Consider the following 288,358-nt stretch of genomic DNA (forward strand, 5'->3'; position numbering starts at 1 on the left):
TTACCTCTTTAGCGTCTACCTCAGGTCTATCTGAAATCTCTTCACCTATGAATGGTGCAGGCTTTATATGAGAGCAATGAATCCATGAGTCTTTTTCACCAATTTTAATGGCGGTAGGAGTTGTCAATAATACCTGAAAAGGTCCTTCCCAGGCAGGTTGAGTTCCACTGGTTCTCTGAAAATTCTTTACATATATTTTATCTCCTGGGTTGAAGTTATGCAATGAAAAGTCTAATGGTCCTGCCTGGACCACAGCTCCTGCCTCATGGAGTTCACGTAGCCTGGTCTGTAATTCCTGTATATAGGAAGCAACAGAAGTATCACCTCCCACCAGTGATGTATAAACTGGGGAAAAAGTTTTAGCTTGGATAGGAGGGTGACCAAAAAGCATTTCATAAGGAGATATATGAAGTTCTCCTCTTGGTCTACTTCGTAGATAGAATAATGCCAATGGTAGAACATCAGGCCATTTCAAATGGGTTTCAGTACATAATTTGCCAATCATACTCTTAAGCTCTTTATTCATACGTTCGACTTGGCCTGAACTTTGTGGATGGTAGGGCGTGTGGAATTTTGGAGTCACTCCCAAGAAAGAGTAGATTTGGGATAAAATCGAATCAGTGAAATGTGTGCCTTTGTCAGAATCGATGCGGGCTGGTGGGCCAAAACGAGGTACTATCTCTTTAAGAAGAATTTTGGCAACAAAGGCAGCTGTGGCTCGGGGGCTGGGAAAGGCCTCCACCCACCGAGTGAGCTGATCAACTATAACAAGGCAAAATTTATAATGTCCTGCTTTTGGCATAGTAATATAATCAATTTGTAAGTGCTCAAAAGGTGTATATGCTAGAGGACGCCCTCCATAAGCTTTGACCTTAAAAGCATACTGATTATAAGACTGACATGTGGAGCAGCCCGAGCAGATTCGAGATGCTGTATTAGTCACACCTGGTGCTATCCAGGTTCTCTTAATAGAGTCTACAATGCCTTGTGTACCAAAATGGCCTTTTCTGTGAACAGAGAGGCATACCTGGTGGTAGAATTTCCGGGGAAGAAATGGCTTACCTTCCGGAGACACCCAGATGCCATTGATCTGTTTCGCCTTAAATTTCTTTTTCCACTTTTCTACTTCAGAATCGTCATAGGTTAGGTTGGAAGGAATATCCTCAGAAGGTGAAAGGTTAAATACATGTTCAGGAGCTTCTAATGCAGCAAGCTTGGCTGCAGAATCGGCTCGTGCATTTCCCTTTGAAACAGGATCACTATTCCCTGTGTGGGCAGGGCAATGTACAACGGCTAGGGAAGAAGGCAGTTTTAGGGCATCTAAGAGGTCCTTGATAAGGTCCCCATTGGCAATAGCCTTGCCCGAGGATGTTAGAAAGCCTCGTTGACGCCAAATCATACCAATAAAGTGGCATATGCCAAAGCCATATTTCGAGTCAGTAAAAATGGTGGCACTCTTATCTTTAGCTATATTACAGGCCTGTGTAAGAGCCACAAGTTCAGCAGCCTGTGCACTAAAATGGGAAGGCAGAGAAGCTGCCCAGAGGGTGTCATAATCAGAAACTACAGCAGCTCCAGTAAAACGGGTTCCCTCTCTCATAAATGAGGAACCATCTGTATAGAGGACAAGATCAGGATTTTCTAAAGGTGTATCAAAAAGATCATCACGGGGTTTTTCAGCCATATCAACTAAAGAAGCACAGTCATGCAACGGTTCCCCCGAGAATGGTAAGTTAGGGAGTAGTGTTGCTGGATTAAGAACTGTGCAGCGTTTTAAAGTGATATTCTCATTACCTAACAGGGTTATTTCATACTTAGCCAGCCTTTGATCTGAAAAGGCTTGTGTCCTGTGACGTAGTAAGAGAGCCTCCACTTCGTGAGGGCATTGCACAGTTAGAGGGTTACCTAGGACCAAATCAGAGGCTTTTTCTACCAAAAGCGCTGTGGCCGCCACTGCTCTAAGGCAAGGTGGCGCTCCAGCCGCTACAGGGTCCAGCTGAATTGAATAGTAGGCTATAGGACGTTGGTTAGGCCCCAGTGACTGAGTCAGGACTCCAGAAGCCACCCCCCTTTGTTCATGCACAAAGAGAGTGAAAGGCTTACTATAATCTGGCAGTCCTAGGGCAGGTGCTGATAACAAGGCCCGTTTTAATTCTTTTATGGCTGAGAGATGCTGGGGATCCAACTGTAAACTGTCTGGAACAGAACTTTTTGTAAGAGCTATGAGGGGTTTAGTAATTTCACCAAAAGAGGGTATCCATTGTCTACAGTACCCAGCTGCTCCCAGAATGGCTCTCAACTGCCTCTTAGTAGTGGGGGCAGAGAGTTGTTGAATGGCCTGGACTCTCTTAGAAGAGACAGAGCGAGTTCCAGCAGCCAAAATAAATCCTAAATATTCTACCTGGGGCAAACACCATTGTACCTTTGTCTTGGAAACCTTGTGTCCTCTCTTGTGCAGCTCCAGCAGTAAGTGACGGCTATCTTCCTGACAAATTTCAGCATTAGGAGAGGCCAAAAGTAAGTCATCTACATATTGTACTAGTGTGGAGCCCTTAAAGGTAATAGAGGCCAGATCCTGCTGTAAAATTTGGGAAAATAATGTGGGACTGTCTACAAATCCCTGTGGGAGTCTAGTCCAGGTCCACTGTCTATTTTTCCAGGTAAAAGCAAATAAATATTGGAAGTCCTCATGTACTGGTATGGAGAAAAAGGCAGAGCAAAGGTCTACCACTGTGAAACATGTAGATTCATAGGGAATTGAGGAAATTATCATAGCCGGATTTGCGACTATAGAATGTCTAGGAATAACATAATTATTAATCGCTCTAAGATCTTGCACAAAGCGATAAACAGGTTTACCATCTGGCCCAGGCTTGGGTTTTTTAACTGGCAAAATGGGAGTATTGCATGGAGAGTGATGACATGGAATAATAATACCCTGGCTTTTCAAAGCCTCAATTATAGGGGTGATCCCTTCTATTGCTTCCCTAGACAATGGATACTGTGGAATGGAGGGGGGTGGTCCCCCCTTAACTTTAAAGGTAACAGGCATGGCAGACTTAAGGAGCCCCACCTCATTAGGGGATGAGGCCCATAAAGACTCAGGAATGTCAGAGGGGATTTTGGATACCTCCCCTGCTGTTCCTTGAGCTTCTGTAAGTAAAATTGGTAATAAATGAACAGTATCCTCTGGCAATTGTAAGGAGACAGCCCCATCTGGAGCACAAGATATGGTTGCTCTAAGCTTGCAAAGGAGATCACGACCTAATAAATTTACAGGGGCATCAGGCATGAGTAAAAATGAATGTTCCACTGTTAAGGGCCCCATAGATACCATGCGAGGATTCAATTTTGCCACTCTCTGGCTCTTTCCTGAGACTCCCACTACATTCAAAAATCCTACAGGTCTACACCCAGCATCTGGTTTGCTTACTAATACTGATTTAGAGGCTCCTGTGTCTAGCAGACAATCATAATAAGTCTCCCCCACTTTTAAGGTGACATGTGGTTCATTACTCTGGGGAGGTGAATGGACTGGCACAAGTGCATTCAAAAAATCTGGATCTGGGAATATATGGCTTTCATTATCTATGTTCCATTCCTCCCCAAGACACCATCATTCCTGTGTCCTCTTCTGAGGGGGTTCTTGGTTACCATTATTCTGGTACTGCCTTTCTGTATTCCTCCAAAAAGATCTATTTCTATTTTGATTTCGCCTGTAATTAGAATTAGAATTTCTTCTCCAAGTCCTACATTCTCTCAATTCATGCCCCTCCTTACGACAGTAACAACACACCTTAGTGTCCTTGTTCCGGTGTCCACATGGCTGACTAGGAATCGCTGGTGCCAGAATGCTCTGTTTAGGGTGATCTGGATCTTCCTCACGTGAGTCAAAGACATAATTTGCAAGTTCCTTAATTCTATCTACTGAGAGATTTCTCCAGTCTGGACATTGTTTCAGAAAGTATCTGCGTATTTCTGGCAGTGAATTATAAACAAATGTGTTGAGAATGATACAGGAATCTCTTAAATCTACTGGATCCAATCTGGTGTACTGTCTAGCGGCCTCACAAAGTCTATCATAAAATCTGTTTGGTCTTTCATTAGCCTCCTGAGGTAGGCTTAAAAATTTCTGCCAGTTTTCCGGTTTTCTAGAGCAAGATTCCATTCCCTTCAGAAGTGTTTCTCTAGCATCTTTTAATCTTTGGAAATCCCTATCATCATTATAATTCCACTCTGGATCCTTTAGAGGCCATTCCACATCGGCCTTACCTTTCGCAACAAGGGCATTTCCTGCTGAGATAATATCTGTAATCTCAGTTGGGGACAGTAAAGTTTCCAAAAGGCAAGTAACATCAGCCCAACTGGGTTGATATGCATTAAATATAGTCCTTAACTGTGAAATTACAGTGTTTGGATTTTTCTCAAAACTAGGGATGATTGATTTCCATGCGCTCAAGTCACTTGGTCTAAAGGGGCTATATTTTCTGACTTGAATTGGCACTCCCTTCTTACTATGTTCTATAGCTTCCTGCAGAGGGAGTAGTTTCTGCTGATCTGATTCTGAACTTGGATCATCTCTAGTAGAAACAGCCATTTTGAGGTCTCTCTCCATATGTGAGAGTTTCCCCCACATCATAACAATGATAATAACAAAAACAATGATAATAACAAAAACAAAAAAAAAAACAACAAAAAAAAATAAAATCCTTAGTCGTATGAACTATGGATGTGGTATTAAAAGGTATTTCAATTGCAGGCATAAAATTTCTACTTATATTAAACGTATTTTCCCAAAGATTCTCACGTATACTATTATACAAAAAACTTTTTGCTGCCTGAATGAGGAAAAAACCAATAATGTTATGAAGGACCATTGAATAAACTATTCCTCTAAGTCGGGATGTTATGCTGTCCCAATACATTCCGATGAGAAAAATCAAAGGGATGGTAGAATATTCGAGCATCTTGCCCTTTAAACTGGGCTGGCTTTTCTGTTTAAAGCAAGACTTTTAGAGGCTTAAAGTCTTTAAGGGAGATTAGACAAAGGGAAAGTCCGCGGGGGGGGGGGGGGGGGGGGTATTTGGAAAATCCACCGAATTAGCCGGCTTATGGCCAAACTAGGGAGGGTGGGAGGGTCCTTAAGGTCCCTTCGGGGTCGCCAAACTGTGAGATTTAAAATTGGATATTAGATCATAAATCTCCCCTACTTAACCCTTCCCTTAATTCATCTCCCAGACTAGTAAATGGAAGAAGCTTCTGGTTTTCTAGATAGAGCCTTTATTGTATATAAGGTGTTGTTGATTAGAAGGATAGGAAAACAGAAATACAGTACAAATCGTCTTAAATCTAGGCTGTCTATATTCCTTATAAAAACTCACCAAACCGATTTAGGCCACCTTTGGAGTGAGTCAGACCGTCTGTGCCGCGCCGCCCGGAGTCCCGCCAAGCCGGCAAAAAAAGGCTACTCCCGTTCTCTCCACCCCGGAAGTCAAAAAAACCCGGCAGGCAGTCTGACATGCGCAGCAGGCGCACTGTACCTGGCAGGCAGTCTGACATGCGCAGCAGGCGGACTGTACCCGGCAGGCAGTCTGACATGCGCAGCAGGCAGACTGTTCATCTCCTCCCCAAAAGGGTGGTCCTTGAAAAACTGGCGTCTTTCACTTATCCTAACCGACTGTTAAAAACTTTCATATTTTACCACAATAACTGACCCCGAGGCCGACTTACAGCGTCTGGTTAATCTCTCAGTGGTCGCATTCCAATTATTGCAGTCAGAATCAGAACCGAAGGACCCATACTGCTGGCTCTGCATCCCTCTGCAACGAAAGGCTCTAGTTGCTCTACCAGTTCCACCTCAAGAAGTTAATCTCACAAAGGTAATGAGTGTGGTGGCGAACCAAACCCTGCTGCTAGGACCAGTGGCCAGAGGAGTCTCGGTATGGTTAAAAACAGGGGGCAATATGGCCTGTATCTTTTCAAACACTACCGGGACACTATCATTGGGGTCAGTATCCTCTGACACTTGTAAGTCCTCCTCTAATTTGGAAGGCAAGCCAGCCTGTGCCCAAAAGGGGGTATTCTTTCTTTGTGGCAGTTCAATCTATCACTGCTTGGAGGAGAATTGGACAGGGCAATGTTCCTTCGTCTTCCTTCTCCCTGATCTAACCATGTACCGAGATTCAAGCCTAATGGAACTTTACTTCCGTCAGGAAGAATCATCCCATCAACAAAAGAGGGCAGTTTGGGCCCCGGTCCTGGCAGGTTTGGGGGTGGTAACTGCACTAGGTACAGGGGTCGGGGGTTTATCAAGTTCAGTATACTTCTTTCATAAGATGTCCCAAGAGCTCAATGAGAAGAGCCTTGGACTTACTGACTTCAGAGAAGGGAGGGACCTGCCTTTTTTGGGGGGAAGAGTGTTGTTATTATGTAAACCAAACTGGAATCGTGGAGAGCAAGATCAGGGAGTTACGGGACCGGGTAAAACAGAGAAGAGAAGCATATGCCCGTCAGGGAATCCCATGGAATTTAGGGAACCTGACCCCTTGGCTTCTTCCTTTAGCTGGACCACTTCTAGCTATCATACTCCCGGTTCTCCTGGGCCCCTGTCTTATTAGACTATTAACTTCCCTCATACAACGAACAGTATCTGAGATGCAATTGGTCATGACTACAGATTGGAACCACAAAGGGGAGAAAATTATGTTTCTTAGAAAAACCCCAGTCAGTTGAGATCAGATTCAAGATGGACCAGAAAATTGGTCTTTAGAAAAGGGAGGACTAAGAGGGACATAGGGATATGACCCTCCACTGAGATGGAAAGTGCCCCCCCTTCAGCCTAGTGATCTGATCTCAAAGTCTTAAAGCCCCTTAGAGCCCCCTATTTCTCTCTCTCTCTCTGTTTTTTTTTTTCTCTAGAGAGAGGCAATAACAGGAAGCTACTATACCCCTTTCTAAATATGGGCATATCAACTTAAAAATTTTGTGGTAAAAAGTTTTTAACAGTCGGTTAGTGAATACGGAAAGATGCCAGTTTTTGAAGGACCACCCTTTCGGAGAGGAGACTGATGGCCATGCATGGGCTACGCACGCCAGTCCGGCTGCTAGGCACTCCACTTCCGGGGTGCGAGCTTAAAAGGCAAGGAGAGAATGGAAGTGGGATCTCTTTTCGGCTCTCCTTGTTCGCTGGCTGCGCAGCACAGACAGACGCTGATGGAGGTTGGACTTGGCCCGGTTCGCCATAGCAGCACTGTGCTTGACGCGGCTCTCCCCCCCAAAGGTGGCCTTGGACTTTTGGTGAGTTTTATACAGAATATAGACTAAGCTTAGACTTAAGACTATTTGGTTTGTATTTCTACTTTCCTATCCCTCTAATCAACATCACCTTGTAATTTTCAAACAATAAAAGCTCTAACTAGAGACCAGAGGCTTCTTCCATTTACTAGTCTGGGAGATAAATAAGGGAAACAGTTAAAAGGGGAAGTTAATGCTCTAGTATCCAATTTTAAATCTCACAATTGCTTCATAGGGTCTGCACCAAGATATTATGTAGATATGATAGATTGTTGCTGAAACAGGAAATTTTGCAAAATAAGCTATGGCTGAACCCCTAAGGATGGGGCACTCTGACCCAGGAGAGAGACTTATCGCTGAACAACCCAGGAGAGAGAGTCTTATCGCTGAACATCCCAGGAGAAATATTTATTGCTGAACATATAGTATTAACCCAATTACCACATTTTGTTCAAATTAGATGTCTGTAAAGAGTATAAAAACTGCTTGGTTTCCTAATCTCGGTGTGTCACACCTCCTGGTTGTCCCAGTGAGTGTGGTACACCTTTCTTTTGAAAGAAATAAAATCAGTGCTTTGGCCTCCTTTCTCCTCGAGTCTCTATTACAGGGGTCAGTGGGTGTACTTCCCATCCCACTCATGGGTGCCCTGGGTTTATGGAAGGGATGTTTTTGTAACTACTGCTTTGGCTATGCCATTCGAGTAAATGTCTTTGTTAAGAGTTAATTGAGGTGTAACAATTGGAATGACGCCACCTGCTGGAGACTTACTGTAGAAAAGCTCCGCCATGAAAGGAGGTCTTTGAGGGCAAGGCCATGCATCTTTTCTTTGGCGTCAGGAAGTGACGTTTGCTGGTGGGAGGAGGAAGGGGGAGCCGGGTGCTCTGTCTCTAGCTCTTTTCCTGAGGACTCCAGTGGAGAGTGGAGCTAGAAATGTGCTCTCCCTTTAATAGATAGATAAATGTAGGCCTTTCTCTCTCTCTTTACCAAATTCTTATTCTCCTTAATAAATGCTTAAAAGCCTAACTCTTGCTAAAGCTTATAATTTATTGGCGACCACTCATTAGATATTTTAGACAGAATAGCTAGAATTTTAGCTTTAACAGAGGGTAGAGCCAAGATGGTGGAGGAAAGACATTAAACCCACTGGGCTCCTGATACAGTCACCCCAAAAATAGCAATAAAAGAAACCTTGGGGCAGAAAAACACACAAAAATACGGGCTGAGAGTTTTCTACGGCTATAGATAGATTTCAGGGGGCCGTGCTGGGCCACGAATAAAGTCTAACCCTGCAATCAGGCTGACACACTAGACACCCGCCAGAGGAATTTGCCCCAGTGCCTCTGAATCCGCTGCAGCACCAGGGTCTTCTGGAACCAAGCTCACATTCGGACCAAACGGCTGGCCCGGGGGGGGGGGGGGCGGGGTATAAGTGCAGAGGTACCAGTGGACTGGGGGAAGGATTCCACTGTCCCACCCCAGCGGGCAACCAGCAAGAAATCCTGAGTGGCAGGAGACCCAGGTGGGGGAGGGGAGCAGGGGAGCAGTCTCATTGGAAGCTGGGAAGCACACCAGGAGTGGAGCAGAGAAGCAGCCTCACCCCCAGTGGAGAGTTTAAAATCAAATGAAAGCAAGGCCAGGCAGGCTGAGAAGAAGCTTGAACAGTGTGTTCTGGAAGCAGCGCCACACTTTAAGAAGGAGTTAAAAGCCAAGAAATAGTAAGCCAGGATGAGTAGACAGAGAAAGCAGAAGACCATCGAAAACTTCTTTGGGGGAAAGGTAGACCACAATACAACCTCAGAAGAAGAAGATAATAACAGTGTCAAAGCTCCAACATCCAAAGCTTCCAAGAAAAATATGAACTGGTCTTAGGCCATGGAAGCTCTCAAAAGGGACTGTGAAGAGAAAGTAGGAGAAATAGAAAGAAGATGTAGAGAAAAGGAGGAAAGAATGGAAAGGGAAATGAGAGCGATGCAGGAGAGTCATGAGAAAAAAGTCAACAGTTTGAAAAGCCAAATGGAAAAGGAGATTAAAAAACTGTCTGATGAAAATAATTGCCTAGGAATTAGGATTGAACAAATGGAACCTTATGAGAAACCAAGACACAGTAAAGCAAATCCAATTGAATGAAAAAATAGAGGGCAATGTGAAATATCTCCTTGGAAAAACAGCTGACCTAGAAAATAAATCTAGGAGAGATCATTTGAAAATCATTGGACTACCTGAAAACCGTGACCAAAACAAAAGCTTAGACACCATCCTCCAAGAGATTGTGAGGGAAAATTGCCCTGATATTCTAGAAGCAGAAGCTAAAATAGAAATTGAAAGAATCCACCAATCACCTCCTGAAAGAGATCCCAAAAGGAACAACCTCCAGAAATATTATAGGCAAATTCCAGAACGCCCTGGTCAAGGAGAAAATACTGCAAGCAGCTAGAAAAAAGGAATTCAAATACTGTGGAGCTCCAATAAGGATAAAGCAAGATCTAGCAGCTTCTACATTAAAGGACCGAAGGGCATGGAATATGATATTCCACAGGGCAAAGGAACACACAGTCAGCCAGCATCTGAGGGTCTAACCCTTACTTCAGGCCCAGTGCTCTATCCATTGTACCACCTAGTAGTCTCTAAAGAGAGATCAACAAAGGAATGGGAAAGGGTCACAATGATGCTGGAGATGATTTGGATATTTGTATCCAGAACTCAATTAAACTTTGGAAAGGGATGATAGCAGAAAGAAGCCATACCTCATCTTTTTTTTTTTTGCAGGGCAATGAGGGTTAAGTGACTTGCCCGGGGTCACACAGCTAGTAAGTGTCAAGTGTCTGAGGCCAGATTTGAACTCAGGAACCTAGCTGCCCCCAGAAGGTAGAGATCTTAAAGGAAACATGAAAGTCTTTTGATTTGTTTGGTTTTGTTTTTCCAGTAAAATAAATTGGAAAGATTCAATGTGGAGAGAGACTGAAATGCAGGGAGCTTAGGCTGAGTAAATTTAGAGTAATCATTTGCACGCATATCTATTCTTGCTTTCTGGTTGCTATATTATGCCATATAAAGGCACGGGTGTAAATCAAACGAGGGCTTCTAATTGCTTTACTCTCCACCATAGAGGAGATTGTGTTGTAGCTATTTTTGTTCATAATCCTCATTAAGTCAGGGGATTCTTAAGCTTCTCTGGGTCCCTAAAAGTGGCAGCCACAGCAATGATTAAATGAGCCCTGGGGTGGGGGGGGGCTCCCTTTCTCTGCCTCTCTCTTTTCTTCCTCTACTCTCCTCCCCTCCCCTCTCTCCTCCCCTCTCCTTTCCTCTCCTCTCCTCTGCTCTCCTTCCCCTCTCTCTCCTTCTCCCTCTCCCCTCCCCCCTCTCTTTCTCTCCCTTTCTATATTCCCATCCCCTACCCTCTCTCTTTTTCTCTCCCCCCCTCTTTTCTCTAGTTCTATCTTGTCCTCTCTCTTTTCCCTTCTTTTCCTTCTCTTTCTCCCTCTTCTTTCCTCTCCTTGGCTGTCCTCTTTTCTCTATCTCTCCCTCCTTCCTTCCCTCTCTCACTCTCTAGATCATTCCTTCTCCCTCTCTCCTTCTGTTCTCTTTTCCTCCCTTCCTTCAATTTATTTTATTTTATTTTTTGGTTTTGTTTTTTAGTGAGGCAATTGGGGTTAAGTGACTTGCCCAGGGTCACACAGCTAGTAAGTGTTAAGTGTCTGAGGCCGGATTTGAACTCAGGTACTCCTGACTCCAGGGCCGGTGCTCTATCCACTGCGCCACCTAGCTGCCCCCCTTCCTTCAATTTAGAACTCCCTTCTATTCAGTTTATGTCCTAACCTCTAGAAAGTAACAAGTAGATAGAAAGTACTTTTGGAAAAGGTGATCTACTTGTACAGTAGATCAATACAAAGAGAAATGCACTAATTTGCAACAAAACCCATAGGAGTTACTAGAAATTTGCAAACAACTGGGGATACAGGAAATTCACTGGGGAAGTGAAAAGGCAAAATTGAAATAGAATTAGAAGTGGTTATTTGAGAATTAGAATTATGTTGTTGTTTGTCCTTCATTCTGGGAGACAACCATGACATGGGGGAGGTGACGTTGTGACTCGCACTGAGTTGGATTTGAGTGAAGTAGGGCTGTACAAAGTCACCAGTCTCACTCTTTCCTCCAGAGCCATCTCGATCCAGTGGCAAAATATACATGAAGACAGGATGGCCCCAGATGTTTGAGGTAATTGGGTTACGTGACTTGCCCAAGGCCACACAGCTGGTAGTATCAAATGTCTGAGACCAGATTTGAACTCGGGTCCTCCTGACTCCAGGGCCAGCACTCTATCCACTGTGCCACTTACCTGTCCAGGAAGCTAGAATAGCACAGCCTGAACATGAAGGTCAATAGGCAAGATCTTGGGGAGGTACTAGAGGCTAGAAGCATAATGAATGTAAGGCATTTCAATTCATCTCAATGAACATATATTAAATACTTCTTCCTTACAGGATACTAAATCCTGGGGACAGAGAGATGCTACATTTTCCAGAGACCTGAAGAGATATCTCACCTTTTTAATTAATGCCACTTCTCCCCTTCCCTGCTGTGGGGTGGAGAGGATCATAAGATCTTGAATTTAGAGTTGGAAGGGATCTTAGAGGTTAACCCTTTCATTTTACAGATGGGGAAACTGAGGCACAGAGGGGTTCAATGACTTGCTGAAGGTCACACATGAAGTAAGTGGAGGAGTTTGAATTGACTGTAGGATTCCTTCTGCCCCACCAGAATGCCCCATTCAACTATAGGACCATCTAGAGTTTGCTGTTTTATACCAAAGCATCAAATTCTTTAGCATTGAGTCATGTGTTTCCCTGAAAGTGGCCAGGACACAGGCTCAGGGTTTGCTGGCTAGGCAGGACTGACCAGAGGGGTCTGCTGTGTTCCTCCCCTAATGAATGAACAAATGAACAAATGAATGAAAATAGAATCATCACATCTTAGCAATGATTGGAAATGGGGGTGTGGGAAAGATGGGAGTCAAGGATGACTCCTGTAACAATTGGAATGACACCACCTGCTGGAGACTCACTGTAGAAAAGCTCCGCCATGAGGTGAAGGTCTCTGAGGGCAAGGCCATGTGTCTTTTCTTCGGCGTCAGGAAGTGACGTTTGCTTGTGGGAAGAAGAAGGGGGAGCCTGGTGCTCCGTCTTGCTCTTTTTCCTGTGGACTCTGGCGGAGAGCAGAGCTAGGAATGCTCTCTCCTTTCTCTTCACCAAATTCTTATTCTCCTTAATAATTGCTTAAAAGTCTAACTCTTGCTAAAGCTTATAATTTATTGGCCACCACTCATTAGATATTTTAGACAGAATAGCTAGAATTTTAGCTTTATCACTCCAAACTTTTAAGCCTGGATAACCTGGACAGTGGTACCCATAACTGAATCCAAAAAGGGTAGTGGAAGAATGGGGTTAAGAGGAAACTAATGAGCTCTGTTTTGGACATAGAACTAGGGACTGGACCTGTGATTTTATTTTTATAGGGAACTCTCAAGTGAAGAAAGTCCCTCTACAAGTGCAGGTTGGCACCCAGCCCCAGACTACTCAAGTAAGATGTGTCAGAAGCTGGAGTTTGAAGGCAGAAATGGAACATTTAAAACATTTGCCAAGTCTTCATTGATCCAGATTATAGCCCTGTGGCCCTAACTTTGGGGCCTTTGGCTACAGTAACAACTTGAGAGAGAAGGTCTTTATTTATACTAGTGACTGATATGATGGTATCAGCTCTAGTAGGGACTGGACCTCACTGGGAACAGGGAAGAATGGGCAGAAACAGCAAGTCGGGGGACAGAAATAGAAGCTCATGTTCAGGTAAGTTTTTATATCTTGTTGAGGTCAGAGAATAGAAAAGACAAACCAAGGAACTGGGATTCTTATCAGAGATGGAAATGCTGTGCTTGGAGTCATAAAGATATGAGTTTAGTTCCTGCCTTAAACACTTATAAGCTGTATGACCTTGGGCAAGTCAGAACCTCTCTTGGTGTCAGTTTGTTTATCGGTAAAATGGAGACAATTATAAGAACATCTGCCTCCCAGAGTTGTTGTGACAATCAAATGAAATGATATTGTAAAGTGCTTTGCAAACCTCAAAATGCAACATTAATGTTATGTTGTTATTACAGAGTCATGAACTTTACCTGGAGAAATGGCTGCTATAAATGGAGGGGGCCTCAGTCCCAAGAGGATGAATAATTCCCATCAATGAAAAGCACCCCCAAAAGTGTTTTGGAAGTATCATAGGCCTGAGTCAGGGGCCATGGTAGCTTTCCTAGGACTTCTCAGTGTCACCTTGACCCCAACAATATACCCAATAGTTGTCCCCAAGGAGAAGGAAAACTCCCAGCTGGTTTAGCCCCATCTGGGGTAGGTTAAACTCTATACAAGTTCCCTTCACATGTGATCCTTTGTCTCAAAGCCCCATTGGCCCTCCATCCCCAAGAGTCGTGGGCTCCTGTGCTCTCACAGAAGTCCACACCTGTGTGGGGCAAAATCCCAGCACCCATCATCATATCCCGGGTATGCATAAGGGTCTCGAGGTAGAGCAGCCTCACAGAATGACTGTGACTTCTTTAGAGGTTGCTTTCATACAGCTTATGAAAGCAAATCAACTATGAGTATGCTCCTTGGGTCTGGCCACAGGAATCCTCTGAACCCAGATGCCCAGGCCCAGAGAATTGGGTCAGCATTAGGATCCTTTGCCTGCATGCCAAGAGAGAAGGCGCGCACCGTGAGGACACTTGAGAAAATCTGGAAGAAAGAGGCCATTAGATTCCTAAAAATGGGCCATTGGTAGGAGGCTTCTATTGGATTGCCCTTTCCTGGATGTCTTTAAGAAAACACCAGGGGCAGCTAGGTGGCGCAGTGGATAGAGCACCAGCCCTGGAGTCAGGAGTACCTGAGTTCAAATTCAGCCTCAGACACTTAATACTTACTAGCTGTGTGAACCTGGGCAAGTCACTTAACCCCAATTGCCTCACTAAAAAAAAGAAAAAGAAAAAGAAAAAAACAGGTTACTTTCTTTCAGGTATATGGAAGAGGTGCTGTTTGTTTAAGGTGAGTGCTGAGATAATTGGCTAGTGATGTCCCTGGCCAACCCTGAGATTCACCAGTTCTGTCTTTTAAGGAGTAATTCCTCTCTAGGGAATTGTAGGGTGGTAGAGGGAGAGTAAGTGTCTCCTAATGATTTTCAAGCTTAATGTATTTATTTATTTTCAACATTCTTTTTTAAAATCCTAAGTTCTAAATTCTCTATTTTGAGGCTCTCCTCCACCCACTGAGAAAGCAAACAATATTATCAGTTATTCAATGTGAAATCATGCAAAACATATTTCTATAGTAGCCATGTCACAAAAAAGCAAGAAAAAATAAAGTAAGAAAATTATACTTCAATTTACACTCCGTTCATGGGTTCTCTTCCTAGAGGTGGACACCACTTTTCATCACGAGTCCTTCAGAATTGTCTTGGATCAGTGTATTGATCACAGTAACTTAGTCTTTCACACTTGATCATGATTACAACATTGCTGTACTGTGTACAATGATTTTCTAGTTCTGCTCACTTCACTTTTCATCAGTTCATATGTTTTGCCAGGTTTTTCTGAAATCATCCTTCTTATTCTTATAGCACAATAGTTTTTCATCACAATCATAAAGCACAACCTGTTCAGTCATTCCCCAATTGATGAGCATCCCCATAATTTCTAGTTCTTTGCCACCACAAAGAGTTGCCATAAATTTTTTTTGTCCAAATAGGTCCTTTTTCTTTGATCTCTTTGGAATATAGACCTAATAGTGGTATTACTGGGTAACATATATAATTATTTTATTATCATATAATAATATATAGAAATAATCTATAATAGTATATACCATTAGGATTATGCATAGTTTTATAGCCCTTTGGGCATACTTCCAAATTGTTTTCTAGAATGGTTGGACCAATTCACAATTCCTCTGACCATCAATCAATGTACCTATTTTCCCAGATCCTTTCCATCACTTATCATTTCTTATAGGTGAGGTGGTACCTCAGAGTTATTTTAAATTGCATTTCTCTAATAACTAGTGATTTAGAGCATTTTAAAAATGTGATTATAGATAGCTTTGATTTCTCTTCTGAAGATTGCCTGTTCACACCATTTGATCAATTGAGGAATGACTCTTCTTTTTTATAAATTTGACTAAGTTCCCTATATATTTGATACATGAGCTCTTTATGAGAGAATCTTGCTACAAAAATTGTTGATATTACTTCATTGTCTATGGTACCTATTAGCAAAATTTAATTTCCCTGATTCTCTCTTTTAATTAGGTCTGTTTTTGCTTTTGCTTTGTCTGAGATCATGATTGCTATTCCTGCTTTTTTAACTTTAGCTGAAGCATATCAGAGTCTGCTCCAAACCCTTATTTTAACTTTGTGTGTGTTTGTTTATTTCAGGTGTGTCTCTTGTAAACAACATATTGTCAGATTCTGGTTTCTAATTCATTCTGCTATTTGCTTCCATTTTTATGGGTGAATTCATCCCATTCATTCTCACAGTTATGATTACTGTATATTTCACTCTATCCTATTTTCTTCTCTTTATCCTTTTCTCTTTTTACCCTGTCCCTCAAAAGTCTGTTTTGCTTCTGACCACTGCCTCCATTAATCTGCCTTCCCTTTTATTACCATACCTTTTTTTGGTATCCCTTTCCCCTCCTATTCCTGGTTGGGTAAGATAGATTTCAATACCCAACTGAGTGTGAGTGTGTGTGTATGTGTGTTTTCTTCCCTCTTTGAACCAAATCTAATGAGTGAGCTTCATGGGTTACTCACTATCACCGCCCCCCCCACAGCCCCCCACCACCCAATCTCATTCTTCCCTCCACTAAAAAAAAGCTCTTCCTTGTACATTTCTTTTCTTTTTCTTTTTCTTTTTTGTGTGTGTGTGTGTGAGGCAATTGGGGTTAAGTGACTTGCCCAGGGTCACACAGGTAGTAAGTGTTAAGTGCCTGAGGCTAGATTTGAACTCAGGTCCTCCTGAATCCAGGGCCGGTGCTCTATCCACTGTGCCACCTAGCTGCCCTGCACATTTCTTTTAAGTGAAGTAATTTACCCCATTTTTCCTCTTCTTCCATAATCTGCTGCTGCTGTTGCCACTGCATGTTGTCCAGGCCAACCCCCAACCCATTGTCCTCTCCCACCTTCCTCCTAAGTTGTTTTGGGCTGGAAAAACATCTCACCCATACCTTTTCTTGACTCTGCCACTTCAGAATTTGACTTCAAGTGTTATTTCAAAGTTGTTTAAAGGGGAATACTGGGAGAGTTTGGCTAGATTGCTGCCTCTACTCTACCATGTTCCCTCTCAAGCAACTCAAACAGTAAATTGAAAAACAGTTGCCAACCTGAAACAAGTCAAGAAAGATTTATCAAGTGCCTATTTTGTGTCAGGCTGGGCTAAGCACTGGTTAAATTTAAAAGAAAGGCAAAAAAATTTTTTTGAAAGTTGAGGATGAAAAGCATGATGAATTTGGAGGCAGAGCACCTGGATTCAGATCCTATCTTTGCTGCCACTTACTACCTGTGTGACCTTGGGAAAGTCACTGAATTTCTTTGGACCTCCATTTCCTCATTTGCAAAATGAGGGGGTTGGTCTAAATGATCTACAAGGTCCCTTCCCAGGGCTAAATTTATTATCCTTTCATTTTATGAGGTTCATTAGGAGCTCCATTGGTGAAGTCACAGGTTCAGTCTCTGCCATAATAACCTTTCAGATACTTAAAGACAACCCTCATATCTTCTCTGAGTCTTCTACGCTGCGGCCTAGCCATCCTCCATTCCATGAACCCTTCCCCTGATGGCACAAATCTCTTTTTTTTCTTTTTCTTTTGATTTTTTTTTTGGGGGGGGGTTGAGCAATGAGGGTTAAGTGACTTGCCCAAGGTCACACAGCTAATAAGTGTCAAGTGTCTGAAGCCAGATTTAAAGTCAGGTCCTCCTGACTCCAGGGCCAGTGCTCTATCCACTGTGCCACCTAGCTGCCCCAGCACAAATCTCAATGTCCTTCACTGCCTTGGCTGGCTTCCTCAGGACACCCACCTTCTAAACTGTCAATATCCCTTACAAAATGGAGATATGAAACACAAGTGAGATCATTTTTATCCTCAAGAAGTTTCCATTCTAATGGGGAAGACAACATGCACATATTTAGGGGCAAGGATAGGGCTAGGGCTTGGATCTAGAATTATAATTATAACTAATAATATATTATTATATATCTATAATTATAACTAATGTAGGAGTATACAAAATCAACACGAGGCGATATTAGTTGTTGGGTTTTTTTGGGGTTTTTTTGTTTTTTGCAGGGCAATGCCAGCTAATAAGTGTCAAGTGTCTGAGGCTGGATTTGAACTCAGGTCCTCCTGAATCCACGGCCAGTGCTTTATCCACTGCGCCACCTAGCTGCCCCCTACAAGACAATATTAGTAATTGTGGGTGGTGTCAGAAAAAGCTTTGTGTTTGAAGGGGGCCTCTTAAGCTTGGTCAGGAAGGAAACTCAGGATTCCAAGATGCAGGGATGAGGAGTGAGAACATTTCAGGCATGGCGAGCAGCTTTTGTAAAGTCTATAGGCATGGGAAAAGGAGTGTCAGGTATAACAGAAGAAAGGCTCAGTGACTGGATCACTGAGTGGGTAAAGGAGAGGAAGAGAAACAAAGCTTTAAAGATAGATTGAGGCCAAGGTGTGAAGGGCTTTAACTGCATGTTTCCTACACTGGCCTAGAGAGAAATGATTATTTCTCTCATATTAATAATCAATTATTAAATTAGGACCAGGATTTTTTTTTTTCAGAAACCCCCCCCACCCCCCAAGGCTGTTCAGTCTCTGAAGGACATTGCTGATAATGAGATGAGATTAACTTTCTCCTCAGTCTTGTTCAGATCCCACCCAGGTAGCCCAAAGTGCTCTACTGAGATTTGGGTGGGGATAAATTCTTTGATTAGATTGCCCAAGGCTGGGCAATTTAGAAGTAAATGACATAATCAGTCACATCCCCCACCCCAGTCCCTCCTTAGAATAGGTCTACCTCTCATTGTAATATTTATTCTTCTCATTAATTGTTAACCAATCAGAGTTGATTGCCACCCTCAGGAATACCCACTCTTCCCAGGACATATTAACTGTGAGTCCACCATTGTGCAACTGGTCTTTGGCATTCAAGAATGTCACTGACTCATTTTATTGGTAATAAGCTAGTGTTATTAATAACCTGATTAATTACCCAGGAATTATGTCTCTTGAACTTTTTAAATGTCACAGCATCCATGTAGAAGATATATTGGAGGGGGATATCTGTTCTCAAGAAACTTACAATCAAATAAGGAGGACAAGACAGGTACACAATTAACTGGGACATAAGGTAGAATGTGTTAAGTGTAAAACAGAGATGCAGGCAACATTCCCCAAGGAAATTTTGGGAAAAAGACAGAGCGCGGTTAGCTGGCATATCAGGGAAAGCTTCATGGAGGAGATGACACCTGAGCTGGGCCTTTACAGAAGAGGAAGATCTCAATAGGTGGAGGTGAGGAAGGTGTGTGTCTCAGGGATAGAAGACAGTATGTGTGGTCATCTAGAAGCTATAAAAAAGCAGGACAGGATCAGAGGTCATAATCCAAGGTGGGGGGGTGGCTAGGTGGCACAGTGGATAGAGCACCAGCCCTGGAGTCAGGAGGACCTGACTTTAAATCTGGCCTCAGACACTTGACACTTACTAGCTGTGTGACCCTGGGCAAATCACTTAACCCCCATTGCCCTGCCCCCCCCCAAATAATAATAATAATCCAAGGTGGATGAAATATAGGTTGATATATCTTACTGAGTATTTTATCTCAGAGGTAAGAGGGAGCTAATGGTGGTTTCCAAGTTTGGTTGAGGTAGCAAGCAGCTGAGAAGCATCATGCAGCTCCGGGGCTGACATGGAAGTATGAGACAAGACAAATATGTAGGCCCGTAGGCTAATGTTGCATTCCTTCCTTTTCCCCCACCCTCACCCTTTTCCCCAAACAGACAATCTATAGAAATTTAAGGAGACAGAAGATCAAGCCAGGCCTTTATTTCTCAGAGCTCTCTCCCTGCTCTTGGACAAGTTGGGTCCTATGCATCTGGTTGGGATATTTTCTTCATGTCATCCTCCTGTAGAGTCAGCGGGACCAGGAGGGGACAGTGAGTCATTATTTGCTGCTCCAGTATGCAAGGGCACTTCCGAGGACTGAACCTGCAGAACCCAGAGCGGTGCTTGCCATTGTCGACAGGCCACCAGCCCCTGAGGAGAGAGGATTCAGAAAGACAATGGGTCAGGGTGACATGAGGGCATGGGAGACTGTCAGGGGCAACCAGGACAAGGGGAGAGGACTGGGAATCACGCCACAGGGGAGGAAGTGAGAGACCTGATGGCTGCCATCTGTGTAGCTGAAGGGCTGTCATGGAAGTAGAAGAGGAAAACCTGTTGATTTTGGCAGAAGCAGAGGCAGATTTGGGCTCCATTTAAGGAACAACTTCCTCACAATTGGAGGCATCCAGAATTAGGATAGGCCACCTGAGGGGGTCCATAGTGTCATGGATCTGGATGGGGATCAGAACCTGGTTTTCTGAGTCTGGATCTAGGGCTCTTTGTGCTGTGCAATGTGGCTTCTCCCGCATGGCAAGCCCTTGGGCATGGGCAGGTGGAACATGTCATGGTGGGACCCTCACTCACCCACAGACTGCAGCACAGCTACCAGGCTGCCCGAAGCAATCCCTCCGCCATTGGCTATGGCTGCTCCTGACATCATCTTTGCTGCCATGGAGCCAGCAGCAATGCCAGCCTTGGTGAAGCCCACAGCTCCCAGGACCATAGGGAATGCAACTAGAGCCACGGCTGTGGGACGAGAGGCCTGGTTGGGAAGCAGGTAGTGCCTGCCACCGCCCCTCCCCCCATCCCAGCCCCTGGACTGGCCCCCACCCCCCCCCACTCAGTCTGCTCAGGGCTCGGGCTGAGCATCCAACAGTTGAGTTGAAGAGGAAGATGAGAAAAGGAGAGGTGAGGAAGGAGGCAGGAGGCTTTTCACACCAATTCTCTCTTTTTTTTTTAAACCTTTTTTTTGGGGTGAGGCAATTGAGGTTAAGTGACTTGCCCAGGGTCACACAGCTAGCAAGTGTCAAGTGTCTTGAGGCCGGATTTGAACTCACTTCCTCCTGACTCGAGGGCCGGTGCTCTATCCACTGCACCACCTAGCTGCCCCACCCCAATTCTCTCTCTCTCTCTTTTTTTTTTAATTTAGAATGTGTTTCCATCTATTTTCAGATACTATCACTTCTTTCTCTGTAGATGGGTTGCCATTTTCATAGTCCTTCAGGGTTATATTGGACCATTGCCTTGCTGAAAATAACCACATGCTTCCCAGCAGATCATCTTACACTATTGCTGTTATTTTGTATACAGTGCATTTCACTCTGCTTCAGTTCATGTAGGTCTTTCCAGGTTTTTCTGATAGTATCCTGTTCATCATAACCTAAATAAAGTGTCAAGTTTAAGGTACTTTATTTAGGTTATAATGAATAGGATACCAATTCTCTCTTAACCTCATGCCCTCTCACCTCCCCAGCTTCCAAGAATTCCCTGGACAGCATCCACATTCGATTCATGTCTAAATCCCCTTATGAAAAAAGGAAAGGGCCCTTAGGTTCCTCTCAAAGAACTGAGGCCAGAAAATCATTGAATACAGAGTAGGTTTTACCCTATTGACAATGAGGTTATTTTGCCCTCTTGAGTGCACCAGCACACCTTTTCTTTTTTTTTTAGCTCACCCTTTCTCTTGGCCAGGTATACAGTGGTTGCTCAATAAATGCTTGCTTCCTTGGTTAATGCATGGATTGTAGGTCTGGCCCTTCTTGATAAACCTAAACTGTATTCCAGATTTATAGTGGACTAAATTAAGCCTACTCCCAAAAGTTGAAAGAACTCAAGAGTTGTTAAATAGAGAAGGCTCCACCTTCTTCTGGGTGTTTAGCTTCCTAGGGACCTATACAGCCCACTAAATTTAGAGGTGTCACCCAGGGACTAGCAGGATTTCTCACACATTTCCCTTGGTGCTGATACAATGATCTCATCGGGTGAGGAATACACCTGCCACCAACGTCCAGGTTAAGTGACCTGCCCATAATTATAAATGTGTCAGAGGTAGGACCTTGACCCAAGTCAAACTGCTTCCCAGGTTGGCCCTCTATCCCTTCTAGGTCTGACGCAGCACAACAGAGACCTCAAAAGTAAATACTGAAATCACCCTGCTTGTCATTTTTATAGCACAATGATATTCCATAACAATCATATAACACAGCATCCAGAGAAAGAACTGATATCGTCTGAAAACAGACTGAAGTATGTTTGCTTTCTTTCTTTCTTTCTCTTTCTTTTTCTTGCTTGCTTTCTGTCTCTCTCCTTCCCTCCCTCCGTTCCTTCCTTTGTCTTCTTGTACAAAATGGCTACTATATAAATATTTTACAAGATTATACAAGTATAACCTATATCAGATTGTTTATGTCTCAGGGAGGAGAGAGGGATAGAATTTGAAACTCACAGCTTTAAAAAAAAGTTAAGACAAAAAAGAAACCAATGCCATTTTTTTTTAAAGGAGAAGAAGGGAGGTGAAGGCCCAAGTCGTACTCACTCGCTCCACCCACGGCACCCGCACCTAGCAGGATTTTTGTGTTGGACAGCATGGTGGCTTTGCAGAGGCTTCCCAGGGTAGGATTTCTGGTTTTGTCCCCACTCCCTCCGTCAGGCAGAGCTGGGGCAGGTCTCGTCTCTCTTCCGGAGCAGAGAATTATGACTCTATAGTTCCTGGAAGTTGGCAGAACAGCTGAGCTGGGGGAAGGGAAGCTGGCTGCAGGCATAGGGATGCTGTGATTCGACAAAGGCCTTCTTCCCGCCTCCCTTAACTCCTCCTGTTGACTTTCCTGGGAAGTGCCAACTAAAATTTCATCTTTTATGGGAAACCTTTTCCAACCTCTCTTAATTCCAGCGCTTTCCTTCTGTTATTTTCACTTTATCTTATATATCTTCCTTTGTATATACTGGTTTGCGTGTTGTCTCCCCCATTGGACTGTAAGTTCTTTTGGAAGCCGTAACTTCCTCTTGTGTCTTTTTGTATTCCCAGAGCTTGGCACAGGGCCTGACAAATAGCAGACACAGAATAGCAGCTGGGAGAAGGATCCAGTTCCCAAAGGCAGGGTCAATAAACATTTGTTAAGTCCTGCCCTGGGTCTCTCTCTCGGCTCAGATCAGAGGCTTCCTGGCATGAGAAAGGTGAATGAGGAGGGTGGCTGCTTCTGAGATTTCTGAGAATGGGGCAATGGTCCTAGTAGACCAGTTCCTGGTAGAGAGGTCTTATTGGCCTGAGGACAAATGCTTCTAAACTACCTACATCATAGGGGGCTGCTAGGTGGCGCAGTGGATAAAGCACTGGCCCTGGATTCAGGAGGACCCGAGTTCAAATATGACCTCAGACATTGACACTTTCTAGTTGTGTGACGCTGGGCAAGTCATTTAACCCTCAATGCCCTGAAAACAAAACAAAACAACAATGTACATCACAGTGTGATGTACACACTTTACTTTCGTAAAGTGTGAGAAGCAAAGACCTCAGTTCAAATACCACCTTAGACATTAAATGAGCTGTGTGACCCCAGGGTGAGATACTGAACCTCTCTAGACTCAAACACCTCTAAGTACTTACTTCTCAGAGTTGTAAGGTTCATGTGAGATATCGAAAGGCATTTTTCAAATGTTTAAGTTCCTTCAGGTATTAAAGAGGGAGGGACATGTGTATATAGGGAAGGAGGTAGCCTCCTGTCTAGGATCTGAGTTGCTGAGTCTCTGCTGATGCCAGTGTCTGTTGTCTAGGAGTGTTAGTGTGTGTACGTGTGTTCCTCTCCAGGTAGAAGGGTGGAGGGCTTCAGCTCTGGCTCCACAGGTCAGTGGGGCTGGTTTGATAGGCCCTTTCTTTGTCTGGAGGAGAACTGAAAACCAGAGCCATTTCTGGAGTTCTTGGACCCCTTGAGGTTACCTGGCATGAGCTGGGACAGGAGTCACAGGGCTCTTTGACCTAGAGGAGTGGGTGCTGAATGGAATTCCTCTCCTGTCCTGTCCTGTCCTCTCCTTTCCTGTCCTCTCCTGTCCTCTCCTGTCCTGTCCTGTCCTGTCCTGTCCTCTCCTCTCCTCTCCTCTCCTCTTCTGTCCTCCCCTCCCCTCCCTCTCTCTCTCTCTCTGCCATTTCTGACCTTTAGGAAGTCCCTACGTCTTTGGGCCTGCCTCAGTTTAGAGAGGTTGGACTAAAGGAGCCATATGATCACAAAAATCCTGAGATTTCCAGCTGGAAGGGCTTGTGGAGACCCTTTGGTTTAATTCATCTTACAGTTGAAGGAGCTGAGGCTCAGGGAAAGGTAGAGGCAGTCTCAGGTCACTCAGGTAGTAGAGTTGGTCACCTGACTCCAGCTACAGGGCTCTTGTGGTAACTGGCCCCTCATCTTGTTGTGGGAAATTCTGACGGAGAAACTCAAACGGCACTCAGGAATAAGGAAGAGCAGTTTATTGATGCGCCAGCCCAAAGCAGAGTCACCTCTGATACTCTGGGCAGCCACCAAGTGTCCAAGCTGCAGTTTTTATATCTCTTAAGTGCAAAAATGCATGTAGGTTTTCACAGGTACATTGTGGTAAGCTTACTTGGCAGACAGGAAGGTATATTTCAGTAAACAGAGGCATATGTCAGGAAGAGGGTACTAAACCACAGACTTCAGGGGAACAAACAGTATGCCCTACTTTCATTTTGGGGGTCTCAGCTCGAGCCTCAGTTTCATCCCCTGTATTTTCCCATATCAATCTCAATTCTCTCCATCCCAGTCTGGGGAGGCGTGGACTCTAGGCCTGCTTGGCCCTTTTAGTCTTTCTTCTCTGTATTTTAGACATCTAGGTCCCACTCCTCCCAAGCAGGGACTCTTCCTGCATCCTAAAAGGGTCATTTCTCAAGCCCCAGAGCATGGCTTCTGGGGATGTCTCCTCCCCTTCTTGCCTTTGACTCCAGTAGCAGCTGAGAGGTTGGGGGTGGGTGGGTAACTGGTTTGGAGGGACTTAAACTAGAGTTCTGGACCTTCTGGTGTCAGGGATCCTATGAGCCAGAAAAGGGGGAGAAGACAGAGCCAAAACGAGAAGAGAGGCAACTGTTCCAGTCTTCTCACACGTCATGCTTCCCACCCCCCCCCCCCCCCCGCCCCAGTTCCATTCAGTTTCACTGTTTCTTGGCTCCTGGAATTTTCACTGGTTGTCCCCCATGCCTGGATTTCTCTCCCTCCTCATCTCTGCCTTTCTTCAAGTCCTAGACTGGATTAAGAGAATCAGAAATAATGGAACTTAACCCAGTGTTTGACAAAGTAGAATACATAAGTTACTTAGGAAAGAACTCATTTGATTTAAATGCTGAGAAAATTGGAAAGCAGAATGGCAGAAGTTAGGCTTAGACCAACACCTTACACCACATTCCACAACATGTTCTAAACAGACACATGACCTTAGTACTAAAGATTTTATATATATATATATATATATATATATATATATATATATATATATATATATTTGTTTTTTGGGGGTTTTTTTGCAGGGCAACAGGGGTTAAGTGACTTGCCCAGGGTCACACAGCTAGTGTCAAGTGTCTGAGGCCGGACCTGAACCCTGGTACTCCTGAATCTAGGGCTGGCGCTCCATCCACTGTGCCACCTAGCTGCCCCAAGATTATATTATTTTAAAAATTAGAAGAGAAGCAGATCATCTACCTCTCACAGCTATGAGTAGATCTGTTCTTATTTTTTTTAATTTTTTTTTTTTTGCAGGGCAATGAGGGTTAAGTGACTTGCCCAGGGTCACACAGCTAGTAAGTGTCAAGTGTCTGAGGCCGGATTTGAACTCAGGTCCTCCTGAATCCAGGGCTGGTGCTTTATCCACTGCGCCACCTAGCTGCCCCTTTTGGTTTTTTGTTTGTTTGTTTTTTGGTTTTTTTCTTTCTTTTTTTTTGTTTTTTGGGTTTTTTTGAGTAGATCTGTTCTTAACCAAACAAGAGATAAAGGCAATTACAAAAGATAAAATAACTTGGATTACATGAAACTGAAAAGCTTTTGCAGAGACATAATGAGGGCCTGCACTAAACGTCAGAGGAGAGAAGGGGGAACATTTGAGAGCATGGCAAAGATAAAGTCAGCAGGTTTTGGCAATACTTTGGATATGAGGGGTGAGAGAATGAGGAGTCCAGGATGACTGAGGGACTGGGAGGATGGTGTTGACCCCTACAGTGATAGGGGGGATGGGAGAGGTGGGAGGTTTAGGGGAAAAGGTAACGAGCTCTGTTTTGGACATAGTGAGTTTAAGATGTCTACTGGACATTCAGTTGGAGATGTCTGGAAGGCAGCTGGAGATGTGATGTTGGAAGTTAGCAGAGAGAATGGGACAGGATAGGTAGACTTGAGAATCAGTATGGGGGAGGCATGGGCATGTTTGTAGGCAGTAGAAAATGAGCCTGTAGAGGGGCAGCTGGATGGTGCAGTGGATAAAGCACTGGCCTTGGATTCAGGAGGACCTGAGTTCAAATCCAGCCTCAGACGCTTGACACTTAACTAGCTGTGTGACCCTGGGCAAGTCACTTAACCCTCATTGCCCTGCCCCCCCCCAAAAAAAAGAAAGAAAGAAAATGAGCCTGTAGAGAAGAAGAGACTGAAAATAAGTGAGAGTGGGGTTGATAGAGGGGTTGATCTGTTGGAGCAGATGGGATAGAATAGGATCACTTGAACAAGCAGAGAGGTGAGCCTTGGTAAGGAGTAAGGCCACTTCCTCATGTAAGGCAGAGATGAAGGAGGGGAATGTGACCACAGGCATCTGAGTGATAGGAGGTGAGGAAGAGGGAAGAGGAGGGAGTTCACAGTAACTGGCCTCAATTTTTTTTCTGTCAAATATGAGGCAAAGTTCTCAGTTGAGAGAGATGGGGGTGGGGGAGCCATGAGAGGTTTGAGAAGAGATGACAAAGTTTGGGAGAGCTGCTGAGGGGAGTGGGATATAGTAGTAGTAGTAGTAGTAGTAGTAATAATAGTAGTAGTAGTAGTAATAGTAGTAGTAGTAATAGTAGTGGTAGTAGTAATAGTAGTGGTGGTAGTAGTAGTAGTAGTAGTAGTAGTAGTAGTAGTAGTAGTAGTAGGCTTCCACCAGTTGAGGACGACCATGGATCTGTGCCTTGAAGAGTCACAGGCCACAGTGTGGCTGTGCAGTCTGATATGGGAGCCACAGCTCCTGCTGCAACCAGGACATTGGGAGTGGGATACTGAATTTATAAAGGAGGTAGAGTATGACTGACTAGCAGCAATGAGGTTCCAGTTGAGGTTATATAACATAAATTTCTAATGGACCCAGACGGAATGGTTGCAAGATTTTCTCCAAATTTCAGCAGCATATATGTAAGGAGTGAAAGTGATGAGTGGTGGGGGTGTTCCAAGGGGAAATAGGGATTTGAGAGAGGGCAGTGTAGAGCTGAATTGGTTCCCCAAAGAGTCAAAATAGGGAAGAGAGAATGGCTAAGGTAGGGGAAATAGCCTGGGAGAGAATTGAGGGACCAAGGGATTGCAGGTCACATTTTAGATGAAAAGGGTTATGAAAGGAAAGGCAGAGAGAGAGGGGAAAAGCCAGTAGATTATGGCTGGATGAGGGGATTTCAGAATTCTTGAACATAGAGGTGGTACATTTGTAGGTGATGACAAGATAAAGGATATGACCATCTTTGTGTGTGTGGCTGATGTGGTAAAATATGAAAGTTTTTAACAGTCGGTTAGGATAACTGAAAGACGCCAGTTTTTCAAGGACCACCCTTTTGGGGAGGAGATGAACAGTCCGCCTGCTGCGCATGTCAGACTGCCTGCCGGGTACAGTCCGCCTGCTGCGCATGTCAGACTGCCTGCCAGGTACAGTGCGCCTGCTGCGCATGTCAGACTGCCTGCCGGGTTTTTTTTGACTTCCGGGGTGGAGAAAAGGAGAGAGGCCTTTTTGCCTGCTTGGCGGGACTCCTGACGGCGCGGCACGGACTCTCTCTCTCCAAAGGTGGCCTTGTCGGTTGGTGGCCTTGTCGGTTGGTGGCCTTGTCGGTTTGGTGAGTTGTTATAAGGAATATAGACTAAGCTTAGACTTAAGACGATTTGTATTGTGTTTCTACTTTCCTATCCTTCTAACCAACATCACCTTGTGACTATCATAACTATAAATAAAAAGGTCTATCTAGAAAACCAAAACCTGCTTCCATTTACTAGTTTGGGAGATAAATTAAGGGAAAGGTTAAGTAGGGGAGATTTATGATCTAATATCCAATTTTAAATCTCACAGTTTTGGCGACCACGAAGGGACCTTAAGGACCCTCCCACCCTCCCTAGTTTGGCCATAAGCCGGCCAATTCGGTGGATTTTCCAAATTACCCCCCCCCCACGGACTTTCCCTTTGTCTAATCTCCCTTAAAGACTTTAAGCCTCTAAGAGTCTTGCTTTAAACAGAAAAGCCAGCCCAGTTTAAAGGGCAAGATGCTCGAATATTCTACTATCCCTTTGATTTTTCTCATCGGAATGTATTGGGACAGCATAACATCCCGACTTAGAGGAATAGTTTACTCAATGGTCCTTCATAACATTATTGGTTTTTTCCTCATTCAGGCAGCAAAAAGTTTTTTGTATAATAGTATACGTGAGAATCTTTGGGAAAATACGTTTAATATAAGTAGAAATTTTATGCCTGCAATTGAAATACCTTTTAATACCACATCCATAGTTCATACGACTAAGGATTTTATTTTTTTTTGGTTTTTTTTTGTTTTTGTTATTATCATTGTTTTTGTTATTATCATTGTTATGATATGGGGGAAATTCTCACATATGGAGAGAGACCTCGAAATGAAATTCTCACATATGGAGAGAGACCTCAAAATGGCTGTTTCTACTAGAGATGATCCAAGTTCAGAATCAGATCAGCAGAAACTACTCCCTCTGCAGGAAGCTATAGAACATAGTAAGAAGGGAGTGCCAATTCAAGTCAGAAAATATAGCCCCTTTAGACCAAGTGACTTGAGCGCATGGAAATCAATCATCCCTAGTTTTGAGAAAAATCCTAACACTGTAATTTCACAGTTAAGGACTATATTTAATGCATATCAACCCAGTTGGGCTGATGTTACTTGCCTTTTGGAAACTTTACTGTCCCCAACTGAGATTACAGATGTTATCTCAGCAGGAAATGCCCTTGTTGCGAAAGGTAAGGCCGATGTGGAATGGCCTCTAAAGGATCCAGAGTGGAATTATAATGATGATAGGGATTTCCAAAGATTAAAAGATGCTAGAGAAACACTTCTGAAGGGAATGGAATCTTGCTCTAGAAAACCAGAAAACTGGCAGAAATTTTTAAGCCTACCTCAGGAGGCTAATGAAAGACCAAACAGATTTTATGATAGACTTTGTGAGGCCGCTAGACAGTACACCAGATTGGATCCAGTAGATTTAAGAGATTCCTGTATCATTCTCAACACATTTGTTTATAATTCACTGCCAGAAATACGCAGATACTTTCTGAAACAATGTCCAGACTGGAGAAATCTCTCAGTAGATAGAATTAAGGAACTTGCAAATTATGTCTTTGACTCACGTGAGGAAGATCCAGATCACCCTAAACAGAGCATTCTGGCACCAGCGATTACTAGTCAGCCATGTGGATACCGGAGCAAGGACACTAAGGTGTGTTGTTACTGTCGTAAGGAGGGGCATGAATTGAGAGAATGTAGGACTTGGAGAAGAAATTCTAATTCTAATTACAGGCGAAATCAAAATAGAAATAGATCTTTTTGGAGGAATACAGAAAGGCAGTACCAGAATAATGGTAACCAAGACCCCCCTCAGAAGAGGACACAGGAATGATGGTGTCTTGGGGAGGAATGGAACATAGATAATGAAAGCCATATATTCCCAGATCCGGATTTTTTGAATGCACTTGTGCCAGTCCATTCACCTCCCCAGAGTAATGAACCACATGTCACCTTAAAAGTGGGGGAGACTTATTATGATTGTCTGCTAGACACAGGAGCCTCTAAATCAGTATTAGTAAGCAAACCAGATGCTGGGTGTAGACCTGTAGGATTTTTGAACGTAGTAGGAGTCTCAGGAAAGAGCCAGAGAGTGGCAAAATTGAATCCTCGCATGGTATCTATGGGGCCCTTAACAGTAGAACATTCATTTTTACTCATGCCTGATGCCCCTGTAAATTTATTAGGTCGTGATCTCCTTTGCAAGCTTAGAGCAACCATATCTTGTGCTCCAGATGGGGCTGTCTCCTTACAATTGCCAGAGGATACTGTTCATTTATTACCAATTTTACTTACAGAAGCTCAAGGAACAGCAGGGGAGGTATCCAAAATCCCCTCTGACATTCCTGAGTCTTTATGGGCCTCATCCCCTAATGAGGTGGGGCTCCTTAAGTCTGCCATGCCTGTTACCTTTAAAGTTAAGGGGGGACCACCCCCCTCCATTCCACAGTATCCATTGTCTAGGGAAGCAATAGAAGGGATCACCCCTATAATTGAGGCTTTGAAAAGCCAGGGTATTATTATTCCATGTCATCACTCTCCATGCAATACTCCCATTTTGCCAGTTAAAAAACCCAAGCCTGGGCCAGATGGTAAACCTGTTTATCGCTTTGTGCAAGATCTTAGAGCGATTAATAATTATGTTATTCCTAGACATTCTATAGTCGCAAATCCAGCTATGATAATTTCCTCAATTCCCTATGAATCTACATGTTTCACAGTGGTAGACCTTTGCTCTGCCTTTTTCTCCATACCAGTACATGAGGACTTTCAATATTTATTTGCTTTTACCTGGAAAAATAGACAGTGGACCTGGACTAGACTCCCACAGGGATTTGTAGACAGTCCCACATTATTTTCCCAAATTTTACAGCAGGATCTGGCCTCTATTACCTTTAAAGCCTCCACACTAGTACAATATGTTGATGACTTACTTTTGGCCTCTCCTAATGCTGAAATTTGTCAGGAAGATAGCCGTCACTTACTGCTGGAGCTGCACAAGAGAGGACACAAGGTTTCTAAGACAAAGGTACAATGGTGTTTGCCCCAGGTAGAATATTTAGGATTTATTTTGGCTGCTGGAACTCGCTCTGTCTCTTCTAAGAGAGTCCAGGCCATTCAACAACTCTCTGCCCCCACTACTAAGAGGCAGTTGAGAGCCATTCTGGGAGCAGCTGGGTACTGTAGACAATGGATACCCTCTTTTGGTGAAATTACTAAACCCCTCATAGCTCTTACAAAAAGTTCTGTTCCAGACATTTTACAGTTGGATCCCCAGCATCTCTCAGCCATAAAAGAATTAAAACGGGCCTTGTTATCAGCACCTGCCCTAGGACTGCCAGATTATAGTAAGCCTTTCACTCTCTTTGTGCATGAACAAAGGGGGGTGGCTTCTGGAGTCCTGACTCAGTCACTGGGGCCTAACCAGCGTCCTATAGCCTACTATTCAATTCAGCTGGACCCTGTAGCGGCTGGAGTGCCACCTTGCCTTAGAGCAGTGGCGGCCACAGCGCTTTTGGTAGAAAAAGCCTCTGATTTGGTCCTAGGTAACCCTCTAACTGTGCAATGCCCTCACGAAGTGGAGGCTCTCTTACTACGTCACAGGACACAAGCCTTTTCAGATCAAAGGCTGGCTAAGTATGAAATAACCCTGTTAGGTAATGAGAATATCACTTTAAAACGCTGCACAGTTCTTAATCCAGCAACACTACTCCCTAATTTACCATTCTCGGGGGAACCGTTGCATGACTGTGCTTCTTTAGTTGATATGGCTGAAAAACCCCGTGATGATCTTTTTGATACACCTTTAGAAAATCCTGATCTTGTCCTCTATACAGATGGTTCCTCATTTATGAGAGAGGGAACCCGTTTTACTGGAGCTGCTGTAGTTTCTGATTATGACACCCTCTGGGCAGCTTCTCTGCCTTCCCATTTTAGTGCACAGGCTGCTGAACTTGTGGCTCTTACACAGGCCTGTAATATAGCTAAAGATAAGAGTGCCACCATTTTTACTGACTCGAAATATGGCTTTGGCATATGCCACTTTATTGGTATGATTTGGCGTCAACGAGGCTTTCTAACATCCTCGGGCAAGGCTATTGCCAATGGGGACCTTATCAAGGACCTCTTAGATGCCCTAAAACTGCCTTCTTCCCTAGCCGTTGTACATTGCCCTGCCCACACAGGGAATAGTGACCCTGTTTCAAAGGGAAATGCACGAGCCGATTCTGCAGCCAAGCTTGCTGCATTAGAAGCTCCTGAACATGTATTTAACCTTTCACCTTCTGAGGATATTCCTTCCAACCTAACCTATGACGATTCTGAAGTAGAAAAGTGGAAAAAGAAATTTAAGGCGAAACAGATCAATGGCATCTGGGTGTCTCCGGAAGGTAAGCCATTTCTTCCCCGGAAATTCTACCACCAGGTATGCCTCTCTGTTCACAGAAAAGGCCATTTTGGTACACAAGGCATTGTAGACTCTATTAAGAGAACCTGGATAGCACCAGGTGTGACTAATACAGCATCTCGAATCTGCTCGGGCTGCTCCACATGTCAGTCTTATAATCAGTATGCTTTTAAGGCCAAAGCTTATGGAGGGCGTCCTCTAGCATATACACCTTTTGAGCACTTACAAATTGATTATATTACTATGCCAAAAGCAGGACATTATAAATTTTGCCTTGTTATAGTTGATCAGCTCACTCGGTGGGTGGAGGCCTTTCCCAGCCCCCGAGCCACAGCTGCCTTTGTTGCCAAAATTCTTCTTAAAGAGATAGTACCTCGTTTTGGCCCACCAGCCCGCATCGATTCTGACAAAGGCACACATTTCACTGATTCGATTTTATCCCAAATCTACTCTTTCTTGGGAGTGACTCCAAAATTCCACACGCCCTACCATCCACAAAGTTCAGGCCAAGTCGAACGTATGAATAAAGAGCTTAAGAGTATGATTGGCAAATTATGTACTGAAACCCATTTGAAATGGCCTGATGTTCTACCATTGGCATTATTCTATCTACGAAGTAGACCAAGAGGAGAACTTCATATATCTCCTTATGAAATGCTTTTTGGTCACCCTCCTATCCAAGCTAAAACTTTTTCCCCAGTTTATACATCACTGGTGGGAGGTGATACTTCTGTTGCTTCCTATATACAGGAATTACAGACCAGGCTACGTGAACTCCATGAGGCAGGAGCTGTGGTCCAGGCAGGACCATTAGACTTTTCATTGCATAACTTCAACCCAGGAGATAAAATATATGTAAAGAATTTTCAGAGAACCAGTGGAACTCAACCTGCCTGGGAAGGACCTTTTCAGGTATTATTGACAACTCCTACCGCCATTAAAATTGGTGAAAAAGACTCATGGATTCATTGCTCTCATATAAAGCCTGCACCATTCATAGGTGAAGAGATTTCAGATAGACCTGAGGTAGACGCTAAAGAGGTAAAAACCCTAACGATAGCAACTGTTAAAGAGCAAAGAAAGTTCAGAGGAAACAGGAAGTTCCCATTTAAGAATCCCACTGATCAGTTAAATGCTTTGGGACTCAGTCTTCGTAAAGTATCAGGAGACGGAAATTGCCTTTTTAGGGCTTTAGCAGACCAGCTAGAAGGTCACTGTAGAAATCATCTCAGACACAGACAAGAAGCTGCTTCTTATATGATTAACCATAGACAAGAGTTTGAGTCTTTTATAGTAAATGACTCCCCTTTTGAAGAATATGTTGATGAATTAAAGAAATTTGGAAAGTGGGGAGGAAATGATACAATTGTAGCATTTGCTAAGCAGCATCAGCTGAATGTTGTGGTTCATCAATTAAATCAGCCTTTATTGAAAATCAGTGGCACAGACAAAACTGATGCTACAGAACTCCACATTTTCTACCATAAAGAACATTATGACAGCATTAGAAAGATCAATGACAATTCAGAAACCCCTGCCACTTTGGCATGCAGAGAATTGGGGAACCAGTTAAAACAATGTGGCATACCCCAAACTCTAGCAGCTTAAATACCTTATAATTTAACAAGCATTTCCTTCTACAGGCAAAAGCACTGAAGTACATGGCCTAGTTTTCTGGCCTACCTCAACTATTTTTTTTTTTTTTTATTAATTTTTGGGTTTTTTTTGTTTTTGTTTTGACTTTTGAAAGGCACTGAAAAGACCTGGAATTGACTGCACCTTTAAGTTCTTTAAGAGCACAAAAGGGTGCTTAGCGAATCTTTTGCTTTTTATTTTTTATTTTTGGTTTTGCTTTGGTTTTTTTTTACTTTTGTTTCTTTTGCTTTTCTTTAAAACTAAATTTTGTAAACTAAGTGATTATTCAAAGACATTTTAAGTATATGCTGTGGGTGAGGCTATCGGGCCTCAGAAGCTACCAGAATTCTTCTTTTTTTTTATTTACTCTTTCTTTTTGAGAGAACCATGAGTTCTAATGAGTTTTGTTTTATTTATTTATTTTTCTCCTTTCTCTTGTATGTTGTTCTGTTTAACTAAAAAGTACCAGAAATTGCTTGATACCTCACTGAAAACATTGAATATTGAATCTTGCTAATTGAAGTCTTATTTCTTTTTGATGAATTAATCACCACTTTAAGTATCTGCTACTGTTATACCAGAGAATTCATGTATAAGATGATGTGGTCTACTTGCTAAAAGAAGATTATGTAATAATGTCTAAAAGAAGATTATGTAACAATGTCTAATATAATCAGCTATTTACATTCGTTTATTATTTATATGTCATTATACTCTGGGTATGGTTTGGAATTATTGTATATATCACTAATATACTCTCAGTTATGCAGCATAGCACACATTTTTACCATCATATTGTCTTTGGTGAAATTAATGAGATTTCAGAAATATGGAAACTTATCATTTCAGAGACTAACTTGCTGTGAACTCTGACGCAGGCCCTGGAGAGAATATATGTGCAACAAAAGGAGAGACAGGTATACGTAAGTCCATGGTTTGCTTATGATGGTGACTATGTAGAGCACAATTACTAGGCACAGTCCAGTATTCATCCTCTCTCCCTCCTAATTTAACCTAATTTAACTGAACTTATTTATCTTTTTATCTCACTCAGTTGAATTCACCTGTGGCCTAGCACAATCACTGGCTGTCTCAGAACCATGAGATATGGTATGATAACCTTTCCATAACATTTTCAGGTGTCATGAACACATACTAAATTTGGCTTTGATCCAGACACATGGTGGTAAAAAGTGTTACACATTGCATAACTACCTCAACCCTCTATTACAAGTCTAACCATATAAAGGAGGGAATGTAATGGAATTTATTAATTTGATCATTGACAATGCTATGCTCAGGTTTTAAAAATACAGCAATTCAAACAGTTAAAGAAGATAATCCAGCTTTCCAGACCAGAGTCCAGAATCCAGTTTTCCAGACCAGAATCCAGTTTCCTCCTGATGACATCTTACCACTTCAAGAAGACAAGAGAACTCAGAGACTTTATATGAACTGTTTTGCTTTATTAGCTTTTACTATCTCCTTTCTGTTATATACTATCTGTAACATGTACTCTCTGCAGAGGCTCTCCCTTTGCAAGACTAATGTCAAAGCGTCGGTTCATGAGAAAAAAAAAAAAAAATCGCCCCTCTGGACAAAACTTTCCTCTCTTCCTTTTCTGTATTGTTGTTCGCATATTATTAGTCAGCAAAAGTTATTATATTCTTTTTACTGTTCCATCAAGGAAACATTCCGTTTCTTGAGGAAGCAAAGGGGGGAAATGTGGTAAAATATGAAAGTTTTTAACAGTCGGTTAGGATAACTGAAAGACGCCAGTTTTTCAAGGACCACCCTTTTGGGGAGGAGATGAACAGTCTGCCTGCTGCGCATGTCAGACTGCCTGCCGGGTACAGTCCGCCTGCTGCGCATGTCAGACTGCCTGCCAGGTACAGTGCGCCTGCTGCGCATGTCAGACTGCCTGCCGGGTTTTTTTTGACTTCCGGGGTGGAGAAAAGGAGAGAGGCCTTTTTGCCTGCTTGGCGGGACTCCTGACGGCGCGGCACGGACTCTCTCTCTCCAAAGGTGGCCTTGTCGGTTGGTGGCCTTGTCGGTTGGTGGCCTTGTCGGTTTGGTGAGTTGTTATAAGGAATATAGACTAAGCTTAGACTTAAGACGATTTGTATTGTGTTTCTACTTTCCTATCCTTCTAACCAACATCACCTTGTGACTATCATAACTATAAATAAAAAGGTCTATCTAGAAAACCAAAACCTGCTTCCATTTACTAGTTTGGGAGATAAATTAAGGGAAAGGTTAAGTAGGGGAGATTTATGATCTAATATCCAATTTTAAATCTCACACTGAGATGGGGTAGAGAAGTAGCTCATGGAAGATAAGTAGGTTGAGGAACTAAATGGTTTGGGTATTTGAGGGAGAATCATATATGTTGAAGTCCCCTTGCAATGACGACAGGAATTGAGGAGAGAAAAATTATAAATTTTTTTTTTTGTGGGGCAATGAGGGTTAAGTGACTTGCCCAGGGTCACACAGTTAGTGTCAAGTGTCTGAGGCCAAATTTGAACTCAGGTGCTCCTGAATCCAGGGCTGGTGCTTTATCCACTGTGCCACCTACCTGCCCTGAGAAAAATTATAAGGAAGGGGAGTGATCTGAGGGTCTGTATATCTGCTATCAGGATTTTGATTGGGCAGTAATCTGAATAGCATGAACCTCAAAGGAAGAGAGTGATGGAGGAAGGGGAAAAACATGGAAATGGCAATGGGGAGCAAGGAGTAGTATAATTCCCTGCCTCAACCTTTGAGCTGAGGATGAAAGAAAGTGCATCAGTATGGGAAAAGGTGGCCAGCAATGGCAGGGCCAGAGCACTCAAAGAAGACTCACACAGCCCAGCTCCTTTTCCTGATTTTCCTCTTGGTCAATTGTTTCACCAGTCTTTTTTTTTTTGGGGGGGGGGTGTCTGGGGAATGAGGGTTAAGTGACTTGCCCAGGGTCACACAGCTAGTGTCAAGCGTTTGAGGCTGGATTTGAACTCAGGTTCTCCTAAATCCAGGGCCGGTGCTTTATCCACTTCGCCACCTAGCTGCCCTTCACCAGTCATTTAAAATTTCTCCTTTAGGACCAGAGCCCCTCAACCACAATTCTTCAGATACAAATTAGTTGCTAAGGTCTGCAAATTATTGCTGTACCTTAATTCCATCTCGCCTGGGTAGTGACCTCTCTGACCTGGCTGACTGTGATATCCTCTGTTTAAAAACTGATGCCCTTGCTTTCATTTTTGAGGTTTTTCCTTTTTTCTCTGATTCTTCTAACATGACTAATGCATAAATATGTTTAATGTTATTGTACATATATAACCTATATCAGGTTATTTGCTTTCTTGGGGAGGGGGGCAGGGAGGGAAAAAAATTTGAAACTAGAAATCTTATAAAAACAAATGTTGAAAACTATCTCTACATGTAACCGGAAAATAATAAAATGCTTTCACAATTAAAAAAAAAAAACTTAATGAAAAAAACAACCCCAAACTGATGCCTTAAGAATTTTGAAAAAGCATTGTCATTTTCTGGCATCCCTGACCCATCCAAAAGACCCTTGTAACAAAATGAAGAACAAGCTGTCACGTGTTGAAGCCTAGGCACCATTCTGTGTCCACAACCCCTCACTTTCCAAAATAAATAGCCCGATCTCCTTTCCAAGCTCCCCTTCTTTGGATGTATCCCACCCCATTGTTAGAACTCAGTTCATTGATCTGAAACACTTCCAAACACCTCTTCATCATTCAGGACTCTTCAACGATTCTTGCTGTCTATAAGATGACGTCCATCCGAGGGGTTTGGCCAAAGGATCAGCCAGTGTTTCCAGGCTTCTCTCTCTTCCCTTCTTTCCAACACAAGGTTTTACTCTACTTGAATTCTCCCCTCCCCCACTCCTCCTGCCCAATGCACCTTGCCACCTGCCCATGTTTAAAACCTTTCTGTTCAGACTCAGCTAAAGTCCCAGCCCTCCATGAAACTCCCCAGCACCCATCGGGCTGAAAGTGATGTCTCTGTTCTGTGATCGTACCACCTCACTCCTCTTCATATTGTAGCTGTTCAGGCAAGCTTCGTCTCCCCAAGTCTGATGCCCAGGGAGACCTGGGTTTGCAGTTAGGAGGACACGAGTCTGTGGCCTGGCTCTGGAAACGGCTGAGTGACCACATGCAAGGCAGTGTAAAATGAGGGTAATGTCGACAGTATCTAGCTCAGGGGTATTCTGTGATCAGAGATAACGCAAGCTGGGAAAGAGCTTTTGTGTACACAGGTGGCATTCAGTTTACCCCGGGCGAGGCGAGGAGAGGAGAGGACAGCTTGATCTGCTTTGATCCTCCTCCCTCAACTAACAGAGAATGAAAAGAGCTGGGAGGGAGCTTCCTGATCCTCTAGTTCAATACTTAGCTGAAAAAGCCCTCCCCTGAGATGCACGGCAACCCAGTGGCCACATGGTGTCTCCTTAAAGACCACCAATGAAAATGATTATCTGTGGCCTCTGGAGGTGGCTGGTTCTGCATGGGAGTGGCTCCCACGAAGATTTTCCTGATATCAAACCAAAACTTCCCTCTGACATGTCTACTCATCGCCTCTAGTTTTGTCTTCTGGGGCCAATCAGAAAAATAGGATCTTTTCCATGTGACATTCCTTTCAATAGTTGACAGCTGCCATGTCCTCCCTAGTTCTGCCTTTATTCAGGCTAAAAGTCCCAGCCCCTTCTAAGAGAAATAAAGAAGGCAGGGAGCTGTGCAAATAACATCTGAAGACCTTCCTCTCATCTTTATTCCCAGAGTTCAAAGCAGTCCTGGACTCCCACAGCCTGTGCATACCCATGTATCCATGCATCACCTTTATCGAGGTACAATGGCATGGTAAAGGTGGAAGAAAACTTCCCTATCTAAAATGACAGGAGGGGGCAGCCAGATGGTGCAGTGGATAGAGCACCAGCCCTGGATTCAGGAGGACCTGAGTTCAAATTCAGCCTCAGACATTTGACACACTTATTAGCTGCATGACCCTGGGCAAGTCACTTAACCCTAATTGTCTCACCAAAATTAAACAAACAAACAAACAAATAAATAAATAAAATGACAGGAGGAGGAGGTGGGCCCAGGAACTCTCAGAAAACTCTATACTATAGGCATCCATCTGACAGCTGTTGTTCAGTTGTGGCCAACCCTTTGTCACCCATTTGGGGTTTTCTTGGCAAAGACACTAGTAGGGTTTGCTATTTCCTTCTCCAGCTCATTTTTTTTTTAACAAATGAGGAAACTGAGGCAAACAAGGTTAAATGACCTGCCAAGGGGTCTGGTCTAAGACCAGATATGAACACAGGTCTTCCTGACTCCAGGTCTAATACTCTATTCACTGTGCCATCCAGCTGCCCATACTTGACAGTTAACTGAACCTCATCTTGACTTCTTAGCTGGTGCCTGTCATAGGTGAGGAGAATGAATGGGAAATAGCAGGCTTTACTGAAAACTCAATAAGGCTGGCAAAGAGGCATGACTACATTCAGTGAGCTACAAGAAAAATCAAATAGCACGTTTAATCATCTCACAGCGTGTCTGCAGTGCAGTAGTATCAATTTTTTTCTTTTAAAAAAAAGTTTCCCCCCAAACCTCCAGTACCCAGAAATGGAGGGCAAAGCTGTCATCAGCAAGGCAGAGATGCACAGCAGGCCTCCTTGCCCAAGGAGAATTTTCCAGGCAAAGAATCGGGCCCTGAAGTGTGCAAACAGGTCCAATAGACAAGGAGTGACATTCTGATGGAGAATAAACAGTGAGAAAATGGTAATGAGGAAAGTCCTCATTCTCATCTGTTCTGAGCATGCATGTGTACACATGTGCACACACAGACACATACTGCTGCTACATTTCTGCCAATTCCAGTGACTATCTTCATTTTGATGCCAACCTTGCAGGACAGGGAGGGAGCCCTGGCTTCAGAGGCTTGAGGAACTTGGCCATGAGCCCGAATAGGAGGAGAATGTGAAGCGCAAATCATTGAGGTCCAGGTGAAGCCACCACAATGTGGGCACTTGCCCTATGCTTGCTCTGAAAGCCTGTTGGGCATGGGAACTAAAAGCAGCAGGGATGCAGTTATCCCTGAAGTGAATGGGCCCAACCCTGTCCTCTCTCCTTCCTTGGGGCCTAAGTGGAGAAAAAGTCTGACTCAAGTGGATGGAATGGGGCTCAGATGACGAGGGGATACAGAGGTTGTTCCCGTCGCTGGTGGACAGCGAGGACTCCACATCTGACAGAATGGGCAGAGGGCAGCGGGAGTGGGGAAGACCCTGGGAATAAGCCTGGGTTCCCAAGAAGAATCCCTGGCCCATAAAACTACCAGTGCTACCTCTTGCTCACAGCCTTGCTCTCTCGGGGCCTGAGAAGGAGGCTTAGTTCTCTTCATCTCAGTGAAAGGACAAATAATTTAAACACACCAAAAGATTCATATTCCAAGCTGTCCCAGGGACATCAGGAACCTGGAGTTCCATCTGGAACTGGAAAGGGGGAAGGGGAAGAGGTTCTGCTGTGCTGCTTTTCCTTGTGCCCTGGCAGCCCAGGCTCTAGGAAGGACTTGGGATGGGAGAAGAAAGCAACCATACCCAAAGGATGGCGTACGGGCAGGTGAGGAGAAGAGGAGGGAATGAAGCAAGCCAGGGCAGGCTGGAACAGCAGCTCCAGAACTGCTTACATGGCATCCTGCCCCACCCCCAGCCCTGCCTTCCCGCCCCAATGGCCTCCCCACAGAAAAAGGGGTCCTGAGCTCTTACAGCTGAGTCCTGGGGAAGAGGGAGCCTCTTCATTCACAGTTTCCTCTGGAGTTCCTTAGAGATGTCTGCATTCAAGTACAACCAGTTCTGTTCGGAGTTGGGGGAGGGAGGGAGAGGAGAGAATGCAGGAGAAACACACGCTCGCTCGCGCGCGCGCGCGCGCGCGCACACACACACACACACACACACACACACACACACACACACACGTTCTCTCTCTCTCCCTCTGTCTGTCTGTCTTGGAAATGACTTAGCAGCCCGGACCTCTCAAGCTTTCATTGTCCCCTCTTCCCTAATGCAGAGATATTCCCTGCCTTCCTCCTGCTCCCCATTCCTCTCAGGGGCACAGAGTGGCTACAAGATCTCCTCTCTGGGGGTCTTGGGCTTGAGTGGAGCCTGTCCATTGCGCAGAGAACCATTCTGGCCTCGAAGTAATCGGCCCTTCTCTCGGTCTGGCCAGGTGAAGATGGCTTCATCACTGTCCAGTTCAGACTCGGAGTGCATCAGGCTAGTGTTCAGGATGGGGACTTTCTGCTTGTTGCCTGTAGGGAAGATGAGTGTAAGAAACAAGGGGGAAAGGGGAAAAGGAGGGAAATTTGGGGCAACCCTTGTGCCAACACTGTGCCTGCCCCTGAGAGAAGCCCTAGCACTCAGATAACTAGGAATTCCTTTCAAAAGCACTCAAGGGAAACACTGGGGAGAGCCACGAGTGTGGTACAGCACCTCCAAGGAACACAGCAGTGAAAGGAGCTCTGGGGCCCATGGCCCAATCTGTGCAGGAGGAACGTTCACAAACCAGCAGGGCATGAGGTGCTTCTGGCTTCAGAGCACATCACCTGGGCTCATTCCCTAGACCCAGGATTCCCAGGATTCACCTTGCCCACTTTCTCCACTGGCTCCCAGGTCAAGGAGCACGCCCTTGTGGAAGATGGCAAGGAAAAGTTTTGCCTTTGTACACAGCTGGTGAATACTTTGTAGCTATAGACAAGTTCTGCCTTCCCCTGACCCCTCCAGCCCCATTTGGTCAGGAATCCTTTTACTTGTCTCTCTTTCGGGGTAATGAGGGTTAAGTGACTTGCCCAGGGTCACACAGCTAGTAAGTGTCAAGTGTCTGAGGCTGGATTTGAACTCAGGTCCTCCTGAATCCAGGACTGGTGCTTTCTCCACTGCACCCCCTAGCTGCCCCTACTTATCTCTTGTTAAACGTCCAACCAAATTCACACCAACGACTGCTCCAAACCCAACATTCAAAACCTTTGTGCTTCCTGCTTTACTCAGGATTGATAGCACCCAAAGTGAGTTTGTTCACCTTCCTTCCTTCACATCTCAGCATTTTTTTCATTTTATTCTCCCATCTTATCTCAAAGGAAGAGGTGAGCCTTTCTCTCTCACTAAGGAATTATCATTCAACTTATGCTTAACCCCATGTTCTTCTTTCCTTCTCTAGGACCTTGGTCCCTCAATCATGCTGCATCTCATGCATTTTCTGTTTCCTTCCCTGCTGGCTCTCCCCACCTCTGCCAGCAAAATGTTCAGGTGCCTCCTCTATCTTTTTTTTTTCCCCAAAGGTAAGAAATACATTTAATGAGGAAATTATAGGAGTTGTATACTGAAGAGAAAAGCGATGAGGCTCCCCACCCCCAACTTTTCACACCAGTTGGATGTCAGCAGGGAGGAAGAGTTTCTGTGCTCACAATCCTACAAAAACCGCATGGGGAAGACACCAAGAACTATTCAATTCCTTCTTGTTTGTCTTTGAGAGCAACCCAGAATCCTTCCTCCAACAAGGAGAGCCTGCTGATCAGATCCATGATGGTGCTGGGGAGAGCTTCCTGAGGGGTATAATCTGGAGTGGTCTGCACGCGAATGATGATTTTGTGTTACGGTGGGTGGGTGGGGGACTTTATAGCCTGCAAACAGCACCTGAGGGTCTTTTAGTAACTGTGATTTGATGATATTTCCCAGTGTGTGGTCCTCCTTGTTGATCATGAACAAACAGGCATTGGGGACCTTAGTGTCCTTATTAATAGCAATCTTCTTCTCTCCCTCAAAGAGGAAGAAGGATTCAAAGGCCAGAGGCGTGTTCATCCTCTGCCATCACTGCTACCGAGGGTGTTTCCCCGGCCCAACTGTCCCTTCTATCTTTTTTTTTTTTAATTTAAATTTTTTTATTTTTATAGAGGCAAGTAGGGTTAAGTGACTTGCCCAGGGTCACACAGCTAGTAAGACACACTTGAGTGTCTGAGGCCAGATTTGAACTCAGGTCCTCCTGAATCCAGGGCTGGTGCTTTATCCATTGCACCACTTAGCTGCCCTCGCCCCCTCTATCTTTAAAAAAAAAAAAAAGAAAAAAAAAACAACCTTGACCCAGCACTTCTTCCCTCAGCTAGTAATCTCTTTTTTGCCTTTCACAAGCAAACTGAGAAATCTACATTGTGCTTCCATTTCTCATCTCCCACTCTTGAATAACCTGTCCTCTGGTTTCTATTTCCACTATTTTCTGGAAACCTCCTCCAAACTCCAACAGGACAACAACTTCCTCAGTTCTTAGCAAGGAAGGAGCAATGGCACTAAGGACCCCCTCTTTCCTATTTAGGATTCTCTCCTTTCCCCAGGTTCTAAGCTGTGAGGACTTCTGGCTTTCTCTTTACTTCTCTAACAAGTCTTTGTTTGTCTCCTTCATTCATTTCCACCTGCTGGAGAAAACATGTGGATTACCTAAAGTTCAGTCTTGAGTCCTTAGAAATCTCAGCCACTCCTGCTCCAACTCTGTAACCTTGAACTGTGAAAATGCCTTCTCTAATCACGATCACTTTTCCTTCTGCCTCTTTATCCTTACTAAGACCTCTAGCCCCTCCATTCCTCCCAGCCTTATCTCATCCTTGTCATTGTCCTCTTTGACCCAAGGGTCAACTCTCTACTATCACCCACCTTTCACTATCTTGCTGCCTTTTCCTTCCATCCCCCCACCCCCACCCCCACCCCCACCCCCACCCCAGCCAACATCAACCCTAGTCATCTTCACTCTCTATCTACTCTGCTCCAACTTCTTTGCAGCTTAATGCCAATGCAGAAAGCTGCACAGCTATGCCAAATAGGTCTACTACACACTGATGTTACACAATCTCAACTGGGTGCTCAATATCGTAATGGCAATCTTTTTTTCTCTTCCCTAATTGATTACCCTGATGCCATTCCCGTCTTCTCAGAAGACGGAAGACCTTACCCACTACTTAAATGAGAAAAGACTTGGGAGCTTCCTCATCTTTTCTACTCACTTTTTCTCATCTTCTTCTTTATTCTTGTTTGTGAGGAAGCGATGGCTCTTCTCGTCAAGTCCAAACCACCATCCCCCAAGGTGATCGCATCCCTTTCCATGTCCTCCAGCAGCCTAACCCATTGGTCATTCCATCTCTGGCTCTTCAATCTCTCCTTAACCATTAGCTCTTTCTTTACCGCATACAAACCTTCCCAGGACTCTTGCATCCTTAAATAAACCTTTAGTCAACCCTGCCATGCCCTCAAGCTATTTAGTAGCCTCTAGCTTTCCTTCCTTTCACTGCCAAACTCCTAGAAAGAATCCCCATATTCTCTGCCTCCTCATAATAATTCCTTAGCCCCTTGAAACCCCTCTGGATTCTACCCCATCACTTGGCTGAAAGTGCTCTCTCAGTGATCACTGATGACCTCTTCTTCTCTGTCCTCAACTTCCTTCACCTCTTCATAACTTTTTTTTGACAGTATCAACTGCTCTTTCCTTCTACATGCTCTCTTCTCCCTTGGTTCCCATGGTGCCTCTCTCCTGTTTCTCTTCCTATCCCACTGATTCTGCTCCTCAGTCTCTTTTACTGGATCAATGCCAATGCCCACTCTTCGGGTCTCCTGAAAAGAGCATCAGATGAGAACCAGGGGTCCGATCATTCAACCAGTTCTAAATCCAACCAACATCTCTCCACCTTGTTCACAAGGGCTGTAATGAGACACCATCAGTTGCTTTGCTGAAATCCAGGCACACTCCCCATATTTATAGTACTTCTCATGACCCCTACACCAGCCTAATCTCCCTGAGAGTAGATTGGCAAAGTAACTTTTGATAATGTCATGCTGGTTTTGAGTGTTCACTGCTCCCCATGCAAATGTTCACAAAACATCCTTTCACATTCTAGGATTTTGTCAGAATCAAATTCAAGCTCAGCAGTCTAAAATTTAAAGAATTCACCACTCCATCTTCTATTTAAAAAATAAGAAAACTGGGAAAGCATTTGCTCATTTCCTACCCTGTAGCAAACCTCTCTGGCTCTCTATGATCTTTCCAAGCTTATCAGTCAGCACCCTCAGATGTGATTCCTCCAGCCTTGGTGCTGTCTAGGTACTTCTCCACCCTATGGGTGGGTTTGCTTCAGCTCTACGTAACAGAGGGAGCTAAGTAGGGGTCCTCACAGGAAACCCATCCTCTCTAAAGAATGTCACATGCACTACTAAGGATCAAGGTCAGGTGAATAGTATTCTGCTGACTTGACCCAGATTCCAGACACTTTTCTTTGGATCAGGTAGGCTAAAAACCTTCCTGCCCCCAGCTTCAAATGACCATGCCCTGGAGAAGGATTACCTGCTCTGGGGTTTGGTTTTAGCTCCAGACTTTCCTGATCTGTGGCATCCAAGATCTTGTACTTGCTTTTCCTCTTGGGTTTCCCTTTTCGCCTAGAAGACAGTCAACAAGCATTGATTGTTTACCATATGCTAGTCACTCTAAGTGGGCTGCTGGGGATACAGAGACCAAGCAGAAACAGTCCCTGGCCTTTGGGTGTTCATGTTGTTTCAGGGGAGACAACAAGCCCATGAGTAAGCATATGCAAAATCAATGTAAGATGAACTGAGGGAAGCATTAGGAGCAGGGAGAGATCGGGAAGGGTGTCACTGGCACAAAAGGAAGAAGGAAAGAGGGACACTGAGAGGAAGAGATAAGGTGGGCGTGCGTTCTGGGCACAGGGGACAGCCAGGGCAGTGCCAAAGTACAGAGACAGGAAATGGAATATGGCGAGAAGGAGAGGTGGAATGTTAGCTTGGCTTTATCACAGAGCGTAAGAAGGGAAGGGAGGCATACTAACAACTCGAATCAAGGCCGATGAAAGAGGTTCCAGGCTCAGATGGGTAGCACAGTGTTTAAAAAGCTGTGGACCAGGCCTCACAGGCTGACAGGTAATGAAAGAGTCTGAAAGTCATCTTTTCTCTTCAAATATCAGCCAATCATGGCAAATTTTACTGCCCTAAACCTCTCATATTGTGGAAAAGAGAATAGTGACCTTGATGATGGTGTAATGGCACAACTAGTCTTTAATGATCTCTTCAACTGCCACAATGTGGCTGTGACAATTATCATGTAAAAAGGGAGGATGACAGCTAGTTATACCTAGTCTTCAGTTATTGAGGGGGAGTTAGCAGCATCCTGGGTCCTTTCCTGTCTTACCTCTTACAGCAGCAGACCATAGTCCAGGACAGGATCCCCAATGCAACAATAATGACAAACGAGGCAATGATGACATAGAGGACGCTCCATTCTGTAGAGGAAAACTAAAAAGTCAGGGTTGGGAAGGCAGAGATGGGGCCAGGGCCTCTGCTTCCTTGCTGCTGAGAGCCAATGTACAGGTGGACATATGTAGATGCAGGTGACCACCAGAAGGGAATAGGCGTCTGGAATGAAAGATCACGACCCAATAGAAAGTAATGGACCCATTTCCTGGTCAGTCTCAGGACTCTCCAGAGAAGGTCAGAGGTCAGCCCTTTGAGCACGAGGAGGAGGGACCCTTTGGCATTCTTGGGGGAAGTCCTAATAGTTCACTGGCTACCATTACTGTTGCCTCCAAAGCACACAAGGATACTGGAGAGATAGGGTTGGCTGATACAGAAAAACATGGCTGAATGGAAAGCTATTTCTGTGATGGGGAAAAACAGAGAAGATAAATCACATCCATGAACCTCAGAAAGTCCCTATCAGGAGGCCTTATCTTACTTAGATGCTCTGCTCATCTTACATACAATTCAGCTAATTTTTATGCTCAGAGCTTGCCCAGACTGTACATAAGGGGAATAGAAGTCATTTCTGAAGAGGAAATGAATGCCCAAAGCTAATCTCCATTGTCAGCCCCATATGCTTGCTCACCTCAGCGACAGGATCAGTGTTAAATTAAGCTAACTGAGCTCCAAGGGGTACATACCACAGTTGCTCTCTCCATCTTTCAGTTGTACTTTAATGAAGTTTTCCATCCAAAAAGGGTCACAGATACAGCGCTTGGTGAAAGAATCACAGCGGCCATGATCAGAGCAGTTCAACTGACATGCTGACGGGAGAAGGGAAGGGAAGGGAAGTCACTAAAAAAAGCCAAGCTTCTAGCCAAGCTGGCCGGAAGGGAAGACTTCTGATTCCCTGGGTAAAGTGCAGAATGCTCAAAGTGTTCAATGCTCCTTGGTCTGTAGCAGTTTCCTGATAACAGGGTTTCCTATATTCACCAGAGGGGCCTGGCTGCCAGCTCTAATATGCAGGATTAGCTCCGCCACAACAAGCAGGACAATGGCTCATCTTTAAAAAGCCTTTAAGGTTTTCAAAGCCCTTTACAGGAGGCTTTTCATCTGTAGAAGTCCACACCAAGACAATTCCGATGTATCAGGTGAGGACTTAGTTCTTGCTGTCATACAGCTGAGCCCTGTCAGCCCAATGGTGTTTGAGCAAAGACTCAATGCTTACGTTTTAGGCTATGTGAGGGCAGTTGAGACATCACCACTGACAGGGGGAACACAATTTGACCCACACAGTAACCAAGTTCAGGGGCTGGTTAGCAACTTCATTATGGGCTTTATTATTATTTGTTCTGACTTGGACCTATGATTTTATTGGTATTAGGAATTTCCAGTGACAAGACTCCCTCTACCAAAGCAGACTGGTACCTGTTCTACAACTAAAGGGTTTAAGAGAGTCGCCTGGAGCACAGTCAAGGCATGAACATTTATTAAGCACCTACTATGTGCCAGCTATGCTAAGAACTGGGGATACAAAGGAAGGTAAAAGACTGTCCTTGTTCTCCAAGAGTTCCCAGTCTAATTGGGGAGACAACATGTAAACAACTAGGCACAAACGAGACATAGACAAGATGACCGGGAGATCATCACAGAAGGAAGGTGCTAGGAAGGGGGATTGGGAAAGGCTTCGTTTAATGTTAAGAGACTTGCCCTGGGCTGCGCAGCAGTAAGACTCAGAGATGGCCCTAAGGACGGTTCCCTCTATCCATCATGTCATGATACCTCTATGGGCACCAATATGAATACCAGCCAAAATGTGATTAACACCCGGAATCCAAGCTGATGAGAACGTCCCTTCTACGGGAAGGCAAGAATGGCCAAGCTTTTTCTCACAGGTCCTGGGTTCCCATGGCCTAGAACTACTCACTGACTGTATTGATTTCCAGAGCTCGGAAGATCAGGAAGTCTGTTTGTTGCTTCCTCAGCTCACTCTTGAGCATCGCTGCAACATCACGGCCTTTAAAGATCTGGTGTGGAGGCTCATTCTGTACAAAAAACACCATCTTTGTGCTGTGAGGAAAAGCAATCCAGGAAAAAGTCAATGGACTCTGATGCTGACACAAGAGGCCTTTTCTAAATGGGTCAAAAAAAGGTTAGGGAAGAAATCTTCACCTTAAGACTATAGCCTTAGAGTTGAAAGGGATTGTAGAGGTCATGGAGTACAACCCTTTCATTTTACCAGTGAAGAAATCGAGATCCAGAGAAGTTCAGTGACTTGCCTATGGTCACATAGCTAGGAAGTGTCTGAGGCAAGATTGGAACACAGGTTTTCCAGCACTCTAACCACTGTCCCACCTAGCTGCCCTGTTAGGGTAGGTTAGATTCAGTGAATTCTTTTTGTCTGGTGAGACCCAAGAGACAGATTATTACCACAGAAGATTTGGGGGACTCTCTCCCTTTGCTGTGACAGGATCAAAATGAGGAAACCTAGGCCCCTCCACCCCCATTCTTGCTCAGTGGAAGCCTGGCCCCATGACTGTCTCCTTTGCCTGATCCCCACCTCTGTTCTGTGTAGGGCTGGATCTTCTGCACAGTGATGTCAGAATCTAGCACCCCCAAGAGGACGCCAATCTGCCGAATGAACATCCCCTTCTGCCTCTCTGTCAGCTGGCTGACGTTGACATCCAGGATCATCTCCACCAAGTTATTCTTCCTGGGGTCTGTAAAGGACAGAGAGCAGGCAGAGTAAAATAGTCAGCACACTCCCCAAGAAACACAATGACTTTATTTTTTTGTCTTGGGTTTTTTTTTTTGGGGGGGGGGGCAACCAGAGTTAAGCAACTTGCCCGGGGTCACACAGCTAGTAAGTGTCTGAGGCCACATTTGAACTCAGTTCCTCCTGACTTCAGGGCTGATGTAACTATTTAGCTGCCCCCACAATGCCTTTAGACATTTACTCTGACACACAAGAAAGGAAGGTGGCAGAAAGGTTCCTTAGAATTGGATCTAGTTTCCTCCCAGTGGCAAGAAGTTACAGATGATTCTCTCTACATAATACTTCATGATTATGCCTGAAGTCTGTCCTAGGGCCTACCTGAAGGGGTTTATCAGGTAAAGTTTGGATACAAAGCAGCAGAAGGTTGGCTGGGTAAGCAAGCTTGGTGAACTATAAATTATGGTTTTCTTTGTGGTCTGATGTCTAAAAGGTCTTGTCTATTGTAGGCAGTAGGTAGCTTAGGCCTCACTCCTCCACATAGTGGGGTAATGGTCTTCATCAATTTGAAGGGCTGTCATGGGAAAGAGAAAGTAAACTTCTTCAACTTGGCCCTAATGGGAAAAACTAGGATCAACAGACAAAAGTTAAAGAGAAGCAGATTTTAGGTCCATATAAGAAAGAATTTCAATTACAGTTGTTTATTGATGGAATGGGCTGTCTTGGGAGTTAATAAGCTCCCTTCTTAATGATCTGCTTACTAAATAATGGATAATTTTGGCTAAATTTTTGTTCCAGTCTTTATCTAAACTTGCTGGGCACAAATGGAAAGTAAAAGGGCAGCCAGACTAATGGATGGTATTTGTTTATTGCACTATCACATCTAACATTAAATTAAAAGAGCTACAGGAAGGCTTCCAGTGTATTAGGTGGGCCTTCTGAGGAGAATTTAAGGCAACACATGAACAAATGTCACTTTAGATCAAATCTGTTTGATCTTGGAGCACTTTGGACCTCACCCTGGTGTAGTGAGGGAAAAACTCCCGATGAATCTAGAATTAGGGGATCTGACTCTGCTCCTTGCTATTTATGTGACCTGGCATCAGTTTCCTCATCTGTAAAATGACCTAGATGACCTCGTAGGTCCTTTCCACCTCCAGTGCACATGATTCTATGAGAAGCAAGGTGCTTTGAGCTGCACTGATAGAAAGAGGAGGCCTGCCCGTAAGAACCTGGTTCCAAAGAAACCCTGGCATGTCAAAATGACAGAAGCATCTTTAACTAGGACAGAGTTATATCGCTGCTATACTCTCATTGGGTTACTTTTAAAGAAGTGATTAAAGACTGTTGGTTTCTACATTTAGAAGTAAAAACTTTCATTGTCAAGAGCAGCTAGTTCGTTTATATATTTGGATGCACAATTTGCATAATTAGTAGATTAGCTGTGGTTTTCATCTAAACACCGAGCTTCTCCCGTGTCTGGAAGAGGCTGACCACCCTGCAGGAGGAAGAGAATGAGAGGACTTCTTGAGCTCCATTTCAGCCTGAGGAGTCTTTCCACACCTGAGCTCTCTATTGTTAGCCTGCACACTCAGGAGTGGGCTGTCACCATTCCTTCCTCACCAGATGCTTTGGAATGCAAAAGCCCTGATAAATTCTTCCCCTCTCCCCAGAGCTACAGCACAAATTAGCCTTGAAGCAAAACAAAAGACACAAGGCTCTATTTAAGAAGGACATCTCATTTCTGCAAATCTGCTCACTTACAGGATGCCAGTTATTTTACCTTCAGTGAGCTGTCACCTAAAGCCTCGGGCTCAACTTATAAAAATAAATTGTTTTCTGCATCTGGCCTCTGATGAAGCATCATGACTCAAGCTACCCATGTCCTTGTGCTCAAAATCACCAAAACCAACCCACGCTCTTACCACTCCCCATTGGACAATAAGACCCAAGACTTCTAATCTAGCCCTGACCGTGCTCAGGCCAAAAGAGCCATCCTCAAGGCGGAGACTAGCTGCTCCCTCAGGTGCTGGCCCAGAAGGACTCACCAGGCTTCACATCCACAGTCGTCCGGTCTGTGTCACTCTCACCCTTTGCATCAGTCACTCTCAAGTGGAATGTGTAAGTTCCTTCCACCAGGTTGGAGAGGAATAGAATGGGGTGATGGTCAGAGTGATTTACTACTTCCTGTGGGTTGAATAATATGGATGACATTTTTTGGGGAAAAACCAAACCAACCACCATTTCCTTCTTAGGATTCCTACAGTATCTGACTATTATGTATTGCATTATGCCTTCCTACTTCAATTCAGATCAATTCCAGTGGATCATCTGAAAATATAAGGAAATTATGAAAAGCCACAGTCATGCGACTATACTTTAAGTTTTGCAAGAGGGAACATTTGGCAAAGTGTATGGCATGTAACTGGCACTTAACAAATACATGTTGACTGAGCTTATATTTTGGGCTTGCTCCTTTACCACTGCATATCAACAAGCACAGTTACCAGAATACTTACTCCTGCTGCTGGGCTTCCTTCATCCCTTGTCCAGAGATAACTGACTATGCCCTTGTCATCGGAGGACCTGGAGCCATCCAGCTCAGCTGTATTGGTGGGCAGAGTTATTACTACATTCCCAACTATTTTGGCCACTGGTGGCTTGTTCATTTCTATATAAAGAGAAAAGCATTTATGGAATTCTAAAATGCCAGAAAGGAAGGATTGGTTTTTTCATGATTTCATGATATTTATGGGGATACCAAAACATCAAAAATTTGGGCAATTTTTATGAAGACCCGACTGTCAGCAATCAGCTCTATGTAGTAGAAATTTAAGGTTAGCACTTCATCAGGATATGAAGTTCCTATGTGATACAGAAATTAGTTCTGGGGCCATCTTAAATCAAGAGTAGAAATCATTATCGCTCATGCTTCTTGAGTTCTTTCTTACCCATGCATCCTCTTAAGAAGGACTCCATTTTTCTACTTTGATGGTGTAAGATGAAAACAAATGGAAATCATTCTGGAAAGCAATCTGGATCTGTCACAAAAGAAGTCACTAAACTGTGTGTACCCTTTGACTCAGCATTACAAAACTCAGCAATATAACTAGGCTTATAGCCCAGAGGTCAGAAACAAAGGGAAATGCCTCACACTCATTCACCAGACATATATAATGAGTTGCTAAGTCTTATAGTTTGTATATTTCTCTTGAACACCTCTCTCCACTCACAGAGCCATCACCCTAGTTCAGGCCCTTGTCCCGGCACCTAGACTATTTTAGTGACCTCCTTATTGGTTTATTTGCTTTAAGTTTCTTACCTACTCTAACTCATTTTCCATACAGTTGCCACAGTGACCTTCCTAAAGTACAAGTCTGAGTATCATTCCTCTACTTAAAAAACAAATACAGTGGCTCCCTATTATCTCTATAATCGAGGCTAAAATTAAATGGGATAAAAATTAGATACCAAATGTTTGGTATTTAAAACCTTTCCGAGTCCCTTCCTAACTTTCTGGTCTTCTTACTATAGAGATCCTCCAGGATCTCTATAGTCTGTGAGGGTTCCTCAGACACAACACTCCATCTCCCATTTAGGTGCATGCCTGGAATGTTCTCCCTCCTCTGCTGTGCCTCTTGGAATTCAAAATGCCCTTTAAGACTCACCTGAAGTACCACCTTCTGCAGCAGGCCTTTCCTATCTCCACCCTTCCCTCCTGACTCCAGCTGCTAGCACCTGACCCTCTAAAATGACCTTTTTGTACATGACTAGATGTGTTTTTCTCCTGTTAGGATATAAGTTCCTGGAGGGCAGTGTCTGTTTCACTTTTGTCTTTTGAAGTAAGTGGAATCAGGAGGACAATTTACACAGGAACACAAGAACATAAAGGAGGAAAAAGAACTCTGGCCAAGTGAGAAACCAATCATGATTTGAGATAACTAATGATGAACCCTCTCCCCAGCTCTTGGTAGAGAGATGATGGATCAGAGGTACTAAATAAGACATGTTTTTAGGCATGGCTAATGTACTGGTTTGTTTTGCTATATTTGTTTAACTATAATGATATATTATAAGGGAAGGCTTGGGAAGGAGGAAGATAGGTTTGAGAGGTTATGATAAGGTTGCAGAAAGAGAAAAGAAACTCAAATGAAACATTAAAAGTTTAGACAAAAGAGAACAGAAGGGGGCTAGCTTGGTGGCGCAGTGGTTAAAGCACCAGCCTTGGATTTAGGAGGACCTGAGTTCAAATCCAGCCTCAGACACTTGACACTAGCTGTGTGACCCTGGGCAAGTCATTCAACCCTCATTGCCCCCCCCCCAAAAAAAGAGAGATCAGAAGGAAGTTCAGAAGGGGACAAGCAGGAAACCTTTGTTAATGTTTAAGAAAAAACTACACAATATAAAGTTCCTATATAATTTTACATATTAATCATAAATAACAATATATGATAATAAATGATTCTGGCTTTGTATATGGAAATGTTAATGTTTAAATTCAAAATAACAAAGAAAATTTTAAGAAAGAAAGCAAACAGAAGCCCAAGACTCAGAAAATAAGAGGATCTGGGTTTCACTTTGCTGATATCTATAATACACTGGGCTTCAGTGTAGTTTCTCCATGGGAAAACCAGTCATGCAAAGACTTGTTTGGCAAAGCTCAGAGTAGTTAAGGAGAAACTACTATTTAATATGATATATGGTTAAAAAAAAGGGATTCAAAATATCAGAGTTAGAGACGGAAGGACATCAGAAGTCCACTAGTTCAATCTCCTTATTTTACAGATGAAGAAACTGAGGCCCAGAGAGGGACTTGCCTAAAGTTACACAAACAGCAAAAGGCAGAGCTGGGATTAAAACACAGGTCCTCTGACTCCAAATCCAGCAGGTCTTCCATTGTCTTATGCTTTAAGAGAAAAAAAAAAAGCAGCGGAGGAGGGGCAGTCAGTAGAAAAATGGAGGGAGGAAACAAGAAGAGAGAGGAGGAAGGACTTTCTTTGAAAACATGGAGAACAACTACAGGTCTGAAAGAACACATATGAAGGTAGACTTGGATTCTACGTCAGCTAGTTTTACTAACATTTCCCTCTCTTTTTTATTGATGATGAATGATATCTTTCTGGGAGTGAGAGGGGAAAGGGGCAAACAAGAAATTATAAGTGATATAAAAAACCAAAAGATACGGATAAAAAAAAAATTTAAACAAGGGGAGAGTGGGTAAAGACATGGAGTGAGAGGGAGAGGGGAAGAGTGAGCCAGAGAGGAATGGGAACCCAAGAAGGTAAGTACCAACTGGCTTGGGAAGTGAGGAGATACCAACGTGGGGAGCACTTGGCAGGAGAGACAGGAGGGAGAAATGAGAAAAGAGGGAGGGAAATGTGAAGAAGAGGGAATGAAAAGGGAAAGATAGGAAACAGAAGAGAAAAAAGAGAGAGAGAAAAAAAGGAGGGAGGGGAGAGTGAAAAGGAGGGAAAGAAAGGAAAAAAGGAAAGGAGAGGGAAAAAAGGGAGAAAAAGAATTAAGGGGGTAAATGAGGAGAAAAAGGAGAAGAAAAAGAAGGAGAGGAAAGGGAGATACTTTTATCCTTTGTCCCACTGACAGCTTCAGTTTTTCTGAGTGTTCGAGCTGACCACATCTGACTATCATTACATACAACTTTGATGTCTTTTTCTGATTAGGAGATTAGAGATGGATGAAAAAATAGTTAATACCATGTTCTTCTCTTAACACGACTTTTGCCTGCCACTAAAAAAAAAGCCTTAACAGCTGTAGGAGCATGGCTTGAAGCAGCCACTATAAAGTCTGACAGCAGATGTCACTGTAGTCAGTAGGAGAGTCAGATGGCCCCTCGTTTGTGAGGAACCAAAGGAAAGTAAGACTGGACTGCAGTGAACCCAACCCCCAACTCCATATATGTGCTCAGAAAAAAGGAAAGGTCTTTACCTCTAGTTTCTTTCTCTCCCTCTCTCTCCCCACCCCTCCTTCCTCCCTCCCTTTCTCTCTCTCTTTCTCCCTTTTCCCTCTCACTCATGTTTTTCCCTCCCTCCCTCCCTCCCATACACATACACACACACACACACACACACACACACACACACACACACACACACACACACACACACACACACGGCAATTTAGATAACAAGTAACAGTTCCTCTGCTGCTGCTGATCACTGTGAAATGCAAACGAAATCCAGAGATTGTCCCCCAAATGAATGTAATGCAATTACGAAGTGGGTCAGTGACATTTCACTCAGTCCTATCCAAGACAGGAAGATACCTTCTTTGACAATGACGCTGACGGAGCTTTGGCTCTGCAGGTTCCTTTCATCTTTGACAGTCAGGGTGAATATATAGGTTCCCACCTGGAGGCCAGTCACAGTTGCTATGGAATTGTTGGCATTTTCAAGTCGCACACCATCAGGGCCCCTAGTGAAAGGAATAATAGCAAAGGATTGGTCTCTAACCTGTCTGCTGTTGCTCAGGGAAATGTTTTAGAAGGCCTTTCAGTCCCATGACCATTACAGCCAAGGGCTGCCTCCTACATATTTGTTCCTCAGTTAAAAAGGGAACTTACTGTTTTCAAACCCCCAGAGGAAACATTTAAAAATATTCCATTTCAATAAAATTACATTTGGCTTTCAAGTACAAGCTACCTGCTGATCAGAAAATCCTAGCCACCAAATTTCAAACACGTCTAAACTTCTTCTTAGTAATCAAGAACTTAAAAAAATTTAAAGCTATGATTTTTCCAACTCACAAAAATCACTAAGAGCTTTGAGGCAGTATCTGGTCAATAGACAGTGTGAAGTAAGGATGTATGTTTCTGAAAAGCATTTCTGGCCCAGTATATATTGCTGGCATAGTTCCTGTCAGCAAAGATGAAAAATATATTTTTTTTACCTTAAGCCAAAATCACTCCTATTGAAAACTGAAGAAAAAGCCCAGGGCCAAGGCTGCAAATGAGTTCCCAGCAATCGAATTCAGCTGCCATTCTCTGCAATTCGGTAAGTATAACCTCTCTCTTGCCCTGGGTACAAGGCCACATCCCATGATGAATTTCTTATTCAGTTCCTGTTTTGTTGCTGGTGGTGGTTTTTTGCCCCCCAAAAGCAGTTATTTCTCTTTTCCTGTGCCCCAGAAACCAATTCATGGTTAGGGAGGAAGGTATACACCATAGGCAGGAGAGCAGTATGACATCTCAACACAAAGCTTCCTTGTGCCAATATGGTTGTGGCTATCTTGTGGTGCTGATGAGCTCATAACGAAGGAATTAAGGTATAAGCAAATAAAGATGACTAGAGCATCACCTACACTTAATAAAATTCCTTTGAAATTTTCTGTTGCACTTTTAATTTATTTTTATTTTATTTTATTTTTTGCGGGGCCATGAGGGTTAAGTGACTTGCCCAGGGTCACACAGCTAGAAAAGTGTCAAACGTCTGAGGCCAGATTTGAACTCAGGTCCTCCTGACTCCAGGCCCATGCTTTATCCACTGCGCCCCCTAGCTGCCTTTCTGTTACACTTTTTAAAGCGGGTAATTCTGACCAAGGCGGCCACCCTCCAAGCCAGATTCTCCTCTGTTTTATAGTACTGCCTTGGAGAATACCGACTGAGGCCCAAAACAGTGATTTCTAAAATACCGTCCTCAACAAAGTTAAAATAGAGTGTATGAAGGAACAGTACATCAAACAGAGGCAGAACACAAGAGGAAGGGAAGGGAAGAAAGGAAGAGGAGAATGAAAGGAAGAGGAAGGAAGGGGAGGGAAAGAAAGAAAAGGTAAAAAGAGGGGGGAAGGAAGAAAGAGGAGAGAGAGGAGATGAGAGGGGAGAAAGGGGGAAAAGGTAGAAGGGAGGGGAAAGAAGAAAAGGGATAGGGAAGAAGAGACGGGAAATGGTAGGAGGAGAAAGGAGGAGAAGGGGGAGAAAAGGGAGATGGGTTTGGGAGAAAAGGGGAGAGAAGATACACACACACATATATACACATACACGTACATATATATGGACAGAGAGAGAAGGGAAAGAGAAGGAAGGAGTGGAAAAGAGGGAAAGAATGAACAAAGAAGGAAGGGGGGTCAGCTAGGTGGCGCAGTGGATAGAGCACCAACCCTGGAGTCAGGAGTACCTGAGTTCAAATCCGACCTCAGACACTTAACACTCACTAGCTGTGTGACCCTGGGCAAGTCACTTAACCCCAATTGCCTCACTAAAAAAAACAAAAAACAAAACAACCAAAAAAAAAAAAAAGAAGGAAGGGAATAAACTTTCACTTAACTTCTAAAATCCAACTTTGAACCCAAAAAGAGAAGAAAGTTCTGAGTTTAAAATTTAAGCTGTAACCTCACCCCCCCCCCCAAAAAAAAAACTCCATACCTCCTGTGCTACTGCCCTTGAAAAACTAACAAGTGTTAAAAAGGTACAGCTGTCTGTTTCCTGTAATGTCTTTGCTTTTGGTGGGGTTTCTCTCTCTCTCTCTCTCTCTCTCTCTCTCTCTCTCACACATATACACACACACACACTTGCACATAATCTGAGTTCTGTTTCTTGTGGTTTGATAGTTAAAAGGCATGGTGAAGGCCAGGAATGGTTCTGATTAAACAATTCCAGTTTAATTAGGCTTTTTTTGATCAGTGCCCTTTGCCTCTGGCTAACACAAGTGGTAAATGGTGTCTTTAAGACAATGATAACTGAGAACAAGGCTTTCATTTTGCAGATGTTGCATCAATTCTCCTTAATAGCAGGTGTCAAACTGCTCTCCCCCCTCCCCTCAGCCTCAGCCGGCTGACTCTGGGAAACAGGACTTTTCAGCTCCATTACTCCTTTCCAATTGCCTCTCAAGTGTAATTTAGCTCTACTCTACAGCAGATGAGGCTGTATCTGCAATGATGCCAGGATCAGTCAGTACCACCTAGGGAGCAGAGGCTGGCAAGAGGTGTTTTCTCCCCCTGCAGAAGTCAGAGCACCAATTTCTTAAAACCAGAGTCTGGATTACATCATCTTTTAATGTCACTCATCAGCAAGTGAAACTCTGAAGAGACCCAAGGTTCTCTGCTAAAGGAAGTTGGGGCCAATACCCACTGCGTTTTTTCCCAGAGGTATGAGATGATTTTCTGGTCGTCCAGGCTTTTGCTACCATCCAGAGTTGTGCTGTCAACAGGAAGGGTCAGTTCTTTATCTGGGCCAGCATCTGCCTGGGGTGGCTTGTTGTTCTCTGGAAGAGAGGCTACAATGTCAACAGCAGGCCAGCTTAGACTGTAGGAGACATAACTGGGACTTAGGCTCTGTTGGGTCTGATCAGAGAGCCCAGGGCCTTCCCCTCCCCTTGTCTCTGATTCTCTAACTAACCATGCAACTTAATAGTGCCTAGCAAGTGTTTAGCACCATTAAGTGTTGCAGGGATAGAGAAAACACAGTTCCTACCTTCGAGGATGTTATGATCTAGATCAGGACACACGATAAGAAGGAACAGGATGTTATATAGTTAAGTGCTTGTTGGTGCTACAGGAATTTAGAAAGGGAGATCACTGAGAGCTCAGGGTGGGCTTTATAGAGTAGACAGGATTCACATTAGACCTTGAAGTATGTTTAGGATTTGGTCTTGAAGGAAATTTCAGGTTAGAGCTTAGACACTTCACCTGGGTGAAGACAAAGAGGAAGAAATTAACTTGACATGTTTATGGGACAATGGGGAGATCAAACTTAGCAAAGCTAAGCATGTGAAATGAGGAGAAATGGAAAATAAGATATGGTATGGTAGGAGTGATAGCTTAACTGCTCCCTCCATGCAAGTTAGGGTAGTATTTCCTCAAAAGGTATGGAGACCCTCCTCAGGACATAGTAGCCTAAGAAGGAAGGAAAGAAAGAAGGAAGGTGGCTCTCAGATGTTTGGCTAGTGGACTGTTCACCAACTCAAGATGTCCTCAATGCTTATCCTTTGTTATAGCTATCTTATTTTGTTCCAATATTGAACCTAAACTACCAAGGGATTGGCCCAAGTCAGGCCCAGCCCAGAACAGACAGGGCTACATCAGATACTGGAATGCCTTAAAAAGCTGAGCGTGAATTAGTTTTGAAATAAGAAATAAGGAAGTATTGAAATATTTTGAGCTAAGAAGTGACAGAGCATGGGAGTTAGGAGACCTGGATTCTAGTGTCAACTGACCCACTAACTATGCTGCATAAACCTGAGCAAATTATTTAATCTTTCTGGGGCCTCATTCTCCTCATTTGTAAATGAAGGAGCTATAGTGGAGGATCTCTAAGTAAACTTTTCGCATTAAGATCCTGACCTGTAGTAAAAGAAAGTATTCAAAAAAGATTAATCTACTAATATCATGCAGGAAAACCTCAAGAAAGGGAAGTCACCTAGGGGGCTCCAGTAATTTTTTAGGAGTGAAGTGATGATGGCCTAGGAGCTAGGAGGCTGCTATGGTATAGTGGAGAAAAACAGTGGGTTTCATAAAATCATAAATCTAGAGCTGGAGGGGTGGCTCAAGTTATCTACAGAGGCATGTGAATTACCTAGCAATAATTTTGATATAGTTTCCTCTTGTGACAGCAAAGGTCATTCCTGTATGCTAACTTGACTCAGAACACCTGGTTTTGACCAGATGGATGAAATGGCCTTGGGATGATTTCTCCAGCTTTAGTTCTCTGTCAATTGAATGCTAGTTATGTTACCATACATGTTTCACTCTCTTTTGTTGTGTTTTAATAATGGGTATCATTCCAAGGAAACATGCAAAATTAATAACTCTTTAAAGAGCACACTTAAATGACTATTAGTGATATTGTATTATTGGCTACTGATCCAGGAAAGTCAAATACCTCAAGGATCACTCAAGCTCACACCAAAACAGCATTAATTGCATACCAGTGTAAAAAAAAAAAAGTGTAGTCAAAAATGAAAAACAATGCCAAGAACTGAAAATATTGCCACAAAAGTCTTATTAGTTCTCAGAAGACAAAGACTTCCAGAGGAAGCTGGTAACTTGAGGAGTTATGAATGATTTTTCTACAGTATGATATATGCTAGAAGACCATAATAAAGAGCTGCTAACCGTTTCTATGAAGAGAAAAATTCACATCACGGGCAAAACAATAAAATAATCAGAATACTCAGGACTGGAAAAAAGGTAATTTTTACTGACAAAGCTTACTTTTTTAAATTCAAGGGGGCAGCTAGGTGGTACAGTGGATAGAGCACTGGCCCTAGAGTCAGGAGGACCTGAGTTCAAATCTGGCCTCAGATACTTAACACTTACTAGCTGTGTGACCCTAGGCAAGTCACTTAACCCCAATTGCCTCACCAAAAAATAAAATATAAAATATAAAAAATAAATAAATAAAAATTAAAAAAAAAATAAATTCAAGGATAAAACAAAACTGTTGTCAGAAGTCTTCATGAGTTTTAGACTGGCAAAGTTGACAAAAAAAGGAAAATAAAGATTGTTGGAGGGGCTGTAGGAAAATATGCCCACTAAGGCACTGTTGGTGTAGCTCTGAATCAGTATAGCTAATCTGGAAGGCAATTTGGAACTATGTCCCCAAAGTCATTAAGTTGTGCGTATTTTTATTTTTTTATTTTTTGGTGAGGCAATTGGGGTTAAATGACTTGCCCAAGGTCACACACCTAGTAAGTGTCAAGTGTCTGAGGCTTGATTTGAACTCCTGACTCCAGGGCCAGTGCTCTATCCACTGCGCCACCTAGCTGCTCTTGCATCCTTTAAAACTAATGAATGAAGCATTTGTGTACTATGGACAGCTAGGTTGCACAGAGGATAGGACACCAGGCCTGAAGTCAGGAAGACTCATCTTCCTGAGTTCAAATCTGCCCTTTGACACATACTAGCTGTGTGAACCTGGGCAAGTGTTAACCCTGTTTGTCTCAGTTTCCTCATCTGCAAAATGAGCTGGAGAAAGAACTGGCAAACCTCTCCAGTATCTCTTCCAAGAAAACCCCAAATGGGGTCATGAAGAGTTGGACACGACTGAAAAATGACTGAAATGTACAAAGCATTATGCTTTGACTCAGCTATATTTACTAGGTATAAACCCCAAGGAGATTAAAGAAAAAGGAAAAGGAACTATATGTACAAAATTATTTATAGCAGCTCTTTTTGTAGAAGCAAAGAACTAGAAACCAAGGGAGTGCCTATCTACTGGGTAATGGCTAAACCAGTTATGGTATGTGAATGCAATAGAATATTATTGTGCTAGAAGAAATGATGAAATGAACAGTTTCAGGAAACTTGGGAAGACCTATATGAGCTGATGTAGAGTGAAATGAGTACAATAAGAACAATTTATATAATAACTATTGTAAAAATAAATAAACAAACAAAAACACTTTGAAGACTCAGGAACTCTGGATCAATGCCTAACCATGATTCTAGAGGGAGGAAGGAAATAAACATTTATTGAGTACCTACTATGTGCCAGGCTAAGTGCTTTACAAATATTATCTCACTTGATCCTCACAACAGCCATGGGAGGTGGGTGCTATTATTATCCCCATCTTATAGTTGAGGAAAATGAGAAAGATAGAGGTTAAATGACTTATCTAGGATGATAAAGCTAGTAAGTGTCTAAGTCTAAATTTGAACTCAGATCTTCCTAACTCCAGGACCAATGTTCTACTCACTGCACCATGCAGCTGCCTCTAAGTCCTCCTCATCAGAGGAATGATGAAGCAACTGTTCTCCTCTTTAGAGAGATGCAGAATTAAGATAAACATATGTGGTTGGACATGAGCAATGTGAAAATTTGTTTTGCTGCACTAAACACATACACACACATTTTTTTTTTTACAAAGGCTCTGTATTTCCTTTCTTTCCCAGTGGGTCTAATGGAAGACTATGAGGGGAAGAGCACCTTTAAAAGGTACTTTAAAAATACCTTTTAAAAATGCAAAGAAGAGAAGAGAAAGAAGACCAGAAAAGAACAGAAAGTGAGAAAGAAGTACAGAAAAGTAGACAGCTTTGAAAGCTAGAGGCTTATTTGTAATACAGATCTCCAATTATTTTTATGTTCTATGTATTGGTATTTCAGTTCAGAATAAAAAGAAAAGAAAAATAAAAGAAGTCAAGGTGAACCTGTAAGATCTTGGCATCTTCATCAAAATGTAAGACATCCACCCAGAAAGGATATTTGGGAGACTTTTTACTTGCAGCAACTAAACCAACATGTATTTATTAAGAAATTGCTTGGCACTGGGCTAAGCGCTGATGATACCAATACAAAGAAAGGGAAAAACAGACCTTATCCTCATGAGGTTCACAGTCTAATGGAGGAGACCACATCTAAATCATGTACAAACAAGAGACAGGATAAACTGGAGATATTCACGGAAGGAAGGTACTAGAATTAACATAGTTCTAGAAGGGTTCCTGTAGAAGGTAAGATTTTATTAAATTTTTTTTTTGTGGGGCAGTGGGGGTTAAGTGACTTGCCCAGGGTCACACAGCTAGTAAGTGGCAAGTGTCTGAGGCCAGATTTGAACTCAGGAACTCCTGAATCCAGGGCCGGTGCTTTATCCACTGCGCCACCTAGCCACCCCCAGAAGGTAAGATTTTAGTTGGTATTTAAAGGAAGCCAGGGAGGCCAGAGAAAATGCCCAGAGCCAAGAGATGGAGTGGTCTTGTTTGTGAAACAGCTAGGAGGCCAATATCATTGGATCACAGAGTATGTGGGTGGGAACAAGGTATAAGAAGATTAGAAAGGTAGGAAGGGGCCAGGTTATGAAGGACTTTGAACACCAAACAGAGACTTTTCTATTTGATTCTGGAGCTAATAAGAAGCCACTGGAGTTTACTGAATGGAGGGTGCAGGAGAACATGGTTAGACCCGGAGATAATCTGACAATTGAGAGGAAGGTGAACTAGAGTAGAGAGAGACTTGAGGCAGGGAGACAAATCAGTCACCTATTTGCAGTAGTCTAGGTTTAAGGTAATGAGGGCATGCACCAGGGTAGTAGTAATGTCAGAGGAGAAAAGTGGGCATATACAAAGGATGTTGCAAAGGTAGAATCAATGGGCCTTGACAACAGACTGGATATGGGGGAAGGAGGGGAGAATGAGGAATAGAAGATGACACCTAGGTTGTGAGCCTTGGTGACCAGGAGGATGACAGTGCCCTAGACAGTAAGAGGAAAGTTAGGAAGGAGGGAATGACCTGGGGCAAAAAGGAATTGAGGATTGGGCATGATGAGTTTAAGATAAATGTGGGACATAGTCTGAGATGTCTCAAAGGCAACTGGAGTTCAAAAGTGAACGTCAGGATGACATGTAGGTTTCAAGGCAGGATAACTAGGGGGATGGTAGTATCCTAAAAGTAAAAGTTAGGCATATGGGAAGGATTTGGAGAAAAAATTAAGAATTCAGTTTCAAGGCAGGTTGAATTTAAAATGTCTACAAGACATCCAATTTGAAATATCCAACAGGCAGTTGGAGATGTCAGGTTAGAAGAGAGGTTCAGGGGCGGCTAGGTGGCGCAGTGGATAAAGCACTGGCCCTGGATTCAGGAGTTCCTGAGTTCAAATCCGGCCTCAAACATTTGACACTTACTAGCTGTGTGACCTTGGGCAAGTCACTTAACCCCCACTGCCCCACAAAAACAAAAACAAAAACAAAAACAAAAACAAAAAAAAAAAAGAAGAGAGGTTCAGTCAGGACAAACCGATTTTATAATCATCAGCAGAGAGATGATAATTCAGTCTATGGGAGCTGACGAGATTCACCAAATGAAATAGTAAAGAGGGAGAAAAGAAGACAGAGCCTTGGGGGACACACACAGTTAACAGGCATGACCTGGATGAAGATCCAATAAAGGAGACTGAGAAGGAGTAGTCAGATAGGTAGGTGGAAAACTTGGAGAGAATAGTGTAGCAAAAACCTAGAGTAATGAGAATATCAAGGAGAAAATGACTGACGGTATCAAAAGCTGCAGAGGGGTCAAGAAAAATGAGGAATGAGAAAAAGCTATTAGATTTGGCAATTAAGAAATCATTGGTAACTCTTTAGAGAGTGTAGTTTTGATTGAATAGTGAGGCTGGAAGTCAATCTTTAGAGAGTTAAGAAGAGAGCATGAGGAAGAAAGTGAAAGCAATGATTGGAGACAGCCCTCTCAAGGAGTTTAGCCACAAAAGGGGAGAGAGATAGGGGATAATAATTACCAGGGATGGAAGGATCAAATAAGGGGTTTTTGAGGATGGAGGAGACATGGGAATGTTTGTGGGAAATAGGGAAATAGCCAGTAGACAGGGAGAGACTGAAGATTAGTGAGAGCAGGGATGATAGAGAGGGCAATCTACTGGAGAAGATGGGATGTCTGTGCAGACAAGTTTACCTTGGCAAGAAGTCTTGTACCCACTGAGGGATTGATGAACTGATAAAAATAATGATATACTGAGAAGCAGATTGTTACAGAATTACAGAAATTCCTGAATGGAGATGGAATACTGCAAGAAAACCTTGTACTATGGCACATATCAAGAAAGACCAAGAAATTTATCCAAGAGATAAATGTGCTTCAAAGGCTTAGAACTCACCTGATATAAACCCCAATGAAAACCCATGTACTATAAACAAGGCTAGATTTGGAAAAATACACTGTTTGTTAAGGGCACAAAATAATAATGAGAATGAGAAATCATGATGGAGAAGGGGATCACCTTCCTCATCACCACCTACAACAAAACTGCTAGCTGTCTGTCATAAATAGGCAGACAAGCACAGGAGCATCTTTAGACCTCTGGTCTTGCTTTTGGACCAGCTCTCAGGCTGTTACCAGAGGAGTAAATCCTGGGGAGAAAAGGCCAGTCTAGGTGTAGGCAAGCTGGGGGAGAGACAGGAGGCAGCACGTACCAGGGAGGTCAGGGCTTCTGGCCCAGTTCCCTCAGCCATCATTCTGGGAAGCTACCCTTGATCATATGCAGCCTGGCAATGGCTCCAGTAGGGGCTGCAACCAAAGCTGCTTAAGACCCAGAAAGGAGAGTTCTTGTCACCAAAGACCTTGGTGCTGTCCGACAACAAGAACCAGTATGGTTGTAAGTGGAAATGACATAAAAGAAGAGCTGTGACCATCTGCTTTGGCGCTGCACCCTAAGGACCATGGGACCTTTCTACCTGACTTACAGCTGAAACCTTTCCCATGACTTCTCTCCCCCATCAAAATGTGAGCTCCTGGAGAACAAGGACTATCTGACTTTACTCTTTGTATCCCCAGGCTTTAGCACACAGTAGGCACTTCATAAATGCTTGATTCATTGATTAATATCTAGTATAATAAATGTGGACTCAAGAAGAATTAAAGAACATGCTGAAACCTTGTGAACTCAGTGCCAAATTGTGTAAAACTGATTATAGCAAGAAGATATGCTGCACATTAAAAAGTATTTTTTAAAGATGTGGAAAGGTCTAAAGTTTATTATATAAGTTAATAGATTTAATTAATTATTTTTTTTCACTTTTTTACAGTTACTTTGGACCCCATTGTAGTCCAAATCCCTTGTTTTACAGATGAGGGAACTGGAGCCCAGAGAGGGGAAATGATTTTCTCCAAGTCCCAGAGATTTGGTCATATGCATAAGAAGTAGGATCTGAACTCAGGTTCTTGCCTAAAGGGTCAGTGCTCTTTCCCCTGGACCACACTGCCTCCCTCTGAGTCAGAAGACCTGGTTTTGCCAGTGACTAGCTGAATAATCTTAGGATAAGTCACTTCACTTCTCTGTAATGGGATGATGCTCACACCCATGTGCCTCACAGGGTTGTTGGGAGGATCCAACAACCAGTCATTTGGTAAAGTGTTGTTGTGTCTTTAAAGCCCTTTGTGGTGAAGTCCTGTATAATTATCAGCTGCAATGACTATGATAGTGGCAGTGACAAGGAAAAAGCTGTAAATGCTGGAGATGTCGGGAAGGACAAAACCAATAAGCCTTGGTGACAAAATGGATTGGGAGGTGGGAAGGGAGGAGAAGGAGGAGTCAAAAAGAACCCAAGGTTTCTATGGACCTCCCTGTACTCATTCCTCATGGGTCTGAGGGAGAAAGACTTTCTCCTGTAATGAAAGAGCTATGTCCAGAACTGCTGCTGTCTTTATAAATACACGTGCCTCTCCTTTGTTCATGAAAAGGAAACTAATGCCTCCACTATCAATGACAGCTTTTTTTTTTTTTAAAGCAGGAATAGCCTGCATAGAACTGTTCTTTCTTTGTCTATGTCCTTCTGTAGCTAACTAATAATTTGCATACCTTAGGGAGATAATCAGCCAAGGGACAGAGTTTTTCTCAACAAAGTTAGTGCCTCTAGAAAAGATGCAAACATAAAGAGGTTACTGAATAGGAGCAACCTGGGATTAACAGAATCAGCTGTTTTACCTATAAATAGGGTAAATTATAAATGACCCTTGCTCCTCTTCTTATTCCAAAGGCAACAGGTAAGAGGAAGAGACCAGACATGAAATTGCTACTCACCTGGCTGGACGATAACAATGACCTCGGTGGTGTCTTGGTGTCCTGCTGTATCAGTCACAGTGAGCTGATAGGTGTAGTCTCCTTCTTGCATTGCAGAAAGTTGCAGAGCTGGGGTTCTCACACCCTTTGTATAAATACAGACACATGGAAAAGTGGAACCTCCAACTATAACATAAGACAGCAATTCCTTCTCTGGTGGAAATCATTTATCCAATTTCCTAGACTTTATCTATATCAAGGCTGTGCCTGCTAATTAAATTATAAACAGTAAATGTGAAGTCAAACATTTGGGGAACATCTGGCCAAAAACTTCCTATCTACAAGTAGAGTTACTGACTTTTCCAATATCAACAAGGCTTTGAATAAAGTCTCAGCTTTCCTGAGGCAGAGGAAGAGCTCAGCTACAATAAGAGGTTTGGGGAAATGTGCAAAGAGGGCAAATATTCAAATCAGAAAGTCCACTACAACCATGAAGATAAATGTAAACACATGTTCTTTATAAAAGCCCTCCTCTTCCTCTGAGGGCAGATTCATCATGCTCCCAAGCAAGCTTTTAGAACAAAACACCAACAGCACTTCCCAGTTCTGTGTGTGTACTTTATCATCACCTTGTGCATTTGTGTTCAGGAATGGCAACACCAGAAAAATAGTGCTAAACAGCCAGAGCCCTCTGGTGAGGTGCATGTCCCTTCATTCTCTTCACCATCCTCCCTCTGGCTTCAAGACTTGGAAGGGACTTGGTGTGCTACTTAGCCTGACTTTCCACTCCCTAGATGTATATCTTCTACACCAGGCATGATGGGGAACTTCCAGTGACAAGTAGATCACTACTGTATCTGTAAGAAGCCTGCTCCCTTGTTGGCCTTCTCTATGTTGGAATGTTTTTTCTCATGCTGAGCCAAAACATGCCTCCTGGCAACTTTTACCTATTCCCTTCCTTTGGCTCAAGCCTCTGGAAACAGAAAGAATAAGTCTTCTCTCCCCATTCTAGGTGCTCACCTTTCAAACACTCTTTAAAAATCCACCATTTGGGGGCAGCTAGGCGGCACAGTGGATAAAGCACTGGCCCTGGATTCAGGAGGACCTGAGTTCAAATTCGGCCTCAGACACTTGACACTTACCCTGGACAAGTCACTTAACCCTCATTGCATACCCCTCCCCCCCAAAAAAGTTAAAAAGCCATCATTCACTTAGAAGAGTGAGCAGACTTATTCTCCATGGGCTAGGTACTTTGCTTGGTACTATGAAAACAAAGATGAAAATAACTCAGGTTCTGCCCTCCAGGAACTTATAGCTGGGGCAGGGTGGGGGAAGAGATAAGACATGACACATTTACATAAGTAAAATACATGAGATGTGAAAAGAGCAAAGAACACTCAAGTGGTCATGGAAAATTCGGTGAGGTAGGAGATATTTTCAGCTTGGTGAGGATTCTTTCTTACTTTTCTCTTCCAAACCTAAGTATCTTCTTATTATAAATTTATGTTCACATGCAATTAAAAGACACCACAAACTCTCAGGGGGTTGTTAAAAAGGCAGGGGTTGGGGGGGAGGTGTAACAGTTCTGTACACAAACATGACTTTTAAATGAATACTAGCAAATATAATTGAACAGTTCTTGTGGCCACTCCTACCTGCATGTCTACAACCTTCCCTTTGCTGCTTGGGCTGAGAGACCACTCATAGCTGGCAATGCCATGATCATCGGTACTCTGATTCCCATACAGGGTGATGGAATTCTGAGGAAGGGTAATCACTTGGTTGGGGCCTGCATTGGCCACAGGAGGGTAATCCACTGCCTTGTTCACAGTCAGGCTGGCCGTAGTTGAACTGCTGGCTCCAAATGAATCCACCACTGTCAGACTGCCAACCAAGAAGGAGAAAAGGCCACAGGAATCATAAGTAGGCTTTGGGTGAAAGGGGAACCACTGAAGGGTTTAAAATTCAAGGCACAGGAAGCTCATGACAGTATCAGAAAAGACTCTGGTGGCCTTAGTCACATAGAAGAACAAAGAGATGAAGCTCAGGTATAGAGGGAAAGGCCCATTCTTATCTCTGTATTCTCGTCAGAAAAACTAGAAGAAACAAAGCTTTAAGGAAAGGCCATGACACAGCAGGACTCTACACTGTCTCCTTAAAACCATGAATACATTTTGTAAAAGTCCTCAGATAGAAACAGAAGCCAGAAGGCAAGAGACCAGCACCTTGCCCAGTGTTCTGTATACTGTAAATGCTTAATAAAGACTTGCTGATGAACTGGAACAGAAAAGGAGAGGCCTGCTCAGCACAAAAGGGAATTCCCTCACACAGCAACTCAGCAATGACTAGTTTTCTTCTTTTAAATATAATTCACAGGAATGAAGCTTTGAACAAAAGTATATTTATTGACTTTTGGTTTTGCATCATGGTCATTTTGGGGTAAATGATGCTCCTGAACTTCTGAATTTAACCTTCTCTTAAAACAAAGAAAAACAGTTAAGCAAAAGACATTTGACAAAAAGAGAACAGTATACAGGATGACCATAATTACATAAAGGAAAGGTCTCTCTGAAAGACTTTAGGAAGGTGACCATGCAGTGGCCAAGGGTGGCTTCAGAAAACTGAAGAGGAAGAGGTTGTAGCCTAGAGGGCAGGACAACAAGATGCCCACTTGAATGCCCAGGTAGTGTGCTCATTGGTTTTGCCTGACTCTGTTACAAGGAGGGTTTCTATGTGCTTAGTTAGTAGGAAGTGATGGAGAAGCAAGACAGAAAAGACATCAGTTAAAATAGGTTCTTAGGGGGGCAGCTAGGTGGTGTAGTGGATAGAGCACTGGCCCTGGAGTTAGGAGGACCTGAGTTCAAATCCGGCCTCAGACACTTAACACTTACTAGATGTGTGACCCTGGGCAAGTCACTTAACCCCAACTGCCTCACACACACAAAAAAAAGGTTCTTAGCCTTTTTGCATTTTGGACCCCTTTGACAGTTTAATGACACCTATGGATCACTTCTCAGAATGTTTTTAAATGCATAAAATAAAATACATAGAATTACAAAGGAAAAGAATCATATTGCAATGTAATTATTTAAAAAGTTCACACACACACACACACACACACACACACACACACCCGTTAAGAACTCCTGAGTTTAAACAAAAAGGAAAAGAAGGGAATATAAATGGGGCAGTTTTGTTACTATGTTGTTAAATTTAATATATACATAAAAATAAAACCCAAACTGTACATAACAGAAGTTTATTATTTCAATAGTCAAATCTTTTTCATTGTTATTTGTTCTTTTAAATTTTCTTTATTTTATTCTTAACTTAAGACATCTCAAGGAATAAAACAAGCATTTCCATAACATAGTAGAATAGAAAAATAAGATGACTGTACTTTAAACTGCAAATTTATTATGTACAACTTGTTGTTCATTTTAAATATATAATAAAGTTATCATGTAACTTCTCCCCCTTTTTTCCTTCATCTCCATCTCCACCGCCCCCCATGGCTACCATTAGACACAAATATGTATGAGTATGTATGTAAAACCATTCTACGCATATTTCTCATTATCAATTCTTTCTCTGGATGCAAATAGCATCTTCTTTCCTGTCTCCTTTGTAGTTAATCTGGTATTTGTAATAGTCAAAATGATTCATTCAAAGTTGTGCTTAAAACAGCATTTTTGCTACTGTATACGGCATTCTCTTGGTTCTGGTCATTCTGTTCTTCATTATTTCATGCAAGTCTATCCATGTTTTTCTAAGATCACTGAGCTCATCATTTCTTACAGCACAGTAGTTGTCTATCACAATCATATACCACAACTCGTTCAGCCATTCCCCAATTGACAGGCATCCCTACAATTTCCAGTTTTTTGGCACCACAAAGAGAGCTGCTATAAATAGTTTAAAACATTTCCTTTTTCCCCAATCTTATTGGGAAACAGACCTAGTCACGGTAGTGCTGGGCAGAAACAGTTTTATAACTCTTTGGACATAATTCCAGATGCTTTCCAAAATGGTTAGATCAGTTCACAATTCCACCAACAGTAGATTAGAGTCCTAATTTTTCAAATACCCTCCAACATTTGTTGCCAGTCTGATAGGTGTAAAATGGTATCACAAGGTTGCTTTGCATTTCTCTAGTCAACAATGATTTAGAACATTTTTCTCACATGACTATAAATTGCTTTGATTTCTCCATTGGAAAACTGTCTGTTCATATCTTTTGACAATCTATCAATTGGAGAATGACTTTTATTCTTATAGATTTGACATTGTTATTTGTATGTTGGAATGTGTGGTGATTATTCAGTTCACAATTAAAAACAAAAACAAAAGACAACTAACAGAGATCAAAACAGACAATGTAGGCAATGAGGAATAAGGTCTCTTATTTAGGCTGCACCTTTCAGCTGAACAATCCATGAAAAAAGTTAGGGAAACAGTCCCTGCTTCTGAGAAGCTTAAAGCTTAGTAAGGGGAGACTCTGTGTGTGTGTGTGTGTGTGTGTGTGTGTGTGTGTGTGTGTGTGTGTGTGTATACTCACACACATCATATACATGGTCTCCCCATATACATACTCTCTCTCTCTCTCTCTCTCCACACACACACACATACGTACACACACACATGGTTTCCCCATACACACAGATATATACATAAAGTCTCCCTTTCTGTATATACACATACCTACACACTTACATACACGCATGCATAAACATGTATATGTTTGTATATATACATACATAAAGCAAACAGAAAATATTTTTGAGGGAAAGGCACAAACGGTGGGGGGCAACAGGAAAGACTTTATGCAAAAGATGGTGCTCAAGATGGACCTTGATTTTTAGGGGTCATAAGAAGCAGAGAAAAGGGACTACATTCCAGGCACGGCAGGGCGACAGCCAGTGTAAGGCAAGAAGACAGGAGATGAGATGCGGTGTATGAGCAACAGGAAGAAGGCCAGTTTGGCTGGACTGCAGTGTTGAGTGAAGAGGTTTATTAAGGTCAGAAAGGAAGGTCAGGGCCAGGTTGTGAATGGCTTTAAATGCCAAATAAAAGAGCTTATTTGATTCCAGGAGCAATAGGAAGCCACTAGAATTTACTGAGCAGTGGCATGACAGTTAGACTTGCACTTGAAGATGGGCTGGTGTGGAGAAGAGACTTGCAGCAGGGAGACCAATAGTCTGAGAAGTGAAGAGGGTCTCACCTAGGGTGGCAGCTGTATGAGCAGAGAGAAGGGCACAGATATGAGAGGAGATATGGAGGCTGATAAGCCAAGACTTGACAAATAATTGGTTATATGGAGGGAATGATGGTTGTGAGGAGGGAGATGAGGAGTTGGGATGACACCAAAGTTGTGAACTGAAGTGACTACAAAGAGGCTAATGCCCTTGTCAGAGAGAGTGAATTTTATAATCTTGCCATCTGAGAAAGGTAGAAACTTGACCAAAAAGCTTGGCTCCTTGATGGTACAGACTGAAGAATGGATAGACTGCCACGACAAACAAATGGATCAAGTCTCACAAAGAGCTGACGACAGATCCAGGAAAAGAAGACAGATCTTCTAACATATACATGCAAATCAGCTAATACTGTGCCCCCTCTTAGAAGAAAAATCCACAGTAGTCTCAGCCAATTTTCTCATTCCCTGTTGTTTTCACAGGTTTTCCTCCAGATCCCACTAGTCTGTTGCACTAGAGAAAAAGCAAGTTACAGATGGCAAAATAGCAGCTAACCACCCTCTCTGCCATTATAACCAAACAGCTTCTGGCTTGCCTACAGAGTTACTATGACCAAAAAGCAGCTGATTACAGAGTTTAGGAATGATCCTACCCTTACGCAAATTAAGGTGGAGGAAGGGAAGAGGTGAATGAATCCAAGAATTTTAAAGCTAAAAGGAATCCTAGAGAATATCTAATTTAATCCCAATCTGCTTCTAGGGAAACTGAGGCACAAAAAGGGACCTACCCCTGTCTAAAATTAATTATCGTGTTTCAGTTTGTAAAGGACCAAATTTGGTCTCACTGACATTTAAGGGGAAAAGTAATAAAACTAGCCAATGCAAACTTTAAAAATCCATCAGTCTTAAATGGGAGGTGAAAACTCTCTTAAGCTGACCTTCCTGGTGAGAAGGGGATTAATCGTGTTTCATTTCTCCAAAGCCACAAGAGCGAGGAGGGGAGAGAGGGGGGAAAGAAATATGCTGTTAATGAAGTCCTTGGGCTGGGAGAGACATGAAGTCACAGAACGAAGCAGGAGACGAGAAGGCCACTACTGGCTGTACTCTGTTCCTTTCCCTGATAGGAATCCTGGCAAAATGAGGCTGAGAATGAGGGTGGGAGGGGCAAGGCAGAGGTAAACAGTCTTATCAAGGCTTGAGAAAAATCTACTGGTAAACACTAATCTAGTGGTTGGAGATCTTTGCTTTCCATGATCATCCAGGTAGGTTTTGTTACTTATCAGGGATCAGAGAAAACTGCTGGAATCTAAGATGGTATTTTCAAAGTCTACAGTATATTTCATCTCAGTTTAAAGTCTGTTGAGCTTTTTCTGGGGTAGCTGACTGGATTGTGACTTACCTGAAGGTATAGTTTCCCGGGACCAGGTTGGTCAGTTTTAATATGGTTGTGTCTTCAGATACCTTTTCTTCTCTCAGGGGCCCCTTCAGTTCTTCCCAGTGGTACCGAACAATTTTATCATCATCAGTGCTTTCTGATCACAAAGAAACCTCACATGTACACGTGGTGCTCTCTTTGCACATTATTCTTATACATACTAGGTCTGTGGACTGACTGTCTCTGGAAGGTATTTTTCTCTTAGTAAAGCTAGATTATTCAGATGGTCTAAGTATCTGCCCCTGCAGCACAGGTGTAAGCAACCTGTGGTCTAATGCTGCTTCTTCCAAAGGCAATGACTAGCAGCCTTCTACCCACTTCCCTCTCCACATGGCAGCCGTCTTCTCTATCCTCCTCCCCTTCCTCCTATTCTCTTTCCCCAATCATCAACCTTTGCCTCAGGGCTGCCAGCAGAAATCCTGGATGAAGTACAGCCTGGTTGGTGGCATTAGAGACCAAAGAGACCCTGTGACAAAACAATCCACATGTACTAGGACAGGAAGGCTAGCAAAATCTTCACAAAACTCCATCAAGCTTATATTATGAAAGGCCTAAAGATCAATAACACTCTCTGAGTAGTGGTGAAGGGCCACTTCACTTTCATCCTTCAATAGAACCTACTTCCAGGGGCAAGAAAACACTGTGTCACCCAAAGAGAACATGAACAGGAAGCTTAGTGAGTGGTAGGGGAAGCTCTCTCAGTGAGGTTTCTGCATCTTTGTCTATTATGCTCTCTGCTCCCATGGGAAAAGTTCTTGTGATATTAGTACATTCTCCATTTAAGGAGGTAGGAACACAAACTAGGTGAATTTGTAAAGTCATGAAACTCCAATGAAAAGAATTTTAAGTAGCCATGCAGCCTTCCCATCCCATGGTATATAAAAGCAGCTTTAAATCCATTCCATTTGTATGGCTGAGAGCTTTAAGCCCCTTGTACTGCAAAGGAGCAGTCAAGGGAGATTCATAACAACCAAAGTGATATCCCTGGGCTGTACACCATGCTGCAATAGGGCACTCATTCTGGCAGAGCAGGGGGAATCGCTGCTTGCAGAATCATACACTGGGGAAAGTACTTACTGCTGCCATCAATGACTGTGGAAGTGGTTGGCAGAGAGATCTCCTGGAATTGTGGTGACACAACAGCAACAGGGGGCTGATTCACATGGGGTTCTGCAAAAACAATGACCCAATAATATAAGGAGAGCATACAGGCTTTGTGGTGAAGAAGTCACTGGACTTCAATGATATTGCTTGATAAGCCTCTCTAGGCTGGTCACTGGGGAGGAGGGAAGAGCATAAGGCTCCTGGCCATTTCCAGGTAATCAAAGGTTAAGAGACCCCATTCTTTTACTTTTAGGGAAGGTCAGGACACTGTGAACACTAGCTTATAAAAACCCTGCTCACACCCGAATCTAACTTAGCCACTCTTCAGGCTGAGGCTCAGGCCTCTCACACTGCTGCTGTGGACTTATACAGAGTGTGAATGATGTTCCAGCAGCAGAAGACAGACCCATGTAAGAGTGGGCCTGCGGTGGGTCTCCTATAACAATGCTCTTTGGACTACCTTAGGGAGGCCATCAATAATTTCCCAATGATTCACATATAAGCTTATGACATGGTATGACCTTATCTCTGCAGATATAATTATTTGCCTTGTATAGCAACCACCCTAAAATGGCTGTAAACTCCAGGAATCTCTCTTTTCTTTTGTAAATGATAAATCAGGATCTATTTTTGGTCAGACAAAAGAGACTGCCCAGTACCTAGATTGAAGAGCTTAAAACTTCTGAACCGAGGTATGGAAAAGTACAAAGCTCAAGGGAAAAAGCTGACAATCTCTGGCCTAAAGTCTCAGTAGGCCACAGAGGTGACTCTAGGTTCTCTGAGGCTCTATTAGCAGAGCACAAGTTCTGACAGACCCTACAAAGCTAGAAAGTCTTTGGTTATAGTCCACAAGACACTGTGTCTGATGTCTGAGGACCAACTTAACTAAGCACACAGAGGCTCAATACCAAGACAAAAAATAAATGGTCTTCTGGTCTATACAGCCCTGTTCTGCTTCCTCAGTGATGGCTCCTTCATCAATATTTCTCTTCTGAACAGGTGCTGTAGGTTAACAATGTTATGGACCCAGAATTTAAGAGGAGGAAGAGATGAGGCTGGGCCACATTTGAGAACCTATGTGGTGCTTTCCATGAACCCAGATGGCTGGTCCCTTCAGCGCCAACAGAGCTCACTGCTGATATCAGAGAAAGGTCTTTCATGGAAAAGTTCAGCTGAAGAAGTTCACCAGATAAGGATTAAGCAGCTATATGATGCCTACTGTGCGCCAGGCACTGTGCTGACAGCTCCACAAATATTTCACCTGAGCCTCACAACAACTCTGGGAGATGGGTGCTATTATACAGCTGAAGAAACTGAGGCAAAGATTCAGTGACTTGCCCAGGGTCACACAGCTAGTAAGGGTCTGAGACTGGATTGGAACTCAGGTCTCCTTATTCCAAGCCCAGTGTGGCATGGAAACAATTGCAACTGTCATTGGTGAAAAGAGTATCAAAGCCAAGAGGCCTGTCACTACAAAGCTCAAGAAAGGAGAATTGATCCCCAGAATAAAATAAAATACCCACAAACAGGCTCTAGCCTATTCAGCTTTAACAGTGAATGAATGGAAAGGGTTACAAGAACTCAAAGATCTGGACATGAAAGGTGGCACTGAGAGAAGCACTGAAACCTAGGTGTTGGCCGTAGGACCGCTCCTCCATGGGTCTGTCTTCTGCACTGGAACATCATTCACACTCTGTATAAGTCCACAGCAGCAGTGTGAGAGGCCTGAGCCTCAGCCTGAGGAGTGGCTAAGTTATCTTTGGCTTATTTGAGCTATCTTCCCCTCTCTACTCTGCCCCCATTCTTCTAGAAATGCCAAGCAAGAGTCAAGAACATCAAGAGTTTTCCTCTGACCCACTAACAAGCCAGCTGCAGGAAGAATCTGTTTGAAAGGAGGAAAAGTTGGCTCATACAGTGAATGAGGAACAGTGGTGGATGCATGAGGAACTCTCTGTACAGTCCTGCATCTCTGGGAGGAAAATAAATGATCATCCCCCAAGTGCCAGATGATAGGTTCTCTTTTCTTTAGACTCTGGCTCTTGGCTCTCCCAGGCCATTTTCCTGAAGCATATGGTGCTTTCTCAGAACAGCATGCTTAGAGAAGTCCTCCCAAACAGTTCTTGGGTAAAATTGCTGGGCTAGGTTCTTTCTGCACAACGGTCATATTACCAATGCCACCCTCTCTTGCAGATTGTTTCAGCTAAAGCCAAAGCAGAGACTTTTCCAGAAACATAAAATCATAATTAAAATTGTAAAACACTCCAAAACCCACATTTCCTTCCTCCTTAAAATCTTACAACCCAAGAGTGGGATCTACATACCTGGATTTACTGTCACATTCACATATCCCTCCCCATAAGAATTCTGGCCATGTACAACCACTTTGAATTCATACAGACCAGGAGTGAGCTGTAAGGAAAGAAGAGTGGGCTTATTAGACAAGCATGAGGCATAAACAACCTGATTTACAACAATCTCCAAACACAAAGCCTTAAGCTCCGGATTTTAGCAGGTAATTTCTTTATTTGTATAAATTTTATTTTTTCAGATTAACAAAAACCCACTTTCCTCTCCCTCCAACTTCCCTTTGACCACTGGGGCGGGGGGAGGAGAGAACCCAAAACCCTTGTAACAAATACACACAGTCAAGCAAAACACATCCCTGCACTGGCCATGTCTAAAAACTCTATTAGCAAACCTTTGTGGCATTAGTCACAGAATGAGAAAAGGAGAGTGGAGAAGGGCAGGCCAAGCAACAGACTGGAAAGTCAATTCAGTAAACAATGATTAAAAGCTCATATATAAGACACTGTTCTAGGAGCTGGAGAGAGATAAAATAGGACTGACCCTGCCTTCTGTGAATTTATCTTTAGCAGGAGGGCGAAGACAAAGACAAATAATAACATAAGTACATAGGAGATGGTCTTTGAGGTTATCTTTTGAAAAAAGAAAAAGACATACTTACATAAGAGATAAGAAAAGAGAGAAATTACTTATTTATAGCTGAAAAAAAGGAAAAAGAACAGAAAGTGGGACCTGAGCTGGGTCTTGAAGAAAAGAATTTCAAGAGATTGAAGTTTAAAGGGATACCATGAAATGCAAATGGAGGACACAAAGGCTGAGAGGCAGAAAAAGGCAGGATGAGATCTCAAAACAGGAAAGAGTCTGCTAAAGGAAGGGGAGGCAAGTTTTTTGAAAAGGCTGGTGAGTTTGGAACCAGACTAGGAAGGTATTAATCTACAGGCAATGAGGAGACCACTCAAACATTTTGAGCAGAGAAGTGGTACAGAAGGGGAGCGAATGGAAGCAGGAAAACCAGTTAGGAAACTATTGCATTAGTCCAGGCAAGAGATAACAATGGTTTAAACTGGAGTGGTTACACCAGGGGTAAAAATGAGGGGGATTAAATGAGCTACTGAAGGGATGTAATCAAAAGGACTGAAGGATGGACTGGATGAAGAGAGAAGGGGAGGGAAGAGTTAAAAACGACTCTGAAATGTTATGTATGGATGCTAATTCTAATAGTGATTTTCCTGGGAAAATATGACAGGTTTCAATTTCCTGGATTTGTTCCTAACATGGTAATAAGTAAGGTCCTTTACACTCTTCTAGCTAACATGACTGGTCTGTGAGGTTTAAATGATGATTTTTTTTCAATAAAACATTAGAAAAGGCATCTGCAGGCATAGTAGAGTGCTGGGTTTAGAGTCAGAAAGATGTGAGTTTAACTCTAGCCTCAGACATTTGCTAATTATGTGACCTTGGGCAAGTCACTTAACTTCCATCTGCCACAGTTTCCTTATCTGTAAAATGGGGGTGATAATAATAGCACCTACCTCTCAGGGTTGCTGTGAGGATCAAATGACATAATATTTGTAAAAGCAGTTAGCACAGTGCCTGACACATCGTAGGCACTATATAAATGCATATTCCATTTCTTTCCCTTCCCTTGAGAAGTGTGGAACAACCACTAAATTCCATTACAACAAGGAAATGCTCATAGCTATGTGGATCCTAAGGTCAACTGTCTTGTGAGGTCTAAAATCCTTATACTACTGCTACAAGCTGTTTAGCAACTATATTTATAGCCAATACCATTCTGCCAGAAGTCTTTCTCACCAAAAATGGCATAAACTAACAAAGACTGGAAAGCTGCCAGTCAGGTCCTTGAAGGATTCGTTTCTGAAGGAATGCTCAGGATCTGAGTGATAGAAGTCTCTCTTGACCCTTTTCCATATAGGAAAAAAAAAAAAATCCAACCTGGTATTATACACTTTAGGAAATGGATGGGCAACCCTTACCCACACCATATGTAGGAAGGAAATTCACCTTGGAGAGCTTGAGGAACGGTGAATGCTGGCCTTCCATTTCCCCACTGTAGTTTGTAAGATGAGTAATCAGCTTCCATTCGTAGGAGTAGCTTTCGCCTAAAGAAGGGCCAGTTACAGAAATCATGAAAACATACACCTACACCCCCTAGAGTGAGGGCATTCACAACGCTTACCAATAATTCTCATTTTTATACAAAATGGATCTGAATTTCAGACATGGCCTTTTATAGGTCTTATCTCCAAATTGCTCAGGAGCTAGCCTGCATGGGATTCAAGTAATCTGTTCTTGAGGATAAGAGAGGCTCCAACTGACTCAGCTCTTATTACTGCCTCCTGTTCTCTAGGCTCCCGAGAGCTCAAATCTACTGCGCCCTCCTCCCAAATAAAAATTATAAGAGAGAGAGAGAGAGAGAGAGAGTGTGTGTGTATGTGTGTGTGTGTGTGTGTGTGTGTGTGTGTGTGTGTGTAAATGGTGGCATCCTAAGTGATGCTGTGTTAGTGGTGACTGCTGATTCTCACTGACAATATCTGCTCTGGAATCTCCTCCTCCCAAGTAGCAGAGATGAACTCATTGGAAACAAAGACCGTTTTCTTGCAAACTTCTTTTGCAACAAAGAACAGCCATGATTTCTAAATAACACGGTTCGGAAATAGCTTTGCACAGAATGCTAACAATGCCCGTCTGAGGTCATCATACCCTGGTGAGTTAAAAGAGTTGCTCAAATCCTGCTGAGCCAAATAACATCCTGCAGCAAGCAAGAACTGCAGGAGACGGCCCACTTAAAACAGGCCCATTTAAGTTCATTAAAGTCAGAGAAAGCACATATCACAAAAGTCCTGCCTCTCTGATGTCATGGTTTCTAGTTCAGAACAAATCAGGGAGAGTGGTTTGTTGTCCCAGTGGGGAAAATGCATGGGAGCACACATGTAGACAGGCAAGCAGAGCACTGTGCAAAGAGCTCTGGCTCTGGAGTCAGATGATCTGGGGTCAAATCCCAGCTCTGCCACTTTTTAACTGCACGACCTTAGGCAAGTCACTTCTCTTTGGGTCTTGGTTCCTTCATCTGTAAAATGTTCTAGAAGGCTGGACTCAATAACCTCTGAAATCCCCTCTAGCTCACATTTTATGATCCTACAACTCAAGCTGGGTGAGGGTCTTATGGAAGGACTCAGTTTAAGTGACCATTCTAGGTTTATGTTTGGAGAAGAGAAAATACCACCCATGGCAAAAGTATATTAGAAAGGAGAAAAACCCGAGGGAGGAGTTGGCTCCCTCCTCTCTCATGAGGCCAACTGGCTTTGAAGGTTAGCAGTCCCTTGTTTAAATGAGTAAAAATCCAAGATGTCCTCATCTCATCTTACAAACACAAGGCCTCTGGCCACACAATCCTTTCTGCTTTCTTTGACAAATGCAGCCTACAGCATGGCACAGGTTTGTACACTGTGATAGGATCATAGAACCTTAGAGCTAGGAGGGACCATAAAAGTCAGCTGATCTAACCCTTTCATGTTAAAAATGAGAAAAGTGAAGCCCTAAGAAATGGGGCAAGGCAGCCAGCTACCTTGGACAAGTCATGCCCCCTCCCTGGGCTCTTAATTTTCCTAAGAGTCATGGGCTAGGGGCGAGGAGATAGGAAATGTACAGAAAAAGATAACTAGAGTTAAATGGGGTACCAAGATGACATCTTTCCCAGTTGTAGTTGAGACAGTTCCCTCACCCCCTCTTCCTGGCCCCTGTGGAAAACAGGTACTCATGGATTTGAAAAGTCCACATTTTATAAAGCTGAGAACAAAGGGAAAAGGGCAATACCCTTAGAGCAAAGAAATACAGGGGGAAAAAACAAACCTTACAGATAGTGCAGAGTCCAGGAGCAGTAACAATTAATTAGGAGACAGTCGGGCAGAATACTGATTCGATGAGTTTACTGAATGTAGTAAAGAACTGGGGGGAAAGGGCAGAAAGAAACCCTTTATATTGACTCTAGTGCAGTTTGAGCACTAGTCAATTTTGGGTTCAAGTCTATATTTTTCTTTCTTTTTTTTTTTTAGTGAGGCAATTGGGGTTAAGTGACTTGCCCAGGGTCACACAGCTAGTAAGTGTTAAGTGTCTAAGGCCAGATTTGAACTCGGGTACTCCTGACTCCAGGACCAGTGCTCTATCCACTGCACCACCTAGCTGCCCTCAAGTCTATATTAATTCACACAAATTTAAACGCAAGTTAGAAAGCATACCAAGGCCAAGGGATTCTCACATAGAGCTGAGGTGAAGCAGCTAAAACCCTACTCTTATCATTGCGTCAGATCCTCAAAGGCCAATGAATGTGCTTCCACCCATAATTCAAAACCACCACCAGGGGGAAGAAAAAACCCTCAACTTTTTGAGGAATGAATTGATAAGAAATCTCAAGCTGTGAGACAAAAAATACAGATCACAACTTAGGTTTTTAAAAACTATTTTCTGGGGGGCAGCTAGATGGTGCAGTGGATAAAGCACCGGCCCTGGATTCAGGAGTACCTGAGTTCAAATCCAGCCTCAGACACTTGACACATACTAGCTGTGTGACTATGGGCAAGTCACTTAACCCCCACTGCCCCACAAAAACAACAACAACAACAACAACAACAACAACAAAAACTATTTTCTGTATAAACATGATATTTGAAGTAGGGCACAGGAATGAGTAGTATTATGGGAAACTGAAATGTATGTATCTAAAATGGAAACTTCAATGCAGAAAGGGAACTACATCTATCAGAGATGTTAAGAAAATCATAGGACTTCAGCTGAAAGGGTCCTTTAAAAATGTGGTCATTCAAATCTCCCATTTTAGGAGAAAATGGAGAATCCGAGAGGGGAAGTCACTTGCCCAGTGGCATGCAGGTAGAAAGCAAGAGTCAGAATTTGCATTCAGGTCCTCTAAGCCCAAAGCCAAGGATACTTCCTGCAACAGTTTTGTTCTTGAAAAGTTATGTGCGTTATAAATAAAACATTTGAAAATTAAGGAATTGAGGCAGCTAGATGGCACAGTAGATAAAGCACTGGCCCTGGATTCAGGAGGACCTGAGTTCAAATCCAGCCTCAGACACTTGACACTTACTAGTTATGTGACTCTGGCAAGTCACTTCGCCCTCATTGCCCCACCCAAAAAGAGAGAGAGAGAGAGAGAGAGAGAGAGAGAGAGAGAGAGAGAGAGAAAGAAAGAAAAAATTGAATTAAGGAATCTTATCATCTAAAAGGGTCATCCAGTCTAACATTTTCACTCTGCTGGAAAATTCTCTACAGTATCCCTGAGAGGGGGCCATTCAGACTCTAGGTTCTTGTAGGTCCTCCTAAAGCAGCTCATTACACATCACCAGATAGGCCATTCTGTTAGAAAGTTTTATGCAGAGATGAGCCTAATTTGCCTCTCTGTAATTTCCAGCCACATGCCCTTATTCTATCCTGTGGAGCTGTACAGTAAAAGCCTCATCCCTCTTCCATTTGATAGCCCTTTTTGGTGGTAACCATTATGTTCCTCTCATACAAGCTAGAATACAACATACCGGGTTCCTTAATTATTATTGTCATTGTTTGTCCTTCGTTCTGGAAGAGAACCATGACATCAGGTGGTGTCATGACTTGCATTAAATTGGATTTAAGTGAGGAAGGGCTGTGCAAGGTCACCGACCTCACTCTCTCCACAGCCATCTGGGTCTAGTGACAAGATATATATTAGGACTACTAAATAAGGCCCTGGATATTTAAGGCAATTGGGGTTAAGTTGACTTGCCATGGGTCACACAGCTCGTAAGTGTCTGAGTTGAGATTTGAACTCAGGTCCTTTCAACTTCAGGGCCAGTGCTCTATCCACTGCACTACCTAGCTGCTCCTCCTTAACTAATACTTACATGACCAAGAGAACGACTTAAAGAAATCTTTTCTGATACTAAAAACCCATCCCCTGAACTATGTTTTGTAAACAAAATTTTAGTTCACTGATTTCTTAAAAAGTGGCACAGCCATATTAACAGTGGAAATTCTGAGCACTTTAGGAAATTAACATCTTCCTTGAAAATACTGGACCTCCCCCTCAGAGTTCTTACCTTCTTTTTTTTTTTTTTCAGGGCCATGGGGGTTAAGTGACTTGCCCAGGGTCACACAGCTAGTAAGTGTCAAGTGTCTGAGGTCGGATTTGAACTCAGATCCTCCTGAATCCAGGGCCGGTGCTTTATCCACTGCGCCACCTAGCTGCCCCGAGAGTTCTTACCTTCTGCTGGTGCTGGGATGACAAATGCATTTAACTGAACTTCGTTTTTGGGCAACGTCATCTCTACATTGTCTCCTGCAGATACTACCAATTCATCTATACCTGGTAAGAAAGTGAATATCCTAGAATCAGCAATAGAGCTAATGGAGATAGTAGCATTTCTCTTCATTCTGCTGCCAAAGTCCAAAGGCTATAAAAAGGCAGGCTATGTAAGATGTTCTTCACCACTGTCTAGTCTCTCCCTAACCCAGCCTCATCCATGTTTCTGTCTTCATTAGGCCAGCATACCTGCTGTTTAAGTTTTTGCTACCTAAATCCAACAGCTTTTTCATAGTCCTGGGCCAACCCCTCTATGTCTCTGACACTTGTCAACTTCCTCCTTGAAACCCTCTTGCCTTTGCCTCTACGGTATCATCTAAATCCTAGTTTTAGTGGATTACAAAATCAGTCTGAGTAACAGTGTAAGATGGCAGCCAAACAGTCAATCAAGTTCTATGGAGCATGGCCTCCAGGAAGAAGGGAATGATACGAGAGCCTGTATGTGACACTCTACCAGAGACCACACACAGACATCCTATTCTGAGTGTCACATTTTAGGAAGGGCACTGGCAGCGACCAGGATGAGGAAGGCCCAGAGTCTGTGTCATCAAAGGATTAGCCAAAAGTACTCGGGATGTTTGGCTGGTGAAGAGAGGGCCCAGAAGGGCCATGGTAGCCAGCTTTCAGTACTTGGATGGATGTCTTACAGAAGAAGGATGTGACTTTTCTTTTTAGCCCTGGAAGCCACAACTAACAGCAAAGGATGGAAGTTGCAAAGAGATGTCAGGAAAAAACCTCCTCGGAATTAGCACTATCTATAGAACGGAATGGTCAGCCAGGGGAGGTGGCGGGTCCTCAGTAGAGGTGTCAGATAGGCTGGATGATGACTTGTTAGTTGAATTGTAGAAGAGATTCTTCTGGAGGTACGGGTTGGACTCACTGACCTTTGAGGTTTCTTCCAACTGAACTTGAGTGATTCCAATTCCACTTCTTTTCCTATTTTTCTGTTCTCCCCCTCCTCATAGACCCCACTCCATGATCTAATTGTGAGCCTCCTCAAGGCTGAGCCACTGGCCTCTGTTCTTTCTAGAATCACTTTCTCAATTCATTGATCACTCCTATGCCTGTTACTCTAAAATCTATAACTCTAGCCCTTACCTCTCACTGAAACTCCAGTCCGACTTCTATAAGTAGCAACGGTTCTGTGTTCCTACCTGACATTTCCACTGAGCCAATTCTGCCACCAAAATGACTTTCCTTCCTAATTTTTTCCCATTTCTCTCTATGGCATGATGCTTTCAGTACTCTGGGCCTGCAACCTCAGTCATCTTTGGATATAAAGAATAAAGAAGCAGTCACCAAAGCTTGTCAATTTTTATTTTGTGATATGTGACTCCTGACTTCCTTTCCATTCCTATCAATTTCACCCTCTTCCAGGACCCCACCACCTCATGTGTGCATCATTGCAACAGCCCAACTGTTGTCCTGACTTCTTACCTTTCTCTGCTCTGATGAACCCTAAAAACCAAGGCCAGATTAACCTTGCTAAAGAACTGACATCATCCCCTGGCCCAGGCATTATAGCCTCCTACTGACTGAATTCTCAGTCCAGGTTCAAACTTTTCATCCTGGCATTTCTTCAGGTCTTTATGACCTGACCCCTCTCAACTGAACCTCTTCCTTTATCTTAACAAGAACCTTCTACTCCATTCAGATCGGTTTCCTAGTGTCCCTTTTATACGCCAAGCGCATCTACTTGTAATGTCCCCTCCTCTTCCTCTCTGCCAATCAAACCATCACCTATCCTCCATGGCCCATCTACAAAAATGAAGCCTTTATCACTACTCCAGTCTATAATGATTTCTTCCTTTCCTCTGAGCTCCTACAGGAATAGGCCATAAGTCTATATGGCCTTATATTCCTCGAGTTTTCTTATCTCCCCAATATCATAAGCACCTCGAAGTCTTCCTCCCATCTGTCCCCCAAATAGTGCAAGGGCACATGGGGGCACCTTAACACTTCTTTATTTAGCTGAGACCAAACAAACTCTGAGGAATGATCACATTTTGTTTCATGGCAATACAAAGCATCCATGTTGTACTCACCTCCTATTTGGACCTTTGTGCTTTGGGGAAAATGCAAGAGTCTACTATGTGGTCCAGAGGTTTTAAGTCTCCTGAGTCCCAGGAGAGGGAAGAAAAAGTCACCAAAGTGGTTTCTGAGAGAACCCACCTGTCTTCACTTGGCACTCACAGGACAAAAAAACCTTAATTAGCATCTTGCGACCTTAGTCCCTCATGATTACACCAAGAACTTCAGGTATCCTGCCTGAACACAAACATCATTGCAGTGCTAACAGATTCTGGAAAAACCCTGACAACAACTTCAGGTTACATCACCAGATGGGGGGAAGGGAGAAAAAAAGAGAGAGGAAGAGGGAAGAGGAAAGAGAGCATGAGGAAAATAGAGAGAGAGGAAGAGGGAAAGGGAAGGAGAGAGGAAGAGAGGAGAGAAAGGGAAAGGGAAGGAGGGGGGTAGAGAGGAGGAGGGAGTAAGGGAGGAGGGGGGAGGGAGAAAGAAGGAAGAAGCACACAGACATGCACACTCTCTTTCATTTCATTGGCTCTGCTCTTCTCCCCTTTACGCTTATCCAGGGAAAAGATCAGCTCAGTTTTCTCTATTAACCATTTCCTCTTAACATGTAAGACCAGCATCGCTGCAGAACAGACCCAATGTTGTTAAGGCAACGATCTATGTATAAATCTCTCTCCCTGACGGTTGCTTTAAAAATAAAGATGCTGTCAAAGCCATAGAGACAAACATCTGACCTACTACCAGCCTTTTAGATGGCAAGTGGGTGCATGTATCCAACACTCTCTTCCCACCAGGCTCCGTCTGCTTGGTTCCTCTGAACATTATTGAATTTTACAAGAACCTGGTGCTCTTAAGAAGCAGGATAATATGCACAGTGGAATCTGGCTCACAGAGAGTGAATCTCATAAATTTCCATGTGCTGTAAGCTTGCTGAGCAAAAGGAGCAAGAGGAGCAGGTTATATTTGCTGGAGAGATGCTGACAGGGCTGATGTTTCTCCAGTATGCAGAAATCAAGCCTTATTCTCTTCCCCCCTTTTTAAGCCTCTAAAAGGGACAATGCTCAGATTTCTCAGCTTTCTCATCCGATCTTTGAGGATGGGGGCAAAGAAGCCTGTCTCACCTGGGGTTGATGCCACAGTGCTTGGGAAAGAAGTAGGGGTGGTCTGGTGAGTAGGGATGTTATCACGATGGGACAGAATCATAGGCAAAAGGGTAGTGATGCCATTAGTCTCAGAGCTTCTTCCTGACAAAGAACTAGGAGTAGGAATCAACTCCTCTGAGATTTCAGGCTGGACAGATGTAATGGTCAGCAAAGTGAGATTCTCTGTTTTCCCTGTAGCTGTCAGGCCCAGGGTTAAGGGACTGGAAGAGGTATCCAGATCAGGAGATTCCAGCAGCTTGGAAAATTCCTTGTGGGCCTAGAGAAACACAAAGATTTACCACATAAATAAGTAAAAGCTATGCAGTTTTTGATTCTTAAAGCAACAGTTCATATTTTGCTACCATAGTACTATCAAAGCTCATTTGTAAGAACCATGCTCTACATTAGGGACACATATTTTGAATTTCAAAGCCAAGAAATTTCAAAGCTAAAAAGGAGGCTCTTCTGTTTTGTTATTTGGGGGGAGGGGGGGTTAATGAGGGAAGGACTATAAGGTAGGATAGGGTGGGGCCTGGAGAATTGAGGGGAAGGTGTTTCCTTAAGTAGAATTTTCCTGGAACTACAGAGAAAATCCATAAAACCAAACCAACACAGAACAAAAAGTTCAGATGTTATCATGGGTAAGCAAGTAAATCTTCTTGACATTAATTCTATTCAGAACAATCTGAGGGAAAGTCAGGGTTTAGGCTGCAATCTCAATACCCCTCCCCCCTCCCCAGAGCAAAGCCAGCTCTAGCAATATACTGCCATAATCCAAGATGACAAAAATAATTTCCTTCTTTTCATTGCAAAAATTCCTCCACTACTACCTATTACCATTTCTAGTGGGAGCCTGCAGGATACACACAGGATGCTGCAACTAGTTTTATCTATGCTATCCATGTGGGGGACATACTTGGTAAAACACATGCTACTCTGGAAACATCTGTTTTATATTAAAAATGATTCACGAAAAAATTTGACATCCAATTCACTTGGATTTAAGATCCAATTGTATCAAAATAAAACAAAAACCTACCACTTTCTGATCAAAATCAAAACAGTCGAAAAGACAACAATGTCTTCCCACACCCTGCCTCCTGCCTAAGGCATATTACTGACACAGAGCCCACACGAGGGCAAAGACAGCAGGGTCTGGACAAAAACCCAAGATGACCCAGTTTTCCATGAGAATCAGTAACTGAGAAACACAGCAGGGCACAGCTTAACGTTGGTAGATGATGTGCCCTCTCTGCTCAATGTCTCTCTAGAGAGATGTACTGGAGGGAAGGGTAGGCAAGTCATAACATAGCTTTCATGTTTGCTCTTATTAATCAATGGGTGGTCAGTGTCAAGGTCTTTTTTGCAGATCCCATTCCATCTTCCTCTACCATCAGATCCAAAGATGCGAAGTTTTAATGAGGTCTAAGTTAATACAAATCAGCATAGGCCCATACTGCTGTTCCAATGCCTATCTTACACAGAATCCAACAGATAAATATTCTGACTCGTTTCACTAATTATGCCAACCAGGTAAATGGACTAGAGAACAAACTTCTTAGGAGATTAGCAGAGAATGAGAGTAGCTGTAGGGAAAGTAGAGAAGAGGTGCTAGGTTTCAGAAAGGATAATACTTTTTTTTTTTTTTTTAGCAAAGCAGTTGGGGTTAAGTGACTTGCCCAGGGTCACACAGCTAGTAAGTGTTAAGTGTCTGAGGCTGAATTTGAACTCAGGTCCTCCTGACTCCAGGGCCACTGTGCCACCTAGCTGCCCCAAGGATAATACTTTTTAAAGAGAAATATTGCTTTGTAGAGTTTTCTTGTTTTAAAAAAGGGGGGCTGAGAACAGCTGGATTGTCAAGGTTTTCTGGTGATAAAATGAGCCTTCTGTATGACTGAGGTATAAGTATGGGGAAGGAGTCTTCCATAGCCTACTAGCACAGATGAAGGACTGAGCAAAACTGACCTAAAAAGATTAAAAGTTTATATGAAAGAAGTAGGAAAAAAAATGAACAAGGCAACTATTTTTTGCCTGAGATCTTCAGGAGCTTGGAATTCTTCCCATTCAACATGCTACAAGTCTCAAGGATTAAGAGGAAGACTTTTCAAATATAAAATGATAGAATATTTTTAATGGCTGGGTGCCTGAGCACAGCCTATGCTTGGTAATTAACATGAGTGGTGGAGGGTCATACAAATTATAACTTTCTCAGCTCCCAATTCAAGTTAAAGCTCAGATATTTTGTGTGTGTGTGCATCTGTGCACGTGCGTGTCCTAATTTTTGTGGGGAGTCAGAGGCTGAAAATTCATTCTTTTTTTTTTTTAATTTTAGTGAGGCAACTGGGGTTAAGTGACTTGCCCAAGGTCACACAGCTAGTAAGTGTTAAGTGTTAAGTGTCTGAGGCCGGATTTGAACTCAGGTACTCCTGATTCCAGGGCCGGTGCTCTATCCACTGCGCCACCTAGCTGCCCCCAAAAATTCATTCTTTAACAGAAAAGATAGCCGAGAGACATTTGATTCCCCTAGTTCAATTATCTTTTTATTTATTTATCTCACAAACAACCAGTGGCTTCATAGAGAATGGAAATGATATGCCTATAAAATTGAAGAGGTAGCAATGATCATGGTAGATGAGAGAAAAGTACCAGATTTTTTGAAAGCCAAACTCTACATGAGGAAGATTTTTGCTTTGGATCTTCATTTCCTGAGCTCAAGGAGAGCAATTCCTCCTCCCCTTGCAAAAAGGTCATCTGATTATTTTTGTAGCAATTGCCAAGAGCTAAGTTACTTGTAACCCTACAAGATACCAATTCCTAATCTGTACTACTTTCTTGTCCACCTGCCAAAATTCTGGAAGAGGAAGCAAGGGAAGAGTCATTGCTTAGGGAGGATAGATGGCTTTAAAAGAACAGCCAAAGCTTCCCCCTCTGCAAATGGAAAAGAGAGAAATATAATGGATCTATAGCTATTCCTCCCCACTTCTAGAATTACAGAATGCCCACGATATCTGTTTTTTGGTATAGGAGAGAGAACAAAATCAACTATTTTGGGGGTTATATTTTCTTTTGTTAAAACAAAAGTTAAAATTTTTTAAAGAGATAATGTGCATTTCCAAAGGAATGAAAAACAAATCCTGCCCATGTAGCACCTTTGTTATTCGGTAGATACTGTACGGATAAATAATGGTGATTTGTGTTAACTTTTTTCTGCACTAGATACAGAAAGAACAGTAGAAGCTGGCCCCACCAGATAGGTGGCTATCACTAATTAGCACTGCATAAATTTCTTTTCCTTTCCTTTTCATATTAAGTGTGGGTTTGACCTCAAACACCCTCTCCCAAAAGAAGATTCATTTTTCTTGAGATGACATTCTCAAGAGTTAACCATTCTGCGAGCAACCTGTGACCTGATATATTAAACCTAATGCTTCATCTGCAAACTTGCAATAATAGCGCTAAGCATTTTCTTAATATTTGCTCTGGGGCTAAGAGATTTGCTCTTTTCCTAGGCTCTACAAAATGCAAAATGAAAACTGACTAGAGGAAGAAGAGGAATACACCAAGACAAACCACAGCAAAAACAAGACAAAGTAACCGAAGGGGAATGAGTCACTCTTTTAAAGCATATAACTGGGAAGAGCAAATATTGAGAAGCAGATTAATCTCCACTGGTAGCATTTTCCTTTGCATACAGCCCTTAGTGGGTATTCATGGCAGAGACTGTTTGGCTATGGTCCACATCCTGTTCCCCAGCCCTGCAGATCATGTCTCAATCTGCAGTATCAGGCGTGGCTTATTCAGATTGGAATAGAAGTTACCTCATCGGGAATGTAAATACATAAGAGATGGAGAGGAGGGGGTTGCTTAGGGAGAGAAAGAAATCGAATGTAGCAACAGTAAGTGTTTTCAATCTGGCAGAAAACATTGCAGAAGCATAGATGGAGACTACCACCCACATCCTAGCACCTACCTGTGGCCAAAAAACAACTAAGGCTGAATAATTAGCAAGGATTCTTTTTGTTTTGTTTTGTTTTTTTACTTTTCCATACACAAAATAGGGTTGGGATGATATGAACTCTGTCTTTCCTCTTAAAAATCTTAGAAATGGGTCTCAGAAGTCAAAATAATATGAGATTAATCTCTTGGAAGGGGAAAGGGGGAGGAATACAGTGGGGAATACAGATAGGAAAAAAAATAAATCAACCAAAATTTCTTTTATAAAAAGTTAACTTCTCCTAGGTTAAATAACCCTTCTGGGAAGCAACAGTCAGGAAAAACTGTCTAGTCGTACACACCATGCAACTCCTTGGCATAAGAATACAGTGCTCTACTACAAGCACACACAACAATATGCATGTCAAGTATCAGACCAGATTTCACGGATATACCTGGCTCACCTTTGCAGAGTTGCTGGTGTTTGCACTGCCTAGATCCCTGGAGTTATTCATTTCCGAATGCAGCTTTGACTTTCTGAAGTCGGCCGAGGAGACGTTTTCTTGGTTTGGGAGGGTATTACCTCCAGGTTCAATGGCTCCTGGAATTTTCTGATCCTTCTCAGTGGCTTTACTTGACCCCCTCTCACTAGTGAATTCCATTACTGTTTCTGTAGGAAGCCCAGGGCCAAAATCACTGGAAAGGTTTCTTTGCTGAGGTTTCTTTTTGGAACTCCTGTGACCACCAGGAGATGATGACTTCCCCAAGAGCAGCTCATAATTGGATGATCTCTGGGTCCTCTGTAGTGCCCTGCTCCATCCTAGCCCTAGAAGGTGCATGGTATCTCCTTCAGGTGGGAAATTGAAATCTTCTGCAGTTTGTACTTTACGTAAAGACACCAACATGGAGTAAGAAGTGTCTGTCCTAGAGATCTGGCAGCGTTGGGGATCATTGCAGTTCACCTTCATGCACAGATTTTCCAACCACCAAAAGACATGACAGTTGTGGTCCTGGCAGCAGGCCGCCCAACATGATTGTAGAGAATGAGCTCCCTCTAGAAGCTGGAGGTGATTTTCTCCCCAAGACCGCAGGCTGACCCCAAGTTGAGTGTTCCCCAGATGGCACCTACTCCCACTGGCATCTGAGAACAAAGAACAAACACATTTTGATATGATATAAAAACAGAAACTACTGCTCAGTAGAGAGCTGTGAACATCAACAACCTTTAAGTCTATTTTGAAGACTAGTTTTTTAAGAGGGTGAACGAGCTGTCTAGTGAATAGAGTAGAAGAATGGGAAAGGGAGTATTTTAGTTTTGAAGAAATTGTTTGAAGAAGTCTTTCTACCCATTCACTGAGGGCTCCCCTCTTCCCCACTAGGCCCCCCTACATATTTTTGGTGAAACATGAAAATCTTAACCAACATGAGACATGATAAGGACCTACATTTTACCAGTAGCCATATAAGCTAACAGATCAGTGAGCTAAGCAAACCTAAATACGTCCTTTTGGTAATGGCAGAGTAAAACATTGTTTTAAGCAGCAGCTCTGGCTCTTTGTGCCCTTAACTTCTGAACAGTTTTTCTAACCTGTCATTTGAAAATATTTTATTGCTCATATTGCTTACCTTCTCAATGGGTGTGGGAGGGACTGGAGGGAAGGAGAGAATTTGGAACTCAAAATTTTTAAAGCAAAAATGCCAAAAATAAATAAATAATAACTTTTAGTAAAAGAAAATATTGTTTTATTTTGTAAAATCATCGCAGTGATAAGCATCTATGAAGGACTTAGTTCTCAGAAATGCAATGATCCAAAATAATTCCAAAAAACTCATGATGGAGAAAGTTCTCTATATCCAGGAAAAGAAGAACTGTGAAGTCAGAATGCAGATTAAAGCAAAGGATTTTCACTTTTTTGTTTGTTTGTTTTTTCTTTCTCATGGTTTTCCCCTTTCTTGATTCTTCTTTCACAACATGGCTAATGTGGAAATATGTTTAACATGATTGTACTGTATAACCTTTATCAGATTGCTGCTATCTTAGGGAGGGGAGAGGGAGGAAAATTTAGAAATCCAAATCTTACAAAATGAATGTTGAAAACTATATTTACATGTAATTGCAAAACAACAACTCTTAAGATGGGGGAAAATCATTGCAGTGGTTAAACTCTTCACAGAATCCAACCATGTCTCTGACCCATGTCAGGAGAGGGATTCTGCTTGAATGACTTGCCTGATCAGAGATTAGGGCAGGGAAGTAAGTCAATGTAGCATATTGGATAGAAAGCTGCCTTTCCATACCAGTAATGCGATCCTAGTGAGGCAAGTCACTACAGCTGTTTTGTTCCATGGTAGCTCGCTTAAAACAATAAGGTGTCCCACAGGAAGAGGAAGTTCCTCCCTAGCTTCTTACAATGATGAAGTCACAGAGCTCATTCCAAACCAAACCAAACCAAACCAACCAAACCACCTAACCTTTTACCAAACTACACCAAACCATCCTAACCTCTTCCCTAGGCTCTATCTAGTCTAGTTAGTACCACATTCTCTGAAGAATGAATATTCAATTCACATTCCTTTGTGAAGACAAATTACCTACTGGGACCAGCTTTACTTAGGAAAGTGAAGACTCCACAAACCACCAACCCTAATTTCTATTGATGTTATTTAAAAAAAAATTTTCTTATTCTGAACTTAAGCACCAAAAAAGAACATTTCCATACACACCCAAAACCACAGAGAATTCTCTATGAAACTGTGAATCTCCATTTCATGCCACTTGCTTTTTTGGTTTTTTTGGTGGGGCAATGAGGTTTAAGTGATTTGCCCAGGGTCACACAACTAGTAAGTGTCAAGTATCTGGAGCTGGATTTGAACTCAGGTCCTCCTGAATCCAGGGCTGGTGCTCCATGCCACTTGCTTTTAAAAGAATATAAAGGGGGCAGCTAGGTGGCGCAGTGGATAGAGTACGGGCCCCGGAATCAGGAGCACCTGAGTTCAAATCCAGCTTCAGACACTTGACACTTACTAGTTCTGTGACCCAGGGCAAGTCACTTAACCCCAACTGCCTCACCAAAAAACAAACCAAAAAAAAGTATATGGGGGAGGGGGCAGCTAGGTGGCGCAGTGGATAAAGCACCAGCCCTGGATTCAGGAAGACCTGAGTTCAAATCCAGCTTCAGACACTTGACATTTACTAGCTGTGTGACCCTGGGCAAGTCACTTAACCCTCATTGCCCCACCAAAACAAAGTATATAACAAATATTAATTTTAATACTACATAATAAATTTCACATTACTTTCAAAACTGTCCTGCTTCTCTGTGCTTCCTTCTGAACCTATTTTCTTTTGTGCATTTTTGAATGTTACAATGGCCTTCTTTTTCCCATTATCACTACCAAATCTTACTATACCTCTTGCAATTAAAAACTGAAAGGAAAAAAACAAAAAAAATTCTTAGAAACAAGCAGTCAAACAAAACTAATTCACATAGTGCTCATACTCAAATATGTATGTCTTTACATCTTGTATCCATCACCTCTCTTCCGGAGATATTGCACTGCAGAATTCTCAAGCCTTTCAATGTTATTTTCTTTATAATTTTTCTCCCTCCCTACCCCCTCCCCAAGACAGCAAGCAATCTGATATAGATTACATATGTACAATCACATTAAACATATTTCTGCATTAGTTATGCTATGAAAGAAGAATCAGAGGAAAAATGAAAAACCACAAAAAAGAAAAGCAAAAAAAATAGAAATAGTATGGTTCAATCTGCATCTAGATTCCATAGTTCTTTTTTTCTGGATTTGGAGAGCATTTTCCATCATGAGTCCTTTGAAACTATCTTGGACCATTGCATTGCTGAGAAGAATAAAATCAAGTCTATCACAGTTGATCAACACACAATGTTGCTGTTACTGTGTATGATGTTCTCCTGGTTCTGCTCCTCTCACTCAGCATCAGTTCATTTTAAATCCTTCCAGGTTTCTCTGAAATCTGCCTGCTCATTGTTTCTTACAGCGCAATAGTATTCCATTACATTCATATACCACAACTTGTTCAGCCATTCCCCAATTGATGGGCATCCCCTCAATTTCTAATTCCTTGCCACCACAAAAAGAGCAGCTAGAAATATTTTTGTACATGTGGGTCCTTTCCCCTTTTTTAAAATTATTTCTTTGGGAAAAAGACCTAATAGTGGTATTGCTGGCTCAAAGGGTATGCACAGCTTTATAGCCCTTTGGGCATAGTTCCAAATTGCTCTCCATAATGGTTGGATCAGTTCATAACTGCACCAACAATGCATTAGTGTTTCAATTTTTCCATAGCTTCTCCAACATTTATAATTTTCCTTTTTTGTCATGTTAGCCAATCTGATAGGTGTCAGGTGGTACCTCAGAGTTGTGTGTTTTTTTTTAAGTGAGGCAATTGGGGTTAAGTGACTTGCCCAGGGTCACACAGCTAGTAAGTGTTAAGTGTCTGAGGCCAGATTTGAACTCAGGTACTCCTGACTCCAGGGCCGGTGCTCTATCCACTGCAACATCTAGCTGCCCCCTCTCAGAGTTGTTTTAATTTGTATTTCTTTAATCAATAGTGATTTAGAGCATTTTTTCATATGTCAATAGAGAGCTTTGATTTCTTCATCACAAAACTGCCTATTCATATCCTTTGACCATTTCTCAATTGGGGAATAACTTGGATTCTTATAAATTTGATTTAGTTCCAATCTCTATCAATTTCTTAGGGCACCATAATATTCTATTATATCTATATACCATAATTTGTTCAGCCACTCTTCAGTTGCCTGAGGCAATCTAAAAGCACTTTCTTAAATTCTATTTCTTTTCTTTTTCTCCTCCCCACCCCGCTTTGGTTTCTCCCTTCAGGATCACAAAGTTTGTTTTGCTTGTAACCAACCATTCCCTTCCTGGCATTGTCCTTCCTGGTATCCTCGCCCTGCTGAGTTGGTATAATTCTACACCAAATTGTTTACATGTGTGTTTATGTCAATGTATTTTCAACCTTCTTTTGTCTTTTTCAGATAGGAGTGAGGTTCATTTTTTCATTTTTACCCCTCTACCTTTTCTTGTTTGTATACTCTTCTTCCCATATATCCCAATAATGAGAAATAGCCCTCTTTCTCTTTTCTAAGCTATTATACTCCTTTCTCCTCCCTTTTCTCCAATTAAAAACCTCAGAGCAGAACCAACCTACCTCCAGGACTTCTGTTTTTCTTTTTTAACTTCCTTAATACCCTTTGACAATAGGAAGGTCCTGAAGGTACACTGGTTTCTCTTCTCTCTATTATAGGAGTTGTTGACCTTTATTTTTTAAGTATTTTTACTTATTTAGATTTACCTCTTGGACAGTATGGTGAAACCTATGGACCCCTACTCAGAATAATGTCTTTAAATGCAAAAATAAAGCTTGAGATTAAAAAGGAAACCAACTATATTGAAATGCAGTTATCAATTTTTAAAAAAATCAATTAAAAAAAAGTTCAGAAAAGCCAGGCTAAGAACCCTTGTTCTTATTAAAATGTTAGCATGATGGGGCAGTTAGGTGGTGCAATGGATAAAGCACAGGCCCTGGATTCAGGAGGACCTGAGTTCAAATCTGGCCTCAGACACTTGAAACTTACTAGCTGTATGACCCTGGGCAAGTCACTTAACCCTCATTGCCCTGCCCACCCACCCACTCCCCGGAAAAAAAAAGAAAAAAAAAAAAGGAAAATAAAGAAAAATGTTAGCACGACATGATTATACAACTCCCTCCAATTTTTCAGATAAATTTACCTTTCTAGGTTTTCTGGTTTCTTATGCTTATATTTCAAAATTCCTATTCAGCTTTGGTTTTTATTCATCAGAAATGTCTGAAAGTCCTCTATTCCAATAAAGGCATATTTTTCTCCTATAGATTTTGCAAGGTAAATTATTTTTGGTTGTAAGCTTATCTCTTTTGCTTTTTTGGAATATCATATTTCAAGATATTCCGTTATTTACAATAGAAGGTACAGGTTGTACGAGATCTCAAATATGGTTTCTTGGTACTTGAAGTGTTTCTTAATACACATTTGCAGTATATTTTTTCTCTGATATCAAAACTTTGGGTTTTGGCTGCAACTTTTCTTTTTGGGATTCTTTTCAAGGCAATGGTCAGTGGCCTCTTTGTATATTTACATTGTTCATTGTTTCTAAAAGATCTAAGTAGTTTTTATTTACGACTTAATGAAATAAAGTGTCCAAGCTTAAAAAAAAAAATCATGGTTTTCAGGGAGTCTGATTTTGAAACCACTTAAATCCTTGACTTATTTTCCAAGCCAATTTTTAAAAATCTTACATTTTTCTTAGATATTTTTAAATTTTTATTTTCATTTCCAAATTCTCTTCCTCCCTCCATCCCTTCCCCCACCCACTGAGAAGGCAAGAAATACAATACCCATTATACATATAAAATCATGCAAAACATATTTTTGTGTTAGCCATGTTCTCCCCTCCCCTTAAAGAAAAAAGCAAGGAAAATAACAAAAAGGGGGCGAAATATGCTTTAATCTGTACTTTGAGACCATCAGTTCTCTATCTGGAGTGGGAGAGCTTTTTACATCTTGAGTCCTTTGGAGTTATGGTGGATCACTGTATTGATCAGTTACCAAGTCTTTCACAGTTAAATATCTTTACAAAATTGCTGTTCTCCTGTTTCTGCTCACTTCACTTTTCATCAGTTCATGTGAGTCTTCCCAAGTTTTTCTGAAACTATCCCCTTTATTATTTCTTATAGCACAAAAGTACTCCATATTCATATATAACTTGTTCTGCCACTCCCCAATTGATGGGTAATTCCTCAGTTTCTAACTCTTTGCCACCACAAAAAAGTACCTCAAACACTACTGTATTTTTTTGTACATATGGGTCCTCTTCCTTTTCCTTTGATCTCTTTCGAGTAAAAACCTACTAGAAGTATTACAGAGTCAAAGGGTATGCAGAGGTTTAGGGCATAGCTCCAAATTGTTCTCTAAAATAGTTCAACTATTTCACAACTCCAATAGTGTATTAGTGGACCTATTTCCCCTCTAGCATTTATCATTTTCTTTATCTGTCATCTAAGCCAGTCTGATGGGTATGAGGTCACACCTCAGAACTGTTTTAATCTGCATTTCTCTAATTATTAGTGATTTGGAACATTTCTTTCATATGACTATTGAGAGCTTTGATTTCTACCTCTAAAAACTGTTTGTTCATGTTTTGACCATCAGTTGGGGAATGGCTGTTTTTATAAATTTGGCTCAGTTTTCTACACACTTGAGAAATGAGACCTTTATCAAAGAAACTTGCCACAAAAATCCCCCCCCCCCTTTCTTCTTCTTCTTCTTCTTTTTTAGTGAGGCAATTGGGGTTAAGTGACTTGCCCAAGGTCACACAGCTAGTAAGTATTAAGTGTCTGAGGCCGGATTTGAACTCAGGTACTCCTGACTCCAGGGCCAGTGCTCTAGCCACTGCGCCACCTAGCTGCCCCACCCTGCTTTTCTTCTCATTTTGGCTACACTGGTTTTGTTTGTGCAAAACCTTTTCAATTCTATGTAATCAAAATTATCTGTTTTACCTCCTGTGAATCTATCTCTTGTTTGGTCATGAACTCTTCCCCTATCCACAGATCTGGCAAGTAATTTCTTCCATGCTCCCTTAATTTGTTTATATGACCCTTTATATCTAAATCATATACTTCTTAAATTTTTCCAATCTTTTGATTTTGTTCCAATATATCTTGATGTTTCAATAGTGATTCCATTTCTTGGGTAAAGTTCACCACTTTCTTGAGTAAGCTATTTATTTCCTAATTCTTTCTTCCAGAGTTTTTATTTTTCACCTCTTCATTTCTCCTGTGTATTTATGTAGTCCCTGTGAAAAATCCACTTTTTCCTTTGAGTCTATGTTTAAAGTTTTTATGGAGTTACTATTTCTTTTTTGGGAATCTATATATTTGCAGCAATTTTTGATACTAGTTGGTATATTCTTAGATTTACTCATCTCTCCAGCTTTAGTTCTTAAATCAGGGCTTTGTGCCAGGGCCAGGCTTCAATACCTTCTGAGCTTTTGGATGGAAGAGTTGGCCATGCTTGATCTTGCCCTGGTTTCCTTGGGTTCTTAAATTTAGATGCCACATCGCAGAGTTGGGCCCTTTGAGGTTCAGAGTTGTGGGATCTTCAGGGTCCTCTGTGGAACCTCAGGACAGTGTGTTAGGGACCTCAGAGCCCTTGGACCTGAGCTGTCTTAGTTAGCTGCCACTGTTTTCCTGTATTCCCAAGGTCTCCACCCTGGACTTTTTCCCACTTTGACTGCCAGAGCCTTTTGGGATATTGGTGTTTCTGGCTCTCTGCTCCCCTTGCTGGCTCTACTTGTGGGCTCCCTTTCCTAGAGCCCTTAGGCTTCTAGCTTTTTATACAGTTATGAGGCAGAATAAGTTACTTATCATAGTTTTTCATGGATTCCTTGATTATTTTTCAGTATAGTATGAATTTTTGGATTTTGTTGGAGCAGCTATGTGGCTGAGCAGACTACCTCCATTCCAGCACTCATCTTGGCAGGAAGTTTCTATTAGAAAACTCTGAGGGGCAGCTAGGTGGCGCACTGGATAGAGCACAGGCCCTGGAGTCAAGAGGACATGAGTTCAAATCCAGCCTCAGACATTTGACACTTACTAGCTGTGTGACCCTGGGCTTAACCCCAATTGCTACACCAAAAAAAAAAAAAAAAGAAAGAAAGAAAGAAAGAAAGAAAACTCTGAGATAAAGGAGTTGGTCCTTTAGTTTTACAGTTGTGCAGTTGTAAATAAAGTTTTGTTGGGTTTAAAAAATGTAAAAGCAAATCTTGGTGCTGTACAATTGTAGGCAACTGGGCTGGACCCTGTCTTAATGAAAGAATATTCCCAGTGGCAAGTTACTCCTCCACATGTTTTATTATCCAGGGTACCACAGTGTTTAACTGGGAATAGAACATGCCTTTATGCTGTGATTTCTTCTTCAGTTATCTTAAATGTCCTAAACACAAAAGGTTTTCTGGTTATGATGCTGAACAGAGGTTATCCAGTGGCTTCATACAGGACACTCTGATCCTGCAACAGTCTGGCAACCCAAATTTGTTAAAGTATACTACAGATACCTTTGCTGAAAGTTGCTTACCAGAGCTATTATGGTATAACTTAGAGGAAAGAAGGAAAAATAGACAGCTTGGTGATATGGCCTAAGATTAGAAAAATAAAAACAAAATGAGAAAACTATCACTAACAATAAAATGCCACTTAAAGATACTCTTTATCTATTCTAAAATAAACCTATTTTATCGAATACTAGAATTAAAAGGATCTTTAGTGATGATCAAGCTCAACCTTCCATCCTATGCAGGAATGCCCTCTACCCTTACAAGTGGTCATCCAGCCTCTGCTTGAATACTTTCAGGGACAGGCAGGATGTTCCATTGCTAGACAGTTCCAATTCTTAAAAAGTTCTTTTCATTCAGCCAAAATCTGCATTTGTGCAACTCTGACCCAGTGATTTTTGTTTTGCTCTCTGGAACTGTAATTAAATACCCTCCTCTCTTCCACATGACAGCCCTCTATGACCAACTCTCCTATTCCACTTAGTCTTCTTTTCTGGTGTGGTAAAAAGAAAACTGGTTTTGGAGTCAGAGAACTGGAGATCCAGCTCTGCCATTTACTACTGTGTCACCTTAGGCAAATCACTCCATTGCTCTCATCTGTAAAAGAGGGGCAATAGTATAGTACAAACACCACAGAGCTATTTTAAGAATCAAATGTGTTTTATGACCACTCAGTACCACACAAATCTGGGGAGTTTCAATTATTCTAGAACTGAAATAAGAACTGATGAGAGAAAGAAGCATGTATGCAGGGGCATCATTAATACCAGGCTCTAGCAGCAACTTGGCGGGTAGGTGGGATGGATGCATATAAATGTAGAAAAATATAGCCTCGGTTAAAACTCTTTTAGGCCAGCTCCTCATCAGTCTGGCAGACTCCCAGGGTCTAAAGCAAAGCGACAATAAATCTCAAAAGCAAAAGTACAATTATCTACAAAGCAGGGTTTCAATCTGGCAGAATCTCAAACTGAGCAACATTTTTGGAAAATCAGGTACCTTTTGTTGCTAGGGAAAGGATGAAGAGGTTAGAAAACAAAGAGAAGGTAGATTCAGTCCTCTTATTTAGGGCTTCACATTTATTTTTTTTGTTTTGTTTTGGTGGGGCAATGGGGGTTAAGTGACTTGCCCAGGGTCACACAGCTAGTAAGTGTCAAGTGTCTAAGGCTGGATTTGAACTCAGGTAATCCTGAATCCAGGGCTGGTGCTTTATCCACTGCGCCACCTATTTTTTTTTTTTAAATGAAGGTTCATGACATTGCAGCTATGAAGCCACAAGATCCTGGCATCTGTTTTCAGTATCTCTCTTAAGAAATACAAGGCAGATCCTAATAAATATGAAGCAGAATCTAGATTAGGTTTCATGTTTCTATGTACTGGGGAGTCCAAGTCATCCAAAAGCTTATAGAAAACTAGATTAATTGTGAGAAGGGAATGTATCAAATCCTTTTAGAAAGCCACGCTTAACTTGGAAAATGTTTAGTGACAGTGTTGTTGTCTTTGGCACTCTTACATCTTGGATAACAAGACTGATTTTTCAGGCAAACTTGGAAACAGAGCTGTTTGGCAAATGAAGCAGGAGGAAGGGGTGGGGCGGGGGTGGGGCATGGCTGCTATCTTAGAGCAATATTGGCAAAGGTTCAGGAAACATCATATTGCCCAGTGAAAGACCTGGGATAGTAATGAAAGAACGGTGATTACCCCTATCAATTTCACCTATGAAAGAAAAGAATCTGAGAGCTCCTCTCTATATAAACAAAATCTCTGCTAGAAAACAGTTTGGTGATTTTAGGAGACTTTACAGGTAGCACTTGCATCTAATCTTCTCACATATCAAAGCTGGCTTTTCCTTTAAAGTCACACAATTTGTCCATAGTTCTATATCCTAAGTAGTTCTCAAAAATGTCCTAGGTCCTCCAACTTACTCATGTCCATTTAGACGCATGATAAGTTATGTTCTCTTGGTTTGGTACCAAAAAGTAAAACCTAAATAAACAAAATCCCTCATTGATTCTACTAAGTATCTGATTAAAGCTACCTTTCTTTCCTGTAGCAATCATATAGTGGGTGATCTGCTAGTGAGTTAGAAACTGAGTCATTTCCACATTAAAATTTAAGAGGTAGTATAACATCAATTCCATAAACAAAAACTCATAGGTACAAGTCCCAAAACAAACACTGCCAAAGTTACCCCCTCCTTTTCATTGTAAATAAATTGGTCACTCATATAGCCACAAATACTGAAATGGTACCACCTTCCTCCCTCCATTTTCTCCCTACTATTGTTCTTTACCAGTGGGGAGTTTCAAAAAGCATGGCAGAAGGAGACAAAGTCTATAAGAAGCAGAGTTATGTACTATGCAGCTTGGAAAAAGCCAGGGTTTACCAATGCCCTCCTTCTTTTCAAAAGGCACAACACATCCCTCCCTCACCCCCACCTCCTGCCCTCCAACCGGCACAGGTAAGAAATAAAGGTGGCAGTTATCACTTAAAGCAGTTATTTGAAAAAAAAAAAAAACAATTCCTATTCATTGCCTTTGCTCTCTGGGTGCCTGGCTTTGTTCAATACCTCATGGGTTAAGTACATCATTTGTTAAGTATTTTAGTTATTTGCCTGTTTGTTTAAAAGTTAGTAAGGAACCAAATGACTTTTTGTCCACAGTGTCAACTTTTCTACTCTTTGTGGTGATTTTTTAATCCCTTGAGTATAAATCCCAAATGCTTTGTGGCTTCTTTCCTATGTGAACCTGGGCAAGTCACTCACTTCTCTGAGCCTTAGAGTCCTCAACCAACCAATCAACATGCATTTATTAAGCACCTACTGTGTATCAGGCACAGTGCTAGAGATACAAAGAATAAAACAGTTCCTACTCACAAGGGGATAACAAGTACATATTAAAATATATAAAGCATAAAAATAAAGTGCATAAACACGAATCAATACAAAGTAGTCTGATACAAGGGAGTTATGGAAAAAAAGACACTTCTAATGGAGGAGATCAAGAAAGTGAGTGAACTTCATCTTAAAGGAAGGAACAGCTCTAAGGGGAGAAGGAAGGGTAGGATCCATTTCAGGCTTGTAGAAACGCAAAGGCAAAGGCCCAGACACTAAAGAGGACAGGCCATATGAGGAGCAGAGAAAAGGGTACCTTGGGTTGATTAGAGTTCTAGAAAGGGAGGAAAGCCAGGCTGTGTAGGCTTTAAAAGCTAAATAGAAGAGTTTATAGTTTATCATGGAGTCAGTAGGAAGTCAATGGAGTTTATCTGAATAAGGAAATCACATGGTCATATCTGTACTTAAGGAAAATTGTTGTTTGTCCTTTGTTCTTGAAGAGGACCAATGACCTCATGAGGGCGATGTCTAGACTTGTGAGTGAAGTGGATTTAATTGAGGCAGAACCGTACAAAGTGGTCAGCTTCACTCTCGCCTCCAGTCATGGAAGTCCAGTAGCAAAACAAAAGTCAGGGTGACTGGTGATGGCCCAGGATCTTAAGGAAAATTAGTTTGGCAGTGGAATGTATGATGGACTGGAGGGGTGGGGACACTTGAGACAGGGACACCAAACAGGAGGCAACTACAATAATCTAGGCAAGAGGTGATGAGGGTTTGAACTAAGGTGGTAGCTATGTGAGTGTGGAAAAGGGGTCAGATAGGAAATATGGAGGTAGAAAGGCAAGATTTGGCAACATATTGGGTATGTGGCATGAGAGAGAATAAGGTGTGTAGGATAGTTGGTGCCATTGACAGAAATAGGAAAGTTTGGAAAAAAAGGTTTTTGGGGAAAAGAGAACTTCAGTTTTAGACATGTTAAATGTGAGATATGAGGGGCAGCTAAGTGGTGCAGTAGATGGATCACTGGCCCTGGAGTCAGGAGGTCCTGAGTTCAAATCCAGCCTCAGACACTTGATACTTACTAGCTGTGCAACCCTGGGCAAATCACTTAACCCTAATTACTTCACCAGGAAAAAAAAAAAAGTGAGATGTCTTTGGGATATCTGAGTAAGAATTTTAAACAGGCATGCCAAAGAGATCATAAAAAAGGGAAAAGGACCCACATGTACAAAAATATTTACAGCAGCCCTCTTTGTGGTGGCAAAGAATTGGCGTGCCCATCAATTGGAGAATGGCTGAACAAGTTGTGGTATATGAATGAAATGGAATATTGTTGTGCTGTAAGAAATGATGAGCAGGCAGATTTCAGAAAAACCTGGGAAGACTTAAGTGGACTAATGCTGAGTGAAGTGAGCAGAACTAGGAGAACATTGTACATAGTAACAGCAACATTGTGTGATGATCAACTGTGATGGACTTAGCTCTTCTCAGCAGTACAATAATTCCAAGACAATTCCAAAGAACTCATGATGGAAAATGTTCTCCACATCCAAAAAAAAGAACTGTGAATTCTGAATGCAGATTGAACCATACTGTTTCTTCTTTTGTTTTTGTTTTTTCTTTTTTGAGGTTTTTCCCTTGTGTTCAGATTCTTCTTTCACAGCATGACTAATGCAGAAATATGTTTAATGTGATTGTACATATATAACCTATATCAGATTGCTTTCTGTCTGGGAGAGAGAGGGGGGGGAGGGAAGGAAGGGAGGGAGAAAATTTTGGAACTAAAAATTTTATGAAAAATGTTGAAAACTATCTTTACATGTAACTGGAAATTAATAAAATATTTTTATGATTTAAAAAAAATTTTAAACAGACAACTGCTGATGTAGAATTAAAGCTTTGGGGAGAGCCTAGGGGTGGTGGGGGAGAGGGAGAGAAGAGAGAGGAGAGAAGAGAGAGAGAGAAAAATATATAACTGCTCATTAGTAAAATGCAGACTCTGTTACTATCTACTTCACAGGGTTCTTCTTTTATAGGAGGCTGGCCCTTCTGAATTCCCCCAAATTCTACCATCTTCTCTCTTGATTATCTCCAATTTATCCCGATAGCTTCTTTGTACATAGTTGCTTGTATGTTGTCTCTTCCATCAGACAATGAGCTTCCTGAGAGCAAGGACCTGTCTTTCTCTTTCTTTATATCCCCAGTGCTTAGCACGGGGCCTGGAAAATATTAAAGGCTTAATAAATGTTTATTGGCTGATTGACTTTTGGGAGGATCGAATAAGATAATATAAATGAAAGAATGTTATAACTATGAAGTTTCTATATAAGTGTGAGCAACTGTTACGGCTCCACTTAATCTGTCCATGTAATTCCAGTGAATTTTGGAGTCAAATTAATGGAAAAAAGACACATCTTAATATAAAATATTTATTTCTAGACACATGATTGAATAGAATCAGGAAATACACTGCTCTCATGGAGAGTTCAGTTAAGAGTTGTCAGTCTGGCAGAACCTTCTCTAATGTCTGAAAACAGTGAGTCTCTTCACTAGGAGATTTTGATAACTTGGGTAAACTGCAAAACAGCAGTGACTGTACCATATCCCCAGATATACAAGAGAAGAAAAGCTTAAAAAAGAAAGAAACAGTAATGTATGTCTCCATCCATCCATCTATGAATACATATATGTAATGTAAGGTACAGGAAAAAAAATCAACTATCTCCCTGACTCTTCCACTCTCATTTACATTTGAGTTTACTTTGTTCACTGATGTACTTGCTTAAAAGGCCAAGGTCTCCCATGGTATCCGGGGCCATCTCTGATTGTCCTGAGCTCTATCTTGCCACTGGACTCAGATGGCTCTTGGAGAAAAGAGTGAAGCTGGTGACTGTGCACAGCCCTTCCTCACTTAGGTCGAATTCATTGCAAGTCATGACATCTATCATGGTCCTCTCCCGGAACAAAGGACAAACAGCCATCACTGAGGAAGAGGAATCTTCAGGATTCTTTGAATTTTGAGCAACAATTCTGATCCCCCCCCCAAAGGATTCTAGAAGAAATTCTAAACTGGTATCAACAAATGGCCTTAACTCAAGTGATGGTGAAATAATGATTTACAAATAAAACAGCAAAAATTCAACTTGAAGTTTCTTGGCTTTCAGCCTTTTGTGTCAGACTCAAAGTAAACTTAAATGTATTATTTCATTTTTTTGGATTGAAAAAAGGAAGGGTAGGGGAAAAACACTCCTGCTTTTTAGTCCCCCCCAAAAAAAAGACAAAAGAAATGCTCATCAATGAGTGGAGGAACACAGTAGAGTGAAATGGAAACACCTAAATCCAATATTCAATAAATCTATTTATTCAACACTTACTAAGTAACTGTGTCCCAAAAGTCTTAGTGTAATTTAAAAGTTTTAAGATGAAAACTACACTAAGACTTCCAGGACACATTGTACATAAGGTAGTAATAATAATAACAGCTGACATTTATAGAGCAATTTAAGTTTTATAACATATGTAACACAGTTTATTGCATGTGTGGTTCACAACCATGCTATGAAGTAGGTATTGCACATATTATCCTCATTTTACAAATAAAGGATCTGAAGCCTAGAGCAATAAGATGACTTGCTCAGAGTCATAGCATTAAAACCTGGATTCCTCCCTACTCTTAAGTCTATTCCTCTATCCACAACACCAAGCTGCCACATGTTTATTTTATCTGACCTTCACAAAAACACTGTGAGGCATGCACAGCTGGTATTATTACATCCAAGTAAGTACAAAGTAAGTAGCATAACACATTTTTCTCAATAAAATGAAAGCTCCCTGAAGGCAGCTCCCTGATTCATTTTTTCCTCTGAATTCCCAGTCCCTAGCACAATGCTTGGCATACAGAAGGTACTTAACAATCAATCCGTAAGCATTTATTAAGCACTTGCTATTTGCCAGGCACTAGGTTAGGTGCTACAGATACCAAGAAAAATGGTATCTCTAATCTTCCTACAAGGAGCTTCCATTCTAATGAGGGAGACAGTAGGTCCATCCATAGGTACATACCAGGCACATACAGAAAAGACTGAAAGAAACCTAAGAGGCCTAGGCATTAGATGTTGGAGGGTCTGACAAAGCCTCTTGTCAAAAGTGGCAGTGCAGCTGAGTCTCAAAGGATGCCAGGGACTCTAAGGGGCAGAAGTAAGGAGAGAGTATACAAGGTATGGAGGGAAAACCAGTACAAATGCACAGAGATGAGAGGGGGACTGCGTAAGGCACAGAAAGTGGGCTGTGATGGCTCGATCACAGAAGGCATAGAGGGGAGCTATGTGTTGGAAGACTGGAAAGAAAGGACCAGTTTAGGAAGAGCTTTAAATGCCAAACAAAGAAAACGATATTCATAATGATAAAAGGGACTCACTGGGTTTGGAGGCGATATGGTCAGACTTATGTTTTAGGACAGGAGTTCTTAACTTAAGGCCCATTGACCCCTACCCTGTCAAGGGGTCTGTGGATAAATTAATGGACCTTCCTTAATTCAGGGGACAAACAAACTTGTGTGTGGGGAAAACACCACCTTAACTTTTACTAACTTCTAATGAATTTTAGCATTTCGTTCCATTACGAATGATTAAATAAAACATTATTTTGAGAGGGGAGTCCACAGGCTTCAACAGACTGCCAAACAGGTCATGATACCAAAAAAGTTAAGAACCCTGCTTTCGGAAACTTGTGGCAGATGGATTGGAGAAGGAAGGGACTTTAGGAAGGAATACCAATTAGGAGGCTACCGGAATAGTCCAGGTGGGAAAGGCTGACGGAGGGTGGTGGCTGTGTGAGTGGAGAAGAGAGAAGCAAGCAAGAAAGAAATAAGATTTGACAACTGATGAGAATGAAGAGTCAAGAATGACACTCAAGTTGTAAACTTGGGAAAGTGGAATGATAGTAGTTGTTCAGCTGTTTCCATTATGTCTGCTTCTTTGTGACCCCATTTGGGTTTGTTTGTTTGTGGGGCAAAAAGTGGTTTGCCATTTCCTTCTCCAGCTCATTTTACAGGGTTAAGTGACTTGCCCAGGGTCATGTAGCTAATAAGTGTCTGAGGCCAAATTTGAACTCAGGAAGATGAATTTTCCTGACTTCAGGCTCAGCACTCTATCCACTGCACCACTTTAGTCATTGGAAAGATTTAATACTCAAAAGTCAAATGTTTGTATGATAGATAGGTTTGACAGAAAGTATAAATTCTATTTTGGAAATGTTGAATTTGTGATGCCCATGGGATATCCAGTTTAAAATGTCCAATAGGTAGTTAGTAACATGAGACTAGAGCTTAGTCAGTAGAGAGTCTAGGCCTACATACGGAAATATGGAAATTACTTGTACAGAGATGATAACTGAACTCATGGAAGCTGATGTGGACAGGGGGAAAGAAAGAATGGAGTGGGGGGAAAAAGAGAGCGCAGGACAGAACTTTGGGGCACACCCACAATTACTGAGCATAATATGGATAAAGATCCTACAAGAGGTTAAAAAAGAACTGTCAGACAAGTAGGAAAAGAAGCAAGAGAGAAGTATTAACATTTTTTTTTTTAAATTGAGAATATTCAGAGATATCAAATGCTGCAGAGAGGTTACAAAGGATAAGGGCTAAGAAGAGACTCTTAGGTATGGCAGTTAAGAGAACACCAGAAAATAAATAAATAAATAAACAAAAAAACAAATAAATAAACGAAAAGAATAGAGGCAGCTAGGTGGTGCAGTGGATAAAGCACTGGCCCTGGATTCAGGAGGACCCCAGTTCAAATCCGGCCTCAGACATTTGACACTTACTAGCTGTGTGACCCTGGTCAAGTCACTTAACCCTCATTGCCCCACCAAAAAAAAAAAAAAAAAAAAAGGAACACTAGTAACTATGGAGATAGCAGTTTCAGTTGAATGGTAAGATTAGAAGCCAGAACATGGAGGGTTTAAAAGAGAGTATTTATTCTACCATTTTGCACATGAGAAGACTGAGGCTTGAAAAGATGAAGTGATTTACTCATGGTCATACAAATCAGAATTGTCTAATTAATTACAAGCGGTAGGACTAGAACCTAGTCTCTTGGCTTCTAATCTAATATTTTATACAATGGCTTATTCTCTTTTTTTTTTTTGCAGGGCAATGAGGGTTAAGTGACTTGCCCAGGATCACACAGCTAGTAAGTGTCAAGTGTCTGAGGCTGGATTTGAACTCAGGTCCTCCTGAATCCAGGACTGGTGCTTTATCCACTTCGCCATCTAATTGCCCAACACTGGCTTATTCTCAACTAAAACATCTTTACACAGTTCTTGGCATATAGTATGAACTTAATAAATGCTTGTGATTGATTAAATCCCCAAATCAAACCCCTTTCCAAACTTCAACTTCCTTCCCAGTTGGGTCAAACATGAGACTATTCACTCACTTATTTTTCTTTCTCCTTTTAACAAAATGAATAAATACTTAATATTACAACAGCAAGATAATGAATTAAACTAACTTGTCAACCATTAACATTGAAATAATTGAATTTTAATGCATAAAATGTCATAATAATTTGCAAAGTAAATGTAAAGCTTTTCTGTTACTTCCTCTAAATCTTTATCAGATTTTTTTTTGTCTCTTTGTTCCCATTTACTTTTCTTTTCCTATAGTAGTTCCTCTCCCGGGATTCTTCTGTTCACTCATATCTTTCAGACTTCTCCAAGATAAACTCTCCACTTTACAGGAAAGGCCATTGTATTGCCCAGGAGTTATCTCATTTCACTTTCTGGCCAAAGGAGTTATGGAAAATGGCTTCCAAACAACAATGGGTGGTAGTGGTAGAGGGAGTAATAATGATTTAAAACACAGAATATCAGAGGAGAAAACACCTGAGAGATCATTCCCGTCCGCTCAAATCTCTGGCCTCTTACTGCTTCTTTTGGGATGTAAGTTTAAAAAAATTTACCTGTACTCCCTTGAGTAGAAGTATGGCAAATATCTCAATGTTTACATTCTACTCCTCAGATATATCATTAAATCAAATTTTCACATTAATTAATTACTGTTGTTATCAAGTTCCAAAAGACCCCATCAGTCAAGTTTTAACACCAAACTAGTTTTCCCCCCAAATTATAAATGGGAGTATTAAGCCAAATGTTAGTATAGTGCTAAAAATAACTCTTCTACCATAAAGTTACCTGCTTAGAAACAATCAAACCAGTAGGCCTGTAAAACATTTAAAGGCTAATTTGAAGCAATGATTAAACTATGCACTTTTAAAAAAAATATGAATTGCATTGCTGCATATAATGTGCTTAGAATCTCCTTGTTTAGTTGTCTCTCCCACTACCTTATGACTGAAAGGCTCTAGAGAATGCTGTCAGCAGAGAGAGGCACTCCTCCAAAAACAGAGAATGAATATGCCTACACTCCTTCAATGTAATATCTTTTCTGTACTTTAGAAAGCAAAGCTATCAAGTGGCAAGAAAGAAGCCTTAGCCTGTAGGATGTTTTTAAAGAAACACTCTTACTGGAAAAGAAAAGCACTAGAAAAGCACCAGCAGCTAACACTTTAGATGTAGCAACTGCCCTAGCACAGAACTTCTGGGTTTACTGGTAAGAGACAAACCAATTGCTCCCTCAGAACGCAATAAATTAGAGGACCATTCACATTCATCAGTCACACCAATGGAATGGAAGGCTTTGGAAACTGACTGCCCAAACACTGGATCAGAACATTGTCCTATGTCAAGGTTTTTTCAGTTCAATATTTTTGGGCTTCTTTTCTTTGTAGGGCTTTATGTTAGACCCCAGTGGATAAAAAGATGAATCCTAGTCTTTGTAACAAAGGAGTTTTATAGGCCAGTATCAGGAATAAGTGTATAAATAAATGTAATCCAAAGATTACAAACGTGCAGAAAATAGATACAAGATTCTATATAGCTTCAGAAGTTTTTAGCTTTAGGGTTTTTTTAGTGGTCTTGGAAGAATATGAAGGCATGTCTGGCGAAACTCCTATTTTCAACTGAACGAACATTTATTAGGCACCTACCAGAGTACAGGGTACTCAACTGTAAACTGTAAATTTACAGTTGCAGATAATATATAGATTACCAGGGATCAATGTACAAGGTAACAGGATTATTACTATGAATAATGAAATGAAATCATAAATGTGGGTGCTATCTCCACCAATGCAGATCACTACTCACCCATTCCTCCATTAAAGATCTACCTCAAATCTTGATAAGACCTTTTACACCATTTCTTGCATGCAAATAGTTGGTAATACGCTCACTACCATGGGTCCTTCCATTCTCTTTTGGGTCCCCAGAAATGTTGATCCTTTAAAGATGATGATGTTCCAAGATTCATAAATCACATAGCCAAACCAAGGATTTTAAAGGACAGATATTTTGCAGCAAAGAGAAACTTAGATAAGACACTGTTTAATTTCCAAAAGTGTTATCACTCAATCTCTTCCACCTATTAAATTTTGGGGCCAACTCATGGTCAATCTCCAGTGCCTGTCAAAGATATGTATGTGGATGAATTAACTCAATGGTCTGCCCTTCCAAATGCATGCACTTAGTTTCCTAAATTTCCCTTTGGTTCTGCCTGCAGAACAATGCTTTGAGTGCTAGACAATGTTCTGAGTGACTAGATCACACTGAGAAAGGTACTGTCAGTGTTCTAGAACTCAATGTAATAAGTATGATGCAGGAAAATCTAGGGTACCTCATCATCTATAGGGAATCCATATTCCACCTTCCACTTTGACTTTATATGACACCAAAAAAAAATCATTTGATGCCATAGAGAAAATGAAGTCAAAGGTTCTCCTCTACACATATTAAGATCACACAAGGTCATACAGACTGAAACATACTATTTTTCACTTTCTTTCTTTTTTTTTTCTTTTATTCAAGTTTTCTTGTACCAAATGACAGTAAATGCAAGAGAAGGGGCAGCTAGGTGGTGCAGTGGACCAACCCTGTAGTCAGGACCTGCATTCAAATCTGACCTTAGCCACTTACTAGCTGTGTGACTCTGGGCAAGTCACCCAACTGATAATATTAAGAGAATATTAACCTTTTGAGTATTAAGTGAAGCACAAAATAGAGAGGCCTACATTCAAAGGTGTTTGCCAGTGTCAGGGAGAATATTCTGCTCAAAGTTCAAATAATAATTAACATCAATAGCAGACTAAATTTATATGCCACTTTAAAATTACAAAATATTTTCAAAGTATCACTTCACTTGAGCTTCAAAATCATCTTTATGACACAAGCAGTGGACAGAGTAATCTTTATTATTATTATTAGATGAGAAAAGGTGGCTCAGAGAGGTCAAGACCACATAGCTAGTAAATCCAGGATTTGAACACTATACAAGAGGGCAGGGATTATGCATTATCTAGACTTTGTATTCTGCCCAGAAGAACTGAATTGATTCCAAGTCTAGTGTTTTCTATAAACTACCTGTACTCAAATGAATCTGGGATCCCTTTGACTCAGTAGTTTCCAGGGATGCTCTTCTCTATGTCTATCCAAAAGTTCACCATAGGAACTCAGAGAGACAAGAAAACAGTCTTTAAATATGTGAAGGACAGCCAATGGAAGAGGGACTAGAATTGTTCCATCTGTCTCTGGGAAAGCAGAACCAGGAGCAATAGATCGAAGTTGGAAAGGGATAAATTTAGGTCTGATGTCAGGAAAAACTTACTAACAATTAGAGCTCTCCAAAAATGGAATGGATTGCCTCAAGAGGTGGTAGACTTATTCCTCAACTGATAAATGGTCAAAGGATATGAACAGGTAGTTTTCAGACAAAGAAATGAAAGCTATCTATAGTAATATGAAAAAATGCTACAAATCACTATTGATCAGAGAAATGCAAATTAAAACAACTTTGAGGTATCATCTCACACCTATCAGAGTGGCAAATATGGGGCAGCTAGGTGGTGCAGTGGATAAAGCACTGGCCTCAGATTCAGGAGGACCTGCGTTCAAATCCAGCCTCAGACACTTGACACTAGCTGTGTGACCCTGGGCAAGTTACTTAACCCTCACTGCCCTGCAAAAAAACAAAAAACAGAGTAGTAAATATACAAAAAGGGAAAATATTGCATGTTGGAGGGGATGTGGGGAAACTGGGATGCTTAATCCACTGTTGGAGTTGTGAACTAATCCAACCATTCTGGAGAGCAATCTGAAACTATGCCCAAAGGATTATAAAACTGTGCATACCCTTTGATCCAGAAATACCACTGCTAGGTTTATATCCCAGAGACATCCCCCCAAAAAGAAAAAGACCTATTTGTACAAAAATATTTCTAGCAGCTCTTTTTGTGGTGGCTAAGAATTAGAAATCAAAGGAATTCCAATCAATTGGGAAATGGCTAAGTAAACCATGATATATGATTGTGATGGAATATTATTGTGCTATAAGAAATGACAAGCAGGATGATTTCAGAAAGGCCTGGAAAGACTTATATGAACTGATGTATAATGAAGTGAGCAGAACCAGGAGAACATTGTGCACAGAGACAGCAATATTGTCTGATGAAGAACTGTGAATGACAACTACTCTCAGCAATACAATGATCCAAGACAATCTCAAAGGACTAATGATGAAGCATACTATCCACCTCCAAAGAAAATACTGATAATGATTGAACACAAACTTAAGTATGCTATTATTTTTGCTTTCTTTCATTTTTTTATTCAAGTTTTCTTCTACAAAATGACCAATATGATAATGTTTTATATAACTGCACATGTATAACCTAAATCCAATTGCTTCCTGCCTTGGGGAGGGAAGAAGGGACAGAATTTGGAACTCAAAAACTTAATACTACTTGGTGATCTCATCAGCTTCCATGAATTTAATTACCATCCCTATGCTGATAATTTTCAAATCTACCTATCAGGCTTCAACCTCTCTGATGTCTAATCTCCCATCTCCAAATGCCTTTCAGACATCTCCTAATGGATGTCCAGTAGACACTTTTAACTCAATATGTTCAAAACTTAACTCATCTTTCCCCCTAAATTCTCTCCTCTTGCAAATTTCCCTATTAGTGTTGGAGGCACCATCATCCTCCCCATTCCTCAGGCTCTCAACTGAGGTGTTATCCTTGATTCTTTACAATCATTTCCTCCTCCACCCCCACATCCAATCTGTTGCCAATACCTATTGATTTCACTTTTGCAAGATCTCTAGATTATACCCCTTTTTCTCCTTTGATATTCTCCCCTGCACCACCTTGGTGCAGGCCCTCATCACCTTACACTTGGACTACTGCAATAACCTGTTGGTGGGTCTGCCTGCCACAAGTTTTTCTCCATTCCAATACAAAATTCAGCTGCTAAAGTGATTTCCCTAAAGTACAGGTCTGACCATATCACCCCCCATTTAATAAACTCCAATGATTTCCTATCACCTCTAGGATCAAATAAAAAAAACCATTTGTTTGGCATTCAAAATCCTTTATAACCTATCCACACCCTCCTCTACCTTTCCAGTTTTCTTTTTTTTTTGGGGGGGGGGGTTTGCAGGGCAATGGGGGTTAAGTGACTTGCCCAGAGTCACACAGCTAGTAAGTGTCAAGTGTCTAAGGCCGGATTTGAACTCAAGTCCTCCTGAATCCAGGGCCAGTGCTTTATCTACTGCACCACCTAGACGCCCCCCTTTCCAGTTTTCTTACATTTTACTACTCTTCAATCCAAAAATACTGGCCTTGCTGCTGTCCCATGAAGTTGGCAATGGGAATTTTCTCTGGCTGTCTCCCATGCCTGGAATGTTCTTCCTCTTCCTCCTCCTCTTCCCAAACAGCCCATATCTCTCCCCTGGTTCCCTTCAAGTCTCAACTGAAATCCCAACTTTTACAAGAAGCCTCTCCCAACCCCTCTTAATTCTAGAGTCTTCCCTCTGTTAATTATTTCCTATTTATCCTACATATGGCTTGTTTGTACATATATGTTTGCTTGTGTCTCCCATTATATTGTGAGCTCCTTGAGGGCAGAGACTGTCTTCTTTTTATTTTATCACCACAGCTTATCATGGTGCCTGGCACATAGTAGCTACTTCGTGTTTATTGATTATGCCTTGGATACACTAACTAGGAAGGCAAAAGGTCTCTCTATTATTGCTATTAAATCAACAAATAGCTGATGACACATAAGTAAGTAACTGGTATTCTTTCACACTTGCACTTTTAGGCTATTTGTAATTTTCACATTCTATCTTCACAAATAGACAATGAAAATTATATCCTAACTAGTTAGGAAAAATTATAAAGAAAACTCCTGACCAGGAAGGATGGGCTTTCCCTGCAACCATAGGGAATCTGGTATTCCTGTCCTCCCCAACCTACATAGTAAAAATAAGGCTCATATCTATTGCTTCAAAAGTAGTATTAATCCCTTAGACAGTGTAATCTCTCTCTTTCTCTCTCTCTCTTTCTCACACACACACACACACACACACACCCATGCCATGCCACACCACGCCATACCACAGCGCACCACACCATGCCACTCAATAGCACCAGAAAACCCTGGAAACACATGCTCCAAAGGGCTGGATCCTCTATCCTTGCTTTCTTTGTATACCAGAAAAAGTGAGTTTCCATGCTGCCAGAGTTGCAGCCCCCACATGAAATATCCAGAGTGGGGGCGAAACAGCTCTATCAGGACTGCTTGGGGAGAAAAGTTAGGTTTATTGAAGAGAAAAGTGAATCTGAAATAAAAGAGATGGGAGAATGTTCATTTTGCCTCAAAAGAGCTACAATTCTGCTTGTGGTCTTACTAATCAAAACCTCAGAAGTGGGATCCTCACCTTTAACAGTTAAAAGGAGGGAGAGATACTGAAATCCACTGCATTATTTGAACTCTTCCTAGAAAGGAATGCCAGGATGCAGTTTTCATAAGCACTCTGGGGAGCAAGGCTGGGAGCAATTCTAAAAACCCAAGCACTTAGAGCCAAATGAAGTAGGACACAGAAGTGGCAAAGGGAACTCTTGGCACTGAGCTTCAGTACATGGGGCTATCTTGCCAAGGGCCAAGTGCTACAGACAGACCCAGCAGGATGCAGATTATTCAGACTTTCTAAAAGGAGCCAGATTCCTTAGCCCTTTTGTGTGCAGTCGCTTCATTTCATCTCTTCTGATTAAGAATCACTCATTACCTCCCTCCCACCCCCATAAGCCTCCAACTGACTCAGGTCACCCTCAGAGGTACACCACACACACTGAACCTCATGAAATCACACAGAAGAACCATTTCTAGTGAAGACAGAAGTTTTTAAAAATTGGGGAGCTGAATCTGATATTCAAAGTTGGACTTATTACCTCAGGCCAAGAGTGGTTAAATGAAACCTGCTACTCTGCAGCTTGATTAATAGTAATTAATTACCTGAAAATAAAAGCAATCATTTATTAATTTAAAACCAAAAAGAAATAACAAAAGGTTAATTCAATTTGAAAAAAATAGTATTCCAAAAAAATGCAGTGAATGCTACAGGTTGTATTACCTTTGGCAAGTCATGTAACCTTTCTGGGCCTCAGTTTCTCCTCCATAATGAATGAATTGGATGCCAGAGGCCTCTGAGGTCCCCCTTCTAGGTCTTGAGCTACTGCCCTATCTTGTTTGAATATATTGTAATTTGAATGAATCTTCATAGTCTTTCTCTTTGAGCACATTTAATATATTTCACATATAACCCCCCTACCAGCTCTGGCATTTTATATTCTATGATTATGATATGAACTCTTTTCCAAATATGAACTCTTTTCCATGTGAAAAAATGCCCATGGATCATAAATGAGCAGCAGATCTGCTCTCAGAAAAGTATTTTAATCTGCTCAACTGAGAGCTGGTTTGATGGTCACACAGGAAGTACTCTGGACAGAGCTCCGTTGGGAAAAGGAGAGAAAAGGCACCAGATAGCAATTATTCTCCCTGTTGACATATTCTATTTACAGAAAATGCTGAAACATTGAAGTAAGGCCAAGTCATGGGCTTTAACCAGCTTCATCCCTGTCAGGCTGTATTAGTAGAAGCCTACTTGCTCGAACCAGGCAAATAAGCAGGCTGCCTGCCTCAAGGGCACATTTGACCTGATTACACTTTAGAGTGTGGGGACTGTGATTCCAATAGACAAACCAGAATGAGAGATTAGCAGGGTCTATAAATCTGCTAACACCCGGATCTTCTTGAGAATGAGCAGGAAGTTAACCAAACCAGGGAGTTTTCAGTTGCTCAGTGAACAGGTGCTCCACATAAATTCTTAATTCCCTCCCCCCAAGCCCCCATGCCCAGTAGTAATTGGAACAAAAAACACCAGCATATCTTACTTAACAGGAGTTAAAACTCTCAGTTGAAGGACCAAAGAGAATTGAAATCAAAGGCCTTGAAACTCAAAGCTGTTTACTACTTCATCCCCAACTCTCTAATTATAGTCGTTTTCAAATCCAGTTACAGATATTAACTCTACACCTCCTGAAGGTTATCAGCCAGCCTCACCCACTGCCCTGGCTTGGAAAGTGGTTCTATTTGTTGTTCAGTCATTTTTCAGTCCTATCTGACTCTTCAAAACCCCTTTTGGGGGTTTTCTTGGTAAAGATACTGGAGTGTTTTGCCATTTCCTTCTCTTTTTCATTTTACAGATGAAGAAACTGAGGCAAAGAGGGTTAAGTGAATTGCCCAGGATCATACAGCCAGTAAATGTCCAAGGCTGGTTTTGAACTCAACTCTTCCTGCCTAGAGGCCTAATGCTGTATCCACTACACCTCTTGGTTCTATTTAGGAGATGAAGTAAAGTAAGCCAAAAGCTCTATCTCATCCTTAGATTGCAGTTTGATTGAACAAACTCCACTGCTAACTTATTATGTCCTCTCCTACGGAACTATCAAGGATCATCAATTTGAGGCAGTCTCAAAACCGAATTGGATTTGCTACCCAATTATATACTATTTCTCTCACCAGTTTTCACTATGGCCCAAACAAACAGGCATATGTCTGAACAGTATCTCATAAGGCCAAAAAATAAAGCCAAACCCCAATTATAATTTTCCACGGTAACTACAGTAAAGAACTTAACAGGATAACAGGATCAGCTTTTTGAAGAGTGCTTCAACAAGAGACTCTGATTTGGATTCAGTTTAGAAGGCAGACTGCCAGGGCTTCTGGTTTGCTTTAAGGAATCTCAATAGTCTGCCCCTTCAAGTGGATTCTATATTCCTCAACCCCCTCCCCCACTCCCATCATCCTCCTCCTTCCCCAAACATTGAAATTTACACAGTTCATTGAAATTGTGGGATAACATAATCCCACATCCTTGTTTAAAGCTAGTTGGATTTCAGAATCCAAAAGGTTACAGTAACACAGTGATGGTTTTTGTTAACAGCCAGAGAACTTTACCCAGTATTTTTCCTTCAGCTACCATGCACTCAAATCATTATTCGAACAATCTAGAGAGAGATTTAGAATTAATCATTTATCACCTTCTCCTACTGCAATGGAGTCAAGAAAATAGGACACTTGGGCAGGAGAAAGCTGCTGCTCAAGGCTCACAGTTATAATACATCCCATTAGTCATCTATCTACTGCACTCTTAATCAGGGGCCTAGTGGACATGTAAAAGGGGGAACAATACAAAGAAAATGTCACCTGGAGATGCTCTTTTTTCTTGTTGGACAAAATATATGCACTTCTAAAACAGAACCTTTTCAGCAGGAAAAAAGACCATCCTGGAGTCCCAAAATTAGGTTGGCCTCAATTTTTCCCCCAGGTATATCTCCTGGAAATGATATCCTTGTCACATGGACACAGCAGCTAAACGACCTCTCAATATTCTCTATCCCATCTACCTGGAATGTCACTACCTCCTCCAACCCCTACTCCCCACTCCAAATCTGGCTGTCCAATTGCTATTCTGCAAGATCCAGCTCAAACTTCATCTCCTCCAGAAAGTCATCTGTGAGCCCCCACCCTGCCTCCTCCCAACCCCTTCTTCCTCTCCCAGACAGCCAGAAGTGGTCTCTTCTTTATAGTCCTATAATATTTTGCTTGTACCTCTCACTGCATTTATCTTGCATTGCATTTAATTTTGTAGACTCAACATCTGCTCCTCAAATGTAGAGATAATGTACTATTAATCTTTGTATCCTCCACAATCATGCAAGTAGCAAGAGCTCAATAAATATTTATTAAATGAGTGCCAGCATGGGTTGCAGACCTTGGAACATATTATCTGTTGTAGTAAAGGATTTAGAAAGACAGCGATGCTTCTTTCTTGCTAATGATTATTATAAAATTTTTTTTTTGGTGGGGCAGTGAGGGTTAAGTGACTTGCCCAGGGTCACACAGCTAGTAAGTGTCAAGTGTCTGAGGCCAGATTTCAACTCAGGTCCTCCTGAATCCAGGGCCGGTGCTTTATCCACTGCGACACCTAGCTGCCCCTCTTGCCAACGATTATTAACAAAATCTTAATTCTCTAAAGCAGAAAGTAAAAGAACAAGAGAATGGCAACTTCAACTAAGAGGAAAATAATTTTCCTTGAAACATGGAAGCTTTTATCAATAAGAAATTTTATAGTGAGAGGTTCTATGCTGGTAGGCATGCTGTAGACAGACTCAGACATTGCAACATAGTAATACATGTGGAAGCAGCAAAGTGTCTTAGTGGATAGAGTGCTGGGCCTGGCATTAGTAAGACCTCAGTTAAAATCCAGCCTCATACACCCATTTGCTATGTGATTTTGGGCAAGTCACTTAACCACTGTTTGCCTCAGTTTTCTCAAATGTAAAATGGGAATAATAATAGCATCTATTTTCTAAGATTGTTGTGAGGTTCAAATGAGATAGTATTTGTAAAGCACTTAGTGCCTATCATAAAGTATAGTACCTATCTTAGAGTAGACACTATATAAACACTGTTGTTATTCAGTCGCTTTTCAGTTGCGTCCAACCTTTCATGATCCTGTTTGGGGTTTTCTTGACAAAGATACTGGTGTAGTTTGCCTTTTTCTTCTCCAGCTCATTTTACAGATGAGGCGACTGAGGCAAGCAGGGTTGAGTCATTTGTCCAGGGTCACAGAGCTACTAAGTGTCTGGTGCTCTATTTAGTGCCACTTAGCCACCCCCTATAAATACTAGCTAGTATTATTATTAATTATTCCACCATATTGAGGTGTTTCTCAAGGACCTTCGACTAAACTCGTTGTTCCCCAAGCACTTCTCACCACTTCATCTGTAAACTGGACTCTCTGTCCTGCTCTTCTCTGAGGCTCTCCTTGACTACTCCACTCTATCCTCCCTCCTCTGCTTAGCATCTGTACCACACAATGTAATACTAAATTATAGTCTGTCTTGTACTGCTCATTATGAGCAGTCAACTTTGTGAGGGCAAGGACTAAGGGCTCTGGATTTGTACACAGGGAACCTGAGTAAGAATACAGGCTTTGAGGGGCAGCTAGGTGGCGCCTTGGATTCAGAAGGACCTGAGTTCAAATCCGGCTTTAGACACTTGACACATACTAGCTGTGAGACCCTGGGCAAGTCACTTAACTCCAATTGCCTCACAAAAAAAAAGAAAAGAAAAAGAATACAGGCTTTGAAAATAGATCGGTTCAGAAACAATTCCAATTAAGAAGAAAAAATTCTAGAAACATGAAATTGAAACCATTTTGGAAGCACTGAACTACCTAGGTCAGTGGCAAGTGGATACTGGGCCAGCCTGTGTTCAATACTGCCTCTGACACAAATAGGCCTTGTCACCCTAGCCAAGTCACTACCTTTTAGTGTTCTAGGCAACTCTGAGATTATGTGTTGCAGAGAAGGTGCTCAACTGCATTGGAAAAGGGTGTTTCTTCACTTGAGAATTCATTAGACCAGCTGCTCTTTATGTGGTGGCAAGGAATTGGAAGTTGAGGGGGTGCCCATCAATTGGGGAATGGCTGGACAAGTTGTGGTATATGAATACAATGGAATACTATTGTGCTGTAAGAAACAATGAGCAGGAGGAATTCAGAGAAACCTGGAGGGTTTTGCGTGAGCTGATGATGAGTGAGATGAGCAGAACCAGAAGAACATTGTACACAGTATCATCAACATTGAGTGTTGATCTACTGTGATGGACTATATTCTTCTCACCAATGCAATGGTACAGAAGAGTTCCAGGGAACTCATGATAGAAGAGGATCTCCAAATCCAAGAAAGAAAAAGAAGTGTGGAGTATAGATGCTAAATGAACCATATTATTTCTTTTGTTTTTGGTGCTGATGTTTTTCTATTTTGAGGTTTTTCATCATTGCTCTGATTTTTCTCTTATAACATGACTAATGCAGAAATATGTTTAATGTTATTATGTGTGTGTGTGTATATGTATATATAAAACCTATATCAGATTACCTGCTATCTAGGGGAGGGGGGAGGGAGAAAAAACTGAAATTGGAAAGCTTGTATAAACAAAAGTTCAGAACTATCTTTACATGTAACAGGAAAAAAAAACTTTATTAATTAAAAAAAAAAAGAGAATTCATTAGACCAACAAAATCCCAAGTACTGTCTCTATCCCTGATTTAATGAAAAGCTGGAGGAAAAAAAGGAAAAAGTAGGGAATTTATGAACCAAATTCAAATAGACTCTTCTCAGACCAACCGTAAATCTAATTAATTCCTTTAAAGAGGCAATTTTAGAACTGATTCTCAGAGTCACTAGCAAAAAGAAATACAGTATCTCTACCTCAGGGGCTGCTACCTTAAGAAAAGGTACCAGGGAAACTGCTCAGAGAGGTAACTAGCAATGAAAATAGCTGAATGGCTGCCATCTCTTCATTAGCTTTCAGAAACAGTACATAATGTGAATCACCACTATACACATTCAAAATAGAACTTTTAACAAGGGGGAAATGTCATGGTACAGCCCTCAAGTAGACCAAATGCATTTAAAGTGCTGACCTAAAGTCTACTCAGAGAACTGAGTCTCCATAACTCTTACTTCAGAACGACTTCAACTGAGCATCTCTAACATGAAATACTGTCATGAAAGCACTTTGTAAACTTTCAAATACTATATAATATCAGCTATGGTCCTGAACAAGTGTTCTGGGGGAGGGAATTAGCTCTCTGAGGGAAAATAATGAGGTAAATGCCAGCTGGGTCTCTCAATACTTACATGAAGACCTATAGTAGTCTTAAAAAAAAAAAATCACTGGATTTTAGACTTGGGTTCTCATTCTGACATTGACTTCCTGAAGGACCTTGGAATTTCAGAGTTGAAAGAAATTATCTAATCCATCTCAGACCAGAAGAATTCCTTCTTCCCATTTCCTACAACTTATTATCTAGGATATCTAGCCAAGATGGCTGCCTGAACAGGTGGCAGACCACCCAGCTCCCAAATATCTACTCCTCCAAAACCCTGAAGTTCACTTCAGAATAAAATTAAATAAGAAAATGCAACATTCATTTTGGGGCAGCTAGGTGGCAAAGTGGATAGAGCAGAGGCCCTGTAGTCAGGAGGACCTGAATTCAAATTCAGCCTTAGACACTTGACACTTACTAGCTGTGTGACCCTGGGCAAGTCACTTAACCCCAACTGCCTCACAAAAAAAACAAACAAAAAAGAAACAAATAAACAAAGAAAGAAAATGCAGTGACTTCTTCCATACCAGAACCAAGAAGAAAAAAAATAGTTGGCCAGAAGTCCACAGTAACAAGAAAGGGAGCTAATAAGCAAAGCCATGGCTGGTATCTTCCCAGTGCAGAGACAGGTCACGTGTAACCTGCAAGTCTCCATGTCCAGAGGAAGCAAGAGTAGAAGGTTCCCTTGAGAAAATCCCAGGGTACTCAACAAGTTTTAGGTTGAGGAACTTAGAAGTAAAGGAGTGCAAAGGTAGTAGACAGCAGCAGCACTTCTGACAGGACAGTCCAGGCCCAGTGGCTCTGATGTTCCTCACACTCTTTCCCCAGACATCAGGGCACTGTGAAGATCCAACACTCTAGACCTCAAAAATTCAGGGGAGGTTCAAACTTGGGATGTGAAAGTCAATGTAAGAACCTAGGAAATCCAAAGCAAGACCAAGCTTGGCCAACCACCCCACCTAAAAGCTCAGTAGCAGGAATAGCATAGCCCTGGCACAAAACTCTGAGTTAGGAAACAAAGATGATGCAAGGGGAATAAATCAAAACCATAACAATCTACATATCCCCAAAAGAAGGAACAAGTAACTCTATAACTGCAGAGACTCAAATGGGGAAAAGGATTTTTCTACAAGGTTTACATGAATACCTAGAAGAAATAAAGCAAGAGATAAAAGAAATAAAAACCCTCAAGGAAAGAACTGAAAGATTATATAACTTTAGAAAAGTGGCAAATCTTACCTAAGAAATATCAGAATAGAGCAAACTGAAGTAAATGATTATGCCATAAGAATGCAAGAAATATTGGAACAAAATCAAAAGATTGAAAAAGAAAAGAAATTTAAATATGTGATAACAAAATCAGCCAACTTGGGACACTGGTCAAAGAGAGATGTCTGGATTCCCTGAAAATCTTGATTAAAAAAAATAAAAAACCTCAACACTGTATTTCAAGAAATTATAAGAAAAAGTTGCATAGATTCATTAGAAGAGCAAAGTAGATACAGAAAGAATCCACTGATCGCCTGGGGCAGGGGTGGGGGTGGGGGTGGGGACACCTCATAAAAGAAAAGTCCCAGGAATGTCATAACCAAAATCCATAGCTAACACATCAAAGAAAAAATATTGCAAACATCCAGAAAAAAGCAGTTCAAGTACCAAGGAATGACCTTTAGGAGTACACAAGAGCTGGCAGCTTCTACTCTAGTTGGGATACCTTAGAATATAATCTAAGGAAAAAAGGGTCACAACCCAGAATAACTTATTCTGCAAAGTTGAATAAAACCCTACATGGGAAAAAAATGGAACCTTAACCGAATAGAAGACTTTCAAGCATTTCATATGAAAACACCAGAGCTGAAGAGGAATTCTGAAATATAAATATAGGAGTCCAACAAAACCTAGGAAGGAAATAATGAAAAAAATTATTTCAGAGAATCCTGAGTAGTATGAACTATTGGAGAGTGAAGTGATCAAAATAAGGAAAACAATTCATATGAACACAAGAACACTGTAAAAAAAAAAAACAACTTTGAAAGACTTAAGAACTTTGATCAATGCAAGACCAACTCATGTCTCTAGAAGACCTGTGATGAAGCCTGTTACCCAACCTGCTGCAAAGACATCTATCTTTAGACATTGCCATTATGTGAATTCACCCTTTCAGTTTCTAATAGGGGATGGGGACAAGTCAGTGAGAGGGATGACCAATAGTAATGTCCAAAAAATGAGGTCCATTGTAACATTTTGTAAAATGCACAACCATGTGACCTAGTGGCATCACTACTAGATCTATACCCCAAAGGCATTGTGCTAAGCACTTTATAATATATTATTTGATACTCACAGCAGATGAGGAAACTAAGGCAGCAGAGGTTAAATGATTCACCCAGGGTCACACAACTAGTATTTGAGGCAGAATTTGAACTCACATCTTCCTGACGTCAAGCCCAGTACACACTATGCTGCCTCAATACTTCATAAATTTCTATCACCCATTAGTATTATTTTTATTTTTATTTGCCCCTTAGTATTAGCAAAGTGTTTTACCTGTCATTTTATTTGATCCTCAAAGTATAATGCCATGTCATCAAGTGCTAGGTTGTGAGATATAAAGAGTTGCTTTTTACTTCCTAGTACTCCCTTTATTTCCAAATTTCCTTGACAATATACTGTCTAGCACAGTTTGAGGAAATAAGACTTTCTTTTGTGCTGAATCATTATTCATTTAATTTAAATATTCTCACTTAAGATGGTAGCCTGGAAATAGTCAATTATTCCAGCCAAGCATCAACTAGAGGAATCATTTCTTTAGGTCAGGTTTATGTCAACTGAAATTTCCTCCACTATAATTATGCAAGCATCAACAAACAATAACAAGAAGGCTGATATTATAAAAATTGTTAACTGTGGTAATTGTTTCTCAATATCACCATAACCACCATAATTTCCTTTAAAAATGCAACAGAGGGGCAGCTAGATGGCGCAGTGGATAGAGCACTGGCCCTGGAGTCAGGAGTACCTGAGTTCAAATCTGGTCCCAGACACTTAACACTTACTAGCTGTGTGACCCTGGGCAAGTCACTTAACCCCAATTGCCTCACTAAAAAAAAAAAAATGCAACAGAAACCTCTACAATTATAGTATTAAAAATAAAAGCCAATTGTTGTAGATTCTGGTATTAAAACCCCAGCACTGATCTCCAACTTCAAAAGGCTAAATTTGGCTCAGTAGACATGGCAGAGTTTCCCTAAACTAAAGTTTCTTTCTCAACTTCTACATTTCATCCATCCCAGCACAACACTGTTGATAAACTAAACAGCAGAAAGAAAGGAATAGTATTTTCCTCTGAAAGTCTCTGTATTGTTTACCAAGAGGAAGCTCTCAACTGGTGAAATGATATTCAGGAAGTAAATACACCTCATGAAACCTTCAGTAACGAAACCTTTCTATGGAAAAGCCAAAGGATGTATTATTACTCTAGGGATTTCAAAGTCCTTCCTAACTCCAGCCCTTTCTGCCTTTCCAGTCTTCTCACTCCTCTGTCCCTTCCATGCACTCATCATCACTGGCCTCCTTGTCCTTTCTTCCACAAGTCACTCTATCTCCCAGCCCTCTCACCCCCACCTTCTGCCTGAAAACTCTGCCTCTCCACCTCCTAGGTTCCCTGGCCTCTTTCAAGTGTCAGCTAAAGTCTCACCTTCTGCAAGAAGCCTTTCCTAACCCTCCTTAATCTTAGGGCCTTCACTCTGAGATCATCTCTAATTTATCCTGCATATATCTTGTCGGTACATAGTTTTTTGCACATTGTCTCCCCCACTGGACTTTAATGTAGGGATTATCTGCTTTTTTGCCTTTCTTTGTGTTTCATACACAATAAATGCTAACTGACTGAGAAAAGAACTGTGTCTAGTAACCATCTTAAAATAATAAAGCCTATTTATCTAAGAAAGAATTAGATTTGTTTCTTAGGCAAGCAAAAAGCTAAATAGCTAAAAGAGGTTCACCTCTTGGGCTCAGGCTACTTTTCCTATTAACTAGCAAACAGTTTCTCTTCTCATTCTCCAACCCAGTCATCTTTTAAAATATATTTAAGGGGCAGTTAGGTGGTACAGTGGATAGAGCAAAGGCCTTGGAGTCAAGAGGACCTGAGTTCAAATCCAGCCTCAGACACTTACTACCTATATGACCCTGGGTAAGTTACTTAACCTGACTGCCTCCAATCAGGTTTAATCTGATAATTTAAAATGGATCTAAGAACTCATAAATGAAAACTATTCCTTTTATGACCATGAAACCATTAGAAAACTTCATACCTGTTGATGAACACAAAACACTGAGACAAAGACATGCATAAAATAGATGCAGGGTTTTCAGCCACTTTGCAGGTCTTTGCCAACAACCTCCTGATAAAATCCAGGAATTGATGTCTACTTCGACTTCCAACTTCTTCTCCATGGTCTTTATGACAGGGAGAACCAGGACTCTGGAAAGGTACAAGGACAAGAAATGAACTGCCAAGTAAAAATCGAACTAGAAGAGGGATATGACAGATATGGAGAAGAGGAATTCCAGGTTTTTCTTTCCTCCTCATCTCTGCCAATAAATTTTAAAACGTTATAGCCTGACGAGCTTTATAACATATCTTAATAATTACCAGGATAACCACACAGCAAGAGATATGGAGTAGAGCCATTATAATAGGTAGGCATTTCACACCTAGTTACTTTCTAGTCACTGTCTAATAGTAAATCAGCACCTTTGTCCTTTTCCTTTCATGAACCACCTTCCACCCACACATCTTCCTTACATCTCTGTATTCATTACTTTAAAAAAAGAAAAACATCCTAGTAATATTATGAGGCTTTAATGAGTTCGGAAGAAGCATTCAAAATCTATTCCAAATGTGCAGCTGTCAACCCAGCCTGGCAAGCAGCACAGGTTGGCAAACCCAAACATCACTCAGCTTAGCAAATGTGCTAAGCACACAGGGAGACTGTCATCACTTTGCTATCTGTGCTGGCTAGTACCAGTGAAGAAAGATTCAGGGTGCTACAGAACTAAATTATGGCCAACCCAAGGCAGATTGTCACTAAGCACCAGGCATCTTGAGAAGCTAGACTCTCTCATTCAATGATTTGCTCCCAATGAGTTTCCAAATGTGATCTTGGCTAGGGATGCCGAGGTCAAAAAAATGTAAGAGAATGATGCTTGAGAATTCAGAAACGGTATCAATAACTTATCTGGCCTACCAGATATAATAGAAAGCCATAGAAAACATCACGATAAAACTACCAACCTAGAGTGTAAGGGGTCTCTATGTAATTTATCATTCATCTCCTACAGAAAACCTATCCAGTTTCTAGGGCTCTTACCACCATAAATCACTTTGTAGATAATTACTTTTAACTTTCTATACAGATGCTGTTCCCCCAAATAGAATATAAATTCCTTAGGAGCAGGGATTGTTTATTTTTTTCCCTTGAATCCTCTGAGCCCAGCATACAACCTGCCACAAACTAGGTACCTAATAAATGCTTATTACTTGTTGAATTGAATTACCTCCACAGGCCCATCAAAAAACAACAACAATACCTTCCCTTAGTGTGGTGGGTGACTCAACTGTGGTGGGTGACTATCAACAATACCTTGAGAGGTAGGCGAATGTGGGCACTGTGAAAATGAGCAATCTTCAAAGCAGAAAAACAGGAGTAATTAACACCACCAGGCTGACAAAGGTGGTTAGAGGCTCAACATTTTGCACAAAAAAACCAAGAGGCACAGAGACTAATTACACTTTAAACAGCTAATAAGACCTTCTTGTAAAATCTTCAACTGAGCAAAAGGGCAGAAATTGTTAATAGGATCCAGGCAAGAACTTTCTGACCAATAGTAGAAGCCATAAAGCAGGCCAGTGAGGCATAAAAGCATAATTATTAGAAGAATTCAAAGGGTAAATACCTGAGGAGAAAAGGCCCGCCTCCACACAATAGAACCCAGAAAAACTTAGAATACTTCAGGCATTTGGGGCATTATAAGTACACCCAAAATAAAAGCACTCTTGCAGCAGCTGTTCTGAAGGAGCAGGGGGTAATGTTTACTTAATACTTTAGGTTGATGGGGGATGTATCATAGTTCAGTCTGCCAACTACATACGTGGAACTCCGTTTATGTACTCAGCGATAAGATATGTTTGAAGGGCAAGGAATGCCTGAAACAGCCTATTCAACTGGTATTAGTAATCAAGAATAAAGGCCTCAGAACAACAACCCCGCCCCCACCCCCACCCCCAGCCCCCCACTGCACAGCTCAAAGATATTTGGGAAAGTTACAGAACAGACTGTCATGAATAGTTTTGCTTATATTTGCACACATTGTTTTCCAAATAGCTTGAAAAAAATGAACAGATTGTTCTGGGAGGTCGTATTCCAATTTACTCTTTAGTAGCTAGTTTCTTAATCACAGAAGGAATAGTCGGAAAAGTCAGTTAATGCTTCTCGCAAATTTTAACATGATTAACTTTGGACAAACTTCCTGGCAGACAAGAAAAGTCCAGCGAGAAGCTATAAATGAGAAGGAAAGACTCCATTTTCCCTTTCCTATTTGAAATGTGGGCCCCATCATTTGTCCTACACGCATGTATGTATGCAGCACGGGATGGTTTACTTTGTGTTAAATTAGGCAATCTTCAAAAGTCTGCCATCACTCAGCTTTCGGAGGACCACCAGTCCTTCCCTAACCCACCCCCTTCTCCAACATAACTGCAGAGTTTGAGTGGCACCTTTCTCCCTCTCCCTTCATCATTTAAAGACTGGAACTGATCCCTAAACGTCGTAAGATTTTCCTTATAAACTGCAGAAGTCACTGGGCACAGGAAAGGGCCGTGGAGGAAGGAGGACGGAGATCGTAAGGAGAAGGCACAAACACTGGCAACCCCTTCTGTGCCATCGCTGCCCAGCCGGATACCATGCCCTCTTGGACCTTACGTCTACACGGTGAGTAGACACTGTCAAACCAGCCTGGGAGTCGAAAGAAGGGCTGGGATGCCCAATGGGGCTCATTCAACTTTCAATAAGCATTAGTTAAGCATCTACCAAGTGCCAGGAACTTGTTTCGGCGCTAGGGGAACAAAGACAAAAGTGAAACAGCTCCTGCCCTCACGGAGTTGATATTCTAAATGGACAGGCCCGAAACCTTTGAGGGAGATGGGTTGATTCACCCGGGGCTGGGAGGCCCCGATTCTAGGCCAGGAGCTGACCCCTCCTCCCCCTCCCACCTACCCGGGGCTCAGGGCCGGGCAGCGGCAGCGGCTCCTTGGCGAGTCTCGGCCTCCTCCTCCTCTGGCTCCATGGGGGAGGCGGGAGCTGGACCTCGGGACCAGCCTGGCCTGGGCTGGGCTGGGCTGGGCTGGGCTGGGCCGGGCCGGGGTCACCCAATGGACAGGAGGCCTGAAGGAAATGGCGAGGACCGGCTTCCCTGCTCCCTCTCTGCTCGCTCTGGCCCTCGCTTTTCCAGCACCAGGGAGCCGGCACTTGACTCAGTTTCCAGGAGTAGGAGCCTCCTACCTCAGCCTCCCCCGACGGACAGCGACCGCCGGATGTGGCCTGGGTCTGCACCCGGAAGTAATTCTCCTGCTGCAGCTGCTCCTCCCGCCCTCCCGGAAGGGTAACTTGGGTACCAGGTTCATGATGGAGGAGGGGCTGGCATGGGGGAGGAGGAAGAGGAGAAGAGACAGGGAGACCCCAAGAGTGAGCGAAACTGTGCCAGGGAGAAGGAAACAGAGCCCTCTGCCGCTTTTGTCCCGCGCTTCTGAGAAAGCTAGCGCCATCACTTCCCCTTCTAGCAATTGTCGAGAGCAAAGGGGAGCAGTGCCCACAAGCAAAATGGCGGGAGCGGGGGCGTCCCCTACCGCTCAACGCCCTGAAGGGCCATTGGTGGGCGCCAGGAGTGACTCGGCTGCTGATTGGCCAGGAGGTATGCGGGGGTGGGGGTGGAGCTGCTGCAGCAGGAACCCGGAGTGTGCAGCACGGTGTGAGCACCAGTGGAGGCTCCGACTGCATTTCGCTTGGGGACGTCTTCTCGGTTCTCGGCCCCACCTGGGTGAGCACAGCCCTCCCCTGCCCCCCGCCTCGGGCCCTCGTCTACATCCTTGGAAGGGACCTCTCAAAGCGGTCACTAACTTGTGTCGTGACATCTCGAGGGTCATATCGCGACATCACCGCTTCATATCGTGACATCACCGTGCCCCGGTCGTGATAGCATCTCGTCGCATTCCCGTTCTCCCTTCTTTCCGCCTTAATTTTTTTTTTGGTCATGTCATCTTTGGGGGTTGTCCCATGTCGTGATCTTGCTGTGACCTCGTCGTGCTTTCCTTCGTGACATCACCTCGGGTCATCGTGAAGTGTGACTTCATCATGCTGCCCTGTCGTGACTTCATCAGTGTCGTGTTGTGACCTGGCTGCGGCGAGACAGGTGGCGACGGCCGGGACTCCCCATCCCCGATGGCCCCCGCCCCCTTTCTCTCCTTAACCCCTCCACCCAGCAGTCCAGCAGTCCATCTTCGATTATCCACTTTGCAGATCATTTTTTGTGGGGGGCCGGGACAATCTGTGGTCCTTCCCTGGCTTCTCCTCCCTCTTCCCTCCCCCCCACCCCAGCTCCCTGCCTGATGCTTGATGACACCTGCATCCGCAAGCTGACTGGCGTGGGAAGGCAGAGGAGGTGAACCTTAATGGTTAATCCTGCTGTTGCTCACTTGCTAGCAGGAATGGGGGACGAGGGTGAGGAAGAGCCCAGGGCTGAAGGGTTGGGGGTCCTGGGTAGCTAGCCAGTCCTCATCTACCTCTTGTCTCCCAGCCGTTGCTGGGGGTGCTGAAGGCAAATTGGGAGGCTTTTAGGGCATTTCCCTGCTCCAGAATCCAATCTAGGAGGCTTCAGGGAGATGGGGAAGGGGCTGGAGGACTCTCCTTTTTGGTTTATTCATCAGCGGCTGCTCCTTTCTCCCTGTGCTTGTATAATTGAGCATCATCCATGCTTCTATCCTCTAATGTTGTCCTCACCACTCCTTCCCACATCCCCCCTCCTCCTTCCCCTACTCGGTCCCCCTCCATGTTGGCTTTTAGGGGAAAGTCTGAGGTGTATTGTGGGGTGTCTTGAGGTTCTCTAGGCCAGAGGCTCTCCTTCCAAACATGGGGATAAAGGAAGGAGAGAGGCAGTGGAAGGATTGCCATGCTTTGGGGCAAAATGCTCTATTCTGCTTCTCAGCTTCTTCCTCCCCCTTACCCCCTTTTTGTAGGTGACCTTGGGCCAGGGACTTCACCTCCCCATCACTGTTTCCTCCCTTTCTGTCATCTTTCACTTCATTTCCTAGAGAGGTACATCCATATATGAGGTGAAGTGCAGCCTTAGAGACCCTCCCCTCCTCTTCTTCCAATCCTCTACCCCATCCGGTGCTCTTTGTGTTAATCCCTCCCTCCTCTCCTCCCCCCCCCCTTCCCCTGGTGGAGCATTGCTCAGTCCCTCTTGTGTTCGCAGTTGGGCAAGGCGGGCACCATGGCGTCCGATTGTGAGCCGGCTCTGAGCCAGGCTGAGAGCCGCAACCCCACCCTGGAGCGATACCTGGGGGCTCTTCGAGATGCTAAGAACGACAGTGAGCAGTTTGCAGCCCTGCTACTAGTAAGAACCTGAGGGAGGGGAAGGGACTGTGGGGACCTGCTGAGCAGGCACCAAATTCAGGATGGAGCTTCCCTTAGGTGATGGGGCTAAGAACCAGGAGATCTAGGAAGGGGACCCGAGCATCTATTTAGGGTGATATACTGAATGCCCTTGTATGGAACTGGGTTGGAGAAGAGGGGGTGAGGATGCAGGAAGAGGGCTGGAGGGGAGGAGAGCTGGTAGCCACACGAGGGTATTGGAGGCACTCACACTGGGTGTCCCTGGCAGATGGGGGCTGACTCACAGGGTGCTATCAGCGGGTAGTAACTAGTATGTTCTACTCACAAGCTTGGGGAGTCTTCCCCTACACTTGTGGGGAAGGCTCTTGAAGTGAGCTTGGAAGAAGATGGTGGGGTCCTTAGGGAAAGTTGGGGAGGGGTTCTTCAGATTCACCCCCAGAATGCTGGAAAGTGGGAGCTGGTGAGGGGTTGAGCTCAGCTAGAGGAGGGTGGCGTGGGGACAGAAGAGCAGCAGCCTGCAGTGCTGGGAAGGGTGGTTGGTGTGTGGGGTGAGGGAAGGAGGGGGGGGGAGAGCAGCCAATGCTTGTTTGCCATGGTAACTGAGAGAAGGATGGGAGTCCAGGGCTCCCACTGCAGCAGAGGAGGTGTTTAGGTGAAGTGTGAGGGGAAATGTTTTGACAGGCTGATCATGGAGACATAGGAGCCGTTTCCCCCAACTCCCCCCCCACCCCCCAGGGGGTGGGGATGGATGAGATGATTTTCCAAAGGAAGTATCTTAGAAAGGACCCTCCATCCATACGCATGGAGCCAGGGCATCATACGTGGTAGGCACTAGACCCTTCCCAGCTCGATTTTTGGCATCCAAATTAGACAACAGAAAGCCCTTTCTAGTAAGGAAGGTGGGGGAGTGCTAGAAGTGGTTATGGAGGGAGGCTGGACACCTCCTCCCCCTCCCCCTCTGCAGTAGCTTCTCTTCCATTGCATAAGAGTCTTATGGAGAGAAAGGACCTAGCTCTGCCTGGGCTCAAAAGTGTGGAGGTGTTAGATGACTTCCAGGTATGCCCAGCCTGACTTAAGTGGTCTACCATGCTCCCACTCCTGGGGCTGCAAAGGGCTCCATGTGATGCCTCAGTGCCCTGGCTGGAGGAGGGGAATGGACAGCCGTCCCTGACATCTGACCCTTTGCTGCAGGTAACCAAGGCGGTCAAAGCTGGTGATATTGATGCGAAAACCCGCCGGAGGATCTTTGATGCTGTGGGCTTCACTTTCCCCAACCGGCTCCTCACCTCAAAGGAAGCCCCGGACGGCTGCCCTGACCACGTCCTTCGAGCTCTCGGGGTGGCCCTGCTTGCCTGCTTCTGTAGTGACCCCGAGCTGGCTGCCCACCCCCAAGTTCTCAACAAGATTCCTATCCTGAGTGCCATCCTTACCACCCGGGGTGACCCCGATGACGCAGCCCGCCGCTCCATGATTGATGACACCTATCAATGCCTCACCGCCGTGGCCGGCACACCCCGAGGACCCCGACACCTTATTGCCGGGGGTACCGTGTCTGCCCTTTGCCAGGCTTACCTGGGCCATGGCTATGGCTTCGACCAGGCCTTGGCACTCCTTGTGGGACTGTTGGCAGCTGCAGAAGCCCAGTGCTGGAAGGAGGCAGAGCCGGAGCTGCTGGCCGTGCTTCGGGGCTTGAGTGAGGATTTCCAGAAGGCCGAGGACGCCAGCAAGTTTGAGCTCTGCCAGCTGCTGCCCCTGTTTCTGCCCCCGACAACTGTCCCCACCGAGTGCCTCCGAGATCTACAGGCTGGGCTGGCACGGATCCTGGGCAGCAAGCTGAGCTCCTGGCAGCGCAACCCGGCCCTGAAGCTGGCGGCTCGCTTGGCACATGCCTGTGGATCCGAGTGGATCCCGGCCGGCGGGTCTGGGGGCAAGTTCCTGGCCTTGTTAGTGAACCTGGCCTGCGTGGAGGTGAGGCTTGCCCTCGAGGAGCCCGGGACGGAGGTGAAAGAGGATGTGGTGACCGCCTGCTATGCCCTGATGGAACTGGGCATCCAGGAGTGCACCCGTGTGGAGCAGCCATTGCTAAAGGAGCCCCAGAAAGTGCAGCTCGTGAGCATCATGAAGGAGGCCATTGGAGCAGTCATTCACTACCTGCAGCAGGTAAAGAGGGCCACTGGGGAAAAGGGGAGAGGAGCTCATTCCTGGTCTGGGGGAGCCCCACCTCAGAGAAACACAAACCATCTATGGAAGTGTCTACAGACCTGGGGTGGGCTTCCAAATGACTCCCTTTTAATGGACACGAGGGCCCCTTTGTGGAGTAGGCAGTGTGAGTCTTACCATTTCCCCATTTGACAGATGAGACTGAGACTTATCAAAGTGACTTGCCCAAGATAGTAAGGGGCAGAGCCATGATGAAAACCTGGGCTTTCTGCTGCCAAATCAAAGCTCTTTCTACTCCGTCAAGGCAAGACGCTCCCCCAGCACTGAACCCCACTTCCCCCAGAGGCCCCTTGATACCTGGCAATGTCAAAGCCAGGGCAGAGCTATGGATTTGGAGAACGTCCTCTTCTCTCAGGACTGGCCAGGAGCCAAGCGGGCCTAGAGCCGTAGCTGTCCCCTGGCAGATGTTCGCCCCCACCCCAGCCCCCAGCAGGGGCAGCGAAGAGCTGGAGGCCGGAGGCTGCTGACACCTCTCAGCCCTCATCATCCTCCCCTCTAGTGAGGCAGATTGTGCCACACGCATGCACGCACGGGGCTCATGGTGCACTGTTCACGACCTACACATGCTAGGTTTCTTGGCTGTGGAGCAGGGCTTAGAGCAAGCCCCAGCCTGTCATACCCTTTCCCCCACATTCAGCACTTTTCAGAAAATTACAGCCATCTAGCTAGGAAATCAGTCATGAATAAACATACAAAACAAAGCATCTTCCTCAAACCCTTGGCCTTTACTGGGCAGGACCAACCGAAGAGGATGCTTCTGCTCCTTGCCCCTTCCAGACTTGCCTGGAGTCCCCCCACCTCAGTTGTTTCTCTTTTCCAGTCCTGGGGAGGGGGGGGACTATACAATTCCCAAACCCCTTGTGTGGCTTTCTCTATATCTCTTTGTCTTCAAGTACTGCCCCCTCTCTCTTTTTGAACTGACCGGGATTTGATTGTCTTAAGATTTCCCAGTAGCTCCCTCTACCCCTGCGGACAAATGAGCACTTGGTAGCTTCTTAGAGAGGGTCTTGGGGATCCTGAGATTGAGGAGGCCACGTGCTCAGGGCTGGTGGCTCTTCCGTGCCGGCTGGGAGGCTGGGATGTGAAGCCAAGTCTTGCTTACTCCAAGACTAGCTCTCCACTCCATCACGCGTGCCTTAACAGTCCATGACGTTGACATGTTCTCTCTGCTCTACAAACAGAGCAGCCAGAAATGTCTTTGTACAAAAAGGTCCTTTTTTAAAAAATGCTGATGCTGGTTTTGGGATAGAGGCCCGGCAAGGGAGCCGTGGGAGGAGAGGTGTGACTGGCTTTGTAGCTCTTCTTGCATATTGCTCTCTAGTCTTCAACAAATCTTTTTTTTAAACACCTGCTGGGTTCCTAGGAAGGCAAAGGTGAAAAAGTCAACATAGTCACTTCCCATGGGCAGCTGACCACAGAATAGAGGAGGATGTGATGAGACCAGGAGCAAGGGAAAGAGCTAGACAGGGTATACTGGGGGAAATTGGGGAGGGGAAGGCCATAGGTAGGAGGTGCCACCAGAACTAGGCCTCAAAAGAAGAGGAGGGATTTCACCGGGCCAAGATGAGGAGAGGAGGCATTGTGCTCCTGACATTGGGAGCAGCCTGCAGCCCAAAAGCTTAGCCATCAGAGAGGAGAGAAAGAGGTCAGAGAAGGGACTGAAACACAGAGTACGTGGCACAGGAAGTGCAGTGAATTAAGTTGGGAAACTGAGGCAGGAGCCAGACTACAGAGTCCTAACCAGCCACAATAAACCACATTTTCTTTAGCTGCTGCCCTGAGGGAGGCTCTAGAGGGCATTTTTACACTGAGTTGGAGGTTACACTAGAAACCTCTGTAGTTTCTGAGACCATGATTTGGTGAGATCCCCTGTGAGTCAGGCTCCCTTACATTCAGTTATCTTCAGAACATCCAGCAGAGGGGATGTGTTGTTTTGTCCCTGTGCCTGGGGGTGGACGGCTTATTGTACTAGACCCTCCCCACCCAGGGCTGGTTGGGGGCAGGGGTAAGAAGGGTCCTCAGTCTCACTTTGGATCTTGGGGGAGCAGGTGGGCCCAGAGAAGCAGAAGGAGCCCTTTGTGTTTGCCTCGGTGAGAATCTTGGGTGCCTGGCTGGCAGAAGAGACGTCGTCCCTTCGAAAGGAGATCTGCCAGCTGCTGCCCTTCCTTGTCCGATATGCTAAGAGCCTCTACGAGGAGGCCGAGGAGGCCGGCGATCTCTCACAACAGGTGGCAAATCTGGCCATTTCTCCTACTCCTCCAGGACCGTCCTGGCCTGGGGATGCCCTCCGGTGAGTCCCTGAATGAGTGAATGAAGAATGTGGCTCCAAAATCCCAGAAGAGAGTGAGCTGGGGCTCCCTGCCTCCTTTGGGCTTGGTCAGTTCCAAGTAGTTTCACTTTGGGCCTTCTTTCTGCTTCCCCATCTTTTTCCTAGGTTTTTGCCAGTAGGCTTCCACAAGCTTTGGCTTTGTCCATGGGTAGGGTGGCTCACGTTGGCTGGGGGTTCTTAGGGACTCCTTGGGCCCTCTCATCCCCAGCCTGCTCATGGCGTGTGTCTTTCCTCAGGCTCCTCCTGCCGGGTTGGTGCCACCTGACTGCAGAAGATGGGCCCCGGGAGATCCTCATCAAAGAAGGGGCCCCCTCCCTGCTTTGCCAGTACTTCCTGCAGCAGTGGGAGCTCACGTCTCCTGGCCACGACACTTCAGTGCTGCCTGACAGTGTGGAGATTGGCCTGCAGACCTGCTGCCACATTTTCCTCAACCTTGTGGTCACTGCACCTGGACTGATCAAGTGAGGGGATAGGGAGGGACTGGGCTGGGGACAAAGGGCAGGGAAGGGCAGACTCGAATCTCGCTGTCCCCTGGCCAGCTTGTCCGTAAGGGCAGAGAAGGGATCCACATGGTTAGGACATGACCTCCTTTGGACTCCAGTCCTTAGTAACTGGGTTCCCCAGGGCATGGTCTCTAACTCCGAAAATGCGCATCAGCCAAACGCTTTTCCCAGCTCTGCCCACTGGCAGACCACCTGCCCCTCTGCTTTCATCTGGGCTATCCTACCCTTCCCCAAGAGAAGAGAAGCAGGTTCTTGTATCACGTCCTCCTAGGCCCACTGCCTGCCTCACTCCTGCCCCCTGCTCTGCTCTGGATAGGACTTCCTCAAAGCTCAGGGCCTAAGCAGGGCTTCTCTTCTGACCCTGTCCCTCCATGTAGGCGGGACGCATGCTTCACATCCCTCATGAACACCCTGATGACTTCCCTGCCTTCACTGGTTCAGCAGAAGGGGAGGCTGCTCCTGGCTGCCAACGTGGCTACCCTGGGCTTGCTTATGGCCCGCCTTCTCAGCACTTCTCCAGGTAAGACCCTCGGGTGGAGCCAGGCTAGAGACACCCGGCCCTGGAGCTGGCTGCTGTTCTTGATGGAAGAGATCATTGTTCTCAGAAAGGAGGAAGGCTTTGGCCTAGACACCAAGAAGTTCCTGTCTACCGGGTGGGCCGTCACTGCAGTGGGCTCTCTGGGACATGACAGTGTTTTCCCAAAATGTTTGGAGGTGTGACCCTGCTTGGAAGCAGGAATAGGGACAAGTTGAAAGTCGTGGATAGCCTCCTCTGAGGCAGAAATCCTGATCTCTCGCCCTTGAACTTAGTGTTGCCTTTGAGCTTCCTTTCTAGCAAAATTTTGCCACTTGCTCCCAGCCAGCTCTCCTGCTCAACCCCTCGACTGCAGGCTCTGCTCTTCAGAGGTGAAAAGCCCTTACCCTGGCTGAGGCCCAACTCCCAGGTCCTGGCCCACCCCACCCACTCTGACTGTGGGTGTCTGCTGGGTCCCCTTTGTCCCTGACTGTTCCCTGTGCCCCATCTGTTGGGTTGGATGAGATCAGCAGACATCAATCCAGGAACAGGGCGTGATGTTCTTTGTTCCCTGACTTTAAATACTGCGTCCGAAATTCAGTGGTTGAAAGGGAACCCTTGGAAGAAAAGAGATCTAGTGCAGCTAGAAAAAAAGAGGACCTCCCATTAGCAGTTCCTCGGGGTCACAGCGTGGTCTAGATCCAGCAGCAGGCACGGCCTAGCTGCTGGGAGAATAACTGCCTCCCCTTCCTGTGGGAGAGGCTGCTCTAGGTGGTACCAACCCACACGGGACATGTGCTTTCACAGTCGCTGGATAAGGGAATGTTCTTCTGTCTCTTCCAGATCAGGCATATCCTGCATGCTCAGGGAGTGCTCCTCCCTCCTCCTGCCAGGCAGCTGGGTCATCCCTAAGCAGGCCTCAGCTGCCATGGCTATGTCTGGGGGTGAGATTACTGTGGTCGTGCTGATGGGGGCGGGGAGCAGGCCCCTAGCCATTTGCTCCCTCTGCTCGCCCAGAGAGCCAGAGTCCTGGCCACCCCTTCCCATCCATAAGCTGCTGGACTGTTGAGGTAGTGAGGCTTATGTGGCAGTGATCTCCAGGACTGTCCCCCATCCTCCTTGGTCCCTGTATCCTCTCACAGTGCTGGCTTCCAGGCTTAATAACTCATGTTCATCTAGTGCTTTTGCTTACATTTTCATCGATCTTTCTAACGGCTTTCCCAAGTAGTCAGTCTGATTATCATTAGTCTATTTCACAGATGAGGGAGCTTGGGCTTACACAAGATCACACATCTCAGAAGCAGTGGCGCTTAAGGCCCTGGAAGCCAGACCCCCAGTGTCTAGGTGCAGGGCTCTTTCCCCTGGACCAAATTTGTAAATTTCATTTACAAAGCCCTTGTATTGACCATAGGGGGAGAGAGCACCGTGAGTATCACCTTTGACTTTGTATCCCCAGCACCAGACCTGGTCGATAGCAGGTGCTTAATGAGCTCGTGGTAATTGTACACTTGGCCAAGTCTCTCCCCTTGCTGAGCCGCAGGGTCTTTATTTGTAAATTGGGCATCATGACACACATAAGCCTTACAGTGCTAAATCAGTGTTCAGCTCAAAAGGTGAGTGGTGCCAGAAAGGTGTTTCTGACCTCCCTCACTCCTGTTGCCCCTTCAACGGGATAAACTGGGACAGCGTCCAGGGTGGAGGACTGTCTCTGCCCTCCCTGAAATTCTCCCCCCTCCCCTGTGCTTGTGTTGCAGCTCTCCAGGGGACCCCTGCCTCCCGTGGCTTCTTCGCAGCTGCCATCCTTTTCCTGTCTCAGTCCCACGTGGCCAGAGCCAGCCCTGGAGCCGAGCAGGCGACCCTGGCCCTAGCCCCCGACTACGAGGGGGTGTGGGCCGACCTGCAGGAGCTGTGGTTCCTGGGCATGCAGGCCTTCACAGGCTGTGTGCCTCTGTTGCCCTGGCTGGCCCCAGCCGCCTTGCGCTCTCGCTGGCCCCAGGAGCTCCTCCAGCTCCTGGGCAGTGTCTCCCCAACCTCAGTCAAACCTGAGATGGTGGCTGCCTACCAGGGCGTCCTGGTGGAGCTGGCCCGAGCCAACCGCCTCTGCAGGGAAGCCATGCGGCTGCAGGCCGGGGAAGAGACTGCCAGCCACTACCGCATGGCAGCCCTGGAGCAGTGCCTCTCGGAGCCCTGAGGGAGGCGCTCCCCTGCTGCCCCCTGCCCTGGCCACCTTTCCCATACCCCCAATCCCCCAGCTTTCTGGCTTTTCTGTTCCCAGCCAGGCCTAGGGCCGGAGCATGGAGCCGGACCCCTGGCGAAAGAGCTACCACCTACTCCCCCTGGGGTGGGGAAGGGCAGCAGATAGCAGTGTTATGACTTGTGGAGGACTCAGGAGCCTTCTTCCCATCAGCCACAGCTTTGAAATCAGTGTGTGTGTCCCAGAGAAGGATGGTGCAGGTGGAGTTCCCCTAGGCCCATAGTATGGGGTGCTTTTCCCCCAAGAGGTTGGACAGAGGAGGTAAGAAGGAACAGGTAGGCGGGCAGGCAAGCAGGCAGGGGTTGTCTGGGCTTCAGTCTCTGCCGGTGGGCCCTGCCGGCCAGGGCATGGGCTTCCCTTCCTGGAACCCCCTGGGATCTCCTGGGGTAGAGATGGGATTAATCCTCCCTGACCTTGCTAAGAAGAGAACCTTCTCTCTGACTGAGCCCCACCCCCACCCCCTTTGGGGACCCAGGGGTCTGCAGGTTCTAGTTCTGATGGTGGGCAATGTTGGGGGAAGATGATGATTGATTTTTTTCTTCCTGCACCAAGCTTGGATGTCTACCCTTCTAGCCCCTGCCTGCCTTCCCCGCTCCTGCCCTCTGGCCCTGCACTGCTAGAGCTAGGAGCAAGGGGACAGTTCTTTGGATTCGCATGTCTCCCTTCCTTTCCCCTGGTGACTGACTTTCCATTGTTGTGTTGGTGCCTGGCTTCAGCTCCCTGACTTCTCTGCATGGAAACTTGAGCAGCCGCCAGCCCCAGCAGGCGCTGCCTCTCCCACAGGCATGGGGAGGGGGTCCCCTTGCCCCACTCACCTCATGTTCTATAGATGTGCCAAGCTCAAACTGTATACCTGTGGACATTCAATAAAGTTATTGGTGATGATAGAATTGCTGTGCCCTCTGTCTGCTGATTAACACCCCCCCACCCCACCCCCAGAAGTCATGGGCCTCCCCCATGGTCCACAGGGTTGAAGAATGAGACTTACCCAGGAATTCCTGACTTCCACCTGGAAGCTTATTATTAGGCCAACCAGCCTTCAACAACACCACTACCTCTGAAGTCCTGCCCTGGCACAAGGCCCCTTGCTCAGACCGAGTGCTAGTGTTGTAACTAGGATGGAGCAAATGAGACTTTGCCTAGGATGCTGGGGTTTCCAATGGGTGACCAAGCCCCAGATGTGCTTCCCCAGCCCTCCGCCCAACCTCAGTATACGGACAAAAACTGCTATTTACTGCCTGGGGTGTTAGACCCCAGAAAAGACAACCAGCCTGGGAGAGGCTCAGGGAAAAAATGAGGCAAGTTTGCCCTTCTCAGAAATCCCATTCCAACATCCAGGTCAGCCCCCAGGGTCCAGCTGAGGATGCCAAGGTCAGGGCGGAAAGACCAAGAGCTACTGTTGTGAGATGTGTCCACCAGGTGTCGCTGTGAGATCTCGAGTCTTTCATCTCCAGCCCTCCCCCTCCCCCCCCTCCCTCCCACACACTAGTTTACCCACCTATTCAGGCTCAGACTTGATGGGAGGATTCTCTTGGACACAGGAAGAGCAAATGTCCAGGAGACCGAGGAACTGGAAGCCAGATTGGACTTTCAAACCCCGCCCCCCCCCAAGGAAAAAAAAGCCAAAATAAAGTTTGAGGCTTTAGCATTGAGAATGGAGAGAAAGAGTTGGCATACATCCTCATTGAATGACTGTCAACAAGCCAGTGTGACTATGTATGCACACCTAACTGGGCACATGTATGGTTCCTTGGTGCCTCTGCCTCCTGCCCAGCCCCAGGAAGTGAGGTTCCCTCAGCTCAGGGAGAGTTCCTCCGTGTGTGTGTGTGTGTGTGTGTGTGTGTGTGTGTGTGTGTGTGTGTACCCATGTACCTCATCATTCTCTCTCAGCCTTGATTTCCTCATCTGTAAATCAGAGATAATGATGGCACTTACCTCACAGGGTCACTCTGAGGATAAAATGAGACAATATTTGTAAACCTTGAAGTCTCTATAGTATTCAATAGTTTGTATTGAATTACCTACTGTGTGGCTACCCCGCAAAAGGAATAAAAAATCCATTCCTTGCCTGGAACTGGGGAAACGAGACATATACATAAAACAGTTATGATCAAATAGTGGAAGAAGGAGGCCCTGAGTTCAAATCTTAGTTCTACCACTTTCTAGCTATGATGGTCACCTAAGATTTCTGGGTCTCAGTCTCCTCTGGAAAAGAAGAGGATTGGGCTGAGCAGGGTAGTAATAGTGGGGGAAATACTGGGTTTCCAGTGGGAGAACCCAAGTTCAAATTCCAGCTAGACTACTTACTACAATACACTTCACACCTCTCTGGACCTCAGTTCCTCATGTGTACAAGGAGGGAGATGGATTAGAAGACCTCTGAGGTCACTTCTGGGTCCTTTCACCTTTTTTTTTCTTTTTTTTTTTTAAGTGAGGCAATTGGGGTTAAGTGACTTGCCCAGGGTCACACAGCTAGTAAGTGTTAAGTGTCTGAGGTAGGATTTGAACTCAGGTCCTCCTGAATCCAGGGCTGGTGCTCTATCCACTGTGCCACCTAGCTGCCCCCTAGGTCCTTTCATCTTGAAGGACTCCCCCAAGCTTGGAAAATCCACATTCCTGTAGTCAGCCTAGTGCTAAAAGGTACAATGCAGTACAAGGAAAGAGTTTGGAGAAGGAAGGAGTTGGTGTAGCCTGGAGTTGTCAAGGAAAAAGCTTGCGGTCGGAAGAGGGTGGGGAAACTGAGGGGAGATCTAACTCCAGTAGGGGGTTGCAGTTAAATTGTAAAGGGCCTTGAATGTCAAGCTGAGTTTGAATTTTATGTAACAAGCAGAAGCAAACTTCCTCTTTCATCTCTCCCCTCCCTTTTTTGTGGGGCAATGGGGGTTAAGTGACTTGCCCAGGGTCACACAGCTAGTGAGTGTTAAGTGTCTAAGGCAGGATTTGAACTCAGGTCCTCCTGAATCCAGGCCCAGTGCTTTATCCACTGTGCCACCTAGCTGCTCCCTCCCCTTTCTATCCCTGAATGAAGAATGCCCAGTTTTACAGAAAGAAGGAAAGCCCCACTATCCTCAATGAATCAATCCCTTCCCTCCCCAACTTAGCTCCTACCAAGGGCTTTGCAGGAGCAGCTAAAGAAGAGCGGATGTTGCCAACCTCTCTCTCCAGGGAGTGTGTACTGGGGGAACCCAGGGGAAGCTGGAACAGAACCATTTCCCCCAGTGGGGCTCCCTGTGGCTCCCGGAGCACAGCTAAGACCCTGCCCCTGCTTTTAGAGTCTGCCTTGATTTCTCGAGAAGAGTGGTAGGGCAGTGCTTACAATGTTGGCACAGGGGACCCAGGGCAAGTGTCCTATCACCCCCAGGGACCCTTGCCTACACAGTCGACTGAGAGTTCACCAGAAGACAGACCTGCCCTACCTGGACCACCTACCAGCTTGGAAAGACCCTGCCATACAATGACAGAAGACCAGATTTGAATTTCAAATTCTGCCTTTATCTCTCCGAGTAAATCCCATAACCTCTCAGGTCCTCAGTTTCCTCATCTGTCAAAGGAATGAGTTGGACTGATTGGTCTGTGAGTGAGTCCTATGAGATGGCACAGTGGATAGAATGCCAGGCGTCAAGTCAGGAAGACTTGAGTTCAAGTCAAGAGACTCAGATGCTTCCTAGCTGTGTGACTCTGGGCAAGTCACTTCCTCCTGTTTCTCTCAGTTTCCTCATCTGTCAAATGAGCTGGAGAAGGAAATGGCAAAACACTCCAGTATCTTTGCAAAGAAAAGGCCAAAAAGGGTCACAGCTGAAACGACTCAAAAACAAAAGGACCCTGAGAGAGGTACTTGTCTCGGCTCTCCGCCAGGGGGCCTTCTGAGTCAACTCAGGCAGGGCCACTGGACTGCCAACCTCCTTCCCTCCCTCTCTCTAGTCTGAGCTGGAGCTGGTCTCCCAGGATCTAGAGACACAATGACAGAATCAGCAGTCTCCAGGCAAACCCGTGGCTGAGCAGGAATCCCTTCTGTGACATTCATCTATTCAACAAGCACTGACTGGGGACCCAGAATTATGTGCCCAGCACTTGCAGCAGACAGCAGAGAGATAAAGACCAAAAGGACAAAACATCCTGGATAAGTCAGTAAGTCAATAAGCACTTATGAAGGATCTGTCTTACATAGCACAGTTCAGCACCTTTCTCTCTCCCCACAGACAGAGGAGCTGTCAGGGAAAACTCTGGCCTTGAGAAGTGGCTTAGGAAAGGAAATGGGAAGGCACTCTCTCCATGTATCAGCCTGGTCTTGTGGTTCTGTACTCAAGGACAGGGGTATGAACTTCTGCTCTTCAGAACCAGACAGCTCCTCCCCAGGAGGTCTCAGGCTCCTGCTCTCCCCCCCACACACACCCCGCCCCCCAAGAAAGGACTGAGTGGGCAGGACACTGGACCTGGATTCAGGAAGACCTAGGTTCAAATCCAGGCTCAGGCACTTAACCTGGTTGAGACACTGGGTGCTTTAGTTTTTCTCACCTGGGAAATGCAGGAGTTGGAATCAATGACCTCATCTCAAAACCCTTGATCTCATTACTGTATGAAAATTTCCCTTTTGTCCCTGTCTTTACCCATGCACCATCCCTTTCCCAAGCCTCATGTTCCACTGACCCTAGTCTGGGTATCTCTTGGGTAGTCTTCATTTAGAACAGTGAATCCTAGGTTTTTGGAACTGTGAAAAATGAAGGAAGAGTGAAGTAGGGAATCTAACAATGGAGAAGCGTAGACGTAGGCCCACTTTGGTGGCAGCTAGATGACTCAGTAGATAGAACATTGGGCTGAGAGACAGGAAAACCTGAGTTCAAATCCTGCCTCAGACACTTACTAGCTCTGTGACCCCCCTGGGCAAGTTACAACCTCTTTTTGTCTTAATTCACTGGAGAAGAAAATGGCAAACCACTCCAAGTATCTTGGTCAAGCAAATCCCACATGGGGGTCACAAAGAGTCAGATAGGACTGAACAACAACAAAGATGCTGGCACATCAACATATATGGTCCCCTGAGCAACTTCATGCACTATCTCTGCCTCAAAGTGAACCTCACTTGGGGATTGACTGAATCTCCCTAGTGAAGGTATGGGACATACTTATAGATGACTAGACTGGAAGGATTAAGGACATCTCCTCGGATATTGTGGATCTATTTATGGACTCAGGCTGGAGTCACCCCTTTGTGCCAATCATATAATAAAGGGGGTCAGTTGTGGAGTTGGCCCTTCCCCTCCCCCCTTAAAAAAAAAAACACAAAACAAACCTCTTGAATCAAAAAACAAAACAAAATTCCCCAGTGAGCATGTCACTGCTGGCCAGGACATGCCTATTACACATAAAACACAGAGAAAGATGAATACAAACACAACTTCACTCCCACTCCCACATCATTTCTCACACAGGGACACACAAGATTGCACAGGACCATCCCTTCTGATCTATAGATCATTCCCCCTCCTTCCCCCTGCAAGGACTAGAGAGTTTTTTCCCCCTTTCCAACCCCCATCACCTCAGCATGCTGTCTGAGACTACAAACTCTCACAAATAAAGATCAGGATTTGGGCTCCCTTGGGTTTCCAATGGAGGAGCCCAACTCACTTAAGGCTCACTCCTTAACCAAGTCTGGCACATGATCAGTGCTCAATAAATACGTGTGTCCTTGCTTACTGTGCCAGCCACACCCTGCTTTAAGTCCTAAGGGAAATTTGAAAGGGCCCTCCTCCCTGACAAGTAAAGGGTGAGCAAAGAGCATGGATGGAAAGAGGGTGATCCAGTCCTTACACCTGGGACAGAGACTATCTCCTTGAACATCCCGGGCACTTAATAAATGGTTGCTGGGTTGGATTGGTTCTCACCCCCCCCCCCCCCCCGCCTTATTTCTCGTTTTCTTCCTCTTTCAGGCCTTTCTTTCTTTTCTCCTATTCCTTCCCTCCTTCCTGCCTCTCCCTCGTTCCTTTTCTCTTCGGTTTTCCTCCTTTCTTCTTTAGTTCCTTCCCTGTCTCCTTTCTCCTGCCTCTTTTTGCCTTCCTTCCTGACATCTTGCTTCCCTCCTCTCCCTTCTCTTATTTCCTTCTTCCTCGACCCCTCCCTACACCCTTCCCTCCCTTTTCTTCCTTGTCTTTTTCCTCTTCTGCTCCCTTCCCTCACTCCTCTCCCTTTCCCTCTCCTCCTTCCTCCTCTTTGTTCTCTTTCATTGTAACTTTCCATTTGCTCTTGATTTCTCTTCCTCTCCTAACCCCTTCATTTTCAGTGGTTCCTATTCAGCCCATTTGAGGGGTGAGGTGTATCTGAGGGAATGAGGGATTAGACTGGATGCCAGAAGCTGTCTGGGAGAGGGAGAGGTTCAATGGAGAAGATGAGAACAATCCTGGAATTTGTCACAGAGCTACACGATACTATATGCAAGCTGTGTTGTCACATCCACACATACAATCACACACATGCTACACACGAACCATCACAACACTGCCCTTGTCACAGCCATATGGACACACATTTAACATATGTGCACATAGGGGCAGCTAGGTGGCACAGTGGATAGAGCACCGGCCCTGAAGTCAGGAGTACCTGAGTTCAAATCTGGCCTCAGACACTTACTAGCTGTGTGACCCTGGGCAAGTCACTTAACCCCAATTGCCTCACTAAAAAAAAAAAACAAAAAAAAAAACATATGTACACATATGTGTATGTAGCATATACACACATACTGATATACATAACATATTCCTATAGGTCAAGTTCACACACCCAAAGCCCTCGTGTATCACAATCACATCCAATTCCAGTCTCAGACACAAACTTTCTCACCTGATCGCCCCTCTCCGACTCTCCCTGGACAGTCCTCAGGGCCCCATGGGCCTCCCTGGGGTGGGAAGATGGAGAACAAGAGCAGAGTTCAGACCAGCCCAAGTTTAAGGGGGAACTGGGCCAGGTAGAAATCTCCTGGTACAGCAGGGAGGGAAAAGAGACTTCTCCACCTTCCCCGAGCAGCAGCGCCGCTGCGGGCACTTTTTGGTGAATTCTTTCTTTGCCCGGCCCTCCCCTTCCCATTTGAGTCTGCTCCTGTAAGTCAATGGCCCTGCCTTGGTCCTTCTCCTGACTTCTGCCTGGGCCCTTTCTCTCAGTCCTTGGGGATGTGCCCCGGCAAGCTTCTGGAGGGGTGGGTGAGCTAGTGCAGCTGCCCTGGCCCCAGGACTGCTGTTCTTCGGCTGCGAGCCGGAGGAAGCGGGGATCCTAGGACTCCAGGAGAGGAGGGCAATGTACCAGACCCAAGAGGAAACCGCGGAGCGCGGAGCTAGGCGTCAATATACGGAGAGGTCCTGAGGGTCTGTTTGGTGTGGACTATCCCGAGTGGCACATGTTCCGATGCCACCTTTTAGAAGCCCCGTAGAATCTCCCCTCCCCTGACAAAGACCCCTCTACACTCTCCCCACCCCTTCCTACTCCCTTCCCCCCCCCCTTCCCTGGGGACACAGAGAAGGCCTAGGCTAAAGCCCCCGGACTGTCTCTTTAATGCGCGCCCCCGGCAACTCCCCCCTCCCCCTGCGCGCTCCCGTCCATATAACTGAAGCGCATGGAGCTGGTCTGGGCTCAGAGGGAGAAGGGCTGGGAGATGGGAAAGAGCTGAAAGACTTTTCCAACTGGAATCTTTCTCCTCCTCTTCCTCCTCCTCCTCTTCCTCCCTCTCAGCTCAGGCCATCTCAGCTCAGCCCCCTTGTGGCCCCCTGCCCAAGTCCCTGCCCTCGCTCTCCCGCCTGACGGGCCCCCCTCGCGCCCCATGGCTCTGAGCGGGGGCTCCGGGCACTGAGGAGCCCGTTCCAAGGGGCTGCCCTCGGCGCCCACCCCTGGCGGGCCGCGAAGACTCCTGAGATACGGGACTCGGCACTGAAGAGTCCTCAGTCCAGCTGTCGAACCGTCTGTCTGTCAGTCCCTTCCGCGAGGCCCGGCCGTCCCTCGGGCCGCCGCCTCCAGCCCGCCCGCACCCATGCTGGTTCATACTTACTCTGCGATGGTGAGTCCTGCAGGGGGTTGTGGGGAGGGGGCAGTGAAGACTTCAGGACTTGCGAACTGGACCTGGGGGTCTGCGGCGAGAGTAGCCCAGGGCCACAGCTCAGCACAGGACAGTCCTGACGCTCGGATCCAATTCTTACTCCCAGCCCGCTCCCCCGACAAAAACGAAATCTCGGCGCGGGGAAGCGCGGGGTTTCCACAGCCCCCAAAGGTGGGGTGCAAGCTGATTACCCTCTCTGACTGCAGGCTAGGAGAGACTGAGGAACCCGCCGGAGGTTCGGGGTTGGGTCTTTGAGACAAACGCTTGGAGATCGGCCCCTGGGTTTGGAGAAAGACTAACGCTGGGGCCCCGGGGGCGAAAAAAGTAAGGGGAGGAGAAAAATGAGGCGTGAGGAATTAGGAGTTAGGGGTTGGGGCATCCCACCCCCATTATTACACCCCTCCACCCACCCTTCACCACCCTGGAACCTTGGGGGCACAGTACTGGATAGGGCCCCTAGGGCAGCGACGGGGAAAGGAGTTTGTATATATTTGGGGAAAGGGGAGGGCAGGACTTGATTCTTGTTGTTTCGATTTGTTTAATCCTTTTTGTCTTTGATGTTTAACTAAATTGATTCTCGATTATTCGATTTGGATAAATTCTAGCCCTTCGCTCCGGTTAATTTCCTACTTTCCCTCCGGGGTTCTTTTCTGACTGCCTGTTTCTGTGTCGCACTGTGGCTAATCCCAGGCTTAGATTGGGCCCGGGACTGGGAGTGTAGGTGAACTTGGGTTGGGGCCCCGACCGGCTTGAAACTGCTTTCCTCTGTCCGTCCCCTCGGTCTGCCCAACTCCGTTTTTCTCTCCCCGTTACGCAGGACCGTCCGGATGGGCTGAACGGCACAGCTGGCGGAGGGCGCCTGTCGCAGCTCTCCTCCCTCAGCCAGGCGGCCTTCTCGGCGGCGGCGGCGGCGGCGCCTCCTCTGTGCCACACGCCTGCCTCGGACTTTCAGCCGCCCTATTTTCCGCCACCCTACCCGCAGCCGCCGCTGCCCTACGGTCAAACGCAGGAGACGGCTTTCCCCCACCTAGGCGAACCCTACAGCGGTCTTGGGACGCTCCACCAGCACCCGCACCCGCACCAGCACCAGCAGCCCGCGTGGCCTTCCCCCCGCAGCGGCCGCCAGGACGATCAAGGCCTCCTGGCTCAGACTCACCGAGCCCTGGGCCTGGACCCTCGCCGGGATTACCCGGGCGTTCCCCGCCTCCTGCACAGCCTACCGGACGGAGCGCACAGCCTGGCTGACGGGCCGCTTGGCCTACACGGGCTGGCGGCACATCACGGCTTGGAGGATCTCCAGGTGAGGGCCCAGAGGGACCGAATGGGTCGGGAGGTAACCCGGGACACCCCCTCCGGAACCCACGGCCGGGAAAGGGCCGCCTAGGATGAAGACTGGGTGGTGCCAAGAGAAAGGCCCAGCGAGAACATGACTAGACAGGGAAAGGCCCAGCAAGCACTAGGACGGAGGAGAAGAACAGAGAAGGCACCTAGGAAAGACCCTCCGGGAATAGGGAGAGAGCGGGAGTCACCCCCAAGAGACCCAGTACTGGGGGGAAAGTCCTGGCTAGGACAGGCCCGGGAGAGATGCTAGGCAGGTTCTGGGAGACCTGGAGGGGGCTCACTGGGGAACGATGACGGATAGAGAACAGAACTAGGGAAAAGCCCCCGCGACGCTGAGCGGGAGAAATGCTTGTCGGAGACCTGGACGTAAAGTTATAGTGTGGATACGAGAGCAGGACCCAGAGAAGTCCGGGCGGAGAAGGACAGGGACTGGGAGCAGGAGAAGAACCCTCGGGCTCCAACCTAGGCCTCTCCCGATGCCCAGAACAGGATTAAGTTTCTCGCAGAGAACTTTTTGTGGATCCCGGGTTAGAGGGCCTCCAGTCCTCTCCCTCTCGAACCTCGGCTCCCAGACCGCTCTGGGTTAATGATCTTCCCGTAGCTGCCCAGCCGGAACGGGTAGCAGCAGGAAAATTCTAAGCCCGGGGGGAATATCGCGTGCGGACTACGCAGCTGGGGGCCAGTGCCCGGGACCCACCCTGAGCCCGATCGCTCAGCTCCGCAGTGACCAGCCCGCACTTTGTCAGTACCTGAAAACCCCTGTTCCCCGTGGGCAAATTATTCTCTGGGCTCAGAATCTCGGTCGCCAACATTTATAGTTTTCAATATTTCCCTTTTTATTTGCCTTCTCAACCCTTCAGGCCAGGTTTACCAAAGTTGACCGACCCTTCCTCGACTCTATCCCTTCCAGTATCCCCAGTCTGGCGCCCAACCTGACCCTCATCAGCTTAGAAATCCAGGCCTCCTCCCTGCCTCTCCAGCTAAGCAGCCCCGATCACCCTCCCAGCTCCCCGGCCAGCTGCAGCCCTGGACCGCGGGCTGTCCAATCAGCCCTCTCTCTACTCTCTCATTTCGCTCCCCTCACCTCCTCCCTGCCGGGCCCCGGCTCCTCTTTCTCTACCACTCGGCTCCAGCTCCTTTCAGCTTGGTCCCTCCGCTTGATCTAATTTTCAAACCCCGTTCTCCAACTTGTTTCTTAGTCCCTGACCCACACCTTTTCCCCTTCTCCACAGTCTCAGCAGCTGCCGCCCTTCCCGGTTTCCTTTGAGAGACACTCTTTGGGTCTGGTTAATCCCCTGCCCTTTACCCCACCGACTCTCGGCCTCATTGGCCTGGGGGATGTGTCTCCCTAGCGTCTGTTTCCCCTATAATATGCTTCCCCCGCCAGCCTGGGCCCTCTCTCTTGACCCTGCCCATTTTCTTCCACCGAAGCCCCTATCGGGGTTGATGGTGGGTTTTGGAGGGGCTGGGAGATGACCAGCAAGGCCTGGCCCCTTCCCCACCTGGTTCTTTCCTCTCGCACCAGGCCGTGGACGACACTGGGATGAGCCTCCTCGATCAGTCCGTGATCAAGAAAGGTAGGGAATCAGCCCAAGGACGGGTTAGATTGGGAAGGCCGGTGCTTCGGGCACTTAGCTTATAGGCAGGAAGCCCTAATGCCAGCTGGGACTTGGGAGCAGTCTTCGGGAGAAATAACCAGGGCTATGCTAAGCCCCCAGAGTTTTCCGGGTCCTCCCTCAGAGCTGAAGTCATAGATGGAAGCCCCTGTTCGTAGCACCCGGGTTTCCTGCTGGCCTCACCCTCCCCAAACGAAGGAAAGGGCTTACTTCCAGGCCCTTATCCTCTTATATCCTCCCTCCCCTTTCCTGTTCCTGTACCAAGACACTTAACAGCGTCCCCCCAATGGATCACCATGACTTTAGAGGAAAGACACTATAAGGAGGGCTGTGGTCTTCAGGCTTGGGCTAAGGAGTACTGTAAGGAGGGGTCTACCAGAAGGAACTCTGTAAGAAATATTACAGCCAGGTTCTCTGTATAGTTAAGAGGATAGCATGTACTGGGTGCTGGAAGTAGGGTGCTGGCCTGAGTCTGACTTGAAACTGAGGGCTGGGCCCCAGGGGGGCTGCTCAACTCTCCCCAGGGTTGCTGGGTGGGGCTGCATCGATTTTCTGTCTCTGGAATTAATTTGCAGAACTAGTTAAGTCACTTCCCAGTTTCCTCAGGGGATGGGGGTGGGATTCCCAACAGATTTCAGAAATTTCTGAATTATGAAGGAAGGTCACAGGGGCATCTCCCCAAAAGGCAGAGGTCATTTTTCTCTCCAGTCAATTCTGGCTAAATTTGAGGGTCGGTGTATGTGGCGGTGGTGGTGGTGGGGAAGTGTTGTTCTCCTGTTGGGGATTGCAGAATCACCTCCTTTATGTTTCTGTCCCGGTGAATCTATAGTAGGGCTATGACAACAGCTGCAGATCAAGGAGGTAAGGGGGGGGGGGGGCAAGCCAGATCAAGGAGGGAGGGAGCATAGAAGAGAGAGAAGGAGGGTTGGACTGATGGAAGAGAATGGCTTGGGGAGAAGAGAAAAGCAGGAAAGTGTGGTTGTGGTTAGTGGAGGCCTAGGAGAAGAAGAGAGGAAAGGGGAATGAGAGAGGGTAGAGGAGGGGTGTAAAGAGGAGTAGGGAGAAGGGAGAGGAGGAAAGTAGCAGGATATTGGGGAGAAGAGTTCACTTTAAAAGCAGGAAATACTAAGCGGGAAAGAAGCTAAGATTTAGGGAGAAGAGTTTTTTGCCTAAAGTAGAATGAATAGGAAGGGGGGGAGGGGACTGGGGCTTATACTTTGCTTTCTCTGCCTGGGCAGAGGGTATATAGTTTGAGAAGCCATTGCTCCTCCCTTCTTCCTACCCTCCCTCCCTTTCTCCCAGAGGATTGGACTCTATTTGTTTTTCCAATCCAGTGAATTCCCACTTGGATTTGCCCTGGGAAACCCAGTTTCAGCCTAGGGGATAGGAGAAAAGAAAGGGTGGGTTATACCTGAATCTGTTCCAGGTGAGAAATGGGACCAACCCCTTTTTCAGGCTCAGTCTGGAGGTGGGAAATTCTGGGCTAGGATGAAACCAAGTGGAGTCAAGCCCAGAGAGGAGTCAGGCCCTGAGGAGATGAGAGGGGGTTGGGGAGGGAAGTTGGGGAGAGAGGGAGCTTTTGGGTTCATTGACTGACTGGAAAGACAGGAAAGAAACCAGATCCCTGAAAGATTTCCTCAGCAGCAATATGAGTGTCCTAGGGGCATAGGGCCTGGCTGGGGACAGAGGTGATTTAGGAAGATTCCTGTTCTGGTGTTAATAGGAACAATCCTACACAATTGTTTGAAGGGAGAATACTCATCCTCATGACTATGGTTGGCTCCTGGTCAGTCACTTGTCAAGGGCTGGGAATCATCAGTTCAGGGGTTTGGCTTCCTGGGAAAAGTCTCAAATTCCCTTGCTAGCCCTTTGGAGCCCAAGGAATTTGGAGAAAGTAGAGGGGGAATCCAAATCCCCTGGCCAGAGCACCTTCCTGAGCTCCTCAGAACCATCTGGTCTACCTTCCTTAAGAAGAGAAAGGAGCATGGAGCCTGGTGTAGGAATTATTCCCCCCCCCCCCCCCCCCCCACACACACACTCACCATATTCCCATGCAGATGAGTCAGGAAAGCAGAACAAAGCTAAAAGGAGGTCTTGAGAACCAAGGTAGAACTTCCTGTTCTGTCAAAGACCAGGACCCAGGCCCTGGCTCCCCTGAGGATTTGCTGCTTCTTCTTGGCGAGGGGTCTTTGGTGAGTGGGGATCAGTGCTTTGTGAGCTATTTGAAGGGGAAATATCTTTATCAGACTCACTGAGCACCTGAAGACTGGGTCCCTGGCCTGGAATCTCTTCCCTGAGAGTCCCCAGCCTCTGAGAGGGGCTTCAGTGCAATCCTTTGTTCCCAGCCCCCTTTTTCACCCTGGGCCTTCCTTTCCTGGGCAGAAGCTGGTTAAAAGAACTGGCAGAGGAGAAAAGGTAGGGAACAAGGAAAGAAAACCTCTTAATCCTTCCCATAACCTGTGTGATTGGCTGGCACCAATGGCAGAGAAAGCCTGTTTGGGGGATTTGGAATTGGGTTGTAAGTTTCCATATTGGGTGGTCCTCTCTAGAATGTTTCCCTATTAGGTGCTTATCTCCAGGGACTTTACTTGGCCTGTCTTCTGGCAAAGACAGGAATATACTAATGTCAGTGAGTGACTGACCAGTGATTGGGGCCATATATGCCAATTTCAGGGTGTGACCCTGTCTGTCAGACTGCCTTAGGATCTGCTTGTGTGTGGAAGGACCCTGACTGAGACGGCTCTTCATCTGTCGTTTTGTGGCTCTGAGGTCACATTAACTTTAAAGTCCTTGAGCCTCTCTATAGGACTGTATGGTGTCTCTGCATTTTGAAGGTTGAAATAAGCTTCCCCCCTCCTCTTCAGCAAATAGCACCTACGGAGACACAGACACCCAAATCCACTAACACATACACTTTACTACGTTCACACACACCATACACACCTGCCCACTTTCAGCTCCAGCCTCGGGGCTCAGACTCCTGCGGTTTCCCAGACCTCCTCGGAGGGTACATAGGAAGGGGGCGTCTCTGAAAGTATCGGTGAGGGGCCAGGGGAGTGCAGGAGCTAGGGCGGGTGGCAGGCTGGGAGCAGACGGCTGGCCGGGGCACGTCTGGGGATTGGGGGGTGGGCTGGAGCGGGAAGAGAAGTGTGGGTGCAGTAAGGCAATGACCCAGACCTTGGGCCTTTACTTTATTCATTGATCAATCAAGAAACATTTACTAAGCGCCTACTAAGTGTCAGTCTATAACTCGAGGCTGGAGCGCTGAAATGATGGCGGGCAGAAACTTCAAACGCTCCTTTCCTGCGCCCTAAATTGCTCCAAGAATGAATGAAACTGGGGTAGCTAGGTGGTGCAGTGGATAGAGCACCGGTCCTGGATTCAGGAGGACCTGAGTTCAAATCCTACCTCAGACACTTAACACTTACTAGCTGTGTGACCCTGGGCAAGTCACTTAACCCCAATTGCCTCACCAAAAATAAATAAATAAAATTAATGAAACCCTTCCTGGGGGCCAGGAGAGCGTGCTTCTCTTCTCCGTCTCCCTCAGCCCCGACCCCCTTCGGCCTCAGGCTCCAGCTCTCTTCTCTTCCTGGGGCTCCCGCTCCGGCTTCTGTGGGTTCTCTGGACCCTTATTCCGAGTCCTCGCTTGAGACCAGTTCTTGGTGCCTCTCCTGCTTCCTTCTCTGATGCCCTCACCCGACTCCCTCTCCCCGAATTTTTCCGACTCCCTTTCCTGCTCTCTCTTTCGAGCCAGGCTCCTGCTCCCTATTCTTATCCCCGTTCCCAGGTCTTTCTTAGGCTCCCAATATTTCTGCTCCCTCAGGCTCCCTGATCCTCGTTCCTGCACCCAGCTTTTCTCCGACTCCCATTCCTGCCTTCTCTCCTGTATAAGGTTCTCGGTCCAGGCTTCTGGCGCTACTTCCTGCTCCCTCTCCCTCACTAGACTCCAGCTCCTGACTCCCATTCCTGCCCCCCCTCCCCTCTGGGTTTCGCACCCGGCTTTTCTCTGACTCTCATTCCTGCCCCCTCTCTTGGATGCTGTCTCCTCTCCAGGTTTAGGATTCTTCCTTGCTTCCTCAACTAGGGTCCAGCTCCTGACCCTTGCCTTCTTTCTCATGCCTTCCCTCGGTTTCCTGCACCCGGTTCCAGCTCTTGGCTTTTCGGTGGGTTCCCCTCCAGCCTCCTCTTGCTCCTGCTGTCCTCCGCTCTGGCTCTGAACTCAGCTCTCTGCCCCTTCTCCAGGTTCCGGTCTCGGGCTCCGGCTGACTCCACTGCCTTCCATTCCTGGCTCTCCTGCTCCATTCTGTGCCACCAACCCACCCCCGCCCCCAAGCTCGGCTGGTCCAGAGCATAGGCTCCCCCTACACCCTCCGGGGCCTGGCAAAAGATCACTCAGAGCTTTCCCTCATCCCAGCCCCTCCCCAGGGCCGCCACCGCCTCCTCTCACCTGGAAAGAAACGTGCATGTAGCTAGTTTTGGGTGGGGGAGGTGGAGCCAGCTATTTCCTCACCCCCAAGTCAAAGTTAGTGGGCTCTTCTCTCGCGGTCCCGCCCAACCTGTCCCGCCGCTGCCCAGCGCTCAGCCCCAAAGGCTTCCCTTCGCTCTCTGGCTTCGAGGTCTTCATGCCTCCACTAATTGAACAACTACATTCAGCTTCAACCCGGGTGGGCTCGCGAGCCTCAACCTCCTTTGAGTCTCGCCCTGGCTCCTCTCTCCACGGGCTTCTTGGGAGCTCTGTTTTTTGGCGCCGAGTAGCCGGGGCGGGGGGGGGGGGGGGGGGGGGCCAGCGCGGGAAGTGGGACAGAGCAGGAAGGGAGAGGGTGGAAACAGCCCGTTTCAGAAAGAGCCATTCAATCCCTTTCACACACACACACACACACACACACACACCCTCGACACCCCTCCACAAAAACATTGCCTTGTATTTCTATACGTGCTTTAAAATTTACAAAGCGTTGTATTATTGTTACCATTTCACAGGTGAGGAAGCGGAAACTTAGAGAGGATAAGTGATTTGCTCACAATTGCTCATGAGCCAAACTCAGAATATTAGAGCTGGAAGCGCGTTAGCATTAGCGGAGCCCAAACCCACTGTTTTACAGATGAGGAAACTGGGGTCCAGATTACTTCAAAGAAATAGAGGAAGTAAGTGACAGAGCTCGCACTCCTAGGTATTCATTCGGACGTCAAATCCACAGGTTTCCACTATGCCACAATCTGTTGCAGGCTGAATTTGAACTCAGGTCGCCTGATTCTCAGTCTGGTCCTTAGTTACTGAAGACCTCACGCTACCTCCCCGAAAAGTATCCAAGCTATAGGGTGAGGGGCGTATGCGGCGGGGTGGGGGGGTCTTTCCCGGAAGGGTGGTCTCACAGTGACCTCAGCCCAGCTCCACCTCCACTCCCTAGCCACCAACTGGTATGTAGCCCGAATCTTGTGGCACTGTGTCGACCCTGTCACCTTGAGTGTCCCCAAGGTAGCTTTTCGACTGAGCGGGCCAGCGGGGGGGGGTGGGGTGGACGGGGAAGAGAGAGGGAGTGGGGGGGGCTGGGAGTAGGGAAGGGGAGTGACTTAAACTGGGGTCGGTGCAGGCAGAAAGCCCTGAGGGTTGGGGTGGAGGCGGGGTGGGAGGAAGCCGTTCTGGCTGAGAAACTGGAGAATTTCTGAAACTTGCCTCTCGGGGTCGGGGTTGTTGAGGGGGCTTGAGCCCCTTCTCGTACAGGTGGAACAAGCTACGGGTCTTTTTAAGGGCTCTGCCCCCTCCCCAGATTTCCCTACCGAAAAGAGAGCAGGAGATGGGGGAAAGGTTGGGCATTGCTGGGTTGGTGGGTGAATGTGGATGTATGTTATGTTGGACTAAACAGTCTACAGTCCCTTCCAGCTCCAAAACTGAGTTTAAGTGTATATATGTTAATGTGTTAGACTGTGAATACGTGCCTGTATGTGTATTGAGATGTGTGTATGTGTGTGAGCGAACATATAGTGTTAAGGAGTGAGTAACCCCTGAATGTCCGCTTCTCCGTGAGCTCCTTGCCCCGACCTTTGTCTATGGAACTGAGCTGAGATTAACCCGTTCCCCAGATTTGTCGTTGTGTCGCAGCCCTCAGCAGTGACTACCCGGGAGGAAATTTCGGGATGGGGGGGTGGGGGTGGGGCGCCTGGCTTTGGGTTTGGGAAGTACTGGAAAAGTCAGTGGGAGCCTAGCGTGTGGGGAATTTGAAATGACAGGCTAAGGCGTTTGTAATCTCTATCCTGAATAAGGGGGAAGATTTTTGGCAGAGGACTGACTTAGTGCCTCAGGAAGATTATTTTGATTTGAAGGGAGACACAGAGATGTAGTGGAGAGAGTGCTCTTCTAGGAGTCAAGAAGATCTGGGTTTGAATCTTGTCTCAGACACTGGGCAAGTCACTTTACCAACTCTTAGTTTTCTTATCTGAAAATGTGAACAATACCTGTTTCATATTGTGAGGCTTAAAGGAGATACTGAATGTAAAGCATTTTTAAGCATTTTAAGCAAGTTCCAGTTATTATTAAGAAAGGAGAAACTGGAATCAAGGAAATTAGTAGACTATTTTAGTAGTCTAAGAGAGTTGATGAGGTCCTAAATTAGGATATTAGATCATATGTAAGAGATGTGCAGACAGAATAATAAGAGGTGGCAAATAATTTAATATCATGGGGTAAGGAAGAGGAAAAAGTCAAGGTTAATTCTGGGATCATGAACCTGGGTCACTGAAGGATGCTGGTAGACTTAACAGTAATAGGAAATTGGGAAGAATTTGGGGGGATGATGATGAATTGTGTTTCAGATAAGACTTGGAAATTCCTATAGCATCTCTAGGAGATGTCCAGGAGGCAGTTGATATCAATAATTAGAGTTCAAAAGAGAGCTAGAGGCTGGATATATAGATTCTGGACTCATCCGTGACACACATAGAGGCCGATTCAACACAGACATAAACTAGTTAAAAAAGATAATCTGAGGGAAAGGCACTATTAGCTGGGGGTATCAGGAAAGAGTTCATGTTAGATGCTCCACACAGCTGTCAAAACAATCTTCTTGAGGTACCCTGTCATTCTCCTGCTCTAAAGCTGAGCCTTGAAGCCAAGCAGGGATTGTAAAGAGTGAGAGGTGAGGAGGAAGAACATTTTTGGACATGGGAGACAGTCTGTGCAAATGCCTGAAGACTGGAGATGGAGTGTCCTGAGTGAGGAATAGAAAGGCCAGTTTGACTTAGACCATAAAATTCATGAAGCGGAGAAGTGTAATAAGCCTGGAAAGGTAAGAAGATGTCAGGTGAGGAGGGACAGATAGGTGGCACAGTGGATAAAGCGCCGGCCCTGGATTCAGGAGGACCTGAGTTCAAATTTGACCTCAGACACTTGACACTTACTAGCTGTGTGACCCTGGGCAAGTCACTTAACCCTCATTGCCCCAAAATGAAATTTTAAAAAATAAGTAATCATTCTTTCATTGTTGTCCTTCATTCTGGAAGAGGACCAGAATGACATTATTGTGTCATAGTCAAGGTACAGTGTGTCCAACTATGGCTGGTCAGACCAATAGGAGCTCAGAAGGCTCTACCACAGGTTGGGCACAAATAAATAGTCCATGTGAACATTTAGAACAGAGATGTCTAACTTTGCACACCTGCATTTCTTTTGATATACAACAATTCTGATGTGCACATAGAGTATACAGCACCTTCTTTGATGCAGGCATGTCAGGCTGGATGGTGCTCCATCCAGTGTCTCACATGTGAATTCCAAATGTTCTTCAGAGAGATTTTGAATGTCCTTGTATTACTTCATCTCATCTTTGTGTGAGTGCTTGCCTTGTGAGAGTTTTCTGTGAAATAGTCTTTTAGGCAAACGTACATTTGGCTTTTGGACATTGTGGTCAGCCTATTGGAGTTTCAATCTCTGGGGTGAAATTGCTTGGCAGTTCATCTTGAGAAAGGACTTTAGAGTCTGGTACCTTATCTTACCAGATAACTTTCAGAATCTTCCTAAGAATTCAAATGGAAGTGGTTCGATTTTCTATCTTTTTTGTAGGTTATAGGATGATAGGGAATCACTAGAGTTTATTGAGGAGGGGAGTGATGTGATCAGTCAGTAATAAAATCAGTAAACATTTATTAAGTGCCAGTTATGTGCAAACACTGGGTGGAGTGCTGAGGATACAAAGAAAGGCAAGACAGTCCCTGCCCTCAAGGAGTTTACAATCTAATGGGACAAGCACCCAAAATAAAGCTGCAAAGTAGGGTGGGGCATGATGAAGTAAAAAATCCAAAATTAGCATAGCTAGGTGGGAAAATAGAAGATATCTGTCCTTCATGGAATCACCCTTCAATCAGAGGGGTGGAGGGTATTGATGAGGTGTGAATACCAAGGGTGATTGGATCTAAAGGATGATGAAATTTCCCAGTGATGAGATTCCTGAGAGAAGGTGGTGGAGAAGTCTAGAAAGTTCAAAGTGAGTGCAGCCAGGTGGAAAATGAGGAAATGATCAGATGTGTGCTTCTCATTCTAAGAGAATGAAGAGAAGAGGGCCAGGGACAGAGTATCCCATGGGAAAGGATGAGGGAATGGATAAAGATCCAATAAAGAAGACCAGAAAGAGGGGTAGCTAGGTGGCACAGTGGATAAAGCACTGGCCCTAGATTCAGGAGGACCTGAGCTCAAATCTGACCTCAGACACTTGATACTTACTAGCTGTGTGACCCTGGGCAAAGTCACTTAACCCTCATTGCCTGGCCACAAAAAAAAAACACACACACACACACACACAAAAACACCTTTGGGCAGCTAGGTAGAGCAGTGGATAAAGCACCAGCTCCAGATTTAGGAGGATCTGAGTTCAAATGTGTCCTCAGACACTTGACACTAGCTGTGTGACACTGGGCAAGTCACTTAACCCCCATTGCCCGGAAAAAAACAAAAAAGACCAGAAAGGAACAACCAGTCCACTAGGGAGAGATGCAGAAGAGAATAGTGTCAGAAGGAGAGAATATCCAGGAGGAAGGTGTGGTGCATAGTATCAAATGCTTCTGAGGGAGAGAAAAATACGGACGGAGAAAAAGTTGTGGGATTTAGCAGTTAAGAAATTGTCAAGGAAGTGGAGGCAGAGAGTGTAGCTGATTCTTTCTAGGAGTTTAGTAGTGAAATTGAGGAATTAGCTTGAGAGATGATAGCTTGAAAGGATGGTAGGATGAGTGAAGGGTTTTTAAGGATGGGGGAGAGGGAGACCTGGCCCAATAGATAGAGATAGAATGAAGATGAGAGGAGGTGTTAATGGGGTAAGCTCATGGAAGAGATTAGAGAGGATGCCATTAAGGACATTGGCTGGAGAGAAGAAGGTTGGCCTCAGTAAGGAGATGGGCCACTTCTTCCTGTTCAAGGTAAAGAAGGTAAATATAGCTGTGAATAGTGTGCTAGACCTGCACTCAGGAAGATCTGAGTTCAAATTCAGCCTCAGACACTTACTAATTGTATGACTCTAAGCAAGTCATCTAATCTTTGTTTACCTCAATTTTTCTTCATTCAAAAATGGGGATGAAAATAGCACCCACTTCTAGGATTGTTGTGAGGCTTAAATGAGATGTTTGCAAAGCACCAAATACAGTGCCTGGTATACAGTAGGTGATATATAAATGCTAACCATTATTAGCTATTGAGAATAAGTCAAGATGTAGGGGCATGTTGAGGCATATATTTAGGAAGAAAGAGGTCATAACCAATGCCCTTTATTTTCTCAGTGAAATAGGAGGATATCAGTTGAGAGACAGGATTAGTAAGTAGTCATTGGGGGCTTGAGAAGAGAAGTAGAAGTTTGGAATACTTTACTGAAGGCAGTAGGATAGAGAATATTTTTTTTGGTAGCAATGAAAGATCCAGTTGAGATTAGATAACAAGAATTTGTAATGGATAAAGTTAATATAATGGTATTACTTCTTCAGCATTGGGTTGTAGCTCTGTTGTTCAAGTGGTGTGTTGTAGTAGTAGGAGAGGAGGAGGAAGAGCTGTAGTAGCAGCAGCAGCAGCAGCAGCAGCAGTAGCAGCAGCAGTAGCAGCAGTAGGTTCAGAGCTGAGAACTGGAAGGGAGGACAAGGGGGCATAGGAATCAAAGATGGAGGGCAGTGTATAATTTAACTCATCACAACTGTATAGAAAGAAAGTACAAACAAGCAACCAGGGCAGGGGTGCTGGACAGGGAGAATAGAGAACAGAGAGAAGAATGGAGGTTCTTAAGATTGTAGTAAGGATAAGGAATGGGGTATTGGTGTAGCAGAAGGAGATATGGGAGGACAGGAGACTTTAATCAGAGTGCAATTTCTGAGTTCATAATCAATGAGGTAGCCCAGTTACCGATGATGTTCACTGCCCCTGCAGATGGCTGAAATAAAGTGGAGCTATAGGTCTTGGGAGATGATAAGAATGTTAATGAACTGGGAGACCCCTGGTGCTTGAGTAGATATAGGCATTTGGAGTATTCTAGTATAAGAACAAAGGTTAGTTTTGGAGAGAAAAACTTGTGAGAAAGGACTGAGGGTGAAGCATTGCCTCCTGCCTTTCCATAAAAAGGTGGTGGTAAAAGAGGCATACATGTTTTTTTTTTAAGTTCGTGTTTTTATTTTATATTTTTCCAGTTACATGTAAGGGTAGTTTTCAACATTCTTTTTCTTTTTCCTTTTTTTTTTTTGGTGGGACAATGAGGGTTAAGTGACTTGCCCAGGGTCACACAGCTAATAAGTGTCAAGTGACTGAGGCTGAATTTGAACTCAGGTCCTGCTGAATCTAGGGCCAGTGCTTTATCCACAGCACCACCTAGCTGCCCCCTCACATTCATTTTCATAAGATTTAGAGTTCCAAATTTTTCTCCCTCCCTCCCTTTCCTCCCCCCTCCACAAGCCAGCAACCAGGTTATATATGTACAATCCACAAGTGCTCTTTTTATCAGTTCTTTCTATGGGGGTGGATAGTAAGCTTCATCATTAGTCCCTTGGGGTTGTCTTGGATCATTGCATTGCTGAGAGTAAGGAGGCATACATCTTCAAACATGACCAATGATTTGAGTTAACTCTACTTTTTTGTTGAAATGGAGAGTAGAATCATTGGGAAGGGATAATGGTTTAAAAGCAAATATTAATAAAACTTTTTTTGGGGGGGGGTAGGGCAATGAGGGTTAAGTGACTTGCCCAAGGTCACACAGCTAGTAAGTGTCAAGTGTCTGAGGCCGGATTTGAACTCAGGTACTCCTGATTCCAGGGCCGGTGCTCTATCCACTGCACCACCTAGCTGCCCCAATAAAACATTTTTTTAAAGAAGACATGGAAACCAATCTTTAAAAAGGAGACAGAATGACTTGGTGGCTTGATTACAGTAACAAAGATCTGGACAGGATGAAATGGATGGAGTGACAGTGGAAGAGAGACTGCTCAGTTGTAGTGGCAGAGGGAGCAAGGTATAAACAAGTTCATCCTCCCATTCCCAGTGTGTCGTGGAACATGATCAATTGAGTAACTAACATTGGAGAGGTTGCCCAGAGATACAATAAATTCTATAGAGAGCAAAACATCCATGAAATAGATCTAAGAGGGCAGAAAATTTATTAACAATTGATCAAGGGTTTGATAGCACACAATGGAAAAGGGAGACGGGGAGGAAAGGAACTGAAGACTGATGAGATTGAGTTGTATGGAGGACAAAAATATAGAAAAAGATTAAAAAGGGAGGGAGCTGTGTCTCCCCATGGTGGGGTGGAGGTGGAGATTGACTTTAAATCACAGGGATTACAGGAGCAGGAAGTGAAAATTTGCTAGCCAAGATACCAGTTATTTAGAGCTACTATCTTCTAGGGTTCTGTGGTTACTAATACAAGTGTTATTATGCCAGTTTTACAGATGAAGAAGTTGAGGTTTTGAGAAGTTATGTCTTGTCCATGACCATACAGTTGATAAATAGGGGAGGCAGGATTTGAATCCAAGTCTCCTAACTTCAAGTATGGCATTCCATCCATTAAATTGAGGTGCCTCTCAAGGAGAGAGGACTAGTTGGGGGGATCAACAGTGACCTAGGCAACTTAGTGTCTCAGGGACCTTGGTAATTAGAGGGTGACAACAACCCAAAGGAAACCCTTTGCCTGGTGAGGGAGAAGAACTGGCTGTCCGAGGCAGTGTGGTGCCTTGGGAATCAGGAGGTCTTCTGAACCCCAGCCTTGCCAGTAATTCCATGTGGGAGCTTGGGTTGGACTCTTCCTCTTTCTGAGTGCTCCAGTTTTTCTAGTTGGGAGATGTGGATCATCACAAGTACTTTTCACTGTATTGGGGAAGAACAGAATCTGATGCTCAGGATTGATGAGACAATAAAAACAGACAACAAAGGGAAGCTAAAGTTTTCAAGTTATTTTTCTGTTTTCTGTGCTATGGAGAGCAACAAACACTAGCATTTACATAGGACTTTTTTTTTTTTGGTGGGGCAATGGGGGTTAAGTGACTTGCCCAGGGTCACACAGCTAGTAAGTGTCAAGTGTCTGAGGCTGGATTTGAACTCAGGTTCTCCTGAATCCAGGGCTGGTGCTTTACCCACTGTGCCACCTAGCTGCCCAACATAGGGCTTTAAAGTTTGTAAGTGACTTGTGTTAGGGTCACACAGCTAGTAGTATATGAGGCAAGATTTGAACTCAGGTCTTCTTGATTTCAAATCCAGCACTCTATCCTTGCACCACCCAGCTTCCTTAGTTTAAAAGGCCAAGGTCTTCCACTGTATATGGGGCCATCTTGGCTCCTGAGGAGAGAGTGAGGCTGGTGACTGCACAGCCCTGCCTCACTTAAATCCAATTCACTCACCTCCCCTGATGTTGTGGTCCTCTTTGAAAATGAAGGACCCACAACAATAACAACCTAGCTTCCTAATTTTTACAGTAGAATGGGCATAACAAAAGCAGTCAGCATAGAAATGGAGATCTAGTAATAGAGCACCTAGCTGTTTTTGTTTTCAAAGGCAGTTAGAAGGTCTAATCAATAGAGCATGGGACCTAGAATCAGGAATATCTGAATTCAAATTCTACCTCATTTACTAGTGACACAGGGCAAGTCACTTGACCTCTGTCTCAGTTTCATTATCTATGAAATGAGGCTAAAAATAGTACCAACCTTCAGTAAGGATCAATTGAGATAAACATGCAAGCCCTTTTCAAACCATGAAGTGGTATATAAATGCTTGAAGTAGGCCAGGCCCTGTTTTTTGTTTTTGTTTTTTTTTCAGGGCAAAGAGGGTTAAGTGACTTGCCCAGGGTCACACAGCTAGTAAGTGTCAAGCGTCTGGGGCCGAATTTGAACTCAGATCCTCCTGAATCCAGGGCCCATGCTTTATCCACTGCACCACTTAGCTACTTCCTTGTTATTATTATTAATTATTATTATTGATCACCAAGCCCAGCCCAACTACATCTCAAGGTTTTCAATTCAATACAATTCAATTTAAGAAGAATTTGTTAGAGTCTAGGCATTGGGAATCCAAAACCAGAAATTGTTCTATTGAAATTGACAGAATTGGCAGATTATGGAGAATGCAAAAGGTGATCCAGGAACAGAACAGGAAAAATGTTTTGTTTATTCCCCCCTGATTTTCCAAGCAAAGGAAGAGATGTAATTATTTATACTATAGGCCAGGGAGCCTCTCTTTGACCTTAGAACTTACTGTGAGAGAGATTAGTTAGTGAACACCTTTAAAAGGAAGTAATGACAATGGAGAGTCAGCATGGCTTCATGAAGGCCAAGTCCTGCCAGACTACCCTCATTTTCTTTCTAGTTAGGATTAGAACCATAGTAACAGTTTACCTAGAGTTCAGCAAAGCGTTTGGCAAAGTCCCTTAGGCTACTTTTGTGGAAAGGATAGAGAGAGGTGGGCTAGGTGGTCAAGTATCTTGTTTCAAAATGTAATGGTTATTGGGGGCAGCTAGGTGGCACAGTGGATAAGATACTGGCCCTGGATTCAGGAGGACCTGAGTTCAAATTCGGCCTCAAACACTTGACACTTACTAGCTGTGTGACCCTGGGCAAGTCACTTAACCCTCATTGCCCTGCCCCCCCCCCCAAAGAAAAAGTTGGGGCGGGGAGAAAATGTAATGGTTATGAGGTGGTGGATTCCTCTTCATTGGAAGTCTTTAGGTAGAAGTTAGATGGCTACTTGTTGAGTGTGTATGTTACAGTGGCGATTCCTTTGGGGTATGAGTTGAATTGGATGGCCACTCAGGTACCTTCCAACTCTAAATTTGGCAAACCTGTGATTGCTGCTTGAATCCCAGATCTACTGTGTGCTGACTGTGTGACTTTGAGCGAAAGGTCACTCTCTGGGTCTATGTTTATTTCCCCACCTGTAAAATGTAGGCATTGGACAACCTCTATGGTAACTTCCACCTCTGAATCCTGTACTTGACCCAACAAATGAGGAAACTGAGGCCCCCAGAGAAGAAATGATTTGCTGGAAGAAAGAACTGAAATTCGAACTCAAGTCCTCTGACTTGAAGTCCAGTAGTCTTTCCTATTATGTCATGGGGGTCTCTCATTCATATATAACTAGTGGAAGGATATTTGAATCTTGATGGAGCAACTCCCTCCTACTATTCTGTCTATTTAGTAGATAAGTCCTAGAGAGTAGACTGAGGCTCAGTAACTTGCTTGTGGTCATAAAGCCAGTGTCAGTGGGAGGATCTGAACCTAGGTTGGGAGGACCTGAGAGGTAATCTAGTCCAGAGGATCTGAACCAGGTGTCTATGGATAGCTTTCTGGAGAATCTGTGAACTTAGATGGGGGGAAATGATGTCTTTATTTTCACTAATCTGTAACTGAAATTTAGCATTTACTTCCATTATGAATTTAAGGAAAAAACCCAACATGATTCTTTCTCAGAAGTGTTTCAATGGACTTCACCAGGCTGGCAAAGGGGTCCATGACACAAAAAGAGTTAAGAACCCCATATCTAGTCCAATCAATCAGTAGGCATTTATTAAGTGTCTCCTATGTGCCAGGTACTGTGCTAGTTCAACCTTCACCCTTCTATAGAATCCCAGACAAGTGGCTGTTGAGATGATGGCTTCAAATCCTGGCTTTGCTACCAACTAGACAATGCAAACTTGAGTGAGTTAATTATGCTCTCTTGGCCTGTTTCCTACTATAAAATGAAAGGAGAGGTGTACTAGATGAATCAAAGTTCCCTTTAAACTCTAAGCCAGGTTCTTTTTAAAAAATGTTTAATTTATGGAATAAAATAAGCATTCCCATAACAGTACAATAAAAAAGATGACTGACATGAAGCTGCATATCTACTATGTACAATTTGATGTTTTTTTCAAATATACAACAAAATTATCATGTAAATTTCCCCCCTTTTTTCTCCCCTGCCTTATAGATGGCTACCATTTTAGACACGCACACACACACACACATACACACACACGTGTGTGTGTGTATGTGTGTGTGTATGTATGTATGTAAAATTGTTCTCTGTTTGGTTTTTGTAGGGCAATGAGGGTTAAGTGATCTGCCCAGGGTCACACAGCTAGTAAGTGTCAAGTGTCTGAGGTCAGATTTGAACTCAGGTCCTCCTGAATATAGGGCCAGTGCTTTATCCACTGTGCCATCTAGCTGCCCCATATCAATTCTTTCTCCGGCTATAGATAGCGTCTTTCTTCATATGCCCTTTATAGGTCAGGGGTTCTTAATTTTGGGGGGGGGGAGTCTTATTGACCCCTTTGGCAACTTGAAGCCTATGGTGAAACCCTTTCTCAGAATATTTGTTTTAAAAGAATATTTTCTCAATTACATGTAAAATAATTTTTAACATTCATTTTTTAAAAATAATTTTTAGGGGGCAGCTAGGTGGCACAGTGGATAAAGCACTGGCCCTGGATTCAGGAGGACCTTAGTTCAAATCTGACCTCGGGCAAGTCACTTAACCCTCATGGCTGCCCCCCCCCCCAAATTAGGTCTCAAATAACCTCTCTTTCTTTCTTCCCCAGTCTTGAGAAGGGAAGCACTTTGATGTAGATTATGAATATGCAGTCATGCAAAATGCATTTCCACGTTGCAAAAGAGAACACAAACCAAAAGAAAAAGAAAAGGAAAGTTTTTAAAAAATGCTTCAATCTGTATTCAAACACCATCAGTTCTTTCTCTGGAGATGGATAGCATTTTTCATCATAAGTCCTTTGGGATTTGTCTTATATCATTGAATTGCTGAGAATAGAGAAGGCATAAGAATGTTTGATTTTAAATACATAAAATCAAATATATAGCATTACAAAGGAAAACCTCAATAAAGAATTAGAAGCAGTATGGTTCAATCTGCATTAAGAATCCACAGTTCTTTTTTTCTGGATGTGGAGAACATTTTCCACCATGAGTTCTTTGGGATTGTCTTGGATCATTGCACTGCTGAGAAGAGCTAAGTCTATCACAGTTGATCATCACACAATGTTACTGTCACTGTGTACAATGTGCTGGACACAGTATGCTATGGGGATGTAATGGAATACATGGTGCTGTAAGAAATGAACACGGGGATGGTTCCAGGGAACCCCTGGAAGACTTGTATGAACTGATTCAGAGTGCGACTGAATTAAGAAATGCTTAATAGAATCCAGAATGAGGAAGGGTTTTGGGACACTGCAGTAGATAGAGTTTAGGGACTGGAGTCAGGAAGATCTGAGTTCAAATGTGGCTTCAGACACTCAAATCACTTAACCTACCTCCATTTCTTCATCTGTAAAATGGGAATAATAGCACCCACCTCTTAACGGTTGTGAGGTTCAAATGAGATAATAATTGTAAAGCACTTAGCACAGTGCCCTGCACATAACCAGAGCTAGCCATTATTATTAATACCATTATATTCTCCTCTCCATATGAGGATCAGGTGAAGGAGCTGGCCATTTTTAATCTGGAGAAGAGAAGAAGAAATGAGGTGGGGAAGGAGGACAGAATGGCAGTTTCCAAGTATTTCAAGAGCAGCAGGCAGAAGCCAGGGAGACAGATTGAGTTTGGTGCAAAGCAAATACTTCCTTACACTGAGAGCTGTCCAAAAGTGAAAAGGGCTGCCTCAGAAGGGAGGCAGTGATTCTCTTGTACCAGAGATCTTCAAGCAGAGGTCAGAGGCTGGATGACCCTTTTGGGGGAGGGTTAGAGAGAGGATTCTTATTTTAAGAATTGGTTGAACTAGTTAGGTCTTTGAAAACCCTTCAATGCTTCAAAACTCAGTGAAAATAGCTAGAAAGTTAAGGACAACAGGGAGGAATCGGGGTAAATGAGCGGGAGGAGTTGAGGATCAATGGGAGAGTTGTGGAAATGGGAGTGGGGTGACGTGGGTATTGGATTAGTCCACTGTGGTAACAGTTACTAGTTAGGTATTGGACAGTGGGGGATGTTGGGAGATGGAGGACAGTGAATAAGGGAGTCTGGAGAACTAAAGTTGAGCTGGGAGATGCTGAGCAGTGGAATTGACAGTATGAAGGAGTTTGGGAGGCTAGGGGAAGCAGAGAGTGTGGGATAGTTAGGGAACTAGGTTGAAGTGGATAGGCATTGGACCTGGAGTTAGGAAGACCTGAATTCAAATCTGGACTCAGACATTTCCTAGTTGTGAGGCCCTGGGCAAGTCACTTAACCCTGTTTGCTTCAGTTTCCTCATATCTGTCAAATGAGCTAGAGAAGGAAATGGTAAACTGCTCCATGTATCTTTGCCAGTATCTTTGCCAAGAAGACCCCAAATGGGGTCATGAAGAATTGGACATGAATGAAAAAGAACGAGTACAGCAGCACAAAGATGCTTGGGAAGAGGTGACTATCTTTCTTTCCCTCACCCTTAGCAGACCTTCCTTCAAGTCTTTATTGAGAAACTAAGTCTAGGTTGGGCCCCAGTTTGGGTAAAATAGTTTCCTTTCTGTACCTGAAGTATGCCTGGAATGGAGGCATCATCTGCCTCAGAATTCCAAGGGGAGCACAAGAGAAAGTAGAGGCTGTGAATGATCACTGCTGGGAATAGCACCTCTGGAAGTGTCTCAGTGTAAAACTGAGTGTGTTACTCTCTGAAGCCTGGTACACATACAAAAGGCCGGCCTGGGAATCAGGAGGTCAAAATGTGGTTTTGCCATTGACTAGCTAAGTGGCCTCAAGCAAGTCCCTTTTACTCTCTAGGCCTTGGTTTACCTATCTGTAAAATGAGAGCATTGAACAAATGGCTTTTTTGTTCTGTGTGTGTGTGTGTGATGCATAACATGACATGTATACACTTCAGTGCTTCATTTCTTCGTTATGAACACAACCTCTTTTGGTACAAGTCACAATCTCTATAAAAAAGAGTAGCCTAGGGCAGCTAGGTGGCACAGTGGATAGAGCACTGGCCCTGAATTCAGGAGGATCTGAGTTCAAATCTGGCCTCAGACACTTAACAATTACTAGCTGTGTGACCCTGGGCAAGTCACTTAACCCCAATTGCCTCACCAAAAAAAAAAAAAAAAAGAGTAGCCTATCTTTGAGAACTGCTGGTGGCCAAAAATTCATCTAAACAAATCCTCTCTGAATTGTCCTAAGTTGGTCCTTGTCCTCTCCAGCTTCATAAGACCTGCCAAAGTCTGTGGCTTTGCCAATCTTCCCCCTCTGATTGACAGAGCTTTGAGAACTCAGGGCTGCTTCCTTGCGGCTGGCGGCGAGGAGGAGCAGCACATGACTGGAAGTGTGTCTGTATATGTGTGTGCACAAGTGAATCTAAATAGATGTGCAAGTCGGTCTCTATTCACTCAGAGGGGTATGCCTCCACTCTAATGCTTATGCTCTGGGACCTTGAGCAAGCTGCTTAATGTCACTGAGCCTCAGCTTCCCTCCACCTCTCTCCGAAGGGGAGGTTCTTTGAAGTCTCTTCCAACTTTGGATCTGTGATCCCTAATGAAATAATAGTGTCTTTGAAATTGGGGACATTCATTCTAATCTATTCTCTTGTCATTCATTACCATAAGTCATTGTTACTTCTCTGGGCCTTCCTTTGCTCATCTGTTAACCGAGGAGGCAGGTAAGCCTAGATTGTCTCTGAGGTCTCTTTAAGATACTATAAGTAAGTCTGTGTCTCTGGGAGCATGTGTCTCTTTATGAGCCTATGCACCTAACTCTATGTGTCTGTGTCTTTTCTGTTGTGGGTTCTCTGTATGTGTGCCTAAACATTTTTCCCCTCCACCTAAAGAGTACTCCCTTCCTTCACCCTTTCCCATATTCCCCCTCTTCCCAGCCTAGGGTTCTCCTTTGTTAGTGTTCCTGTCCTCTTAGCCTTAGCCCCAGGTCCTTCCTAGCTAGGGAGGCCTATGTGCTTAAACCTCCTTGGGATGACAATTCAGCAAACACCACATTAGGGTTGCTGAATGATCCGGACAAACCCCTCTGCCTCCCTCTGATCCCCGTACCTTTCCACAGGTGTTCCTGGCTGCCCCCTACAAACAGCACTTTCAACTGGAGTCTACCCTGGAGTCATAACATAGTACTTCTTAGATAAAGACATTAAAAGGGGAAATCTCCCACACCCAAGGTAACCCTCATCACCACAGAGAGCCCCTTAAACCACCAGGTTCATTTGAGCATATACAGAATCTGGATAGCATCTCCTACCAGAAAGAGTATGGGGAGCACCTCAAGAGGTAATATGGTAATAGGGTCAGAAGGGGGAACTGAGTGGGGGAAGGGGCCCAGGCAGGTGATTCCAAAGATTCTCAGGTGGGCAGGACAGAATTTTGGCTTCTTTGACAGTGGCTGAAATAGAAGAAACCCAAACTGGGAAGAAAGCCCTGCTTTTCCTCAATGGCCATGGCCTAACCTGCCCCCCTACCCCAAACAGGGAGCTAGTATCTGGGGAGTTATTTTTTATAATAAGCATTTGTATTTATTTAAAGTTTCAAGCTCCAAATTCTATCCTTCCTTCCCTCCCCTCCCCGCTCCCTGAGGTGGTAAGCAATCAGATATAAGTTACACATGTGCAATTATGTAAAATATTAACCATATCAGTCATTTTGTATAAGAAAATGAATAAAAGGGAAAAAATGTAAGTGAAAAAATAGCATGCTTCAGTCTGTGTTTAATCAATATTAGTCCTTTCTTTGGAGGCAAATAGTATGTATGCTTCATCATTAGTCCTTTGGGATTGTCTTGGATCTTGTATTACTGAGAATAGTTAAGTCATTCCCAGCTCTTCATCAAACAATATTGCTGACACAGCACAATGTTCTTCTGGTTCTGCTCACTTCATTATATATCAGTTCATACATGTCTTTAAAGGCCTTTCTGAAATCGTCCTGCTTGTCATTTCTTATAGCACAATAATATTCCATCACCATCATACACCACAGCTTGTTTAGTCATTCCCCAATTGATAGGCATTCCTTTGATTTCCAATTCTTAGCCATCACAAAAAGAGCAGCTATAAATGTTTTTGTACAGATCTTTTTCTCTTTTGGGGGAATGTCTATGGGATATACACCTAGCAGTGGTATTGCTGGATTAAAGGGTATACAGTTTTATAGCCCTTTGGGCATAGTTCCAAATTGCTCTCCAGAATGGTTGGATTAGTTCACAACTTCACCCAGTTTTCCCACATCCCCTCCAACATTCAACATTTTCCATTTTTGTCATATTAGCCAATCTGATAAGTATGAGGTGGTACTCTGAATTGTTTTAAATTTGCATTTCTCTGATCAATAGTTATTTAGAACATTTTTTCATATAACTTTAGATAGCTTTGATTTCTTTGTCTGAAAACTGCCTGTTCATATCCTTTGACCACTTAGCAAATCTAAAGGATAATGAGAAAAAGAGGATTGTCTGAAAAAGGAAGATAATAAATGTTGGAGAAGCTGTGGGAAAATTGGAACACTAATGCATTGTTGGTGGAGCTGTGAACTGATCCAACCATTCTGGAGAGCAATTTGGAATTATGCCCAAAGGGCGATAAAGCTGTGCATACCCTTTGACCCAGCAATTCCACTTTTAGGTCTTTTTCCCAAAGAAATCATGGAAGGGGGAAAGGGACCCACATGTACAAAAATATTTATAGCTGCTCTTTACGTGGTAGCAAGGAATTGGAAGTTGAGGGGGTGCCCATCAATTGGGGAATGGCTGGACAAGTTGTGGTATATGAATACAATGGAATACTATTGTGCTGTAAGAAATGATGAGCAGGAGGAGTTCAGAGAAACCTGGAGGGTCTTGGGTGAGCTGATGATGAGTGAGATGAGCAGAATCAGAAGAACATTGTACACAGTATCATCAACACTGAGTGTTGACCTACTGTGATGGACTATATTCTTCTCACCAATGCAATGGTACAGAAGAGTTCCAGGGAACTCATGATAGAAGAGGATCTCCAAATCCAAGAAAAAAAAAAAAAAAGAACTGTGGAGTATAGACGCTGATTGAACCATGCTATTTCTTTTGTTTTGGGTGCTGTTTTTTTTTTTTTCTATTTTGAGGTTTTGCATCACTGCTCTGATTTTTTCTCTTGTAACAGGATTAATGCAGAAATAGGATTAATGTTATTATGTGTATATATATATATATGTGTGTGTGTATATATATCTATATGTATATGCATATGTATATAGATATATAGATATAACATATATCAGATTACCTGCTGTCTGGGGGAGGGGGGAGGGAGGGGAGGGAGGGAGAAAAATCTGAAATTGTAAAGCTTGTATAAACAAAAGTTGAGAACTATCTTTACATGTAACGGAAAAAATAAAATACCTTATACATAAAAACAAAAAACAAAAAACAAAAAGAAAAAAGAGGATTGTCTGGAGATTAGGAAATTATTCAGATTTTCGAAAAATGGCCAGAACCCTCCCCCCTCCCTTCCCAAGTCCCTCAACTTGCTGGCCTGTGGACTTTGGCTCTTGGTCCTCCCACATCCTTAGGTCTTGGGAGCCCTGGGACGGTGTCTCCTGAGTGTTCTCCTATGTGTTCCCCATATTGGCATGTTGGTGTTCTGGGGTTCACATGTCCACAGTTTGTTCTGTCTGGGCACCTGATCTAACAGCTTGGGGTCCTTGCCTACACATCCTTGGTGTGTTTCCACAGTGATTTTGAATGTCTTTGGGTCCCTGCATCTGCTCCCCTGTGTCCTATGGACTGCATAGCCCTAAGTCACTGTGTCTGTGTCCCTGTGGGTCCCTCCACCTCCCATGTCTCGGGGGCCCCCTGGTTTCAGAGAAGGAGAGGGAAGGTGCTGCCCACAATGGAGGCTCTAGAAGAGGTTGACTGAGATGGAGGAGGGGCCCCAACCCGTGGGCAGACTGTAGGGGTGGGGGGTGGGGCGTGGGGGGATGGACAGTCACTGGGCTGAGAATGCATTGTTTTCTCAGGGAGGCATTGGAGGATGATCACAAATGGATAGAGTTTGATCTGGGCATAAAAGCACTGAGTTGGACTCAGAATTCGGTTGTGGGGGTTGGACTTGGGAATATATGGAATACACCATATTCACCTGCATCCTGATGCTGGCTTGGGTTTGGGGCCCAGCTCCTCTTTTGGGGAAATCCCCTGCCTCAGGGCTCCAGCCCTTCCCATCTTCCTGGCCCCCCTCCCCTCTCTTCTCCTCCCCCACAACGGGGTAGGGGGTATGGGTGAATTTGGGGAGTCTTTGCCGCCCACCCCCAAAGCAAGATGAGATTAGATTAATTTATGGAAAATATAGGGTGCTACCCCACACAGACACCCGCCCTCTTTGGACCCTTTCATCTCAGGGATCTCAAAGCGCTGAACTGCTCATTAATGTTCTTTTCCCTGGGGCTGTCGGGAGTTCTGCAGAGAAGACCCAGGCTCCCAGTTTCCTGAGTTTTTCTCCTGAGCCTGTGTGACTAAGGGAAAGAGCCAAGGGACAGGAAGGACTAGGTGCCTTGAGGTGGAGGGAAAGGGGGAGGAGGGTGTCCACTACTTGTGAGATAGTATATGAGCACTCTCCCCTTCTCCATCCTTTTGACCAGAGTGTATTTCTTGGCCTAAATAACTGGGGCCTCAGCATTGGGGGGAGGGTGGGGAGGGTTTGACGAATTCTTCATCTGCAGGTGACCAGGCCCCAGTCCTCTCCTGCCACTTTCATCTCTGGGATCTCAAAGTACCTAGTCATTAACTCTCTGTCACTCACCTTTTCCCTTCCCCTTCCTAGGCTTTCCTCCATCTACTCCCTTCCCCCATCTACTCCCTTCCCCCGGCTTCATCCCAGACCCTGGGAGAGGACCTGAGTTGTGTTCTCTGCTTTTTGCAGAGAAGGAAGAGGAGGAGGAAAAACAAGTACATTTGTCTCCTTAGCAAAATAATAATTTACTCTGAGGAAGAGAATCAGAGGTTCTTGGAGTCTTGAGAACCCCCTTCCATTCAGACTTGATGGTATGAGTCTTGCTTGAAGAGAGTGCTCTGGCCCAAAGGACAGAGAGCTTGGCCATGGCTCGGGGTCTGGGAAGGCTTAAGTTCTGTCAAAAGGAGGTGGGAGACCCCTGTGGACAGCCCTTCCTTACCCCTTTCCCATTTTCTCACCTCCCTGGCTGTGATGAACAGGAGCCACCCAGATGAAAAGGGGTGGAGGTGGGAGTGAATATCCAGTGGAGTTTATCTCACATTCCTACAAGGCTTTTCTGTCAGCCTAGGTCTCACATTCTCCCAAAGATCCTTGGGAGGGATAGTCAGTGAAAACTGACAGGAAGAGATGGAGTTGGAGGCCAATGGGAAGGAAAGAAGAATTTATATGGTAACCACAGCTGTGCCCCAGCACTATGCTGAGCACTTTACATTAGACAGTTGAAGAAACTGAGGCAAACAGAGGCTGAAGTGACTTATCCAGGGTTACACAGCTAGTAAGTGTCTGAAGCTAGATTTGAACTCAGATCTTCCTGATTTAAGGCCCAGAATCCATTGTGACACTTAAGTGACTGGAATGGGTCAAGGAAAAATGGAGGCTGACTTTCCAGGCAGGGAGAAGGATGCTGAGGGCTTAATGTGGAGTCCCACCATCCACCCTCAAATATGAGCACAGGCCAACACTCCACCCCAGGGGGGATTTAAGCAATTGAGGGCTAGGGGTAGGCAGGGGGCCGGGAAGGGAAGGGTCAGGGAGTCCTTTGGTTCTGAGGAGATGGAGAAAAGCTGTTTGAAGTCAGGGTTGTCGGATATAGTAATCAATTCAGAGAGGAAGCAGTATAGTGTAGTGGAAGTGTTATTCAATCTTCGTTTTTGAAGGGGACCTCCAATATCATCATGTCTTGACTTGCTTGTGAATTGGATTTAAGTGAGGCAGAGTTGCACAGTTATTAGCCTCACTCTCTCTTCCGGAGTCAGCTTATTATCTGAACCCAGAGGATCTGAGTTCAAATCATGAGAAGCAAGCCATTTATTAACTATCAACCTTGGACAAATCCCTTAACTTTTTTTTTTCTTGTAAATAAAATGAAAGCAACTAGACTGGATGACTTGGGGGGGGGCAGGACAATGAGGGTTAAGTGACTTGTCCACGGTCATACAACTACTGTCAAGTGTCTGAGGCTGGATTTGAACTCAGGTCCTCCTGAATCCAGGGCTGGTGCTTTATCCACTGCACCACCTGGCTGCCCCTGGATTAGATGATGTTTGAGGCATTTTCCAGCTCTAATCTATGAACCTATGAATAGCCTGTCTAAAAAACCCAACACACCCCAAACACTTTGTGAAGGCAAAGGTAGAATCAACCAGGGAATCAAGACATCCTGGTGGAGATCCCTTAAACTGGCCTTTCAAAGATGGGTAGAAATTCAACAGGAAAGGAGGGCAGACATTCTAAGCATAGGAAATAGTGTGATTGAGTGAGTTGGAGGGGATAGGAAAGGGGGGAGGGTACAAATTTGGAATGATAGGTTTTTTCGGGTCCAGAATACATTTTCAAAATATTTTGTCTTCTTCCTACAGTGCCCATCCCCTCCAAAGCCAATGGCAGTGCCATCTCTGCCCTGTCCTTGAATAAGGACAGCCTGGTCAGTGGTGTGGTCACCAACCCCAATGAGGTCTTCTGCTCTGTACCTGGCCGCCTCTCCCTGCTCAGCTCCACCTCCAAGTACAAGGTCACCGTGGGAGAAGTGCAGAGAAGGCTTTCACCCCCAGAGTGTCTCAATGCCTCTCTCCTTGGGGGTGTCTTGCGCAGGTAAAAAAGAAATTGGGTTGGGTGGGTTCTCTGGGAAGATTGACTGGCTGGACCCAGGCAAAAGACCCGAGCTGGCTCTGAATCCCTTTTCTCCCTTGCTTTGTTCGGATCCAATGAAATAATATTTGTGAAGTGCTCAGCACAGTGCCTGGAACATAATAGATAATAAATGCTTCTGCGCTTCCCCTTCCTATCCCCTATAGTCTAGATCCTACCTAAGTACATGCCTATAGTCCTGCAAGGCTTACAAAGCACTTTCCTCACCACAATGCTGTGAGGGAGATAGTGCAAGAATTATGACCCATTTCAGAGATGGAGAAATAGAATCAGAATGGTTGAGACTTGCCCATGGTCATGAAGCCCAGTAAACAGCAGAATAAGAGTTCAAACCCAGATATCCTAACTCCTGTGTTGCTTCACTCCCCCTGGCTAGTCCCCCTGAAAGGAGAAAATTCCTCCTTGGACCAGTCTTTGCTCAGGAGTATGGTAGGTGGGTGGGGGCTGTGAGCTGCTCTGCAGACAGGCCCCAGCTGGCCCAGCTTCTAATATCTGGGGAGCTCCCACACGAGTCTAGGCTGGTGGCTGATTATATTTGGGGGGAAGCAGAGGGAAGGACTTGGCTGGGGTAGCCAATGGAGAAGAGGGGGAGGGAGATAGCATGATGCAGCACCAAGAACCACCGATTTGAAGTCAGAAGACCTGTGTTCGTATCCCAGCTTTGCCATTGACCACCAGGTGACTTTGGGTGTCAGCTTCTCTCAGAGGCTCTGTTTCTCATCAGTAAAATGAGAGGGGTATGCTAGATGATCCCTGAGGTCCTTTACAATTCTAAATCAAATAATTTGTGGGTCAAAAAAGTTCTGGAGTCCAGGGGGGAAATGGGAAGTCCCAAAGAAAGAGGGTCTTTTAATGGGGAGGAAACAGAGCATGATAGACCCCTGAGGGCTGGCCAGATGACTGGCTCTCCAGGCTATTCCCCCTTCTTCTCTCTCTCCCAGGGCACATACTCCTGGAAGCCCACCCCTTGTGTGAAGCGTACCCAGTTTGTAGGCATTTCCATATACCTTTGCGATAGGGACAGGGTGACTTGTAAGGTCCAGCATGAGTGTTTCTGTGAGCTGTGGGTGCCCATGTATCTATGTGGAGTGTGCCTGTGGTTTGTGGCTTCGTGTATCTATGTGAAGGGTATGGTATCCATGAATAGGTGTGTGTGTGTGTGTGTGTGTGTGTGTGTGTATATATGCAAGTGGAGGCTTTATAGATCCATATATGGAATATAGGGGAAATTGTACCTAGGGATTTGTGTATCTATGTATCCCATATGTGTATGTGTGCCCATGAATGGGGTGTGGTATCTGTGGGCTGGATGTGTCCATATATATAGGTATGATGGGTTATGCCCATGTACTAGGGGAATAGGAGTATGTGCTGGGACTGGGGCAAATGTAGGTCAGAATGTGGCTCTGCAGGAATGTGTGTGCTGGCCTCAGGTGAGAGTGAGGGAAAGGGCATTCTACTCCAGAGCCGTCATGGGGTGGATGCTGCTGGCTGCTCTCTGTTCCTGGCCGTTGGTTTGAAGATCAGAGCCCCACTGGGGACTTGGGGAGTAGGGACTTGACTTGGTTTGGAAGTTAATTAAGGCAAAGCATCCTGAAGGGAGAGGAGGGTCACTGTATTTGCCCTCCCCCACAGGTCAGATAGAGGTGAGCAGAAGTTCTGAAAAAGGCAGTGTCTGGTCCTACTGGTAAAGGCCCCCAAGTGACCAATAAGATAGGGAGCCATTCTCAGGTCATCCTTAATGTTGTGAGGGACCCAATGTCCAAGGTTCACTCCATCGGGCCACAGAAAGACATACCAGCCCTCTCCAGTCCTGTCCTCTCCCCCCCCCCCCAATAAAGAATCATTGGATCATAGATTGAGAGCTGGAAGCAACCTCAGGGGTTATCTAGTCCAGTCCTCTCTTTCTCTCTCTCTCTCTCTCTCTCTCTCTCTCTCTCTCTCTTTCTCTCTCTCTCTCTCTTTAACAGACTAGGAGACTTAATCCAAGGAAGGCTAGGGGGACTTGCCCACATTTGAGTTAGGATTTATAATCTTTCGGACTCAAATTCTAGCACTCTAAGTATCCATTATACCAGATTTCCTCTTACACAGTCCTAGACTCTAAGAAGGAAGAAGGGAGGGAGGGAAGAAGAGGAGAAAGGGGAAGAGGGAGAAAGACAGAGAGAGAGAGACAAAGACCAAGACAGACAGAGAGAGCTGAATAGAATTTTATTCTCTTGGGAAAGACAATTTGTATACATTTAAACAAATACAAAACAAATACAATGTAGTTGGGAGGGAGGTAGTAGGAACTAGAGTAATCAGAAAGGGCCTCTTGTAGGAGGTGGCCTCTCTAGAAATAACAACACAATCATTTATATGACACTTTAAGGTTTACAAAATGCTTTACATATGTTAGCATACTGGAAGGTAGGTATTATTATTTCCATTTTACAGATGAGAAAACTGAGACCAGTGGAGTTTAGATTATTTGCCCAGGATCCTACAATTAGTAGATGTCATAGTCAGGATTTGAACTTGGCTCTTCCTGACTCCAATGTTCTATGGGCTACACCACTTAGCTCTCCGAGCAGTGGTCATTCAACCTCTGTGTGAACACCTTCAATGATGGATAACTCATTATATACCAAAGCATCCCTTTGCCCTTCTGGCTAACTCTAATGTTTAGGAGGTTTCCTTATATCAGAGCTGAAGTCTGCCTTCTTGTAACCTTCTTCTGTTTCCCTTAGTTTTACTCTTGGGGGCCAAGCAGAACAAGTTTTCTATGTGACGGTCTTTGAAATATCTCAGGAAGTAAGGATGTGATCAATGACTGATGTCAGTCATTCCCCCCATGTTTAACTCTTGCATTTGTCTACCTCTAGCAGGACTTGTTGGGGAAACTCCTCCTCCTCCAGAAGAGTATGGGAAGGGGTGAGCTAGTTTCTAGAATCTGTTGATCCATGTTTTTCTGTCCCTTCCTCCTCACAGGGCCAAGTCAAAAAATGGAGGTCGATGCCTTCGGGAGCGACTGGAGAAGATTGGCCTCAACTTGCCAGCAGGGCGTCGGAAGGCAGCCAATGTGACCCTGCTTACCTCCCTGGTGGAGGGTAAGTGTGGCTGAGGTGTGGGCAAGCCTTCACTCTCAACAGATACTTACTAAAAAGCCCGCCATGAGGGGGCAGCTAGGTGGCGCAGTGGATAAAGCACTGGCCCTGGATTCAGGAGGACCTGAGTTCAAATCCCAACTCAGACACTTGACACTTACTAGCTGTGTGACCCTGGGCAAGTCACTTAATCCTCATTGCCCCACCAAAAAAAAAAAAAAAAAAGCCCACCATGGGCAATATCCTATGCTCAGCACAGGAGATAATAAAAGATAATGTTTGACATAGATGTTGCTCTCAAGGAGCTTACAATTCAGTAGGGGGAGAAGATGGGTGTGATATAAGGGAAAGGAATGAAAGGACAAAGGAAAAAAGATCTAGACAAAATGCTATGGGAAACCTTAAGAAGACTAGGTCTAGCCTACTGACTGCCATATATATATTAGGCACCTAATGAATGTATGTGAATTGAAGATGAGCCCCAGCTCAACAATGTTGTTGTTTTTCAGTCATTTTGGTTGTATTCAAATCTTTGTGACCTCATTTGGGGTTTTCTTGGCAAAGATATTGGAGTGGTTTGCCATTTCCTTCTCTAGCTCATTTTACAGATGAGGAAACTGAGGTAAACAGGTGACTTGCCCAGGGTCACACAGCTGGTTTCTGAGGCCAGATTTGAACTCAGACCCGGCACTCTATCCACTGCACCATCTAACTGCCCACAATAGTTATCCAGCTCAACAATATCTCTACTTGAAACAGCAAGGCTTTTTTCACCCCCAGAGGCAGGATGGTCAGCTTCCATAGATGTCCTTAAGGTCCTGGCCAAGTGAGGCTAGATGAGGGAGAAGAGAATTCAATTCAATTCACTTCAATTCACCAAACATCCATTTAGTACCTACTATGTACAAGGGAGCTGGGGTAGCTCCAGTACTCTGAGGTTCCCCTATAGAAGGGCACTTTTCTTGAACCTCTCCAGGTTCAGTAGAGGTGGGATAGCTTGTTTCTGACCAAGTGATTCTCCCACCCCAGCTGATCATGGAAAACAGGGAATAGAAAATGATGTATATTGGGGCAGCTAGGTGGCACAGTGGATAGAGCACTGGCCCTGGATTCAGGAGGACCTGAGTTCAAATCCGGCCTCAGACACTTAACAATTACTAGCTGTGTGACCCTGGGCAAGTCACTTAACCCCCATTGCCTCACCAAAAAAAAAAAAAGAGGTATACCTTGTTATCCTTATACAAAGTATGAATAAGTTATAGAATTGGAACGGGGCTCTGGGGCAGCTGGGTGGTGCAGTGGATGGAGCACCAGCCCTGGAGTCAGGAGTACCTGGGTTCGGATCCGGCCTCAGACCCTTGGCACTTGCTGGCTGTGTGACCCAGGGCAAGTCGCTTGGCCCCGGTTGCCTCACAAAGGAAAGGGCAACACCACTGATTGAATGATAATTGGCCACACCCTGAGCGGTCCTTAAAAGGCTGAAGGTCACCAGCCTTGAGAGAGTCCAGCCTGGGGTAGTTTGTGATGTGTAACTCCTGTCCCTATACCAGAGGGCAGCAGTAGTGGGTGTGGGTGCGGGTGCAGGTGTTTTCTTCCTTACCAATTGCAGAATTCTGAAGATGGAAACAAACAAGCTCAAAAGCAACCCAAACTCTGCTCTTAAGGACCTTCCAGATACTCCTTGAGAGCTGAGCCTTGAAGAACTTAGAGGCCATGTAACTAAAACAAGGTGGGAGGATGAGAAGCCCTCAGGTTCCCTTCCCCCGCCTGAGGCTGGTGGGTCAAGTTAGAAGGGGATACCTCAGACCCACTTCCCCTCAAAGAAGAAGCTCCAAGCTTGAGAGAACGAATGGAGTAACAGGAGGGAGGAAACCATCCAGGTTTCAATGACAGCATTCTACCCCCTCTCCAGGAGAGGCCGTGCACCTTGCCAGGGATTTTGGCTACGTGTGTGAGACAGAGTTCCCAGCCAAGGCGGCAGCTGAGTACTTGTGCCGGCAACATGCGGACCCTGCAGAACTACACAGTCGAAAGAACATGCTGCTAGCCACTAAGTGAGTATGTGCCATGGAGGGATGGGCTAGGTTGGGGCAGGGTGCTGGCACAGAGGGCCCAACTGACTACACACGTACATCTCTGTCATCCACAGTCATCCCTCCAAAGACAGTATCCCACAGAAAGCCTCAGGGATCAGAGATCTCAATCTCAAAAGCCAGAAGGGACCTCCCAAGGTATCCATTAGAGTGTAAGCTCTTTGAAGGCAGGGACTGTCTCTTGCCTCTTTTTGTATCCCTGGTGCTTTAGCACGGTGCCTGGCACATAGTAGGTGCTCAATAAATGTATATAGGTTGGTTGATTGATGACTGACCCAGCTCAGCCTCTACCTGGACAGGAATAGTCTCCTCTTGAAGACCTTGAGAGGAAGAAAGAGACAATGGAAAGAACACTGGCTCTGGACTCAGAGGACCTGAGGTTGAGTCCCATTTTTGACGCTACTGTTGTGACCCTAGAAGTGCATCTTATTCTCCCTGGTCCTCGGTTTCCTCATATATAAAATGAGGAAGTTAACCTCCTATAGATGACCTCTGAGGATCCTTCTAGTTCCAGTTCTGTGAGCCTGCAGTAACCAGAAACCCACTATCTACTGTGGCCATTTGGGTCTAATTTTTAGGAAGTTTTCTTTAATTATCCTGCTAAAATCTGTCTCCTAACAACTTGCACGCATTATTCCCAGTTCTGTCCTTGGGAGCCAAGCAAAATAAGCCTTATTCTTCTTCTGTACTTCAAATACACAAAGAAGGTGACCATATCCACTGCCGCCCCCCCCCCCCCCGCCCCCTCACTTACCACACTTTGATTTCTTCCCAAGTTTTTATCACCTCTATGTGATGACTCCAACATATGAATCTCTAGCCCTAAACTCTTCCTTGCTTGTCTGCTGCATTGCTCTACACATCCCAAAAGAGTCTGAAACTCCATATGTGCTAAACTCATCCACTTCTATCTAGCTCAAAAATCCTATGATTCTTTAAAAAGATATACTATTATTATATTTTGGTTTTGTCACTTTCATTTATTTGTATATTATATTTATTTATATATATATATTTATATATTAATAGCACCACCTTCCTCTTCCAGAGAACCAGCTCTTATAACAAAGAATTGAAAAAGAGGAACAAAAAAAGTGCAGCAAAACTATCCAACAAGTCCCACATTATGTGCAATGTTCACATTATCAACTTTATGCCTTCAAAAAAGGGAGGGAAGCCCATTCTTCTGTTTCTTTGGGGCCAGGCTTGGTCATAATTTCATAGCATCCAGTTTCACTTCTTTGTCGTTGTTCCTTCCTCTTACATTGTTGCAATCATGGCGCATATTGTATCCTAGTTTTGCTTACTTCACTTTGCATCAGTTCATATAAGTCTTCCCATGCTTCTCTTTGTTCTTTAAAATTCATTGAAATAATATTGCCTTATGTTCATGTACCATAACTGGTTAAATCCTATGGTTCTTTCTCTTCCCACCTTGTTTCTGTAAGCCCAACCAGGTCCTCTTCTTTAGCATCTCCATTTCTGTTCGTGGCACTGTCATCTTCACAGTCATCCAGGGCTAAAATATCTTGTATCATCTTTGATTCCTTATTTTTCTCTGCCTCCTGACATCTGTTTGAATATGAGTAAGTCCTGTTAACTTTTTCCCTAACATGTCTTTTATCCTTAACTGGTCCTGTCCTAGTTCTTTTTTCCTTTTGCCAAGATTTTCACAGTACTCTAACTGGTCTTCCTGCCATCAGTCTCTTTCCCTCTAATGCATCCGCTACATGAGGGCCAAATATCCAGTTTTCATCATATTCATTGCCTATAAAATAGAAAGTCAAAACTCCTTAACCAGGCATTCAAGGACCTACCTCTACAATATGGCCCAGGTTATGAACCTTGGTGACTGGAAGGGGGGTGATCATGCCCTCCACAGTAATAGGAAAGTTTGGAAGAAAGATGGGTTTTAGGGAAAGGGCAATCATTTCTGCTTTTAGTTTAAGATGCCTATGGGACATTAAGCTTGGAAATCAGAATCACAAGATTCAAGAGTTTGGAGGGACATCAGAAGACATGAAGTCCAATCCATAGACAAAAGGGATCCTTATGAGAATGCATCCAGCCTGGAGGAGGATGAATGCCCTACCCCTTGAGGAACCCCATTCTACTTTGGATTGTTAGGATCCTTTTTCTGACCCTTCAGCTCAATTTCCACCAATTGTTCCTGGGTCTGTTCCTTGGGGCTGAACTGAATGAGGCTGACCATTCCTCTGTGGGACAGCTTTTCAAATACTCAAAGATGCTTACTTTATCCCCCCAAGTCTTCTTTGCTCCAAGGTGACCATGTTGGAGTCATGGACTCAAGTCCCTTTACCATTCCAGTTGCCCATCTCTGGACATTCCCCATCTCGTCACTATCTTTATTAAACTGTAGCACCAAGAACACAGTAACCCAAATGAGGTCTGACAAGAGCAGAGTACAATTGGACCATCACCTTAATGAAGCACAAGGTTGCATTGGGTTTTTTTTTTGGCTGCCACATCACATTGCTGACTCATTGAGCTTGTGGTCCACTAAAACCCCCAGATCTTTTTTCAGTACCCTTCTTATCTATCCATGACTTATCCATCTTGTATTTGTGATGGGGTTTTTTTGTACCTAAGGACACCACTAAATCCCATCTTATTACATTCCATAGAATGCTCTAGCCTGTCAAGATTCTTTTGGACCTTCGTTCTGGCATCCAGAATATTAGCTGTACTAATTGGCTTTGTATCATCTTCAAATTTGATGAGCATATACCATCCATGTTTTTATCCAAATCAATGAAAACAACATTAACTAGGACAAGGCTAAGCTCAGATCCCTGAGGTGCTCCATCAGGAACTTCCTGCCATGTAGAATTGAACCATTAACACTTGGAGTCCTGTCCTTCAACCAGCTCTGAATCCATCTGATTACATCTCTTATCTTCTCCACAAGGATAGCATGAGATACTTTATCAATAGCTTTGCTAAAATCTAGGTCAAAACTAACCACAGCAGAGGGGCAGCTAGGTGGCACAGTGGATAGAGCACTGGCTCTGGAGTCAGGAGTACCTGAGTTCAAATCCGGCCTCAGACACTTAACACTTACTAGCTGTGTGACCCTGGGCAAGTCACTTAACCCCAATTGCCTCACTAAAAACTAAAAAAAAAACCCTAACCAAAGCATTCTCCTCATCTATTGATTTAGTTATTCCATCAATAAAGGAAATTAAGTCAGGCTGTCAAGATCTATTCCCAGTGAAGTCCTTCGGAATCACTGCTTTCCTTTCCAGATGTTTGCCAACCCTCTGTTCTAGAATTTCCCCCAGAAAATCAGGACCAACTCAACTCAGTGGTCTGTGGTTTGAAGACTCTAATTCTCTAATTTTTTCTTGAAAATTGAAATGTCTAACTGGCAGTTGGTAATGTAGGGCTGAGGCTCAGGAGGAGACTAGGGCTGCATATATAGATTTGGAGGTTGTATGTATAGGGATGGGCACTGGACCTGCAATTTCACTGGCATAAGACTGAGGAAACTCCTACCAATGCAAGTCGGCCCTTTTCTGCAACTTATAGTCTTGAAGAATTGCCCAGAACACCAAGAGAGGTTAAATGATTTACCTAGGATCACATTATGTCAGAAGTGAGACTTGAACTTGGGTCTTCCTGGCTCTGGGGTCCTCTTTAAAGCATCTGTATAGACATGACAGTTGATCCTAAGGGAGCTGATGAGATTAACAAATGAGAGTGTGAAGGTCTAGCTCAAATTCCATTTCTTCCATGAAGCCTTCCCCTACTGATATCCAGATGAAGTGGACTCGTGGAGTGTCAGAGATGGAAGGAACCAAGAATTTATTAGGTGTCTGTTATTGCTAAGTACTTTTACAAATATTATCTCATTTGCTACTAGTAATCCTGGGAGAGGTAGGTACTAGTATTATCCCTATTTTACAGTTGAAGAAACTGAGGCAGACAGGTTAAGCAACTAACTCGGGGTCAAATCTGAGGTCAGATTTGAACTTAGAGCACTGGATCTAGAGTCAGGAAGACCTATCTACTATAATACTTGGAGAGATAATTATGAAGTTCAGAGGAAGGAGAGCTCACTTTTGGCTCAGAGACCAGGGAGAGATTTCCTGAGCTCAGCCAACAAGTATTTATTAAGTGTTTACTAGTGAGCTGAGCCTTAAAGATGGCTTATGGTAATAGGTGGTTAAGTGGCAGAACTAGGATTTAAATGCATTAGCTTGAACAAGATAATGTAATATAAATACTATTCTGATCCCTATGTAAGAGCCAGGGATCAAGATTCTAAAGCATTAGTTAAGTCCCCAGAGCATCAGTTTAGTGACTATTCTTATTTTTTGTTTGTTTAAATTTAATATATTTTATTTCCCTACATGTAAAAACAATTTTAACCATTCATTTTTAAAGTTTTTGAGTTCCAAATTCTCTCCTTCCCTCCCCTCATCCCCCTCATTGCAAAGGCAAACAATTTTAAGTGTTTTACATGACTGTGTCATGTATGACCTATTTCCATGTTAGTCATATTATGAAAGAAAATACATATTCTAAAAAAAAAACAATGAAGAAAGTAAAGAAAAGGTATGCTTCAATCCACATTCAGACTCCATCAGTTCTTTCTCTGGAAACAGATATAATTTTTAATTTTAAGTCCTTCAGAATTGTTTTGGATCATTGTATTGCTGAATAGCTAAGGCATTCACAGTTCTTTATCATACACCATTGAAGTTACTGTATGCAATGTTTACTGGTACTGCTTTTTTCACTTTGCATCAGTTCATAAAAGTCTTCCCAGATTTTGCTGATAAGCATCTTGCTTGGATGACTATTCCTCTTAAATGTGTTCCTAATTCCTAATTCACTTATTGGCCCCTGCAATGCTGTTTCCTTAAATGTAGAACAAAAACATGAGTTAACACAGTGTACCTGTAGCATCTTACTTTCTATTTCCAATATATCTTTTTTTGTTTTTTAAAGTTTTTTTTTTAATTCTTTATCAACATATTTTGAATTAGTGTGAGTAAGTTTTGCAATGTTTCTCTTGGACCTCCTCCCCCAACCCCATCAGGACCCCTCTTGCATTAGCCCCTTAACTAATTAACCTTGAATATCCCCCTTTCCCTGCTAGGCAAATCTGTAAGGAGTTCTCAGACCTGATGGCACAGGACCGTTCCCCGCTGGGCAATAACCGACCATCTCTCATCCTGGAGCCAGGAGTACAGAGCTGCCTCACTCATTTCAGCCTCATCACTCATGGCTTTGGGGGCCCAGCCATCTGTGCCGCGCTCACAGCTTTCCAGAACTACCTGGTTGAGTCACTCAAGGGACTTGACAAAATGTTCCTGAGCAGCTCGGGCAATGGGCACCCAGCTGGAGACTCAAAAGCATCAGAAAAGGATGTGAAACATCGGAAATAATCTGCCCTGGTCTCCTGCCTCTTCTGCCTTTTGCCTCCTGCCTCTTGCCTCGACTCTCTTCCTCCTGGAGCTCTCCTGAAGCTTGGGAGAGGAGGCCTGATCCCTTGAGTTTTGGAGGCAGGGGAGGGAAAGAAGGAAAAAAAGGTAGTCTGACTGTTGGGTCTTCCCTGGAGCACAGGCTGGAAAGAGTCTTTGTTCACTTTCAGAGGTAATGATTGGAGGAAGAAGGAACAAAAGACGCAAAGAAACCATGTAACAGTCTGCTGGAATCAGGAGCAAGAGAAGGATGTTGGGGGGCTAGGGAGCTTGGAGACCTCACTCCCTCTGTAGATGGATTAATTTTGAAGCTGGGGACGCAGTCATCCTACATCACATGTGCAATGTTCTGACTTCTCTCTTCCTCTCTCTCTGTGGAAGGGGCTTAGAGAGTGCTGGAGATGAGGTTTCTGAGGGAGCCTCACTTTGTGGGGGAAGGGGTGGGGAAGGGGCTTCATAGGGCAAGGGTTGGGGGAGGGGCGACTAGGGGGTGGGAGAGGTTCCAGATGTTTTGACTTCTAGACGAGATTGGGAATACTTTGTCAGGCTGAGACTGGTGTGTGTGTGTGTGTGTGTGTGTGTGTGTGTGTGTGTGTGTGTGTGTGTGTGTGTGTGTTGAGAGACACAGCCTCCTTTACCACACAGAGGGGACCCTTCTCAGATAGGAAATATCCAGCCCAGCTGATGACCAGTGGTGATCAGTGGTGGATGGGAGAGAGTTGGGTGTTGTTCAAGGACTGGCTCTTTTATCCTCTTCCCCATTCCATTCCTCCAGGAGAGTGGTGGATATGAAGAATAAACTGTTAGGTTCCTCAGTAACTCTTCTTTCCACCTCTCCCAACCCCTACCCCAAGATGGGAAGGACCCAAGGGAGAGAGGAGCCATTGAAAAAAACACAAAGCAAGAGGCAGCACTTGAGTGCAGGCCAAACTCCATGGCCCTGTCGGCATCTGTATATATTTATTTATGTTGTAATTAAATCAGAATGTCTCAAAGTGTCCATTGCGAGTTATTTATATTGGGTTGAAATGGGAATTCTGATTTGGTTCGGTTTCCTTCCTATTCGGCAAAGAGCCTGTCCAAGGGACCTCTGGGCCAATGGACATGGGAAGGGGGGGGGGTAGTTCTCTCCCTGGGAACCTCTGGCAAGGCCTTGCCAGCCCTGGACTGGCTCTTGTTTCTCTGGATCCTGAAATAGATGTATTCCCTCAAACCACCAAGGTGTCCTCTTAATAAAAGCTTTTGATTGGCTTTGCAGCCCTCCCTGTTCTTTTTCAGGCTAAGGACTGGGGGTTGGGGGCAGGGGTGGGATGGGTTGTCAGTAGGAAGGCAATTTTAAGGGGCTCTGCCAATGTTAGAAGAATCAGCTGAAAGGCAGTGTGGTGTAATGGATGACATGCTGGGTGTAGAGGCAAGGAAGCCCTGGGTTCAAATCCTATCTCTGATGTGAATTATATGCCCATGGGCATGTCACTTAACCTTTGTTTCTTCATCTATAAAATGGGCAAGTTAATGAGACCTGTTTTGTGACTCAAATGAGATAATGTGTGTTGGGTGCTTTGTGAGGTTTAAAGTACTTTATGAGTGTAGGTTATGATTCAAGTTGCAAGGATTTTAGATTAGAATCAGCATTTATTGGGTAGTGAGGTAGCATAGTGGATAGAGCGCCAGTCCTAGAGTCAGGAAGACCTGAGTTCAAATACAGCCTCAGACATTTACTAGTTGTGTGACCTGGGTGAGTTGCTTAACCTGCCTGCCTCAGTTTCCTCATCTGTCAAATGAGCTGGAGAAGAAAATGACAAACCCCTCCAAGTATCTTTGCCAAGAAAATCCCAAGGAATCACAAAGAGCTGAACACAACACACAACAAAAGCATTTATTAAGTGCCTATTATGTGCCAGGCACTGGGATAAGAGTTTTGCAAATATAATTCCCTTTAAGTCTCAGCTATTTTGTTGTCTCCATTTTACAGATGAAGAAACTGAGGCAGGCAGAGTTAAATATTGTGCCCAGGGCCACACGACTAGTTAATCTCTGAGACTGGATTTGAAGTCAGCTCTTCTTCACCCAGCTCCCAGTGTTCCATCCACTGTGCTACCTAGCTGCCCATAACTTTCCTCTATTTTTGGCATGAGAAGATAACCACAACCTCTCAGTTTGAGGAAGCCCATTTAATGTGGTGAACGGTCCTGAAATACATGGGTAAGTGTCACATATTGTCCAAGGAGACCTTGGCTATACACTCAGCAGGCTTTTCTAAGATCCTGAAGTAATGGAGCATAAGGCAGTGTCTGAAGACTGAATTCTTCACCAGAGCTCCACTACTGAATGTGACAACTGGTAAATCACTAAAACCTTGGTTGCCTCATTTACAAAATGGGAATAGTGACCCTACCTCACAAAGTTATTGCCAGGATTCAAATGTCAGCATATTCTGAATGAGTACAAAATACTACACAAAAATATAGGGCAGCTAGGTGGCAGAGTGTATAGAACACTTAGCATGGAGTCAGGAAGTCCTGAGTTCAAATCTGGTCTCAGATACTAGCCATGTGACCCTGGGCAAGTCACCTCACTCTGCTTGCCCTCAATTTCCTTATCTGTAAAATGAGCAGGTGCAGGAAATGGTGAACCATTCCAGTATCTTTGCCAAGAAAAACCCAAATAAAGAATCAGAGGACTGAAATGACTGAACAACTACACAAATATAATGGGTAGGGACTCAACCTGTGATTTCATTGGTGGAGGGAACTTCTACCAGTGAAGGTTAACATCTCTGCAATTTAAAGCCTTAGAGAGTTGCCCAGTGGTATTATACACAAATAGGGACCACTAAGACATCCATAGGGATTCCTGTGGACCATGCATATGGACTGTTTTTAAATGTAATATTGTCTATGTTTTTATTGTATTTGATTTATTTGTTAAATATTTCCCGACTACATTTTTTATTATTATTAATTTTTTTAATTAAGTGAGGCAACTGGGGTTAAGTGACTTGTCCAGGGTCACACAGCTAGTAAGTATCAGGTGTCTGAGGCTGGATTTGAACTCAGGTCCTCCTGACTCCAGGGCCAGTGCTCTATTCACTGAGCCACCTAGCTGCCCCTCCTGACTACATTTTAATCTGGTTTAGGTTTCACTTGGGAGGGGTTTGTGTTGAATGCATCTGTGTCTGACACCTCTTGCCTAGAGTAATGAGAGGTCAAAGGACATGCCTAGGGTCACACAGTGTGTCATACATACTGGGACTTGAATCCATGTCTTCCTGACTTCAAGGCTGGCTCTGTATCCACTCTGCCGTGCTGCCTCCCCTATCTACAAATACAAGTGATTATTTTTCCACTTCACAGCTTGCTCCCCCATTGAAAAAGCATGACAACTCCAATGCCTTATTGAGAGAGATGGCTCCTCCATCCAGGAGGGGAAAGCTTTAGGAAACCATGGATTCATGGGTGAATCTAGGGAGGGTTGGCTTAACACAGAAAAGTCAAGCCAAGGAGCCTCTGCAGGGCAAGCTTATGACTGAAGAAGCCCAGTGGAGGTGGACTCAACTGGCTCTGGTTGATTTCTCTTTGCCACACGTGGCTGGCCTCCATATTGGGCCACCCAGCTTGGAGAGCAGAGATCAGCCAGCCCCCTGCCAAGTCCTGCCTATTGGACTTCAGTCTGTCTAACCTTTCACCAGACTTCAGGTTGACAAAGGATGAGATGAACCTCAAATCTTTCTCCAGATGGAAGTATAGGCTGACCTTGGCTCTGACAGCGTCTTCCCTCTTCGTGACAACCCCAGTAGGGAATTTTGTGCTGGTGAATGAGCCCCCCCCCCTTCCCCGCCGACCAGGGCGACGTGCCCAAGGAAATGGCTCTAATTATCAGGGGACTTCTGAAGGCCTGGTTCATGAGATTCCACCAATGGGAAAATTAGGCAAGGACAAGAAGCCAGGCTGCAAATGGCATGCATTTGCATAAAAGTAAAGTGATAACCTTCCATCCACTCAGTTTTGTTGCTTACTTAAGGGAATACTGGATGTATTTTCCCTGGGATCCTAGAGTGAGTGGGCAGAGCACAGCTGATAGTTTCTGAGCATCTTCTAAGACCTGTCCTGCAGTGAATTTACATGAGCCACAACTCTTATCTGTTTGAGATGGACTAACAGTATGTGTCTTAGGGTTCTCATTCCTTTCTCTTTTGCTCCATCTTTTTCCATTCTCCCTATCTACCAAGCCCCAGGGACTATCTTTATTCCATGCTGCAAGCTGATAGTGGGCAGCAATCTTGTTTTTTAACTTGTTCTGTTTCATCCCCTATCAACAAGCATATTAAAAATGGATCTAAACCCAAAATCATCCTGGAAAGCAATTTGGAATTGCATTAGCTTCATGCCCTTAGCCTGCAGCATTGAGCCCAGAGTCCAGTGCTGAGGGCTAGCCTCCTGAAGATGCCAAGTACATTTAAAGTGCCAAGCAGTTTTCATGCCAAGGAAACATCCAGAAGAGGCAAAGGGGCACCGAGGAAAGGACAAGACCAAGTACTACCAGTGCACTCTCCCCCTTCCCCCCTCCCTTTCCTCCTCCCCCCTTCCTCTCTCTCTCCTGTCTTCTCTCACTCTTCTCCATCTCTTCTGTCTCTCCTCTCCTCTTTCCCTCCCCCTCTCCTTCCCTCTCCCCCCTCTCCTTTTCTCCCCCTCCTATCCTCCCCCCCTCTCTCTTCCCCATCCTGGCTTCCAACAGCAGCAAAAGGTTTTGCACTCTCCTTCCACAGCTGGGTTGAGTTAGAAAACATGAATAACCTTATTGGATAACGACCTAATGGCACATTATCACGGAACCAAACCGCTTAAAACGTCACTTTGCATTTACAAGACTGCTCCCGGTTTGAACTGTGAGTATTGCTGGGGAGAAGAAAATCTTGCTCTTCCCCAGGAAGGCCAAGGGGCCCAAATTCAGAGGAAAGTGGGTTTTAGTCTGTTTCATTTAGAAAATGAAGGAAACCGTAACAGGGTAGTGGGGGGAGGAGTCAAGATACAGAGAAGTTATTGGTGGATATTGGCAAAACTGGGGCCTGTGGAGTACAGTCAGATCTCAGCTAATGAACATTGAGGGTTTAGCCTAGTAAAGATAGTATCCAGTGATAAGGCCCAGACCAGCTTTGTAGCTAGTTCTAGTAGAGTCATAGTCAAAAGGCCCATAGGATCTTGCCTCCTTTGAGCAGGACTGTCCTTGATGAATGATGAGCCCCTATGTCCTATGCTAACATTATAGAAATGGGGAAGGTCCTCAGAAGTCATATGACATAACCCCATCATGGGGCAGGGTTCCTAAGAGGGAAGAAGATGGCATGTGGGGCCCTGGAAGCTGAAGCTCTTTGTTCTCAGGTGGGGGAGCAATCCCCGTTTGTTAAAGGAGGGCTTAGAGGTAATGATGATTCCTCTAGAGCAGAGGTTCTTGACCTGGGGTCACAGTGTATCTATGAACTTGTATGAGACAAAAATCACATCTTTCTTTTCGCTAACTTATTATTTTTTATTATTTAAAAATCTTTTGTGTGTGTGTGGGGGGGGTGGGGGGCAATGAGGGTTAAGTGATTTGCCCAGGGTCACACAGCTAGGAAGTGTTAAGTGTCTGAGGGCACATTTGAACTCAGATCCTCCTGAATCCAGGGCTGGTGCTTTATCCACTGCGCCACCTAGCTGTTCCCTTTTCACTAACTTCTGATTGACATTTAGCATTACCTTCAATTATGGATTATTAGCTGTACCTATGACTGTCACTAATAGAAATCACATACATGTCAGTATCTAGTGCTTAGCACATCTTGTTCAGTTGTTTTTCAATCATGCCTGACTCTTCATGACCCCATATGGGGTTTTCTTGGCAGAGATACTGGAGCGGTTTGCTGTTTCCTTCTCCAGCTCATTGTGCAAATGAGGAAACTGAGGAAAACAGGGTGAAGTGATTAGTCCAGGGTCACACGGCTAGTATGTGTCTGGAGCTACATTTGAACTCAGGAAGTTGAGTCTTCCAGACTCCAGGGCTGGTGCTCTATCCACTGCACCACCTGGTTGCCTATCTGGCAGATAGAAGGCACTTAATAGATATTCACTGAATTGAATATCAACTTAGTTGTTACAGGTTGTCTTGAAATATTGTTTATACTCCTTTCTACTTCAAAATTACCCACACAGATCACACACGATCAACTTTCCTGCTATGGACTGAATTTCGGTTTCCTTCGTGATCCTACTTACTTTACTTTATGCATTAAAAAACATTATTCTGAGAAGTTTCAACAGACCATCAAAGGAATCCATGACACAGAAGTTAAGAAGCCTTGACGTAAAGTTATTGTGAGGAAGTCAGGCTTCTCACAATTCCTTCTGGCCTGAAGTCTGTCCCCTGGCTCCATCTTTGGCGTGGGTATAAGCCAGGAGTGATGAGGACCCAGAGTTAGCCAGCATAGTGTCACTGGGATTTGGCTAAGCTGTCTTTGGTATTCCCCCTCCTTAGCTAGTGTGGAGTCAACCCAAGAGAGCTGCACAACACAAAAAGCAATTTAGGAGACAGCCGAGGCAAGCTCCCTTATTTTACAGATGAGAAAACCAAAGCCTATAGATAGAGCAAATGACAGGAAGTAAGGGGCAGAGCCCAGATTTAAATCCAGGTCCTCTGTATCTAAGTCTAACGTCCGTTCTACTGCATTACAACTGTTTCTTTGGTCACAGAATTTCGGAGTTGGAAAGGTCCTTAGTAGCCACACGGTCCAACCCAAGTATGACAAAGAATCTTCTTTAAACATATCCAACAAGTGACCATATGGCCTTTGTTCTAAGACCTCTGTGGAGGGGGCGGAGCCTAGGACTCTACTTCTGCGGAGTGCTTATTAGGTTGTGGTTTTTTTTTTTTTTGTCTGATTTACCTCTCTGTAACTCCCACCTTTTTAGTTTTGCTCTCTGGCCAAGCAGAATAAAGCTGATTGTTTCAAATGACAGTTCATGAAGTCAACCATCATTAGGCTTCCTCTGTCCCTCCATGTTAGTCATGTTGTGAAAGAAGAAACAGAATAAAAGGGAAGAGTCTTTCCCCTCTGATTTTACTTTTGATCTCTGTACATATTTTGGATGTGCCTAGTTGAATTCAAGAAGGTGAGTCTTCCTGACTCCAGGTACAGCACTATTCCACCTAGTTGCCCTGAAGAGTCAGAAAGACCTGCGTTCAAATCTGGCCTCAGACACTTACTAGTTGTATGACCTTGGGCAAATCACTTCACTCTGTTTGCCTTAGTTCCTTCATCTGTAAAATGAGTTGGAGAAGAAAGAGGCAAATCACTCCAATATCTTTGCCAAGGAAAACCCAAATGGGGTTACAAAGAATTGGACGTGACTGAACAACAAAAAACAAATGTATTTTGAATTTCTAAAACGTGGCTTCCAGAACTGAACATGATACTTCAGTTATGGCCTGCGCAGGGTCGAATACAGTGAGGCTAGCATCTCATTCCTGGACAGTATGCATTTCTCTCTCTCTCTTTTTTTTTTTTAAGTGAGGCAATTGGGGTTAAGTGACTTGCCCAGGGTCACATAGCTAGTAAGTGTTAGGTGTCTGAGGCCGGATTTGAACTCAGGTACTCCTGACTCCAGGGCCAGTGCTCTATCCACTGCGCCACCTAGCTGCCCCTGCTATGCATCTCTTAATACAGTCTACAATCACATTAGTTTTATATGCCCCATCACACTATTGACTCATTAAGCCTTGTAGTACACTTGAAAAGCCCAGATCCTTTTCTGACCTTATCTAACTATGCCTTCCCCATATGTACTTGTGGAGTTGTTTTTTAACCCAAGTGTAACACTTTGCATTGATTCCTTTTAAATTTAATCTTATTAGATTTGGCCTGGTGTTCTAGTCTGATGCATTGGGAATCCTGACTCGCCTACAGTGCATTAGCTATCCCTCCTGGCTTTGTGCCACCTGTAGATTTGATAAACATACCATCTATACCTTCCTTCAAGAAAATGAATCAAGAAAACAAAGTACAGGTCTTCTAACACTGGCCCATGATCCTATCAGTTACCTACTCACCAAAGGTCCTCAGGAAGGGACCATCTTTAGCCAGGAAATCGAAAAAATAAGAACAGGGTCTTGTTAACTCCTTGGGCCTGAGGCTTTGCTAACAAGACATATGGTCAGGATTACTAGCTGGAGCGGAGGCAACAGCTCACTGTGGATATTGGAACAACACAGAAAGACTTTAAAAGGGTCATGACATTTTCTTTTTTCCTTGATTCTTTTTTTTTTTCTGGGGAAAATTTTTATTATTTTTCAGCCCCTGACTTGCTTGGTTTGGCTGTAATGAAAAATAGGTGGTGATTTATATGTGTAGATGGCTGGTTTACTTAGCGGCTTTTTTGTACATCCAGTGGCCTCAAATTAAAATTCATGCACTTAGACAGCTAAGACTGTTCATCATGACTTTGAAATCACAGGGAATTCAGGCTTTTAGAAGGCAGCAGTATGGCATCACAGAAAGAGCCCTGCACTAGAAGTTGAGGCCTGGGTTCTAGTCCCTGTTCTAACACCACCTGAATGATGTTGGGTAAGCCATTTCCTTTCCCCTGGCTTCAGTTTCCTCCTCTGAAAATGGAGGGGTTGGTAGATGATCTCTGTAACTTCCAGCTCAACATTTAAGATACTAGAATGAAGTCTTCTATAAAGGTATACTTAGGTGATTTATCAGAATAGGATCCCTCTCTCTCTTTTTAAAAGATAAAAGTTCTGGGGGAAGGGGAGGGGGGAGGGAGTGGGGAGGAGAGGGGAAATGTAGCCCTTTAAAACCCTCAGTAGACCCTAAGGAGGCAAGGGTAGCCTCCTTGAAGTTCAGGCACCAACAGCAACACTGCTATTAAATAAATATAAGGCAGCAAAAGATTAAGCAGCGGGCCTTGAAAGGGTTCCGGGAATGGTAATATTTCTCCTTCATGGATTTTGCTTTTGTAATGAAAGATCTTAGTTAGGAATTTGTGGAGGACCAGAAGGCAAGCGCAAGGCGGAGGGGGAGGGGGAAGGCGTTGATTGACACTCGGCTCTTCTAAGGGTCCACGAGCCCATACCAGTGGCCAGATTTATTGGCACTTATGAACCAGGAGGGGTTTTCAGTGTCCTTCAGAGAGCAGCTTTGTGTTGGCAGTTCAGACATCCCCGTTTCCTTCTTTCTTCCCAGAAGGTGCCAAGATGTTGGTTCCTGGTAAAACTCCAGTATCTCTTCATCAGCTGGCCTTAGCGTTCTCTCTCTACCCTGAGGCTAAACAGATGCTCCCCACTCCAACCTACCTCCAACCCAGAGGCCTGGGAAGGGATCAATTGTTTTCTGTTTTATTAATCACCTGTAAGCAGATGCGAGCCAATAGGAAGCCCATCAGAAGCAGAATCTTTGGTAAGGAATCAAGGGGTATTAAAGGGACAGTGTAGTCCCCACAGCTTCTGACCTCACTTGAATCAACTGCCTTCAAGGAGGTAAGCATGGTGTAGTAGTGGGGAAAGACAAAACAAACCACCACCACCAGACTTGGACGTCAGACCCAGATTCTAGTCCTGTTACTGTGACCTTGGACAAGCCTCTTAATTTCTTCGATCTCAGTTTTCCCCTCTATAAAAGAAGTTGGACACACGACTCCCCAGCTATTAGAACTATTAGAACCACTGGGAATAGTTTTAGCATCACAGGATTGAGAGCTGGAAAGGACCTAAAAGTGATCCAGAAATTCAGTTCTACCCAAGTGACTTACTACCCAAATGACCTTGGACAAGTCACTGTCTCTGGACCCAAAATGGGGCAACTGTGGGAGTGGACTTAAATGACTTCTCAGGTCTCTTCTGCCTCAAAACCTATGATCCTTTAAACCTTAAAAGATCATCTAGTTCCTTTCCCTCTGACTATTTTAAAAGGATGTTACAAACTCAAAGAACTCAGGTGACTTCCCATAGAGGTAGTAAGTAAGCATCGTGGTAGACTTGCAGCAGAAACCTGAACCCAAATCTCTTGATTCTTCAGTCTAGATCTCCTTCTATTAAACTAAGTTTCTTCTCCTTTAACAGGGACTTATAAAGTACTCACAGTCTGGGTGAAATCCTAACTACACAACAGAAGAGCTGCATTCCTTTAAAAAAATATTATGCAAAACCAATTGGGAACAAAATGTTGGAGAAGCTCAGCTTGCCAAACCAAACAGTGTTTGTCTAAGCAAACACACCTTTGTTTAGGTTGCAAGTGTATTCAAAATGGACACTTTGTTTCCACCATTCTAGTAGAACAAAGATCCACTTTAGGATCCTACTGATCTCACTGAGGAGTCTCATAGAGCCACCTGGGCTGCTGCTCCTTCCAGTTAGCCTTGCTCAACTCTCCCTCTCCCCACCACTTTGTTGGCTGGCCTGGAACCTCTCTGGAGGGGAGAGCCCTCCTGAGAAGGCAAAAGAATAGATGGCCCAAGTGTCTTCCAAAAGCATGTTTTATAGCCAGATGGGGTCTTGTCTGGGACTCTCCTACCACACTTAGGAGAAAAGGCATGCACAGTTAAGTGACTTGACTTAGGTCACCATGTCAACCCTAACTAGGAGCCTGTAGAGTACGGATACCAATATAATAACTATAATAATGGTGGTGGTAGGAGCAGTTGGTAGTTGTAGTAGTAGCTTTGAGGTTTACAAACACTATCTCATTTTATTCTCACAACAATCCTGGGAGAGAGGTGCTATTATTATTCACATTGTAGAGAGAGAAGGAACAGAGGCAAACAGGGTGAAGTGACTTATCCAAGGTCACACAGCTAGCAGGTGGCTGAGGCCAGTGTTGAACTTGTGAAGGTCTTCTTGACTCCAGACTCAACACTATGGTGCCCCCTAGCTGTCCTACTGAGTCTACCTAGCTGCATCTTGATCCAAATGGGAGCACTCTCTTCATTATACCAAGCGGACTTTATCATCATGAAAAGGCATCTCATAGTCAAGTGACAGGACAGACATTTGGGGGCCCCTTGAGTACAACTTTCTTTTTTGAGAAGTGTGGAGCTGGAAAAGTGCCTCATTAGAAATAATTCTGTGTTAGGAGAGGCAGGATGGAAGAGATACTGTGGGGCTAAATTTGTGGCAAGTTGGGTTTTGCTTAGTGAGGTCCTTGTTTAACAAGAAGGCGTGTTAGGAAAACACACAAAGACCTGCACAAAATAACGAAGAGTGAAACAAGCAGAACAAAGAGAATATTGTATACAGTAAGAGCAATATTGTTGCAAGAGTAAATGTGAATAACTAAGCTATCCTGAGTTAAAGGAATATTCAAATCAACTACAAAGGACCACCTCCAGACAAAAGAACTGATAAATGAAACTATGTATCGTATGGTTTCACATTTGTATCCTTTTCTCTCTGCAGGGTTTGGAGGGATGGAAATGGCATAGAACTCAAATGTAACAACAACAACAAAAGCATGTGAGCAACTTAAATGAAGCAAGCAGAACCTGGAAAACAATATACATAATGACTACAACAATGGATGTAGAACAACAAAACAAAACTAATTCTGCGAAATCACAACGACCAAGCTTGGCCCTAAAGAGATCCAAAAAGACACCTCATCTCCACCCCTCCTATGCAGAGGTTAGGGCTCAGAAGAGTGGAACCCTGCATATATCAGACTTTCAAGACGTTGGCTAGTTCTGCTGACTCACTCCCCACCCCCCTTTTTGTTAAGAGTGGTTGGAGGGAGGCAGCTAGATGGCTCAGTGGATAGAGCACTGGCCCTGGATTCAGGAGTACCTGAGTTCAAATCCGGCCTCAGACACTTAATACTTACTAGTTGTGTGACCCTGGGCAAGTCACTTAACCCCAATTGCCTCACTAAGGGGAAAAAAAAAGTGGTTGGAGGGATACACTGGGAAATATGATATCAAAACAAAATGTATCAATAAAAAGTTCTTTAAAAAAAAGGGCAAGAGAGATTAACAGCACAACACAGGAAAGTACACTGAGCAGAAGAGATGGGAGTGGGAAACTCAAATGAATTACACCTAAGCAAAAGTGACCATTCATAAGTTCAAGGGCAGAATGCATCTTCCCTGAGGGAAGGGTCCAATCAAACTGAAAGAAGAGAAGGGCCCAATTTGTCTATATCCAGTTTTATTGGTATCTAGTTCTCTGTGAATAGTGAATTCCAGAAGTGTAGAAAACAATAGTAAAGAAGCCAGGCGCAAAAAGGTAACCTGGCCAGTGGTATCAGTCTGGAGGTGGTGTGGGTTAGGAGCTCCTCTTGGAAGGGAGGATGGTGTCCAGCTCATGGATGCCATCTTTGTCGATGATCCGGACGCTGAAGGAAGGTAGGTTGAGGATGAAGCGCTTCTGAAGCTGCAGGAGAGACAAAGAACATGATGACAAACTCTGTGCTGAGGCGGGAGGCCAGGAAGGCTGAGCAGTGTGCATACCATCTAACAGGAGTCAGGGGATGTGGCTGGATGCCTGACCCAAGAGACAAGAGAAGCAAGAAAGCCCCAATCCTTCTGCCCTTCAACATACTGTCCCAGCCATTTCCCCAAAGTTCCCTGGCCTGAGTGGCTCAGCTGAAAACACAAAGAATGGGGCCTGATCTTAAAGGGGCATGAGAACTCAGATTTGTTAAACCACTCAGCCCGTAGTGCACAAATTTCTCCTACACTGTAGAAAATCTGTCTTGAACTAATATCTAATAAAAGAGAAAGCAGGCTGGGGGCCAAGGTAGTGTTTTTTCCAGCTCTCATTAGCCAATCTCCTAAACCAAAGTGAGAGCCAGTTTCTCCTTCCCCTTCAAATCCCCTCTCCCACCTCCCTTCTCCAATTCAGGTCACTATGTCAGTGGGAATCATCTCTGCTTTCTAAGAAGCATTTCTGTGTGAGAGGAAATTGCAAGGGGGCTGTGGTCTGCAAATTTCAAAGCATGTTTTGCTGCTATCCCAGCCAGGGATAACTGAGGAATGGAGCTAGAGGAAATCATTGCTCCTCTATGTCCTTCCTAGCCTCCTCCTTTCCAAAATCCTCTTCACATAAGGAAGGAAGCTTCCCCAGGCTTCCTTTAGGATGCAGCCATCCGCCCTGTTCAAGCCTTCACACCATGAAACACCCAACTCCAGCAGAACAAGACAAATGGTCCAAGAGAGAAAAACTCCCAGAAGCCTCCCTTATGGCCGAGCACCATACTCTAATCTACACTCCACCAAAAATGCTTGAGGTCAAGTGCCAGCCTCACACTGGGCAGTGCAGAGCTCAGATTGACAGTCTTTGTGAGCATCAGCAAACAAAGAGGCTCACTAGCACACAGGAAGATTCTAAGGGTTCCCTTAAAGCCACCTCTGAGTCTCCCAGCTGCCCCAGCCTCTCAGCTGACTTGCTCAGAAAGTATGAAAGAGAGTTTGTTCTCAGATGCTGCTCCAGTAGGGAGATTTACAAACAAGGGGGGAGGGGGAGTGGAGGGAGCTGCTGCAATGGAGTGAATGCAACAGGCTTCTGGGAGAGGATAAACGAACATTCACAGCACACCCCCACTCCCATCCAGCTCTCCTACTAGACTGACCAAGGCATGCTCTGTCCTTTACTCCGAGGAGCACAGGCAAAGAAAATTATGAAGCTGAATATACTCTGAGAAGCCTAATATGGTTATTTTCTCCAGAAAGAGACTCCCAGCCTTCAATTTTAGACTGTCATGTACAACCTTGGGATGAGGAATCAATAAAAAGAAACCTTTCCCTCACCAGCTCAATGACCGAATGGCCTGAACATCCATCACCTCTTCAGCTCTTTCCTTTGCCCCAAACCTCCAAGTTTCTTTCTGCTGCCCCCTGAACGCAGATTTGTCTACACTCTACTGAAGGAGTTTATTTCGTCCATGCTGCATACTGAAGGAAAATCACTTAAGAAATCATGCACACCTAACAGCTAGCATTGGTAGAGCACTTTAAGGTCTGCAAAGCGCTTGAGATGGTTTACCTCATTTGACTGATACATGTTTTTTAAAGAGGTCAAACCTGAGGGTCACAGTAGATATGAAGCTTAAAAAGTGCTGCATGTGGGCCACACCAATAGGATGTTAAGTTTAGAAGAACCAGCAGTGAGGAAAAGCAATTAAGCTGAAGAGTTTACTTTGGGGAGGACGTGAACCATGCTAGCAAAGATAACAAGGTAGCTACCCCCCAAACCCTCCCCTCAGTAGCCACTCCACATCTGGCTAGTGGGTATATATTACGCCTTCTGGCAAGGACAGGAAAAAAATGCGACTGAGGAACAGGAAAAATATTGGCAAACACAAGCAGACAAACATTCCTTTCTCAAGCTCACATGGGAGCCACTCACCTCTTCCAGACATTTCTTCAGGAGCTCTACTGCCTCCTCACGTGTGATACCTGAAAGAGAAAACACAGACACACTGCTACACACACGCACACACAGGTTGCTTTAATTAAAGCCTAACTCTCCTACCCCAAACATTTTATTAAATTTAAACAGCTTTTTCAGCTCAGTGCACACACGACCAAAAGAAAAGAGTTGAAGAAAAACTCTCCTTCCAACTCAGAGCAAACACATTCCATATGTACTCCAGGGTGCCCTGGACCCAAGTGTTCCCACTGCCACAAGCCATTGCAAATCGATTTGTTACAGGGAATGGGAAGCATGACGGAATTTTGCCTCCCATGGCCAGGGATCTGCCTTTGGAGAAGTCCAGCCGTCTCTCTCCCCTTGACTTTATTACGGATTTAAATCAGCTCCATCTGCCTAGGGCCGGCTGCAAGTCAAGGGGAAAAGCAGGGCCTGGGCTTCGGTGCTACTTTCCCTGCTGGGTATTAACTATAACAATGGGGAAGGCACGTGTGGGCTATCTCTGCGATTCTCACACATTAGGACGAAAAGGGGCTCTCGATGCGGATGGCAAACTGGGATGACATGTTGTGCAACTAGGCTTTTGGGGGGCTTGGGCTTTTTCTTCCAGGTTTTTGGTGGGCAGGCTGGAAGAATCACTGACAAGTCACAAAAGGATTACCAAAAGGCAATGGTTAGTAATGTCTTAGATGTAGATTGTAATACTGGTAAGACTGGGCTTATAGGAGATGGAAATAGCAAGAAATGGAAACACTTCATTTTTACTGTGCTGGACGGAGAGGGAAAGAAGAAAAGTTATCTATCCTCACGGCCAAGGTCTTCACAAGCTAAGGCTATCAGAACCACCTGTTCCTTACAATGGTTGATGCAGGTGCTAGGATGTATAGCCCTGGGCTAGAAGGAAGGAGTTATAAGGTCAGAGCCAAACAGAACTCAGGATCCCTAAGTTCATAATTTTTGTTGCCAGTTGATTAGTGGATTTAGACAAAACAACACCTTATTGATGTTGGTATCTCCCCCATCCCTGATAGAAGGTTTTGGGGTTTTTTTTTGGTTTTTGTTTTGGTGAGGCAGTTGGAGTTAAGTGACTTGCCCAGGGTCACACAGCTAGTAAGTGTTAAGTGTCTGAGGCAGCATTTGAACTCAGGTCCTCCTGAATCCAGGGCCAGTGCTTTATCCACTGTGCCACCTAGCTGCCCCCCTGATACAAGGTTTTGCACACCATTGAAAAATGAGGCTTGACCTCCAAAGAGAGACTGCTACTGGTCAATACTGATTCAGGGCCCAGCTTCTTTAACTGGGACCCCATATGGGTTTATGTAACTGTATGTGGGCATCGCAAAATATCTGACTACAGTAAAAGGTTATGTATATCGATTTTATATACCTATATACCCGGGGTTGCGTAAAAATTTCTCAGGTGAAAAGGGGTTGTAAGTGGAAAAAGTTGAAGAAGACCTTATCCCTAGGGTGGATATAAAAATAATGGGTCCAAAACTGGTTTAAAAAACCAGATCCACAGCTGTTCTTGCTGGGACTTTTATGGCTATGTCTTGCCCCCTCAGCCTTGTCCACTCTCCCCAGGTCACTGAATTCTTAAGGCAACTGAATGACTACGTGTTTAATTCCACGGGAGCTGTAGATCAGGTGCCAATGATGCACAGAAGGACAAAGTGAGAAGCAAATTCCAGCTGCTGAAGCCCAGTAATGCTAAGGCTTATTAAACATGGGTGTGCCAGGGCAGCTAGGTGGCGCAGTGGATAGAGCACCGGCCCTGGAGTTAGGAGTACCTGAGTTCAAATCCGGCCTCAGACACATAACACTTACCAGCTGTGTGACCCTGGGCAAGTCACTTAACCCTAATTGCCTCACTAAAAAAAAAAACAAAACCAAAAACATGGGTGTGCCAAAATGAGAAGGTTGCATTTAGTAAAAAGCGCTGCACATCAGCAACATTTCTCTGGGAAAAAGGACTGTTTTGCTGGCAAAAGAAAAAGAGATTCCTTTAGATCCCTGAAGAAAACTAAGAGCCACGTGACCTGATTAACTGCACTTCTCTCTCTGGCCTGGTGACCTTGTCCTGCCTGAGTAAGGGTGCCCAAGTCATCATACAGACTGTCTGAAGGCCTCCTGTGATGGAGAACCCACTTCCTTTCCAAGCAGCTCATTCACTTTTGGGCAGCTCTATTGAAACTCTTCTTGACCTTGAAGCTAATGCTACTTTTCTGTAACTTCCACCCACTGGAACAAGATGAATCCTTAGTCCCCAAGCTAGTCCTTCCAATACCAGATGGCCTCCGTCTGTGCCAGTCAGATACCATCAGTCCTGCCCTGGCGACCCATATTTGGGTGCCAGTGGTCAGTGCTGAGAACCATCCAGACACAGCTTTGAGGTTTCCTCCAACAAACACTGTGACTTACTTGGTTTGTAATAACGATCGAGGATGCTGAGGGTCAAGAAGGCACCATAACCGTGGGCTGCAAATGGAGCTTTGGCCAGGGCTGCCAGGTAGTCCATGTAGTACAGTGCAGGTCCTTCGTGCTCATCATAGCCAGCCAGCAGGAGGTTGACATGGTATGGGGTCTGTGGAAGAAAACACCACACAGCTTTGGTTTAAAGCACCAGGATTAACTTGCCCTTCAATGTCAACGGTGTTTCCCCAAACCTTCCCACTGACAAGAAGATGTTCCTTAGCAGATGAACAAACCATCCTTCAAAGACTATTTCAACAGAGAACCCAGGATGAAGAAGTTGGGGGTAGGGAGAGGCAGTGCTGCTTTCTTCTAATACAAGCGCACTGTTGGCATACTGCTGTTGCCTCAAGGCCTGCCTCCAGAACAGGCTACAGAAACAGAGGACACGGCCAGCTTTCAAGATGAAGTGTGGACTCCACTAGGAGCCCTGCATATCTCAACAATAAGGTGGGTAGCAATTGCAAATATGGGAGTGGACTGGCCCAAACCACAGCTTTAACTATTAACATGTAGGACCCTGACAGTTGGACTGAAATATTACATATTGGCTTGGCTAGTCATATTAATGTGAAAGAAATAATGTTCACCAGAGGCATTAACAATCAATGCTCACCTTGTTCTATGGGGGGAAAAGGGAAGAAAAGAGGTATGGAGGAAGTTCTTAAGTATAAACAAGTATTAGAAAAAGCAGAAGAGCTATATCCTTAAATGAAATGCTATGATTTTTCTTTAAGATCCTAAGGTTTTAGAAATAATTTCTAATGCTGCTTGGATTTCATCTGTATTCTTTCCCATTCTTGATTCCCTGTGGTCTCAGAATGCAACTTGGGCAGGGAAAATTGGGAGAAACTTACCTAACTCTTCACATCCAAAAAAAAGACCACCCATTTCTATTGCTAGAGCCCGGCCACTTACCACATGAAGTTCATATATTGGCTAATGCTTTAAAGCCCTCACTAGTGACCTCCCATTTTACATGGTTTCATTGTTTCCTGCACAACATGTATTCATCTTGCATTTGCCACAGTAGGGAAGAGTGTGTGTATATGGTTATGTGTGTATTCTAAAACATATGTGATTATATGCACATTATTCTCAAAGACCTTAACACACTATCATAGAGCACAGAATGATACAAGTTCGTGGAATTGGATTATATGCCTATAAAAAGTGGCATTTTACATTTTTTGAGTACTAAATTATTAATACAGCTATTTGGCAGCCAGAGAAAACCATGTTAGGAGAGCAAATGAAAATATTATGCATTCGTTAGAAAACTGAAGTAGATAATACAGCCAATCTAAGGAGGAAGGTTCACTAAATACCTGCCCTTGACTAGAGAGCAGGGTTTGATCAGACAGAAGGAGCCTTGAAGAAAGATGAACTGACAAGTTATTGAAACGTACAGCGAAGGTAACTGCTGGCCTATCATATTTTCCGAGGATATTCAAGAGATAGCAAGAGTCCAGAGACTTGGGTTTTCAGTGGTTCAATGATCAACCTGCCAGCAAATCTGAGTTAAAGTGGGAAATTCCTTTAACTTTCATGTACAGATTTCCTCATCTGTAAAATGAAATTAATCAACCTTTTTTTTTTTTAAATCTCTTTGTAAGTAAACATGGTATCCCAATTCAAAGGACATTCTAGACTCTTGACTGGTAGCTTAGTGCTCCAACAAGAGCAAAATGCTTAATTAACCCAGATGAATAAAAAGAGAGAAATGAGTAACCTTTATGTTTGTTTTGAACCAGCACAGTCCTACAAAATAGGTATACATGAGATAGCTTGCTTTTTCAGTTAAAATTACTATTTACTTCTCCCTAATAAGGCTTCTTCTGTTGCCAAACATCAGGCAAAATTGTTTGGTCCCCTTATTTATCCCACCACACAAAAATGTGCATTTTAGGACTTAACAAGAGTATTTGTATTCTGTTGACTGGCCCAATCCCAATGGCTGGCACCCTACAGGGCAGCAGTACACTATAGCTACAGAGTTGCAAACGTGTACTTAAGACCAAACCTGAAAAATACAAAGTGCTCAGACTGCAGAAGGTAGGCATTTGATGAGGATCATACCTGTTCTATCCTTTCCTATTAGATCCAAGGGTTCACCACAAATACAGGAGATTTAAAAAGGCCACTATCAGAAGATCTTGGATGGAACCCTATGTCAAAAGAATTCCAGATGTAAGCCGTTACACAGACATATCGCTTAATTGGTCTATATAATTTATTTATGCTTAAGCATCTGACATGCACTCACTAAAGTTGGTATTCAGAAGCCAGTGCACGTGGTATAGAAGATAACTCACAAATTATTGTGTGACTCTGAATTACCAACTTTTGTATGTGTGAGATGCTTAAGCATAAATAAATGGTGTTATCTAGACTAATTAAATCGATACATCTGTGTAACAACTTGCAATTTCTGACATTCTTCTGACAGTGCTTCATGGAAGAGCTCTAGCTCAGTCTTTTTAAAATTTCAAATAAAGTCTTGTGTGCCATCACATTCTCACTCCTCTAGAGAGGTGGCATTTTAAATACTGAAGACAGTGTTATGTTTTCCTACCTACACGCCTTCATGTTCTTGACTCAGTGTCTCTCTAAAATTCCTAATCCATTTTCTACAAAAAGACTCCACATTTGACCTCGTTTGTCTGTTTTAGAAAATATTGCATATATGTAAGGGGGTACAAGTGATTCCATCAGTATTAATGATGTTGGGTTAGCATCAAACTTGAATGGGTCACACATTTCAGCAATAAGCAGTTAATGTTTAATAGTGCAAGAAGTTAACAAGCATTTTATTAACGAAGATAGGGAAAGAGCGACTTGATGGAACCAATTAAATCACGTCAACAACTGAGAAACTGTCTAATTGTGATTTAACTCATGATTATTATGAGAGGTAGTGTAGCATAAAAAATGGAAAATGAACCTTGGAGTCGGGAAGACCTGGGTTCAAATCGAGACCCCTATTAGCTGTGTGACCACGAGTGAGTCCCTTAACTGCTCAGTGACCCATGTGGCATGCCCAAAGGAGAAGGGGCAGATCAGCACAGGTGGAAAGCGAGTGAGTTTCCATCCTGAGTTCCCAGGACATTTGAATATCACAAGCCCAGACCCTCACCAGTAACATTACACTTACTTTTCCTTTCCGTAGCTTTAAGAGAGAACTTATATCACCTCTTAGATGATTATTGCACTGAAGAGATACTTCCTGTTTTGGCTTGGTCCAGGCATTCAAAACCCAGTGAACTGGCCCAAAAGGTATTTAAATTTCTCAGGGCTAATTCCTCTCAGGTCTTATGGTAAGTATGTTTACTATCAGAAACATTTTTACAGAACTCATGGAAATGTGGCTCATAGCAAACCAACCACATCAGTTCCTGACACTTATATGGAATGGATTAGGTACCCACAATTTAGGTGGGAGATTCCCTGGAAGGCAAAAACACCATAAGTAACATCTTAAATATTCACCTCCATTTTTAGTTTGTCAATAGCTATTTGCATACACCCATACATTTAGCACTGCTCTCTTCTCCCCACAACCCCCACAGAGGAAGTGAGAAGGTCCACTCTCATTCTAAGTGCCACACAAATATTCATAGTTTCTCCCTCCCTCTCCTTTAATGCCAACAGCTGTTTTTTTTATTTTGTCTACCATTTTAACTTTATGTCGTTATATGTGTGAACTTTCCCAATTAATTTATAAAAATGGACAGTTACCAGTCATCACCCTATGCTCAATCCCACTTTACAAAGGAAGGAAACACTAAAAAAACAAAAAAAGGGGGGGGGCAGCTAGGTGGCACAGTGGATAGAGCACCAGCCCTGGAGTCAGGAGGACCTGAGTTCAAATCCGGCCTCAGACACATAACACTTACTAGCTGTGTGACCCTGGGCAAGCTTAACCCCAATTGCCTCACTAAAAAAACAAACAAAACAAAAACAAAAACAAAATAACAAAGGAAGGAAACAGTATTTATGAATTGCCTAATATGTGCCAGGCTCTGTGCTAAGCACTTTGCAAATGTCATCTCATTTGTGCCTCACAAGGACTCTGAACGGTAGATGCTATTATTATCTGTATTTTATAGACAAAGGAAACTAAGGCAGACAGTGGTTAAGTGACTTGCCTGAGGTCCTACAGCTAGTAAGTGTCTGAGGCTGGATTTGAGCTCTGGTCTTCCTGACTCCAGGACCAGTGCTCTGTGCTCTCTGGTGCCCCCTAGCTGCATGGTCTGCACCACTTTGTGCTGGGTTATACAGTGTCACATTTTCTACTGGTTCCATGTCTCCTGCTCTTGCCTCCCCAGTTAAACAAGGTCTTCTGGACTGAAACCGTATCTTTGACTTCTTTTGAATCATTCCTAGTATCGGTCCAGAGCTTGATGCAGGGAACTGAACTTACCACTTACATTTCTTGTGAACATTTCATATGTGCATTCTAGTCCATGACATCAAGTTATGGACCTACTGTTTAAAACATCAGTGTGGTCTGTTTTAAAGTCATGTCCAAAACCGAGCACCCAAATAAAGAAAGAGGAATTGTTCTGTTGCTCAAAGTAAATTAATTCAGAATCTTAAATAATACTGGAATCAGAAGATCTGGGTTTGAATTCTGGCTCTGCCACTCACTTTCTCTGAGTTTCAGGTTCCTCAGATCTAAAATAGGAATAAAAGTACTACCTCAAGATTGTTGAGATCAAATGAGGTAAGAGATTTAGGCACTCAAGACTGATATGTAAATATAAGCTATTATTATTAAAAATCCCCATAAACATTCCCCACAATTTGTAAGGAAACAGATGCTAGGAAAGTATACCAGTAAATTAAAAATTTCCTTCCTTCTTACCTTACCATTGCAATGTTTATTTTAAATGTAGCCCTTTTCTGAGGTAACAGTATTAGTATTAGGATGCTTCTTTTGTATTGCCTATCTGACTGAACAACCGGACATCACAGGGGAACCACAGAAACTGTAAAGGCAGGGGGATGGCACCAAACATGTGAACCCTTGAAAAAAATAGCCTGATACAGTGGAAAGAATTGGAGAAGGAAGGTCAAAGTTCTAGCCCCCATAAAGTGACACTCATTTGATAAGTGACCACAGTCCTTTTCTGGACTCAGTTTTCTCCTCTGTAAAGTGATTTGAACCTCCCTAAGATCCATTCTAAGTAGAACACTATGTAGTATGATTCTTTACTACTTCTTATTACTCCTTAGACATTCTCAAAACAAAACAAAACATTTTTCTTCTTGCTTCCTAGCCCTCTCCTATGTTTAGGTTATACCAGTTACTTTTTTACATCTAAAGGGAAGACAAGCAAATTCTTTTAGAGATAATATTTCCTACCCCTCAACTCTTGATATATACTCAACTTCTTGTATTTTTTCCCTCTGATTTAAAAGAAACACACTGTAGCGATTAGGAGAGCGTGAAATTCCATAAATTTTACAGCTAAAGAGAACAGTTGTGATAAATACACTGAAACAACAAAATCAGCGACGGGAGTCTGGGCGGTGACAAGCAGCGGTGTGACATCTGGCGGAAGCCAAAGTCACAGCAAGGGGGAGCGAGGTGGGCGTGAGGAAGCATCCTGCCGAGCGTGGACACGGAAAAGGAGAGGAATTGACAGGCTTCCTTTGGACCCAGGCCAGCCTTTGCCACCTCTAATTGAATAGGACACCACTCTGAACTGAGGTGCCTCAGAAATTCTGCTATTTCTTTACTACAAAATAATGGGCAGTTCCCTGGTATGCTAAGCAGTACATGAACTATGTGCTTCCATTCCCAGGGCATTAGCAGTTTGAGAGGGAGGGAAATGAAGAGCTGGTGGTACAAAGGAATCTATCTTAACCATACTGATACTATTAGTAAACCTTGAAAAACTACAGAGTGCCTCAAACTTAGACAAAATCTGCCACTCTTTCTAGGCCAATCAATTCACTGGGCTATCGAACACCATTTCTGAGATTGAACTTTGAGCAACAGAATGATGAGAATATTTAATGTCTGAATGATTTACAGAACTTGTTCATATATGTATGATACACAGTGGCCCCAGTAAATCAGTCTTGTCTAATTTCCCATCCAAATGTATAGGCCTGGAGAGATTTAACCTATCAACTCAACCCTCCACCCCAACCTGACCAGAATAGCAGCTTCTGATACACTCTTGTGTCTTACAAGGTAAACTCCTTTTCCTAAATGAAATATAAATGGTAAGAAAGGCAGAAACTAACTTTTGAGGTTAAGTCTATTCGGATGTTTTATCCATTAAACAGGACAAAGGAAAAGATGGAACATTCTTTATTCATATAAAAGCAGACTCATATAATTAAAATCTCAAAGAGTCTATGCTGGTCAGTTCAAATACATGGGTTTTATGCTTGTTCTGTATGTCAAAGGGGCAAGAGGAGGTCTAAAGGACACAAATTACAGATAAATAGAGCTTGGCATGACAGAATACTTTACTAAGAGCTATCTTAAAAAAAGAGAAATGAGTAATTTTGTAAAGTAATGAGCTCCTCTGTGATAGTGAGATGACTATAACCTCTTAATATTTCAGCTCTTCTATGCCTCCTCTTTTTTTTTTTTTTTGCAGGGCAATGGGGGTTAAGTGACTTGCCCAGGGTCACACAGCTAGTAAGTGTCAAGTGTCTGAGGTCAAATTTGAACTCAGGTCCTCCTGAATCCAGGGCCAGTGCTCTATCCACTGCGCCATCTAGCTGCCCCTGAACTGCTTTTTTTAATCCTTGCAGTACTTTTTCTTTGATGTAGCAGAGCTCTAGATTTTGGCAACAATATCCCTGAGATTCTTCTTTTGTCCCCAACACCTCCCTCCCAACCCAAGTAATCGGTGGATTCTTTCTATCTTTATTTCACCTCCTGGTTCTAATAGATATGGGCAGTTTTCATTTGATTTCTTGAAATACAGATCTAGGCTTAAAAAAAAAAAGATTTTTATGAAGTCTAATGATTCTTAAATGATCTCTCCTTAACTTAGTTTCCAGGCCAGTTCTTCTTTTTTTTTTTTTAAGTGAGGCAATTGGGGTTAAGTGACTTGCCCAGGGTCACATAGCTAGTAAGTGTTAGGTGTCTGAGGCCGGATTTGAACTCAGGTACTCCTGAATCCAGGGCCGGTGCTCTATCCACTGTGCCACCTAGCTGCCCCCCCCCAGTTCTTCTTAACATATCTTATATTTTCTTCTATTTTCAAGCTTTTGATTTTGTTTGAATATTTCTAGCAGCTTCATGGAATCTTCAATTTCTATTTGGTCTTTCTAGTTTTCAGGAAGTCCATTACTTAGGTAAGTTTCATCACTTTGTATTCTAAGCTATTTATTCTTCCAATTCTTTCCTCTAGAGCTTTTATTTTGTTAAAACAAAACAAAACATCAAACTACTGCTTCATTTCTTGTGGCAAATCCATTTTCTTTGAGTCTGAGCTTGCTATTGTTATAGTTACTTCCAAAGGTTTGTCATGCCGGGGTGGGAATGGGGATAAGCTCCCACTCTCTATAAAATGCTCCAATAGTGCATCTCAAATAGCCTCTGACAACTGAAGCCCAACTCCTGGCCTTCTTGTGGCAGAACTGTTTCCACTAACAGGAGAAGGGGCTAAGGCAAGTCACTGATGCCTTAAAACTAGTCGCTTCGGGCAGGTGGGGCTCATTAGCCTTGGCAGGCAACCCACCATGGGGAAGGGAACCCTGATTTTAAACCTCCACTGCCTTGCGGCTACACCCATATATGGGAAAGGCTTCGGGAGTTAACTCCAAGGAAAAATCAGGAGTCAGAGTCCCTTAGGCAGTTGGATGTTGGACATCACATCCCTCTGGCAACTCCTGCGGTGGCACTGGTGCCAAACTGTATTGGCTCTGCCTTTCCTTTGGATCCACCAATGTTGTGGAGAGGGAAAGACTGCTGTATGGGCAACAGCTTGTTTTCCATATCGATCCACCCAGGCCAGCACCCTGGAGAGGACACTCCAGCTACTCCTCATGGGGTGGATACAACATAGGATGCGGCAGTTACCGGTTATAAGTCACTCAGGAGCTGCTGCTCCAGTATCGGACTGCACAGCCACACTGTGGCCTGTGGCTCTTCAAGACGCTGATCCAGGGTCATCCGAGACTGGTAGAGGCTTACTACCTACTAGAGTTACTCGCTCTTTCTTTTGGGGATCTTTAGAGTGACAATAATTTTTTTTTTTTAAAGATATTGGCCAGTGTCTTCTTTGATTAATTCATCTCTCCAGCTCTAGTTTCTAAACTTGGGTTCAGTGCCTGGGTCAGACATTGTCCCCTGCTGAATTTTTAGATGGAGTAGTTAGCCTTGTCTTGGTTTCCCTGGATTCCTGTGCCTCTCTTCTTTCAATGCTCTGCTCAAATACCACCTCCTTTTCTCCCAGCTCCTACTGCCTCTCCCCATTACCTATTCCTAGTCTTAGCTCCTAATACTATCTCTGCTGCCATCACTACCCCACCACCTCCTATTTCCTTGTATTTACGTAATACTTGGATGGCATATCCATGGCTTCCCTGGATAGAATGTAAGTTCCTTTGGGGCTGAGGCTGTTTAATTTTTGTCTCTATTTCAAGCATCTAGCATATGGCCTAGAACACAGTAGGCACTTAATAAATGCTCACTGATTGATTTGTTGTTGCTCAGTCATTTCAGTGGTATTGGTTAACTATGAAAATCATGAGTGCTTCATGAAAGGCTTCCTTCATTGGGGGAGGGGGAGGGATGTTCTAGATAATCTCAAAGGCACCTTCTCATAATATAAAATCAGATATTTTGGGTAGGGCAAAAAAGAAAATAAAAGTCTCCAACTTGTCTCCAATTTCAACCATATCTATATGGGAAAATTAATTTCTATGATATTTCCTTTTTAAAGTTTTTGGTTAAGTTTTAGTCTTTTTTTTTTTTTTTTTGTGGGGCAATGGGGGTTAAGTGACTTGCCCACGGTCACACAGCTAGTAAGTGTCAAGTGTCTGAGGCCGGATTTGAACTCAGGTACTCCTGAATCCAGGGCCGGTGCTCTATCCACTGTGCCACCTAGCCGCCCCCAAGTTTTAGTCTTAATCATAATTTTATTTGCAGAGCAGAAACACACAGATCTGGCTCTACTTCTTACATGCTCACACACTCTGTTCAACTAGTATTCAAATGTAAAGAAAATCTCAGCAGAGTTAAATAAGATCAATTGTATTTTTAAACAGCTCGGTTATGTTGCTTTAGATTTTTACTGCAAAGAACTTTTGGATTGGTGATTCTTCTTTCACTAACAGCAAGATTCTGCTTAAGAGTATGAGGGGAAAAAAAAAAGAGTATGAGGGAAAGAAGGGAAGAGGTACTTATCTATCCCCTATTTTTCCAAGTACTCATTTTTCAAGTATTTGTGGTCATTTTCCTTTTTAAAAGGAAACTCAGTAAATTATTTTCAATCTTCTTTTCCAACAATACCAGTAACAAGCTTCAAAGTATCAAAGCTCAATGTTCACAGAAAATTAAGACATTTATTAAGACATTATATGTCCATGGAAGAGATCTTTTACACCACATTAAAAATGTATCCCCCAAAATAATTTCCTAAAATTATGCAAAAGCAAGACTTTTGTGTAAAATTAGCTATATTTTCTAAGGACTTCACGGAGCACTCTGTATTACTCATTTTCTTCTGCATTACTATATACATGGATTCCAAGAGGGCAGGAACTACTCTCAGTCATCTCTGTATCACATCTAGTACCAAGGGCTATGCAGAGAGTAAGCACTTCCTAAATACGTACTGAATCAAATGGTAGAAGATCATTACAACTGCAAACTGGGAAGGACAAACATTCTCAAAGGTGCAAGTGGGGAAGACAGGATGCAGTTCTCTGCTCTATGAAGTAAATACCAAGCACCTACATATCTAGTCATTTCTATAAGAGCAGGAATGAGCATTCATCTTTGTAGGCTTCCTGCTGGCACATATGGAGGCTGCTGATATTCCTGTGCTATCCTCAGGACCACAAAGGACAAGAAAAGAAGTGGCTGCTGGCAGCAATATACTTTTGCTTCTACAACATCTTGAATTTCTATATCACTTGATGCCTATAGAGTACTTTACATACATTATCTTATTAGATTCTCACAAGAGAACCCATTATGTTTGTCCATGGTCACAGAGATGCTAAGTGGAGAAGCTGGGACTCAACCCCAGGTTTTTCTGACTTCAAGTCCAATACTCTTTACACAAGAGCACACCGGCCCCTTCGACGCAAGAAACAAGGGATGCATTGTCACATCTGTCGAGGCTGACATGACTCTGGGCAAGACACTTCACTTTGCTAGGTAACTCTCCAAGATTAAGTCATGTTGCTCATTTGCCTTCTGTAGAGGGAGTTTTCTCCCTGGAGATTCCTTACACCAAAGAGATCGCCGCTCCAGAACCACAACAGACAGAGGTGTAGACACTGTGCATGAACTAATGGCTTCTATAATGCTTCAGATTCCTGCATCTTCTACAGCATGTGAAGTATTTCCAAACAAGCAATTTTATTCACACCAACTCAAGAAGGCGAGGAACATGTGAAAGGGAAGCAAGGCTTTACTAAACCAAGATAAACCTTAAGCTTTCAGAGGGATGTGAAGCAGCGGAAACTCCTGCTAGTGGCGGCTCAGAAAATAAGACAATCAGAACAAGATCTCTGCAGGAAAAGTAACCCCATTCAGTGAGGTTCACTGTTTACCTCCTCCCTTCCCTCATTTCATATCTCAAAATGGGTACAGAATGTAAGAGTCGGAAGGCCTGGATCACTCTCCAGAATATCTCACTCACTTACTCCCTGCGGGACACTGGCCAAGTCTCTTTTCTAAGTCTAGGTTTTCTCGTTTGTAAAATAAGGTTGAACTAGATTATTACTAATGTCCCATCCTATTCTCTCATATGCCATGATCCTGCTTCTTCTGTATTTCCTTGACACTGGGGCAAGTCATTAAGCCTCTCTGGCTCTCAGATTCCTTATCTGTAAATGGAGGGAACTGGGTGGAATGCTAAGGTCCCCAACTGCTCTCAAACTGTCATTCGATGGCCTATAAAGGGCACTTTAGTGTATATACAGTCAAGGACTGTATATATTTCAATTTCCTGAAAAATCTGATTGTTGTTACTTCAACTATCCATGGATTCAAAATTCTGGAAATTTTACAATTCTGGCCATTACCAATCCTGAGTTTGCCTCACTTGCTTATTAAAACCGGAACCACATGGTAATTAGAAGAGTTTCAAAATCTAATGACTTGAGATACAACAGGGCACAGCTGCCTTATTATACCAACTAGTTAACACAGTATTTGTTTTCGACATTAATTTCACTTGCTAATCAAAAATGCTGCTTTAAACTCAGCAAATGACATGAAAATAAAATTGCTGTGTATCCAATGGCAAAAACAAATGAGATATCTGCAAAAGGGCCACTTTGTTTCTTTTTCCATTAAATATTAACTTATGGGGGAAATGTACCCATCCACACCCCTTATGAGCCAATTCTCCATTTTACAGACAGACACCATGCTTTGTGACAGAACTGTACACCAGAAGGAAAGGCTAGCAAGCAATGAATGTTAAGCAGGAACATATATAACTATGAACTCAGGCTGTTACCTCAATGCTGACTCATCTACATGAGCCAAAAATCTAGGTGACATTCCTGGGGAAGGTGACTGGGGGCCAGGTGCACCTGTTGAATGATACCAACCTGTGCCAGATGAATGTAAAGCAATGTGTATACTAATGGGTCCACAGACAGAAATGGATGACTTCTAGATGGATAATGAAAAACAAATAACCTACATGAAACTCACAGGCATCATGCCACCCTATCCATCCCAGGAGACCTGGCTTAATGTACTAAATACAATCCATTTCCACAGCTTAACTGGCCATGAATACTCATATTCTCCCTGAAGAGAAAGTGACTCTCTAGCCATGAGTAAGTGCGTAAATACCAGAGGCATTTCAGTCTATAGATACAAGATGTTTAGTTTAACATATAGCTAACAGTGTTAGTCAATCACAAACTGCTGGTTGTGTGGTAGGTTGTATGTGGTCAGTGCTGAAAACAAAATCGTGACCAACCAAGGAAGGCTTTTCTTCCCTAGATTTCCTTTCAGACTTTTTGCCATTCTCCTAATTCAAATGTTTATCCTCAAGATGGAAGCATGCTACAACTTATAATGACAAATGTTTGCAAAACAATAGAATTCTTTTATTAAATTAGGCCAACACCCTCTGCTGCTTCAGGATACAGCCATCCTCAGACATGTTATTAAAAATAAAACAAACCACCAAAACCCAACCTTTTTCTTTTAAAGGCACAGGTTTCAGTAGGAAGCATAGTTAAAGCAGTTACCTAAGACTGATAAGACAAAGCTGTCCCCTCTTTGCAGACAGGAAGGTCTTTTACTAGCAAGGTGACATTATAGGGCAACATAATTTCAACCCTCCAATGGGCTCATTGTATTCAATCAGGAACCAGGGGTTCTCGGCTCTCAGTAGGCATCAACTGGGTAGCACATCCATGCTCTCTGAGTGAGAAAGCAACACCTTCTCACATATAACCCCCTGGAGAGGGATGGGGAAGAGGAGGAGGGAGGCCTTTACACCTGCAAACTCTTAGCTATCAGCACTAAGGGCTGGGAAAAACATCACATTAAAGAAAGAGGAGGAGGGCGGGAGACTCCTAGACAAGCCAGCAGCTTTCAAAGACAAGTCACTTTAGCCACCTTATTACTGGTTCCTTCAACAGTCTTCTCTGCAGGACCTGGCAAGTTATAAGGCTAGGAAAAGCAAAATGTATTTAAAAGGGTCACTGTCCAAAATCTCATTTCCCCAGGAGAAAAAACACTGTGTAAGTGCAAGATGTTGTCATATTAATTAAGCCATCTCCAATTCCATGCACATCTGTCCCCATGCAGCTGGATAATAAAATTAGCCACTAAAAACATCGGTGCTGGCTCCAGTGGGGTGAACATAAGCTGCTCCCGATCCTTAGAGGTTTCCTATGGGAAATGACCTGAGCCTGAACAAATGTTCTTCAGAGGGCTTTTCAAACTGGCAAAAACAAGCTTATATTTAACATGCATTTATAATACAAGCATGTGCTTTTGTAATTCCACTTGGATGTTACTATTCCCAATACTTCCTATTAACAAAGAAATAGGAGAACTAGATGGTCTCACAAAGAAATCATGCTAACCTAAGAACCTAATACTAGGCCAAGAGAGAAAGTAGGAAAGTGGCTGCTCAGGGTCAAGAGGTCAGAAGAACCAGGCTCACACAGGCCTTTTGAGAAATCTCATCTGTTTTTTTCCCCCTCTTCCTGCCACTGAAAGTGAGCTGACTGACAGTCAAGATGCCCTGGCTGGGTGGCGGTAGAAGTGGTGTCAAAGGCTGCCATTTGCTCCCAGGCACTGCCATCTGCAACAGCACAGAGCTCTGTCTCCGGTAAATAAACACATCTGCCTTTGCCAGTGTCCTCCCCACTGTGCTGCCCATCTGGAGCAGGTGAGCTGGAAGGCAAGCCCGGGCATGGGGGAGACGGGGGTGAGCACAGAGGATCGGGCCTCGAGGGAGATGGCACGCAGAGGAAGAAGGCAGTACTGCGTCATGTCACATCCTGCTAACTGTGTTTGCCAAAAAGCATGTTCAATTACTCTCGTTAGTGATGTTTTTCATCACATGTAACAAATGGCTGCTGGTGGTGAGGGGGCAGGACATGTAAAGTCAAGGTTTCTTTCACCTGTGCCATCTGTTCACAAGGTCACAAGACTTCACTGACACCAACAAATGATCTCTTGGGCAACCAACAGATGAATCTTTTGTGCGAGCCACAGAAGGCATGAGGATGGCACAACTGCTCCAGTGGCCAATTCGGAGACTTATTCTCAGCAGCCAGGGCAACAGGCACATGGTCCTTTTAGGGCTGGAGATCATATCACACAACACTGACATAACAGGGCAAAACTAATCACTAAATAGACACGATCTGTGGCTATTTCTTTTTTGCAGGGCAATGAGGTTTAAGTGACTTGCCCAAGGTCACACAGCTAGTAAATGTCAAGTGTCTGAGGCCATATTTGAACTCAGGTCCTCCTGAATCCAGGGCTAGTGCTTTATCCACTGTGCCACCTAGCTGCCCCCATCTGTTGCTATTTCTTGAAATATATAATACATCCAGGTCTCATGATTATTCTTTCAACTTGCAAGGAATTACAGGACTCTTTGCTGGCTTGGCATAAGATTTGTAAAACAGGGAAAGGTTTCCTTAGTTTTTCCCCATTGCTATCATTCACACTTATCACATTACAGGTAGCATGGCCTCATGACAAATTGGAATAACTATGGCAATCATTAAGCTTCTAAAAAGGCACTGTGGCAAGCTTGGTATCATTACTTGTAACAGGGAACAGCGGATATAAGACAGTTTAAGTAGTATATGTGTATATGAAGTACTATCTGCTACCTCAAACTTTGCCAACAATTCTACTTTACCAGAAGGGCACTGACTTTTGCTGATTTATTCCTCAGTCTCCCTATCTGTAAAGGGAAATTACTAAGTTCTTTAGAAATACTTTGAGGGTATTTAGGTGAACTATTCTAAATGTGTCATATTAATTTCAAATAAGAAAAATTTACTGTCATAAAAGTAACGCCTACAGGAATCTTTAAAAAAATCAGTTTAGTCAAAGAGCTGAGCAGCAGGTGTTTGATGATGGAATAATATAACATCAATAGTAGAGTCAGGGAGAGGCAGAAGCAAAGCACCTCTAGAGGGGGAAGGACCTTGAAGGTCATCTAATCCAACCCATACCTGGATAAGAATCTTCTCTAAGAGACCTGGGGAACAGTCAACCTACTTCTGTGTGAAAAGCTTTAGTAGGAGGGAAGCCACCACATCTCCTGAGGCAGCCCATCCTATTCTACAGCTGGATACTTCCAATCGTTAGGAACTTTCTGTAACCATGCAACCTAAACCTGCCTTTCTGCAGCCCCAACCCATGTCTCCTATGGACAAGCTTAATCTCCCTCCTATAGGACAGCCTTTCAAATACTTAAAGAATCCTGTCCCACATAGTTCAATGTCCCCTCCCAGTCCAAGCCCAAAGGCTTCAAAAATAAGCTTGTGAAACTTCTCACATTTCCCCACTTTGGGGTAAACTTGTAAACTAAAGTACATCTCCATGTTTAATAATCATTTCACAAATTTAACATTCTGTAAAAATTTCATATCATGTAAATAACACAATTACATTGATAAGTTTATTGAACAAAGAAAAGAGTTTTTGCATTTTGCCTTCTAAGTTCAAACCCAAAGGATCTCATTTCTCGTTTCTCATCTCTTTTCATTTTTGTTTTTCCATTCACATGGTGTCTTTCCTCTTGCTCTATACCTCTCCAATTCTTGCAGAGCCACACCTTCACATTCTCTTGAGTCCCTTCTTCTTCAAGGAAGTCTTCTACTACTAAGCACAGATTGGCATCTTAGTAGCATTTAGTTATCTGCACCATCCCATCTTCAACCATAGGACCCCCTCAGAGGTAAGAATCTCTTTTCCCTTTTTATTTTCAATAAAAATGTTTAAAAGTTGACTCAAAATATAAAATCTTTCTCCCTACCTCAAGCCAGCAACTAACAATATAATCAACTCAGCCATAATGATGCATTTCTTATCCTACAGATTGGGTACCTGTAAAACTCCCTGCTGGTAGTTGCCAAATGAAAATTTATCCCTTATAAACACCATTGGTTCTTCTCTCCCTCCCCCACCTCTTTTCTAAAGCTCCATGTCAGTCTACAAAGGAGATTCTTTTGCTAAGTACATCAAACATCTTAGCAGTTAGAAGATTAAATGGATCCAGTGCATTTGCATGAGCATAGCCAGTCTTATCTCGATTTTAAAAGGAGCTTAATTCAGTTATTAATACCAGGGCATTTACAACAAAATGTTTATTGTGCCTAAAGGTGGAATTTGGAATTTGCCTGATAAGTCACAGAGATATTTTACAAAGCAAGTCACATCTTACATTTTGCTAAATATCACAAGGAACTTCTGGGACTTGGACTCATTTTGCAATTATGAAAACGAAAGAGGAAATGTTATTGCATTTTCATTTATTTCAAAATATCTCCTTTGAATTTTCCTACTCCCCCATCTAATGTAACCTATGATAGAATTTTAGTTTCCATTCAAGTCTAAGACTCACCTGGTATTCAAGCTATCACTTAGAGAAAGAGAAGTTCCATTTCTCAAGAGGATCCCAGAAAGCAGTGTTATGAGGAACAAAAATAAATGAGCCTGAAGAGCTGCAATATCATCTCCTTAGACTTGACTATGAAGCATCTGCACAATTTGTTTTTATAAGTGCAACAGGTCATTTAAACAGCTGACAATACAAACTCACATGGCTTGTAATATTGCAATTGCTCCAAACCAAAACACACAATCTGTTCTGGGCATAAGAAAACACCACTATTAAGATTTTTGAGTTATGGGTGAAGATGCATGGCTTTTATAAGCTAAAAGATAAAATGATCCAAAAAGATATGACTGATGAGAGAAAGCCAAACCATGCCACATACCCACTCCCGCCCCGCCCCTGGAGCCATGGCTTCACACATGTAGACATCTCATGTTTGTTTCAGACTTGCCATAGGACCTTTGGTAAGTCCCTTTGCCATTTTGTTGTCTCCTTTTAAACAGTCAAGCACCACTGGTCTCAATGGGATATTGCCTAGATTAAATTAAGGAAAATGCTTTTTTTGCAAAAGTCATACAAATGGGAAACATTACAATTCTTTTCTTAGCTCTTCTTTGTGGTTGGTTAAGTTCACTTGACTTTACAAATAAAAAACATTGGGTAGTGAGGTCATATGATAAAGATTCAGTTAAATGATTCCTTAAAGGAGGGAAAATATGCATTACTGCAATCACATATGCTTTCTTGGTGTGGTCATACAGAATCTTCATACATTCAAAAGCTAACAATGTATTTTGAAAAGTGGAAGATGGGCAAACTAAACCAGTGATATGGCCAGAACCCAGTGGAGGAAGGCCACTTACAGAGGGTGACAGTCACAGAAAAATTGAGATTAGACTGTCAGCATCTGTGACTTGCGTATAAACCTGGAAGGAATGAAAACTTGGATTATTTATAGGGTTTAGAGACAGCTTACCTGTACTGTAGGGACTATAGTTTATGTGACAGAAACAAGGTGATTAATGCAAAGTTAAAAAAAAAAAGTCAAAAAACAAAAAAAAACCCAAAACCCCAAACCCAATAAAGTTCAAGTAATGGTACATTCTGCCTAAAGCTGGCACTCAGGTGACTGTGTGAGGTACTTCCAGATTTCACCTAGGAAATTTGTAGAAAATACAAAACAAATCCAAAGAAAGAAAGACTAAACCTGTGCTGAGGGGAAGAGCTGCATCAAGGTGAAGCAATACAAATTGACTCCTTATGTTTAGGAGACTTGCAAAGAGCAAAGTCTTGCCTATTTGTACTCCTTACCCTACTCCGGAGGTAGTCAGCCAGATTTCGACGTGTGAAATTAGCTGCTGCTGTGGGAGACAATTCATACCCTGGTGCAAGAGACAAAAAATCAAGACTTGTGTTGAAGTTAAATGGTTAAGTACAGTCAAATTTCACACTCTTCAATGTCTAACGCTCAAAATACAGAACCACACTGTTAAAAAGTTATGAATAGGGGCAGCTAGGTGGCGCAGTGGATAGAGCACCAGCCCAGGATTCAGGAGGACCTGAGTTCAAATCTGACCTCAGACACATAACAATTACTAGCTGTGTGACCCTGGGCAAGTCACTTAACCCCCATTGCCTCACCAAAAAAAAACAAAACAAAAAAAAGTTATGAATAGACTTAAATGGTCATTTTGTCTAATCTTCCAGGCAGGAATCCTTTCTATGTCATCCCTGATAGATGATCATTATCCACTGTGATGAGGGACCCACTCTCATAAAGTAGTCATTAGTGGACAATTCTATTAGAAATACACACAACCGGGGGCAGCTAGGTGGCGCAGTGGATAAAGCACTGGCCCTGGATTCAGGAGTACCTGAGTTCAAATCCAGCCTCAGACACTTGACACTTACTAGCTGTGTGACCCTGGGCAAGTCACTTAACCCCCATTGCCCCGCAAAAAAAAAAAAAAAAGAAATACACACAACCACAATCTGCCTCCCTGAAACCTAGTCCTATCTTTCTCACTGTCCTATAAAACTATGCAAAATCTAATCCTTTCTCCATGTAGCAGCCCTACAAAGATGTAGAGGTAACCTTCTGTGAGAAAATAATTATTAATAATGAATTTCTTGGGGGGATCCAGAGATCAATTTCAGTTCCTTCTCTCCCCACTCCAGAAAGTCCAGGAACTTCAGCAAATTTTGTCTTGGACAAGCCCAAAGGAACAACAGAAATGGAGCTTGATTCTTTTGTCTAGCTCAGTGATCCACACCTAAATACTGGATTTGGAGGATCTATTTCCATACATTTCCCTTATGTCATCTTAGAGATAATTTTAATTTGGACCACCCTCAAGTCATGTTAACCAATGGAATTGAATGATGCTAACCAATTAGCTTTGATCAATATATGCATCAAACATGCCTCTCTCAAAAGAGGATAAAAGCCTTGGCTATGGGGGTGGGGAGTGTCTCTTGGTACTAGCTCTTCTTTTCTTTGTTTGGGGTTTTTTGCAGAGCAATGAGGGTTAAGTGACTTACCCAGGGTTACACAACTAGTAAGTGTCAAGTGCCTGAGGCCAGATTTGAACTCAGGTCCTCCTGAATCCAAGGCCAGTGCTTTATCCACTGTGCCACCTAGCTGCTCCAGGCTAGCTCTTCTTCTTAGGACAGCGTAGGTTTTGACCACATGCTGTCTCTCTCAGGTTTTTCGCCTGCTTGTGCTAACTTCCACGTGGTCAATTCTGTACTGATATTTTTGTTGTTGTTGTTTTGTTTTTTGTTTGCAGGGCAATGAGGGTTAAGTGACTTGCCCAGGGTCACACAGCTAGTTATGTGTCAAGTGTCTGAGGCCGGATTTGAACTCATGGAGTCCTGAATCCAGGGCCGGTGCTTTATCCACTGCGCCACCTAGCTGCCCCCTGTACTGATATTTAATATTAATTAATAATAAATGCTTCCTACCAAAATGGTGCAACAGCCATTAATATATAAATAGCAATTAATTTATAAAATACACCAGCAGTATTTTTTTTTGTGAGGTAATTGGGGTTAAGTGACTTGCCCCAGGTCACACAGCTAATAAGTGTGTCAAATGTCTGAGGCCGAATTTGAACTCAGGTCCTCCTGAATCCAGGGCCAGTGCTCTATCCACTGCGCCACCTAGCTGCCCCAGTAATATTTTTTAAAAACACTTCCCTGCAACCCCATCATACCTCAAGTGCTCTCTTCACCATATTCCTTTAGCCATTCCTTATACATAAATGTAATGGAGCACCGGCCCTGGAGTCAGGAGTACCTGAGTTCAAATCCGTCCTCAGACACTTAACACTTACTAGTTGTGTGACCCTGGGCAAGTCACTTAACCCCAATTGCCTCACTAAAAAAAAAAAATGTAATGGTTTTGAGTATTAAAACAGGGGCAAATAGTATTCAATTCATCCACTAGAGGAGATAGATTTAAAACAAGGTATGATTGCCTTAGCTTATAACCACATAGGACACAGAACAGAACACAATATTCTTGCTACAGTTTTTTTTGGTTTGTTTTTGTGGGGGGGTTTTGGGGAGTTTTTTTTTGAGGGGCAATGAGGGTTAAGTGATTTGCCCAGGGTCACACAGCTAGTAAGTATCAAGTGTCTGAGGCCGGATTTAAACTCAGGTCCTCCTGAATCCAGGGCCAGTGCTTTATCTACTGAGCCACCTAGGTGCCCCCTCCTGCTATGGTCTTAACAGTATACCATGGGACTAGCATTTTCCTTTTCTGGATACTTTTCTATTAAACAGTCTATGACTACATCAGCTTTTTGGGAAGCCATACCAGTTATAGTAAACTGTCAGTTAACTAACCCGTTCTTTTTTTGCCACCATAAACTGTTTGACTAAGTCTCTCCCATTTTTTACTGGTACAGTTGATTTTTTAAATTGAAATACAAATATGTGTGTGTGTGTGTGTGTGTGTGTGTGTGTGTATACCTGTTAAATACATCTCATTAGTTTAGGCCCATCATTCCAGCCTGTTGAAATTTTTGGATTCTTCCTTTGTCATTCAATTTATTAGTTATTTCTCCCGTATTCATGTTATCCATATAAATGATAAGTCTACGTCTTTTCCCAAATTGCTAGTAAAAATGATGAACAAGAAGGGTCGACAGAGTACTGTAATATTCAAAGACCTCCTTCTAGTTTTACAGTGAATAATCTGCTCAGAATGTTATACTAATGCATTTTACTGAATACTTTTATAAAGAATTAACTGGGGGGCAGCTAGGTGGCGCAGTGGATAAAGCACCAGCCCTGGATTCAGGAGTACCTGAGTTCAAATCCAGCCTCAGACACTTGACACTTAACTAGCTGTGTGACCCTGGGCAAGTCACTTAACCCCCATTGCCCCACAAAAAAAAAAAAAGAATTAACTGATGCTTTCATATGCAAATTAAATTCCTTTCCAGTTCCCATCTCTACAATGCTGTTATGTACCTGTGAATCATTCATGGTCTAGAAAAGTTTTCCCTACTGCAATGTTCCTACAAAATGCTTTGTGCCTGAAAGCTGGCCTTTGCCATCAGACAAAGGCCCTGGCCTTGAAAACATCAGTGCCTCTTAGTCCTTGTCCTTTTAAACACCTCATTTTTCTATCACTCTTATACTTCTATCAGAATTCTCTTGCCTACAAATTTTGTTACAGTGCAGACTTTGGAATTTCTTCTTTCTTCTTTTTTTTTTTTAAGTGAGGCAATTGGGGTTAAGTGACTTGCCCAAGGTCACACAGCCAGTAAGTATTAAGTGTCTGAGGTCGGATTTGAACTCAGGTACTCCTGACTCCAGGGCCAGTGCTCTATCCACTGCGCCATCTAGCTGCCCCAAGGAATTTCTTTTTTTTACTAACAAGGCTAGCTAGCTTCACAAAAGAGCATTAAGAATAAGAATTACTAAACATATCAAGTCAAGGAGCCTGTCAGATCCTGGCTTCATATCATCTTGATGGGTCTGATTTCATCATCATATTCTAGGCCTGAATGGGGTTACATCTCATCACTGCTCATTCATACCCTGCCTATGAGGCCTGGTTTCCTAGAATTTGATGTGGAGAGACAGATTAGCTGTATTAAGGGGCAGTGCTTCTTGATGTCCATTTTTCTTTTTATTAAAATCAGAAACATAACCCTGAATATCAATATAAACAGTTAAATTAAGTAATTTTTGGGGGTGGGGGGGCAACGAGGGTTAAGTGACTTGCCCGAGGTCACACAGCTAGTAAGTGTGTCAAGTGTCTGGGGCCGGATTTTAATTCAGGTCCTCCTGAATCCAGGGCCGGTGCTTTATCCACTGTGCCACCTAGCTGCCCCCAAATTAAGTAATTTCTACCCATGTATTACATTTTAAAGTCACTATCAGTAGTTGATTTTTTAAATCAATTTTTATTTCAATTCAATCAAGCAAGCATTTTAGTATTAAGAAGCAGCAGCAATAAGTAATCTTTTAAATAAGAGGTGCTAAATAAACATTTGCTGATGAGGAATTCAAGTGAACCAGCCAGGGCTTTGCCTTTAACCTCTCCCAAGGACTGAATTTCCTTATTCTACAAAGAGGAAAAGCCAGGGCACAGAAGTCCTGCTCAGAGGACTACCTACCATTGCGCATCTTGTAGAGTTGTACATTTTTCTGAATGTATTCAGCAAACTGCACAGTGTCTCCAGCCTCTCCAACACAAAGAAGTAAGATCTTCTCACTCATCTTAAACATCTTGTCATGATCTGTCCAAAAATAAAACACATTCATCATCACAAATCATGTACAAGTCCAATAAATGCAAACCCTAAGCAAAAACAGATTTTAAAAAATAGACGGTATTCTACAATGTTAGGCAGAATTCTCATACTTCATGGCATGCCATCGAGAATAAGCACACTTCATGAATGTTATATGCCACTGGAAATTACATAGAATTTCCAGACAGCACCAAATATAATCAGAATACTTTTATATATTCAGGACTCTAACACTGAAGGGAAGTGCAGGAATCATGCCAAAAATGTGCAAACAGTCCTGAAGCTCATGATAACCAAGGCCTCAGAATTTCTTCAAGAGGTCAAATCAAGTTTTGGTTTTGAGGAGATATAGTAGAAAGCGACAGAATCTGAAGGTACAGAGAGGAGAGTGATACTATAGCTAAACAGACATCAAAAGAAAATGACCTTTGAAACGGTAAAAGGGTAACTACTGATGGAAATCTGTGGAGAAATCAACTGAAAATACAGATCACTATAAACACTGTAACTAATATCACCCCCAAAGCATAGAAAATATAGACATATAGACAAATAGACAACAAATTATGTGAAAATACATTAAAAAAATTAAATAGTCGAATCTTATCTGGTTATGCCAGATTCTTGTTTCGATTAGAGAGAAATCAACATTTAGGCAGCCATTAGTGCCTAAGGAACATAACTTCTCATATTCAAGCTGGGGCTTCAGTAAAACATAATCTCCCTATCAACTCTCACTTTCACTTTCAATTTTTCAAATACTGCTGAATAATCTTCCCTGGAAGACATGTTTGAAAGCTTCTGAAATGTCCCAATCCTTTAATAGGATTTGGAGAGCATAATGCTGCTGTTAAACAGTTTTTGAAATATTTGAGTGTTGAAACTGCCATTAATATGGCTGGGTAAGGCTAGAAGGAAACACACAAAATGTAAATGTAAAATTACTACTATGTGGCCTCAAGGTCAAATCTGTATGGACTGGAAATACAGAAAATCAAAACTGGATTTGTTACACAGGCTGGAGGAGCCTGTCAGTTTGCAAACAAGTTTAACATTTTCTGTCATAGCATTTAAGCTAGAATTCCAAGAATGCTATTTTTCATTGTGAAATCAACTTAACAAGTAACAAGTTATTTTTTTAGGTACCTACAGCGTGCCCAGAACTGTACAAGGAACGACAGGATACAAAAATATCAGTACTTGCCATGACTTATACACCTCAAAGAACTACCATAGTGCAAGAAGCTCTAGTTCGGACTCTGCCACATTTAGCTGTGTGACCTGGCACAAGTCACTTCACCAGAGACTCACCTTGTAATATAAAATGGAGCTAGTAAAGGAGGGAGAGGGGGAAGAGGAAAGGGAGAAAGAAGTTGTGTGATTTCTCTGATATAGAGGATTCCCCATGAGATAACTGCCTCTTCCCATGCAGATCATCAGGAACTGCTCTGAAACTCACTGGTCTTAAAGGAGCCTGAGACATTGAGAGATGGAGGCTTGCTCAGAATCACACAGTGAGGACATGTCAGAGGCTGACCGTGAACCCAGCTCTGCTTTCCTGGGTCTGAGGTCAGCTCTTTATTCACCAAACATTATCTCTCAAAGCATCAGAGAATCAAAGATATAGAGCTGGAAAGGACCTTTTGGATCACTGAGTCCCATCCCCCATTTTACAGATGAAAAAACTAAGGTCCATGGGGCCAAGTGACTTGCCTGACTTCAAAGGCTTTTTCAGGATCAAATAATAACATGTAAATGGTTACAAAGTGCTATATAAATCTAAGGTATTTACATTATTACAACTAAGTATAGAGTATATGCAGGCTCTCAGTAATGCAAGAATTTAGAGAATGAAAAAAAAAACAACAACAACTTAGAGCTGCAATAATCAAAGTAATCTGCAAGCATCTCCACAGACTAGTAGACAGGCCAAAGATATATAGTATTATAGTATACATAATATGCTATGGTAATAAAAACCATGTATATAGGACCTTGAACAAGCAATTGGGTCTTCCTTCACTTTAGGAAATCAGTCATCTTTTGGAAACTATAACTCACATTGACAACATGCTGGCAATACAGCCCCCTGTTCTTCTCCCCACATGTCCTCCAATTATATCGTCTGTTAACTACATGTGATTTCTTTTTTTTTTTTTAAGTGAGGCAATTGGGGTTAAGTGACTTGCCCAGGGTCACACAGCTAGTAAGTATTAAGTGTCTGAGGCCGGATTTGAACTCAGGTACTCCTGAATCCAGGGCCGGTGCTTTATCCACTGCGCCACCTAGCTGCCCCTACATGTGATTTCTTAATGTGATTTTAACAAAAAAGGAATAAAGCTTCCTTCTTGAATTACAGAATCAAAGGCTATTAGGAATCCTCTACTCCAAACTCTCTCCCACTACAGGAATTCCATTTCCAATATCCCTGACAGGTGATAGTCTCTGCTTTGAATACTTCCAATGATGGAGAAGTCACTACTTCATGCAGCAGCCTATTCTATTTGGGGGAAACCTTTAAGTATTTAAAAATGTTTCATTTTATTGAGCCCCCAGATCTACCTTTCCATAACTTCCAATCATTAGTTCTACTTCTGCCCTCTGGAGTTACACTCCCCTCACACCCCCAGATGAATCTATTTCGAAGACATATCATGTCATCCTCAAGCTTTCCTTTTTACAGTTCCTTTCATCTCTAATTCCTCTAGTGGTTCCTCAGATTAACCAGCTTTAGCTTTCATACCCCTCACCATCCTGGCCTGCTCCCTCTGCATGCACTCCAGTTTGTCAGCATCTCTCTTAAAAATGTAATGCCCAGATCGGAACTCAAGGTGGAAGGAAGTCAGAGAGAGAAGCAGGTAGACCACTTTGGGCTTCCTCCCTTTCTGTCTTTAATTGGGTGAAAGGATACTGGAAAAAGTAAAATGTGCCATAGTAATGTGATGGATTATTACTTATTATTCCCTTTTAGATATCACAATTATGATACTGAGCTTGCTGGATGTTCTACATATGCATCTCTCCTGAAGCTTTGTGTCCAGTGTAAGAATATAACTTTTCTCAAGAAGGAAGTATCATTCTAAGATTCAAAAATATACAGGTATTTCAGGAAGGCTTCTGGGCTTCAGTTTCCTTATCTATAAAATGGAAGGGGTAGGGTTAGAGATCCCTTTTAGCTCTAAATCTATGATCCTAAATAAATCTTACCTCATGCTCAAGTCATGTGTCTGACAAAATACTTAATTTCCAAAGTACAAAGATTCAAGACAGTGATGTCTCTTGTGGGGGGGGGGGGGGGATGGTATGCTCTCCAAGAGTAAAGTTCCCCAAATTAGTAAGCATTTTCACTTTGCATTTTCACCCACTTTACAAATAGCTTGAGAAAATGTCCATTCATACACTACTTTCAAGGCCTTATTCCATTAAATAGTAACATGTTCTGAATGAATGAAACTCAAGAAAAGCCCTACAGATCTTATTCCAACTCCCCATGTGATGAAAGAAAGACTAGCGGACCTTTAGGGCTTCAAGAAACTGAAGCTTCATTCATTTATTCTTCACAAGAGAGCAGGATCTGGAATCAGAAGAACTGCATTCAAACAAATCTCAGCCTTGCCAGTTACTAGCAGCATGACCAGGAGCAGGACTTCACTTCCTTGGGTCTTAGTTTCTTCATCTGTTAAATAGGGACTAAAGTGACCCCCTAAGATTCCTCCCAGCTCTAAATCTATGCTCCTACAATTTGTGTTCGCCACCCCTAGCCATTTAAAAGCAGTACTACTAAGTCATCCTTTAAATGACACCATATCTATGCTTAGTCATTTAAACAAAACTTGGTCTGGAAATAGCCCACTCACCTCTTCACCCTCTTTGTTTAAATGCCAAAGTGAAATAAATACCACGGAAACCTTGCCATTACATTCTTTAAAAGAGTTAATACAAGTTGCAAGGTAATTCCCATTACTATGTCCACCCTACAGTGAACTCAAAAGCAAATACGGAGACCAAACTTATCAAGAGAGACTGTTGTGGAAAGATCAAGGCTTGGGCCCAAAGTCTCGAGTTCAAATCCCACCTCTGACACATAGTGTCTAGCTGACTCTTGGCAAGTCACCTAATCTCTTGGGGCTTGTAGGCATGTAGCCAAAGAGGTGTCCACCTGCACTGGAAGAGGGAGTTTCCTCATCCAGGAGTTCCCTATACTACTGAAATCACAAGCCCAGCCCCAATCCCTATCCTCAGCTGTCAATAAAGAGTTAAAGTGGTAATGGAGAGGTGGAGGAGGGAGAAAGAGTTGCCCTTTTTTGCACCCCCACCTCTTGGAACAGTGCCTGGCACATAGTAAACAGTATATGTAAAATATTACTTTAGTAACTAATATATGTAACAATAGTAATTAATAAATGCTAGCTTACTGACTGGAAAGAATTTTGGGTCGGACGTCAGGAAATCTGTGTTCTCTTTCACACAAGATTTCCCTTCTCTGATCCTGATTCTTCAAATATAAAAAAAGGGATAGTGATACCTTTAGCATTACACGTGACTGTGAAGGAAAAGCTTCAGAAACGACTTGTTAATTTTATTATTAATAAGACCATGAGAGTCGCCCTCCACCTCCACCATCCAGGAGTCAGTCACAAAGCTGCGTCTTACAACTCCAATGTGATTTGAGCAAAGCGCACAGATTTAGGTCTCATTTTACAGACAAGGAGAACCAGAGGGAAGGGACCTGTGGTCCCTCCCAGGTCACGCAGAAAGTAGCAGAGCTGGGACTCGAATCCAGGTCTCCTGACTTCACGCACCGCCCCCACGCTGCCTGCCCCAGTCAGGGCACAAGAGAAACGAACGAGGCCGGAGGTGGCCGGGGAGAGCTCCAAGCTCCCTCCCTCCGACAGCCCAATTAACAGCATCCACCCGCCGGTCTAGGCGTCAGAAGGGGAGAGGGCGGCAGGGTCCACGCCCCCGGGAGCATCGCTGCGGTAGAACGCCTGGGCCCCGTTTCCTCCCGCCTCGTTCCCTCTAGCCGGGCCGGACGAGGCGTCACTCACCGTCCTTCATCTGGATGATGTTACTGGCGGCCACGCGGTCCGAGGCCACCAGGATGTAGTCGGGCCCCTGAATGCCAATAAGGTACTCCATGGCGGGCAGCGGGACAGGACTGGACTCAGCTCGGGCTGGACCTGCCTGCGGTTCCTTGTCTCCGCTGGCTCAGCGGTGAGACAGCACCGCGCAGGCTGAAGGGGAGGGGGAACGACCGCCGCCGCCGGCGCGCTCGGATGACGTCACCAGACCTCGCGAGATCTGCCTGCAGCCAACTCCGGCCTGGCCCCGGGAAAGGATAATTACGCGACATCTTGAGCCCTGCCCGCGGGAAGAACAGGCTAAGGAAAGGGGCTGAGCTTTAAATCGCCCCGCCCCCTTTGAGCGCCCCTCCTCTCCGGACCTGGGCTTCTCTAGCTCTGTCTCCTGGCTTGTTGTAAGATACCTCATCCCTTATTAAGTGCCTACTGTGTGCAAAAACAGAGAGGCTTGAAACACAGATTGAGACACAGTCCTTCCTTCTCTTTCTCTTTTCTTTTTCCCATTTTCTTCTTCTCCCCCTACCACAGACCCCTTCCCCAAATTTCCCCTTCTATTCTCCCATTGACTCCCTCCTTCTTCCTTCCTTTTTCTCTCCCTCAGCTGCATCTCTCTCTTCTCATCTCTAGCTTCATAGCTCTCCCTCCTTCCTTCAAGCCTTCCTCCTTCCCGTCTGCCCCAAGTTTCTCCTTCCCTCCTCTCCCTCTCAGCCCCACATGTCTCCCTCCTTCCCTTCTCCTCTACCCCAAATTCTTCCCTTCCCAATCTTACATCTCTTCTTCCTTTCAATCCCACATTAGCTCTACTCCCTCCTTCCTTCCACTCTCCCTTAAACCCCATACCCTCCCTTCTCATTCCTTTCACCCCTCTTGTCTTTGTCAGCTTCTACTTTTCATCTTCTCTCTTCATATTTTCCCTCCATCTCTTTCATTTCCAAACATCTCTTTATGATTCTATGACTCTCAGGCTCAGCCAGGTGGATTTAGTCACTCGTTCATCCATTATCAAAAAATACTCAGTCCATACTCAGTCCGTTCAGGGGCAACTCATCAGTCCGGGAGAGGTGGCCCTCCAGGTTTTCATTTTCTTGGTTTCCAAAGCTATTGGAGTCCCTCGAAAAGCTGTGCTTCAATGCTTACTGTTTATCTAGCCGACCAAGGAAAAGTTGCAAACCTTCAATAGCTAGTTTCCTTCATGCACAGCTACAGTCTCTTTCCTGTTCTCAGAGAAATGGAATTTTATCTCCAAACAACTATGAAAATAATGTTCCTCTGCAGGAATTTGGCCCCCTTTCCCTTCCAAATTGCCCTTTCCCGCTCTCTTCTTTGGAAGGAAGGAGTGCATAATCCACCCATGGTTGGAAGCTGGAGAGATCATTGGGACACTCCTTTTAGAGAGATTCAATCAAGATCCTGTTCTGAACCATCACTGAGTAGTGCTGATAGGGTCATTCTACCTCCCCCTTGGCTGATTTTGTTCATGCCCACATAGTGATGTTTGCCAGCTCCCTATAACTGAGATGGGAAAATATTTTGCTAACCTATGAATGTCAGTTATGATAATTGTGTTTAACCTACAACCTTCCTACCTACCAAAGAGTTCATCCTCTGAAAGTGTGTCTTCTCAGGCAGATGGAGTATAAGTAGCAAAAATGATTAAGCACCTACTCTATGAAGAGTGCTATGCTAGGGTCATAGAGGACACAAAGTTTAGATAAGACCCAATACTTGCCACTTACAATCTAATAAGGGGATAAGACATACACAAAAAATTCTCAAAGCACAATATTGCATGATGAGTACCTTAGAAAGTTACAAAACAGAAGGCTATGAGAAGTCAGAGGGAGAAAGACTTTAGCAACCAGGGGAAGCATGAGAGGCTTCCTGGAGGTGGTATTTGAATTGGCTTTAAAAGAGGGGGAGGAAAAAAACCAAACAAAAACAAAAATAAAAATAAAAAAGAGGGAGAGGAAGGCCATTCTAGCTAGAGGGAACTGTGATTACAGAGCATGTTTGGGGGCTGGGTCATGGAATCATCCAGTTTGACTAAAGCATAGAACAAAGCTTTATATACCTCGGGTCATAACCCCATATGGGGGTCTTGAAAAATTTGGCAGTAAATGTTTGATTTGTATACCTACTTTATATACCTATGTATTCAGGATCAAGTAAGACTTTCTTTGGCGAAAAGGGGTTGCAAGTGAAAAGTTTAAGAAGTTAATAAAGTGGGTAGAGAGCTGTTGTTGTTTTGTCCTTTCTTCTCAAAGAGGACCATGACATGGAGTGATGTCATGACTTGCAGTGAAGTGGATTTAAGTGAGGCAGGGATGTGCAAGGTTTCCAACCTCACACTCTCCTCCAGAGTCATCTGGGTCCAGTGGCAATATACATATATGGATGACTGGAAATGGTACCGGATGTATAAGACAATTGGGGTTAAGTGACTTGCCCAGGGTCACAGCTAGTAAGTATCTGAGGTCAGATTTGAACTCAGGTCCTTCTGACTCCAGGGCTAGTGTTATATCCACTGTGCCACCCAGCTGCCTCAGCTAAACACATACTATCTATATGACTGTAAGCAAGTCATATAAACTCACAGTGCCAACAGACAACGTTTTAAAGCTGTAAGTTGACAACTTGTACCAGTAGTGGGAATTTCCACATTAGGACTTCCCTACACTGATGAAATCACTTCTACAGATTCCCAGAATTCACCCACTCCTACCAATAAGTGTGTGAGGAGGGGAGTAATATGAATTAAGGCTGGCAAAGAAGTCATTTAGTCGGTTTTAGTCATGTCCTACTCTTTATGACTCCACATTAGGAGTTTTCTTGGCAAAGATACTGGAGTGGTTTGCCATTTCCTTCTCTGACTCATTTTACAGATGAGGAAAGGGAAGCAAACAGGGTTAAGTAACTTGCCCAGGGTCACACAGCTAATATGTGTCTGAGACCAGATTTGAACTCAGGAACATGAGTCTTCTTGACTCCAGGCTGGCCACCTAGCTGCCTGGGAAAGGAGGGTGATGGTTAATTGTAATGAAGCTTAAATGTGCTGTGAACAAATTTGAATTTTAGAATAATAAGGAACCAATGAAGATTTTTGATCGGAAGAGTAACATGACAACATCCGTACATGAAGGAAATAAGTTTGTGAAAGATGAATTAGAGGAAGCAGAGAATAGAAGCTGGAAGACCTGTTAAGAGATTATTGCAATTGTCAAAATATATTCATATATATGTATATATATGTATATATATACACATATATACATATATATGTATATACAGGGAGACTCTGATCAGTTGCATTCTCCCTGTCCCATCCATGTGATGAAATGATATATATATATGTATATATATGTGTGTGTGTATATATATATATGTATATATATATATATATATATATGGGCCTATTTTAGGTTGGTGGAATGGCAGTAGAGAGGAGGTAAAAAGGAGATTATATACCTTATAGACCCAGGGCCCCCACTCCAAGGGGAGAGTCCTAGGATTACCAACATCCAAATTCATCAGAGGTGGGGAGGGGGGCTGACTGCAAAGAGGATTTAGGCATCTTTGGAGATTCTTCCTCTTTCTGGCTCAATATAGTTCCATTCCATAGTAACTCTCTAAAACAAAGCTTGGGTATTGCTCATGTCTAGTGTCTCCCCATAATGCAGGTAATAGGATTCCTTCTCAAAAAAGGTAATCAATTAACACACAAAAAAAAATGTCAAATGGCCTATTGCTCTCAATTCCCCTCAGAGGATAAAGACAGTTTTGTAAGGCCATAGAATAAATAACTGCTTCACTTTTTGCATCAGGCCTGTACTCACAAGGGCCATATCTCCAGCCAGCCAGGATGTGTTTTTCCTTAGTCCTGCTACAGAATAATGCTGGTGGTGCTCACCTTCTCTGAGAAGATGCTGTTGCAGAAGTCTCCTAGATCAGCTGGCGTCCAGCTCAGGAGTTCTCAGATTCTTGAAGTAGTCAGTCACCAAAAGTGGAAATGCCCATTTCTCCAGATTGCTGTGCTCAGGAAAAATCACATTAAGGAAGAAGGCCCCAGGGACTTGGGGTCGCATCTCAGACTTGCCTAGGTGAGCACAGATGGATCATCACTGCCCCAGGCTTCTCTAAAGCAAGGTGTCATTGCCTCTAGATCAAGAGGGGGAGAGAAATCTCTTACCCATGGCTGCTTTTCCAAGGGAGAGAAAAGGTTGGTAGAGTCCTTAATGGAAGGCCTCAAAGAGGGCAGAGTGTTTTCCACAGTTCTTGTAGACAGTTGAGTGTATTCCTGATTCACCTGCCAATTACCTTTGACACAATTTCCTGGAGTCATATGAACCAATAAGAAGTTACTGTATCATCCCAGCCAAGTCCATGGCACTCAAATGAACAGTCAGAGAATGTGGTCAGCCCTATGGGTCTATCATTTCATCACATGGATGGGACAGGGAGAATGCAACTGATCAGAGTCTCCCTGATCAATCCCCTCATACAGCGAAATAAAACATGATGTGGAGGAGGGATCCACAAGATTTAACAGATTAGATATGAAAGGTGAAGGCAAGGGAAGGGTCAAAGATAACCACAAGGTTCCGAACGTGGGTGAACAGGTGAAGGAAGGCCTAGGAGTGCCACTGAGAGAAGGAGTGAAATCAGAAGCAAAAGCAAGAGAGGTTTGAGAGGGAAAAATAATGAGCTTTGTTTGGGGCATGTTGGGTTTGCGGTGCCAGTGGGATGTGCAAGTGGAGATGCCCTGTAGCCAGTTGGAGTTGTGGGTCTCTGGCTCAGAAGGGAGATCTGGCAGGCTTGGGAGTCATTTGCATAGAGATGGCAGTTGAAGCTCTGAGAATAAATCAAATTGCCAAATGAAATCACAGAGAGAGGAGGGAAGAGGCCCAAGGACAGCTCCTTGGGGATTCCCCACATTAAGGGGTCAGGAAGACAATGAGGACACAATGCCTTTGCCCAGATTATGTCCCATGGTGGAAAAGCTTTCTCTCCTCTCCTCTGCCTCCTGGAGTCTCTGGCTTTCCTCAGGGCTCAGCTCAAGTACCATCTCCTTATCAGAGTTCTCTCCTGATCCCTCCAGTTGTTGATGCTCTTTGTTTTTGTCTCTGTCTCTCTCCTCTCTGTCTCTCCCCTTCTCTCTCTTTTTCCCCCTCCCTCCCCCTCTCCCCCTCTCCATTTTTTCTCTCTCTTCTTCCCTCCCTCTCCCCCTCTTTCCCCCTCCTTCTCTCTTTCTCTCCCTCCCTCCTCTCTTCTTCTTCTTCTTCTTCTTCTTCTTCTTCTTCTTCTCCTCCTCCTCCTCCTCCTCCTCATTCTCCTCCTCTCTTTTCCTCCCACTCTTCTTACCCTTTTCTCCCATCCCCCACACTCTCTGTCTCTGACTCTCTACCCCTATCTCCTCATTTCTGCCTTAAAGAATCCCTCTCTTCCTTCAAGATGCATCTCAAGCACCATCTTCTACAGTAACATTTCCCGATGTCTCTCCAATGGCTATGCTCCCCCCAAACTATATCGATTCTATCTATATTTACATATGTACTTTTTTGTCTCCCTCATGAGGCTTGAAAGTAGGAATTGTTTCATTCTTTTTTTTTTTCTTTTTTTTCTTTTTGCAGGGCAATGAGGGTTAAGTGACTTGCCCAGGGTCACACAGCTAGTAAGTGTCAAGTGTCTGAGGCCGGGTTTGAACTCAGGTCCTCCTGAATCCAGGGCCAGTGCATTATCCATTGTGCCACCTAGCTGCCCCCTGTTTCATTCGTTGTATTTATATTGCCAGCACCCAGACCAGTGCCTGGCACATAGGTGCTTGAGAAATGCTTATGGAAGGGAACTTTAAAAAAAAGCATTATGTGAGACCATCTTCAAAACAAAACAATACAAAGCAAAACAAAAAGAAATGCTTATGGATCAATTGATTGATCTAGATCCATGACCTTGGAAAGAAAAGCTTTAGTAGAGTGTGGTGGCAAATGCCAGATTGCTAAGGGTTAATGAGGGGATCCATGAAGTGGAAACATCATGTATAGATAACTTTTCCAAGAAATTTAATGTGAAGGGGAAGGGAGACATGAGACAGTAACTACATGGTGGGAGTAAAATGGCCAGAGAAAACTCTTTTTTGTTTGTTTAGTATGGGAGGGACCTGAGAATTTTGTAAGCAAGTGGGAAGGAACAAGTGGTGAGGGAGAGAGTGGGGATGAATCAGAGAGAGGATTGACTACTGGAGCAAAGTCTTGGACTAGGACGTAGGAATTAAGAGGAGACTCTCAAATAAGCATTTACAGAGCACCTACAATGTATGTACATAAACTACTATGCATGTATAAATAAACATACTATGTATGTGCATATAAACCTGCTATATGTGTATGTATATAGCACCTACTATATATGTACATAAATAAACATTTATAGAACACCTACTATGTGCCAAGCACTGTGCTAAGAGCTTTTACAAATATTATCTCATTTGATCCTAACAACTCTGCAAGGTAAGTGCTATTATTATCCCCATCTGAAACTGAGGCAAACAGAGGTTAAGTGACTTGCTAAGAGTCACATAGCTAGTAAGTATCTGAAGCTGGATTTGAACTCAGTTCTTCCTGCTGTAAGAAATGATGAGCAGGAGGAGTTCAGAGAAACCTGGAAGGACTTACATGAACTGATGCTGACTGAGAGGAGCAGAACCAGGAGAACACCGTAGACAGTAACAGCAGCATTGTGTGATGAACAATGGTGATAGACTTGGCTCTTCTCAGCAGTGCAATGATCCAAAACAACTTCAAAGAACTCATGATAGAAAATGTTCTCAACACTAATCACTGTACCACCAGTTGCCTCTGGGTACAAAAGAATAGGATCAAAATTACAAGGAGAATGATTAGTTTATGGCTACTAGAAGTACCATTCCTCTTCTGTAACCAAAGGGAAAGAGGAGAGAGTGGGTGATGATGGAAAATTGTGAGGAAAAAAGGAGTAGACCTAAGAGAACTCTGCTTAATGGGCCTAAATCTTGTCCATAAAGTGGACATTGCGCTCATGTGCTAAGTACGTGTGGATATACCTGGAGGTTTTAAAAGGGAAGAAAAACTTCATAATAGTAACTATGGGGAAATGAGATAGGGAATTGATAGTGGCAGAGCAGAATGGTTGAGCATCAGTGAAATCTGACCTGAGGTTAAGTGCCATGAATTTGCAGTAAATGAGATCAACCTCATTTCTTGATTTTTTTCCTAGTAAAGCTCACCTGTCTAGGAGCAGGGACGGAAAAGAAGAATGGATAGTAAGGGTTAACAAGAAATGAGGATTCCTGACCTGAGAATGGTGGAAGGTCAGGCAGTATGGTCAGTGCAGGGACTCTTAATTTCTTTTGTGTCATGAATTCCTCTGCAAGTGTGGTGAAGCCAATAGATCTCTTCTCAGAATAATGGTTTGTTGTCTACATTCATAATTGAAGAAAATGCTAAATTTCAATTAGAAGATAGGAAAAATAAACATGTACTCCCCCCCCTTCCAAGGACCCTCTGAAATATATCCATGGATAAACAGGTTGATAGACCCCAGATTTAAAGCTTCTTGGGATCAGAAAGACCTGTTTCTGATAGATTCTAGCTATGTGACTATGGACTAGCTACAACTTCTCACCGCCTTTAAAGCTATAAATTACAGATAACTGCCTGTATGGGCTTTCACAATGGGAGTTCCTGAATGAAATGAAATCATCAGTTCTGAACAAGCATCTCTCTTCCCCCTCAAAAATAACACACTATTCCTTTGTAAACAAAATGGCACAGCCTTCAATTTATAGGATTGTAGTGGTATCCTTGCCTAATAACTGGGCAGGGACAGGGGTAATCCTTTTGTGTTATGGTCAAGATCTTTGTGCTAAGTGCCTAACCGAAAAGCAAGGGAGTGAGTGACCCATCGATGAGCTATGCTGCATTCAGAACAAAATTTGGTGGGAGGAATGTCTGCAGCAACCACTTAAAGTCTGCACACCCTCTCCCCAGTCTAGGGGAAAGTGTACTCTGGTTTGGGGAGATGTGTTTGTACTTTGCATCTCAAGATGTATTTCTCAGTAAACAGCCATTTGCAAAAGCTAACTGATGTTAATTGCTTATCAATTCTATTAAAGAGATATTAGCTGGGGGTGGGGAGCAGATAGGTGGCACAGTGGATAAGATACTGGCCCTGGAGTCAGGAGGACCTGAGTTCAAATCCGGCCTCAGACACTTGACACTTACTAGCTGTGTGGCCCTGGGCAAGTCACTTAACCCTCATTACCCCACCAAAAAAATGGAGGGAGGGAGGGAGGGAGGGAGGGAGGGAGACAGAGAGAGAGAGAGAGAGAGAGAGAGAGAGAGAGAGAGAGAGAGAGAGAGACAGTGAGAGTGATCAGCTGGGTAAATAACTAGTACTGACAAATAATGCTAGCACATTAGTAGTAATCATTAGCTATTCATATCAGGGGAAATGTACTAGAATGGGAGCTAGAGACAATAGCATGAGCAGAATCATCCTAACCCCTCAGGGTTACTCTTAGAACTCTAAGGTAGAGATATATGCTCTAGGGACACATGAAGAGATAGCCCTTCTCCTTAGCAAGGCAAACCCCTCTGCATGCACTAGTGATCACATTACATCCTGTCTTCTACAACAGGTTTTCCACTCTATCATCCCTACTCTTTCAAAACTGAATTCATCTGTGAACTGATCCAACCATTCTGGAGAGCAATTTGGAACTATGCCCAAAAAGCTATGGGACTGTTCATACCTTTTGACCCAGTGGTACCACTACTAGGTCTGTATCCCAAAGAGATCATAGAGGAGGGAAAAGGACCCACATGTACAAAAATATTTATAGCAGCTCTCTTTGTGGTGGCAAAGAATTGGAAATCAAGGGAATGCCCATCAAATGAGGAATGGCTAAACAAGTTATGTATATGAATGTAATGGAATACTATTGTGCTGTAAGAAATGATGAGCAGGAGGAGTTCAGAGAAACCTGGAAGGACTTACATGAACTGATGCTGACTGAGAGGAGCAGAACCAGGAGGACACCGTAGACAGTAACAGCAGCATTGTGTGATGAACAATGGTGATAGACTTGGCTCTTCTCAGCAGTGCAATGATCCAAAACAACTTCAAAGAACTCATGATAGAAAATGTTCTCAACATCCAGAAAAAGGAACTGTGGACTAGGAATGCAGATTGAACCATGTAAATGGAAAATAATAAAATACTGAATTCATTATCTTTCCTCCACCAAACCCTTTCCTCTTCCTCTCTTCCCTATTACTAGGTACCACCATTCTCCCAGGTACCCAGGCTGGCAACCTAGGTGTCATCCTTGATTCCTTCCCCCCCCCCCATATCCAATCAGTTGTCAAGGTCCAAAATTTTTACCTTTGTAACATTTCTCATATACGTTGCTTCTCTTCTCTGGTATAGGTAATGCCTTGACTATTTTTTTTGGCGGGGCAATGAGGGTTAAGTGACGTGCCCAGGGTCACACAGCTAGTAAGTGTCAAGTGTTTGAGACTGGATTTGAACTAAGATCCTCCTGAATCCAGGGCCAGTGCTTTATCCACTGCACCACCTAGCTGCCCTCAATGTCTTGGCTATTGCAATAACCTGCTGGTTGGTCTCCTAGTCAAAGTCTCTCGCCACTCTAGTCCATTCTCCATCCAGCTGCCAATGATTGTCTGAAAGGGTTGGTCCAACCATGTTACCTCTATACTCAGTAGATTCCAGTGGCTCTCTCCAGGATCAAAAATAAAATCTTTTGTTTGATGATCAAGACTCTTTATAACCCGGGGCAGCTGGGGGGCACAGTGGACAGAGCACTAGCCCTGGAGTCAGAAGGATCTGAGTTCAAATCTGACCTCAGACTAGCTATGTGACCCTGGGTAAGTCACTTAACTCTAATTGCCTCAAAAACACCCCTCTTTATAACCTGTTCCCCCTCCACATCTTTCCAGTATTCTTACACTTTATACCCCTCCATTCTTCAATTCAGTGACAATAGTCTCCTCACTATTTCTTAGGCAAGATATTCTATCAGCTCCAGGTATTGTCATAGGCTGGCCCTCATGTTTGGAATGATCACTATCCCCATCTTTATCTTCTGACTTCCTTCAAGTCCCAGCTAAAATTCTACTTTCTACAGGGATCTTCCTTCTGTTGACAGTTTACAATTTGTCTTATTTCCAGCTCATTTGTACATAGTTGTTTGCATGTCATCTTCCCCATTAGATTGTGAGCTCCCTGAAAGGGTAAAGACTGCCTTTTATCTTTTTTGCTCACTCAGGGCTTAGGACAATGTCTGGTATATTATAAATGTTTGATCACTGATTGAATTGACTTCCTAGTGCAAGTGAGAATTGGGATAAGTAGCCCCAATGCCTCTATAGGTATATATACACACATATGTATATATGTATCTATCTATATATATGGGGGGGGTGTACATGTATATTTACATGTATACTACAGGAGTATCCTGGAACCAGTTCAAAACCACTCACTAAAGCCATTGTTAAATTTTTAGTGTGAATATTCACACCTCGGAAATAGGCAAAAGTAGGCTTCCTTTATTGTTTTGTGGATTGTCTAGACTTAAGGAAATGATGGGGGAAGTGTTAATGATGAAGATTAAACTTCAAAGTGTGTGGTGTTTCTATTTTCTTTTGGAGAATCAGTTGCTAAACATTTCCCATCATACCTCTGCTATGCCTATATTTGTACATGTTATCTCTCCCAATAGATTGTAAACTCCTTGAAGACAGGGATTGTTTTCTATTTTTCTTTGTATATCCAGCATTTTAACACAGTGCCTGGCACTGTGTAGAAGATACTTAATAAATGCTTATTTATTCTTTGATTCTTTAGATTTATTTTGAATCTTGGTTCTGTCATCCAGTAATGATAATGACGATGACATTTATGTAGCACTGTTAGACTCATAAAGCACCATATGTATACTATTCCATGTGAGCTAAAAACTACAGGTATTATTATCTACACTTTGTAGATGAGGAATCCAAGTTTCATAAAAGTTAAATGGCATATTCAAGGCCACACAATTAGTCAATGTCAAAAGTGTCATTTAGGGGCACCTAGGTGGCTCAGTGAATAAAGCACCGGCCCTGGATTCAGGAGGACCTGAGTTCAAATCCGGCCTCAGACACTTGACACTTACTAGTTGTGTGACCCCCATTGCCCCACAAAAAAGCATTTAAACCACAGTTTTTCTAGCCCAGCACTCTACCCACTATGCCACCTTACCCTTTTTCCATAAGATGAGAAGAGAGCTGGGATTAGAGATATAGGGAATGCTACATTAAGGAGACATGAGATTCCAGTCCCAGATTTACCACTTACTTTGCTGTGTGACTCTTGAGGGCAAATCCCCTTGGCCATGCCTCATTTTGTCCACCTGAAAAAGGAAGAGACACATCTATATTTCTCCCCAGGGAATATACATAAAGTGTGTGGGGCCCTCACTGACACTAACCTGAGCTACTGCCAAACCTTCACAGCAGATTGAAATGACCCAAGGGCTTTCAGAAAAGTGATAGCTCCTCATTCCTCCTCCCGATTCCCCAGGGATATAGGGGCACATCTGTTTATTGCCAAAAACACAAAGTTTTCTCTGAGGGGTTTGATGACACTAATACAGTCCCAAGAGAGCTAAGCTGGGCCATGTCAGGACTGGCTCTGTTGCCAGACAACCTGGTAGATTGGTTTGACTAGCACACTTAGCCCATCACTTATTCTCAGTTGTCATTTGGGGCTTATTTTAGAGATCCTCTTTTTAAAAGTGTGTGTCTGGGTTGGGGTGAATACAATGACCTTCTGGATTGAATGGGTCGAAGTAAGTCCGTGGCATCATAGCTACCATGGTACTTTGGAAGGAGCCACAGACATATTTGGAGGGGGTTCAGGAAGACAGGTACATTAATTCACTGTTGATGGAGCTATGATGTTGGCCCAAACATTCTGAAAAATTATTTGGAATTATTTTTTTTTAAATAACTAAAATGTCCATACTTTTTGACCCAGAGATCCCACTACTAGGTACATAATCCCAAGGAGGTCAAAGATAAAAGGAAAAAAATTAATGAAGAGCAAAATACCCATTGCAACACTTTTTTTGTTGTGAAGGAACTCAAAACAAAGGAGGCGTTTATTAACTAGGGATGGGGATAGGGCCTGTACCTGTGTTTACATTGATACTGAGAAGTCCCAGAAAAGCTAAACAAATTGTGGTAATTTTCACATCCACCAGATGAATAAATATGACAAAATAGGAAAATGACAGTTGTTGGAGGGGCAGCAGCAAAACAGGCACATTAAGACATTATTATTGGTGGAGATTTAAATTGATCCAGTCATTCTGAAAAGCAAAAGGTGCCCCCAAAGTCACTAAACTGTGTCCTTTGACCCAGCCATACTATCATTACACCTATACTCCAAGAAGACAGAAAGGGGGAAAGGACCCATATGTCCAACATCATTTATAGACACTCTTTTTGGAATAGCAAAGAATTAGAAATTAGGGAGGTATCCCTTAACTAAAGAATAACTGAACAAATTATAGTATATGAATGTAATAGAATACTATTATACCATAAGAAATAATGACATGGATGGTTTCAGAGAAAACTGGGAAGACTTGTATGAACTGATACAATGTGAAGTGAGTAGAGCCAGGAGAACACTTTATACAATAACGACAACATTATTATAAAGAAAAACAACTTTGAAAGGCTTGAAAATCCTGTTCAATGCAATGAACTATGATTCTCGAGGGCTGGTAATGAAGCATGATACCCTCATCTTGACAGATAGGTGAAGGATACAAGATGCAGAATAAGATGTATATTTTCAGACACAGCTAATGTGAGAATTTTTTTGCATATTTGTTATGAAGATTTTGTTTTTATTTTCCAAAGGGAAGTGGGGTAGTCAAGGAGGAAAAGGGCAGATAGGGAAAAGGTAGCAACAAGAAAAGAGATTTATTAAGAAATCTTTTTTTAAATTTCAGATAAGAGAACAGAAAGTCAGAAAGAACTGTAGCTAAGTCAGGTGGTTTGGGAAACTACAAGAGGAACTTACTATATACTTAAAAAGAAAAGCAAGCTTTACATACTAGAGATCTGCAGTTTCATGTACGATTTTTTTCTATTCTACCATGTATATGGAAATGTTCAGTTTATTAGGTGTTTGTTAAGTTAAAATGAAAATAAAAATTTTAAATGAAAGAATGGAATATTTATTGCATCATAAGAAGCAACCAATATGAAGAATTCAGAAAAAATATGGAAGAGTCACATAATAATTACAGCAATGTAAATGAAAGGAACCACAAGTAATTATAATGACAAAGCTAATCCTGGGGAAAAAGTTGAAAAAATTCTCTTCCCTTCTTTACAGATGGGGAGGGCTAGATATGTGGAATATTTTAGATACTCTGAGATGCCTCTGTATTTCCTCCTTATTGTCCTCTCCAAATTGTTCTGATTTCTGTTGGTTAAAGGACTTCCCCAGATCTTTCTAGAGAGGATTGTTCAGAGGGTTGGTGGGTTTCTGGTGCCCTAGAAACATTCTTGGCATATGGATCCTTTGTTTTTTACATGACTTTGGTTTTGGTTTTGTTGGGCAATGAGGGTTAAGTGACTTGCCCAGGGTCTCACAGCTAGTAAGTGTCAAGTGTCAGAGGTCAGATTTGAACTCAGGTCTTCCTGAATCCAGGGCTGGTGCTTTATCCACTGTGCCAACTAGCTGCCCCATGGATCCTTTGTGAATGAAAAAAATTGTCCTAGAAGCTACAGCTCAGTTGGTAAGCAATGAACCTTGAATAAGATCATGACTCACCCAAAGTGAAACATTTAACTTAGATCAATCTTCAGTTCTAGGAATGGGTATTATCATGGGGAATTTTCTAGATTAGTGATCTCCAAATCCAAGCTTATAGCATGTCTCTAAATAGTGTGTGATCAATTAGAGGGTTGAAAGATTGGTCCTATCCCAACCTCTTTGTGATAGCCAACCCTGGGGTTTGCCTCTGATACAACCATACCTAGCCTTATCCCTCAACACTCCTCCCCTCTGTGCCTTCCCTCTGCTAAACAAGCTCCCAATCTCCCCACTTCTAGTCATCTCCTCAGGGCAGATCCACATCATCAACTGTATAGATGCCATTGAGAAAATTCAAAATAAACTAAAAAATTATGCTTCAATCTGTATTCAGATACCGTCAGTTCTTTCTCTGGAGATGGATCACATTTTTCATCATAAATCCTTCAGAGTTGTCTTGGATCATTGTATTGCTGAGAATAGCTAAGTCATTCACAGCTTATCTTATGCTATTGCTGTTACTTTGTATATAGTACATTTAACTTTGCATCAGATCATGTAGGTCTTTCCAGGCTTTTCTGAGAGCATCCTGCTCATCATTTCTTATAGCACAAAAGTGTTCCATCATAATCACATCCCACGATTTGTTCAGCCTTCCCCCAATTGATAGGCATCACCTCAATTTCAAATTCTTTGCACCAGGAAAGAGCTACCATAAATATTTTTTGTACATATAGGTCCCTTAACTATTTTTATCTCTTTTTGGATACCCACCTAGTAACGGTATTACTAAGTCAAAGAGTATGCATGGTTTTATAGCCCTTTGGCCATAGTTCCAAATTTATAGCCTCTTTTTCAAGAGAGGATGAAGAAAGTAGGAGGCCCATTGGGTCTGATGTGGTTTAGGCATAGGGTGACTCCAGAGATGTTAGCGTAATTAGGGAACCAGAGCATTTGAGCTGTTGGGACTTGTGGAACACCTTCTATAGTTAGATTGTTGTTGTTATTGTTCTTTATTCTGGAAGAGGACCATGACATTGGGGTGATGTCATGGCTTGCAATGAACTGGATTTAAGTAAGAAAAGTCTGTGCAAGGTCACCAACCTCACTCTCTCCTCCAGAGCCATTTGGGTATAGTGGCAAGAAGGAAGACAGAAGATGGCCCTGAATGTTTAAGGCAATTGGGCTTAAGTGACTTGCCCAGGGTCACACAACTATTAAGTGTCTGAGGTGAGGTTTGAACTCAGGTCCTCTCAACTTCAGGGCCAGTGCTCTATCTACTGCTCCACCTAACTGCCGCACATTAGATGGATACAGGACTAGTGAGATGCCAAATTCCAATTAATGGTTAAATGACTACAGCAAGAGGTCTCCAGTGGAGGTCCTTTGGGATCTATGGTTGGCCTTGAGTGATCTAATATTTTCATCCCTGACTTTGATAAAAGGATGAGTGACATATTTATTTCATTTGCAGACATCACAAAGCTGGGAGAAATAGCTCATATAATGGATAATAGAGTCAGGATCCAGAAAGATCTTGACAGGTTGGAGTATATGCAGAATATAATAAGATAAAGTTTATTAGAGATAAATGAAAGTATTGCATTTGGGTTTAAAAAACCAGCTTCAATAGTCTGGTATGGAGGAAGCACACTTGGACAGCAGTGTATCTGCAAGAGATCGCAAGGCTTTAGCAGATGTTATCGGTGTTCCAGGTGCTTTGAGAGACCTGTGGGTACATTGAGAGATGTGATTTCCAAGAATAAGGAGGTGATAATTGTTTTGTACCCTATGCTGATCACACCACATCTGGAGTGTTGCCTTTGGTTCTGCATGCCCCTGTTTAAGGAGGACACAGATGAGCTGGAGAATCCATAGGAAGGCAGCCAGAAAAGTGAAGTTCCTCGAGTCTATGTCATACAAGAAGTGGATAAGGAAGTAGGCATTCTTAGCCTGAAGAAGAGGAGACTCAAGAGAACATGCTATTTTTTAAAATTTGAAAGATATTATAAGGAAGAGGTATAAAACATTCTTTTGAACTAAGAGGACAGGATCAGAAGCAAAGGATAGGAGTTACAAAGAGGTAAAATTAGGTTTGAGATCAGAAAAAAAGAAACTTGCTGACAATGAAAGTCATTTCAGAGTGGGCTACCTTGAGAGGTATTGGGTTCCACCTCACTGGAGGTCTTCAAACAGATTCTGGATGATTACTTGCCAAGTATAGTACAATGGTGATTACTTTTCAATTTGCGATTGGACTGAAATTCTTTCCAACTCGAAAATCCTCTGATTCTATGTTACTCTTTGTTATGTGGGTCCCTGGGAAAATCTTGTGTGCCACATTGTGATTTGAGTGGCCTGAGGTCTTGGGTTTGAGGGCTTATGACTGGCACAGTGTCAGTGTTGTGTTCTTCTGAAGTCTTCTTTGTTCTCTAAAGTGGGACTGAGTCAGACCTAAGTTTAGGGAGACTAGGGTATGTGTTCTAGCTCTGATAATTCCTGGCTTTGTGACAGGAGCTAATCAATTAACTTCTCTGAGCTTTAGTTTTCTCATCTCAGAAATGAGGAGCATTCAATTAATCAACTAGTTTTTATTAAGTGTACAATAGTATCTATAGTACCTATCTAATAAGGGTATTATGAGGAAAGTACTTTGTAAGGCATACTGTTCTTTTATACATATATATACATATATATTTATATATATTATATATATATATATATTTAAGTCATTACTAGAAAGAGGAAGGGACCTACACTTGGTAAATTCGCAATGATGACAACAGATGGGATTTAGTAGTCAATGTCAGAAGGGTTGTGGAAATACATGCACACAAATGCATTATTGCTGGAATCGTGAATTGGTCCAAGCACTCTGGAAAATAATTTGGGGATCTGAGTAGAAAATTATGACAATGACCAGGCCTTTTGGCCCAGAAATTCTACTTCTAGGTATACCTACTGGAGGTTCAAGTTGTAGTACATGAATATAATAGAATATTTTTGTGCTGTAAGAAATGATTAATATGACAAATATGATGAAAACAGACAGAGAAAATTGGAAGACATATGAATTGATACAAAGTGAAGTAAGTAGAATCAGGAAAACAATATATACAATGACATCAATATAAATGAAAAGAACAAGAAGGCCACAATCAAAATTGAACAATCAACAAGCATGTATTAAGAAATTATGGTGTGTACACGGTATCCACAACACTGTGTGATGATCAGCTGTTATAGACTTAGCTCTTCTCAGCAATACAATGACCTAAGACAATTCCAAAAGATTTGTGATAGAAAATGCTCTCCATATCCAGAAAGAGAAGTATGGAATATGAATCCAGATTTAAGTGTACTTTTTTCATTGCTTCTTGTTGTTGTTGTTTCTTCTTTCTTGTGTTTTTTTACTTTTGTTATGATTCTTCTCTCATAACATGACTAATGTGGAAATATGTTTAACATGATTGTAATGTATAACCTATATCAGATTGCTTGCTGGCTTCAAGGAGGGAGAGGGAAGGGACGGAGGGAGAAAAATTTGGAACTCAAACTCTTACAAAAATGAAATGTTGAAAACTATCTTTACATATAATTGGCAAAAATAGTCCATGTGAACATTTGGAGTGGATTCTTTAAATTTGCACATTTCACCTTTCTTTTGAACTACTTCAATTCTGCTTTGCTCAGAGAGTACAGCACCTTCTTTGAGGCAGGCACACCATACTGGGTGGTCCTGTGCCATTGTCTCCCACATTATACAATCAATTCCAAAGTTCTTAAGAGAAACCTTGACAGTGTCCTTGTATCGCTTTTTCTGACCACCATGTGAATGCTTGCCTTATGTGAGTCTTTTAGGCAAGTGTATGTTTGGCATTCAAACAATGTGGCCAGCCTAAAGAAGTTGTGCTCTCTGCAGGAGAGTTGGAATGCTTGGCAGTTTAGTTCAAGAAAGGACCTCAGTGTTCAGTCCCCTATCCTGCCAGATGATCTTCAGAATCCTCCTAAGACAATTCAGATGGAAGCATTTCAGTTTCCTAGCGTGGCACTAGTATACTGTTCAGGGTTCACAGGGGTAAAACAATGTTCCACCTGCCTCCCAGAATTGTGTGAGGAAAATATGATATAATATTTGTAAAGCATGTTGCAAACTATATAAATGGTAGTTATCATTATTAACTTCCTCATCTCTGAAATGAGGTCCCATCTATTTTTTATCTATAATCCAGATCCTCTTCCCACCAAAGGATTCTTTGACACCATAATATTATTTCTACATCTGTGGTACCAATAGCTCTTTTCAGATGCCTGGACAGAGGGATGCTGCCTTTGTAAAGACAAATCACAGAAAGCCTGCTCTCTCTGGGTAGTGGGAGTGGGGCACAGACACAGATCCTTCTGCCTCACTGATTTCTAGGTTGGCACAAAGCTTTGGGTCTTAGGTTCGAATCCTGTCCATGGAACTTGATAGCTGTATAATCATGGATGAATCACTTAATTTCATTGTCCTAATCTGCAAACTGGGAATGATAGCATCTAGATCATGTCCCTCAAAGGATCTTGCTAATTCTCAGATGAGATAATAATAAAAAGATGTGTGCTGCAGCCAATTCTAACCAGTGAGAAACAAATGTTAAATTTTCAGTGTTTGCATTTACACCTCAGAAATCAGCAAACCTACAAATGAGGGCTTGATTTGTTGTTTTGTTGTTTGACTAGACTTAAGAAAATGATGGAGAGAATGTTAATCATGCAGATTCAACTCAACAATGTATCATGAATATATCCCCACCATGAGCCAGTTGTTAAACATTTATGAACATAGCCCTGACATTCATATGTCATATTTAAAGTTTGCAAAATGCATTATGTGAATTTTCTCATTTGATCCTTACAACAATCTTCTGAGATAGTCACTCTTATTCCATATTAATAGCAATATGGGAATTATTGGGTAAAATACTCATTTTACAGATGGGAAAATTGATACTGGGATGTTAAGCGATTTGGCCAGGGCCACATTTCTAGTATGTAAAATAGGATTTTAACCCAGGTCTTCCTGACTCAAATTCCAGCATCCTATCATCATCAAAAACAACACCCCCGGGGCAGCTAGGTGGCACAGTGGATAGAGCACCGGCCCTGGAGTCAAGAGTACCTGAGTTCAAATCCGGCCTCAGACACTTAACACTTACTAGCTGTGTGACCCTGGGCAAGTCACTTAACCCCAACTGCCCCACTAAAAAAAAACACACCAACCCCCCCCCAAAAAACAACACCCCCAAGGAGTTTTTGTTTATATAGGTTGTATCTATTGATGTTTGTTGTTGTTGTTGTTGTTGTTGTTGTTCACTTTCTGATTCCATTTGGGGTGGGGCAGCTAGGTGGCACAGTAGATAGAGCACCAGCCCTAGATTCAGGAGGACCTGAGTTCAAATCCAGCCTCAGATACTTAACACTTACTAGCTGTGTGACCCTGGGCAAGTCACTTAACCCCCAATTGCCTCACCAAAAAAAAAAAAAGTGAGAGATTCCATTTGGGGTTTTCTTGGAAAGATACAGGAATCGTTTGCCATTTCCTTCTCTAGCTCATTTTACAGATAATGAAACTGAGGTAAACAGGGTTAAGCGATTTGCCCAGGGTCACAGTAAGCATTTGAGGCCAGATTTGAACTTAGGACAGGAAGATGAATCTTCCTGACTTCAAGTGTGGCACTCTATCTACTACACCACCTAGAAATGAAAACATCTTTAGTATTATTATGAAAATAGCTTTAACCTTGAGGACCTGAAAGGGTCTTGGGAACCTCCAGGTGTCCCTGGATCACACTTTGAGAGCCACTGTTTTATACTGTACTGCCTCTGGGATAACCACTGCCAAGCACTTTGCAAACACTATAAAGAAAAGAAAGGGTTCAAAGAGAGAAAAATTTCTACAGCAAGGAAGCTATAAATGGGACGGCACAGCAGATTCACCATTCTGACTGGCTCCCAATTGCCTGTGGCTGCCCTGGCTAAATTAAGTGCTCAGCGCATAAATCAAAGCAGGAGGGAAGCTTCCACCCACCTGACAACAAAATGACATACTCTCCCCAGGGGGCCAACGGGAGTGGAGGGTGCTTCCTGTGTGCAACCGATATGAAGCCTAGGGGGAGTTTTGCTTTTAAAAAAAATCATTTTTCCCTCTTAAGATATCTCCTCCTACCTTGCTGGAAGAGGTGACATGGGAGAGAAAACTTAAAAGAGGGGGGTGGGGGGGGGGACAGTTGAGCATTCGAAACTATCAGACCCTAGCTGTTTCTCTCCCTTGATTTTCATTGTGCCTTTGGGGTAATTAAAATGTCGGGACTGTGACTGGTGATGGCTGACAAGATTGGGCTGCTTCTTCCAATTGTGGGTCCTTCATGTCCTCCCCATCCTCTCCCCCACCCCCACCCCAAAGTGTGAAAAAAAAACCCAATATGTCAACTGTGGATTATATTATCACTATGGTTCCTTCCAGTTCTAAGTTCCTTTATTTTAAGATTCCTTCTCTCTTCCATTTCCCTTGCCAAGGCCCTTCTCCCCTCCCCCTTGGCCCCTGTTCCCTCCGGAAAACAACAACAATAATAATGGAGCATCGATATAACAGTTAATATGTGCTAGACACTATGCTGAGTGCTTTACAAATATTTTCTCGTTTGATCCTCACAACAACCTTGCTATTGTTTCCCTCATTTTATAGTTGAAGAAACTGAGACAAACAGAGGTTAAGTGACTTGCCCAGGCTAGTGAGTGTGTAAGGTTGTTTTGTTTTGTTTTTGTGGGGCAGTGAGAGTTAAGTGACTTGCCCAGGGTCACACAGCTAGTAAGTGTCAAATGTCTGAGGTCAGATTTGAACTCAGGTCCTCCTGAATCCAAGGCCAGTGCTTTATCCACTGTGCCACCTAGCTGCCTTTTTGTGTGTGTTTTGTTTTGTTTTGAGTGTGTAAGGTTGGATTTAAACTCAAGTCTTCCTGACTCTGGGTCCAGGGCTCTATCCAGGAATCAAATTCCTATCTAGGAATATCTTGTTGGGATATCATCCGCTGAACTGAAGGGGGAACAGCTAAGGACAATCTGAAGCAGTAAAGGATATGAATAAACCGTATTGAGCCTGTTTCCTCATCTGTAAAATGAGGTTTTATCAGATGACATCTAACTATGTTAGCTATTATTAAGCTTCTAGAAAAACAGCTGCCCAGGATCTAGATAGGAGATCAAGTATTCTCTGGAATAAAGCAAAGACTAGTGGTGAAGATCTTTAGCACCCAGTGAGAATGTAGGACGATAGATCATTTAATGGCTAGTGCAGCAACTAGGTGCTTATTCCCCGAAAGCAGCCAATGACACATGCAAGCCTAGGTGGCATAGTCAATCAAGTGCTGGATCTGGAGTTAGGATAGACCTAAATTCAAATGTGACATTAGAGATTTCCCTACTGTGTGACCCTGGATAAGTGATTTAACCTCTGCTTGCCTCTGTGAACTCATCTGCAAAATACTCTACAAACCCTACGGCATTATATAAATGGTAGCTATTATTTTTATCATTATTATTATTTTCAGGCAGCTAAGTGGGGAAATGGATAGAGCACTGGGCCTGGCATCAGGAAGACTTGAGTTAAAAATCTGGCTTCAGACACTTACTACTTGGGCAACCCTGGGCAAATCGCTTAACTTCTATTTTCCTCAGTTTCCTCAACTGTAAAATGGGGACAATAACATCACCTACCTTCCAGGGTTGTAGGCATTCTCTAAATGCTTATTTCTTTTCTTTTCTTTTTTTTTGGTGAGGCAATTGGGGTTAAATGACTTGCCCAGGGTCATACAGCTAGTAAGTGTCAAGTGTCTGAAGCCAGATTTGAACTCAGGTCCTCCTGACTCCAGGGCTGGTGCTCTATCCACTGTGCCACCTAGCTGCCCCTAAATGCTTATTTCTGGAATGGGGGAGATAGGTTAGTGGCCATCTAACATCCCTCTTCCAGTAAACTCCTACCCCCCCCAGTTCTTCTCTATTATTAATAAACTCCTCTTCATCCTCAATCTCTTCCTCTCACATTCCTTCCATCTTTTGGCGTTCACTAAAACTGGTTCACACTCCCTAATGGAAAATTTGGATTTGCATAAAAATGACTAAAGGACAGATTAGGCGGGATGGACATTAATCTAGATTTGGAAGGGGCCTCAGAGACCATCTATCTGACCCCTCCATTTTACAAATAAGGAAACTAAGACTGAAGGAGGTTAGGTGATTTGCCCAAGGTCACATAGGGAAGAAGCATCAGAAGTCGATGTGAACCAAAGTCTTCTGCCACATGAACTATCTATCCCTTGATGCCTCACGTTTATCTGCTTCTTCCTTCCTCAGGAGCAGTTTTTGCCCTCTGTACATACACTATGGCCCTCTTCCTTCACCCTAGATGGGATCTCCAATGGGAGATGGGAACCAGAAGTGCTGAGTTGGGGAGGGGAAGTGTATCAGATTTCGGTTAACAGGTGCTGATTGCTCCTAGAGCTCCTAGCCCAGGAGAAATGAGCAACAAATACAGACAATTGGAAACCAATACAAGTCATGAAGTCTCTGAATGACTTGGAAGCTCTCAGGCCTCGTCAGGTTGCTGGGACCGAGAAATGAGTACCTTGGGATTTTTTTTTTAATTAAGAGTCCTAGACTAATAACTTGTTTGTTTACCTAATACTCTTGTCAGTGTAAGACACTGGCTAAGTAGAGGAGGCATGGAATAGTGGAATGAACAGTGAACTTGGGGGCGCAGTGAATAGAGTCAGACCTGGAGTCTGGAAGAGTCATCTTCCTGAGTTAAAAATCTGGCCTCAGACACTTACTAGCTGTGTGACCCTGGGCAAGTCATAACCCCAATTGCCTAAAAAAAAGATATTATAGAGGTAGTATTGACAAATGTTGATGTTGATTGGACATAGGAGGTGGGAAATAGAGAAAAGAGTGGGGAAATACTTTAAGATCACGTATGTAGGTAATTGGGAGGATGGAAATGCCTTTGACAGAAAAAGTAAAGTTTGGAAAAAGTCTCAGTGTATGGGGTCCTATTTTGGATATGTAAGTTTTAAGATATAGATGGGACATCAAATTGGAAATATCTAGCAGATGGTGATATAGATCTAGCACTTGGGCAAGAGAATAGGGCTATGTTTAATTTGATCCCATTTAATACAACAAACATTTTTAAGTACCTACTATGTGTCAGTAATGGGTACTGAGGATAAAAGGACAAAAGTAAAATAATCTCAACCTCAAGGAACTTATATTCTATTGGCTATATAAATAGATTTAGGTGGGACTGTGGCTGCCTAAAAACTCCAAAGGGACTGATATGTAGGCCCTTGAGCATATAAGGTTAATAATAACAGAAAAGAATAATAGTGACGAATGATTTGGCTTCAAGTCAGAATTTGGTGCTTCTAGACACCTGTCATCATTAGGAGATTTCTTGCCCAAAGCTAAATTGTTGAAATATACATGACCAATGACTCATTCTGTTAAAACAATCTGGGGGCAGCTAGGTGGCACAGTGGATAAAGCACCAGCCCTGGATTCAGGAGGACCTGAGTTCAAATCCAGCCTCAGACACATTACACTTACTAGTTGTGTGACCCTGGGCAAGTCACTTAAACCTCATTGCCCCACAAAAAAGTAAAACAATCTGCTAGGTTAATCTGGATTTTTATAATTGTAATCATCCTCACTACTAATACTTCATTTTGATAAAATATCTACTTTGTGTAAGGCACTATGCTGGGCACCAGAGATGCAAATTTAAACAACAGGTAGCATTGCTAGCCACTAAGCTGTTCTTATTTGGTCAAAAGTATCTTTCACTGGAGAGTACCCTACATATCCTGATGGTTGCCTTGTTCCAACCTCTCAATGATTCCTGGAGGGTGGATGACCTTCTATCTCCCAGCTCTGCCTTTCTCTGGACATCCATATCAGCCCATTATCTAGTGAGTGTGGATTCAAGTGTATTTACTAAATAAGAATGAACTCAATTATCCTACCTCTTGCAAACTTTGCCTCTTCCTTGACCTTGTTATATTTCACTGACTCCTGGTAATGACACATGGGTATAATGGAGGCACCTTCCCATAGGAACATACAAAATATGTTTAAGCTGTATATAGAGAATCAATTAGCTGTCAGAGAATCAATGATAATAATATAAAATACATAATAAAATATATCACAAAACTAAAGCCTTTGCCAGATCTATGCAATTTTGTTAGTCAACTTGCATTTATTATTAAACACCTACTATTTCTAGGCACTGTGCTTAGTAGTGGATATACAAAGAAAGGCAAAAACCAGTCCCTGCTCTTAAGTAGGATACTCCAAAGCCCAGAGTTCCAGGAAATACATGGTTCATTTTGCTTAAGGCTTCATAGTCATACCTCTTTTAAGAGGGCAAAGGATTATAGAACATATATACAACACAGTTTACAACTGATGTTTGACCCATGAATCCACAAAGCTGGATATTCTGTGAAATCTCAGGACATCTGGACTAAGGACCTTTTATATCATGGACCTTAGATTCAGGATCCAGAACAAATGGCAACCAGTGGCGGTTTTTGTTGTTGTTTGTTTTGTTTTATTTTGTTCTGTTTTTGTCACTGGGAGAGTCTACAATCACATCTCCCCTTGGCTACTTCATCATTCGGGGATCAGAAGGAGTGGATTCAGTGCCTGGTCCCAGCACAGGGGGTCTAATCCTACCACTACTCACCCCTGAAGTCTCTTTCTTCTGAGGAGGAGACATAGACCACTTTCAACATGGAGGAGGAGATCAAGGAATACTTCAGGGAGGAGGTGGCACCTGAGCTGAGGCTTGAAGAAAGAATTGAGAGACTGAAATAAGAAAAGAGAGCATCCCAAATGTCCTAATCTTTGTGAAGGGCATTACCAACCTTCTAGCCTCCTAGGTTCACAACTTGGTGGTTTCCTTAATTCTTTACTCTCTCTTACCCCATATTTCCAACCAGTCACCAAATCTTAATATTTCTACCTCCATAACATCTCTCAAATCCACCCCCTTCTCACTACTCACACAGCCACCACGTTAGCTCCAATCCTAGACTATTGCAATGAGCTGTTAATTGGTTTCCCTGACTCAGGTCTCTTCCCATTCCAATCTATCCTTCACCCAGCTACTAAAGTGATTTTTCTCAAGTACAGGTCTGCCCATGCCACATCCCTACTCAATAAAGCCCAATTGCTCTCTATTGGCTCCAGGATCAAATATAGGTCCCTTTGGTTGGCTTTTAAAGATATTCATTAACTGGCCCCAAACCATCTTCCTAACTTCATTAAATATTATTTCTTTTCTTGAATCTGACAATCTATCCAAATTGGCCTTTTTGCATTTCCTCACACATAATACTACATCTCCTGTGCCTTTGCCCTAATTATTATTCCCAATGCCTGGGATGCACTCCCATTTTACCTTTCTTCCTTCATGACTCAATTCAAACAGCTTCTCTATGAAGCTTTTCTTAAGCCCCAAAGCTTCCCTATCTCTCTAAGCTACCTCTTATTTAGTTTCTATACACTTATTCAGGTACATGTTGTCCTCTCCCTGAGAGAACAGAAGCTCCTTGAGTGCAGGCACTGTCTTTTTTTTCTTTGTATCCCTAGGGCCTATGATGGTGCCTGGCCCAGAGTAAGGACTTAATGCTTGCTTGATGATCTATTAGCCTTATCAAGGTATTGGGAGGAGGGGAGGAGCAAGAGAAGGAGTCTTCTTACATATCCAATAAAACATATCAAAGAATTATATTTCATCAGACCATATAGATATAACCTTAATAACATACCTTATGAATATGAAGTGGAAGTGATAAATAGATTTAATGAATTAGATCTGGTAGAGTGCCTAAAGAAGTATGAATAGAGGTTGCAAAGAAAAAGAAAAGAAAGCAAAATGGATGTCTGATGAAGCTTTACAAATCGCCAAGGAAATAAGGAAAAGGAAAGGTAAAGGAAAAAGGAAAAGATATAGCCAGCTAAATGTAAAATTCCAGAGAATAGCAAGGAGGGAGGTTTTCTTTAATGAGCAATAAAAGAAATAGGAAAAAATCCAATAGAAAGGTAAAGACGAGTTCTCTTCAAGAGATATTAAGGGAATGGTGTAAAAATAAGTATGATAAAGGACAAAAGTGCCAGGAACTTAACAGAAGCAGAAGAGATTAAGAAGAGGTAGCAATAATATACAAAAGAACTATATAAGAAAAAAAATCTTAACATCACCACTAACCATGATGGTGTGGTTATTGATTTAGAGGCTGGTGAATGAAATCAAGTGGGCCTTAAGAAGCACTGCTAACAATAAGGTTAGTAGAGGTGATGGAATTCCAACTGAGCTATTAAAAACCCTAATAGATGATGCTGTTAAAGTGCTACACTCAACGTGTCAGCAAATTTGGAAAACTCAACACTGGCCACTGAATTGGAAAAGATTAGTTTACATCCCAATCGTAAAGAAGGGCAATATCAAGGAATGTTCAAATTACTGAACAATTACATTCATTTCACGTGCCAGCAAGACAATGCTAAAGATTCTGCAAGCTGAGGTTCAGCAATATGAGAGCTGAGAATTACCAAAAGAGCAGGCTGGTTTTTTTTAAGAGACAGAGGAACTAGAGACCAAATTGCCAACATCTGCTGGATTATGGAGAAAACAAGGGAGTTATGGAAAAATATCTACTTCTGCTTCATTGACTACACTAAGGGCTTTGACTGTGTGGATCATAACAAAATGTGGCAAGTCCTCAAAGAGATGGGAGTACCAGATCATCTTACTTGTCTCCTGAGGAACCTGTATGTGGGTCAAGAAGCAATAGTTAGAACAGAACATGGAGCAACTAATTGGTTTAAGATTGGAGAAAGAGTATGACAAGTGTGTATACTGTCACCTTATTTATTTAACATATGCAGAGTACATCATATTACCCAGAGAAATATCAACAATCTCAGATATGCAGATGACACTACCCTGATGGCAGAAAGTGAAGAGGAATTAAGAAGCCTCTTCATAAGGGTGAAAGAGGAGAGTGTAAAAGTTGTCTTGAAGCTTAACATAAAAAACCCCCTAAGATCTTGGCAACTGGTCCTATTAATTCCTGGCAAAGAGAGGGAGAAGAAACGCAAACAGTATCAGATTTTCTATTCTCAAATATCATGACTGCAGTCATGAAATTAAAAGATGCTTGCTCTATAATGATCCAAGACGATGTGAAAAGATTTATGGTGAAAAATGCTCTCCACATTCAGAAAAATAACTATGGGTGCAGCTAGGTGGCGCAGTGGATAGAGCACCGGCCCTGGAGTCAGGAGTACCTGAGTTCAAATCCGACCTCAGACACTTAACACTGACTAGCTGTGTGACCCTGGGCAAGTCACTTAACCCCAATTGCCTCACTAAAAAAAAAATAAATAAATAACTATGGAGTCTGAATGCAGACTGATTGCTTGCTGGCCTTGGGAGGGAGGAGGGAAGGGAGGGTGGGAGAAAAATTTGAAGTAAAAAAATATCTTTACATGTAATTGAGAAAAAATTTTAATTAATAAAAAAGATGCTTGCTCCTTGGAAGGAAAGCTATAGCAAATCTGGATGGCATACTAAAAAGCAGAGATATCACCTTGCTGACAAAAGGTCTGTCCAGAGAAAACTGTGGTTTTTCCAGTAGCAATGAATGTATGGCTGTGAGAGTTGTACTATAAGGAAAGCTGAGTGCTGCAAAGTTGACATTTTTAAATTGGGGTGCTGGAGAAGATTTTTGAGGGTCCTTTGGACAACAAAGAGATCAAATCAGTTAATGCTTAAAGGAATTAATTCAAATTCTTCATTGAAGCCAAAGGGTAAATACTTTGGCCACATAATGAGAAGACAGGACTCGTTGGAAAAGAGCCTGATGTTGGGAAAGATTGAAGGCAAAAGGAAAATGGGATGGCAGAGGATGAGATGGATAGATAGTGTCATGGAAGCAACGAAGATGATCTTGTACAGACTTCAGGAGATGGTGGAGGATAGAAGGGCCTGGCATGCTATGGTCCATAGGGTCATAAAGAATCAGACATGACTGAGCAACTGAACAACAACACAGTTCATCTTGCTTCAGTCTGGGTAATAATAATAATGATAATAACTGACAAGTTTTTAATCAATCAGCAAACATTTATTAAGTGCCTATTACATGTCAGGCACTCTGCTAATTTCTGGAGATACAAAATGAAACAATAGCTGACCTTAAGGAGCTTATATTCTAACAGGGAGAAAACATATAGATATTCACAAGATACATATAAAATAGATACAAGGTCACCTTTAAGGAGAAAGCACTGGGTGGATCAGGAAAGGTCTTCTGATGCCTGAAGGGCAGCAGGGTAAAATATGGATGATACCTCTGTCAGAATATTGTGAGAAAAGTGTATCTTAAACTTTAAAGCCCTCTAGAAATGTGGACAATGATGGTCAGGAGGTTTTGGTCAGGGTGTAAGAATTAAAGGATTTAGAGTTAGTCTATATTGTTTATTGATTTATTTCTCCTATAGTCTTTTACACCATCCAATCAATAAGCATTTGTTAAGCACCTACTATATGCCAGTTACTGTGCTAGACCCTAGGGATCCAAATACTAAGAAGGAAGAAATCTCTCCTCTCATGAAACTTACATTCTAATAGGGGAGATAATAAGTATTTGCTTAAATATGTACAGAATAAATACAAAGCCAATACAAAGGGGCTAGAGAAGGAGAAAGACCATAGTAGTTGGAAGGATCAGGAAAGACTGCGCGGAAAAATCTTCAGCAAAGGGGATCTTAAGGAGGGGGCTCATATTTTTTATAATACCATTCAACCTTGGCAGGTATTTAATAATAATTCAATTCTACAGACATTTACTAAAAACCTATTAAAAGCTAGGCAATGGGAATATATCGAAACAAAAATAAACAGAGTCCCTGCCCTCTAGGAGAGAGCATTGTACTTGACTGGAAAAACGACAGACTCAGGGATAAGTAAGTATAAAAATAGGTATCAAGCAGTCAACCAATGAGCATTTATTAAATGTTTACTGTGTACTGGCACATTATGCTAATGTGCAGGGGATACAAATAAAAAGGAAAAATGTAACCTGCCTACAAGCATCTTATATTTTAATGAGTACAAGGTAATTTCAGGCAGGCAAGAATGGGAAGGACTAATACCTGGGTGAATCTGGGCTTTGAAGGGAGTGAGTGATCTCCACAGGTGGAGGGGAGGAGGAAGTGTATTCCAAGAAAGATATGGAATGACATACAGAGAGCATTAAGTAGCCTAGTTTGACTGGAATGTCAGCTGAGTGAGGGGCAGTCATGTAAGACCAGTCTGGGAAAAAAGAGAATTTGGAGCCAGTTTGTGAGGGACTTTAAATGCTAAACAGAGATTTGAATTTTATCTTAGAGGCAATAGGGAGCCATTGAAGCTTCTCAAGCAAGGAAGTCGAATAGTGGAAGCTACCTTGTAAAGCCGTTTCAGCACGTAGGACAGCTCCCGCCAAATTTCAGGGTAGCGTTGGGGATTGTCATCCTCACTGGTCCTTGGTTTTTGGTTGCAGTTGCTTCCCAGAAAGGGCACTGGGGGATCTTAGGTAGGGGGAGAATGGGAAGGAGGAGGGGACTGATGAAGAACTGCACCTAAGGGTGAGGAGACCAATACTTCTTCAGCTAACCTGTGGGGCTGGACACCCATAAGAAGCATCCACTGTCAGAGCTGCTGCCCAGCTTCCTTCTCTCCTCCTCCTTTCTCCCTTGCTTCCTTTTTCCTCCCCCACTGAGCCACTGTGTTTGGACAGATGGGTGGTAAACACTGTCTACAAAAAGAGATTTGTGTCAGTTTATGTTTCGATCATGATCTGTAGCCTCCCTGGACAAAACCTGCTGGAGAATAGGGAAGCTGGTGCCACGCAGGAGTCCCAGAGGCCTCCTGGCTGCACCTGTTACCCGCTCAGCCTGGCACCAGATCAATAGTGATGCCGCCCTCACCCCCATCCCCCAACCTGGGGCCCAGGGGAAGGAGCTGGCAGCTGGGGGCCAAAGAATCTGAACAAGGTTGAAAACTTTTCCTTTCTTGGGCAACTCAGACCGTCCACTGAAAGACCTGGCCTTCCCTGTAATACAAGTGACTTGCCTGATCACAGATTCTGCCTAGGTCATTCTCCTGTTCCAAACCACCCAGGCCCTCCCTCAAACTCTTTTTCCCTGGCATTCAAGGCCCTCTCCAATCCAGCACCACCTGATGTGTCTGGCCTTGTCAATTCAATTGAACATTTATTATATGCCTATTATGGGCAAGGCCCTCTGCTAGGTACTGGAGATACAAAGACAAAAATTAAACAATCCCTGCCCTCAAGCACTTTTTCAGGGGGATCTAATATTAAAGTATTTTATACTTTTGCCATATAGTTAGAATCTGCTCTGAGCTCTCTTGCCTATGAACTTTTTGCTCCCATTCTTCCCCATTCCCTAGAATGCCCTCCCCTCTCTTTCCTTTTAAAATTTTTGCCATTCTTCTCCTTTCTTTTTTGAGACTGAGTCCCCCTGCAGCTGATTGTCACAGAAATTTTTGACTTGCCCTTTCTTTTTTTTTTTTGACTTGCCCTTTCTGACCTGGACTGACTTGTCCTTCCTTAGGACCCCTGATGATCCTATACTCCAGGGGGATCACCATATTGATGCAAGACTTAGTGTAGACACCTGATCACCTTTAGCTCTACTGCAGCTCAGGGCTCCCAAAAGCAAGTGTTCCACCAACCTCAGCTTCTCCAGTAGCACAGTACAGCCATGTGTCACCATGCCTAGCAAACTCTTCTTTTCAATTCCAATTCAAATGCTACTTTCTCCCGGAAATCTTCCTTATCAGGAAGAACCTTATGCTTCAGACTGTCATGTAGGACTTTACATTTTCTTGTGCACTTGTCATATAACATTATGTATTGTCACTCTTAGTATTTGTGGCTTAACTTGCTAGTTTGGTAGTGTGGAAAGTGCTGGATCTAGAACCAGAGGTTAGTTTGTTGTTGGTGTTCAGTCACTCCATCATGTCTGATTCTTTGTGACCCTATGGACCATAACATGACCGGACCTTCTATTTTCCACCATCTCCTGAAGTCTGTACAAGATCATCTTCATTGCTTCCATGACACTATCTATCCATTTCATCCTCTGCTATCCCATTTTCCTTTTGCCTTCAATATTTCCCAACATCAGGCTCTTTTCTAATGAGTCCTGTCTTTTCATTATATGGCCAAAATATTTAACCCTTGGCTTCAGTATTTGGCCTTTCAATGAATGGTTTGAATTAATTTCTTTAAGCATTAACTGATTTGATCTCTTTGTTGTCCAAAGGACTCTCAAAATTTTTCTCCAGTACAATTTGAAAATGCCAATTCCACAGCATTCAGCTTTCCTTATGGTCCAACTCTCATAGCCATACATTGCTTACTGGAAAAACCACAGCTTTGTCTGGACAGACCTTTTGTCAGCAAGGTGATGTCTCTGCTTTTTAGTATGCCATCCATTTTTGCCATGGCTTTCCTTCCAAGGAGCAAGCATCTTTTAATTTCATGACTGCAGTCACCATCTCCAGTGATGTTTGAGAATAGAAAATCTGACCTGTGTGCATTTCTTCTCCCTCTTTTTGCCAGGAAGTCATGGGACCAGTTGTCAAGATGTTAAAGGATGATTTTTTAATGTTAAATTTCAAGCCAAATTTTACACTCTCCTTTATTTTTTGTGAGGCAATTGGGGTTACATGACTTGCCCAGGGTCACACAGCTAGTAAGTGTCAAGTGTCTGAGGCTGGATTTGAACTCAGGTTCTCCTGACTCCAGGGCTAGTGCTCTATCCACTTCACCACCTAGCTGCACTCTCCTCTTTCATCATCATCAAAAGATTTAATTCCTTTTCACTTTCTGCCATGAGAGTAGTGTCATATGCATACCTGAGATTGTTTATATTTCTCCTGGCAACCTTAATTCCAATTTTTGATTCACCCAGCCTGGCATTTCCCATGATGTACTCTGCATATAAATTAAATAAATAAGGTGACAGTATAATACACAGTTGTCATACTCCTTTTCCAATCTCAAACCAATCAGTTGCTCTATGTTATTTTCTAAATGTTGCTTCTTTACCTACATACAGGTTCCTCAGGAGACAAGATCATTTGGTACTCCCACCTCTTTGAGGACTTGCCACATTTTGTTGTGATCCACACAGTCAAAGGTTTTAGTGTAGTCAATGAAGCAGAAAGAGATATTTTTCTGTAACTCTCTTGCTCTCTCCATAATCCAGCAAATGTTGGCAATTTGGTCTCCAGTTCATCTGTCTCTTCAGAAACCAGTCTGTTTTGGTAATTCTCAGTTTTCATATTGCTAAAGCTTAGCTTGCAGAATCTTCCCCCCTCAAACCAGTAAACTCAGCCTTATTCAATAAGAATTTGTCAAATCTAGGAGCTATTGATTTTTTGAATTTTTTTTTTTAGTGAGGCAATTGGGGTTAAGTGACTTGCCCAGGGTCACACAGCTAGTAAGTGTTAAGTGTCTGAGGCCGAATTTGAACTCAGGTACTCCTGACTCCAGGGCTGGTGCTCTATCCACTGTGCCACCTAGTTGCCCCTTGAATTATTTTTGTTGTTGTTGTTTGGGGTTTTTGTGGGGCAATGGGGGTTAAGTGACTTGCCCAGGGCCACACAGGTAGTAAGTGTCAAGTGTCTGAGGGCAGATTTGAACTCCAGTCCTCCTTAATCAAGGGCCAATGCTTTATCCACTGCACCACCTAGCTGCCCCCTGAATTATTTTTTAATGTTTTATTTCCCCCCAATTACATGCAAAAATTATTTTTAATATCTGTTTCTTAAAACTTTGAATTCAAAATTGTCTCCCTCCCCCTCATTGAGAAGGCTATCAATTTGACATGGATTATACATGTGTAGCCATGCAAAACATATTTCCATATCAGTCATGTTATAAAAGAAAACACAGACCAAAAAAAAAAGAAAAACAAAAAAGTAAAATAAAGTATGCTTTTATCTGCATTCAGATTCCATCAGTTCTTTCTCTAGAGATGGATTGTGTTTTTCATCATAAGTCCTTATAAATTATCTTGGATCATTGAATTGCTGAGAATAGCTAAGTCATTCACAGCTGATCATTGTACAGTATTGCTCTTACTGTGTACAATGTTTTCCTGGTTCTGCACACTTCACTTTGCATCAGTTCAATAAGTCTTTTCAGATTTTTCAGAAAGCATCCTGCTCATCATTTCTTTTTTTCATCATTTCTTATAGCACAATAGTATTCTATCACAGACAATTTGTTTAGCCATTCCTCAATTGTTGGACATCCCCATAATTTCCAATTATTTACCACCACAAAAAGAACTGCTATAAATATTTTTGTACATATGGATCTTTTTCCTCTTTGTTTTTATGTCTTTGGGATATAGAGCTACTAGTGGTATTTCTGGGTCAAAGGGTATGCATGGTTTTATAGCCCTTTGGACATATTTTCAAATTGCTCTCTAGAATGGTTGAATCAGTTCCCAACTCCACCAATAGTACACTAGTTTCTCAATTTTCCCACATACTCTCCAACATTTTTCATTTTCCTTTTGTCTCATATTAGTCAATCTGTTAGGTGTGGGGTGATGACTCAGAGTTGTTTTAATGTACATTTCTCTAATTAATAGTTACTTAAAGCATTTTTTCATGGTTAGTGGTGATGTTAAAATCTTTCTTGTGTAGTTCTTTTGTGTTTTCTTGCCACCTTTTCCTTAATCTCTCTTACTTTTATTAAGTTCCTACCATTTTTGTCTTTTATCATTCCCATTTTGACATAAAACATTCCTTTGGTATCTCTAATTTTCTTGAAGAGATCCTATTTTCTTTCCCATTCTATTGTTTTCTTCTATTTCTTTGCATTGCTCATTTAAGAATACCTTCTCTCTCCTTGCTTTTCTCAGGAATTCTGCATTCAGTTGACTTCCTCAGCTATTAGTAAAATCTCATCAGATAGCCATTTCACTTTCTTGCTCTTCTTTTTCTTTGAAATTTTTTTTGTTGCTGCCTCCTATACAACATATGTGAACCTCTGTCCATACTTCTTTAGGCATTCTATCTGCTAGATCTAATCTCCTAAATCTATTCATCACTTCCCCTTCATATTTCTAAGGGGTGTTATTTAGGTCATACCTATAGGGTCTGATGGTTTTCTCTACTTTCTTCAATTTAAATCTAAAATTTGCAATAAGTGTGACCCTGGGCAAGTCACTTAACCCCCATTGCCCCACAAAAAAAAATGAAAAAATGAAAAAAAATAAAATTTGTAATAAGAAGCTCACGATCTGAGCCATAATCAGCTCCAGGTCTTGTTTTAAATGACTGTAAAGAGCTTCTCTATCTTTAGTTGCAAAATATATAATCAATCTGATTTTGATATTGACCTTTTGGGTTGTTGAAAGAGTGTTTGTTATGACCAGCAAGTTATCTTGATAAAACTCTATTAGTCTCTGCTCTGCTTCATTTTGTACTTCTAAGCTATTCCAATTATTTTTTGTTTTCCTTCTTTAATATTCCAGCCCCCTATAATGAATGGGACATCTTTTTTTGGTATTACATCTAGAAGAAGTTGTAGGTCTTCATAGAACTGATCAATTTTTACCTCTTTAGCATCAGTGTTCAGAGCATAGACTTGTATTACTGTCATATTGGATGGTTTTCCTTGGATTCAAATGGGTATCATTCTGTCACTTTTGAGATTATACCCCAGTACTGCTTTTCTCACCCTTTTATTGTCTATGAGGGCTACTCCATTTCTTATAAGGGATTCTTGCCCTTAGTAGTATATGTAATAATCATCTGAATTAAATTCACCCAATTCTTATTTAAGTTCGCTGACACCCAAGATGTTGATGTTTAATTTTCCCACCTTCTGTTTGACTACATCCAGCTTACCTTGATTCATAGGTCTTACATTCCAGGTTCCTATACAATATTGATCTTTCATCACCAGATGTATCCTCAGCTGAGCTTCCTTCTGGCTTTGACCCAGACCCTACATTCGTTCTGGAGGTACTTATAGTTGCCCTCTATTCTTCCCCTTCCAACCTGGGAGGTTCATCTTCCAGTGTCATATGTTTTATCACTGTCCTCGGGGTTTTCTTGGCAAAGATACTGCAGTCATTTGCCATTTCTTTCCCCAGTGGCTCACCTTTTGTCAGAACTCTGCACTATGACTTGTCCATCTTCAGTAACCCTATAACGTATAGTTCATGGTTTCATTGAGCTACCTAAGCTCCTATACCATGACAAGGCAGTGATACAGGAGGGGAGAATCAGAGGACCTGGGTTCAAATCCTTGCTCTGGTATTTTCACCCTGGGTGATCTACTTAACTCTTTTAAGCCCCGGTTTCCTTACTTATAAAGTACAGAAATGGACCAGGTCAAAACTTTCTAAACTGTGGGTCGCAACCCCATATGGGGCCACGTAACTGAATGGGAGTGTCACAAAAATTTGGTAACAGTAAAAGGTTATGTATATCTATTTTATATATCTATATATCTGGGGTCATGTAAAAATTTCTTGGGTGAAAAGAGGTTGTGAGTAGAAAAAGTTTAAAAAGCCCTGGACTAGAGCATATCTAATATTTCTTCCAGGTATAAAGGTATGTTCCCCACAGTGTGTGAGTTTTGTAAGAACAGCAACTATGGGGGGCAGCTAGGTGGCACACTGGATAGAGCAGTGGCCCTGGAGTCAAGAGGACCTGAGTTCAAATCAGACCTCAGACACTTAACATTTACTAGCTGTGTGACCCTAGGCAAGTTACTTAGCCCCAACTGCCTCACAAAAAATAAATAAAAAAATAAAAAAACCTCTAACGGGCAGCTAGGTGGCACAGTGGATAGAGCACCGGCCCTGGATTCAGAAGGACCTGAGTTCAAATCTGGCCTCAGACACTTGACACTAGCTGTGTGACCCTGGGCAAGTCACTTTACCCCAATTGCCTCACCAAAAAAAAAAAGAACAGCAACTATGACTTAAAATTTATAGCTCCCTGGGAACTGAGCATAACATTCTGCCTACAGTAGGTACTGAATCAGTGTTTGTCCCATGCTTAGCTAAGTGCCTGGCACATAGTAGGCACTTAATAAAAAATAGTAGACTGCCTGTTTGTTGTGGTATAAATAATTGACAAAGGACAGTCAACAAAACTGGCCAAATAAAATGGTCAGTGTTAATACTGGACTGCCAAAGCCAAAGGGCATGCTTCCTTTCTCTTAACATGTTCTTCAGGGAATTTATTTTGTAGGGGGATTGTTTGGTTGTTCAATTCAGCAACTCAACATCTATGAAGTGCTGACTATGTGCACAGCTCTGGGCAAGGTACTGGGAATACAAAGACAGAAAGGAAATGGCATCTACCCTTGAGGAATTTGTATTCTACAAGTGTTCACTGAGAAATATCTTTTGTGTCAAAATGTATAAAACATTTTCAAACGTACGTAAGTATTTCCTGTTGTTGAATGTGTAATTACAAAATAAATCCTGAAGGGGCCTAGAGAATGGGTTTCTTCTGGCATTAAAAGTATGTGCAAGTATTATTGTCCCTGTTTTATAGATGGGAAAATGTTCTGAAGCTTAATCATTTGCTTATGGTAACACAGTTAATAGTGGAGGTAGAATTTAAACTCAGAGCTCTCAGACACCCATGTCCATCACTTTCCTTTCCTCCTTCCTTCCTCCCCCCTTCCCTATCTCCTTCCTTCCTTCCTTCCTTCGTTTGGCAATTGGGGTTGACTTCCCCAGGGTCACACAACTAGTAAGTGTCCAAGGCCAGATCTGAACTCAGGGCCTGTCTCCAGGGCCAGTGCTCTACCCACTATGCCACCTAGCTGCCCCTACCAATTTTTCACTATACCAAACTATAACTCCCCTCCTCAGAGGGAGTATGGCCTAGGAGACAGAGTGCTAGACTTGGATTAAGGAAGATCTGATTTTTGTGTAACTATGGGCAAGTCAATTAATCTCTCTGTACTACAAGCAACTCACTTAGACTTATATTCTAAATTATGGAAGGTTTCAATCTGAGGAAAGCAGAGCTCCTTGACATAGGTATGTAAAAGTAGATGAATTTACCCAAAGAAATATCAAAATGTGTCCCTCATTGTGCCTTCTGCATGCTAACTCTGGGCAGCCACCTACCATGGCTCATCCTAGGACACCAGCTCAGCCTGAGACTGAGGTGGGCAGTCCTGAAGCCTGGTATTTGGAAAAAAAATGTATTTGAAAGGCCTAATCCTCTGGTTCCCCATAGAACCAGGGGTTCATAGAGTTAACCAGCCTCCTTCCCTGAACCCTGAGCCTCAGGAAAACATGTCCACAGCTGGTGGTGGTGTCAGAGAGTGTAAGAATGAGAAATCGATCCAGGTTTCCATGTGAAAATGGATTGTAAGGGGGCAGCCTATTGTGTCAATTGTGCTGATTAGCACTTGTTCAAGTGTCCAGGCCATCGATTGGCAGGTGAGAATCATTCTGGGAGCAGCAGGGCCCTCAGCCCTCCTGGAGCGGAGTAAGTAAGGGAGGAGGGGGGTTGGATGAAGAGAATAACTTCATCAATAAAGTCGCCCAGCGCCCAGAGGGAATTTGGTTACCACCCATACTGGACAGATGACACCTGTGCCCAACTGGCCTGGGTAGTGGCCTCCTGATGGGTCCTCCTTCCCCCGTCTGTGACTACCAGGCAGTGATAGCCTAGAGATGCTATAGGTTGAACAGGTTGGGCCACATTGGGAATGGAAGCTATTAAGCATGGGATGAGTAGAGCTTGGAATGCCTTCACTTCTCTGCACTGTCCTTGTGTACCTCCCCTCTCAAATAGGATGCTTAGAACTCACCTCTCCAGGAAACCTCCCCTGACTAATCTGGTCCAAGCTCTCTGCATCGGTGACTAACAATACATCTTATTCATGATGGCTCAGATTTATATCCTGTTTCTAGGTTTGTGAGGTGCTTTCCATGCACTATCTCCTTTTATTCTCACAGAAAACTGGTCAGATGGGTGTTAGTATTATCCTCATCTTATAGATGAGGAAACTGAGTCTCAGAGAGGTGAAGTGACTTGCTTGGGGTCATACGGCTAGTCAGGAAGAGTCAGAGGAGTGATTTGAACTCAGATTGTCCTTACTCAAAGCTTGGTGTTCTTTCCATTTTCCCATGTTGCCTCTGATTAATTAGATCATCCATGTTTTCAACAAATACAGAGTCTCCCAAAGGTCTCAATGAAAATAGTTATTAAGAGTTTTGGACCGGGACAGCTAGGTGGCTCAGTAGATAGAACACCGGCCCTGGATTCAGGAGGACCTGAGTTCAAATCTGGCCTCAGACGATTGACACTTATTAGCTGTGTGACCCTGGGCAAGTCACTTAACCCCATTTGCCTCAACAACAACAACCAAAAAAGAAAAAAAGAAAAAGAAGAGTTTCGGACCAACCTGTATTTATTAAGTACCTGCTGTATGCAGAGAACTGTGCTGGATGTTGTAATACAAATGGAATAGGAGACTGTTCCATGAGACCCCTGTCCTCAGAGCACATGCAGCATACTCTAACTGCTGTCAAACCACATAGGGAGGCTTAGCAATGCTGATTCTGGAATTGTGTGTGGTGTCATGGAGTCCTTACTCTCCACTTTAGAGACTGTTTCAAGACAAATGCCCACATGGGGGAAAATGAATTTCTGATTGACCACTGAAACAAAACTGGGTGTGTGCCCCAAAGGCACTAACCAGACAAAGCAAACCCCCATTTCTCTCTCTCCTGACTGGATGTATTTGAGTCAGAAGGCAAGGACTCTGTGTGTGTGTGTGTGTGTGTGTGTGCGCGCGCGCGCTCAAGTGACAGAAACAGACAGAAACAGAGAGAGACACACAGACAGGGAGACAGACAGAAAGACAGATAGGAGAAAGAGAGAAGGGAAAGAGAGGACAGAGATAGAGAGATGAAAGAGAGAAATGAGAGAACTAGTGAAGCAGTCTCTAAAGCAGAGAGGAAGGAGCCTACTCTACCCACATAGGCAGAAATGTGACTTGCAAATGCATGTCAGAATGATTTCTGTTCGTTTCTATTGTATCTGTTTTCCCTGACTTTGATGAAGATTGAATGGATTAAGCTGTAATCTTGTGAGCTTTTAAAGTTCAAGAGAGTGCCAAATGCTCTGGGATGGGAGCCCATGCCAGAGTTTTTGGACACCTGTGATTGATTTAAGAAATGCTTGTCAAAGTGAACTGAATTGAACTGAATTCACTGCATGAGTGGGATGTAGGATGCACACAGAGCAGATGATCTACCTTCATGACTCCTGGATTTTGGAACAATGACCTCAGAATATCACTCTGTCAGAGACAGAGGACCTCAGAAAGCTCCCCAAAGAGCTCTTCCTCATCAATTATATTGTTATAATTATAATAAAAAGAATTGCTAGCACTTTTAGTACTTTAAGGTTTGAAAAATATCTCCATACATTATCTCATTTGATCCTCCCAACAGTCCTTTGAGCTAGGTACTATCATTATCCCTATTTTACAGATAAGGAAACTGAGGTTGAAAAAGTTAAGTGACCTGCCCAGGGTCACATAGTTACTAAGTGTCTGAGGCAGGATTCGAACTCTGGCCTTCTGGGTTCCAAGGTCACTGCTCTATATACTCTGCTCCTAGTTACCTAGAATCCCTTACTTACTAGCTGTGTGACCCTGGGCAAGTCACTTAACCCCCAATTGCCTCACCAAAAAAAAAAAAAAAGTAAGAGATTCCATTTGGGGTTTTCTTGGAAAGATACAGGAATCGTTTGCCAAACAAAGGAGTCTGTATTTCATTCCAGAGGTCATAGCTTCAAAGCCAATGGAGTTTAGTCGACAGAAGAGAGGTATGAACAGATGCATGATTTAGGAATATCACTCTGACAGCTATAGAGAGGACAGATTAGACAGGGTAAAGAGTTGAGGCAGGGAGACGAGTTAAGGGGCTATTTCAACAGTCCAGGAAAGAGGAGATGAAGGCCTAAACTAGGAGATGGCAGCTACATGAATGGAGAGAAGAGGATATATGGGAGAGATGTTGTTTTGGTAAAGTCAGTACTGGGCAACTGAATGGATATGTAAGATGAAGAACAGTGATAAAGCGAGATGACTCTGAAGTTGTGAGCCTGGGTAACTGGAAAGAAAGTGGTTCTCTTCATGGATATCTCTGTGGAACTCAGAGCCATTACATGATACTGATCTCCAAGTTTCTGCCCTCCTGCCTCTCTGGGATCCTGGAGAAAAGCTTAATTTGAATGACCCAATTAAAGAAAACAATTAGGGATGACTCTTGTGGAAACAAGAAGTTTGTATCCAATAAAAACATTCCCAAACCTAAGTGAAGACTCAAAAATGATTGTTTATTTCTGCCTATGAAGTTCCAGGCATGGGATTCCCCCTGAATCAAGGATGCATATCCATTGTCAATTAGAGAACAGTGACTGAACCTTACCTGCAAGCTGAAACTTAGACCCCAATTTAGTAGGGCTAGAAGTAAGGACTCTGTGAGTGAGGACATTTGAATCCTAGTTCTGACCCTTCTGCTGATTTGCTGTCTAATGTTGGGAAATCACCTCTCTAGGAGTTAAATAGAGGCAGCTAGGTGGTACAATAGAATGCTGTCTTGGCGACAAGAAGGCCTGAGTTCAAATCCTGATTTAGACACTAACTGTATGACCCTGAACAAGTCACTTAATCAACTTCTTTTAGCTTCAGTTCTTAATCTGTAAAATGGGGGTAAATAAAGCATCTGTCTTGTAGGGTTGTTAAGAGGATCAAAGGAGATAATGTGTATGGGGCTTTGCAAATCTTAAAACATTACTACATTAAGGTGTCATTGTTTTGGGGAAGTCAGTCGATAAGCATTAATGAAGCACCTACTAAGCACCAGTGATACTAAGAAAGGCAAAAGACAGTCCCTGCCCTCAAGGAACCCACATTCTAATGGAGAAAGCAACAAAAAGCCAACTATGTGCAAACAATCTATTGACAGAATAAATTGCAATCTGAGCTCGGGAGGCTCTACCACAGGTCGGGCATAAATAGTCCATGTGAACATTTGGGGTTGAGGTGTCTCTAAATTTGCACATCTCATGTTTCTTTTGAGCTGCAGAGATTCTGATTTGCTCACAGAGCACAGTGCCTTCTTTGATGCAGGCACAGCAGGCCTAGAAGTCCTGTGCTACTGTCTCACATGTCCCTAATTGATTCCAAAATTCTTCAGAGAGACCTAGAGAGTGTCCTTGTATCACTTCTTCTGACCTCCATGTAAGCTCTTGCCTTGTGTGAGTTCTATGTAAAATGCTCTTTTTTATTGAATAAAATTTATTTTCCAAAATATATGTAAAAAACAAATTTTAACATCAATTTTTTAAAACTCTGTGTTCCAACTTCTCTTCCTCCTCCATTCCCACCCCCCACCCACCAGAATCAAGCATTTCAAAATAAGTCATACATAAGTAGTCATGGAAAATATTCCCACATTAGCTAGGTTGTAAGAGAAAACAGTCCAAAAAAACCCAAAACTTCAGATTGAGGAATTAAAATGCTCTTTTAGGTAAATGTACAATTAGCATTTGAGCAATGTGGTCAGCCCATTGGAGTTGTGCTCTGGGCAGTAGAGTTTGAATGCTTGGCAGTTTAACTTGAGAAAGGACATCAGTGAGGGGCAGCTAGATGGCGCAGTGGATAAAGCGCCAGCCCTGGATTCAGGAGGACCTGAGTTCAAATCCAGCCTCTGATACTTAACACTTACTAGCTGTGTGACCCTGGGCAAGTCACTTAACCCCCATTGCCCTGCAAAAAAAAAAAAAAAGAAAGAAAGAAAGAAAGGACATCAGTGTCCTGTATCTTGCCAGGAGATCTTCAGAATCTTCCTAAGATAATTTAGATAAAAGCAATTCCATTTCCTGCATAGTGCTGGTATACTATCCAGATTTCACAGGCATACTACAATGAGGTCAGCATAGTGGCTGTGTAGACCTTCAGTTTGGTAGAGAGCCTGATACCTCTCCTCTCCCACACTTTCCTTCAGAACTTCCCAAACACTGAGCTAGCTCTGGCAATGTATGTATCAATCTTGTCATCTACGTGGACATCCTTGGAAGGGATACTGTCAAGATAAGTGAAGTTGTCCACAACATTCAAAATCTCTCCATCTGCTGTAACCAATGGTTCCATGTATGGATGGTATGGTGCTGGCTGGTGGAGAACCTCTGTTTTCTTGGTGTTGTCAGGCCAAAATTAGCACAAGGAGCAGAGAATCAATCCATATTCTGTTGCACCTCAGCCTCAGAGGCTGCATTGAGTGCACAGTTATCTGAAAACAAAGTCATGTACCAACTCTCCCTCCACTTTCTTCTTTCCTTGTAGCCTTTTCAAGTTAAATAATTTACTATCAGTGCAATAGTTGACCTTGATATATTTGTCCTCACTGAAGGTGTCCAACAGCAACATTGTTGAAAACATCATGCTAAAAAGCATGGGAACAAGTACACGTCCCTGCTTCACTCCACTGGTGACTGGGAAAGCATGAGAGCACTGTCCATTATCTTGAACCCATGCAAATATACCATCATGAAACTGACATAAAACAATGATGAACTTCTCTGGGCAAACAAAGCCCTCACAACTGAGAGTATCAAAGGCCTTGGTCAGATCAACAAACATCGTGTACAGACCTCTGTTCTGTTCCTGGCATTTCTCCTGGAGTCACTGAGCAGCAAATACCATACTGACCATTCCTCAGCTCTTTCTGAAGCCACACTGGCTCTCATGTAGGTGACCATTTTCCAGGTTAAGGATCAGTCTATTAAGGAAGACTCTGGAAAGAGTCTTGTCAAGAATGGCTAGGAGAGAGACACCACTGTGATTATCATAGGACAACCTATTTCCTTTTCCTTTATAGAGATGGACAATGGAGCTATCCTTGAACTTCTGGGGGATTACCTCCTCTTGCCATATAACCTGGAAAATTTCAGTCAGCTTTTGTATGAGCAGTGGACCCCCTGCCTTGTAAATATCAGCTGGAATAGAGTCAGCACCAGGGGCTTTGCCACAGGAGAGGAGCCGAATGGTATTCAAAACCTCTTGTTCAGGTAGACATTTGACTACAGAGGGATTGGCTTAAACCTGAATGACTTCGGCATTGGTTGATTGTTGAGAATGACATGGAAATGTCCAGCCCATCTCTCCAGGAGTATGTCCTTATCCCTAATCGGTGTGGCTCCATCAGAACTGAGTAGCTGAAATGTACCATAGTCTTTGGCCTATAAATAGCCTTCAGGGCATCATAAAAGCACTTTTGGCTGTTTCTATCAGTGTAAAACTGAATTTCATCTGCCTTCTTACTGAGCCAGCAATCCTTGCATCTCTCTAAGCTTCACTGACACTTTACTTTTGATGGAATTAAACGCTGCCTTCTTGAGACAGATGAACTATCCTGCTGGTAAACCCTGTGGAGTTCTTGTTTTTTATTTAGCAGCTTATGGATTTCTCCATCATTTTCATCAAACCAATCTTGATGTTTGCAAGTGTTCTATTCTAGATAAGTAAATGCAGTGCTGTACAACAAATTTCTGAAAGCTGCCCACTCCTTTTCTGCTCTACTGTGACCAACTGTGTGTTGGCTCAGCTTTCCCTCAAACTGTTCACACTGGAAGAAGTACTCAAATCTGTTGACAACAAGTCTTCTGCTAGTCATCTTGCCTTGGGGCCACAGCTTTTGATGAACGTGAATATTTAGCTTGGAGAAGATAAGTCTACGACCAGTCCAGCACTCTGCACCACACATCACCTTTCTTATTCTCACATCCTGTCTGACTCTTCTCTTTGTAATAACATGGTCTAGGGGCAGCTAGGTGGTGCAGTGGATAAAGCACTGGCCCTGGATTCAGGAGGACCTGAGTTCAAATCCCAACTCAGACACTTGACACTTACTAGCTGTGTGACCCTGGGCAAGTCACTTAACCCCCATTACCTTGCCCCCGCCAAAAAAAAACAACAAAAGTAATAACATGGTCTGTTAAATGCCAATGTTTGCTGTGAGGGTGTAATCATGAAGTTTTATCACATTTAGATAAATGGAAGACAGTGTTGGTGATGAGAAGGTCATAAGATGCATAAGTCTTCACTAGTAAGTGACTGTTGCTGGTTGCTGTTTTCAACCATTCCTCCCAAGGACTCCCTGCTACGTCTGATAGTCTGTGCCTAATCTTGTATTAGTCACCTAGAATTATGAGCTTGTCCTCTTTTGATACATTAATGATGAGGGTCTCCAGGTCTTAACAAAAATGTTCTTTGACTTTATCAGGGTTCATTATGGTGGGAGCATTTGCACTGATGATGGTGGTGTGATGCTTTCCTACAAGTGGCAGTCATGTTGTCATGAATCTGTCGTTCAGTCCTTTGGGGAGCCATACAAGCTTGTTGACTAGATTAGTTTTGATTGTGAAACCTACGCCAGCTTCAGGGTACTCCCCATCACTGTAACCTCTCCAGAAAAGTGTGTATCCAGCTCTGACTTTGGTAAGCTGGCCTTCATTTGCCAGCTTTCTTTTGCCCAGGGCTGCTATTTGGAAGCAATACCTGCTGAGTTCTCTTGCAACAAGAGCTGTTTGTCTTTCGGGTCTACTGGATTTCGTGTTGTCAATAAGCGTGCACATATTCCATCGATGAATGGAATCATCTTTGCAAAAGGTTTTGTACATTTTTGGTGTGTTTTGACTACAGGTAGGATCCTCGGCTGTCGTGGTAAGCAGGCCAGGGTTAGGTCTAATGAAGCAGCCGATTTTTAGGAACCCTTTTCTAGCCCTTTTTTCACTCCAGGAGGTGTGCAGCATGGTCCTGAAAAAAGTTTGCTCAGACACCCAGGAGGTTGCCAAATCCCACTGCGGCTTCAATCCAGTGAGAAGATGACTCTATGGTCTGGGCTGACTGTATGCCGGGTTGTGACTGTAGCTCCCAGTGTATCCACACCTGCTGCTTCATCACTTGCCTGTCACCACAGGACTTTGAGGGAGGTAAAAATGGTAAAATTTTGTTGGTGATGTCTTTTGACTCACACATAAATTGGAGTGAGGCAGAGTTTCACATGGCTATTAGCTTTACTCTTTCTTTTCTTTTTTTTTTTTTTGGTGGGGCAATTGGGGTTAAATGACTTGCCCAGGGTCACACACAGCTAGTAAGTATTAAGTGTCTGAAGCTGGATTTGAACTCAGGTCCTCCTGACTCCAGGGCCGGTGCTCTATCCACTGTGCCACCTCGCTGCCCCAAGCCTTACTCTTTCTTACAGAGGCACTGGAGTTCCTTGGAAAGACAAAGATCAAGACTACTGGCAATGACTTGAGATGCAGTGGATGGCCTTTGTGTGTTCCCTGTCTAACCAAGCTCTAAGCACCTGAGTCTCCCTGAGTTCAATTCCAGCACACTATCCTGCTATACCAGAATGAATATGATATATTTCAAGATGCACATGCTTGGTTGGAGCAGGAGACACAAATTGGACAAGACTGGGGAGATATGGTTGGGTCGGAAGTGGGGTTAAATAATGGAGGAACTAGAATGCTAGAATAAGAATGGATACTTGATCCCATAAACAAAAATCTTCCCTTTTATCTTCAGACAAGTTCCTCCTAAAAAACAAACAAAAAACCAAAAAGGCCCCTCTTCACTTGACTCAAGTGTTCTCTGTCTCCTCTGCCATTTATTCCTTCCTTTCACTATCTGACTTTTCAGTGTGTGTGTGTGTGTGTGTGTTGTCTCCTCAGTATACAGCCTTCCTGATATTCCTTAATGGTTTATTCAGGACTCAGGTTCAGATTTCCAATGCTCATGGCTCAACTCCAACCCACTCAAAACTCCTACTATTCAGATCCAGCCAATTCATATACACTTTGACCTTATATTAGAAAGTAACACAGTTTAATTAGGTTAGGGAAAAGCATTGTGATAGAAAGAAAATACATCCTCCCAAGCAAAGTCCAAAGCAAATGCAGTCTCGAGAAAATCCTCTTGTCCCTTCCTAATCCCAGAGAATCATAAGCCCTGTCCACTCCTGTCTCTGTGACCCAGCCAGACCCAGCCCCAGCCCAAAGTCAACTTGAAAATTGGAATAACAATTTACATATCACCATTGCCACAGGAACATTGGGTCTTTAGGACTTGACTCAGGAAAGTTGTTTCCAAGGCAGGAATGAGATCTCCCTGTGGTAAGGAAGAACTTGGGCAGCAGGCAAGCAACACCAGGAGCAATGGAACCTCCTGGCCTAGCATCAGTGTTGCTACATTATGTCCAAAGTCTGACCTCTGTGGGAGAGAAAAGGAAATCTCACAGTCCCCAAATCTCTGACAGGACACAGAATGCCAAGCCATTTTTCTTTTCCTGCTTTCTCCTTCTCTGCTTCTTCCCTGTATACTTTTTGAAAATTTTGCATATCTTCCCTGAGACCTACACTTATCCAATCAGAGCCTGTATTGATGCTACATCACCAGTTGCTGGGTCCCTTACATAATTAGAGTATTTGTGTCTATTATAATACCTTGAGCCACTAGACTATAATCTATAGAAGGGAAGAGACTATGATATATCAGAACTTTCTATCTCCCACAGAACCTAGCATAGAGCTCTATATGTAACAACTACTTAATAAAAAAAAGTATAGTTGAATTGAGGCAGTTTATTATAAACTGTATTTATATTTCCTGGTTCAGATCCTGGCCTCCTGCCACCTATGTGAAATTGGGCAAGTCACATAAATCTCTCTACTTTCTCAATAAAAATGAATGAATTTGATTAATTAAATGATTAAATGACCCCTAAACTGCCTTCCAGCTCAAAATTCTTTGATCATTTGAAACAAAAATTTAGAACAGGTTTCGACCACTGTTATGTCTTTTTGTGTACCCCTACTCCATACAAAACTCATTTTGGATCCTAATTCAGATCAATTCCATAGACTTAATAAGTGCTCACTATGTGTAAGGCGCTGGGCTAGATCCTAGGGTGACAAAGACATTTAACACACCTTGCTCTCCAGGAACTTACACAGGAATACATCAGATGCAGGATTGAGCAGAGAAGCTAGGCCCAGATGTTAGAATGGCCTAAATGGAACAAAGGGGCTAGAATGTCTCTGTTACATGAGTAGGGAGGAAAAAAATAAAGAGCTCTTGAAGAATCTGTGTGTCATCCCAAAGACATTATCCTTTTCCTTCTGGTGGGAAAAGCTGAGAGGCTTACCCTAGGTGCTTAGAGATCCTTTTCCATAACTAACCTGCCTCTGGGCCGGGTGACGCTGGTAATTCTGACCCTAAGTCGACAGAAACAATGTTCCCTGAGCCAAATTTCATTTGACAGTGTTTATAGGACGTTAGTTCAAAGCATAATGCCCTGTGGCCTGCCCAGCAGTGGCAGCGGCCAGAAATGAATGAGCGACGACAGACGCACATGCGTGGAGATGACAACTCAAGCCTTCGGGGCCCCGGGTGTATTCCTTCTGTTCTGCTCTGAAGGTCAGAGCTCGCATAATGCAAAGCACGCACGCACACACACACAGACACCACAGGCATGCTCACAGATACATAGCATGGCTTCAGGGCACACAAAGCCATGCGCAGAGGCCCAGCACCAACATGTGGAAGCACAAAGGCATCATGCTCCCCCAGATTCCTGCACACAAGTACAGCATATTCACATCCATGCACCTGCATACGCTCCCAGGGCGGGGCCCTCCTGGCCACTGAATCTTCCTTCCCTGACCTTCTCCCAATGGGGAAGTGAACAAGTTAGACAGGAACCTGGGAAGGCCTGCAGGATTCTTTCTAGGACTTATCCATCATCCATCTGTATCCACATTCAGACCTGGCCCAGGCCAAGCACCTCCTCTGCTCTAGAAATCTCTGCTTCTCCCACACCTTCATGCTGATGAGGGGCCCATTCTCCCTTCCCTCAAGTAGGCACAGTTCAAGGATCCTGCAGGATTTGCCCATCAGTGACTGCACCCACGCAATGCTAACCCACAGCTCTTCTCTTTGGCTAAATGTGATTGTTTCCTTCATGGGCCTCCCCCTTTCCTCCTCTTCTTCCCTCCTTTCCTCCTCCCTTTATTTCACTCTTTACTCCTTTCTCAATTCTTCATTTTCTTCATCCTCTTTTTTTCTTCTTCCTTCTCTCCTCCTACTCCAACTTCCTTCTCTTTTTTTTTTTTTTAAAACTTAATTCTGAACAGCCGGCTATGTTCAGCCTGACTGGTTTGTTATGGCTTATAATTTGTGTTAGGATTAATTAACTAATTACTGACGAATGTCCGCTGGCAAGATTTGGCTTCAGCTTGTCAACTTGAAGTATATTAATTATTTTAATCATTTACTTTCATCTTCAGAATTGATGCTCTTCCAAGAGGGTTTCCAGGCATCTTTAATTTATTATTCGTGTGTGTGTGTGTGTGGTGTGTGTGTATGTGTGTGTGTGTGTTGTTTTTTTGTTCCTAGGGAAGAGGGAGATCAGGCTTTTTTTTTCCTTAACTGTTTCCACTGAGGCCTGCATTTCAATCTCCTGACAGCCTCCCAGGAAGGGCTTTTCTAGGATGGAACAGGAACAAGGATGGATGGATGGGATTGGTTTCCTTAGTCCAGGGCCTTCCCTCTGACTATCCTGCCCCGAGGATTAAGCAGGGTGTGTGTGTGGGGGGTGTGTGTGTAGGTTTTTTTTTTCTTACTCTGACTGTGCCCCTGACCCAAGCAACACCTCACATACTTTCAAGAGAAAGAGTTTGTGTGGTAAGAGAGGATGAATACTGACTTTAAACCAGAGGATCTGAGATAAAAAAAAACAATCTGCTATTTACTATCTAAGTCCTTTGGTAAGTCATTTCCCCCTTGATGGGGCTTAGTTTTCTCTCCTATAAAATGAGGAGAGTTAAACCAGAAGATCACTAGGGCTCCTTCCAGTTCCAATCGAGGACCCTTTTAGGAACTCTTGAATCTCGTCTCAGTAGGTCCCAACCCTGAATAAATGCAGCACTCAAGTAGGGCTTCCTATCAAGCCCCCTTCACCTTCTTTGTCTACCTGGAATCTTTTCCTGAAGAAGAAAAGACTGAGGATGGATCCAAGGAAATCCTTGCTGGCAAGTATAACAGAGAACTGGGCAAGCCTCCAAACCAGGTGAAGCTCCAAAGCCATCAGGGTTGAGGTGGGCTCTCTTCCTTGGGGGCAGAGAGGACAAGATGCCATCTGGTCTGACCTTCTCCAACAATCATCCCTTCCCATGTCCCCTCTCCTCCTTTGGAGGATCATAAGTAAAAGTTGGGGGGGGGGTCACAAAGTTTCTCCCAAAGAGTTCTTTACATTTTATTTACTAAAGATCAGTCTCCATTTCCAGGCCTCAGGCTGTAGAGAACCAGCTATCTCTAGAGCTCCTGTTCAGCTCCTTCCTACATCTGGGTAGCTTTGATCAAGAATGAGACCCTAAACTCCTGGGGCCCCTGGAAGGTGTTGACTGGTACTCTAGCTGCGACAGACTCTTTGCCAACAAGACAAAGACAGACAGAAAGACTTAGCTGCTCCCAGCCAGCTGTATGACTTTGAGCAAGTCACTTCACTTCTGTTTGCCTCAATTTCCTCAAGAACAAATGGGGAGGGACAGCTAGGTGGTGCAGTGAATAAAGCACTGGCCCTGGATTCAGGAGGACCTGAGTTCAAATCTGGCCTCAGACTCTTGACACTAGCTGCGTGACCCTGAGCAAGTCACTTAACCCCCATTGCCCCGCAAAAAAAAAAAAAAAGGGCATATGGTAGATCACTATTGTGCTATAAAGAAACAATGAAGGGGATGTTTCAGAAACCTGGAAAGACTTATATGAGCTAATGCAAAGTGGAGTGAGCAGAACCAAAACATTATGCACTGTGCCTTCTAGATGCCTGGTCAAGTGTCACATGTTGCAGGAAGTCCAAGAGGGATGAGTATTGAGAAAGACCATTGGATTGGGCAATTAAAAGGTCTTTGATCACCTTGGAGAGAGCAGTTTTAACATACATATATGAGTAAATGCAAAGTATATTCAAAATAGGTTTCAAGAGAGAGAAATTGCCAACATTAGGGGATTGGGGGCCAACTGGTGACGAGACAAGAATGAATGATTTTGCTGTTGTGCATACTCCTCCACCAAGGCAGGATCACAGCCCTCCATGTCTTGTAGGTGGTCTTCATGAGTCATCATACTTAAAATTTAATCCCACCCCCCCACAAGCAATTTGGTGATGAGCCTCTCTGAATTTAGGGCAGGCTGGTCAGCAGAAATGAAAGACTCAGTTCATCATAGCCAGACCCCATACCTTTCAGGTTTGTAAAGCACTTTACATATGTTAATTCATTTGTTCCTCACAAACAACCACATGAGGTAAGTGCTATTATTATTTCTGCTGGGAGCTTGGCACAACTGCCAGAGCTTGTGCTCACACTGACATAGCCTTTGAGATGAGTACTCAGGGTCACCTCCCTGCCACTGTGAGCCTCCAAGGAAGACTTCAAAGAAGGCATATTTGGGTTATGAAAACAAATTAGGGTGTCGGGCTTCTGTTTCCTCTCCTTTTCATTAAACCTCAGAGCTAGAAGAGAGCTAGCAGATCTCTAGTCTAGCCTACCTAGCAAGTAGGCATCTCCTCTCCCATCTCCCTAACAAATACTCTCATCCAGTCTCCACTTGAAGAACTTCACTATACGGAGAACTCACTTCCTCACAAAGAAGCACATTTCTGTTTGTGTCAGTCTTTTGAGTGAATGTTATGGAGGACTCCCCCTTGGGGGTCTCCTTTAAAGGGATATTTAAACCATGGGGTTGAGCCTATTGAGTATGTAACACATAATGCAAATACCCAGTGTATATGAAGTCTGAAAGCAGAGCTCAAATCTCGGTCATGGCAATATCCAGTGCTTAACACAATGCATGGGGCAGCTAAGTGGTACAGTGGATAAAGCACCAGCACTGGATTCAGGAGGACCTGAGTTCAAATCTGGCCTCAGACATTTGACACTTACTAGCTGTGTGACCCTGGGCAAGTCACTTAACCCTCATTGCCCCACAAAAAAAAACCAAAACAAAAACTGAGCTCTAACACAGTGCATATTAGGTACTTAATAAATGTTTAATGAATTGAACTTCCTACTTATGTGACAATGAGAAAACAATTTCACCTCTCTGGGACTTGTTTTTTTTTCCCTCATCTGTGAAGCGAGGGGGTTGCATTAGACGGCCTGTAGGTGTCTTCCGACTCTGGATTTATGATTTATAACTCTATAGTCTGTGTAAATAAATGGTTCTCCCCATATTTGCTTGGGTATAGCTTCATAATGGGAGAGATCAGTGGTGCAAAGGAGCAGTCACCCTAAGAGTTGATGGGAGGGATTAGAAGAAACTCTAACTTGAAGTGGAAAGAAAATTGGAGCTTGGTTGAAATGAGGCTGAATGTTGACTACTTGTAATTCTTAGCAGTAGATGATGATAGAATCTCAGGCTATTATAGTTGGAAGGTACCTGAGCACTTAATATTACTATTTTGGGGGCACTGTGCTAAGTGCAGGCAGCTAAGTGGTAGGGTGGATAGAGTACGGACCATGGAGACAGGAAGACCTGAGTTCAAGTCCTGCCTCAGACACTTACTGGCTGTGTGACCTTGGGCAAATCACTTAACTGCTGTCTGCCTCAGTTTCTTCAGCTGTAAACTGGGGATAATAATAGCTCCTACCTCCCAGAGTTGTTGTGACAATCACATGAGATAATATTTATCAAGTGCCTGGCACATAGCAAGTACTCGCTATCATCAGCAGCAGCAGCATCGTGAAGTGCTGAGGGGTACAAAGAAAGGCAAAAATGTGGTCCTTGTTTACATTGTATTGGAGGAGACAACATTTGAGCAGCCATATACACAGAAGATGTGTGTGTGTATAAGATATTTGTGTGTATATGTGTATACAGAGATGCAAAGAGAGAGACAGAGACAGAGAGACAGAGAAAATGGAAGATTATCTCAGAAAGAAAGCAGTAGCATTTGGGAGGGCTTATGGATGTGGGGAGGCCAGGAAAGAATTTTTGCAGGAAGTAGGATTTGAGGTGCATCTTGAAGAAGGCAAGGGAAGTCAGTAGGTAGAATTAAGGAGGGAGAGTTATGCAGGATGGGAGATAACCAGGGAAAAGGCCTAGAGTAAGACCAGTGTTACCAACATAACACTGGGGAAGTGCGTTGGGCCAGAATGCCAGACAAAAGAGAGACAGAAACATTAATTGAAGCTAAGAGATAATAAAGAGGTGGAAGCAAAAAGGAAGAGGGTCCTACTATGCAAATAATTTGCAACATTTCATGAATATGAGTCAATTTGGCTCTAAACTTCTTCCCTTTCTCCTGTCTCTTCATTCACTTATGCCTTCCACCTTTCTCTGTAAGAAAGTTATTCCTAAGATTCACCCCATATCTTTCCTACTCCAGATACTAATAATATGGTGGCTCTTGGTGCTGATGTGCCAAGGAATGGGAGTTTGTGTGAAAGGAGAAGAATGTCCCCTCTAGACCTTCCAGGGCTCTTGCAGCATGATTGAGCTTTTTTTTTTTTTTTTTTTTGGTCAGTCATTTTGCCCGAGTCCATGCTGGGCTCCTCTTATTGTACCATGGGGAAGATGCTCTCCTCTGTCTATACAAGGCATGCTGAAGGTTAAACTCCAGCTGCAGGACCTGCTTGGCCAATCTCCCCTCAGCTCTAGCTGAGAGATTTAAACAAGAGGAGAAAGATCATCTTAATTAGCTTGGAAATCCTATTAATTAGGCGCCTTCTTGCATTAAAGTTTGCTTCACTGGCTGGTCTGGATGAAGGCAAGGGCTAGGGCCAATTGAGAAAAGACAGTCAAGAGCCTTGACCCTATCAGGGTAAAATTTGATGAGATTTGGCCATTTGCTGAGTCCCACCAGAGCATAATAAATAGATCACTGCATTTGGACTCTGAGGACCTATATGAGTTCAAATCCCTGCTGTGCCACTTATTACCTGGTAACCATTGATTGACAAGTCACTCAACACGTATGGACCTCAGTTTTTTTCATCTGTAAAATGAGGGGGTTGGACTAGATGAAGTTTAAGGTCCCTTATGACTTTAAGTCTATGATCCTGTGAACCTGTGAGGTGATGGGGATTGATCACAGAACATCCTTCCGCAGATGTGATGGCTCCAGAGTATTGGGAAAGACTGATGAAGCCATTAGATGAAAATCTTGTCTTCCCCTCCCCTGAGGCCTGCTGATATGAAAATACATATGCCATCTTTTCCAAAAAACATACATGTACACTATATATACACTCTCTGACTGCTCTACTCCCAAATGGTAACATACACAGATATGTACTCCCGTAGGGCGCAATCCATCCCTTCCTTGTGGTTCCCCATCCGGCATTCTATTTTGCATCTTTTTCACATATTATTCATATCTGTTAAGATGCTCAGAAAGTTCCCCTCTTCATTTCCTAATCCTTCCTTCTCAAGTTCCCAATCTTGATGGGACAAGACTGGACTAGCCTGACTGAAAAATGACTAGAGCTCACTGGAGACGGAGTTTCATTACCTTGATCCAGACCCATGTGTAACTGAAGTTGCTGACTCTTATTGGTGGGGTTAAGACCAATGAACGAATAGATTAATTAATTAATTAATGAAAAAATTATTAAGCACTTACTATGTGTCAAGCATCGTGCTAAGTGTTGGGGCTACAATGAGAAAAGCTAGCCAGTCCTCAATCTTAAGTAGCTCACATTCCTCTAGCACACCCAAGGTCCCATAGAGAGGTATTTGTGGCAGTGTTGTAACACACTATTCCTAGTTACTGGAAGTCCTTTCCTCTCTTCCTAGAGTCCTTATAAAATCGTTAGGTATAGTTCTCTACTGGGTTCCAGGAGTAGTCAGCATATCCTCTCCACCATGGGTGCTCATGCCCTCTGAAGCTGCTTCCCTCCCTTGGGGGGGGCAATCTCCCTGTATCCATATATCTTTGTGTATCTGTATTGTCCTTGGCAGTCACCTTTTGGCTTCTGGTTAGGTTTATTGTGTACTGTGGTCCCTTCTATTTAATGACATGGTCAATGGCAGTAGAGGAGAGAGGTGGGAAGAAAGGGATAGATTCTCTCCTCTCCACAAGAATGGTTTTCTTTAAGGGCCTTGACTAAGATTGGAATCTTTCATTCCTGAACTGACATCTACTGCTGGACTGCACGCTTTTGGACTGAGAAACTGATGACATTTCTCTGCTCTTGAAAGCTCTGTGAAGCTGGTTAGCTTGCTTGGTGAGCCACCATGCTTTTTACCTTATTCAACAAGTTTGAAAGGTTCACACCTCAGGGTGGAGACTTTCTTGTTTATATATCAGATACCCATTGATACAGTGACTTGTTCCAAGATGAGTTCTCACCTGATAAAAGTATCAAGGCATAGAGTATCTTGTTAATTGAGGAGTATGTGTGTATATGTGTATGTAGAACTCCTTATCCAATGACATATGCTTTGGGTATGTATGTAGGTATGCACACAGTATAAGAAAAGTATCATAGAAGTCTGTATTTTCTATATTCCATATATATATATATATATATATATTGCATATATATATGCTGTAAATGTTGCTATTGTTTGTGAAGATGTGCACACAACATACAGGGAAGGTATATATGACTATTTATACTGCGTATGTGTGTATATACACACATATACATATGCCTTTGTATACATATATATGGATTATGTGAGTATATTTATACAGAGGTATAAATGTATATGTGTATGTATGTGCGTATATATCTATGTAGATAGACTGATTGATTCTGGGATTGAGGGTAGGTATACATTCTATATTTACATAATATTTACTATTTTTACCATATGATATGGTAAAGGTCTGGTGTTAGCTAATGGTGACATTACCTGGCTAATTTGGACATTAACCAAAATAAATATGTAAGATCTCAAAAGACATAGGGAAATATTAATGAGATGATGTTAACATTATCCATCCATATATAGAACTGACAACTTTCCAAAAACTCTTTGTACTAGATAATGCCGACCCATGAACCATTGAGTCCCTGTAGCCTCCCCAGATACAGTACAGACATAAATCACCTTAAAGAGCTGGCATGGGGGCAGCTAGGTGGTGCAGTGGATAAAGCACTGGCCCTGGATTCAGGAGGACCTGAGTTCAAATTCGACCTCAGATACTTGATACTTACTATCTGTGTGACCCCGGGCAAGTCACTTAACACTCATTGCCACACACACCCCCCCTCAAAAAAAAAAGAACTGGCATAGAGCTCAAATGAGATAATTAAAGACAGTGCATCAAAGAAGCATGGAAGCACTATAGAAATATAAGGGGCTATCATTCTACACACACATCCACACCCTCAGTTACACACATACACACACACATACACACGTACATTCATATATCGTAAGATTAGAAATTTAGAGCTAGAAGGAACTTTAGGGGCTGAGTCTAACCCCCCTCCCCATTTTACAGATGAAGAAACTTAACCTTTTTCAAGCTCAGTTTCCTCATCTGTGGCAGTATCCTGAGTTTACAGTAAAAATAATCCGGGGCAGATGGGTGGCGCAGTGGATAGAGCACCGGCCCTGGATTCAGGAGGACCTGAGTTAAAATTCGGCCTCAGACACTTAACACTTACTAGCTGTGTGACTCTGGGCAAGTCACTTAACCCCAATTGCCTCACTAAAAAAAAAAAATAATAATCCTGAGTTCACTTCCAGCTTCAGGCACTTACTAGCTGTATAACCTCGGGCAGAGCACTTTACCTCTACCTACCTTAGCTTCCTTAACTATAAAATGAGGGTAATAGCACCTACCTCCAGGGATGTTGTGAGGATCAAATGAGATCATATCCATAAAGTACTTAACAATGACCGGCACATAGTAGGCAGTCAATAAATACCAGTTCCCTTTGCCCTATCCTCTCACCTCCCATCCGCTACCCCCACCCACTTCCCAGGGCCCAGAGGATTAGGTGACTTGCCCAGGGTAACACAGCTAGTAAGTATCTCAAGTGGGATTTGAACCTTGGTCTTGCTGACTCCAAATACAGTTCCCTGTCCAGGAAATCATGCTCTTAAATGTACTTAAATGAATTCATATGCACCAGACATGCATACATTACCCATATACACAAGAATACACATGCCCACACATAAAAATATATACATGTATCCACACAATGATGTGCATGTGCATGTGCATGCACACAGGTATGCACAAGATACATGGGGGGCTCCCAACATTACTCATCTACTCTTTCATCCATACATGGTTCTGCTTGAGGCCTTTGGAGCTGATTCATGATCCATGTGCCACTGCGGATGCATCACTTAGCAGATCATTTTATTGACCTTTAGCTCAGCTCAAGGTCATTCATTTAGGCAGAGGAGATAGATAGCCAGGCCAAGAAAGTGACAAGAGGAGGAGCAGGAGCAGAAGGGGCAGAAGAGGAAATGAGAGCCTACCTTTCTGTAGAGCCTGGAGAACCCATGAACCAGAGGCTCTAGAAAGCACCTCAGACCTGGCTCCCTGAGCTATCCTACCCTGGGTGAGAAGATGATGGAAAGTAAGTCAGGGGAAACAGACTCCCTTTCTACCTTGTCACAGGCACAGTATTGAAAGTGTCCTCTTAGACCATCCAATCTCTTAGTGCTCAACTAATGAATCCCCTCCGTACCTTCACAATACACTCTATCTACCGTCTGAGGATTTCTCTCCTCTTATTTATGTTCTTTATTTTTTTTCAGTTAATAAAAATCTATCTTCTCTCTTTCCTATCCCTAGCTTACTCTTCCCCTCTATTAAAAAGAAAAAGAAAATCCTTGTAATAAATATGCCTAGTCAAGCAAAACAAATCCCCCCACTGGTCATGTCCAAGAAATGTATGTCTAAATCTGCACTCTGTCCATCACCAGGAGGTGATGTAGCATGTCAGTCAGGAAGTGGGGAGCAGATTTCATCATGGGAGCTCACTACCACTTCAGGCAAGCCATTCCACTTCAAGATATTTCCAAGAGGAATGTTTTTCTGGTACCAAGCCTGATTCTGCCTCTGCAACTTTCACCCACTACTCCTAGTTCTATCTTCTGAGACCTAGCAGAAAAACAAAAACAAAACTTCAATCCTCCCCCACTGTGATGGCCTTTCAGATACTTGAAGATAGCTATACTGCCACCCCTCCTTCTCTTCTCTAAGTTCAACATTCCTAGTTTCCTCAAATGATGCTTATAAAATACAATCTCAGCGCTCTGCCCCATGCTGATTACCCTCCTTATCCTCCATTTTATTGATATTTTCCCTAGAACATGGCACCCAGAACACAACATGATATATATGTTCTCATCAGGGCAAAGATTCCTTATCCTAGACCTGATGCCTTTACAATTTTCCTTCTCCCCAGTGTGGGAATTGGGGATTGGATACTGAGATGTGGATTTTAGCATCATCTTCATTGACAAGCAGTTTGGGGGCAGCTAGGTGGTGCAGTGGATAAAGCACTGGCCCTGGATTCAGGAGGACCTGAGTTCAAATCCCACCTCGGACACTTGACACTTACTGGCTCTGTGACCCTGGGCAAGTCATTTAACCCTCATTGACACACACACACCCCCAAAAGGCACTGAACTAGGAGCTAGGAACACAAAAAGAAAAAAGGGGGGAAAACATTCCCTACCATTGACAAGCAGTTTGCTACATTTGGGGGAAAAAGATCATTAGATTTGGAATCAAAGGACCTGGGTTTGAATTCTGACTCTGCTAAATACTACCTTTGTGACCTTAGACCAGTTATTTAACCTAACTGAGATTCAGTATTCTCATGTGTAGGATGAAGGAGTTAAACTAGAAGGGCCCTTGTCTGAGGGCCTTCCAGCCTTAAATCCTATAAATCCAAAGATTTCACCAACTGAAACTAAAGAAAAGGAGAAAGTTCTGCCCCAGTTCCATTGTCTGTTATAAACTCCTCTTCCTCCCCCACCAGTGTAGACCCTGAGAAGGTTCCCATCCCTCAATGTAGTCCCTATTGTCAAACCACAGGTCAGAGAATCTGGTTCCTCCATAGTAATAACCAGAATGATTAATATGAGGTATGAATTTTGGCAGGTTCTTTTTCCCTCCTGACTGTGCTTCTGACATTTTGGACTTTGTCTCCGTGACTCATTTGCCATCTTACCCTGGAACTTCCCCAGTGCCTGAGGCCTTCTCACCCTGAATCGTCCTCCTGCCATGCCAGCCCCCTTCTCCCATTGGTGAGTTTCTCCTCCATTCAGGGGAGGGGATCTTCTTCTGGCTTTGCTTCTCACTCTCCAGACGCCTTTGCTATTCCCCTCTCCCCACTCCACTTCTGTTTCCATGGCTCATATCCTATCCCATTGTCTCTTTTCATGCAGCCTAATAAGGTCTCCAATACCTTTCATCTTGGCTCCTTGTAATAGTCTCGCAGTTGGACTCCTGATTTCCAGTCTTTCTTCTCTCTGATCCATTCTATCATAGCTATCAAAATAATCCTCCTAAAGCACAGATCTGATCATGACACTCACTCAAGTAATTTCAATGGTTCCCTGTTACCTCTAGGATAAAAAACAAACAACAAAATTTAAAAAAACACACACACCTCCTCAGCTTGACATTTAAAGCCATTCAGAGTTTGGCTTCATCCTTTCTTTCCAGGCTTATTATACCTTGATATCATTCCAGCTCAGACGGCCTATTTGCTGCTCCCAAAATGTGACATTCCACCTCTTCCTTCCATGACTTTGCATAAACTTTCCCCCATGCTTGGAACATACACCCTTCTCAGTTCTATGAAAACCTCTAGCTCAAGGCTCAGTTCATGGGCCATCTCCCACAGGAAGTCTTTTCCTGATACTCCTTGTTATTAAAACACCCTCTCTTGTCTTCAGATGATCACGTGCATACTCATCTATTTACCTTTTGTATCTCCCCAATAAAATGGTAGCTCCTCAAGAGAAGAGACAGTTTTTCATTTTGTCCTTGGATTTTCAGAGCCTACCAGATTGCTGACTAGATTGGTGGTTGCTGTTAGGGGACAATTAGAATGACACAACCACAAAATCACAGAATTTTACCTAATCCAACCCATACATGAAAGGAATCCCCACTCTAATATTCCCAACAAGTTGTCATATGGTCTCTGCCTGAAGACCTCCAGAGAGGGTGGGAAGCACTGCCTCTCAGGTAGCCCATTCTACTTTTGGATAGT

At 43.3% G+C, this 288,358-nt stretch overlaps 5 protein-coding genes and 1 pseudogene across 9 annotated transcripts; 2 read left to right on the top strand and 4 right to left on the bottom strand.

The window, feature by feature from the left end:
- Positions 1–19,384: 19,384 nt before the first annotated feature.
- On the bottom strand, positions 19,385–22,444 carry LOC122745650 (interferon alpha-inducible protein 27, mitochondrial-like). The gene is made up of 3 exons (XM_043991049.1): positions 22,010–22,444; positions 20,059–20,220; positions 19,385–19,626 (listed from the first exon to the last, which is right to left on the bottom strand). The coding sequence occupies exons 1-3, from the start codon at positions 22,233–22,235 to the stop codon at positions 19,535–19,537; spliced, it is 480 nt and encodes a 159-aa protein (XP_043846984.1). The 5' UTR covers positions 22,236–22,444; the 3' UTR covers positions 19,385–19,534.
- An 18,026-nt stretch (positions 22,445–40,470) lies between these two features.
- Positions 40,471–128,214, bottom strand: KIAA0319L (KIAA0319 like). Of its 4 annotated transcripts, XM_043992563.1 has the most exons (21): positions 127,894–128,214; positions 124,930–125,099; positions 89,951–90,627; positions 85,533–85,830; positions 82,279–82,380; positions 78,030–78,127; positions 76,022–76,109; positions 73,674–73,766; positions 72,561–72,693; positions 67,623–67,851; positions 65,989–66,112; positions 57,597–57,729; positions 54,798–54,946; positions 51,037–51,188; positions 50,566–50,704; positions 48,365–48,524; positions 47,732–47,874; positions 46,506–46,628; positions 45,758–45,848; positions 44,900–44,991; positions 40,471–40,832 (listed from the first exon to the last, which is right to left on the bottom strand). In XM_043992563.1, exons 2-21 carry the CDS (start codon positions 125,069–125,071, stop codon positions 40,645–40,647), a joined length of 3,354 nt encoding a protein of 1,117 aa, XP_043848498.1. In that variant the 5' UTR covers positions 125,072–125,099; positions 127,894–128,214; the 3' UTR covers positions 40,471–40,644. The 4 variants fall into 4 exon arrangements, with proteins under 4 accessions (XP_043848498.1, XP_043848499.1, XP_043848500.1 ...); XM_043992564.1 differs by lacking the exon at positions 82,279–82,380; XM_043992565.1 differs by lacking the exons at positions 76,022–76,109; positions 78,030–78,127; positions 82,279–82,380.
- Positions 40,839–42,494, bottom strand: LOC122746701 (annotated as a pseudogene).
- Positions 128,215–128,586: 372 nt separating the features above from the next.
- NCDN (neurochondrin) lies at positions 128,587–138,997 on the top strand. 2 transcript variants are annotated; one of them, XM_043992567.1, is made up of 7 exons: positions 128,587–128,713; positions 130,148–130,288; positions 131,479–132,447; positions 134,556–134,797; positions 135,073–135,297; positions 135,717–135,859; positions 137,608–138,997. In XM_043992567.1, the coding sequence occupies exons 2-7, from the start codon at positions 130,166–130,168 to the stop codon at positions 138,042–138,044; spliced, it is 2,139 nt and encodes a 712-aa protein (XP_043848502.1). In that variant the 5' UTR covers positions 128,587–128,713; positions 130,148–130,165; the 3' UTR covers positions 138,045–138,997. The 2 variants fall into 2 exon arrangements, with proteins under 2 accessions (XP_043848502.1, XP_043848503.1); XM_043992568.1 differs by lacking the exon at positions 128,587–128,713 and adding an exon at positions 128,728–129,085.
- Positions 138,998–146,118: 7,121 nt separating this feature from the next.
- TFAP2E (transcription factor AP-2 epsilon) lies at positions 146,119–185,447 on the top strand. Its single transcript, XM_043997368.1, has 7 exons — positions 146,119–146,145; positions 147,002–147,484; positions 149,051–149,102; positions 174,114–174,345; positions 177,376–177,494; positions 179,404–179,545; positions 184,710–185,447. Exons 1-7 carry the CDS (start codon positions 146,119–146,121, stop codon positions 184,996–184,998), a joined length of 1,344 nt encoding a protein of 447 aa, XP_043853303.1. The 3' UTR covers positions 184,999–185,447.
- An 11,741-nt stretch (positions 185,448–197,188) lies between these two features.
- On the bottom strand, positions 197,189–229,204 carry PSMB2 (proteasome 20S subunit beta 2). The gene is made up of 6 exons (XM_043998601.1): positions 228,988–229,204; positions 223,802–223,924; positions 219,480–219,550; positions 201,850–202,012; positions 199,405–199,454; positions 197,189–197,430 (listed from the first exon to the last, which is right to left on the bottom strand). The coding sequence occupies exons 1-6, from the start codon at positions 229,076–229,078 to the stop codon at positions 197,323–197,325; spliced, it is 606 nt and encodes a 201-aa protein (XP_043854536.1). The 5' UTR covers positions 229,079–229,204; the 3' UTR covers positions 197,189–197,322.
- Positions 229,205–288,358: the final 59,154 nt, after the last annotated feature.

This window comes from Dromiciops gliroides, chromosome 3 (assembly GCF_019393635.1).
Source record: "Dromiciops gliroides isolate mDroGli1 chromosome 3, mDroGli1.pri, whole genome shotgun sequence".
In the NCBI taxonomy this organism is placed as follows: Eukaryota; Metazoa; Chordata; class Mammalia; order Microbiotheria; family Microbiotheriidae; genus Dromiciops; species Dromiciops gliroides.

What these genes read in the sequence shown, in the direction of transcription:
- LOC122745650 (XM_043991049.1), bottom strand. Translation starts at nt 22,235, where the DNA reads ATGCCTGCAGCCAGCTTCCCTTCCCCCAGCTCAGCTGTTCTGCCAACT. An exon ending in GGGTGCCGTGGGTGGAGCGA is followed by an intron (nt 20,221 to 22,009) that starts GTGAGTACGACT and finishes CTCGTCCCACAG; the next exon opens with CCGTGGCTCTAGTTGCATTC. An exon ending in AGCTGTGCTGCAGTCTGTGG is followed by an intron (nt 19,627 to 20,058) that starts GTGAGTGAGGGT and finishes CTCTCTCCTCAG; the next exon opens with GGGCTGGTGGCCTGTCGACA.
- KIAA0319L (XM_043992563.1), bottom strand. Translation starts at nt 125,071, where the DNA reads ATGGAGAAGAAGTTGGAAGTCGAAGTAGACATCAATTCCTGGATTTTA. An exon ending in CGTTCCTCAAGCTCTCCAAG is followed by an intron (nt 76,110 to 78,029) that starts GTGAATTTCCTT and finishes CTTTCCTTACAG; the next exon opens with CTCACTCCTGGTCTGTATGA. An exon ending in CACAGTCATTGATGGCAGCA is followed by an intron (nt 72,694 to 73,673) that starts GTAAGTACTTTC and finishes CTTTGTGATCAG; the next exon opens with AAAGCACTGATGATGATAAA.
- NCDN (XM_043992567.1), top strand. Translation starts at nt 130,166, where the DNA reads ATGGCGTCCGATTGTGAGCCGGCTCTGAGCCAGGCTGAGAGCCGCAAC. An exon ending in AGTTTGCAGCCCTGCTACTA is followed by an intron (nt 130,289 to 131,478) that starts GTAAGAACCTGA and finishes CCTTTGCTGCAG; the next exon opens with GTAACCAAGGCGGTCAAAGC. An exon ending in TGGCCTGGGGATGCCCTCCG is followed by an intron (nt 134,798 to 135,072) that starts GTGAGTCCCTGA and finishes GTCTTTCCTCAG; the next exon opens with GCTCCTCCTGCCGGGTTGGT.
- TFAP2E (XM_043997368.1), top strand. Translation starts at nt 146,119, where the DNA reads ATGCTGGTTCATACTTACTCTGCGATG. An exon ending in TTCATACTTACTCTGCGATG is followed by an intron (nt 146,146 to 147,001) that starts GTGAGTCCTGCA and finishes CCCGTTACGCAG; the next exon opens with GACCGTCCGGATGGGCTGAA. An exon ending in CTTGGGGGTGTCTTGCGCAG is followed by an intron (nt 174,346 to 177,375) that starts GTAAAAAAGAAA and finishes TCCTCCTCACAG; the next exon opens with GGCCAAGTCAAAAAATGGAG.
- PSMB2 (XM_043998601.1), bottom strand. Translation starts at nt 229,078, where the DNA reads ATGGAGTACCTTATTGGCATTCAGGGGCCCGACTACATCCTGGTGGCC. An exon ending in CATCATCCAGATGAAGGACG is followed by an intron (nt 223,925 to 228,987) that starts GTGAGTGACGCC and finishes ATTTTTGGACAG; the next exon opens with ATCATGACAAGATGTTTAAG. An exon ending in TGAAGAAATGTCTGGAAGAG is followed by an intron (nt 197,431 to 199,404) that starts GTGAGTGGCTCC and finishes TCTCTCCTGCAG; the next exon opens with CTTCAGAAGCGCTTCATCCT.